Source organism: Homo sapiens, chromosome 1 (assembly GCF_000001405.40).
Source record: "Homo sapiens chromosome 1, GRCh38.p14 Primary Assembly".
NCBI lineage: Eukaryota > Metazoa > Chordata > Mammalia > Primates > Hominidae > Homo > Homo sapiens.
The window spans coordinates 119,311,856-119,553,835 of NC_000001.11; the positions used below are offsets into that span (position 1 = coordinate 119,311,856).

A 241,980-nucleotide genomic window follows, 5' to 3' on the forward strand; every position below is an offset into this window, starting at 1 on the left:
GTTTTTCTGTTCTGAATGATACACTTGCCATTCCCAAAGGCAGAAAGAAGAGGTAGAACCAGGATTCAAACTCAGTTCCGTCTGACTCAGAGGTCAAATCTTGGCCATTACCTCCCTGCCAGTTGCAAGGGTGTTACTAAAGCCAATCCTTGAACTAGGGCTGATGAGTAAAATTTAGCACTGCATAACTTTGAAAAAATTAAAACATAAAGACGTTTTAACGGTCTTGGGGAGGGTAGAGAGGGAGCCTAATGTGACTGATCGGAGGACTGAGGGATGACATTGCAAAACCTCAGTTAGCTGTTTTTTTGTCTAAGAGAGATGAAAGTTAGAGGTACTTACAGATTCACTCAATGAATTGCATAATAATCAGCTATAGAAGTAAATATTAATTATATCCTATACAAAAGTTTCTACAGCAAAATCTGAGTGACAAGTGACTATTTCTGTGTAGAAAGGGGTAGGATGGGGGAGCAGGGAAAAGTGGGAAGGAAGGAATTGATAAAAGTATATTTAGATGAATCAACCAAATTTAACATTTCTAATTTTAGATAAAAATTGTTGAAAGGACTATAACAGATGAAATTTGAACTAGGAATTTTAATTATTATATGATAGTTGAGAAATATATTTAGATATTTATAGAATTTGGCTGCTTTTATATTTTCCTTTGAAAGTGTTATATGTTTTGATTCTTACTATACTTCTTTAATGTTATATTCTTTAATAAGATTTGTTTTTCATCACCATAACAATAGAACTTCATGATTATAAATCTCTGTAGGAGACTGAGCCTAAAGCTATAGTCTGGAACTCAAGACGTTGGTGAGCGTGATGAGACACATTACTTTACTGACATCTAATGACTGTGTAGCTTAATGGCAGAATTTTTCTTAAAGTGGCAAATAAAATGCATTGAAGTTATACGCTAAAATCATTTAGTAATAGCTGCAAATTTTTTTTAAAATTCCTTATTCTCTATCACTTTCTTTGCCTTCCTTTATATTATATTCCTCTACCGAATCTTTCTTTCTCTTTCTTCCTTTATCTCAGGTGCAACATATGGTTATACAAACATATATAACCTATACACCCAAGATACTCAGCACATTTCTGAAAAAAAGTCAAAAGAAGTTACTGAGCCTACCAGAGACCTAAAGCCAGAATTTCAGAGCCTCAGAAACTTGTGTAATAAGAGATCTACCAGAACTTTTATTCATTTACTTATCTAACATTTACAAATCTCACTGTGTACCAGGAAGGAAGTTGGGTGCTAAGAATTATGGGATGAAAACTGTAGAACTTGCCCTCAAGAGCTCCACTATCTTATAGGGAATAAAGGAAGTAATTTTCGTATAGTAAAGTAGAGGTAATTATAGGTCACTCTGGAGCATCCCAGATAGTCAAACCCTACCTTTGCAGACATTTTTTTTCTTTCTTTAATTTAATTTTATGTTACATTCCAGGATACACGTGCAGGATGTGCAGGTTTGTTACTTAAGTAAACATATGTCATGTGGTTTGCTGCACCTATCAATCCATCACTTAGGTATTAAGCCCCACATGCATTGGCTATTTATCCTAATGCTCTCCTTCCCCTCGCCCCCCCCCCGACAGCACCAGTGTGTGCTGTTCCCCTCCCTGTGTGCATGTGTTCTCATTGCTCAGCTCCCACTTATGAGTGAGAACAAGCGGTGTTTGGTGTTCTGCTCCTGTGTTAGTTTGCTGAGGATATTGGCTTCCATCTCTGTCCATGTCCCTGAAAAGGACATGATCTCATTCCTTTTTATGTCTGCATAGTATTTCATGGTGTATATGTATCACATTTTCTTTATCCAGTCTATTATTGATGGGCATTTGGGTTGATTCCATATCTTTGCTATTGTGAACAGTGCCTTTGCATACATTTTAAATCATTTTCAGTTGAGTTGAGAGCATTTAGGAAAAATCAATGTATATATTACACAGAGACATCCTAGACTTGTCTCCTCCTTCTCATTTTTTGGTACTTGATAAAGGAGTTAAAGCAAATTATGTATGTAAAGTACTTACGTTAGTGTCTGAAATTAAGGAAGCACTCAACATGTTACCTATTACCATTCCTCCATTCTTGTACTCATTAGACAAGATGCCAGGCACTATGGTAAGAGTTGAGGATACTAAAGTAAAAAGACAGCCCCCGACTTTAAGGAGCTTATGAGACTAGTGGAGGAAATAGACATGCAAATAAGCGATTCAATGCAATATGGTCACTATTAGATTCAAGGATTAGGAGTGGGAGAGTGAGAGCTGTATTAGGCTAGTGGAACCATGTATAGCTAACCTCTGAACTGAACTGTCAAGTATTAACTAGGTTTGGCCAGGGTACCGAAAAGAAGAAGGGCATTCTAGGTTGAAGGCACAGCATAAGCAAAAACATGAAGGTTTCTGGCTGCAACAGATGTAAGCTAAAAAGAAAAACAAAATGAAAGAAAAACATGAGGGTACAAGAACACATGATCTATTCTGAGAACTTTAGGATTACTCATGTATAAAGTGCAAGAAGACAGGGATTGGTATGGGGCTACATAGGTAACGAGAACCACATCAGGAAAGGCCTTGCAGGTCATATCAAAGAAATCAGAATCTACATGTTAGGCCAGGGGGGTGATTCAGACTGTTAGCCCAAGGGCTTCATGGCTAAGAGATGTTTCGTTTGGTTTGCACAGTTTTTAAAAAGCAACATGCCTAGCTAGACAAGTCACAGTGTGACTGCATATTGTTTTAGCAACATTCCATGGCATGAGTTTGTGTTGCCTGCCTGTCCCTGCCAGTGTCTGTGTTTGCAAAGACAGTTCAACCTGACAGATGATTGAAAACTACTGAGGAGTTCTGAGCAGGGGAACAACATAATTATATTTATATCTCCTTGGTAGTGACATGGTACATAAGGCAGAGAAATTAAGAATAAGAGATAGAGACAAGTAAGAGACAGCTAAAATAATCCAGACGGGAGCACCTGAATGAGGGCAGAGGAAGAGAGGACAGATGTAAAATTGATTTAAAAATTAGAAGAATTGGTTGTCCATTTTTTGTTTGTTTGTCTCATTCCTTGGTAGTAGTGGCGAGCCGAGAACAAGAGGGGAGACTCTAGAATGCTCTCCGGTTTTTAGTTAGGGCAGCTGAGTCAATGGTACACAGAGATGCCATTCCTAGAGAAGGGTTTAGAAGGATGTGAGGGTAGGTTAAGGAGTAAGATCCTGTGTTAGGTTAGGAGGAGTAGGGTCTAAGGATTTTGGTAGATATTTGGGCAAGGATGGTGGTTGGGGTAAATCACAGACCAGTAATAAACCATGGAACTGAAACTGGAATTGAGAAAGTTCTCAGATAGCCAGTTTATTTCTCCACAACTCACAGAGGAAGGCCCCATAAGCTTGGAATCAGGATAAGAATGCACTAGCTCTTCCAATGGCTGGTCCAAAGAGTCACAAGAAGAACAATAGTGATAACAGTAATACAATTTTGTAATAAAACTGTGTTTTACAGAATTCTAACTATGTGTGAGGGGCTGGATTATTTCTTTTATTCCTCATACTAACCTTATAAATAATAGGTGTACTTATTGTCCCCGTGTCACAGATGTGATCACTAAGGCTTAGAGAAGTTAAATAGGTAGCCCAAGTCACACAGTAGTAAGGGGTGGAGCCAGAACTTAACTCTTGTCTCCAGATCTCCATGCCAGTTACCAGTGCAGTATTCTGGCAACTTAGGCTGGCAGGGTAACATACGGAGTTCCAGGAAGGTTGATCTCTTTCAATAAAATATCAACCCCGTCCCTCAATATGCGCATATGCCTAAAATTTTTAACTTTAAAAAATGTATTTCTGGCCAGGCGCGGTGGCTCATGCCTGTAATCCCAGCACTTTGGGAGGCCGAGGCGGGCGGATCATGAGGTCAGGAGATAGAGACCATCCTGGCTAACACGGTGAAACCCCGTCTCTACTAAAAAAAAAAAAAATACAAAAAACTAGCCGGGCGTGGTGGCGGGCGCCTGTAGTCCCAGCAACTCCGGAGGCTGAGGCAGGAGAATGGCGTGAACCCGGGAGGCGGAGCTTGCAGTGAGCCGAGATCGCGCCTCTGCACTCCAGCCTGGGAGACAGAGCGAGACTCCGTCTCAAAAAAAAAAAAAAAAATTATTTCTTAGGGGCCTGAAGGGTTAGGAGGGAAAGTTTCTCAAATCCACTATTCAGGTCTAAATACCTCTGGGAGGTGAAGAGCTGGTTTGAATATACAAAGGTTCTCAGCCTCAGGGCACTTTAGAAGCACCTGGGTTGTTTTTTTGTTTGTTTTTTGTTTTTGTTTTTGTTTTTCTTTTTTGAGATGGAGTCTCCCTCTGTCGCCCAGGCTGGAGTGCAGTGGCCTGATCTTGTAATCTCCGCTCACCGCAAGCGTCGCCTCCCGGGTTCGCGCCATTCTCCTGCCTCCGCCTCCCGAGTAGCTGGGACTACATGAGCGCCCGCCACTATGCCCGGCTAATTTTTGTATTTTTAGTAGAGACAGAGTTTCACTGTGTTAGCCAGGATGGTCTCGATCTCCTGACCTCGTGATCCGCCAGCCTTGGCCTCCCAAAGTGCTGGGATTACAGGCGTGAGCCACCGTGCCCGGCTTACCTGGGGGTGTTTTTAAAGCTATCAATGTGCTAATTGGTCTGGGCCACATATACTATGTATTTTTTAAAACAGTGATTCAAATTTGCATCTAGGGTTGCAAACCAATGGTAGTGGCCTGAAATGCAAATTCTCAGTGAAAGGCAAATCATAAACTGTGGGTTGGACCTCAGCACTTGGTGTTTTCTTAAGCCTCCCAGGTGATCTGGGTCAGTCCTCTAGTGGGGTTAATGAGCCTCCATGGGAGAGAACAACAGGTACAGGGAGAGGACCTAGCCTTGGGCACTGGAGGGGTAAGAGAAGATTCTGGAAGGGGAGCCTGATCAGAAGATAAACTTCCTTTCTGTAGGATCTGAAAAATCTGATCTGTCCTTCCCCACGTGTGGGCTTGCCGCCCGTGTCTTGGCTTGTTCAAGGGAGCCTAGGACAGAGCGGGTTCTGCTTCTCTCAGAGGTCTTGTGGATGAGTAGCTGAAGCCCTCTGGAGAGAAAGGCCAGAGTCTCTCTGCGGCTGAAGCAGAGCCGCTGAGAAAGGTGAAGCTCCACCGCACGACCACAAGGTCGCGCCACACTCGCCCTCCCATCAGTATTTACGGGAGTCAGGAGTCCAAGAAAGGAGGAGAATGAGGAGGACGCCAAGGGAGTGGGGAAGTTCCGAGCAGAAACTGTGGGCAGAGTGGAACTCATGAGCTGGGAGGACAACTAGCATTTATTTTTGTATAGTTTTTTGAGGGAGAGTAAACAGAAATACCACTTGCTGGGAAAGTTACGTAACGGGAGGATGCTTCCTCTTCATCCCCAGAGAACTAAATGGAACCATATTGGGCCCTCCTCAGCCACTCGGGGAGACGCTTTTCAAGGGAGTGAAATGTTTTATTAAAGAAACTCCAAGAAGGGAAGAAAGAAGCCCAAAAGAGAGGCAGCCTGACAGGTCGACAGATGGAATCAGCCCCTCTCATGCATGTGGCTGAAAGCTGAAAGTCAGTTCCTCCGAAGGTAGAGCTACGGTAGTTCACAGATCCACAACGCCTTTCATCTGCATGCTCACAGCTCCAGACTGATGGCAAATGGAGAGATTTACAGTGTCCCGGGAGAAGCAGAAATAGGGGTCCACGCTCCAAGTCTGCTTAGCTGATAGCAAATGGAGCGGAGCCCCTGGAGTTTGTAAACTAGGGCCTTCTATTCAGTTTTGTCATGTCCATAAAATAAGGATAAAAGAGATCTCTTTCTCTGGGCGGTTGTGAAGATTAAGTAAAATATGTATGGGAATTGCCTGGCATGTAATAGGTACTCAACAAATGTCTCTTCCATGTTCCTCTTCCTCAGAAGTGCTCAACAGCTGTATGGTCAAAATATCATCGACTAGTCACACTCTTCTCAGTTTTTTTTCAAGTGAAAATACAAAAAGGAAATAACACTTTCTTCTCCTGGATGAAGAAACCACAAATGCAATTCTTAATTCAATCTAAGGAATTTTATTAGTTAAAAGTAACTGACCTTTAATTGCTTCTCGGCCTTTTGGCTAAAATCAAGTGTAATAATAACTGCACTTTAGGTAAACTTCCCAAGTTATGATATTGCCACTCTATAAGAATACTAATGAATAATAGGTAAACATCACTTTTCATTTCAGTTTACACAGCTTACGGTTTCTTTCAATTCTCAGGGTCTGTACTTTTACAGGTCTTATCTCACCCCGTTAGCTAGTCATCAATTGCAAATTTATTAAACATTTCAAATGATACTGTCAGCTAAAGACAGACTACCTACCTGAATTGCCACCATCACTTTCAGAAGACTTCTGGGGGCTATGGCCTCAGGAACACAGCCCTGTCCCATACAGCTCTAGAAATGACCATTTTTTTCTAGAACAAAAACCTGGGTAAATATTCACTGCAAGGAGACACTTCTATTAAGACATTCTCCAGCCCCCTCTTGATGGTCAAATGCAGTGGAGACTTCAGTCTTTATCCTACTGCTCCTCCAGGCTGTATTTGCTGCTCTGCACCTCTGTATAGACATACTTCCTTGGCTCGAGTAACACTATTGGCTCATAATTCTTAACTCTTTTCATGTCACTTTTCGGTGTCATCCTTGGGCTCCTCTCTTCCTTGTTTCACTTATAGAAGGTGATTCCCTGGGTTTTGTCCTTGACTATTCTCTTTTCGTTCTGTGGGCTTTACCTTGATCGATCTTGTCCTTTCTCTTTCAGATTTAATCACCTCCCATATGCTGATGACATGCAGCAGAGACAGTAACGCTCACCACAAGTTACATTCGCACCTCTACATTTCTCAGCCCCTGCAGTTAGGTGGGGCCATAAAACTAATTCTGTCCATGAAATGTGAGCAGACATGATCTGTGTCACTTCCAGGCTGAGGAGTAAAAGGCATAGGTGTGATTATTTAGTCTTTCTTTTCTCTTTCCCAAGTGACTGAGACGCACTCATGTTCTAGATACTGAAGTTACAAGATGATGCAACCTTGCCAACTTGAGTCCCTAAGTAATGATGGGAAACAGATTCCCTCAATAACACACACTTGACAGTATGAGTTAAAAAATAAACACTTTTTTTGCATTAAGTCACTGAGATGTGGGGATAGTCTGTTACTGCAACATGACCTGTCTTGTCCTGACTTCCAAGTCTAGTACCCAGCCTTATATCAACATCTAGTAGTTAATAAACAATTTTTATTAACAAAACAAATAGCCTTCTTTATCCCTCACTGCTTCCCAGAGTTTCATATTTATTGTTCCCATCTGCTTCTGGAGAAGTCCATTTCCCAGAACTGCTCCTCTTCTAGTATTCCATACCTCTGTTAGTAGCACAGCAGACTCTCAAGTTATTGAACCAAGAAAGAGGAGTCAGCCCAGAAACCTTCCATTGCCACCCCACTCCAGTGAATCACGAAATGCTTATAAAAATACCTCCTAAATATCTCTTCACCTTCCTCATCGGCTCTGTAAAGACTTGCCTGGACTGGTGGAATCGAATCTTGACCATTCTTCTCTCTCTTGCCCTGACCTCCACCTGTCAAATCTACCCTCCCCACTCTAGTCAGAGGAGATCGTCTAAATTACAAGTCTGACCATGTTTAAAACCACTTGTGAGTCTCTGACACCTACAAAATAAAGCCTGAACTTTTTGGCTTGTCACAGAGGCATCCTAGCACACATGGCCTGGACCCTACCTGAACCTCTGGCCTGCTGTCTGACCTCTGCCACATTGCCTTTTGCAATTGTAATATTAATACTTCCTAATTCCTTATAGCTCCACCTGCATTGTGCAGTCTCATGCCTCCTTTCCTGACTCTGTGCCTGGCTAGACTGTATCAACTATCTAAGATTTACCTGGACATCATCTCTGCCAGAGGGCCTTCCCTAGTCCTCACCTTCACCCTTCCTCTGTATTTTCATAGCACCCAATTTCAATTTTTATTACAGTGTTGTGGCTCCACTGTTGTTCATACACATGAGAGTGAACATGCACTTCTTGACAGGCAAAAATAGGCCAAGGATCTTTTTTGACTCCCTCAAGACACGTTTTATTTGGAGATTATTTGGTTCCAGATCTTTGTCATTTCCTTCCTTAGGTCTCATTATAATCTACCTGAGGAGTACTCAGTATGTAGTCTTCTTGCCTCCCCTCCCCTCCCTTCCCCTTCTCCCTCTCTCCCTCCCTCCCTCCCTTCCTTCCTTCCCTCCTTTCTTCTTTCCTTCCTTTTTCCTTCCTTCCTTTCTTCCTTCCATCCTTCCTTCCTTTTTCCTTCTTTCCTTCCTCCCTCCCTTCCTTTTCCTTCCTTCCTTCTTTCATTTTTCTTTCCCTACTCTTTCCTTTTCCCTTTCCTTTCCCTTCTTTTCTTTTTTCCTCCCCCCTTTCATCCTTTCTTTGTTCCTTCTGGCTCTAGGGTCAGAATGACCAGGTTCAAATCCAAGCTTTACCACTACTTATTAACTGTGTGACTCTAGAAAACTTTCCTAAATTCTCTGAGCCTTATTTTCTTCATTTGGAAAATGGGAATAGTCATATTCTCTATAGACATATTCATCTCACTGGATTGTTGTAAGGTTTAAATAACATGTAAATATAAATTACTTAGAACAATGCGTGATACAGGGTAAGCACTCAAATACACATTTTCTATTATTACTTTCTTTTATCTGTTCAGTGAATAACTAACTAGCAATCAACATTTAATAGCACTTTCTAACCCTGGAATCTAAGTTAAGCCGACCAGTATCTTGGATCTGGGCCCAATCCCTATTCATGTGCCCAAATCTTTCTGTCTAGGGTGCTGCAACCAACATTCCATACCAGAGTTTTTAGCCATTTGGTTTAAGACTTGTTCCCCCCTTAAAGCACAGATACCACATAAAGTTTTATCAATCATTTATAATGCCCTCATTGAAGTAGGCCCAGACAACTCCAGCTGGAAACAATAATAATTCATATTTGTATGGCACTTTACAATTTACAAAGCACTCTCACATGCCCTTGATCTCCTGATCTTTAGAATAGTGTTGTGGGTTACGAGAAGCAGACATGATCACGATTATTACCATTTAAGAGAAGAAAATACTGAGATTCAGAGTTTATGAGCGCAAGTTCCCACAGATGGCTTGCCATGTAGCGGAGGCTCATTTTCAAGCTTTGTGGCTCCTGGGCCCAGTCTCTTTCTGCTCCCCTATGCTTACGTAACCTCTGATACTTTCTAGCAGCAGTACAGGCCCTAGAAACCTGGGGCCTAATACAGAGTTGTAGAGGCAGGCAACTCATGTCGTGGTATGAATGGTTTTAGAGACTTGGGGAATATCAGGGTGAAATGAGACTTTAAAGATTATCTGTTCAAGAGCCCAAGATTGGAATCAAGTTTACTGAATTCACACCCAGCTCTGTCACTTGCTATTGAATCTTGAGATAAGCATTTAACTTCTCTGTGCTTGAATTTTATCACCTATAACATGCCTGACAATAGTTACTACACAGAGTTGTTGTGAGAGCAGATGAGATTACTCATTTACAGCACTTAATGAATGTTAGCCATTAGCACTAACATTATAGTGTAATTATTATAATCTATGATGATATATTAGTTATAATAGTGTGGAAATCTGAGGTAGCTCCCTTTTCTGCAAGAAGTTTCTAAATCAGAATGGAAGGACATTGAACAGTTAGCAGGGGAAAATATCTACAGAGAGTAGATGGCAGGGAGAGGGGGTTTCAAACTGAAGTCAAAGGCTGGCCCTGCTGAGGTCATCCAAGGAGATGGATGGGGCAGAGGAGGGTAGAAACAGGGCAGGCTTTGAATTCCTCTCCCAAGCTATTAAACTTGGCAAGAGCCCTTGACATCTGGCTGGCTGATCATTGCCTGACAGGTTGTATTAATCAGGGTTCTCCATAGAAACAGAACCAAAAAGGGGTGTGTGTGTGTGTATACAGTATACACAGACACACAGAGAGCGAGATAGAGAGAGGGAGAGATTTATTATAAGTAATTGGCTCACGCAACTATGGAGGCTGAGGAGTCCCAGGATCTGCAGTCAGCAAGCTGGAGACCCAGGAGAGCCAACGGCATAGTTCAGTCTGAAGGCTTAAGACCCAAGAAAACCCCAATTTAGTCCAAAGTTAGGAAAAGGCCAGTGTCCCAGCTCAACAGCTCAGGCAGGAGGAGTTCCCCCTTACTCACATGAGGGTAAGCCTTTTTGTTCTTTTCAACCTTCAGCTTATTAGATGAGGCCCACCCACATTAGGAAATGCAATCCACTTAACACATTCGGGTGAATTCATGAGGTTTTTAGCACAGTATTTAATATTCAACACGTGGGAGTAGATGAGGGTACAGAGGAATATGCTCTGATTTGCAGATGTCACCTGTGCCACATAATGCTCTCCTCTTGTCTTGAATGGGGAAACATGGAAAGTTCCTAGGACAGGGACTGACTAGCACATACCAGGTATGCAACAAACATTAGTTCCTTTTATCCCCCATGAACACAGAAGGAGCAGCTTATTAGCAAGTCACAACTGATAAGATTATTTATAAATTCATTGCCCTTTAAAAATTTAGAGGACCGAACAAATGACCTGGACCCACCCTCACACTTTATAGGCAAGGAAACCAAGACCCAGAGTGCCATAGTAATGTACTCAGCTTGGAAAAGCAGAGACTGGAACCCAAGTCCCTGAATCTTTATCTGGGACCTTTTTACCATTTGCATCATCCACTAGGTCTGCAGGAAGATAATTCAGTCATTCAACACTTACTTATGGCTAGCCCTGAAAGATACACTGTGGGGGATCACAGATATTTATAATCTAATGGGATTGACAAGTGTTAAGTAACAGCAGCATTTAAACCAGCATTTCATTGGTAGGACAATTAGTGTGAGGCCATCAGTGAAATGCATAAAACACACAGGAAAAGAAATGGCCCCATTATTTAAGTAATTTAATGATTAACAAACATTTTATTGAGCTCCTAATTGCATGAGGTATTTTGCTAGGCTTGAGAGATACATGGTCTCTACCCTTAAGGATCTTAAGTTTAGATGGGATGATATATATGGAAATAAATAATTGCAACACGTTATTTTTTTTTAAATATCTGCAAGAAAGGTATTTGCAAGGACTGTGTAAGCTCAGATGACTTTAGGAGCACTAAAGAGATAGCTAAGACTGTTTCAGGAAGCCAAGTTCAGGGAAATGACACTGGAACTGGGTTCTCAAGTATAATTAAGAGTCCACTGGTGGGTAATGGAAGAAGCCGCTTCTCGGGAGGAGAAGAAAAAGGCTTTGCAAAGGCCTACCAGACAAAAAGCATGGCTTGTTACTTAGGGAACTGGAACATGGTTGTGTAGAGTGAGTTTGGGCTGTAAGCTATATTATGTCAGGCAGAGCCAGGATAGTCAGGAAAGGCCAGATCTCAGGGGCCATGACCACTCGGTCTCGAAGCTTAGATTTTTTTGGTGTAGGAAATGAGAACTTTGCAATTTTTTTTCTGTATTCCTATGGGAATGTTCTATAATATTCCTGTGGGAATATTTCTGTAATGAATGTAGATGACTACACTCATCAGAGGAAGCATGTTATTTTAAAAGAAAGCAAAATCTGCCTGGTGTCCGTATGGAGGGTAGAGGACATTCAATATCAGGAATAGAAACAGGAAGCCAAATTAGGAGAATTGCAAATTGTTGAGAAAGTGGACCAAAATTGGAGATGCAGAGAAGAGAAAACATCTGAGAGGATGTGAAAAGGAGAGGGGAGTAAGGGACTGAGTGGATGTGGGTAGCAGGAGAGGAAGTGGTCCAGTGAGACTCCCAGAGGGTGCTGACATGAGATGCAAGTCAAATGTCAAGCAGCTGCCTCTTGTGACTTCTGTATTCTCAGCTAGACTGAAAATGCCCTTAGGACAGAGACTTCTGTGTTCTGGAGGTCTTTGATCATGTCTCATACAGAGCCCTGCTCCTCTCTTGCTCTCTGTCTGAGGGGCAGAGCGAGGCTGAGGAGCACTGGAATATGAGTTATGGTTAGAGTTGTCAGATAAAAGACAGGACACCCAATTAAATTTGAATTTCTGATAAAAATGAATAATTTTTAACGTAAGTATGTTCCATGCAATATTTGAGATATACTAAAAATTTTATTGTTTATATGAACTTCAATTTTAACTGGGAATCTTTTATTTTTATTTGGTAAATCTGGCAACCCTGGTTCTAGGTTGTGTGTGTGTGTGTGTGTGTGTGTGTGTGTTTAGAGTAGACAGCAGGAACAAAGAGTTGTGTGCAAGTAATGGGATATACAAAAGATTTAAGTGACCTTAAGAAGGCTTCATTTTCACAGAGGAAGTGGAGAAGGCACAAGAAACCAAAAAGTGAGAGTCACACTAAGGGAGGCAATTGAGCAGAGTGGCTTAGAGCCTTTCTCTGCTGGGTGTCTAGCTACGTGGGAGGCTGAGGTGTGAGGATCACTTAAGGCCAGGAGTTTAAGACCAGCCTAGACAACATAGTGACACTCCCTCTCTAAAAAAATAAAAAATAAATTAGCCAGGCATATGGTGGTGCATATCTGTAGTCCCAGCTACTTAGGAGGCTGAGGCAGGACAGTCACTTGAGGCCAGGAGTTGGAGGCTGCAGTAAACTGTGATCATACCACTGCACTCTAGCCTAGGCAACAGAGTGAGACTCACCTCCCTTCAAAAATGAGAGCCCTTCTTCCGATCACTAGCTCCCCTGGATGAAACGTCCCGATAAGCAACAATCTAATAGTTAGCTTCCTACATAACTCACTTACGGACAGAAAATGCGCTGATCTGGGGCCAAGCCCTTTCTGACCCACATGAACAAGAAATAGAGGACACTATTTAGCGCACAGGTTTTGTAGTCAGACAGTCTGAATTCAAATTCTAGCTTCATAGCCTTGGGTAAATCATTTACCCTTTTAATCTGTTTTCTTTTTTCTAAATAAAGAAAATCGATTTAAAGGGTATTGTAATTATTTGTTAAAATTTAAGGATAATTATTTATTTTCATACAATAAAAATTATTTTGCAAAAAAATTTTGCATAATAATGATGGTATCTTATCTTCAGAGACTACTTTAATGTTTTCACATCGACTTTTTTTTCTTGTCATCATATCTTCACAATAGCTCTGTAACATAGACAGTATGGGACAAGTTTGATTATTCCCATGATACAGATATTTAAAAGAAGGAGAAGGTTAAAGAGCTTAGCCAAAGTCACAGCAGGGGTAATTGGTTAGTACCTGAACCAGGACTCCTCAATTGATACAATATTAAAACTAGAAAGTAAACAGGATCATCCAGCGGTTCTCAACTCAAGGGTTTTGGAAACATGAGGACCATTTTGATTATCGCAATGCCTGGGGGATCTGCTGGCATTTAATGTCTGAAGCTCCAAATGCTAAAGATCCTCCAATGTGCATGACAGTCCTGACCCCAGATTCTAATAGCTCCCAGTTGAAAAACACAGGTATTCCTGCCCCCTCATTTTACAACTGAAGAAACTGAAGACAGAGAGGTGAGTGACAGGTGGCTTTCACACAGTAGATTATAAAAAAACTTTCTTGAGTGAGAGATATTAAAAAAGAGAAATGCAGTCCATTAAGGGAACTTTCTGCTTTTGCTCCTCTACATGGTGAATGTAGTACCTATGTCAGAGGCATTGGAACCAGACCTTGAATAGGAGCAGCATAAAATGAGGCTGAGACCTGCTGGGCTACATCCCCAGGTGGTTGGGCATTCTTAGTCACAGGGTAAGGTAGGAGGTTGGCACAAGATACAGGTCACAAAGACCCCAGTAATAAAACAGAATGCAGTAAAGAAGCCAGCCCAAACCCACCAAATCCAAGATGGCAAAAGTGACCTCTGATCCTTCTCACTGCACATTATATGCCAATAATAATGCATTAGCATGCAAAAAAGACATTCCTTAGAGTGCCAAGACAGTTTATAAAGGCCATGGCAATATCCAGAAGCTGCACTATATGGTCTAAAAGGAAGAGAAAACTTTAGTTCCAGGAATTCCCCACCCCTTTCCCGGAAAATTCATGAATAATCCATCCCTAATTTAGCATATAGCCGTTCTTGGGGCTGCTCTGCCTATGGAGTAGCCATTCTTTTGTTTCTTCTCTAATAAACTTGCTTTCACTTTACTCTGTAGACTCTCCCAGAATTCTTTCTTGTGTGAGATCCAAGAACCCTCTCTTGGGGTCTGGATGGGGACCCCTTTCCAGTAACACCTGTACATGTTGGTGTGGCTGCGGAATGGGAAAAGGCCACTGAGTTCCAGTCCCAGGTGCACGGCTGACCATGTGATCAAGAGCCCTTCCCTTGTTATCTTTGAAGACTCAGGTTCTCAGTGTGAGACATGGGGTCTCCTATTCAATGACCTGTAGTGTTTCTCATGCAGATGTGACCAGGACATAGAAAGAGGCCCCCTGAATGGCTCCAAAGAAAGGCACTCATCAAAAGCAGAGCCAGACCTCGCCGACCTATGATGCTCAGGAGCCTCATGGTAAATGGCAGCATGAGGTCAGGCCTTCCTGGCAGAGTGGGAGCCGTGCAGCCGTAGCGCCCAGTGCCCAAGCTGCACTATTGGCTCAGGGCAAGCAGCTGAAAGCTAGAATGGCCTTAGTCCCAAATCAACATTTCATAGATCAGGAAAATAATTAAAATGCAACTATCTCCTTTCCATGATTTTACTATATGAAATGCAGTGCTGAGCACTTGCTACATATGCCGCATTTAATTCCCACACCAATTCTGCGAACTAGAGACTTGTATTCCAATTTAGACATGGGGAAATTGAAAGTGAAGCTATAAGTAAATGTACTAAATCCAAAAGGTGAACGTGGCAGAGGTGGGATTTAAACCAAGGTCCATCGGATTCCACAGATACTATACTGCTATCTGGAAGACACTAAGGACTGAAAAGGGACTTACCCAAGAGGGCCCTTCTGCCTAGAAGGACTGGCACCTAAGTCCCCCGTCGTGTTTCAACTACTTGGTCATCCATGGCGATTCAAGATGGGGCAGTGTGGGTTGAAACCCCCCACCCCACCTTGTGTTGTGGGGAGGTCACCCAAACGTCCTTTGTAGCTTTCAATCCTCCCAAAGTAGCTGCAAAGAGGACGTGATGTGAATATTAAAAGCCCGAGGCTGGAGGACTTGCCTCCCCAACTCCAGTGCGGAGCCACAGAACTTCAAAGCGAAAGGAAGCACAAGCAGTAGGGGGAGGAGGTGTAAATTTCCCCCGCGGTCCCTTGGAACTGTGAACATTTGCAGATTCCCCAAGCCCTCCCGCTAGCTCCCTGCCAGGTGTCCGAGGCCCGACCGCGCCCCGCCCCCACCGCGCCCCCCTCCCCGCACCCCGCCCCTCCTGCTCCCGGCTTTCATGTGGATCAAGGCTGGAGGATGACAAGCTCCTGACTGATAGATACATGGAGACTTCGCTGGTGATTTATTGGCTTTCTGCACCTGACGAGAACCACTAGGCCTATCTGAGGAGGGAAATATATGGGCTTTCCTGACTCCAAGTGGCAGCCCCGGGGCGAGCATGTGATGTCAAGCTGGGCAGAGGAAAGCGGAGCTGTGCACCGGCCTGTGTACTGTAAGCCGGCCCGGGTCGTAAAAGTGTCAGCACGCGATATATTTCTTGCAGGGGATCCTCTCTGGCTCTTGCCAGCGCCTCTCCCCCGTGGCTGGCAGCCGCCCTAGCCGGGCCTGCAAACAGCGGATGCCCCAGGTCGCTATCCCTCCGCCCTGCCCCGGAGCGCCGGGCCCTCACGTTCTCGCTCCAGCCTGGGGTCTCTCACGTGGCATCTGGCCCTGGGGACGGTGCAGCGGAGGAGTTAATTGCTGTCACTCCTGACTTCAGCGAAAGAGGTCGATCGTGGGGTGAGATATTGAAGCTGGGGATTGACCTGTGGACCAAGAGTTTGATGGGGCAACTCAATAGCAAACTCAATGTTCCCAGAGATGAACCAAGTAATCAGTTATTTATTCAGAAAATTAAGTGCCATTCGTGTGCCAGGCACTGCGCCCCCTACCCGCAGGCCTCACCTTGGCCACCGGCCTGAGTTGTTCTCATTTCTCCTCCCTCTACCTCCAGGCTTCTTCCTCGGGGTTAGCAGGGGCCTGGAGTGGATGTTTAGTCTACCGGTCAGACTCCAGGTCTTATATCTTGAAACTGTAAGTCCCTGAATTCACAGACAATTCAGAGTAAGGATGGAGGCAAAGAAGAGGACCTTGGGTTTACTGTTCACGAGGTAGGTGGGGAAGGGCTTGAAAAACAGAGATATAAACTGCATTTGTACCCCATGTCAATGGGAGTTTTAAGATTTTGACCAATTTGATGAATTGGAGCTCATCTGTCACTAATTGTTCTGTCTTCAATTAAAGTGCAAGCTTATTCTTGGGCCCGCAATATTTGAAATATGTGCTTGTTACTCTGTCCTAAAACTCCATTCTGTCATCATCTTTGGAAATGGGCTAACTCTACATTTTGTATGCAAAAATTTTGTAAATATTCCAAATTGGGATATTGATAGGCTTTTTAAATTAGAAGATACATTTAATTAAATTAGGATTAATTAAATTATGAGCCAAATTAGGAGATAAATTTAATTTAAAGCATCGATATGCTCTTGTCTCTCATCTTCCCTCTTTTTTCATCTCCTGACCTGGTCTTGGAAAAAACATTTGCTGATTAAATGTCCTGCTAGATGACCTCATAAAGGTGTTCAGTGATGAAGAGGAGTGGCTGAAGAGGTAAGGAGAACACTCAAAGCAACAACAGCAAAACGTACAGTATGAAGGGGGTAGTCATAAGGTCAGTCCATAACCCTGCCAGCATCATCCAGATAGAAGTGGATCTGCTATCCCTCCCCACACCTGACTTCACTACCTGCACACCCACAAGCAGGGCAGCACTAGCCCCCAGTGCTCTTCTGTGCATATTAGAGTCTTCCCTGGAGGGCTCAGTACCTTGCTGGGACTCATGGCATGGGGAGCAGAACCCAGGCTGAATTTCAGTCCCTACAAGGTTTTAAGTACAGGGATCAGCCTGCACAACCGAATGGGAGGCCCGGCCCTCATCTGCCCTTCTGTAACTTGTCTTTCCCTGCCAGGCCTCCCTCGGAGCTCATTGTTGAAATCTGGCATCCAGAGCTATGGATTCCCCGCTCTGCCATTTACAAACTGTATGATTAGGGCTCATCAGTTCATCTCTCTGAGTTACTTTCTTTTCTGAAATGGAGGTAGGGCTACTTCTCTCACATGGCTTTATGAGGGTGAAGTGGTTTCCAATGAGCACTCATCTGGATATTCTAGGCCCATCCACTCACATAGCTAATGACACTCCTTCTTTACAAGATGAAGGATTAGGAGATGATTTTAAATCTTTTAGCTGGAAGGGCCTTTAAGAGATACCTGTGTCTGTCTTGGGCCTTAGAGTGAGTAAAGGGACAGCAGGTGGTCAGGCCCTGCCAACAGCAGGATATTTTCTGCAGGTGCCCAACAGCAGCCCTGGAGTTGCCTCAGATCCTCCCACTGGAGGCTTCATTGCTGTATCTGCCATTCCATCCCTGGCAGGGATAGGCCAAGGTCTTAGATACCCTGGCACCCAACACTCCATACAGGCTTGTCTCTGAGCAGACTCTCGGTGAAGGCTATTGTGCTAGTCTGAGCAGAACGGGAGGTGCAGGGATTGCAGCTGTTCCTTCACTGCAGTGTCAGTTTGGAAATTTTCCCAGAAGACTTAGCTGGTGCCTCTTCTTTGATATTCATGAGTGTGTGAACACAACGACCCTCCTCATCTTTGTCGAACCCATTCCTCTTGGACCACACCAAGTATAGTCCAAAAAGAAGGTGATTTAGGAGAAGTGTGAAGGCACCCTCAGTTCTGGCAAATTCTTGGGTATCCTGCAATTCTCACTCAGCAGCATCCCAACAAAACCAGAGAAAAGACCCGGGGCCGGGAGATGAGCCAGGAAAATAGCTTCATGTTTGACTTGAGGGTACAGGCATCTGCAGAAGCCAGCCTGGAAGACTCTTCATGAGCCCAGCTGCAAGGGGCATCCTAGAGCCAGTTCATGAGCCCAACTTTACAGAGGCATCAAGCTTCCCCTCCCCTAGAAAGGAAGGCTATAGAGCAAGCAGAATGTTTAAGACACAGGCTTTCAAGTGAGGCTGACTTGGATTAGCGGAACTAAGGATGACGTGGCCCTGTGCAAGGAACTTAATATCTCTGGGCTTCATTCTTTATCTGTTTACCTACCCCCAGGTCCTGAAAGTACCACAGAAATATCTGTTTTTATTCAGAGGATAATAAAACAGAATATTTACATATTGCTTCATATTCCCCCAGGATATTTTTAGATTACCACAATATCCTAAGAGTTTGTTTATGCATGCTTTATAGACCTGTATCTGTGGTTAAAAAAGATACATAAATACTTTAAAATTTTATAATACAAGAGTATAAGTTACCTGATTTTTTATGTGTTCCGCAGATGGCTGTCTAGAGTCAACACAAACCTACCCCAAAGTTTGACCTTTGCCTTAAGTCAGTAACTGAGGAGGGCCACGGTCCTGAGTTCAGTCCAGACCCCAGGAAGATTCAGAGCCTGCAGTTGTCCTCTGGTTTCTAAAGTATGTTATTGGGCTAAAGATTTCAAGACATTTATCCTTCTTTGCTTTCTATCGCAGCCATTAAATGTTTTAGATATTTTCTGCCAGAAGGCAGGAATCATGAAGATAACAAATATTAAAGACAAAACCAAATAACTTTTAATGAGAAGGTCAGTCCGTGGTTTGAGTCTTTGGAAAGAAATCAAGAACTCTGACTATACTTGCTATTTGACCATTGATTCTCTAGTGGAAATGGGCAAATCTTTTATACCAGGGCAAATTTTTCAGTAACGGGCCAGACAGCAAATATTTTAGGAATTGTGGGCCATACAGTCTCTCTCCCAACTACTTAACTCTTCAGCATAGCATAAAAGCAGCCATAAACAATACTACAACAAGTATGGCTGCATTCCAATAAAACTTTATTTACAAAAATAGGCAGCACGCCAGATTTGGCCCACAAGCTATAGCTTTCTGACCCCTGCTTTGCCAAACTCAATAACAAACAGAGAGGGAGACTCTTTTAAAAAAATTATATTCATTTGGGAGTAGCATTGCAATGGGAATACGTGTGCCATAGCAAATTATGAGCGTATTCAAAGAGATTGGGGCAAGGGGAAGTTTATAAAGGCAAAACGAAGAGGATTACAATTGTTCAAATCAATTATCCTTGGCTACAAGGGTGGCACAAGTCCAAGCTTGAACAGGCAGTTGCTAGACAGACATCCTTACAGAAGTATTTTCTGTGTAAGGTTGCAGTGGTCTTTTTGCAAAGCTATAGTAAATCACAGGGGTCAGTACAACCGTAGTGCAATGGATAAGCCTTGCCCTCGGAAAATCTTCGTGATCATGGTATCTCCCCTGCCAAATAAATATTGTGACAGTTCTTATCAGGCATTCATGTGTAAGAACTCTCCCTTGATGGCCTTCCCTGGCTCCATTTGCCAGGGTTTTAACATAAATTACTCCATTTTGATTCGGACAACTTTCATAACTGCTTACCATCTGTGCCTCTGTGTATAAAAGTGGACATACTAAAATTTTTCCTTAGGGCTACAACTAAACATCCAGCCTAGCCCTTAGCCAGCACCAAGGAAGAGGCCTGGGGGATAGAGGAACAAATAATGAGACCAAGTCAGGCCATCCCCCATGGGGTGAGGCCTGCAGGTAGGTGGGCCCAGTGTGGTGTACCTCTAGCACAGTGCCTGGCACAAAATTGCAGTTTATTTTCTGAATAAATAACTCTTGGATCAATTGGTTGCTCTCTGGGAATGTGACTTTGCTGTTGAGTTGTGCAGAGTACTCTCTGTCTCCAAGCCAATCCCAGCTTCAGTATCTCACCCCACAATCCACATTTCCCAGTGTCTGGAGTAACAACAATGACCTGGGGCTGGGCTCTCAGCAAGTCAAACCCTGCCTCAACAAACCCAAACTGCTTTGGGGACCAATGTGATGCAAATGTGTACTGAATCCCCTGAATTCCCCCTGGTGATCCTGTCCTGTAACAGGCCCTCCCCATCCCCTCAGGCCAGTGCATTCAGGAAATCAGTGACCACAGGATGGTTTCTCAGCTGGAGGGAAGGTCAGCCTGCATCTGAGCATCTTAGAACATGTTATTTTGTTCCCACTGGTCAATCCCGTCCAAGCTGTACACATAGTGCCTAAGCCACGTTTGTTACTGCAGGCCTGTCTTCGGAAAGGTCACTGAACAGAAGGAGGAGGCACCTTACTCTCTTTTGTTACGTCTTCACCACTTTTGTCTAAAGGGAAGTTTAGCTGGAGGGCTGAGCACGCAGACAGGTTTCTGACTGTGCCACATAGATCCCACATTGCTTCTCTGCCATGATTTATCATCTGTGACTTGACATGTTCTGCACACACGGGCATGTTGTACACATTGAGACATGCTTCCTGCATTCAAAGATTTTCCCATATTGAGGGCATTTTCCTGGTGCAGAATTGAAGACTGAATTGAGGCATTCAGATTGACCTCAACATCTACGGGTCTGGAGGAGGTTTGGGACGTTTCCTTTTCTTCTCTTCAGGGGCCCACTCCTGTTGTAAAGAGCAGCAGCATTTATAATGAGGGCCCAGGAAATGCGGGGGAGAGGGGAGAGCCTGCTATCTCTGCAGTGGGTGACTGTTGTTTCCCTGATCAACAATGTATCATATCCCAGCCTAAGCCTGCCTTTCTCCTTCCCCCTCCACATGGGGAGGGGCCGTGGGCTCAGAGCTCACCTGGAATGCCTCTGGTTGCTGAAGGGCTGGATGGAGACTCTGAGACAACCTGATGGATCATCTCATAAACAGAGCCTGCAGGAAGGAAAAGAAAATTATGCCAGCATAATGCACTTACGAGAAATAGATACGTGCGGTGCAGGGAGAAATGCTTTGATATTAAAATTTTTGTAACTTAAAAAGGCATGAAAAATGATACCGACCACTAACTAATCAACATTCCTTTGCGAATACAGCTTCAGTTCCTAACCAAAAACACATCCCTGCTATTGTCTTGTCTGGATCCAGATGCAAACATGATTAATTAAGTTTCTGGTGAGGAGTGGGACGAGGGCAGTGGGAACTGATGGCTTGCTGAGGATCCTTTTCATATACAGGCCTGGGGAGAATCCCTTAGTCTGGGTGCCTATTTCCCTCCACATGTCAGGGCTTACCCCGTGCACTGACAGCCACGGGGGCAGTGAGTAGGCTGCAGCCAGACCCATGGAGTGAGGCAGTGAGAGGCTGAAAGGAGAGGCTCTACAGACAGTACAGGGAGGCTCTTGGTATCTCCCATTGCCACTGCACAGCACAGCACGGCAGAGTAGCAAACGCATATGCCATGTCTTGTTGGGAGACCTGGGCCCTGCTCCAGACTGCTACCAAGTAGTTTGGGACCTTGGATGAGCTGCCTCAATTTCTCCATTTGTGAAATTGGGAGGTGACAGCGTGCTGGCAGCCCTCGCAGCCCTCGCTCTCGGCCTTGGTGCCTGCCTACTCTGGCCGCCCTTGAGGAGCCCTTCGGCCCACGGCTGCACTGTGGGAGCCCCTTTCTGGGCTGGCCAAGGCTGGAGCCAGCTCCCTCAGCTTGCCGGGAGGTGTGGAGGGAGAAGCGCGGGCAGGAACCAGGGCTGCTCATGGGGCTTGCCGGCCAGCGCGAGTTCTGGGTGGGCATGGGCTCAGTGCCTGCGCACTCTGAGCGGCCGGCAGGCCTGCGAACCCCGGGCAGTGAGGGGCTTAGCTCCTGGGCCAGCAGCTGCTGTGCTCAATTTCTCGCCGGGCCTTAGCTGCCTCCCCGCGGGGCAGGGCTCGGGACCTGCAGCCCACCATGCCTGAGCCTCCTCCCGCCGTGGGCTCCTGTGTGGCTGGAGCCTCCCCGAGGAGCACCGCCCCCTGCTCCACCGCTCCCAGTCCCTCAACCACCCAAGGGCTGAGGAGTGCGGGCGCATGGCACGGGACTGGCAGGCAGCTCCACCTGCGGCACCGGTACCGGATCCACTGGGTGAAGCCAGCTGGGCTCCTGAGTCTGGTGGGGACTTGGAGAACCTTGGTGTAGACACTCTGTATCTAGCTAATCTAGTGGGGATGTGGAGAACTTTTGTGTCTAGCTAAGGGATTGTAAATACACCAGTCGGCACTCTGTATCTAGCTCAAGGTTTGTAAACACACCAATCAGCACCCTGTGTCTAGCTCAGGGTTTGTGAATGCACCAATGGACACTCTGTATCTGGCTACTCTGATGGGGACTAGGAGAACCTTTGTGTCTAGCTCAGGGATTGTAAACGCACCAATCAGCACCCTGTCAAAACGGACCATTCAGCTCTCTGTAAAACAGACCAATCGGCTCTCTGTAAAATGGACCAATCAGCAGGATGTGGGTGGGGCCAGATAAGAGAATAAAAGCAGGCTGCCCCAGCCAGCAGGCACAACCCTCTCGCCTCACCTGCCGCAGTGTGGAAGTTTTGTTCTTTGGCTCTTTGCAAAAAATGTTGCTGCTGTTCACTCATTGGGTCTACACTACCTTTATGAGCTGTAACACTCACTGGGAAGGTCTGCAGCTTCACTCCTGAAGCCAGCGAGACCACGAACCCACCGGGAGGAACAAACAATTCCAGACGCGCCGCCTTAAGAGCTGTAGCAGTCACGGCCGGGCACGGTGGCTCACGCCTGTAATCCCAGCACTTTGGGAGGCCGAGACGGGCGGATCACGAGGTCAGGAGATCGAGACCATCCTGGCTAACACGGTGAAACCCCGTCTCTACTAAAAATACAAAAAAAATTAGCTGGGCATGGTGGCGCACGCCTGTAGTCCCAGCTACACGGGAGGCTGAGGCAGGAGAATGGCGTGAACCCGGGAGGCGGAGCTTGCAGTGAGTCGAGATCGCGCCACTGCACTTCAGCCTGGGCGACAGAGCGAAACTCCGTCTCAAAAAAAAAAAAAAAAAAGAGCTGTAGCAGTCACAGCAAAGGTATGCAGCTTCACTCCTGAGTCAGCGAGACCAGGAACCCACCACAAGGAAGAAACTCCGAACACATCCGAACATCAGAAGGAACAAATTCTGGACACGCTGCCTTTAAGAACTGTAACACTCAGCGCGAGGGTCCCCTGCTTCATTCTTGAAGTCAGTGAGACCAAGAACCCACCAATTCCAGACACAAAAGGAGAGGTTGGATTAAATGTTCCTCAAAGTCTTCCATTTCTGGCTTTTTATTCCAGTGCCCAAAGTCCTTCACACAAAGCAGGTGTCTTATCAGTTGATTGGTCAGGCATGGCCACTATTTTTGGCCGTGGGCAAAGGAGTCTGGTGGGGACGGGGCTGAGAAGTATGCTAGGTGAGTGTCTCTGGCACAAATGGCTGAGCTGCAGAGCCCCAAGCGGCATGGCAGGGACCAGGAGACCCGATTCCTGATCTGCCGCAGTTAACCTGGTGACTATGAGTGAGACACACAACTGCTCTCCATCTCAGTGTCCCCATTAGGAAACAGAAACACCAGGCCCAACCTACCCAAGTGTGTCAGGAAACTGAGAACTGCTCTGGTCTCATGCTGGGACGGTGGCACAGTACACCAAGTGGTATCTTCTCCCAAAGTCTGCTCCTGTGGTAGGAGTCATAGGTCATTGAAGTACACTATAATTGAGTGGTTAAGGTGGTGAGATCCAAAGTCAGGCTGCCTGCATTCAGATCATCCAGCATCCTAACCATTAGGCAAGTTACAGAACTCCTTTGGGCCTTGACTTTATCTGTAAAATGGGAATAATAATCACAGAGCATACCTCATGGGATTATTATGAAGATTAAACACGTTAAAAACTTAAAAATGCTTCTAATTATGCCTGGCACGTTCAGCAGGTATTACATAGGTGTTAGTTTTGTTACTGCCAACCTCTCTCAAGCTTTGGGTGCCCACCAAATGTCCCTTTAGTGTGCACAGACTTGTGTCTTCTTCCAGGAGAGGGTAAGGAAAGCTGCCCAAACTTTCAGCTGCATGGAACAAGTACCTTCATTCATTCATTTCCAGGACAGAGATCTCCGAGTGCCCACAAGGTACCAAGCCCTATGCTTTGGAGGGTCAACGTGACTTTCCACCTTGGCTACCACCTGCATCCACCAGGAGAGCACACAGTGGGTGCCTTCCCTGCATGGTGAACAGGAGCAGCCTTGTGTATGAGTGAAAGAGTTTTATAAGGCCAGCTGGACCCCAGGGTGGTGCCGTGCCAGGTATAACGCCAGAAGCTTCCCATCATACTTTAAGACTCTAGTGAGGGGATTTGAGCCAGAGCCAAGACTAGGATTTAGTGAGCTATTTGATTGGAGGTTTCGCTGCCTCCATCTAAAGCCAATTGATTCCACTAGTGGTTTACCCTTTCTCAACATCAGCTGTGACTGGCTGATTTTTTAAGATTACTATCCACACCCTCTCAAACATTAGAACAATGAATTTCCCAGTTCAAGTTCTATATTTTCTCAATTCCAGAGGAAAGAAAATGACTACTACATGTGTGTGATTTTGTCCCTGGGAGCATCTATGAAATATGCAGCATTCTCTTTCTAGCTGGGAAATCACTTTAAAAATACTATCTCTAATTCATCTTCATGTTTTCGACAGGGAGTTTGTTATTCCCGTTTCCCAGATGGAGTAACTGAGAGCAGAGTCAGGAGACAGCTTGCTCAAGGACCTAGAACAACAGAATGATTTGGTGGTGGGGCCAAGATTGAGTTCTTATTTCCTGCCTCTCAATCCATTGCAACCCAGGAATGACCTTTCTGGGCAATGTTAGAAACATGACCATATGAAATGGAGAATTTAGATTACAATTCCCTGGACCATATCCAGGACACTAAAATGAGTGTGTTGCACTTGTGAAATGCATTCTAAGAATTGTTTACTGTTCTGAATGTAAGTTAGGATGAAGCAGATCTTCTACGGAGGCTCCAGGCTAATCCCAGCTTCCCTCCCCACCCAAGCCCCGTGGACAATGACTTGCAATCCATGTCAACAAAGATTTAACCCTTACAGTGTGCAGGGGACTGCTGGGCTGGATGTTTATAAACAAACCAAGATAAGACGGAACCTCCCTTGAAAGAACGGCATGAGGATGAATACAAAAATGAAATGTCAGGCCCCAGCCTGTACATAAACAGCCTTGTATATGTGAGTGGCATGTCCCATGCTCCAGCTGACCTATCAGGAAGCCTAGGGACAGTAGCAATACTTTTAGCAGCTGTGGCAGGCCTCCTCTCTGCATTCTAGAGTGGCTCCCACTCCCCTCCAATTTCAAATGACTCCTTATTTCAGGCTGCTTCTCTTGCCCTGGGACTTGGCCTTGTTGTTTGCGCTTTGGTTTTCCCTGCATTTTGTTCTCAAGGCCTCGGGTTTGGACTCACCCCCCTCCCAACTCCACCATTCTTCTAAGCCAAAACTGATCTGAGGTCCCCTTTTAAAAAATTTGACACAATTTAACAGACATGTGTTGAGTGTCCAAGAGATACAAATACACTATAATTTGCATATCACTCAATAACAAGAATGATACTGTTTTCAAGGAATTTATAATTTAATAGGATGAGAAAAGAACTCATTAGGTTTCTTTCAAAAAAAAATGGAGGAAAAATACCTCTTGGCCACATGCATATTTGAACAAAGGCAGAAGCTTGCCCAAATTCTTTCTAGAAATAACTGTGTTGGTTGAAGGTGGGTGGAAAAGAGGATAAAGGCATGGTAAACATGGGATGTATTTCAGTTCCATGGTGGACTGAATGAAAACGTTTACAGATGTTGATACATGTTTGCTTGCTTTTTCAATTACAGTGAAGCAAAGTTCTATCAACAGATGTTGCCCAGGGCCAATGCAGACAGAACCAACCATAGAGAAAGAGAGCATTAAGATTATTGTATTAGTCAGTTTGGGCTGCCACAAAAAATACTAGCCTAGGTGGCTTAAACAATATAAATTTATTTTCTCACAGTGTTGGAAGCTGGAAGTCCAAGATCAAAGTGTCAGCATGGTTGGTTTCTGGTGAGGGTGTCTTCCTGGCTTGTAGACAGCACCAACATGCTGCAACCTCACATCGCAGGGAGAGAGACAGCACAAGAGAGAGCAAACACTGGTGTCTCTTCTCATAAGGGCACCAGTCCCATCATGAAGGCCCCACTCTCAGGACTTCATGTAACACTAATTACCTCCCAGAGGCTCCACTTCCAAAAACCATCATATCGTGGGCTAGGACTTTAGCATGTGAATTTTGGGTGGACAAAATTCAGTCCATGGCAGACATATAAATGATTTTGTCAAATTTCAAGTCAAAGCTAAATTTTCTCTAAGATTATACTGCTTAGCATGGAATTAAATGAAATAATATATCTGAAATGCTCAGAAAAGTGTCAAGTCCATAATACAGACTACATCAAGATTTGCTAATGTTTTTGAAATCCTATTTGAGGTAACTTTAAACACCAGAAATCTATAGAACTATTCTTGTTAATTACTTATTTATGTTGGTATCATTATCACCTTAGTATTCTTACCAAAATATCTGGGAGGACAGTTAACTTTTCACTTCCCATTTTATATGTGCAGCCTTCAGTAGTAAGATAATTAAGTTGTATGGGAGATTTAGAAAAACTGTACTTGCAATTTTAATGGGCTTTACTTAATTTTTTAACAGCATTGAAAGAAAGGTATTATTGTGACCCTTGCCCTAATTTAAAATGAGAAAACCTGGGCTCAAAGGGATTAAATGTTCAAGGTCACCTAGCAATGTAGCAATGAAGAGGCAGTGTCTGTACTCCACCCAGGTCATCTCCCACCACGGTCAATGCTCTTCTTCATCCGTAGATGCCTTTTTAGAAAATAAAACCCCTCCTCTTGAGGATCACTGGACAGTGCGCTACCTACTGGAACAAAGACCAACCAGTTGCTTCAGCAGTGATAGCAAACTAGGTATGGACTAATATGTAGTATTAATGAACACATTCCCCACACATATTTTCACACACATTATTCATCTGTGCCCTGAATAGCTGCCCATAATCCAGATACTGCAGAAACAGGGAGCAGGAACACCAAATTCCTTGACTTCAGAAGGCATTATCCAGAAATAAGACAGAAAACATCTGAATAGAGCTATGAGCCAGCAGCATTCATTTTTTCCTGCCCTCCCTTCATCTGCATCCTCCTCCGCTACCAAGCCCAATAGATAACACTCTCTAAGCTGGGTAGAGAGAAGAGAGTTGAAGAGGAAATATGAGGATCTGATGCAGTGTAGAAGTTGTGTATTTTTCCAATCTTTCCTCTCATGGTCAGATGACAGATGCAGATGTGTCTGGTGGGAATACACAAAGAAACCCCTTTTAAATTTTGGGATTTGAGAATGGAGAGGACTGTGTCTTGCTCCCTGCATGAAATCCAGAAAGATGCAAGCCTGACCTGTTGTTATAGATCAACAGTGGGGAGGAAATGGTGTCCTGACATAATGAAGCCAGAGGCCACCCTGTGTTTCCTATACCCTTGAAGGGGTGTGAATGGCCATATGAAAACACCCAAGACCTTGAGTGAGACACAAAAGCTATCTGGTTTGGGGCAAGCCTATGGGGTCTTGGGGCCAGCACAAGGGAACATCGTATCAGAAAAATGCAGCCCAGCGAGGACAGGACTGCTTAGATTCTAGGAGAACACAGCTGCATATTGGAGGGTTGCTGGTAAATGGGAGGGTAACTTGGGTGGATACAGGACAGGGTACATCTGAAGCACTAGGTTAACAAAGCACCAAGACAAACTGAGGCTGAGAAGAAGGTGTCAAGCCTACCTCCTCCCCTGTCACCCAACGCTATGTTGGTCAAGTGTGAGAAGAGCCAGACATTAGTGGCTGAAGGTCCTCTTCCTATTAAAACGAAGACCAACCAAGGATAAGGAGAAAGTGGGAGAAGAAACTCTTGACTGTAACTTGGTTATATTAAATAATAATTGCCCATAATGACTGGGAAAATGGTGAATTTACTGGGTTTACCCTGAACCCTAAAGTACAATGTTAATAATTATTTTTGGTCTGGGCATGGTGGCTTATGCCTGTAATCTCAGCACTTTGGGAGGCCAAGGTGGGAGGATCACTTGAGGTCAGGAGTTAGAGACCAGCCTGGCCAATATGGTGAAACCTTGTCTCTACCAAAAAAATATAGAAAAATTAGCCAGGTTTGGTGGCATGCCCCTGTAATCTCAGCTGCTTGGAAGGCAGAGGGAAAAGAATGCCTTGAGCCTGGGGAGTGGAGGTTGCAATGAGCCAAGGTTGCACCACTGCACTCCAAACTGGGCAACAGGGCAAGACTCTGTCTCAAATAATAATAATAACAAACAATTACATTAACTTTTCTCTTTCAATGTAATGAGTATTCAAGATAGAGGGTAAGGCCAAAAACAAGAAGAGTAAAGAAAGGTACTTTTTTTGCCTACCTTTATCTGTGTTTTGTGAATGACTAGTTGCTATATTAGCTATTGTTTTATGCCAAGTACTTTATACATATCATGTCATCTAATCATAATAAATTTATGAGGTATTCATTACTGTCCCCACTATGTGAAATGGAAGAGACTCAGTTATCTACCCCTGGTCAGTTTTAATCATCAACAAAGCCAAGATTTGTATCTGCATCTATATGAATCCAAAACATACATTCCTGGGATTGGAGGGGAGAGATTTTCCAATACACCATTTGTACCTTTGTCTTTTAAGCCACTTCCTACTTGGCCCTTTAGAAATGCAAATATAGTCTTTTTCCTCCCCTTCACCAGACACTCCCTATAAGGCAAGTTTATCTATGTGCTTAGATACTCCAGAAAGGAACTGTTACCCACCAGGAGAAAGCCTCAAGAGAAAACAGTTGATTTACAACCCAAAGTCCCACTACAAAAACTCTCTCCCACCTGGGGAGTTTTTGGCCTAGTCCTGCCCACAAAGGCACCAGCAGTCACCAGTTCTACAGCTCAGTAGATAAAGCACCAGAGCTAGCACTTGGATGCCCTCCTACCTGCTGACTTCCTCCCCTGTGTGCCTTCCCCTTTAAAAGTACCTGGTTTCTGCCCCACAAGAAAAGTGGTACCCTTAGGCAGGAAGCCTGTACTTTTTCCCCTAAACTGGCTTTGGATTAAATCACTTTCTTTATACCAGACCTCAGTCTTGTTAATTGGACTCTGCAAGCCACATCTACATATCCTCTCTACACAAAAGCATATTGATATTCCCAAAGCACTGAATTCCTTTCCCCTCCTTCTTTACAGGTGTGCATAAAAGCACTAACTCCTGATAAATAGACTTCAGCTTTCAAAGCTGTCCTTTCCTTTAGTAGAGATGAGCAGGTAGGGTAGGCTAAGAGGGCTTCACAGGCCCTGGAGAGCAAACAAGACTATTGAACTTGTTGGGGCAAGCCCTTTAAAAGGTCTGTAAGACCAGCAGTTCTTTCTTTACTCATTAAACATGTTTGCCCATTACCTATGTGACTTCAGACTTTGGACAGTGTGAGAATGTGGAAGAGATATGCTGGCTGACCTCACATGTTTGGGGAAGGGGGAGCACTGTACCCAGCAGAATATCTCTTGTTCTCAAATCATCCTCCTCTAAACACATAGCCAACTGTAACTGCACAATGCGTTCACCTTGCCTGCTACCTAGACAGAACCGATTTATCAAGACAGGGGAATTGCAATGGAGAAAGAGTAATTCATGCAGAGCCGGCTATGTGGGAGACCAGAGTTTTATTATTACTCAAATCAGTCTCGCCGAGCATTTGGGGATCAGAGTTTTTAAAGAATTTTGTAGGTAGGGGCTTGGAAAGTGGGGACTGCTGGTTGGTCAGGATGGAGATGGAATCATAGTGGGTTGAAGTTAGGTTTTCTTAATGTCTTCTATTCCTGGGTGTAATGGCAGAACTAGTTGGGCCAGATAACAGGCCTGGGAGGTGTCAGCTGATTCATCGAGTGCAGGGTCTGCAAAATATCTCAAGTGTTGAATTTAGGTTTTACAATAGTGATGTTACCCCCAGGAGCAATTTGGGGAGGTTCAGACTCTTGGAGCCAGAGGCTGCATGAGCCCTAAATTGTAATTTCCAATCTTGTAGCTAATTTGTTAGTCCTGCAACGGCAGACTGGGCCTCAGACAAGAAGGGGGTCTTTTCGGGAAAGGGCTGTTATCAATTTTGTTTCAGAGTCAAACCGTGAATTGAAATCCTTCCCAAAGTTAGTTCCACCTATGCCCAGGAATGAATGACAGCTTAAGGGTTGGAAGCAAGATAGAGTCAGTCAGGTCTGATTTCTTTCACTGTTATAATTTCCTCAGTTATAATTTTGCAAAGGCAGTTTCAAAACCAGCACCACTGTTTTCCTATCATCAGATTGCCCATAGTGCTATAAGAAAAAGGGATTCCTCACCTGAACAAGAGACAAAAATCAAAAAATCATTGCCCTGATTGGATGCAGCCTTGGGGGTTACATTTTCATTTCATACCTAATCTTTGGAAATGAGAGAGAAAGGGTAATTCCAAAACTGATTTTGGGGAGGGAGAGAAACAATGATACTTCAAATCCCCCTCATTCACAATATCGACAATTTTCCAAGTAGGAATAGTGAACCCAGAAAATCTGAGAGAGGTCTCAGTTAATTTAGAAAGTTTATTTGCCAAAGTTGAGGATGCACCTGTGACATAGCCTTAGGAAGTCCTGACAACACATGCCCAGGGTGGCCGGGGCACAGATTGGTTTTATACATTTTAGGGAAACATGAGACATCAATCAATAAATGTAAGAAGTACATTCATTCCATTCAGAAAAGTAGAGACAACTCAAAGCAAGCCCCCTTTACCCTATGGGCTTCCAGGTCACAGGTAGGTGAGAGACAGATGGTTGCATTCTTTTGAGTTTCTGGTAAGTCTTTCCAAAGAAGGCAATCAGAATATGCATCTATCTCTGAGCAGAGAAATGACTTTGAATAGAATGAGAGACAGATTTGTACTGAGAGTTCCCAGCTTGAAGGGGCTGAAGACATTTTCCTTTCACATTTCCCCTCTTTTCTATTTAAAAATCTTTTGGAGAAAGCATTTTAGAAGAAAATGAGTCTCTGGCCTCAGATTTCATCTGATCTCTCAAGGCTAGGACTGTTTATTCCTAAATGGGTAGGTCCCAAAAGCTTATTTTTAGCAGGCTGTGAAGTCTCATGTCCTATGAAGAGAAAATTGGGGGAAGAAGGGAGAAAAACAACAATAAACAAAAGAACAATCCTGGAAAAATGTATATCAGCCACATTACTCTGAAGTCCATACATTAGTAGGCAGGTATGCAAGTGGCTTATGTATGCAAATAGGTTGCTGTTATTTTCTTCTGAAGTTTAAGTTGTCTGGCTTCAGTTCACAGGGTTTTAAGAAAGCAAAACTTAGTTTTCAGTGATTCCAAATTAGGAAAACTTGAAAAAAAAGAAGGAAAAATAATTGAAAACATTATTTTGAAGACTTGTAGCCAAGAAAAATTAGAATTCAGTTCAAACTGTAGAAAATAATAAAACTTGAAAAAAAACATTAGGCAAGACCACAATCTAACAACAGGGGTACTATAGTTTTGAAACATAATTTTTCTCTCTCCAACTTCCCATTTGTACTGAAGACAAATTATGGCAGAACAGGTTTGCTTTATTATACTTGGCCTAATTATTTGCATATAATGTGGCAATTATATATATATGTGTGTGTGTATGTATATGTATGTGTATATATATATATATATATATATATATATATATATATATAAAACATAGGCTTTTAAATTGGCTTTGATGAAACTTGTTCATAAGAAGAATCTCAGATGAGACTTTTTAAAGCCAAACCAGGCATGGATTTTGTCATCAAATATCTATGAATTGGGTGAATTTCCTCTCCTCTTGAGGTTTCAAGATAAACCTGGGGCTTCTGGGCCTGTCGGAAGGTGACATTCATTACTTACCACAAGTCAGAAACCCTGTACGGGGACTGTTTACACAAAATATGAGGCCAGTTTTTCCAAGGGCTTTATTGGATCCATAAGTCAAGTTTGATTCCTTAAAAAAAAGCACAACATTCCAGTCAAAGCCTTGGTGAAATAACGTTTCTCCAGTTGTTTCCTGTTACAAATGAAAACAGATTCTTATTGCACTTATGCAAATAACTGTATTGCCATAAGTTAAAAATACTCACAAATAGTTTCCACAGTCTGAAGAAATCAGGTAGAGAGAAACAAATATGCTCCAAATTTTGTTCATAGGAGTATACTGAGTTGTTAGAAGCTGTCAATAGCATAAAATAAAGGTATTAAGACTCTGAAAAACAAAACAAAGGATCAGCAAACGTTTTAAGCAAAAAAGTCAAAAAGATTAGTTCAGTCCATGTAGTATATTCCTGTTCTTCTTGATATTCATGAACATTTTAGCTGTCCATGAGTCCTGAAAGTTTTTCCTCTATTTTGATACACAGTCTCCAAAGTTATCAGAAACCCGCATTCAAGAGCACCTGTTAGAGTTTTATAGCTGATTATAGAACCACCTTATTTATTTATTTTTTTTTTGAGACAGAGTCTCTCTCTGTCACCCAGGCTGGAGTGCAGTGGCATGATCTCTGCTCACTGCAAGCTCCGCCTCCCAGGTTCACACCATTCTCCTGCCTCAGCCTCCCAAGTAGCTGGGACTACAGGTGCTATAAAACCACCTTCTAAATAGGACCAAAACAACAATTGTCCATGGATGACAAAAACTTTTAGGGCAGCCACAGTCAAAGACACAATTGACAAGGAAATTTGTTACCTCTGTAGCACACAATAATTTTAACATAACAATTATGATTATTACTGATAATGTACACTAAGTTATATCAGAATTATAGGAGTTTCCTATAATTTTGGAACTATTAACAGTAACTATTTGTACAAATATAGCCCAAAGGGAACCAAATACCATTTCATATTTGACAATGCTTCCTGTGTAATTTTTGTACCAAATAAGCCAAATTATGTGGTATTTTTTGGACTTTAGGGAACCTAATATCTTAAAGAATTAATTAGGTCATAAAAAGACATAATTTATAATTTGATTTTGGACAGTTTGTCAAACATCAAAGGTTTTAAACATTTGATATCATAAAATAGGGTCACAGGTCATAGTAAAATAAGTCATTCATTTAACCAAAGTGCTAACTCAAAGATTTAAAAAAAAACACAGACAAAAGTCTTTATTCTTTGAGAGAGAAGGCTTAATTTTCCAAACAATAAGCCCTAATAAAAACAGTATGAAGCCAATTAATTTTTTCAAAATTTTATAAATAATCTGTAAAATTTTAATCTTGACTGTAAGATATAGCTTCCATAAGCCTTTTATAACCTTTATAACCTTTATATAGTTGTTGGTTAATGCTTCAAGAAACCCTTGTTAATCTGACACAGGGGTCCATGTGTTGGTCTTGCAGAAGTATGCCTTTAACATTAATGATTAACTTATAGAGAAACAGAACTTATTTAATCTTTCAAAATCAACCCTTACAATCTTATGTGTCCACCTCTCCCTCAATAGTGCCTGGGCCTTGAGGAGTTGAATAGCTTTAATTTATTGCCCCATGTGTCAGGAATGCATTTTATTTTGATTGGCATCTTCTATTGGGCCTGAAGATGAGGCTTTAATTGCTGTCAGTGTTTAAGATTTAGCAGGACTTGGTGTCCTTTTTAGACCCAGGAGTCAAAACCCTGTAACTCAATATCACAGGGGCTTTAAAAGTACGTACAGGAAGATACATGGATGTAATAACCTTAATTTAAAAAAAAGTTGTCTCATTTTCTTTTCCTAAGCAAACCAAAACTTAATGACAATATGACAGCTGGATCATATTAAAGTTTTTTTTTAAATATAAAGACTCTTATTATGACTTATGCAGACCTTTCATGAAATGCTTGGACTTTCCGGTTTGTCCTGGACATCTCTCTTTCTTAAACAACCAGTTATTTAATTATTTTATTTTAAAACTGCATTTACCATACAAGATTCTTTCTCATATAAAATTATTTCTCTTTAAGTTTTCTTATCACAAAACGAACCTCTTTCTTGTTATGACTTTCTTTACATCTCTTTTTATTTTCTGGTTCTTTTTATTTTGTTTTATATACAACCTTTAAGCTTTGAATTAGACAAAACTTATTCAACATTCTCTTAAAAAAGGACACCCCCTTTTTTTTTTTTAGCAAGAATGTTTTCCTACAATATATGTTTATTGGAAAATACCCCAAAAAAAAGTATCTATTATTTAATTTAATATAACTTTATATTCTAAATTATGACCAGTTTGTCTACAGGTGTTTATCCCATTACATTTACCTAATTATTTTGTTTTAATTTTTTACCTAGATTATTTATGAAAATTGTGATAGTCATGATTTAAAGTGATAAAACCACCATTTCAAAATTATAACAAAGACAGTGAAAAAAAGATTTGACCTAATTGACTACATCTTGCTGTTAACCTCCAAGCTATCCTTGTTCATTTGTAGGCACAGGCCAAATTAAATTTAGGAGGAAGTTAGTTTATACTTTAGCTTTGAAACAAACAGTCCTTACCCAAAACAAACATCCTTATTGCCTGTGGACTAGACTGCCTAAAGCCACAAGATTAGAATTCATAGTAATCTTACTAAATTTAAGATGCAGCTATTTTCATTAAACCAATATCAATGTCTTATTTATTAAAAATTACAAAAGCAAAGATCATTCTGTTTGGGGCTGGGTTTATAGTTTTGTAACCCCTGTGCCAAATTTTGACACCTTGTAGTATTTGGCAGGGATGAGAATGAAATTGCTTGACTAATAAATGCAAATAAAAAATGTATGCTGGCAATTCTTAAGACATTTTTCATATTACTTTACCAGTAATTTTAAAGCCAGCTTATTTATTAAAGATTTTACTTAAGTCACATAAACTTGAAAAAGTATTTGACTAGTCTTTGCTTTTTTAGTATCTGATTTAGGCACTTTTATTTTTTTTAAGCCAATTAATTAGAGCTCTTTTTTTTTTTAGTAGTGAAACATTGTGTACACACACATAAATACAGAGACATATTAGGCATGCCGATAAAAGTACATTTTATAGATTCATAAAAACTTTTTTTTTTCCTATCTTAGAATTTCAGATTCTTGATAACCTGTTTTACCACCCTGGGCGGTTGTCAGCTAAATAGCCTAAATTTGCATATTAAAGGAAGCTGTTCATGTGAAAGTCAAATAGCAAAATTTACATGGTAAGATGCAGAGAGAAAAAGTTTGGATTATATAATTTATAAAGGCCTTTTAAATATATACATACACACGTACACACACACACACGAAGTTCCTACAGCTTTTACTTCAGAACTTTTAGCCATGAGATAAATACAAATTTACCAGCTTGCAAAAAGAACTTCTTGGGTCTAAACAGTGGTTTTTATCTTAATGGAAATATAACAGCAGATTTAGAGCAGGCAGAAAAGAAAAAACAGAGAAAAATAGGACTTAGGAACTCCATAGTTTGCAGGTCGACCTTAGGGCTCTTTTTTCTTAATGTAAATGTGCACAAAGACCATATTATTTCCATTTTACATAAACTTTGGCTAGTAGAGGTGCCATAAAACCTATGGAGTGCTCAAAAGGGGGTCATTCTCCTTGTTTTCTCCTCATTCTTAGATTGTTTCCTGCCTTTTTTTTTTAAAAAAAAAGGAGGAACTGAGCTATGGTCTAGGGTTTTTGTGTGGTGGATCAATATGTGCTGCTTGTGGGCAGGACCCCACAGTGTGTCACCACTGAGTTATTTCCACCCTTTTACATGTCTCAGTTTCTCTCTCCAAAGGTCTATGACCTCATAGAGGGCTCAAAACGCTGGGTGATCAGCCCTTATATGCATTTCCTGGATGAGCCATTTTTAAAATTAATTTTTGTGGGGATTTCCCTGCAGGGCTACTTCACATCATGGAGGAGTCAACTCCCATGAGGCCTTGGTCACCCAGGGACACCCTTTGACTGGGAGGAGCAAAATGCCCTTTCCTTCAGAGCTGAGAAAGCTCAGTCTCTCATTAACATATGAAAACAACAGTTCAGTTCCTCATGCAAATGCACACAGACAAACCAAATTAAGATTAAATTAGGGAGAAAAAGCAATAGTGAAGACCCTTTAGAATGCCTCTCCACACTACAATTAGGATCCTTAAACAACAACTTTAGACAGGAACAAACAACAACAAAAACCCCAACAATATGATCACTGAGCCCTCTAATGGTAAGGAGAAATTAAGACCAGCTTGTTGTTAACCTTAATTTTAACCAAGACAAGCTCCAATTCAGTTACTTACCTAGAGATGGGTCTCAGGCTGAAGACTGCTCTCTAGCATCCTAGAAGAAGGGAAAAAAACAAAACAAAAACACTCATCTTCCTTGTTGGAAGCCAGCTCAAACTCCATAAAGGAGTTACCTGCCTTCCATCATCATGGAAGCAGGAAAAACTTGCCTTCCTTGTGTTGGAAGCAAGTAAAACTCCAAAAAACAAAGAGGAGTTGTACAGCAAAATAAACTTTAGATCTCAACCAAATTTTGGGAGATCAGGGATTCTCTGGAGGGGGTGCACTCAGACCTCAGCAGATTGTCCTATTGGTTTGAGCCATAAAGTTAGTTTGTGCTGGTACCAAGCACTGACAGGAGATTTGTGAAAGGTCAGGGGCATCTCCACTCAGAATCCCCCATGGTTACCAAAATGTGAACCCAGAAAATCTGAGACAGGTCTCAGTTAATTTAGAAAGTTTATTTTGCCAAGACTGAGGATGTGCCAGTTCCTCATACAGCTTCAGGAAGTCCTGATGACATGTGCCCAAGGTGATCGGGGCACAGCTTGGTTTTATACATTTTAGGGCAACATGACACATCAACCAACATATGTAAGAAGTACATTAGTTCCATCCAGCAAGGCCCTCCCCCGTCCAACCTTGGGGGCTTACGGGTCACAGGTAGGTAAGAGACAAATGATTGCATCTTTTGATTTCCTAATAAGTCTTTCCAAAGGAGGCAATCAGAATATGCATCTATCTCTGTGAGCAGAGGGGCGACTTTGAATAGAGTGGGAGACAGTAGTGCCCTGAGTAGTGCCCAGCTTGAAGGGGCCCAAGATATTTTCCTTTCACCAAATCTTGACACTGTCTTCAATATCTATAACTATAAACTTTGGAAAATCAGAAAGAAAAAGGAGAATGAAAGGAAAAAGAGGAGAGTGGCAGCGATAGATGAGGGGGATTCATTTGTGAGTGGTTTTCATTTGTACATGAAATTGTCTGTATCACTAACTCAGGGTGCATATTTAACTATCTCTCTATTAAATTTTCCATTTAACCCTGATAAAAGAAAAACCTCAGCTGAATTAAATTTAAAGGAGTTTAATTGAGAAATGAATGATTCCCAAATCAGTCAGCCTCCTGAGTCAGAATAGGCTTTAAGACTCCAGCACAGCACATGGTGGAAGAAGATTTATGGACAGAAAAAAAGGAAGGTGACATATGGAAAATAGAAATGAGGCACAAAAAGCTGGATTGGTTATAGCTCAGCGTTTGCCTTATTTGAACACAGTTCAAATAGTTGGCCACATTTCATTGGCCAAAACTCAGTGACTGGCACAAGTGTAGGCTACGGTCTGTTTACACCTTCACTTATGAGAGTTCATAATGTATAGAGAAACCTTTAGGTTGAACTTAAAATATGTAAGGAGGCAGCTTTAGGCTAAACTTATTTGAACAACTCATAGCTTATGCATGTATTATCAGGAAATCGAGAATCTTATTTTTGAATTCTTCTCTCCCGCCTCTCAATCATACCCTCAGATTGTCCAAGAGTTCCAAGAACTTACTACACATTATCTTCTAGTGAAAGAATTGAACATTTTCCAGATCCACTAATCACTGTAGGCCCACAGAAGTTGACAGCTACCCTTGGCTTCTGATGTTAAGATGGCCTTGCTTAGGTCACTGTAGTTCTCCATGCAATGATTACAACCCTTTTAAGCTCACATTTCCTTACTCGGCCATCATTCTCCAGAGCACTGTTAAAGCAAAGTAAATATGGCCTGAGAAGGACTCTGTACTTCTATATTTCAGTCCTTGTGGATGAACTGTAACCTAGCTTAATAGGCAGACAAGATTGAAAACTTAGGAGTGTGCACCTGTAATAATAGCTGAGTCTTGACCACTCCCAGTGGCCATACTTCAACCACTCCTACACTGCTAAGTGTTCAAACTGTGCTCAAGTAAGGCAAATGCCAACCTGTAATGAATCCAGCTGTGCCTGTACCTCACTTCTGATTTCTATACATCACTTTCCTTTTTTGTCTATAAATTTGTTCTGACCGTGGGGCATCCCTGTAGTCTCTCTGAATCTGCTGTGATTCTGGGGGCTGCCAAATTCACGAATTGTTCATTGCTCAATTAAACTCCATTAAATGTAATTCAGCTGAAGTTTTTCCTTTAACAGCACAAACATTGGTGCCTAGGTGCTTGTGTCTGGAGGACCTCTCACTATGAACCTTATTATGTGTGCCCAAAACTACCCTCCTCTACTCTGACAGATTGCATCTTTAGTCAGTTCTCCATCCCTCCTTATATCCATGTCCTTTGCCACATAACTTTGAAGTTTCTCTACTAAAGGGGCAGAGTGGCTAGTTGTGGTGGCTCATGCCTATAATCCCAACACTTCGAGAGGCTAAGGCGAAAGGATTGCTTGAGCCCAAGAGTTTAAGACCAGACTGGGCAACATAGTGAGACCTCATCTCTACAGAAAATACAAAAATTAGCCAGACATGGTGGCATGCACCTGTAATCCCAGCTACTCAGGAGGCTGAGGTGGGAAGATCAATTGAGCCTAGGAGGTCAAGGCTGCAGTTAGCTGTAACCATCCACTGCACTCCAGCCTGGGCAATAGAGTGAGACCCTGTCTCAAAACAAGGATAGCAGGGAGGGGCAGAATATATTTTCCCACTCTTAAATTTGGATTTGGCCATGTGACTTGCCTTGGCCAATAGAAAAAGTTGAAAATAGTGTGTTAGTTCTATGGCTGAGCCTTAAGAAGCCTCATGTATATTTGACTGCAGAACTCAGCTGAGCCACTGCAGTGAAGGACAGCCTAGATCGACTGAGCTCCAGCAAACCCGCACACATTTGAATGAGCCTATTGGAAATCATCAGAGCCTTGCTGCTGAGCCTAGCAAATATCAGCCAACCCTTAGTCACCTACAAGACTCCTTAGCAAAATAGTGTTTATTGGTTTTGCCACTGATATTTTGTGGTTGTTTGTTTTACAGCATTAGTGTGGTCACTGTTAATTGGTCCATGGACTATCACTCTGTGTTGAGCCCAGGCCATCATGATTCCCCCTTTCCTCAATATAATTTAGTTTTCAGGGAGTTTATTGGTCTTCCCTATCCCTGGCCTTGGTTAGGGGCTCCCCTAGCCTACCTCCTATGGATCATTATAACTTTGGTCCTTGGAACACAGGACTGAGATCTCAGCTCCTGTTTTCCCAGAAGCCCTCTTGATCGTTTTGCAAAAACGTCGTAGCCCCTTGCCAGAGCTTCCCTTCCCAAGGAGATAGGCAAGTTTGTGAAGGCTCAAATATCAGAAAGTCTATTTATATCCTTCTTCCAGAAATGATAATCTGATCAGCCAATTCTTATGTAACTCACAGGTATTTTTCAGGCTATGCCTTTATAGAGCCTTGAAAGCTTCTCTGTCTAGAAAAAAGTCTCCAACAATACACTGTATTATATACATGTGTCATGGTGTGGCACTCTACTACACATACAATAGTCCCCCCTTATTCGCAGTCCACTGTTTCAGCTACCTGTGGTCAACTACAGTCTGAAAATAGTAAATGGAAAATTTCAGAAATGAACAATTCCTAAGTTTTAGATTGCATGTCATTCTAACTAATGTGATTAAATCTCATGCCACCCAGTCCATCCTGCCCATGATGTGAATCATGCCTTTGTTCAGCATATCCATTCTGTACATGCTACCCACCTGTTAGTCACTTAGCAGCTGTCTCAGTTACCAGATGGAAAAACATAGTATATATAGGGTTTGGTACTATCTGCAGTTTTAGGCATCCACTGGGAGGTCTTAATATGTATGCTCCACAGATAAAGGGAAACTGCTGTATAATTGTAGGGTAGTGATTTTATGAACTTGTTTTACATTTAAGAAAAATGAAGCAGAGAAATGTTATATGTCTCCCCAAAATTCAAACACCTAAGGAAAGACAGAACTAGGATCAGAACTAAAATTTTCAAGTTCTCCATTCAGTTTGCTTGATTCTTAAACCATGTTAGGGTCTAAGGAATCCCAATAAATAGCTCTCCTCTTTGCCTGTGTTCTGTACAAATTGAAAAAGGACTGGCAAACGGAAAACCAAAATATCCTTTGTTTCTGGTAGAGGCCAGGTTGGAGGATGTGGCAATCTGTTAGCCAAGTTGGCCTGCCTGTACTGAACCCCAATAAAGAAAAACCCTCCCCTAGAAGAGCAAACTAAAACGCTTTCTCTCTGTGAGCAACTCACTCCCAATAGGAAGGAACATGGAGCCGAGCATGCCCAGATGTAACAGTCAGGTAAGATAATCCATTCACCCTGGAAGGGTGAGCAATGGAGAGGAGGAGGACAGGAGTAACGCTCAATGAGCTCCCTTTAACAAAAGGAAACATCATAAGTTGAGTAAAAATATTCTTACAATATGCCAAATTTATTTAATGTCAATCTAAGTGAGGCCTCGTTTGAAAAGTCCACATCTCACCCATCCAACTTCCATTAAGCCAGATAGATATGCCTTCTGGCCCTCTGTTAGCAAAGACAATAGCAATTTTTCAAGCCTTAAACTCTGAAGTACTGTGAAGTAGAGTGGAATGGAGTGTATACTAAACCATCCTGAAATCACACCACCATATTCAACTATTAGTTCTGCCTCTGTATAAAATTGACCTGACTGACCCTGACAAAAGAAAAACCTCTCTGTGTTTTGTCAATTTGTCAACTAATAAGAAACTACCTCAATTATAATATAGTTGTCATTTCTCATTCCATTCCCACCTTCAGATGTAGTATTCTTTTTTTTTTTTTTTTTTTTTTTTTAAGACGGAGTCTCTCTCTGTTGCCCAGGCTGGAGTGCAGTGGTGCGAACTTAGCTCACTGCAACCTCCGCCACCTGGGTTCAAGCAATTTTCCTGCCTCAGCCTCCAGAGTAGCTAGGATTACAGATGCGTGCCACCATGCCCAGCTACTTTTTGTATTTTCAGTAGAGACAGGGTTTCTCCATGTTGGCCAGGTTGGTCTCAAACTCCTGACCTCAGGTGATCTGCCCACCTCTGCCTCCCAAAGTGCTGGGATTACAGGCTCAAGCTACCACACCTGGCTGATAGTAGTATTCTTTTAAGCCCAAACAAATTTATCCTCTAGAAAAATTATCTGTTAGAAGAATCTGGATTTTAAATAGGTTGTCATCTTAGCATATTCCCAATTCATTACCAAATCCAGTTGCTTATTAGCTTCTTGTAGCCAATGCACGGTGCACAGTGAACATTTATACTATAAGAATTCATAGATGGATTCCCCAAACCAAGGCAGCAAAGATTACTGATTGTCAAAGCCTTTTATAAAATAGGTGGAGAGCAGGAATGGTTCTCATCATGTCCTGTCTCCACCATCTTGATTCATCTACAGTAAAAAGGGGGGAGGGTGTGGGTGTGGAAATAAGTTAGATGTGTGTGTTGATGTGTGTGTGTGTTTGTGTGCGTGTGTCTGTGTGTGTGTGTGTCTGTGTGCGTGTGTTTCAAATTGCATTTTTTGGCTACATCTCCAGTGAGATGATTAAAGAACTTTAGCTCCTCGCAACCAGCCCAGCCAAAAGTTTGACTAGGCTTCACTTTCCCAATATGGTTCTCATTTACTTTCAGCCTTATTCATTTATTATTTGTCTTTCAGAGAAAAAGGCAGCAAGAAAAATCAACCTTGAGGTTTGTTAATTAGGCCTGCATTCTTGTTGATATATTTCAGGAAAACAATTGGTAACTTTTGCCTACTCTCTGGAGAACCTTATAATGTGGTTCTATTCATTCATCAGGGCTCAGTGAAGCTTTGGGGCCCACTCCTGTTTGGTGATCCTTAAATCCTTTTACATATGGAATTGTGGACCCTGTATCAGTTTTTAAAACTAATCTTTCTCCTTGCAGAGCTTCAGCAAGCAACCACTAGGATAATGTTAAAGATCTTCAGTGGTAAGAAGACAAGGAGCAAAGATTTTTATCTTACTTTGTGATTTTCATAATTAAAAAAGAAAGAAAGGAAAGGTAAGCACTAGCTCTCTCACTGCCCTCACTCACAAACACCAAGCATTCTAATTCTGATTTCCTGTTTACTTGGTATGTGAGATCCTGACCCATCTTAAACTTAGTTTCATTTTTCATGATAAACAAAAATAAAGGCAGGAAATTGTGGGGAGATTTTCCCAAATGTGGAAACAGATAGAGTCAGGAAAAGAAGTCATATATGTGCCTTCTCATCTCTTTCCTCTTCACATTTATGCCTCTGCACAAAAGACTGACATGGTTCAGTCATTTTATCCAAGCCCCTTTTGTCATTTTCACCAAAATAAAATATTCAGGCTGGGATTCCCTAAGTAAGAACGGATGTTTAAATAAAAAGTTCTCTATCTAATTATTTAATTATTCTGCTCAAGGAAATAGTCTGGGTGTTGTAGGAACTCAGAGATGAACTTGTAATCTTTATAAAAGGAGCCCACATACAGGTCACAACAGAACAGACATGGAACAGAAAAGGAGAGGTTGAAAGGGATGGGGAGGAGGGGAGATTAAATATGCTCCTTATGATACTGATATCACTTGGTTTAAGTGACTCCTTCTTCACACATCATCACAATTCTAAACCACTTCTTCTCTAGCAATGCAGCCAGGTGAAACAGGGTTAGGGTGAACAGCCACAGAAAGACCCCATCTCCCTGAGGGCATGTGTGGGACAGATCAAAGGTCAGTTCATCTTGCTTTGGCAGGGTGTTGGGATAGGCCTGACTAAAGTGTCCTGTGCAACTAGAAGCATAGACTTCCCATCTGCTAAGATGAAGAAACTTGCAGGGTTGAATCCTGGGCCACTCCAAAGTTGAGAAGTCAGGAAAATGAGGAGGGATCAGCAGAGGAGACTGAGAAAGAGCAGCCAGTGAGGTGAGAGGAGAACCAAGAGATAATTATGTCCTAAAGGCCAACTGAAGAAGCGTTTCCAGAAGGTAATGACAACCTATCTCAGATGCTATTGACAGCCCAAGATGAGAAGTAAGAATTAAACCCTGGATTTAGGGATGACTTTGAACTGCAAGCATGCTCACCACATGGTATCCTGTCCATGAGTCTCAGTTCTTTGGTGGCACCAGTTTTTGAAACTATGGGGTTCTTTCCTCCAGTGACTGCCTTGCTGGACACTGCTCAATTCCAACTGCCCTACCACCAGCCACTTGCCAGTTTAACAGCTTCAAGACCCAGGTCATCATGTCATTGTTTAGCATGTCAGAAAAACATACTAAGCAGCTTCACTTTTTTGTTTTTGTTTTCTTTTATTTTGTTTGGAGACAGGGTCTTGCTCTGTCACCCAGACTGAAGTGCTATGGCATGGACATGGCTCACTGCAGGCTTGACCTCCCTGGCTCAATGTATCCGCCTACCTCAGCCTCCCAAGCAGCTGGAACTACAGGAGTGCACCACGACATTGGTCTAATTTTTATTTTTGTTTTTTGTAGAGACGAGGTCTTGCCACATTGCTCAGGCTGGTCTTGAACTCCTGGACTCAAGCAATTCTTCCACTGTAGCCTCCTGAGGTGGCAGGATTACAGCATAAGCCACCATGCCTGGCCTCAGTCACACTTTGGAAAAGAAGACTATGGATCTACATGTTCATTTTGTGGTCGAATTATAACCAACACGCCACTCTATCTGCCTCCACTCTGCTTTTTCCATGCCTGTACTTAAATGCTTCTCAGAATTTTTAATGTACTTCCCTGCCTTTTGCCATAGATTTTATACTCACTGAGAACCAATGTTCTGCCATATTCATCTCTTTATCTTTCACACTCACACCTAGTGCCTTACAAGTTGCTTTTAGCCAAAGTCACAGGAAACCTGACTCACATGGATGTCAAGGGTACTTATTACCTTGTATAAGAAGAAGTCCTAGGTTATGGTGCCTCCAGGATTGGTTAGCGTAGCTCCTCAGTGGCATCTCCAAGGGCTCAGTATGGCTCTGTCTTTTTCCTCTGCCATCCTCAGCATGCAGGCTCCTGTTAGAAATGCTTCTTCCCCAGTGCTGTAAAGAAATAGCACTTGAACATAAATTTTAACTACCTCAGCAAGGCCATTTTTACTTTCTGCAGAAAGGGTACACTCGCCAGCAGTTTTGCCACAAGAGTACACTGAACAAAGGAGACAGGGTCATTTATAACTTTACGCGTCCACGCTACTGCTGTGTCCGGTGTCTGTTGTCTGGAAGGGGACCTCACATTCTGTATTTGTCCTGATCGGCTAGCAACTTAGAACTTTTCAAAAGAGGCAAAGGCAGAGGATAACAAAGGAAGGAGGAAGTAACTTGTGGAATGCTGAGAAAGGTAAAAACACCTTCAAATAAGGAATAGGAACAGGTATGACCTAATGCTTGCTTGGACCAGTATAAGCATGCCAGGGTAAATATTTAGGCTAAATTGTGGGAGCTAAGAACATAAAGTACATTGATTTCTTTGTTACAGCTAGCAGATATTTAAGAATGTTAGCACAGGTCTTTGAATAAATTTTGCTCCTAAGAGAAGTTACTATTTATTCCTAATTAGATGGGGAGGAAAGTCTTTGAAGACTTTCTTTTGAACCTCTACTTTACTTTTTAAACTCCCAACCCCAGTGAACCCTCCTCACAGTCATGAGCCTGCTGTTACCTGCAGACATGGCAGTCTCTAGGGATGGCCCTTTGTAGGTAGGAACAAGGAAATCTTTCTCAGAAGCTCCCAGGCAGACATCCCCTTGTATTCATTGGTGGAACAGAGTACCATGCCCATCCCTTAACCAGGCACTGGCATAGAAATAGGCTTCCCATGATGAAGACTAATCAGTTTTTACCCTTGAGTAATGGGATCAACTTTTCTAAGCAGGCACTTGAGTAATGGGATCAACTTTTCCAAACACATGGTTCAGTGGAAGAAGGTGAATACCTGAAAAAAAATCAGGTTCTGGCCGGGTGTGGTGGCTCATGCCTGTAATCCCAGCACTTTGGGAGGCCGAGGTGGGCGGATCACGAGGTCAGGAGATCGAGACCATCCTGGCTAACACAGTGAAACCCTACTAAAAATACAAAAAATTATCTGGGAGTGGTGGCACATGCCTCTAGTCCCAGTTACTGGGGAGGCTGAAGCAGTAGAATCGCTCAAACCTGGGAGGCAGAGGTTGCAGTGAGCTCAGATCGCACTACTGCACTCCAGCCTGGGCGACAGAGCAAGACTCCATCTTAAAAAAAAAAAAAAAATTCAGGGTTCTACTACCAAGGAAGAAGTTGGAGAAGGATGGGGATTGGGGGATAAATTTGGTGTATGCAACCTATAGTGTCTAACAAAATAACACATGATAGCAATGTCTATTGAATTTCACCTCACCTTAGATTGAATTATTTCATCAGTTCTAGGAACAGAGCTGTGAGAAGGTGGGATCTGGGTCAGAAAGGCTTTGCTGGGGAGAAGGAATAAAACACACAGGGAAGACTGAGAGCCTGAGGCCTCACGCAGCTGAAGAGCCAATGGGGTGTGAAGTCTCAGTAGGGAGGAGCTGAAAGCCAACCCGGAAATGCATCTATATACCAAGCACTGCCTTAGGATATCCACACACATTATCCTATTGAATCTTCATAAGAGCCCTTCAAATATACACAGTATTATTCTCCTATTACAAATGAAGAAATCAAGGCTCAGAGGAGCTGGTGGCTTACAAGGGTCACCTAGCTAGTGAGTAGCAGAGAGAATTATATTGGCTGCTGACAGTGGCTGCAACCTTTTCTATATGGTCCAAGTTTCTAAGGAATCATAGGAATGCAGACCTCAGCCAAACAAATACTCTGTTATTATATGAGGCTTTGGGTCCCCAACATCCAAGAAGTCTCCTGGCAAGATGGGTCACTAATGAGCAGTGACATTTTAGGGGGGGTAGGAAGATTGAAGTGTTAGGAATGGGGAAGCTAAAAGCAAATTTACAAAACCCAATTGGCTAAAAATAAGGTAGCTAAAAATCAGTTTTGTAAAATCATTCATTTGCTGAATTATTAATTTTCCAAACTAGTACTTACTAAATTCTTGTTGATGTTAGCTGCTCCTAGAGTTTGTAGCAACTCATGTTGTTTGTGACAGTTTCAACAGACTTTGCACAACTTTTCTACATTTGGTTTCCCAGAGGCTTTGCCAAAGCCAGAAGAACTAAGTACCATAGAAGAATTCTGCATATGAGAGAGCTTTGTACATGTAATCCTTGACGGAAGAATGGCCCCCGCTTTCAGAGATGTTTGAGTGCATGGCTTAGGGAGGGATTCCAGGAAGCAGTGAGGAGTGTCCATGCAGGCAGCCAATGATGCTGAATCATCCAGAACTGTGCATGCAGGGACATGTGTGGCAGCCCCTACAGGCAAGCCGGGGCTAGATGTTGAAGAATCCTAAATGTCAAGTTAGTGAGTTTGACATTCCCAGGAGGTGCTGAGGAATCACTGAGTGCTATAGTGCCAAGAGTGTAGACGATACCTGCAAGAGTGCCTGGCACACAAGAGGCACCCAGTATGAGCTCACTGAATGAATAGCTCACCTTAGGATGCTCCAGGTTCTTCTGCTTCCACATAAACAACAAGGCTGTAAGCATCCTCCTCTTTGAAGCAGAAGGCTATTACACTGATAGTAGTTCTGCTCTCAGTAGGTAGAGGCCACAGCTGAATCTTTTGTATTAGGGTATAAGACTGCTAAAAGTTGGTATATTATTATTTAATTATCATCATCACTATTATTTGATAAGTAGCCATGCTGCAGAATGGTGCCTGGGAAGTGCTGGGGCCCTAACTCAGAGACTGATGGCTCAAAACCATCCTCTGCTCCTAACGTTTAAAACCTCGTGGTGGGAGAACTAGTTATTGTATTAAAATTAAGGTATTCAAGGAGTTATATAAAACAATGCATATTATAATCTCAGTTTTATTATCTTCTTTCCCAATCATTTGTCTATTGAGGTACTAGAAACAAGTGTATGAGAATGTTTAGAATGTGTTTAATTTCGTTGAATTTGAACACTAGGCCAAAAGTGCTAGAATCTCAGTGAAAACTGAGGCTGGCACCTTCCTGGCTGCATGATCTTGAGTGAGCTTCTTATCCTTTCTGGCCTCCTGCTTCCTCAGCTGTAAAACCCATAGCACCTACCACAAGATGTTGTTCTGAAGGTTAAATGACACTATGCATGTGATATTTGAATGAGGTGCTCCCACTCTAACTATGCTGACAGGTTCTCTCCCTAAGCACCTTGCATATTTTTTGGAATAAGTGTGGTCCAGCCGCATTGCTTATTCTCTAATAGTAGCTATTTTATAATAAAGGGTTGAATGTCTCATGTAATTTATTGAATACTGTACTGAAAGTGAAAAACAGAATGATCGTATGGGTATGCAAAGCATGGTTTCTGCTGAGTGCACATGGCACAAAGAGAAGCCATAGGAATGTAAAGCTGTTTCTCCAGTTCACCCGTACAACACCCTTCACAGAGGTTCCCGACATCATCAGACCAACAGTTCTTTTTATAATACAGGTGTAATTGTTGCCCCTTTACCATCCTAAGATTAAATTCATAGTTTAACCTACCTCTGCACATTATTATAAAAATCAATAGGCCAGGCGTGGTGGCTCACGCCTATAATTCCAGCACTTTGGGAGGCCAAGGTGGGCAGATCACGAGGTCAGAGATTGAGACCATCCTGGCCAACATGGTGAAACCCTGTCTCTATTAAAAATACAAAAATTAGCTGGGTGTGGTGGCGTGCACCTGTAATCTCAGCTACTCGGGAGGCTGAGGCAGGAGAATCCCTTGAACCTGGGAGGCAGAGATTGCAGTGAGCTGAGATCATGCCATGGCACTCCACCCTGGTGACAGAGTATGACTGTGTCTCAAAAAAACAAACAATATACTATCCTAACTGTAATAGACAGGTGAAAACATAGTACTCTGTGATAAAAATATGCAACTCAATATGTATATATTCACACATAAACAGACCAGAGGACATAATTGGGTCACATGCTTGCACCTACTTAAAATAATAGTTTGAATTAAAAAAATAATAATAACACCATACCTGTAATCCCAGAACTTTAGGAGGCTGAGACAGGAGGACCATTTGAACCTAGGAGTTTTGAACCAAGGCTGGACAGCAAAGTGGGGCCCCATCTCTACCAAAAAAAAAAAAAAAAATTACCCGGATGTGGTGGCGCGCGCCTGTAGCCCCAGCTAGTCAGGAGGCTGAAGTGGGAGGATCTGTTGAGCCTGAGAGGTCAAGGCTGCAGTAAGCTGAGATGGTGCCTCTGTACTCCAGCCTGGGTGATAGAGTAAAACCCTGTCTGAAAATAATAATAATAATATCAGAAGACACTCTGTACAAGAAGTGCAGGAAAATGAAACAGCAGAAATACTGGACACTAGAATAAAACCTTGATTCAGATAAATAACAATAGACCAGGCTGATTATTTGTATGTGATAAGAGATAAAAGGAAATAACCTTAATCAATGAGGAAAGGAAATATGTTTTACATTTGGGTCCATGGAGAATGAATAAAAGAATGCAGCTACAGGAGGCAAGACATAAACAGAGATCAATAATTCAGCAGAAGCTGGAACTTATGAAGTATCTAAAAGAAGTGTCCATCCTCTGAGAATCCATGGAAATATGGAAAGGGAGGAATAGGAATTTCAAATTCTATGTGATATGGGAGCTAGAGCCAGTTTGCTTTTTAATACTGAAGAGAAGGTGGCCCCATATGACAAGAGGATCAGGAACATTTGGGAGGCTGAAACTTGGGTTACAAATCACAGTCCAGGTAGTGTTGCTGTCACTGTGTGAGATTTATCAACAGAATAAACAATGTACCTCTTTCAGAGTAGGCACTTACGAAAGACTGGTTGTCAGCTGAGTGAATATGTGTTTGGTAAATGGCACCCTTGTATAACTCAGACAACAAGCCTACTTAATATTTAGGCTTTTGTTTATTGTGCACCCACTGTGATGGTGCTTTATCTACACTACCTAATTCCTATAACAACTCTGTAAGGCACATACTGTTATCTTTATTTCATGAGGATGAAAACCCAGATTTGGAAAGTTAAACCCAGATTTGAAAGTTAAACCCAGATTTGAAAGTTAAACCCAGATTTGGTCAAGCTCTTGGTAGGATGTGAATGCAACTGTTTCATATTTGACTCTCACCCCCATCCTAGGCAGTAGGTGGCTAGAAACAGGAATTACTGTTCTCACTTTGGCTTTGAGTCCCCTGACGCCAGCGGCAGGGATGCAACTTGCTGGATGCTGTACAGCTGATGTGCATCATCCCTCTTCTGCCTGGAAAGTCCCTGTCTTCTCAGCATTTACATAATATCTTGTGATATGTGCATCAAATTTGTTTTTGGGATCTCAGAAATCAGCTGCAATCTTAGGCAAATTAAATTAAACCCTACTACCCAAATATGAGCATGGTAACTTTCATATCAGAGAGCAGAAATTTAAATGTCACTTAGTTAAGGTCATTTAGTTAAGATCTGTGCTCAGTATGGGAACAATTAGCTAACAGATTGTAAATAAATTCTCTGATTACTTTCAGGGGTGGAATAGTGAGTTGTTACAAAGCCATTCCTGGATACGATGGTGATGTGGCTCTATCATCTGCATCAAATTTCTTGTTGGTTTTGACCCTGCATAGTGGGCTGAGCTGTTCTGCCTTCCTCGCTCATTGCTCTTTGAACAATCTTCCCAAATGTGCATGCTGGACTGAAGGTCCCAGTGAGTGGAAAACCCTTCTTCTATCAGGATCATTCAAGGGTGAAGCATCTCCTGAGAAGCAGAAGACCCTGTGAAACAGGTTTGTAGAAACCAGTATTATGGTTATATGTTCTCTCTAATTAGTGACTATGCGCTATTAGAATGAAGCCTAAGTGAAGTAAAATAACTAGAACTTGTATACTTTAAAGGTAGAAATGTAAAATGGGACTACTTTTTCTTATAGTTAAAAATACACCTGCCTTGTTACTCATCAACTTTACTATGAAGCATTTATCTCGGAGAAATAAAATATAGTCACAAAAAATTGTGTAAGAATATTCACAGTGGTTTTATTCATAATAGCCCCCCAAACTGGAAACCATTAGAATGCCCACCAACAGGTGAATGGATAAAACAAATGTGGATTAAATTCATACAATAGAACAATGCTGAGCAATGGAAAAAAACAGTGAAATACTCATGCAAGCAAAACACAGTTGACTCAAAAGAGCATGTTGAACAAAAAGAGTCATAAATAAACATTTAATTGATTCCAATAATTTGAAATTCCAGAGCAACAATTTGAAATTCTATGTGATGATGCAAAAAGTCAGAACAGTGACTACCTCTGTGGGTGAAACAGCATTGACTGGGAAAAGACAAGGAAACGTTCTGTAATGATGAAAATGTTCAATTATCTTGAATGTGGTGGTAACTTGATGCCTGTCTTGCAGAAACTTGAAGAGCTGTACACTTAAAATGGATGTGTTTTACAGTGTGTGAATTATATTCTAATTTAAAAAAATGAAACCTAAGATGATTTCAGCTACTGGAAGATCATAACTATGTTCTGTTTCCACTCCTGCCTTCTCTTCTATTTCTTTCTTTTATGCTTCAAGCCTTAAATGCTACCCCTGCAGCAAACATTTGCCTGGGCATCCAGGCATTTCTATACATCTGATATCTACGTGGAGGTTTCCAGACCTCAATTCTTGACTTCCGTGCACCCGCAGGCTGCCAAGGCTTGGGGCTTTCTTCCATCTTCTGAAGCCACAGCCTGAGCTGTACTTTGGCCTCTTTCAGCCACAGCTGGAGCAGCTGTGACACAGGTCACCAAGTCCGCAGGCTGCACACAGCATGGGGACCCTGGACCCCACTCATGCAACCACTTTTTCCTCCTGGGCTTTCGGGCCTCTGATGGGAGAGGCTGCCGTGAAGGTCTCTGACGGCCTGGAGACATTTTCCTGTGGTCTTGGGGATTAACATTAGGCTCCTTGATACTTATGCAAATTTCTGCAGCGGGCTTGAATTTCTCCTCAAAAAAAAAATTCTTTTTTCTCCTGCATTATCAGGCTGCAAGTTTTCTGAACGTTTATGCTCTGTTTCCATTTAAAAATGAAATGTTTTTAACAATACCCAAGTCACCTTTTGAACGCTTTGCTGCTTAGAAATTTCTTCCACAAGATACCCTAAATCATCTCTCTCAATTTCAAAGTTCCACAAATCTCTAGGGCAGGGGCAAAATGCCACTCGTCTCTCTGTTAAAACATAACAACAGTCACCTTTACTTGAGTTCCCAACAAGTTCCTCATCTCCACCTGAGACCACCTCAGCCTGGACCTTATTGTCCATATTGCTATCAGCATTTTGGGTAAAGCTATTCAACAAGTCTCTAGGAAGTTCCCACATTTTCCTGTCTTCTTCTGAGCCCTCCAAACTGTTCCAATCTCTGCCTGTTACCCAGTTCCAAAGTCGCTTCCAGATGTTTGGGTATCTTTTCAATAATGCTCCACTCTACTGGCACCTATTTATTGTATTAGTCTATTTTCATGCTGTTGATAAAGTCATATCCGAGACTGGGAAGAAAAGAGGTTTAATTGGACTTACAGTTCCACATGGCTGGGGAGTCCTCAGGATCATGGCGGGAGGCAAAAGGCACTTCTTCTTACATGCGGGCAGCAAGAGAAAATGAGGAAGAAGCAAAAGCAGAAACTCTGATAAATCCATCAGATCTCATGAGACTTATTGACTATCATGAGAATAGCACAGGAAAGACTGGCCCCATGATTCAATTACCTCCCCATGGGTCCCTCCCACAATAGGTTAATATTAGGTTGGTGCAAAAGTAACAGTGGTTTTGCCATTAAAAGTAATTAATGCAACCTTGGGTTGTTGGGAATTCTGGGAGATACAATTCAAGTTGAGATTTGGGTGAGGACACAGCTAAACCATATTAGGCTCTAAATGGGAGTCAGTGGTGCCCATATGAGGAAGGGACTGAGGGTCTCACTAGACTTTTATAATATAATAAAGCTACCCCCAGTGAAGCTGATTGTACCAACATAAGCTGGTGTGCTCACTTGGAGTTCAGCTGCTGGATATGTCAACGTCCTTGAGAGTTCAAAAATGTAAACATCAGTCCAAGAACCAAAGATGCCCTGACCTTTGCATTAAGTTGGCCATACCCTTCCAGAGGAGACCATGGTAGAAAGCAGAGAGAGCAGGGTGAGACTGGGCAGAGATGGGAATGAGTAATGCTGACTGCATCCTGCCCCTCCTTCTTTGAGAATTCAAGTTTTAAAATCTGTTCTCTAATTCCACAATAAACAATCATCATGCACCTACTATGTACCAGGCTCTGGGCCGGGCAGTGGGATTCAAGAATGAATACAACATGGCTCCTGGCCTCAAGGAACTCAAAGTCCTGAAAAAGCCACACTGTAATGACAAGCCGCAATACCGTGTGACAAGTTTCTCCCTCTCTCTCTCTCTCTCTCTCTCTCTCTCTCACACACACACACACACACACACACACACACACAGCCAGCTCTGCCCAGTGGCACTGAGGAAGGTTTCATGGATGGAGAAACACATCAACTGAGTCCTAAGGATGAGGAATGATTAGTATGTTCCAGAATGAAGGAACAGCAAGTACAAAGCAGAAGCTTTTTAAAAAATGTGTTTTGATGTAGGCAGAGGCAAAAGTCCCCCAGTGGGCTGTTAGAACTTTCTTGAAGACTCAGAGAGTCTTGAAGAGTTCCTTACCAGCTTAACTACTGGCTTCCCACTCCCTGCTGAATAAACTCTTGGTTCAGCAGGCCTGAGGCCTTGGCTATATACCCATACCCCAGTTCATGTAACAGCAGGACCTGTGGGCTCAGTTTCAGACCCAAGGACTAGGGCTAGTAGAAGAAAATATAGTTCAATTTATGTGAAAGGGCCAGCTGAAATATCTGTCATTCTGGCAGTGTTCCCTGGTCACCCTAGCCAGAAGCCATCTTGCCCTCCTCTGGTCTCCTATTGGCAACTCTTTGCAGTATTAATTAAAAGCACAATAGTTAAATGTGGACTCTGGGGCCAGAATGCCTGGCTTTGAATTCCGGAATGCCTGGCCTCCACCTCCATATCTGTAAAACAGAGATAAAAATGATCCCCACCTAATGAGTGAAGAACTGCTAAACCCTTAATACACTGCTTGGCACATAGTAAATGCTCTGTAAGTGTTATTAATTACTATTATTGAAAATAATGCAACCATTTCTTGAGCATTTATTGGTACTAAGGGCAATGCTAGGCCGTTTACATGCCTTATCATTGCTCGGCACAGGGTGCTGAGTGTCTGAGCACAGAGGATGTTACAATATTAGGTGACTTTAGGGAGCACATTGTTGCTTTCTGAGTAGAAGAAACTTTCTCTCCTGCTGAAGCCACCTAACTCACAGTAAGTTGTGTTTGATCCTGGATCAACATAAATGCCTTGAAGAATACACACTGTCTCCAAGATGCCAGGGACTCTCACATCAACAGGCTGTTGACAGTGGATCCCACAGCATTTCACACATAGGCACCCATGTCCTCAACCCCGGATACCCAGCAGATTCTGAAATCCTGATTGTTTTTCCTGTGCCCAGCAACTGACTTTCTCCATGATCTTGGGAAGGTGTACAATCCCAGCTCTAGCTACCTAACTCATCTTCACATCCAGAAACCCCGCTTCCTCCAGTCAGATCTGATCTATGTAGCAAGCTCAGCAGCTAGAGGGACACACTTCCTTCCTACTTTAGACCCTATAAAGCGAACACAAACAATGCAGCCCTATGACAGAAGTCATTGGCCTTGGACTAAGGTCTTCAGCAGGCTCTCTTTCAGGTTTTCTTCCCATCTCTTCCAGTAACTGACTCTGCAGAGCTGCCCCCATCCACCGGGTAGCCATTACAAAGAGGTTCACAGCCTATAAGGGGCTTGGTGGCTGCAGAAATACGCAAACTGTCTTTAGTTTGACTTAGCCATCTATGACTGGTTTGGCTTCAGTTTGCAATGACCCAAGTTTGCATTAATTACTTTCAATAGCAAAACCACGGTTACTTTTGCACCAACCTAATATTAACCTGACCACAGCACCAAAGTGTTCATCTTTAACCCTGATGGGCTTGAGCACAGACTGCAAAGTCCTGGGCTCATCCTGACTTCCAGAATTACCTCAGGAAAAATAGATGGCTGGATTAGGACAGGACCACAGTGATCAGGAGGACTTAGCATGTTTTTAATCCCCTCCATTAAGAAGAATTTTGGCATTCTATTCTACTGTGAAACTACATTTGCTTTCTAAGAGACTAGGTCATGACAGCTCAAGAATGACCCGACATTTCTCTTCATCCAAAATAAGCAGGCATATTGCTCAATGGGTACCCTATGACCACCTGAATAAAACCAATATCTTTTCATAACCTCATCCTGAAACATTCTCCAAGCCTGCTGGTGGGTCCAAAGCTGGTCTGTCTTATCCATGGACCCATTCTCTGGAATTCAAGAGGTGCTGCAAAAATGCTGCCTCAAATAGCTCTGCCTGTGGCCCTATATCCCCTATTTGAGATTAGTTCACTTAGGTGCAAACATTAGAGGCTGATATTAGAGTGTGTTACCTTGTAGAGATGATGTTCTTTAACTCAGTGCAATCATCAGATTTAAAAGGTCTCCAAGAAGGTCATTATTTCAAACTTGAGAATCTCTCATGAGAAGCTCTACTGTTCTTTCTATCTACTGCCAGCATCTTTTAAGTATTAACTCACTTACTTCTCATTACAGTGTGGGAGGTATTATGAGGAAACTGAGGCACAGAGAATTTAAGTAACATGTGGATGTTAGTGAGTGAGTGGCTGCAGTTTGGAGCTTGAGCACCATGTTCCAGTGTGTGCTCATCACCAGGCTTCCTTCTGGAAGGGAGAGACAGAGTCGGAGTCTGGAAAACAGCAAGGGAGGGTCTGGATCAGGGGACTGTGAGCAGGCCAGGTGTTGTGAGAGCTGACCGAGGACATGGCCTAGAGGCTGATTATGGAGATTGTGAAAATTGCTATGGAAAAGAAATTTCCAGAACCCAGATTTTGGCTACTTTTGAAAGCATTTTTGAGGTAATACTGTCCTCTAGTGGCTAGATAGCAGGTAGGGATTACCCTCCAAATAAATAGCCAATGAGCCTTGAGTGGAGATGGTATGACAAGTCAGTGGTAAATTCATCATTTTGCTCTCTAACTACAGGTTCTAAAGGAAAGGCAAACCCCACTGCTATGGTCATCGGTACAGCTCAGGATTTCGGCCTCCTCTGCTCCGTGTGTTGGCTACAGGCTAGGTTCAAATCCCAATTCTGCTCTTTACTGCTGAAAGGCTTTGGGCATGTTCGTTAATCTCATTTTCTCTTCTGAAAAAGAGACAATCTTGAAAAGATTGACCTTCCGTGAAGATCAAATGAAGTAATGCGTGTAGTGTGTCTGGCACGTCGTAAGCGCATCACACACGTGAGCTGTGGCAATACTAAGGAGCAGTGGCAAGAGCTGGGGGAGGAGTGGAGACGAACAGACCTGGACAAATTAGTGACCTTTCTGGGACCCCTACAGAACTCTTCTGGAGAAATTAATTCTATTTTTCCATGTACTTTTAAGTTTGCTTTTCCTAGCATTTCTTCTACATTCCTGAATAATTTTCCACTCAAAAATTTCACTGGTTCTCCCTGACTCCCATATTAATCTAGACATAATTACTTCCCCAGAACAGTTCTGTGGGCAGGGAGGGCTCTACACTATGCACCCTCCAAAATCCCCAAAGCTCGGACCGTCCTGGCCTGGGTCCCCACTGCTGTCCTGCCCATGGGCTCCCAGGCTGTGCTTGCTCTTCTCCCACCCCAACCCCATCACCACAAAAAGCCCCTCCTCCAACCCGGGGACTTTTGTAATTTCCTACCTGAAATCATCCACTCCCTACCTCTAACAATCTGTGATGAGCAGAGGACAACATCAAGTTTGAATTTAGAGGTAGGGAATGGGTGATTTCAGGTAGGAAATTACAACTTCACTTTGAAGTTTAATTTTGTAATAAACTTCACTTAATTTTGAAGTAAATTTGCAAAGTCAGCAAAATTCTTTCAAAGTCAACCTTGCTCTGGCCTAGTTGCTTATTTACTGCTAAGCTGGATGTTTTCATTAAAAGATTAACTTTGAGACTTCAGCCTCTTCTTTAGCCTGAACTGTGGGTAGTGATGTGGTGTGTTTCCTAACACCTCCGGCAGTGAGCCAGGCTTTGAGTGGCTGCGTCTAAACACTTCTTTCCCTGAGGACTGGAAGACATTAGAATAAGGTTTGTCATTGAGTGTGTTCTGTGTGCTTGGAACTGAGAAGGGTGATGAAGTGCCAGATAGGATGGGAATGGAAGATATCGTGGAAGCCAACTATGAGTTTGCAAGGCAAGGACCTTGGCAAAGATGGTCCTAGGGAGACAGGTGTTAGGGAACTCAGAGGGCATGGGCAAAGGAAGATTTGGTTTCAAAAAGGATACAGACAGAGAAGGTTAAGTCTAGGAAGTTGAGTCTTAGAATTGTATGGTGGAATATTCGTGGGTGTCCATAGGAGGAAAAATGGGTTAAAATGTTTTCACTTGACAGCGTTCTGAAAACCTAAAAGGTATTGCTATTGCCTTCAGGGATATATTTAGTATTCTGACCACTGCTTCCCGGCCACAAGCAAAAGAAAACAGTGACATGGCTATGCTCCTAAAAAAGTAAAGAAGTTAATGTGTCTCAAACAATGTAGTTCCTTTGAGCAATAAGCTTATTTGGAACAAATGGGTTACAAAGTCCCACTAATGAAGAGCCTCTGATTGTGTTAAGTTGAATCTACAGATCAACCTGCGGAGAACTGCCAAGAACGCTAATGAAGACAGGGAGGTACTGGTATAAAGATAGATAACAGATCAATGGAACAGAATAAAGCGTCCATTAGCAGGAAGCAAAATCCGCAAACTTTTATTCTTAACTACTACTATATTCTGCATTTTACAAGATCCTTCAATTCTCACAAGATCCCTATGAGATAGACAGTAATAACCTAATTTAAAGATAGATGAGAATTGGAGCTTGTCTAGAATAGATTGAGTGGAACATCACTTGTGGTATATCATTTGAGAGGTAATGGGAATATTGCCAAATTCCCAGGTAACTCTCCCCTCAAAGGGACTCCTGTTGTACTCTAAATCGTATCAGCTATCAAATGATGAGCTATGAAAGTCTGTCTTCTTCGACTGTAAGCTTCTTGAGAGCAGAAACTGATGTGATAAAGGTCCCCCCCCATATCTCTAGTGTTTAGCATAATACTTTGATATATTATGTTAAATCAGGCTATGTTATAGTAAAGAATAAACCTTAACAACTTAGTGAGATAACACATAAATATTTATTTCTTCCTTACACAATATCAGCTGATCTCCAGGGCTACCCTTTTCCAAATGGCGTTTTGGGAATCCAAGTGGCCTTTCTCTTACAGCTTTGCCTTCTTGAGGATGGAGGATCGCTGTAGAGGAGGAAACAAAGCTGGAGGGTCACATACCAGCTCTTCAATCCTTGGCCTAGAATTCACACCTGCTATTCCCACTCCCAGGCCATTGGCCAGAAGAACTAGTCACAGAGCCATGCCTGTATTTAAGCAACAGCGAAATGTTAAGCATGTGGGGAGCAGTATATGCCTCCGCCACCCTGGCTGAGAGTGTGTGTCAATAAACCTTCTTGGATAAACTAATGAGTAAATCTGACAGAGGGTTTAAATTATACTATGACAGAAATACTCAAATCCTGAAGCAGCTTTCCACTTCCAGAGCCTCAGATGAAATCACACATGTCATCAACAGGAGGAATAATGAACATGGAGCTGCCTTTATTAACAATCTAGTCTATACAAGGCACTGTTCTAGAAATTTCAAAGGGGCCATACTGCTTAGTCCTCATGGCAGCCCTATGGGATGGATGTTAATATTCTCCTTTAACAAATAAATTTTGCACAGAACCGTGGTGAGCCAGTAGTAGAGCTGAGATTTCAGCCTATGTTTGCCAAGTGCCAAAGCTTATAATATAGTCTGTCTTCTCTACTCCACTGACTCCCTCAGTCATTAGTTCCTTGGGCACAGTTGATCGGTGGAAAGCAATGGCCTTCAGAAACACAGTCTGGGTAGTTGCCGTAGACAGAGAAGCCAGGAGGAAGGCAAAGAGAGAAAAAACTGCACTCCATAGCTGGGCTCTTCCATCCCCAACTGCTCTGCCTTTTCTCCTCTCTCTCCTGCTACAACCCAGTGATTGCCACTGTGAGATATAGGTACACCTGCAAGACCTGAAGTCACTAGTGGACAGAGTAGACGTCAGAGCCTGTTTTGGAGCTTTGTGTGAATTCTGATGTCTGTTTTGCACATTCTATCCTTGTTGAGCAGATGAAGAGGCAGGTGCAGTGATCTCACAGTGTCACATAGAACTCCTTTCCCAATGGCCTGGATTTTGTGGGAATTGACCAAGCTCATTTTATGCAACTCTCTGACCATTCAGAACAGAGACTTAAATGTCTCCCCCATACCAGTAACACTCCATACTGGCTCAAAGACATTGGAAACAAGTCAGAAGGATTCCAGGTCAGGCTTTGCCATTTCTGTTGCATTAGCTTGGATACTCACGTGAATTATCCGAGCTTTAATGTTTTTATCTATAACATGGGGCTCATACATACACTCTCTGATTGCCCACTGGATTGTTGTAAGCACCAAATGGAATAACGTATAGAAGAGTGCTCTGTAGACTGTTAAGACAGATTTAAACATAAGAAGTTATTTTTTAGTGATTGGCTGAATAATTAAGATTTTTTTTAACTTTCTGATTGAGTTATGATTTTTTGAGGGAAGAAAGCAAAGTTGCATATGTCCATGACATTTTAATCCTCTAAGGTCCGTGCCAACTCTGTCATTCCATAAACCACACTTGGCTGTGCCCATTTTCTTCTTTCTATAGTGCTTAAGAGCCAGGCCACTGGAATCGTGACACATTACTAGATATGTAATATTGAACAAAGTATTTTAACCTCTTGAACTTCAGGTTTCTCACCCGTGAAATGGGGATGATAATATTTGTGTTGAACATTTCCACAAGGATTAAAACAGTCATGCATGTAAAGCAATTTACACAGTGCATGGTACATCATGGAGTACTTGAAAAATGGTTGCAATATTATTGTCGTTATTATTATTCATATTAAGGAACCATCATGCTGCCTCCAGGGCTCTTTGCATAATCAAATTATTCCACTGTTTGAAAGAATAAGAAAGTCCTTATCTTTCAAAACACTATATAAACATTTGGATCAATGTCTCCCAGTATGCCCTAAACTATGTTCAACGCTCTATGGACAGCACACAGTTTACAATATGGCTGGGTTCCAAAACTCTACTTGGAGGGCATTTGTTTGAAACTCAGAACAGATTTTCCCACAAAAGAATGCTATTAAAATAGCGGTTGGATTCCCAGGTGACTGAAAATACCCACTTGATACACAAAATAGCAGAAGATCTGGCATATTTGCAATGCAAATTACTGTAAAGCAATGTTATTGTATTGCTGGTCATTAACCAAAACTGAAAACTAAGAAAACTGTGTAATAAATCATTTTTAAAAATTTCTTGTATATGCAACTGATGAAGAAAAGTAGGCTTAATTAGAGGAAGAGATAATTCAGTGGAAATGTAAGTAAGAAATGTTAAGATGCCTTTGAGGGTATTTTCAAAGGTTTTTGAAGTTCTTTGCTAGGTCTAATGCGACTTCAAAATTGTTTCACTTTGTTCTTCTTGACATAAGGGACTACATAGCACAATTATTTTTGGTTTGCAAATGAAAAAGGAAATGAGATGGGAGAGATTAGGAAAAGAGAAGAAGGCGTGAGAAAGATTTCCCTGAGAAAGGCACTCAATAGTTTGGAGAAATCGAGAAAGGAGGAAGAGGCACATCTGTGTAGTAAAACGGATTTCAATTACCTGGTCTGAGAACAGGAAAAACAGCTGGTGTGACAGGCCGTACCTCTTGTAAAAGGGAATAGTGACAAGACTGGTCAAGTAGTTATCCACTGAAACCATAAGGTGGTGCCACGGGACCAGAAAAGTTCTTGAAAAGAAAGACCTCCAGGCTGGGGAGGAGGAGCAAAGGCAGGCTTGAGCACCCAGCTGTTTGTTGTTGGCAAATATGTCTAAATATTGTGCTGGTTCCCTGTTCTATACTTTATTGCCATGAAGTAAATGCTGAACTAGAATGTTCATATGACCTCATCTAAACAGCTCCCTGTGTTTATGGGCAAAGAAAGCACAGAATATGAGTACTTGAAGGACCTCAGCTCAGCTTTTAATTTCAGGTGGCTTCAAATCTATCATGGATTAAGCTGAAATACACAAAAATGTATATTTTCTCAAATGAGGAAACTGAGACTTGGAGCGAAGACATGTAGCCTGCCACTGTTCAAATAAGTGTTAGTAGCTATCTCTCTTGAAGCAGCCTGCCTCTCAGGCTGCCACACACACCACTCCACTGACTGGATGAAGCAAAAGTTTATTCCGTATTCCAACTTCAAGTGGAGCTCCTTTTACTGGCATGGCTAAGCAGGGTCAGAAGGAGTAGAGGTGAAGGTGGAATGATAAAATCTAGTGTAGATGAGTTGAGTCTCTAGAAATCTTGGGTCTGTGCTGAGAAGCTAATTCTCATGTAAGGAGAAGCTAATTCTAAGTTATATTGCCAGGCTATCCAGAAGCAATTTCAAGAGTCATATCGTATTTCAGAAAGAACCCTAAATGCAGAGACAGAAGACCTGAGTTCATTTATTAGCTGTGCTGCCAAACTTGTGCACATCTCTCTGTCTCTCTAGGGTCCTTCTTGGCTCCATCAAGCAAGTTATTCTCATAGTCTTCCAATCCTCAATAGGCAGGATGTGTGGGAGGCAGGACAATGGTAGGTAATTGCCTAATTAGGTCACAATAACTTCAGAGTGAGCATGTCCTTAACATAAACATGCCCCACCACGGCAAATCTCAAAAACTCTTTCAATCCGTGACACACAAAGCTCCTAGAGTAAAGCAAAGATATGAGTCACTCCCTATCATGACTAAAGAAGCCACTCTGAAGAACTCAAGCATCATACTCCTCATGGTAGAACATGCTTACAGGTTGAGAAGGGAATTTTCATTAGTAGAAACAAAAAAAGGCTAATGAGAGTGGTTGAGGAGTGGCAGCCTAAAAAGGAGAGATTATTATATAAATCAGAATAAAACAAACAAAAAAAGGGCCATTATGGTTCAGAAGGCTCCTGCATCCTTGATTCACAATGTGTGAGAGCTCAGGGAAGAAGCCAGAGCTGATTCTGGGCTGACAGGCACCAGGAATTAATCCTTGCCAGATCTGAACTGGACTGGCTTCTTTTCCCCTCACTCCCATACAAATGCCATCCTTGATTCCTCAGATCACTGCAATGTTAGAAACACTCAGTTCCCTTTTTACTCTGAGGGCTGACCTGCTGTTCCTGGGCATCCAAATTCTTCCCCCTGCCCTCTCTTCCCCATGCTGGGGGCTCATCTGCCTCAGTCACAGGAGCATTTTCCAGTGCCATTGATTCATGTCTTCCCTGAACCCAACACTGCCATCTGCACATGGCTCTCCTAGTCTCCATCAGCTCTGGGACCCTTCTCCTCTCCCATCACCTCTTTCATTCTCAGGGTCTCCTCTAGCTTCAGCCTCTCCCCTGACAGTGCTGTTGTTGACAATGCCATGGTGATGGCTATACCCTTTGTATCCACTATCCTTGAGGGGAAGACTGATTACAGCATTTTCAGCCAACTTTGAACAGTCTAATCTCTCAAACTAGGCCCGTAAAATGTAGCCTTGATATTATCTGACATTCCATTGGGAAACTTGGCATAAGTTCCTAAAGAACTAGGCCAGAGGTTCTGGAAGGACACCATCCTATAGCACCAAGCAAGTGTACCTTAAAGTGAGTCATCAGAGGCTGACTTTTCTCCCCCGTTGTATCTCCACAGCCTACCCTGCAATTTTCACGCTGAGATTTCCCACAGACTGTGTAGGGGGTTTCCATACAAATATAAGCTGTGATAACCCTGAGTTCCTAAAGCAACACCAACATGAATCATATGAATCATACAAAATCTTCAAAGGAAGACAACTTTTTATCTGTCTGGTGTTAAATCAGATTGCAATATTAAAGAAAACCACGTCTTCCTTGAAAAGCCTGCCAGCTTCTCTACTTCCTTCCTCCTTCCCTCAGTCAGGAGAGTTTGAACTTCAGATTGTTAGCAACAGGTACTCCTGAATGTCCTTGCCCTCAGATTTCCTCCTCTTTGTCACTGGTCTGCTAATTTTACCTCACTGTTTTATCAGACAAAAAGCCTAAAGAGGTTCAAGGAGCTAAAATGAGCTAAAATTTCTAGAACAATAGCTGGCAATTGGTCAATTTGCTATTTTATTCTTTTCTCCTCTGTCTCTTCTTCTTGGGCAGTAGGAATAAAAAAGGAAAAAAGAAAAAACATTGAAATGGAGACAAAATAAAATGGGAATACAAGAAGACAAAATAAAGTGGGAATACAAGAAAACCATTAGATTACTTGAATCTTCCCTTTAATTTCTGGTGGCTTCAAGGCTGGTAGGGATCAAATTGAAAGAAAGTATATACAAATATATTGTGCTAAGTTCTTCACTTCCAAATTTAGGAAAAGCTTTGAACAAGGAAGGTATCCTTTTCTTTAATTATAAACCTTATATTAAACCTCTAACCAAAATAATAGACTACTAAGATTTACATATATTATATTAAAAATATATAATTGTATTTTTCAACCTACAAAATTATCTCGAGTTCAATATGGCAAGTCATTTATGAGAACCAACTATTGTGTTCTTTACCTGAAATTGAAAATGAGAATGTCTATCTTTAGAAGCTACCAGGACACATGAGTTCAGAACCATCTCTCATAATAACTTACTACCTGATTGTATTAGTCCATTTTCATAGTGCTATGAAGAAATACCTGAGACTGGGTAACTTATAAAGAAAAAAAGGTTTAATGGACTCCCAGTTCCACATAGCTGAAGGGGCCTCACAATTATGGCAGAAGGCAAAGGAGGAGCAAAGGCAAGTCTTACATGGTGGCAGGCAAGAGAGTGTGTGCAGGGGAACTGCCCTTTATAAGACCATCGGATCTCATGAGACTTTTTCACTATCATGAGAACAGCATGGTGAAACCCGCTCCCCCATGATTCAATTACCTCCCACCAGGACCCTCCTATGACATGTGGGGATTATGGGAGCTAAAATTCAAGATGAGGTTTGGTTGGGGACACAGCCAAACCATATCACTCCACTCCTGGCCCCTCACAAATCTCATGTCCTCACATTTCAAAACCAATCATGCCTTCCCAACAGTTCCTCAAAGTCATAACTAATTTCAGCATTAACTCAAAAATTCACAGTCCAAAGTCTCATCTGAGACAAGGCAAGTCCCTTCTACCTATGAGCCTGTAAAATCAAAAGCAAGTTAGTTACTTCCTAGATACAATGGGGATACAGGCATTGGGTAAATACCGCCATTCCAAATGGGAGAAATTAGACAAATCAAAGGTGCTACGGCCCCATGCAAGTCTAAAATCCAGCAGAGCAGTCAAATCTTAAAGCTCCAAAATGATCTTTTTGACTCCATATCTCACATCCAGGTCACACTGATGCAAGAGGTGGGTTCCCATGGTCTTGGGCAGCTCTGCCTCTGTGGCTTTTCAGGGTACAGCCTCTCTTCTGGCTGCTTCCACAGGCTAATGTTGAGTGTCTGTGGCTTTTCCACGTGCACAGTGCAAGCTGTCAGTGGATCTACCATTCTGGAGTCTGGAGGATGATGGCCCTCTTCTCACAGCTCCACTAGGCAGTGCCCCAGTGGGGACTCTGTGTGAAGGCTCCAACCCTACATTTTCCTGCTGCACTGTCCTAGCAGAGGTTCTCCATTAGGGCTCTGCCCCTTTAAGCAGATTTCTGCCTGGACATCCAAGTGTTTCTATACATCCTCTGAAATCTAGGCAGAACTTCCCAAATCTCAGTTCTTATCTTCTGCACATCCACATGCCCAACACCATGTGGAAGCTGCCAAGCTTTGAGGCTTGCACCCTCTGAAGCTACAATCTGAGCTGTACTTTGGCCCCTTTTAGCCATGGCTGGAACACAGGGCAACCAGTCCTGAGACTGCACAAAGCAGCAAGGCCCTGGTGCCCTGCATCTTAGGCCTACAGTCCTATGATGGGAGGGTCTGCAGAGAAGATGTCTGATATGCCCTGGAATCATTTTCCCCATTGTCTTGGCAATTAACATTTGGCTCCTCGTTACATATGCAAATTTCTGCAGCCAGCTTGAATTTCTCCTCAGAAAATTGGTTTTTCTTTTCTATCATCACATCATCAGGCTGCAAATTTTCCAGACTTTTATTATGCTCTGCTCCCCTTTTAAAAATAAGTTTCAATTTTAAACCATATATTTTTGAATACATAAAACTGAATGCTGTTAACAGCCCCCAAGTCACCTCTTGAATGCTTTGCTGCTTAGAAATTTCTTCTGCCAGATACTCTAAATCATCTTTCTCAAGTTCAAAGTTCCACAGATCTCTAAGGGAGGGGCAAAATACTGCCAGTCTCCTTACTAAAACATAGCAAGAGTCACCTTCATTCTAGTTGCCAACAAGTTCCTCATCTCCATCTGAGACCACCTCAGCCTGGACTTCATTGTCCATATTACTATCAAAATTTTAGTCAAAGCCATTCAAGATGTCTCTAGGAAGTTCCAAACTTTCCCACATCTTCCTGTCTTCTTCTAAGCCCTCCAAACTGTTCCAACCTCTGCCTATTATTCAGTTCCAAAGTCACTTCCACATTTTCGGGTATCTTTATAGCAGCGTCCCACTACCAGGTACCAATTTACTGTATTAGTCCATTTTCATACTGTAAAAGAAATACTTCAGACTAGATAATTTATAAAGAAAAACAGGCTTAATGGACTTCCAGTTCCACATGGTTGGGGAGGCCTCACAATCATGGTGAAAGGTGAAGGAGGAGCAAAGGCATGTTTTAAATGGCAGCAGGTAAGAGAGCACATGCAGGGAACTGCCCTTTATAAAACCATCAGCTCGGCCAGGCATGGTGGCTCATGGCTGTAATCCCAGCACTTTGGGAGGCCAAGGTGGGTGGATCACCTGAGGTCAGGAGTTTGAGACCAGCCTGGCCAACATGGTGAAACCCCGTTTCTACTAAAAATACAAAAATGAGCTGGGTGTGGTGGCACATGCCTGTAATTCCAGCTACTCAGGAGGCTGAGGCAGAAGAATTGCTTGAACTGGGGAGACAGAAGTTACAGTGAGCTGAGATCATGCTAAGCTTTACATACATTATAAAAAGAAAAAAATGCATAATTGTATTTTTAAACCTAGAAAATTCTCTTAAATATAGCAAGCAATTTATGAGAACCAACTATTTTGTTCTTTACGTTAAATTGAAAATAGAGAATGTCTATCTTTAGAAGCTACCAGAACACATGAGTCCAGAACCAACTGCACTCCAGCCTGGGCGACAGAGTGAGACTCCATCTCAAAATAAATAAATAAATAAACCCATCAGATCTCATGAGACTCATTCACTCTCACAAGAACAGCACTGGAAAATCCAGCCCCATGATTCAATTACCTCCCACCAGGCCCCTCCCATGACATGTGGGGATTATAGGAGCTATAATTCAAGAAGATATTTGGGTGGGGAAACAGCCAAACCATATCACTGATCTTTCACAAGTTATTTTATTTCTGAGGCCTCAGTCTCTTTAAATGCAAAGTAGGAAGACTAATACCTTCTCTGTCTTCTTCACAGGGACACTGAGAAAAAGCTGTAGATAGAAAAGAGTCTAAGGAAAAATTAGAAGAGGTATCGAAATGAGATAAAATAGTGTTTGTTATATATAAGATGCTAGGGTTGATTCTTTATGTCCAAGCAGCTTTCAAATCACATAACTGACACTATTCTAGACACATGACTCTGAGTGAGCATGAGCCATTTCTTCTGGATTAGACATAATGTTTGTGGCATTTATATGCTAGAATTGTGTAGAACAGCCTTTCTATGAGTGTGTAATGTATAGGATATGTGTATTTATTGAGATATCAGGAGTTGAAACCTGGTGGAGAATTCTCATCCAATAATGAAGATAAATGACAGGCAGGGGAATGTTAAATTCAAGTAATGAACATTTGTAAGCAGCAACTCAGTGCCATGTACTATCCTAATGCCTGGGAATACAAAGTGTGTTGGGGGTCCCAGGTTTGGTTCTTCATTAGGAGGAACAAATAGTCGAGGCTATGCTTTATTACTGAAAGGATGCAAAGCAAACTTAGCAAAGGGAAAAATGGCTCTGGCAGCAAAATCTGGAGGAAACCAGGGGTAAGCTTCCATGAGTCCTCTGCCAGTGGACTCATGCGGGATGCAGTTAATTCCCCCAGCAACAAGATGTGATGACACATGTAAAATGTTACCTACCTGAGCAGGTCAGTAGAGATTCAATGCCCAGAGTTTCATGTTGGAGGCTGGTCATATGGTCACCCTCTGCCTAGCCCATACCAAAATTCTAGAGTCCCAGAGGAGAAGCAAATGTTCATCATAAACCACATTGTTTATACAAACAGTTTATACACAGGGAGGCACTCTTATCAGGGAACACTGGGAACCCTGTTGAAATCCAAGTTCCCAGACACCAACCAAGGTCCAATATTGCAAGCAGATCTCTGGAAGAATAAAATTCCCAGGCATCATATATTAGTTCTTTTATGCTTTTATGCACACAGAGTTGTAAATAAGCAACTGTGATATAATTGGTACTTGCAATGATTAATTCATTTGACTAAGGTTTATTAACCCTTTGAAGGGTGGAGTAAGAATGAGCTAAATTAGATATGGTTGTAGTAATTTGTCAGACTCAACTCCATACCTCAATGTTCTCTCCTCACTCACTGGCAGACTACTTTTTCTATAAAAGGTGCTATGGCTGGGCTCCAAATTACTCCTCGTAGCCTCCATCTAGAGCCCAATGCACTTCCTGGGGGCTCTGTTTCCTGTCTGTCATATAATTTCTTCCTGCTTGGCCCTTAAGTACGTGCTAAGGCTACTTCTCTGTTTGACTTCAACAGAATCTGGCTTGACAGATCCTGGCTTGACTTGAGGTATCCTCAAGCAAGTTCTGCCCCATCCCTGCTCCAGCCAAGATTCCCAGCACCTCACATCTCATCTGGCCTCTGTGTCCCCTTTGTCCATTAGAGGAACTAACCCATTCCTGGTTGAAGCCCTAGTTACTGCGGCCTATCTTCTTCCTTTAGATAATGACTTAAAAGCCATTCAGTTTCCACCCAAAACCTTTGGTTAATTTTCACATGGCTGCCAACTGCCTGGGAGTTGGCTGGAGCTTAGAAACTTCAGGTTTCTCTGTTTTTCCTTCTGGAATCCTCTCATGCAGGAGCTCTACATGCTGTAACTGAAAGCAACTAGTGTCTTCAGCGTCTCTGCTGCTGTTTCTACTGCCCTGTTTCTACTGGAGAGATTTATTCATTACCCCCAAGCCCTGTCCTCTTTCCTCTTTCAGGGTGTTGTATCAAAAGTACCAAGCTCTGCGTTTATAGGGCTCAAATTGAAGATGGGAATAAATGGAGCCAACATACATTGTTTCTCAGGTACCCAAATTAGCAAAAATAGGAAAAAGGTAGATGGTGACCCTTGAGCCTCCTAATAATATTAAGCAACATGTTCAGCGACCCAGCCAAGAATTACAAAGTAAACTTTGTCTTGTCCTTTCCCCACTCTGTAATCCACAGCTCCAGACAATTCAAACATTGAGATTCCTGGGAACTACCAGATAGTAGCATCAGTTCACCAAGAAATGAAGCTGGTGAGGCAGTGAAAATCCAGGGCCTAGAAAGCTGGGAATGCCATGACGTGGGCACATTGAAAGACAAGAGGCAGGCATGATCAGCCTTGAACTTTAGGAAGATCCCAGGAAGCTGATGGAAGACAAGATGTGGAGTGAATGTGAAGGCAAGATACAAAAATAAGAATTTTTTGTAATAAGCTTTTAAGAAGTGGTGGGGCCTCAACTAGGTCTAAGGTGGTGTGTGTACAGTGGAGGAGAAGATATAAGAAATACTCAGAAGGCCAAATAATCAGGATTTGGGAATGGGAATGGGAATGGGAGAATGGAAGGGTGGACGATTACTCTCTGACTTCTGGCTTAGGGATCACTGGCTTTAGCAATAACTCTGTTAAGATAAGAATACAGGGAGACCAATGTTGAATCCAAACAATTTCATACTGCAGCTTCCCCTTCATTTCCTTTTCTGCATCTGAAGTGTTCTCACTGGGTTTGGTTTGGTTTTGTTTTCTCCTTGGAAGGTCCAGAAATGTCCTTGGTGTGTTTGACAGACTTTCAGGCCCATGCGCGAGAGCAGCTGTCTAAGTCAACTCGGGATTTTATTGAAGGTGGAGCAGATGACAGCATCACGCGGGATGACAACATTGCAGCATTTAAAAGGTGTGGTCTTCTGTAGCCTGTCTATTGTTAGGTTAAGGTGCACTGGTGGAGAGCAACTTGGACAGTAGTAGTCCTGGTTTCTGCCTCCAAAAAACACAGATCACTCAAGACCTAATAATGTGGATGATTTTGTTGTTGTTTTGGTTTGTTAGGGCAGGGGAGGGAGGGCTGATGGGAAGATGGAAAAAGAGGGAATTTCTGTTATAGCCAGCATAAGTGAGTCATTCTCCTTCATCTCAGCAACTTTGCAACCTGACAAGATAGAACAAGAGTCCCAGAATGACCAGTTCCCTAGGCAGGGAGGATGGGCCTGCTGGGAGGCCTAGATCTCCTGAGTTCCTAAACTCTGGCTTGGAGAAGAAAATGGAAGACAGGAGAGAACACTCAGGTTTGGAGAAAATATGGAGATCCAAGGAGTCTCAAAGATAATAAGAGATTGAGTCAGGGGAGAAGAGTTGGTCTGAAAAAGTAGGAGATGGAGCATCGGTCAACCAACAGCAGTCCACAGGCAGAGGCTGACCCGCCACTTATTTTTGTATGGTCCATGAGCTAACGATGGTTTTTCATTTTTGAATGGCTGAGGGTGGGGAGTCAAAAGAAGAATAATTTGTAATACATAAAAATTATATGAAGTTCAAATTTTGGTGTCCATAAATAAAGTTTTATTTTAACACAACCATGCTCAGCCATTTACTATTGTTTATGGCTGCTTTTGCACTTCAAGAGCAGTGTTGAATAACTGTGACAAAGATTACATGGCCCACAAAGCCTCAAATATTTACTCTCTGGCCCTTTATAGAAAAAGCTTGCTGATTCCTGTGATACAGAGGTCAGGAGAAAACTGAAAAATGGTATAAAAGGGAGCCCTATATTCTGTATTTTCATACTTAGTTAGCACTATACGAGGCACCTTACATCATTTATTTCAGTCTGTCTTCACAAAACTATTAGGAAATTTGGATTATTATTCCTATTTCAGATGAAGTGACTGAGGCTACCTTACTCAAATTTGCACAATTAAGAATTTTCAGAAAATTTTTCTAAGTTTATGTGCAAAAATAATAATATTGTATAAACAATGAAAATCTTAGACACCTGAGGCTAAGTATGCATTTATTTAAAAAGTGTGTTTTGCATATTTATTATTTGTAAATTCTCCTACCTTCTTCTAAAGCAGTGTTTAAGTCAAATCTTCAAACTAACTAGCCTCTATCACAAAAGCCTCAATCACTCCCTGGGATTTGTTCTCATTCAGTGACCTTTTCTTACTTTCTGGAGACTTGGGCCTAACCTGAGAGGAAAAGAGACTGGAACCTCTTCCTACCTATTCTTTTCTTTTTAGTCCTTGTTATGATGAACCAAACCATCCAAGTGCTGCAGTGTAGTCTGGGAGGCATGACTCAAAGACACAGACTTCTGACAGAGCAAAGCAGGAATAGTGTGGACTTGGTATGCACAAAGTGGTTCAGAGAAGGTTGGGAAATGGGGAATGAGGTGTTGGAAGCGGCTTTCTGGAGATAAGTCTCCTCCTGGATCAACATAGGTTACTCAGCTCTCAGCCAACTGAACCCACCAAGGTTCCACAGGACCCTGTCTGGTTTAGACTTGTATCAGGAATCAGGGGGGTCCACCCCAGACAACGCCTCCCTGCTGCAGAATCATCTCACCAACAGAAGATCTCTTTGTTGTCCGGCACAGAATTCGCCTCCGTCCGCGGTACCTGAGAGATGTGTCTGAGGTGGACACCAGAACCACAATCCAAGGGGAGGAGATCAGTGCCCCTATTTGTATCGCACCCACAGGGTTCCACTGCCTTGTCTGGCCTGATGGGGAAATGAGCACAGCAAGAGGTATGAACCATCCCCACCTCGAGGCTCCTTTCCGGGAGGAGGTGTCCCTCAGAGCAGTGGCAGAGGCTCCAAGATTCTCTCTAGAAGGGCCTTAGGAACATAATCTGGTTAACACTAAGGAAGGCAGGAAAGGGAATGCTTAAAGCTACGTTTGTGTAACCTAAGATTGAGAAAACATTCATTTTCCATAATAAAGAATAGTTAGAGTGCAAGGGGGTTTACAGATGAATAAGAAGGTGCTAAAATTTAACCAAGTCATCCCTCAGAACAGGGGTGCTGGCCCTTCTGGCTCACACCATCTGTAGGGAAAGGGATGCTTAACGCAGCCCCAAGGCTAGGGCCCTCTTTGGCCCCTGATGGGCCAGGGCTAGGGCTGAATGGCAGACTCTGAATTTAGGATGAGGAGAGAATCACGACATTAGGTCCTAACACAAGGCCCTGGAAGCTGCTGTTGCCCAACTATTCCATTTTCCTTCTCTTCAATTGACCTTGTCATCTTGTTTGACAAAGATTTTATTGTTGGGTTACATCTCCTTCCCAGTCAACCTAATTCTCATCCCACATTCTCCACCACCACCACCACCACCACCACCGCCAATAATAATAATAATAATAATAAATAGAAAAGGAGAGATGGGGCTGAAAATGCTCTTGGGACTCTTTCGTAATCTTCACTCTAAGTCACATCTGTTTTTGTGAATTTCTCAGCGCTTCCCTGAGGTCTTTTCCTTTGACTCCATGATGAAGGAAGCTATGGATTCAAGGATTCTAGAGCTGAATGTGACATCCATCTTGATGGGGTCTAGGGACCAGGTCTAGCTAGGTTGAGATATTAATATCCTATATGAATGTGACTAGTTTACTAAGTCATCATGGTTGAATGTGTTGTTTGGGGGTAGGATGAAAGAATGGGGTATCTCCTGTTGACATGAAAAATTGAAAATGTTAATTTTTGATTAGCCCAAATTCTCTGCCCATGAGTTATAGTGGGACAGTGACATTAACCTGTTGGAGATTTCATTGAAATGAATAAAGTAGGAAATGGGAAATCTGCCAGTCAGCAGCAGCCATATGAACGTCATCACCATCAACTTCATTAGCACTGGTATCTATGCAGTACACCACTTTGCAATGTAAAGAATGCTGCCATAGCTAGTATCTTATTCAGTCTCCCAACAATCCTAAAGACATGTATTATTATTTTCCCTATTTTACAGATAAAGAAAATGAGAGACTCAATGCCACACAGCAAAGAAGGGGTAGAACTAGCATTCTTCTAATTTCATATGCTATGCTTTTTCCACCATGAAGTTCAGGATTCTCCACTGGAACTACATTCCCTCATCCTCTGCCCTCTCTAATTCTCTTCTGCTTCATTAAGGAGTTCATAAGAGGCCCAGTTGCCTGTCTGAAGGCTATAACACAACCAACATGATTCTGGAGATTGCATGGCATCTTTAGCTGGAAATATTTTGTTATCGAGTAGAGGGTTTGTAAGACAGGTTATACAGAGGAGAACCCAAAAAGGTTTAGGTCTCTCAGCCTGATCAAATTGCCTTCCATCCCTTTCTTACAAGGAAGCAGAATGAAATTAAGCTTTATCTGCATTCATGGGGCAAGATGGCCAGAGGCTACACAGACTCCCAAGGTTTTCAGCCCAGTCCAGAGGCCTCTGCCCTCCAGCCTGAGTCATGTCCTTTGCTTTACAGCTGCCCAAGCGGCTGGTATCTGCTACATCACCAGCACATTTGCCAGCTGTAGCCTTGAAGACATTGTCATTGCAGCTCCCGAAGGCCTCCGATGGTTCCAACTCTATGTGCATCCAGACCTGCAGCTGAACAAACAGTTGATCCAGAGGGTAGAATCCCTAGGTTTCAAAGCTTTGGTAATAACTTTGGATACACCTGTATGTGGCAACAGGCGACATGACATTCGAAACCAGTTGAGGAGGAACTTAACACTAACAGATCTTCAATCACCTAAAAAGGTAAGAAAGATACCAAATTCGATGGACAGGCATTACAAGAGGCAAATTTCCTTCCCTCTTTTCTCCTTTCCTCCATTCTTTCTTTCCACAGGCATTTATCGAACACCTGCTCTGTGCCAGACACTGCGGATAAAGCAGTTTCAAAAAGCAGATATGGTTCCTGCTCCCTAGAGTTTCCAGACAAGCACAATCAACATAAGACCAAATGTTCTCACCCTTGGAGCTGCCCAACTTGTCACCAGAAGTGTTCTGGCCAGAGCTGGATGCTGAGAAATAGGAAAGCCACGGAAAATATTTTTGCACGAACTGGAGAGTAAACTAAAAAAGTTCATGTAACATTTTCTACTTTATGACACACTCAGAAAATGCTAATTTTGGATGGCATACATAGACAAACTGACTCTCCAAAGGGGATGTTCATGACCAAAGTGACTGGCCAGACAGTCTAGACAGGCCAGGTTCTACCTTACTGCCTTGAAACTGAGGAATCAATATCTCTGCACACATAGAGCTCATTTGTGGAGCACCAGGATGCTATAGCACATTTGTTTGTAATCTCTGAACTAGGTGACTACAAAGGGGACCTTCCCCATTAAAATCCTACAATTAAATGGCAAGAAGTGCCTCAGAGAGAGACAGCCATGATAAAGTGGGAATCCCTGGCTATAGTAGAGATACTAAAGCCAGCCTTTTCAACCAGTGGGCAACTGTGACACCAAGCCAAGTAACTCAACAGTTCTCATTAATCACAGATTGGCCTTGAGGTGCTCCAAAATCCTTATTCAAATTCCAGAAGCACATTGAGATTTATAAATGTTTGATGTACATGGTGAGCCAAGAGTAAATATTGGGTAATAACTGATTTAGTATTGCTTAGTTCTTATCCTGGGTATGCCTCAACCGTAACATATCACATTGACCAATAAATGCTTTTGCTTATCCATCTTATATACTAAACTCTGAATTTTTTAAAGTAGAAACTTTGTCTTATTTGTCTTTGTGTCCCCAGATCCTAGCACAATTACTGACAACAACATGATTCATGGTCAATGATAAGCAATTGAAGTAGAAATTCTTTTATACAAAGTTTGTTAGACAAAGGAGCTAGAAACGTTGTTGGGTTTTGTTGCTCCTGTTTCTTTTTGTTTTCTTTGTTGTTTGTTTGTTTGTTTGTTTTTGAGACAAGGTCTCACTCTGTCAGCCAGGCTAGTATGTGGTGGCGCCATCACTACTCACTGCAGTCTAGACCTCCTGAGCCCAAGCGATCCTCCCACTTCAGCCTCCCGAGTAGCTGGGACTACAGGCATGCACCACGATTTATTTTTTTAGAGGAGCAGCAGCAGGGTCTCTGTGTGTTGCCCATGCTTGTCTCAAACTACTAGGCTCAAAAGATCCTTCCGCCTCAGCCCCACAAAGTGCTGGGATTACAGGCATGAGCCACCATGCCCAGCCCTGTTCTTCCTCCTTCCAGTTTATAAATGGCAGCTCTCTAAATGTGTCTCATCTTTGGAATGCATCAAGTAGCCTTGTGAGAGCTCAGGACTAAGTTCCCTTTTTATTTCCTATAGGGAAATGCAATACCTTATTTCCAGATGACTCCTATCAGCACTTCTCTCTGCTGGAATGATCTCTCCTGGTTTCAGAGCATAACTCGATTGCCCATCATCCTGAAAGGGATTTTGACAAAAGAGGATGCAGAGTTAGCTGTGAAGCACAATGTCCAGGGTATCATTGTTTCCAACCATGGTGGGAGGCAGCTTGATGAGGTTCTTGCTTCAGTAAGTAGGATTACTTCAGAGAAGGGTGTGTTTGTGAGTGCTGTGTGTGTATGTGTGAGTGTGTCCACATCAAGGGACTCTGTGAAATCTGAGCATATTTCACTCCTCTGTACCACATGTGTTGGTATGTATCTGTGAATTTTAAGGACTGTTAATTATTATTAGTAGCCTACTGTGTGCTAAGCTGTTTTTTCAACCTTTACATATAGCATCTCTAAGTCTCATGCCAATGCTGCAAGATGGGTGTTATTATCCCTGATTTGCAAATGGGGATACTGTAGTTTAGTGATGTTAAATAACTTATCTTTAGTTCACTTAAGATAATAAATAATTAATGTTGAATTTGATTAGACAGATGTTCTAAAGTAAACACGTTTCATGGCAAAACTCTAAAAACACCCTGATGTGTCTTTTGCTAAAATCTATAAAAGTCCATAATTTTTTCCCTTAACTCATAAATTTATGTTCATTATAAATGAAGTTTGAGGGCAAGAAAGTGAGAGAAAGTAAGGCAGGGAAAGAATCTTTACATGGGAATTTGTTGTTGATTTGTTTTCATTGAGTTATATTTTTTCAAATGTTCTATTGCTGCTTGACTTGTTTTAAGAAAGAGAAATGAGGTTTTTTCCTCTTCAGTTTCATTGACACTTATATAAATAAAACATGTTCACTGCAGATAAATTAGAAAACATACATAAGCAAAAGATAAAAATTAACACTAATTTTATCACTATCACTAACGTCAACATTTTGGTCACTGTTAACATCTTCTTAATGCAAATACAATTTTTGGTGTTTAAGAAAAGTATAAATAATATTGTGTTTTTTTCTTTTACTTAGCATTATATTAAGAGCAACTTTTTGTTTCAGTATATATGCTCCTCTTATTTTTAATGGTATGTAGTATGAACAGACAACTATATAACCAACCTCCATTGTAGAACATCTGTATTGCCTCTAATCTTTCCCTATTTTAAACAACACATCAGTGACTGAATCCATAGCACAATCTCAAGTACTTCTTTAAGATAAATTCCAGGAATTAGAAATTTGCACTAGCTGGTTGGTACATTCCAAGACACGTGATGCTTGGAAGCCTAAGAGCCAGCCACTCACCTCCTCCTCTGCACCAGCTCTAACTGCTAAAGGCAGTGGAATGCAAGCCCACGTGGAGAGCAGGGGTCACCCTTCACTGTGTCTCTCTGGTAAGAGCTGAACCGAAGTGGTTGGGTCTCCTGCTTTTCATCTCACCTATTGACCTGCAAACTTAGGAGAAAGTGGTTGGGCTGAGCACACACTGAGCTCTCTCACCCAACCCCTGCCAGGATGCCTACAAGCCATCCAGTATTTAGCAAAACAGAGAAAGCAAAAGAGCATAGCATGCCCTGGGTCATCCCAACTATGCCTAAATAGGAGCAGAAGGCAATGAAGAGCCCATTACCAACAAGCAGCAAACAGTAGAATATAGGCTTTTGAAAGAAAGCTAATAAAATACATCATACAATAGGTGTCAGGCTCTCATTAATCAACTTAGCTGGTCTTGTTCTTTTGGAATAACTGAGTAATGAGTAGACAAAGAGGAAGACTAATTCTCCCATTGTGCTTCCCCACTAGAGAATGAGTATTGGCTAAGGTAGGGGCCAGGGAGAGGAGAATTTCTCCTATCTTATTGTGCTAATCAACTTGATATTCTCCCAAGCCATTTGGCTTCACATCCAAACTCAAGTTCACTTGGAGACAGCACAAATATCAGTGTGAGTCTCGTGAGGGTTTTGCTTCAGGTGAAACCTGACCCTGTGCTTGTATAACCCTGCCTCACTTGCCTCACCTTAATCCTAGCCCCAGGTCTATTTATTTATAAAAACAAACTTCCAGCTCACAGGTCAGAGTTTGCCATTTGTTTTTTTAAAACATTGTGTTCAAACATCATTTATCTGAGTTTTTTTAAAAAAATTATTTCCACAGGTTATTAAGGAACAGGTGGTGTCTGCTACATGAGTAAGTTCTTTAGTGGTGATTTGTGAGATTTTGGTGCAACCATCACCTGAGCAGTATACACTGCACCCTATTTGTAGTCTTTTATTCCCACCCCCTTCACACCCTTTCTCCCTTAGTCCCCAAAGTACATGGTGTCACTCTTATGCCTTTGCATCCTCATAGCTTAGCTCCCACTTATGAGTGAGAATATATGATGTTTGGTTTTCCATTCCTGAATTACTTCACTTAGAATAACACTCTCCAATCTCATCCAGGTTGCTGCGAATGCCATTAATTCATTCCTTCTTATGGCTGAGTAGTATTTCATCATATATATATATATATATATATATATATATACACCACAGTTTCTTTATCCACTCATTGATTGATGGGCATTTGGGTGGGTTCCACATTTTTGCAATTGTTAATTCTGCTGCTATAAACATGCGTGCAAGTATCATTTTCATATAATGACTTCTTTTCCCCTGGGTAGATACCTGGTAGTGGGATTGCTGGATCAAATGGTAGTTCTACTTTTAGTTCTATAAGGAATCTCCACACTGTTTTCCATAATAGTTGTACTAGCTCACATTCCCACCAGCAGTGTAGAAGTGTTCCCTGTTCACTGCATCCACATGAACATCTATTATTTTTTGATTATGGCCATTCTTGTAGCAGTAAGGAAGTATTGCATTGTAATTTTGATTTGCATTTCCCTAATCATTAGTGATGTTGAGCACTTTTTCATATGTTTGTTGGCTATTTGTATATTTTATTTTGAGAATTATCTATTCGTGTCCTTAGCTCACTTTTTGATGAGATTTTTTTTTTTTTTTCTTGTTAATTTGTTTGAGTTCCTCGTAGATTCTGGTTGTTAGTCTTTTGTCAGATGTATAGATTTTGAAGGTTTTCTTCTACTCTGTGGGTTGTCTGTTTACTCTGCAGACTGTTCCTCTGCCATACAAAAGCTCCTTAGTTTAATTAAGTGCCAGCTATTTATCTTTGTTTTTACTGTATTTGCTTTTGGGTTCGTGGTCATAAAATCCTTGCCTAAGCCAATATCTGGAAGGGTTTTTCCTATGTTATATTCTAGAATTTTTATAGTTTCAGGTCTTAGAATTAAGTCCTTGATCCATCTTGAGTTGATTTTTATATAAAGTGAGAGATGATGATCCAGTTTCATTGTCCTACATGTGGCTAGCCAATTATCCCAGCAGCATTGTTAAATATAGTATCCTTTCCCTACTTTATGTTTTTGTTTGCTTCACCAAAGATCAGTTGGCTGTAAGTATTTGGATTTATTTCTGGGTTCTCTATTCTGTTCCATTGGTCCATGTGCCTATTTTTATACCAGTTCCATGCTGTTTTGGTGACTATTAGTAACGAGAGAGAATTCATGTCCAAATAAAAGACATTTTTATAGTCCCAGCATGGTATTATTTGGATTTATTTTTTTTTATTTGTAGTTTCACTCTTGTCACCCACGCTGGAGGGCAATGGCGCAGTCTCAGCTCACTACAACCTCCACCTCCCAGGTTCAAGCAATTCTCCTGCCTTAGCCTCCCAAGTAGCTGGGATTACAGGCACTGGCCACCACGCCTGGTTATTTGCATTTTTAGTAGAGATGGGATTTCACCATGTTGGCCAGGCTGGTCTCGAACTCCTCACCTCAGGTGGTTCACCCGCCTCAGCCTCCCAAAGTGCTGGAATTATAGGCATGAGCCACTGTGCCCAGCTGGAATATTTTTATGATGTTGTGAAAGAGAAATACATTTGTACAAACTCTTCTAGTGAGCCATACTATGCAGTGGAGTTGATAATAATTGTGAAATAAAATAGGGAGTGAATTTTACCTTAGGGTGAGGCTTTAGAGTTAATTTTTAATAGGACAGAACAGGACATTCATTAGAGTCTTCTGGGGACAACAGCTGACTTATCCTTTCCCCTGGTCCTAGGAGGAAGTACAAGAACAATGTTAGATATGAAACCTCATAGAGGTGGGAACTTTTCTCAAAATCCTTACCTTTTATAGCACTGGCAACAACCTGCAGGGAGTGGGACACTGACCTCAGGCACAGACTCTAGGGGAGTGCCAAAAACTCAGATACTATAGTTTGAAATCAGGTGATTTCAAAGTTCCTCATAGAAGTTCCCACCTCTTTCACAACATTATAAAAATACTCCAAATAATACCATGCTGGGACTATAAAAAATGCCTCTTATTAGAATGTGAATTCTCTCTAGTTATTACATGTAAGTTCAAAACATATTCAATTCCCCGCCCCCACCTATAAGTTAAAGTAGAAAATTATTTCCTCACTATTTTCTTATACTGTTCAGTCTCAGCCAAAGTATCCCATTCAGGTAGAATGCTAATGGATTCCTTTGGCAGCAGAAGGCCTCATAGGGCCCAGTTTTGACTCTTCTTCTCAGGCCATCCCTCAGAGAAGCACAGACAAAAACCCTGAGGGTGTTCCAGAACTCCCTCCCCAAGGATCTTCCGCCTTGATCCATAAGGGGCCTGTTTGTCACTCCTCTTTACAGACTTGTAGGTGCCTAGAAGCATAGATCGGCCTGGGGCACCTTGTGTGCTCAAGGCCTATTTGCCTGTTCCCTGGAATTGAAGAGGCAACATAAGAGACAAAGTTCCTTAGGAAAATCAGGCCAAGATGATAAGATGTTTTTATTTTGTCTGTCAAAGGCTCAAACTTTAGTTTTACCGTGTTGTACTTTAGTCCTATCTCATTTTCTCAGATACGCCATGAGGAAGTCAGGGACAAGTTGGTCAAGTGGTGCATGAGAAATAATGTTCAACCCAGTTTCCCAAGTCAGGATGCAATCCAGACATGCAGGCCATGGTCAAGTGTACTTGTCTTGCCAAAAAGACTTAGTGCCTTTGCAGTGGAGAGCCTTTCTAGTTGTGCCACCCTAGAAACAGAGAGAGTAGAAGAAAATCAAAAGTCAAAATGTTTGAAAAGAAGAAAGTTGAAGTAAACATTATAAGTGGAAAATGTCCCTTTTAGGATGGAAAGAATAACCAAGCAGTTCTTCCAACTTGTAAGACAGTTAAGTGAGTCAGAGAGAAGCTAGACTGGAGTCAAAGCAGAAAGTCAAGGCAGGAGGGCCTCAGGAATGTGACTGCCGCTGCAGTTGATCAGCGCTAGCAGCCTCAAGCATGGGAGGGGAAGAAATTGTCAAGGGCGTCTCCTCAGCTTGGTTTTCCTGGTCATATGCCAGGAAGACCAAGTCTGAGAGTCAAAATAGAAAGCCCTCCAGCCCATGTGTATCTCCTTTTCAGATTGATGCTTTGACAGAAGTGGTGGCTGCTGTAAAGGGGAAAATTGAAGTCTACCTGGATGGCGGGGTCCGAACTGGCAATGATGTGCTGAAGGCTCTGGCCCTTGGAGCTAAGTGCATTTTTCTTGGGAGACCAATCCTATGGGGCCTTGCCTGCAAGGTGAGAGTGGCAAAGCAAACCAGCAAGAAGATACAGAGCTTCTCATTCATTTCTGTGCTTTCCTGTGGTTCATTTTCCAAGCTTAGACATTTTCAAAATGATTCCTAAAGGATAGTTACACCTAAGCTGCATCTCCATGCTTCTTCTGAAGCCCATTGCAAATGTTCAATAGCTTTCATCCCCTATCTTTGTCTCTGTGCTTTCCTTTATTCCCAAGGTAATTCTCACTTCACAGATAATCCCCATCTTTCCCATTATAGCTCTGACTACATCTAGAATTTATACTAGTGGATGGTCAGAATGTTCCTTTATGTCTCTTTGTGTCTCTGTCTGTCTGCCTCGGGAGCAGGGTGAACATGGTGTTAAGGAAGTTTTGAACATTTTAACAAATGAGTTCCACACTTCCATGGCCCTTACAGGTAAGTTAACATGTTTTCCCTGATTTGGAACTTAAAGCAGGATGGCTAAAGAATAGGAGCAGCAGTCCTTCCCTCTAGCAGACCCTTTCCTGATGTGGTAGCTGTCCAAAAGATAGGACAGGCAGGCAACTTTCAAGACAAAGATTAAGCACTATTCTCTGCACAGTGGAAACCAGAGCTGTCCTCAAGATCATTGACAGCTCTGGGGAGTGTCACCTCTGGCTCTGAATTCTTGCTTCTGTTGAATTCGTTCAATTTACGGACTATTGACATATCCCATGCCTGCTGTTTCTGTCCACTCCAGTCAACCCAGGCATGAAACTCAACTCTTTTCTATGCTTCCACTTTTAGGAAAAGACCCTCTCATTAGTATATTTTTGTGAATAATACATTTTGCCAAAGTTATGGTGCACACATCATAAATATGGAAAGAACTCCCAGTTAAACGTTACGCAGCCTGTTATTGCATTCTTTCAGCCTTCTCATCACCAGGGACTTCTCATTGCCTACTCAAGCCCACAACTCCCCAGCCCCATAACATCATGCCAGCTTCTCTTTCTCCCTTCTTTTACTTATCTGGAGTTACTCTCTTCAATCCTTATGTCCAATCTGAGCTACAGTCATAATTTTACATATTAATTAATATCTTCTTCTAAAGAAGAGTCTTTTCCTTTGACAGAACTTTCCTTTAGAAGGCAATTGTCATGTGGAATACTCACCCCATCTCTTTTGCTATCTGTGTGTCATATTCCTCCCGAAAAGATACTTCCTATATCCCTGAGCCTTATCAGAACCAAGATAAAGATCAAAGACATCTATTGCACACAAGAGTTGATTTAGAAAATGCTAAAATAGGGTTTTTACATGTTTACCCTGACATTTTGACATGGCCATGTTCAGAGATGACCTGGGCTCAGGTTCACAGAATAATACCCAATGCAAACAGAATTACGTTATTCATTCTGTATGTAAACCATTTTATAAGAGTGAGCACAAAGATCAAGTCAGACTTGCTCCCCTTCATCACCCCTTACCCATGATGAGGTGAGTTGCTTGTGTTTGACAAAAATGAGCTTGTAACCACATTGTTCTTTTAGGCTGCCGGTCGGTCGCTGAGATCAATCGAAACTTGGTCCAGTTTTCCAGGCTGTAAGAAAAAAGGGCCAATAACCAGACTGCTGAGGTTGCCCACAGGAGGATCACAAACTCACAGCACAGTGTGTGATGCTGTCCTTCCTGGACCCCATTCTGTCCGGAGGCTCATGGCCCATATTTCCCACATTTCTAATACCACCACCCCTGTGCTTCAGGCCCTCCAAACCCCTGTGTTCCCCAAATGTTCCATGCCCTTCTTTGTATCACTGACTATTATATGTTGCTCTCTTGCCTAAATCTTCCTCTGAAGTAAAAGATCTCAAAAGGACAGATCATTAATGACTGGAACCACTAGTGGGTGATATTTTTTGCATACTCTATACAACTCTATGAAATGACTATCTAACTTTGCACTCTGGACTGAGGAGCTGTATATACAAGGCATTTTTCCAATAAAAACATAATCCTATCTGTAGAAAATAGGGAAATAGTTAAGGACATGGACTTTGGAGCCACACAGACATGGGTTTGACAGTCAGGACTACTGCTGGCAAGCTACGTGACTTGGGCAAGTTTTCTGATCTCTCTGTGTTTCTGAGTCCTGGTGTATAAAATGGGGATTATACTCCCTCAGCCAGTAGGTTGGGAAAAAGTTAGAGTAAGATGATGTATTTGAAGTTCAGAACACAATGCTTAGCACCTAGTAGGAGTTTAAGAAATAGTAGTGTTTCATACTTAATGAGTATATATACATATGTACTCATATATATATATATATATATATACTCATATATATACACACTCATATATATATACTCATATGTATATACTCATATATATATACTCATATATATATACTTATATATATATATACTCATATGTGTATATATATATACTCATATATATACTCATATATATACTATACTTATTGTTTGGAAAATTCCTATTAACTTTTCAAGGCATTGTTCAACTTTCAACTATCATCGAATATTAACCCAGGCTATTTTCTCTGTCCTTCCTATTGTACTTTGCACATTCCAATATTACAACCCTTATTACACCTGGTCATATTTCTTTATTTGCATGTCTTTCTCCACAAATAGACTATGAATGGCTCCAGACAAGAAACTGTATGCTTGATTCTGGACTTGGCATATAGGAACATCTCAATGAACATTTCTGGGATAGATGGATGGATAGAGGGATAGATAAAGGATAGTTGGAAAATATATAAATGACCTATCAGAATAAAACCTCCTGAGACCAGTAGTCAGCTAGAATAGATTTCTAGAGCAGGGATACTCAGCTGAATAAGATCTGGCACTTGAAGACATCAAGAAGGTTAGAGATGGCTGGGCATGAAGGCGCACGCCTATAATCCCAGTACTCTGGGAAGCTGAGGCAGGAGGATCAATTGAGCGTAGAATTTTGAGGCTTTCGTGGGCAACAAAGGGATACCTCTGCAAAATTTAAAAATTCGTTAAAAACCTAGCCGGGTGTGCTGGTGTGCAGCTATGGTTCTAGCCACTCAGGAGGCTGAGGTAGGAGAATCACTTGGTCTGGGAAGTTGAGGATCATGCCACTGCATTCCAGTGTTCTGGGTGACAGTGCAAGACCCCATCTCAAACAACAACAACAAAACAAAAAAAAAAATAGAAGAAGAAGGTTAGAGAAAAAAAATCTAAGTCTAAACTAATAGCTTCAGCAACGGCTTCCCCATCATCTCTCCTGCTGCTTGCCACACTGTTCTCCATACAACAGCCTGAAAGAGTTTTTAAAAGTAAAATCAAATCCTATGTCTCACCTATTTAAAACCTTTCTATACCTTCCCATTCCACTCTAAACTGATCTCTAGCTCTCTCGGGCACTGCATGATCTGCTCATCCTTCCAACGCATTTCCTCATCACTCTCCCTTTTACTCATAATGCCACAGCCAGATTGGCCTCCCTTCTATTCCATAAACAATCAAAACTTTCTTGCCTCTGGATCTTCACATTTATCATTCCCTTTTCATAAAATGGTGTTCCTCACCTTCTCATGATTGGCTGTCTGTTGGCATGAAGATCTCAGCTGAACTGTCACCGCCCTGATGAGATGAGACATCCCTGACCATCCTCTCCCAAAAACAATCTGCTTCACTCATCACATCACACTGTTTCTCCCCTCCTAGCTGTTACCACAACCTGCAACTAACTTATCAGTTGTCTACTTTATTGTTTATCTGTACCTGCATAGGGACCTTAGACTGTCTTGCTTCCTGCTACGTTCCAAAAAGCCTATAATCATGTCCAATGTCATAGAGGGCCCCATACATATTTATTAAATAAATTAATCCAGGAAGGCAAAGCTGGATCAAACTACATCAGCACATCTGGAGAATTATAGCAGTCAGAGGAGGAAAACTGTGAGTTAGGATGGAATCCAGCAGAATGGTTCACTACCTAAGCCAATAGACCTGAAAAGTCTTCTATCATTCCTTGACTGGACACTTCCCTGCATGAAACCACGCCATAGTACAGGTCCACTTTTGCCCAGATCAACCCACAGAGCCAAGGGCTGGGTCAAAGGAACTTTAGCATGGAAAACACCAAAAGAGAATGCAGTCCCCCAGCAGTCTCCCTGGTAATAACTTTTAAGGATTATTTGCTTAAGCCAAATATATGCATAGGATGTCCACCACCCACATATTTAGAAAAGGGAAAATGAAGTAAGGTCATACAACCTGCTTGCCTATAACTGCAATTCAGAACCCAGAATTCAGGAGAAGTGAACACCCAAACTTTCAAATCAGCAGTCCCTTTTAAAAAAAAAAGTTCATAAAGTGTGTGACTCAAAGAAGACCCTTTGATTCTTCTCAGAGCAAAAGATCTTAAAGGGCAAATCAGAAAAGACTGAAACAGCCAGTGGATTATAAAATTTTGCACATCCTATATATATCCATGAAATAACTGTGGAAGTTGGCACTGTGGACAGAAGAGCTATACTTATAAAATATGCCCCAACACAAATCATACTATCTATTAAATAGTGCAGCATAGAGAAATCAGAAGAAAAGAAAAAAAGCAGATGTTGCTAGAATACTTGGAAGAGCATCGGATACTTTGGAGAATCATGGTCATTGAAAAGGGGCTCAGAAGGCTAAATTAGATGTAATTGTTAATGGGTTGATAAAAAGAAAAGGGAAATTGACCATGATCCCAGTGTTAGGCCTTAACTTTTTACTCAGATGTCAAATTGGCTGCTGCATTGGTGGGCTGATAATTTGAGGTCAAGGAGAGGTCTTTAATCTGGCAGCCAGGATGGAGTGCTTGTGCTGAAAGTTTAGGGACATACTAAGAAAGCACATATCTAGGGATGACTGTCTGGATGACACAGCAAGTCACAGTTGCATTATGGGACAGGAGACCTAGATGACCATGGGCCTTGTAGATGACCTTCAACACCCTGATTTGCATAGCAACATGTGACTTGTAAAAAATGGAAGCTTCATGATTTAGTCTGTTTGTGCTAGTATAACAAAATATATGAGATCAGATCATTTATAAACAACAGAAACTTATATCTCACATTCTGGAGGCTGGTAAGTCTGGTAAAAGCCCAGAGTCTCCTTCCAAGATGGCTTCTTGTTGCTGCATCCTCTGCAGGAGATGGATACTGTGTCCTCACATGGCAGAGGAATGGAAGGGGCCACCTAGTTCCCTCAAGCCCTTTTATAAGGTCACTAATCCCATTCATGAGGGCCTTGTCCTCGTATGTTAATCACTTCCTAATGACCCCAGCTGTAAATACTATCACATTGGCAATTAAGTTTCAACATATGAATTTGGAGGTAACACCTTCAGACCATACAATTTCATGAGATCAAGAAAGAATATGGGACAAGGGTGATTTTGGTGTAGGCTAACTCCTGCACTGCTGCAATGGACTTTGGGAATATCTCTTACTTTGAGTCACACTGCCAAGGCCAGAGACAATACAGAACAGAGGAGCAAAAGAAAGCCTAAAATATTCATTCTCATGACCTAGGATGTTACAGGATTTTATGACCCATTGGCTAATGTTATTCTGTGCAATGCACTGACCTCCAAGAAAAGTAGCAGAAAGAGAGTTTTCAGATAAGAGACTTAGGGACCCTGGAAACAAAGTAATATTGACTACTCCAGTTCTTCCACAGTAAATGAGAAAGGAGAAACCTTTATTTTGGTCACATTGGATAGTTTTAGTGGATAGATGGAGGCTTTCTCAATAAAGTACTAAAGAGCTAAACTAATGGCAGAGATTAAAGTCTAAGAAATCTTCTCTTACCCAGGGGTCCCCAAGTTTGCCTCAGACCGTGGGCAAACTCATGAAAGAGCTGACTCACTAGCATATGACCAAACCTAAACAGACTTTGCTCTCCTCTGGCTTGTTCCCCTGCACTCATACCCTTGTCCTCCATCAGAAATCAGCCACAGAGACAGTGGGACTTGGCGCCCTTTCTAAAACTTTACTCTCTGGAATTTCACTTCTATATCATAGAACTCTTTGTCAGATACCACTTTCTCAGCCTCGTTCCATTTGTGTTAAGTTTATAACTACAGTCTCATGATTCTCCTCACATCAGAAAAAGATAAGAACATCTCAGTACTAAATTTTTTTTGTGGTTAAGTAAACAAATAAAGCCTTGAAGATAAAACTTGAAATTATAGAAAACATAAGTAGGATAACATCCACCCCTCCAAACACCCAATCACAGTCTCGTAAATCATTTTTTTTTCATGCTTTCATGTTGGCTAGTGATCATGTTGCAAAATTTCCCAAAGTTTCTTTTATTACAGGTACTTCAAGCAGGCATAATTGTCTGCTTAAGGTCATCTCTTCAACCCTGAAATCATCAGCTGAGGACTTGTGGGAGACATTACAGATAGGTTTGGGGTAAGAGTGAAACAAATCACATGAGCATATGGTATTAAAGCAATGTGGTATATAGATAATTATGTTAGCTTACTTTATAAGAGAATATAGTAGAAGTTCTCTGTATACATCTACCTGGTGATAGCTGTGCTCCTGGATACAAGTGTGTAATTTTTTAAGTTTGTCTGGGCTCAGAGGGCTAGATCCAAAATTATAAGGGAAATGAGCCAGAATGTTATCAAGATAATGCCAAAAGGCTGTTCTCTACTGCTCAGAAACATGGAAAAATGAATACCCACAGTAAACTGAAGAGATGCATATGAAATCTCAGAAGCAATCTCTTAACTCCTAAAAATGTCTTACATTTGGAATGCAATCTGATTTAAGATGGCAAAACACCTGAACAGACACCTAACAAAAGAATATATATTGATTACAAAAAAGCATATGAAAAGATATTCAACACCATATGTTATTAGAGAATTGCAAACTAAAACAAAAATGAGATAACACTGCACACCCATTAGAATGGCAAAATCCGCAACACTGTCAACACCAAATGCTAGCAAGAATGTGGAGCATCAAGAATGCTCATCCATTGCTAGTGGGATGCAAAATGGTACAGAAACTTTGTAAGGCAGTTTGGCAGTTTCTTTTTATTATTATTATTATTATTATTATATTTTAAGTTTTAGGGTACATGTGCACAATGTGCAGGTTTGTTACATATGTACACATGTGCCATGTTGGTGTGCTGCACCCACTAACTCAGCATTTAGCATTAGGTATATCTCCTAATGCTATCCCTCCCGCCTCCCCCCACCTCACTACAGGCCCTGGTGTGTGATGTTCCCTTTCCTGTGTCCATGTGTTCTCATTGTTCAATTCTCACCTATGAGTGAGAACATGAGGTGTTTGGTTTTTTGTCCTTGTGATAGTTTGCTGAGAATGATGGTTTCCAGTTTCATCCATGTCCCTACAAAGGACATGAACTCATCGTTTTTTATGGCTGCATAGTATTTCATGTTATATATGTACCACATTTTCTTAATCCAGTCTATCATTGTTGGACATTTGTGTTGGTTCCAAGTCTTTGCTATTGTGAATAGTGCCACAATAAACATACGTGTGCATGTGTCTTTATAGCAGCATGATTTATAATCCTTTGGGTATATACCCAGTAATGGGACAGCTGGGTCAAATGGTATTGCTAGTTCTAGATCCCTGAGGAATTGCCACACCGACTTCCACAATGGTTGAACTAGTTTACAGTCCCACCAATAGTGTAAATGTGTTCCTATTTCTCCACATCCTCTCCAGCACCTGTTGTTTCCTGACTTTTTAATGATCGCCATTCTAACTGGTGTGAGATGGTATCTCATTGTGGTTTTGATTTGCATTTCTCTGGTGGCCAGTGATGATGAGCATTTTTTCATGTGTTTTTTGGCTGCATAAATGTCTTCTTTTGAGAAGTGTCTGTTCATATCCTTTGCCCACTTTTTGATGGGATTTTTTTTTTCTTGTAAATTTGTTTGAGTTCATTGTAGATTCTGGATATTAGCCCTCTGTCAGATGAGTAGGTTGCAAAAATTTTCTCCCATTTTGTAGGTTGCCTGTTCACGCTGATGGTGGTTTCTTTTGCTGTGCAGAAGCTCTTTAGTTTAATTAGATCACATTTGTCAATTTTGGCTTTTGTTGCCATTGCTTTTGGTGTTTTAGACATGAAGTCCTTGCCCATGCCTATGTCCTGAATGGTATTGCCTAGATTTTCTTCTAGGGTTTTTATGGTTTTAGGTCTAACATGTAAGTCTTTAATCCATCTTGAATTAATTTTTGTATAAGGTGTAAGGAAGGGATCCAGTTTCAGCTTTCTACACATGGCTAGCCGGTTTTCCCAGCACCATTTATTAAATAGGGAATTTCTTCTTTTTGTCAGTTTGTCAAAGATCAGATAGTTGTAGATATGCAGCATTATTTCTGAGGGCTCTGTTCTGTTCCATTGATCTATATCTCTGTTTTGGTAACAGTACCATGCTGTTTTGATTACTGTAGCCTTGTAGTATAGTTTGAAGTCAGGTAGCATGATGCATCCAGCTTTATTCTTCTGGCTTAGGATTGACTTGGCAATGCGGGCTCTTTTTTGGTTCCATATAAACTTTAAAGTAGTTTTTTCCAATTCTGTGAAGAAAGTCATTGGTAGCTTAATGGGGATGGCATTGAATCTATAAATTACCTTGCGCAGCATGGCCATTTTCACGATATTGATTCTTCCTACCCATGAGCATGGAATGTTATTCCATTTGTTTTTATCCTCTTTTATTTCATTGAGCAGTGGTTTGTAGTTCTCCTTGAGGAGGTCCTTCATATCCCTTGTAAGTTGGATTCCTAGGTATTTTATTCTCTTTGAAGCAATTGTGAATGGGAGTTCACTCATGATTTGGCTCTCTGCTTGTCTGTCATTGGTGTATAAGAATGCTTGTGATTTTTGCACATTGATTTTGTATCCTGAGACTTTGCTGAAGTTGCTTATCAGCTTAAGGAGATTTTGGGCTGAGACGATGGGGTTTTCTAGATATACAATCATGTCATCTGCAAACAGGGACAATTTGACTTCCTTTTTTCCTAATTGAATACCCTTTATTCCCTTCTCCTGCCTGATCGCCCTGGCCAGAAATTCCAACACTATGTTGAATAGGAGTGGTGAGAGAGGGCATCCTTGTCTTGTGCCAGTTTTCAAAGGGAATGCTTCCAGTTTTTGTCCATTTAGTATGATATTGGCTGTGGGTTTATCATAGATAGCTCTTATTATTTTGAGATATGTCCCATCAATACCTAATTTGTTGAAAGTTTTTAGCATGAACTGCTGTTGAATTTTGTCAAAGGCCTTTTCTGCATCTATTGAGATAATCATGTGGTTTTTGTCTTTGGTTCTGTTTATATGCTGGATTATGTTCATTGATTTGCATATGTTGAACAAGCCTTGCATCCCAGGGATGAAGCCCACTTGATCATGGTGGATAAGCTTTTTGAAGTGTTGCTGGATTCGGTTTGCCTGTATTTTATTGAGGATTTTTGCATCAATGTTCATCAAGGATATTGGTCTAAAATTCTCTTTTTTTTGTTGTGTCTCTGCCCAGCTTTGGTATCAGGATGATGCTGGCCTCAAAAAATGAGTTAGGGAGGATTCCCTCTTTTTCTATTGATTGGAATAATTTCAGAAGGAATGGTACCAGCTCCTCCTTGTACCTCTGGTAGAATTCGGCTGTGAATCCATCTGGTCCTGGACTTTTTTTGGTTGGTAAGCTATTGATTATTGCTTCAATTTCAGAGCCTGTTATTGTTCTATTCAGAGATTCAACTTCTTCCTGGTTTAGTCTTGGGAGAGTGTATGTCTCAAGGAATTTATCCATTTCTTCTAGATTTTCTAGTTTATTTGCATAGAGGTGTTTATAGTATTCTCTGATGGTAGTTTGTATTTCTGTGGGATTGGTGGTGATATCCCTTTTGTCATTTTTTGTTGCCTCTATTTGATTCTTCTCTCTTTTCTTCTTTATTAGTTTTGCTAGTGGTCTATCAATTTTGTTGATCTTTTCAAAAAACCAGCTCCTGGATTCATTGATTTTTTGAAGGGTTTTTTGTGTCTCTATCTCCTTCAGTTCTGCTCTGATCTTAGTTATTTCTTGCCTTCTGCTAGCTTTTGAATGTGTTTGCTCTTGCTTCTCTAGTTCTTTTAATTGTGATGTTAGGGTGTCAATTTTAGATCTTTCTTGCTTTCTCTTGTGGGCATTTAGTGCCATAAATTTCCCTCTACACACTGATTTGAATGTGTCCCAGAGATTCTGGTATGTCATGTCTTTGTTCTCATTGGTTTCAAAGAACATCTTTATTTCTGCCTTCATTTCGTTATATACCCAGTAGTCATTCAGGAGCAGGTTGTTCAGTTTCCATGTAGTTGAGCGGTTTTGAGTGAGTTTTTTAATCCTGAGTTGTAGTTTGATTGCACTGTGGTCTGAGAGAGAGTTTGTTATAATTTCTGTTCTTTCACATTTGCTGAGGAGTGCTTTACTTCCAAGTATGTGGTCAATTTTGGAATAGGTGTGGTGTGGTGCTGAAAAGAATGTATATTCTGTTGATTTGGGGTGGAGAGTTCTGTAGATGTCTATTGGGTCTGCTATGTGCAGAGCTGAGTTCAACTCCTGGATATCCTTGTTAACTTTCTGTCTCATTGATCTGTCTAATGTTGACAGTGGGGTGTTAAAGTCTCCCATTATTATTGTGTGGGAGTCTAAGTCTCTTTGTAGGTAACTAAGGACTTGCTTTATGAATCTGGGTGCTCCTGTATTGGGTGCATGTATATTTAGGATAGTTAGCTCTTCTTGCTGAATTGATCACTTTACCATTATGTAATGGCCTTCTTTGTCTCTTCTGATCTTTGTTGCTTTAAAGGCTGTTTTATCAGAGACTAGAATTGCAACCCCTGGCTTTTTTTGTTTTCCATTTGCTTAGTAGATCTTCTTCCATCCCTTTATCTTGAGCCTATGTGTGTCTCTGCACATGAGATGGGTTTCCTGAATACAGTACACTGATGGATCTTGACTCTTTATCCAATTTGCCAGACTGTGCCTTTTAATTGGAGCATTTAGCCCATTTACATTTAAGGTTAGTATTGTTATACGTGAATTTGATCCTGTCATTATGATGTTAGCTCGTTACTTTGCTCATTAGTTGATGCAGTTCCTTCCTAACCTTGATGGTCTTTACAGTTTGGCATATTTTTGCAGTGGCTGGTACCAGTTGTTCCTTATAAAACTAAATATGTTCTTACCATATGATCCAGCAATCATGCTCCATGGCATTTACAGAAATAATTTGGAAATCTATTTCCACACCAAAGCCTACTTTTAGATTAGATTTTCATAGAAGTTTTATTCATGATTATCAAAACTTGGAAGCAGCCAAATTGTCCTTCAGTAGGTGAATGGATAAATAAACTATGGTACATCCAGAAAATGGAATATTATTCAGTGCTTAAAAAAAAGAAAAACGCTATCAAGCCATAAAAAGACACGGAGGAAACTTAAATGTATTATACTAAATGCAAGAAGCCAATATGAATGGGCTACATGCAGTGTTATTCCAAATATATACATTCTGGAAAAGAAAAAACCTTGGTGACAGTACAAAGGTCAATGGCTGTTGGAGTTAGAGTGAACAGAAGGATGAATAGGCAGAGCACAGAGGATTTTTAGGGCAGATGATACTATAATGGTGGTTACATGTCTTTATACATCTGTCAAAATTCACAAAATGTGCAAGACCAAGAGTAAACTGTGGACTTTGAGTGACAAAGATGTGTCAATGCAGGTCAATAGATTGTATCAAAGGTACCATTCTGGTGCAGGCTGTTGATGGTGGGGGAGGCTACGTATGTGTGGGGGTAGGGAGTACATGAAAACTCTCTGCAGTTTCCCTCAGTTTTGTTGTGAAGGTAAAACTATTATAGAAAATGAAGTCCATTTAAAAAATTAAATGAGGTAATATAGTAAAGCTCCTGATACATAGTAAAGGGCTCAATTAATATATTATAGCTCTTGTGTAGAGCTTTTTGTGTGCAAGGAGATATCCCATATGACCTCTTGGTCTGATATTAACTAATTATTCCTTAAAATAAATGTCTGGAGTGGAGGGAAAATGGACAATGGGAGGTAGGACTGAATTGCTCCTCCCACTTGGATGGACAGAGCAGCATGTGGAAACTTGCATCGTGAACTTCAGCTCCAGAACTACTGCAGGAATATACCAGGAAAGCTGAGAGAACCCGCAGACTCTCTGAAGAAAGCAGATTGCTCCTGCAGAACTCGGAAGAGAGCCCAAATACTCTGAGTGCCCAAGGTGTGAAAGTGAGAAAAGGGTAATCATATGCTCCCAAACACAGACCCTCAATAGAGAACCTGAAGGTCTAGATCATGGGAGAAGGATTTGATCTTAACCTGGAGCTGAGTCAATTTAGAGAGCTGAGCAAAATACAGGGGTAGAGGAAGCAGTGGAAAAAGCCCTGTGGACTCTCTGGGTCCCCAGGGAAGCCATTTCTGACTTTTCTCAAAAGGGTCCTTGGGAAGGGCTGCCAGAGGAACTGGGAAAAGATCACAGGGAGAAGGAAATCTTCAGCTGACTTTTGTAACAATTCCAAACAAACAAACTCAACGGAGGGTGTGAATCTGATGTGCAGACTCAACAAGCAGGAAGGTGTGAAAACCTGGCTTACTTTCTCAGCTGGGAGGCTGGTAGCCTGGTGCAGGGACTCAGCTCTGCTGACACACTGCCTGGAAACAAACTCGGTGATGTTGGGTTGGGGGCATGTTGGGAGTGAGAGCAGCTTTTTGGGTTGTGTGGGAGCTGGGTGAGACCTGTGATTGCTAGATTTCCCCCACTTCTCTCACAACCTGCATGACACAGCAGAGGCAGCCATAATCCTCCTGGAACATAACTCCATTGACCTGGGAACCACAGCCCTACAGCCCAGCAGCTGCAACAAGCCTGCCCAGGAGAGTCTGAGCTCAAACATGCCTAACCCTGTCCCCACCTGATGGTCCTTCCCTACCTACCCTGGTAGTTGAAGACAAAGGGCATATTTTCTTGGGAGTTCTAGGGCCCTGCCCACTGCCTGATCCTCCCTATACTACCACAGCTGGTGCTCTCTTGAAAGTGCTACCTCTTGGCAAGAGGTCAACCAGCACAAAAACAGTGCATTAAACAACCAAAACTAAGAACCCTCTCAGAGTCCATTTCACTCTCCTGCTACCTCCACCAGAGCAGGTGCTGGTATCCACAGCTGAGAGATCTGAAGACGGTTCACATCCCAGGATTCTGTGCAAACAACCCCAAGTACCAGCCCAGAGCCTAGTGGCCTTGCTGGGTAGCTAGATCCAGAAGAGAAATAACATTCATGATTCTTCAGCTTTCAGGAAGTCACATCCCTAGGAAAAGGGGGAGAATATACATCAAGGGAACACTCTGTGGGACAGAGAATCTGAACAGCAGCCTTGAGCCCCAGATCTTCCCTCTGACATAGCCTACCCAAATGAGAAGGAACCAGAATAACAATCCTGGTAATATGACAAAACAAGGTTTTTAAACAACCCACCCACCCCCCCAAAAAATCATACCAGCTCATGAGCAATGGATCCGAACCAAGAAGAAATCCCTGATTTACCTGAAAAAGAATTCAGAAGGTTGATTATTAAGCTAATCAAGGAGGCATCAGAGAAAGGTGAAGTCCAATTTAAGGAAATAAAAAAAGATAGAAGATATGAGGGGAAAAGTCTTCAGTAAAATATATAGCATAAATAAAAAACAATCACAACTTCAGGAAATAAAAGACACTTAGAGAAATGCAAAATATACTGGAAAGTCTCAGCAATAGAATTGAACAAGCAGAAGAAAGAACTTCAGAGCTCAAAGACAAGGTTTTAGAATTAACCCTATTCAATAAAGACAAAGAAAAAAGAATTTAGAAAATGAACAAAGGCTCCAAGAAGTTGGTGGTTACATTAAATGACCAAACCTAAGAATAACTGTCATTCCTGAAAAAGAAGAGAAATCTAAAAGCTTGGAAAACTTATTTGGGGGAATAATCGAGGAAAACTTTCCTGGTCTTGCTAGACACCTAGACATTCAAATACAAGAAACTCAAAGAACACCTGGGAAATTCATTGCAAAAAGATCACTGCCTAGGCACACTGTCATTAGGTTATCTAAAGTCAAGATGAAGGAAAGAATCTTAAGAGCTGTGAGGCAAAAGCACCAGGTGCTTTTTCCTTATAGGCAAAACCCATAAAGGAAAACCTATCAGATTAACAGCAGATTTCTCAGCAGAAGGGATTGGGGCCCTATCATCAGCCTCCTTAAACGACACAATTATCAGCCAAGAATTTTGTATCCAGCAAAACTAAGCTTCATAAATAAAGGAAAGATACAATCTTTTTCTGACAAATAAATGCTGAGAGAATTCACCACTACCAAGCCACCACTACAAAAACTGGTAAAAGAAGCTCTAAATCTTAAGACAAATCCTGAAAATACATCTAAACAGAACCTCTCTAAAGCATAAATCTCACAAGACCTATAAAACAAAAATACAATAAAAAGAACCTCAAGGTGTACAGGCAACAAATAGCATAATGAATGGAACAGTATCTCAAATATCAATACTAATGTTGAATATAAATGGCCTAAATGTTTCACTTAAAAGATACAGTATTGCAGAATGGATAAGAATTCACCAGCCAAGTATCTGCTGCCTTCAAGATACTGACCTAACACGTAAGGACTCATATAAACTTAGGGTAAAGGGGTGGAAAAAGACATTTCATGCAAATGGACACCAAAAGTGAGCAAAAGTAGCTATTCTTATGTCAGACAAAACAAACTTTAAAGCAACAGCAATTAAAAAAAGGAAAAGAGGGACATTGTATAATGACAAAAGGCCTTGTCCAACAGATAAATGCCACAATCCAAAATGTAAATGCAGCTAACACTGGAGGTCCCAAATTTATAAAACAATTACTACTAGACCTAAGAAGTGAGATAGACAGTAACACAATAATAGTAGGGGACTTCAATACCCCACTGACAGAACTAGACAGGTCATCAAAACAAAAGTCAACAAAGAAACTATAGATTTAACTATACCCTGGAACAAATGGACTTAACATATATTTACAGAGCATTCTACCGAACAACTTCAGAATATACATTCTATTCATCAGTGCATGGAACTTTCTCCAAGACAGACCATATGATAGGCCGCAAAACAAATCTCAATAAATTTAAGAAAATTCAGATTATATCAAGTACACTCTCAGACCACAGTGGACTAAAATTGGAAATAAACTTCAAAAGGAACCTTCAAAACCAAGCAACTACATGGAAATTAAATAACCTGCTCCTGAGTGATCATTGGGTCAACAATGAAATCAAGAAAAAAATTAAAGAATTCTTCAAACTAAATGATAATAATGGCATAACATATCAAAATTTCTGGGATACAGCAAAGGCAGTGCTAAAAAGAAAGTTCATAGCCTTAAATGCCTACATCAAAAATCTGAAAGAGCACAAATAGATAATCTAAGGTCATACCTACAGAACTAGAGAAACAAGAACAAACCAAATCCAAACCCAGCAGAAGAAAGAAAAAAACAAGAACAGAGCAGAACTAAATAAAATTGAAACAAAAAATAGAAATGATAAATAAAATAAAAAGGTGGATCTTTAAAAAGATAAATAAAATTGATAGACCATTAGCAAGATTAACCAGGAAGAGAGCCAAATAAGTTCAACTAGAAACAAAACAGGAGACATTCCAACCAACACCACAGAAATACAAAAGATTATTCAAGGCTACTATGAACACTTTAATGTGCATAAACTGAAAAAGCTAGAGGAGATGGATAAATTCCTGGAAAGATACAATCATCCTAGCTTAAATCGGGAAGAATTCGAAACCCTGAACAGACCAATAACAAGCAATGAGGATGAAAAGGTAATGAAAATATTATCAACAAAAAAAATGTCCAGGACCAGATGGATTCACAATGCATTTCTACAAGACACTCAAAGAAGAATTGGTACCAATCCTATTGACACTATTCCACAAGACTGAGAAAGAGGGAATCCTCCCTAAACCATTCTATGAAGCTAGTGTCACCCTAATACCAAAACCAGGAAAGAACATGACAAAAAAAAGAAAACTACAGAGCAATATCCCTGATTAACATAGATGCAAAAATCTTTCACAACATATTAGCTAACTGAATCTAACAGCATATCAAAAAGATAATCCGCCATGGTCAAGTGCATTTCATACCAGGGATGCAGGGATGGTTTAACATACACAAGTCAATAAATGTGATACACCACATAAACAGAATTAAAAACAAAAAAATCACATGATCATTTCAACAAACACAAAAAAAGCATTTGACAAAATTCAACATCCCCTTATGACTAAAACCCTCAGCAAAATTGGCATACAGGAAACATACCTCAATGTAATAAAAGCCATCTATGACAAATCCACAGCCAACAAAATACTGAATGGGGAAAAGTTGAAAGCATTCCCTCTGAGAACTGGAACAAGACAAGGATGCCTACTCTCACCACTTCTATTCAACACAGTACTGGAAGTCCTAGCAAGGGCAGTCAGACAACAGAAAGAAAGAAAGGGCATCCAAATCGGTAAAGAGGAAGTCAAACTCTTGCTGTCTGCTGACAATATGATTGTATATCTACAAAACCCTAAAGACTCCTCCAGAAAGCTCCTAGAACTGACAAATCTCAAATAAATTTAAGAAAATTATAAAAGGCCTTGTCCTTTTATCATTTGCTGAATTTGGCACAAAATTTCAGGATACAAAATTAATGTATGCAAATCAGTAGCTCTGCTATATATTAACAGCTACCAAACTGAGAACCAAATCAAGAACTCAACCCCTTTTACAATAGCTGCAAAATAATAATAATAATAATAAAATACTTAGGAATATACCTAACCAAGTAGGCGAAAGACCTCTACAAGGAAAACAACAAAACACTGCTGAAAGAAATCATAGATGACTCAAACAAATGGAAACACATCCCATGCTCATGAATGGGTAGAATCAGCATCGTGAAAAAATTGTAGACTGCAAAAAGCGATCTACAAATTAAATGCAATTCTCATCAAAATACCACCATTATTGTTCACAGAACTAGAGAAAACAATCCTAAAATTCATATGAAATCAAACAAGAGCCTGCATAGCCAAAGTAATACTAAGCAAAAAGAACAAATCAAAGGTATGAATACCAGGAGGCAGAGATCAATGGTGCCACCTTAGAGGCTGCCTATCATACCATTATTGTCAGCCTCTGGAGCACCTGGTTGAATGGCATCTATGTAACCTCTCCCACCAAGATAATTGGCAGACAGCATAGTAAGTAGAAAATGGAAATGAGATTTTACTAAACCCTTCTCCTTCCTCACTTCGAAGGCCTTCTGGGAAAGACAGCAAAGTTGAGCTCATATAAACCAAAAGCTCTGGCCCCAGCTCTACCTGCATGGTGGGGGGAATGGCCCATTCTTCCTTACTTCTGACAACTGGCTCTTCAAATACACTTCAAATACCTGGGAACCTATTCATATCCATCCTCTGAATGGGAAGAAAATTGCTTCTCCTTGGCAAACAGCTTTGGCCTGGGCAATGGTCCCAATCTGTCATTAGTATGAGAAACTTTCCAGTATTTTCATTTTTGTGGTCACTGTTCTCTTCTATTTCCTTTTATGTATTAGTTCATAAGCACTATGTTTCAAAAGGACTAAGATATTCTAGAGTCCTTGATTGTTCACTCATCTTTCCATTCATTTTTTAAATAAACATTTATTAAGTTCCTTTATATGTCAGATGTTATGAAAATTCTCATGGTAATAAAAAGATGTATGAGACATAGACATTTTATTTAGTCAAACACTCAACAATGTTTCAACATCTACTCTGTACACGGTGCTAAGGATCAATAAAGGAGTAGTCCAGTTTTAAGACAACACAACAAAAACAAACTCTCAACTCCACTGGCTGTAACACCTTTCTACTGAGATCTTCATGGCACAAATTATTGATGAACAGGTATTTTTTTTTAGTGGTCACTCTCTTCACTTTTTCCTTCTACTCCTCAACGCACAGATGAATTGTGGGTTGTACTTTCCAGTTGAACTTTCAACCCAAATATTCGAGGAAATTGCTCTTACCAAATTACTTAGGATGTTGCCAAAACCAATGGTCAATTCTCTTCCTATTGTATTTGATGCACCAGCAGCATCCATCATAGTGGACCACGCTCCTCTTGAAACACTTTCTCCAGTTGACTTTTACAATGCCATCCCCTCCTAATTTTCCTCCTGCCACCAACTTCTACTCAGTATCTTTAGCTGGCCCCTCCTCCTCTTTTCAACCTCTAAATGTTGATATATCTATTCCAGGATTCAGTCTGGAAACTTTTCCTTTTATCCATGAATATTATTACCCTAGCTTATTTCATCTAGTCCTGTGCCTTTAAAAATTATTATATGCTTCTCACATACAAATTGACCTCTCTAGGACTAGCACAGGGGGTGTAATTATCCTAAAGTAACCCAGAATTTTAATAAGCTGGCCAAGAAGAGGGATTTTCCTTTTTCCAGCATGAGGGACTGTGCCTAATATAGCTCCCTGTAGAATGGGTGTCTTCTCCCCTAAGAAAAGGGAAACTCTTTGCATGAGTCCCAAGGACTCTAGGTGCTGGGTAGTTGATTTTCGCAGACAATCTTGTGAATAGCTGGCACCTAAATCCAGACTGTTTCACGCCAACAGCCTGTATTCCTCCCTTGAGGATCCTGTGTCCTTGTGCTTACATCATAAAAAGTTATAATAAGGGATGTAAGCCTGTGTCCTTGTGCTTACATCATAAAAAGTTATAATAAGGGAGATTAGTGTTCCTACACTGGAATGAATACTCACATTGTTAGCCCAGCAATTTCCTAACAATTTATGCATCAGCATAAGATAGGAGGATGGGGAAATCATGCTGCCTATTCTTTTGCTGATCAGTAATCTTTGTGAGTTTTCCTAATACAGCATATTATTTAACCCGTGATCATCATATTGAGAAATTCTTTACAAACTCTGATGCCAATAGGTGGTAACTCAGATGAGTATCACTTTACACAGCATGCTGACCTTCTCTGAGCATGTGGAGGACAATTTCATTGTCTCAGGATTGCATGTATGAAAGACTATCATTTTTTCCATTGAATTTGCTTTTGTCAAAATCAATTGGTCGTACGAATTTAGGCCATTAACTCACACATAAGCAAAAATTCTCTCAACATGGATTATAGGCCTAAATGTAAGGGCTAAACTATACACTTCTTGAAGAAATCAGAGATTAATACATACATGACACTGGATTAGGCAAAAGCCCAAATTTTCCTGGTAGAAGGAAAAAAGTCGAAAAATGAGACATGATCAAAACTAAAAATGTTTACATGTTAAAAGACATCAATAAGAAAATGAAAAGATAAGCCACAGACTGGAGGAAAAAAATTTAAATCATATATTTGATAAAGGACTCATATCCAGAATGTAAAATGCACTCACAACTAAACAACAAAAAGAAAAATAACCCAATTTTAAAATGAGCAAGATATTTGAATAATCATTTCACCAAAAAGGTGTAGGAATGGCCAATAAAGTACAGAAAAGATGGTGAGCATCATCAGTCAGCAGGGAAATACAAATCAAAACTACAATGTGACACCACTTCTTACCCACTAGAATGCTATACTAAAAATAAAACAATAACAATTGGAGGAAGTGAAAGCACAATGATGTGGGAAAATTGAAATACTCATGCATTGTTGATGGGACAGGCAGCCATGTTCAAAAACATTTTGGCTGTTCCTTAAAACATTAAAGATGCACTTACCATATGACCTAGCAGTTTTACTCCTGTCAACCCTAAAGAAATAAAAATGTATGTCTACACAATACATGAATGTGAATATTCATAGCAGCTTTATCCATAATGCACTTTGGGAGGCCAAGGTGGGCAGATCATGAGGTCAAGAGATCGAGACCATCCTGGCCAACATGGTGAGACCTTGTCTCTCCTAAAAATACAAAAATTAGCTGGGCATGGTGGCGTGCACCTGTAGTCCCAGCTACTCGGGAGGCTGAGGCAGGAGAATCGCTTGAACCCAGGAGGCGGAGGTTGCAGTGAGCCGGGATTATGCTACTGCACTCCAGCCTGGTGACAGAGTGACACTCCATCTCAAAAAAAAAAAAAAAAAAGGGGGGGAAACACATAAATATCTATCAACTGATAAATGAATAAACTAATGGCAGCCATCCATACAATTTAATAGAATTTGCCACCTAAAAGGAATGAAATATTGATACATGCTACAACATAGATGAAACACATAAGTATATTAAGCTATGTGAAAGAAGGCAGATGCAAAAGACCACATATTACATGATTCTAGTTATATGGTGTCCAGAAAATCAAATCTGTGGAGTCAGGAAGTCATGAGGGCTGCCTAGAGCTGGGGGCTGGGAATAAGAGGTGGCAAATGATAAGCATGAGGGATTTCTTAGGAAAGATAGAAATGTTCCAAAACAGGATTGTGATGATGGTTACACAAGTCTAAAATTTTACTAAAAATAATTGAACTGTACACTTAAAATGGGAATGTTATAATATGTCAATTATACTTCAGTAAAGCTGTTTAAAAACAGAAAGTTGGTAGTGTGGCCCCCAGCAGCCTTGCTCTTTGTCCTACTGCTCACTTTCCTAAAGAAAGCAAAATATTTATTGGTTTAAAGAAAGCTTACAGTTATTGCTTCCACTCAGACTCCAAGAGACACTGCCTGAACTCTAAGAGCCTCCAGAACTCTCAACAGCTGAAGGAACATTTGGTCCCACCCTGAAGGTCATGGGGGTCTGTAAGGTGCACTCCAGCATCTGATATGGCAGGCAAAGGTGTGTGATGCACCTGGGTGGTTTCAGATAGTGCTCCACAAGTCCCAGGGCCCGTGTCTAGTTCTGAGAGCTTCAGAAGACAAGCTGCTACACCTTGCATCACAGGACCAACCTTTCCTAGGCAAGTGGGTTTGAAGCATTGGCAGCCAGGTTCCAAGTAGAAGGTGAATGTCTACACACAGGAGAAAGGCAAGACCCAGAATGGGGAGTCAAGCTAAATCATTTGTAGAGTATGACTTCCAACAACTTCAGAAAGCATTCTTTTGAAGTGCTTATGGCATTTCCACCAACATAGACCATAGGCTGGACCATAAAACAAATCTCAATATATATCAAAGAATCAAAATCATACAGAGTATATGCTCTGGCCACAATAATATTTAATTAGAAATACATAACAATAAGAAAATCCCCAGTTTTAGAAAACATGCAACATGCTTCTCAATAACACTTGGGTCAAAGAAGACATCACAAGAAAAAATTCAAAACGTCAGTAACTGAATAATGATAACCCAATGCATCAAAATGTTGGATACAGCTAACATAGTGTTTAGAGAGAAATTTACAACTTTAAATGCCTATGGTGGAAATGAGCAAAGAAGTAAAGTCAATTATCTATGCTTTTATCATAAGAACCCTGAAAAAGAAGAGTAAAATAAACCCAAAGTTAATAAACATTTAAGCCAATAATAAAAATAATGAAAATCATGAAATAGAAAAATGAACAAACAATAGAGACAATCAGTGGTCAATTTTTCTGTACTCCATGAACAAAACTTCAGTTCAGAATGATTTTATATTTAAATATATATCCAGAATCACAAAGATCTTAGAAGAAAAAATTAGGAAAATATAGGAATAAAGTGGGAACTCTGTGGGAATAAAAATCAGAAAGTAATTGCCTACCAGGTAAACTCGGGGGAGGGCAGGCAATTGACTAAGAACAGGCAGATAAAACTTTCTGGAGTGAAGGAAATGGTGGTCTTCTTTTCGTTGGTACTTACATGGACATATATAACTGTCAAGGTTCATTGACAATGAACACTTAAGTGTACACTGAACGCTTAAGATCTGGGCCTTGTAATGCCCAGATTACATCTACTTAAAAAAACTACATCTCTATTTTTTTAAGTAGAGAAAAGTGTCTTGGGGAGTTTATGGCAGTGATGTTTGGGCAGACTGGGGCATAGGTTTCAGAAGCATTCATAGCATCTTCAGTTCAACAATTTGCTAAGAATGGTTTTGCAGCCAAAAATGTAAGATGAGTGCAAATATCTATGATTAGAGTCATTGGGCATACAACTACAAATCCCCACACTTGTATTACAGGCCATATGATTAATTCGTTATCACTAGATACCTTTCCTTCAATGAGGTTCTTCCATTAGGAACCCAGAGCTCTCCAGGGAAAAATTGCAATTGAGGTTTTGGATATATTGGGTGGAAAAGAAAGTCACCTCACATAAAACTTAGTGATTGGAGCTGTCACCATTGAAAATTTCTAAACTTTGCAAGACAGCAGTGACGTTTCAAATGACACTCTCAGAGAGTTGATAATGGGCTAAAATAGATCTCCCTCCAGGTGGATTTACTGTACAAGGACAACATTTACATTGCACTTGGAGACTTCTCCCAGTTTGGTTTAAGTTCACAGATTGCAGATCCCAGACAGCTGGTATCAACTGACCAGTGTTCTGTTAAGGCTAAAGCCAAGACTCTTTATCACACTGTGGCCTTAAGATTGGATTTCTCTTCCTGTTCCTGGGAAGAATTAGAGATATAACCTAAAGGTCACTATTATTCTGAGAAAAGGGATTCTGGAGGAGGAGGGAGCAATGAGTATGTGGCAGGAGTTCAAGGTAATAAGGGCTGAGACACAAGCCACAGAGCATAAAGCTCCAGTCCTTCCTCCAGGGATGAGGCAGTAAGGACTTGGACTCCTCTGTCCAGCTTTTAACAATCTAAGTTACGGTTAGAGCTTTCTCCTTTTCTTTCAACTACTCCTGGCAGTTGTGGGGTCATGGAATTTTTGTAAAAAATGGGGTGGAGGAAAATAAGGCATCTGCTGAGTGTATAACCATTTTACCTCTTGTTTTTAGCCCTCTTCTGGGTCACGCTAGAATCAGATCTGCTCTCCAGCATCTTCTGTTTCCTGGCAAGTGTTTCCTGCTACTTTGGATTGGCCACGATGGGCTGGAGCTGCCTTGTGACAGGAGCAGGAGGGCTTCTGGGTCAGAGGATCGTCCGCCTGTTGGTGGAAGAGAAGGAACTGAAGGAGATCAGGGCCTTGGACAAGGCCTTCAGACCAGAATTGAGAGAGGAATTTTCTAGTAAGTAAACTTGAGTCATGGGTCTGTGGCTCCATCTTAAACTCTGCATGGGTGTGGGGAGGTTGACCTTGTCTAGCAAGTTAAGGAAAGTTGTAGCCAAATGAAAGCCAGTCACACATCTAAAGTCATCAGAAAGGAAATAGAATAAAATGGTATAGTGTGAAAGATACTGGATGGGGTGTCCAGAGACTGGATTCTGGCCCTGACGCAGAACTTGAGAGGCAGCCATGTCAGCCTCAAGGCCCCTTTTCTTCTCTTCTAGAGAGTCACACATGAGTTCTCCTTCTTGTCTACAACTCTTATGTTCTGAAGCTTTTTGTCTTGGCGATTGCTGTGCGACATTCACAAAGGACATCATTTACCTGGAGACCTCACCAGTGGGTCCTGCCTGTCTAGACTGCCCCAGGCTTCATTTCATTTTATAGCTTCCTTAGTATCTTTAGTGAGGGCAAAATAAAAGGAAGTGAAGGTACGGATGTGTGTGTAATTGTGTGTGTGTGTCAGACAGAGAAAGAAAATGAGGGGGAAAGAAGGTCAGAGACAGAGAATGAGAAAGACAGAGAATGAATGAGAAAGATAGTGTGAGGGAGAGCATCAGCAAGAGAGAGAGAGTGAAAGTGAGAGAGATCATCAGTGAGAGAGAGAGAAAGAGAGAAAGAGAGCATGCACAAGTGCACGGCACAGAGCAGAGACAGAGTAAAAGGCAGTATGAGGCCAACATGCCTCATTTATATTTCTCATATATAGCCTTTTTAAAAAAAAACCATTTGTATCTGTTGTTCAATACTCCAAATAAATTGACTGCAGAATTTGCTGTAGTAACTCTTTGTGCAAATAACCCTGTGAGGAAGGTAGAAAAGGGGTCACCTCCAACTGGACAATGAACCCATCAAGTTCCAGAAACATAAAGTTACTTGCCAAGAACAGCTGATTAATGTGTAGCAGAGCTCAGACCAGAGCTTCATTCCAGAAGCTTCATCACTTGACCCCCGGGCTAATCCTTGGTGGGTCTTCAGTCTCTCCCTTTGCCTCTCTGTGTGCCCCAAACCAATTCCATGTTTTCCTCCCAACCCAGGGGACTGGGGGAACTATGTATCTTCTTCATGCAGGTTCTGGCTGCCTAGAAGGTCCTGCCCTGTTCACACAGAAGCTCCCCTTGACACTCTCCTCTTCTTTCACTCTTCTCTGACCTCTTTAAATGTCCAATTTCCTCCACTCTCTGTTCTAATAGTGAACAGATATTAACACATGACTGATATTAAATGTTTGTAATCCTTATGTCTCAGCAATATTTACAATCTAACATCTGATACCAGGAAAAAGCAATGCTCAGTCTAGAGGAAGAGTTCTGCTATGGTGAAAATGCAGGGAGCATAATGGATGGGCAGGGCCTGTATGAAGATAAAAACAGAGAATCCTTTCAGTGTTCTTTCTGTGCCAGGCACTGTGCTAAAGGTTTTGCATGTGCTGACTCATTTACTTCCCATAACAACCCTATGAGATGGGTAATACTATTATCCTCCTTTTTTATAGATGAGGAGACAGACACAGAGAGGTTAATCAACTTGTCGAAGGTCCCAAGTTAGATTACGGCAAAGCTGGATTTGAATCCAGGCAGTCTAGTGCAGCTTCTGTGCTCTTAAGTAGTAGTTTGTCTAGCAGCTTCTCTGAGCCTCCCTCCAGCCCAACACACAACACAAAAGCAACTGAATTTAGTCTACATGAAACACTTGCCAAGTCCACAGTGCCTTGGAGAAGGAGGGAGCTAAGACTCCATCAAAAATTGCGCTTTTCTGGTCTCTCTAGATCCATGGAAACTCACCGGGGAAGAGTCATTTTCTATCGGCTTTGGACTTCTGCTATGAAATGGCAATTCCTTTGAGCCAGTCTGTCTAAAGTCGGCAGCAAAGGAGAAGCAGATGAAGGGAGTAGAAAAGGTAGAGGTGGAAATACAACCAGAGAAAATTCCACTCTCGGGCTGACACCCACCTCCTCCCCAGCAGCCTCTTCCCTGCCTCCACCATTCCAGGGCCTTCTTGGAGTTGCCTGACAGTGGGAAGGGGCTGGGAGTAGACAAAACAAGGCAGAGGCATCAGAAGAGCAAATGGTCCCACCTGTATCCCAGGAAGGAATTTCTCCAGCCTTGAATTTTTCATTCTGAATTTCGCTCTCACTGTTCTTTGGCCTTTGTGGGCATTTTCAGTTAAACTGGCTTATTCTTACTCTTTCTCAGAAAAGTTGATTCTAAACAGCTATTCCTGCACCTGGGGTACAGGGTACAAAAATGGCAGGTGGAATGGGCAGGTTTGAGCCTTCACTAGAAAATTGACTTTAGATCTGTCCCTTAACCTCTCTGAGCCTCAGTTTCCTCACCAATAAAGTGGGACTCAGAATACCTACCTCACGAGATAGCTGTAAAAGGAAATAAGCAAGCTGTGAGCCGTATGCAGATTATAAAGCACAAATGAGTGTAGAGTATTTATCTGAGCTCCATGTAGCATGGTGTTCATTTTGTGGGCTAATTCCAGGTGACAACTTTACCGGCAGCGTCACTACCTGTGGATTTCAGAGGAGCCTGAAGATATGGATGTTACATCCGCTGCCCTTGGCTAGACATTAGACAGCTGAGATGTTAGTTCATTGGTGGCTAACTCATTTTCAGCATTGCTATCTGCTTTTTATGATATCTGATAAAAGTTTCTCAATGAAATTAATCATTTAAGCCCATCTGCAATTCCTGAGTAATGGCTCCACTCTCCTCCCAGTTGCCCAAGCAGGAAACTGTAAGGGTGATTTTGTCTCCTTTTCCTCTCATCCCAGCTCCAGTAGGTACCAGGACCTTCAAGGTGAGGTCTGAAATTCAAACCTGGAGTGCATCTCTCCCCTCCTCTGCTTCCACTGCTGGACCCTGGTTCCAGTCCTCATCTAAACTTTGGCACAGACATTCTGATTAATCTCTTGATCACCTGGCTTTCTCATTTCCCCTATACCAGTCTGTTTTATATCCTCAAGCCAAGGTAAACTTCCTACGCCACAACTCTGCGTCTGTTTATCTTTTATTATTATTACTATTATTATTATTATTATTATTATTATTATTATTATTTTGAGACAGGGTCTTTCTCTGCCACTGAGGCTAGCATGCAGTGGCATGATCTCAATTCACTGCAACCTCCACCTCCCAGACTCCATCCTTCCTCCTGCTTCAGGTTTGTGATTAGCTGGGACTATAGGCACATACCATCACGCCCAGCTAATTTTTGTAATTTTAGTAAAGACAGGGTTTTGCCATGTTTTCCAGCCAGACCTCCACCTCCAGAAATCAAGTGATTCACCACCTCAGAGTCCCAAAGAGCTGGAATTACAGGAATGAGCCACTGCACCCGGCCTGTTTCTCTACTTATTCCAACATAAATAAGGGTTTTTCTTTGACATGGTGCTGGAGACCCAAAATCATAATTCTATACATGATTCCTCATCGCCTACAGAATTAAATTCAAACTTTCCCTCTTATACCCAACTCTCCACAATCACTCTATTCTCCATAAAAAATTTGGTGAGTCTCCCATGACTCTAGCAATGCTTATATTTCACGGATGTGTGACAATTCACTGCTCACATTACTTTTCTGGAATAAGATGGGGTAGAAACAGATGTTTGCTCTTTCCCAATAAACTGCTACACATGCTGATTTCTGTGCTTTTGTTTACTTGTTCCTTTTATGGAATGTAGTACACCCTCCACTCTAATACCCACACTCTAATCTCTTTGAGCACCTATGTAACATCGCCTTTATCAGAAAACTTCCCAGCCAGATCCAGAAATCTTTCCAATGACCTGACCTGTGTTCACACAGAGCTCCAGAACAGGACCAAGCTGACTGTACTTGAAGGAGACATTCTGGATGAGCCATTCCTGAAAAGAGCCTGCCAGGACGTCTCGGTCGTCATCCACACCGCCTGTATCATTGATGTCTTTGGTGTCACTCACAGAGAGTCCATCATGAATGTCAATGTGAAAGGTACAGTAGCCTGGGGAGGAGATAAAACAAGTTGGTTAAATGAGGATCAGAAAGAAGGACAAGAAAGGGAAGAGAAGTCACTCCATTGAACACCTGCTGAGCTCTTGGCCAAGTGCCTTTGCTGATCACTACTGACTGGGGAGTTCAAGGCTGGTAACCTCAGTTTTTTAGATGAGAAAACTAGGGCTGAGAGACAGCAAGTAACTTGTCCAAGGCCCCAAAAGTAAGTAAGTAAGTAGGAGAGTTAGACTTTAAACTCACTCCTGTGTGACTCCAAAGGCTGTGGAAGCTCTTTCTACTGTGGCCCCAATCAAAAGTCAACTAAACTCCAACTTCAAATTCACGATATCCAGCTACTCCTTGGCTCCCCGGGCCAGAATCAGACCTTCCAGGTGCCACCATAGTCATCATTTTGAACCTTGTGTGTAGGCTGATGAGAACATTCAGAGTCTTCCTGCCCACCTCAAAGAAGTCCTCTCAAGAGAACTAGCAAAGCTGGTTCACAGAGGTCTGTCAGGACAGAATTATCCAGCACATGCCTTCCCATAATATTTTCTTAACAAAAAGAGTTTCCCAGTGTCCAGAATACAATCTCTTCAGCTCACCACAGGGTCTACTATTACAGAGCCATTTCCTGCCAGGTGCCCAAAGTGCACCCTCATTTGATCCACATTTTTTAAAGGAATCTTGCCATGCAGTCTCACCCTCTGATTCCCAGAGCCCAGTCTCTTCAAAACACAGCTCCCCACTGCTGGCCTGACCCTCCACATTCAGACTACCCAAACTCCTTTTATAAAGCAACTAATTGCTTTTGAGTCTCCAGCACTGTCTAAAAAAACAAACAAAAAAAAAACCTTTCCAGTTTCTACATAGCCATACCCCTAAGTACCGCTATAGTTCAAGGAGTGTGCTAAGAGTGAATAGTTTTTTGTTTTAATTTTGACTTTCCACAGCTCCCAAAAACAAGGGATAAGAAATGACAAGGGGAGTGTTAGAGGCGTCTGTTTCTTAAAACCATTATCACTCCCGGGCTTAGAAAATACTTCACAATGATGGCCATTTCATGAGGCTGTCTCTCCAGAAACTCAAATTGCACAGAGACTTTAAAAGTGGCTAAGAATACAAAATAAGTAAATAAAAATGATCCTTTGCCTAGGAAATTCCTTCCTTCTTCAAGGGAAGACACTCCAGATACCTCCATGAGCTTTGCTTCCACACAGCTCAGGTGATGCTGACAGGTCTTCCCAGTGCAGGTGTTATCAGCAGAGGGCACACTCCCTCCCCAGTCCTCCACCAGGCTCCACAGGAAATGCCAGGGCAGGATTTAAAGGAAGGTTTATCACCCCCACTTTATATAACTGGGTAACAGAGTCATAGCCAGAATTGGAAGCAGCTTTTCCAGGGAACACACAATCAGGAAAGGAGTGTGGGTTTCCAGCATCTCCCCACAACCCACTGTTTGCTCGATGACTCCAGGGATGGTCTTTGTGACAAAGTTTTATTAATCCATTGCAAAATGAGAAAAATACCAGCAATTCTATGTATATCTAAGAGTGTATATTGCCTATATTCAACTGTGAATTTGTGTGTGTAACACAAATTCTTCCACTGCCCTTTCTTGCCTAAGGACTGATTGGGACTGTTCATATTCTCAGAGTATAGCCTCCTGATTTTTTAGATTTTAAATGATCTGTCTTTAATTGTATTGATGACAAATCATACTTTTTCAATATCCTTACTTGGCAAAAAATAAAGTGATTACCCTAGGTCCTTTTCCAAAATTAAAGTGTGTGTGTATATATATATATGTATATATATATGTATATATATATATGTATATATATGTATATATATATATGTATATATATATGTATATATATATGTATATATATATGTATATATATATTTTATAATATATATATATATATACACACACGTATACATACACACACACACACACACACCACACACAAACATAGGTCCATGAAACCCAAAAGTCTAGAAATTCTTGCTTTCTAGAACCCAAATGTCAGTTTCTTTTTATTTTTGTGTTTTTCCTACGGCTGTATCATGACCCAATCTCAGTCAGAGCCACAGAAGAATGCACCCTGAGTCTGTTATAACCACTGCACTTGGGAGTGGGGAGTGGGGCACATGGATCTGTGCATGTGGTTGCAGCTCCTTTGGGATATTTCCTGACACTGTCATCATGCTCTTCGTGGGCAGGTACCCAGCTACTGTTGGAGGCCTGTGTCCAAGCCAGTGTGCCAGTCTTCATCTACACCAGTAGCATAGAGGTAGCCGGGCCCAACTCCTACAAGGAAATCATCCAGAACGGCCACGAAGAAGAGCCTCTGGAAAACACATGGCCCACTCCATACCCGTACAGCAAAAAGCTTGCTGAGAAGGCTGTGCTGGCGGCTAATGGGTGGAATCTAAAAAATGGTGATACCTTGTACACTTGTGCGTTAAGACCCACATATATCTATGGGGAAGGAGGCCCATTCCTTTCTGCCAGTATAAATGAGGCCCTGAACAACAATGGGATCCTGTCAAGTGTTGGAAAGTTCTCTACAGTCAACCCAGTCTATGTTGGCAACGTGGCCTGGGCCCACATTCTGGCCTTGAGGGCTCTGCGGGACCCCAAGAAGGCCCCAAGTGTCCGAGGTCAATTCTATTACATCTCAGATGACACGCCTCACCAAAGCTATGATAACCTTAATTACATCCTGAGCAAAGAGTTTGGCCTCCGCCTTGATTCCAGATGGAGCCTTCCTTTAACCCTGATGTACTGGATTGGCTTCCTGCTGGAAGTAGTGAGCTTCCTACTCAGCCCAATTTACTCCTATCAACCCCCCTTCAACCGCCACACAGTCACATTATCAAATAGTGTGTTCACCTTCTCTTACAAGAAGGCTCAGCGAGATCTGGCGTATAAGCCACTCTACAGCTGGGAGGAAGCCAAGCAGAAAACCGTGGAGTGGGTTGGTTCCCTTGTGGACCGGCACAAGGAGACCCTGAAGTCCAAGACTCAGTGATTTAAGGATGACAGAGATGTGCATGTGGGTATTGTTAGGAAATGTCATCAAACTCCACCCACCTGGCTTCATACAGAAGGCAACAGGGGCACAAGCCCAGGTCCTGCTGCCTCTCTTTCACACAATGCCCAACTTACTGTCTTCTTCATGTCATCAAAATCTGCACAGTCACTGGCCCAACCAGAACTTTCTGTCCTAATCATACACCAGAAGACAAACAATATGATTTGCTGTTACCAAATCTCAGTGGCTGATTCTGAACAATTGTGGTCTCTCTTAACTTGAGGTTCTCTTTTGACTAATAGAGCTCCATTTCCCCTCTTAAATGAGAAAGCATTTCTTTTCTCTTTAATCTCCTATTCCTTCACACAGTTCAACATAAAGAGCAATAAATGTTTTAATGCTTAACATGGAGAGAAGCATGGTTTCTGTTAATACATACTTTCATCCTTTTCCTTTCATTTCCAACTATCACCATCTCCAACTTAGAAGAGTAGCATGAAACCAGGGTTGGGGGGTGGGCAGAGTAGTAGGAGGTACAGAAAGGGCAGATGAATACTGAATAAGCTCTACTATGTTTTAGGCATGTATGAAATGAACTACATATGACATATATTATCTCATTTAATACTCATCAGAAACCTGTCAATTGAGGAAAATGACAAGACACGTCTCAATCATTTTAGGAGATTCACTTGAAGATGTGCCCAGGAGACAGGCCTATGCCTTTCTCCAAAGATGATTTTGAGGGCTCCAATTCAAAGGAGGGAAAGAGAGGGATATTGAGAAGCACACAGTTTTTATGTAACGGGATGGTAGGAAAAAAATAGTCATTCATGCCTTTGTCTGGCTCAGTGAATCTGCATTTTTTACATAAGATGACATAAACAGTAGGGGCAGAGGGAAATGCAGATTCCCTGCATTTTACATAAAATAACAGACAAAATGGGGTAGGGGAAAAATCAGATAGGCATTTGTGTCTGGGGTAACTGCACCGGTAGTGATAAGCTATCAATTTGCATTGCCGTGGTGAAGTTTTAACAGCTCACTAGGAAATTCCTTGTGGGCAAAATATGGGGGAGGCATGTAGCTTTTCATCTTGTAGCCATCTTGTTTAGGCACCAAAAGGGGGGAGGCAGGTTTGCCTGACCCAGTTCCCAGCTTGATTTTTCCCTTTGGCTAAATGAGATTGGGGCCCCATAATTTAATTTTTTTCACGTTTTCCCCCTTTTTTTCTCTAAACTCTTTTGAAGTACTGCATTTTGAAAGAAATATGCATTCCTGGCCTCTGGTTGCTTTTTCTTTTTTTTTTTTTTTGCTGGTTTCTCATGGCTAGGATGGTTTATTCCTAGAAGTTCAGGTCCCACATCACTAGGAAGGCTCATTCCTGGGAGGTTATGTCTCACCTTGCTAGGAAGGCTTATTCCTAGGAAATCTTGTCCCATGAAGAAAAAAAAAAAATGGAGGGGTGGGGTGGAAGAAGGGAAAATGAGAGGAAACCAGAAAGAGAGAGAGAGAGAGAGAAAAGAAAATATATAGGGACCTAGGCCAGATTTATAGCAACAAAAGGAAAGCAAACCTGGAAGCTGGGTGAGGGTATATTACTGCCTCCTCAATTAGAGCAATTCTTTGGGCCTTTTAGTTGCACGTTGACTTACATGCAAGCACATACCATAACAACATTGTAAGCAAAAACAGGATGGAACACAAATTATTACTATTATTCCTATTATAAACAATAGTTTCTACCACCATGTTCCCCAGGATCCAAGCCAACCACTCAACCAATCGATTAGTGAGGGTTTTGGATCTGACAGGTTGGTTATCTGGGTTTTCATAGCAGTCATATGTTGCATTATGTTCTTTGATTCATCTGGAACATACACACAACATTTAGTTTTATGATGGCACAGGTCCCCTCTTGTGCTGTCATGAGTATCTAAAGCCATATGATTTTGCAGCACAGCTTTCCTCATAAGCATAACCTCATTGTTTAGCAAGGGGATACTCATGCGGCTATCATTCAGGGCCTTTTGGGTGTAATTCGTTAAGGCCTCTATATGCCATATAACATCTTCAATACCTATCTGTGGTACAAAGATTGAAGCTAAATGATCATGCCATTGGAATACTGAACACATCCAATAAGAGTGTAAATGAAAAAGGTTTGCTGGTTTTGGCAGGGTCTGAATTACTTGTCCTTGTGCCCAAGCATAACCTAGGGAACATCATCCTAACCACCTTGGAGGTAACCATGGCCATAAGGTAGTGCCACATAGCCAATATGTCCCATTTGGAGCTAGCCAATAAATATCTGGTTGCTGCACCCAATTGTTGGCATGCCAGTCAGTGTCTTATAATATGATAATGTGGTCTCAATGTTCTCCAGGTATCCACCCCACATCTCTCATACTGTTTTGCTAAGTTGGCCAAAGAATGGGTGAGCCAGATAAATCCATCCCAAATTTGTATTATTCCATTCTGAAAATGGGTCATTGTTTGAGGCATGGTTACCACCTTCTCTTTTACTTGGGGAGATGCTAAAGTGAGAGCAAATGAGCTGGTCTTTTCCATTGAAAAACTTTTGCTATGTCCCTTGTTCTTAAGAGTGTTTTTAATGGGCCAACTATATATATTGTCTTTTGTTATGCCAGCACTAAGAATACCAGACCGTTTCTGTGATGTAATACATTTTTGGTATTCTATCCAGTCCTGACCTTGGAAGAAGGATACTCACCATGGCAGGCCACAGCCACTGGAGATAGGCATGAGCCCACATATCCAGCAGGTGTCCTTTTGTAATCTGTCTGCATAATCCTGAGCCTATTGCAGAAACAGATTTGTTTCATGGGCATCAGTGGCAAGAAGATGTAGGGATATATAATTAATAATAGCAAGGTTGTGAAATTCATTTTAGTTACTAACAGATGTTAAATTAGACAAAGCAAGTGCCCTGTTCTGTATAAGACAGCAGTTGCCAGTATATCTAGGACAATCATTGTAATGGTTATTGTACAATGAACATAGACATTTCTTTGTATACAGGCCTGGTCCTGTATCTTGGGTTTAAGCAGTCCACAATAGCATAGCTGTCATCTGCTTCTAATCCTGGGTTAAAAGTCGATGTTTAGTGAACTTGAGGTGAAGGTCTTTGGTGGAAGTTACAGCCAGCTCAGGAGATTGTGACTTTTTAAGATGAGTGATGTGAATCCAAGAGTCTATACCCTCTAATTCTGTGGCACATGGATTAGTCAATAGTGCCCGGTATGGGCCCTTCCATCGGGGTTGAAGGGAATTCTTTATTAGATGTCTTTTCCAATAGACAAAATTTCTGGGCTGCAGATTGTGACCAGGTGCCTTATCTTCAGGGAGCACACTATGAAAGGAATTTCTTACCAAATCTTGACTTTTTTAAGGTGATAAAAAAAGTCGCTCACAATATTGCAGTATATCTCCCTTGAGAAAAGTTGGATTTGTTATGTTTGTTCCCATATACATGGGCCTTCCCACTATAATTTCATAAGGGGACAATTGATGTTTTCCAAAAGGGGTTGATCAGAGTGTAAGCAGCACTAGGGTGAGTGCTTCGAATGAGGGGAGGGAAAATGCCTCTGTGAACTTAGCCAATTGTGTTTTAATTATTCCATTGGTTCTCTCCACCAGGCCTGAGGATTGGGGATGGTAGGCACAATGGAAATGCTGAGATATGGGCCAAATTTTTCAAATATTTTGAATAACCTGGCCAGTAAAGTGAGTTCCCCTGTCATTGTGAAGTTCACAGGGGACTCCCCACAGTGGGATACTTTTTTCTAGTAGGATTTTTCCAACCGCCATAGCTGTTGCTTGCCTACAGGGAAAAGGTTCAACCCAATGGGAAAACATGTAGACTATTACTAAAACATACCTGTAAACTTGAGATGATGGCAGCTGGATAAAATCAAGGTGCCATACTTCAAGAGGTCCAATCAGAAAGGAAAAATGACCCTGGGCCCCATGGAGGGGCTTTCGTGGGTTATATTTGGGACAAATAACATAACAAGAGTAAACTTTTTGTGCCACTGTGAAGGATGGTTTCCAGTAATACTGTTAACACCAGGATATTACTTTATCTGGATTCCAATGGCTTAGATTATGAACATATTCCACAAGGGGCACCTGACATCCAATTAGAATAACAGGTTTATTATTAGGTCCACTTCATATTTCAGTTTTGGGAGCCAAGTATTTCCCTGCCTGTTTCCAAGTAGATTTCCCTTTTGTAGGAGCTCTGGGTTTCTTTCAACATGTTTCTAAGTGTTTTTGGGTTTTATGGCCATTTCTTGTACTGGGGCTGGTGGCTTGGATGCTGCTCTTTTAGCTGTAGTGTCAGCCAGCTGGTTACCTGACTTTCTATGGTGTCTAATTTTGAGTGACCTGGGATTTTTATAATTGCCAAACGTTTTGGTTTCAAAATAGCTTCTAACAGCTCTCATAATTGGTGTCCATTTTTTATGGATTTTCCTGAGGAGGTTAAATATCCTGTCTCTTTCCATAGCATCCCAAAGTCATGAGCAACCCAAAAGCATAGTGGCTCTCAGTGTAAATGGCAAAAGCCTTGTCTTTTGACAATTGACAAGCTTGGATCAGGAAAATCAATTCGGCCACTTGAGCTGATCTGGCTTGGGGAAGAAGACTGGCTTTAGTTACCTCTGGTACAGAAACCACAGCATATCCTGCTCTAAAATTTCCTTCCTCTCCTCTTAAATAACACCCATCTGTGTATGATTCTATCTCAGTATTATCCAGTGGCGTCTCTTATAGGTCTGTCCTGGGGGTGAGAAGTTGGTCAGTCATCAGAACATAGTCATGAGGGGTTTCCTTGGTAGGGCCTGTCAAGGGAGTGGCTGCATTAAGATTATTACAGCGGGAAATAGTAATATTGGGAAATGATAAAAGCAAAATTTCATAAGAGGCTAACAAGTTGACAGATGCTGAGTATGATGAGAGTTTAGAAGGGTCTTAAGAGAATGTGGCACAAAAATGGTAAGGGGGGAACCCATAATTATTTCTTCAACAGACTTGTACAGAAGGGCCATGGCTACTATTGCTCTCACACAGGAGGCAGCCCTTAACCCACAGGGTCCAGGTGTTGGCTATAGTAGGCTATAGGTCTCCGATGATCACCATGTTTCTGGATCAGTATCCTGCATGCAGTACCTCCAGTTTCATGCACAAAAAGGGAGAAAGCCAATAGTTTGAGTGTCCTAATGCTGAGGCATTAGTTAGAATTTCCTTTATTTGTTGTACAGCTGCTTGTCCCTCTGAAGTCCACATGATGGGATCAGGTTGTTCATTTTTTAGGTATGAATACAGAGGTTGAGCCATAAGGGAGAAAATTGGTATCCAGTTTCTACAACAGCCTGGCAGGCCCAAAAATCCTCTATGTTGTTTCATAGTGATGGGCACTGGGAAAGCTGAAATTCCTCTCACTCTGTCAGGGTGAATACTCAGTCCTCTGACTGAGATAATATGCCCCAAACACTTAACTTGTGGTAAGCATACCTGAAATTTGTCTTTGGACACGATGTGTCCTTTGGTGGCTGTTTGAGTAAATACAGACTATCTTCCTGGGAGGAAGATAGTGTGCCTGAACAAAGGAGAAAGTCTTCCATGTACTGGATGAATGTTGAGCCCTGGGGAAAAATTAAATCCTCTAAATCAGCTTTTAATATTTGGGAAAAGTAAGTGAGACTTTCTGTATACGCTTCGGGCATTACAGTCCACATATATTGCCATTCTTTCCAAGTAAAGGCAAACAAATACTGGCTGTCTGGATCTACGGGAATACTAAAAAAGGGCACCGCAGAAATCCACAACTGAGAAATACTGGCTGGTAGTGGCTATGGCTGATAGAAGGGTAAGTGGTGTGGGGACTACTTAGTGCCTGGGTATTACAATATTGTTAATTGCTCTCAAGTCATGCACAAATCTTCATCCTCTCCCGCTTGGATTTTTTACAGGAAATATAGGGCTGTTGCAGGGGCTTATGCAGGGAATAATGAGCCTTTTTTTTTTTCAGATAATCTTGTATAATAGGGGCAATTCTGTCTATGGCTTCCTGTCATAGAGGTTATTGTTTAAAGTTGGGTAAGGGTTTCTTTGGGTTTCTAAATAAGGTGAGATTTACCAGAGAAATAGTCGTGCCTGTGTCAAGGCAGTTTTAACCTCATAGTTTATTATTATATTAATCTCTCCCAATTTGTTTGTCAGGGTAGAATACTTAAAGAGGTGAAACCCCTATATTTCCTCAGAGAATCCCTAGTCTTCCCGAGTTGCATTCTCTGGCCTTTTCTTTTGCTTCGGCCTAAGGCAATCCCTCTTGAGGTGTCCCAGTCTTTTACAGTAGTAACAGACTGGGAGGAAAGAGTTCTCAGACTGAGGGAGCTTAAAATCTTTCTGGGACTGACAGGTTTGAGAAGTTAATTGCTTTAGCTGTAAATGCATAACTCAGGCCATCTTCTTTTTTTCTTCTTTATCATAATGCGAGATAACTGGTCAGATAAGTTAACTAGTTCATTAGTTCTGGCTGTGGCCCAATTTGTCATGTGGTGTTTTACAAGGGTGGCTGAATCATCATCTAGTCTGTTTAAGAAATTTGCATTTAGTAATATATCATTTTTGGTGTTTTCAAAGCAATCAGCTGACATCCCGCAATATTGTCTTAAAGTTTATCAGAACATGTGAAATAATCTAAAACTGATTCACTTGGGTTCTGGCAGCATTGTTGGATTTTATTCCAATCCACAACCCTTTGGAACACTGAAGGAATAATATTTAACAGAGTGGTTGTTTGTTCCCATGCGTCTTTACACCCGTCTTCTGGATTTGTGGGGGCTGATTATTGTGGCTCTATTGTGCCTTCAGGAGTCAAATCTGCTATAGGGTCTGACCATTGTGCTTTTTCCAGCCATTCCTTAGCTTTAGCTTCTGAAACCAACAATGTGGACTAGCTGATAATGATCTGAGTGACCTTCGTCATAGGTTCTGATAATAAGCTCAACTTCTCGGGCAAACCCAATTGGATCTTTATGGGGTCAGCAAATTCTTTATGCCTCATAATTCAGCCTTTGACTAGGGTTGGTAGACAACTGCTGGGGTTCCCCTACCTGTTACTGGTTGTTCCCAAAATGAGGAAATCATGAGAGAAGTCCCTGCGGGGTCCCCCTTTCCCACAACTTCCAGATGAGACTGCCATTGGCGTTGTCAGGGAATCCTCAGTGGGTGGGGTCTTTGAAGTCAGATTCCCGACTGCCTTCTGTTGAGCAAGTGTTAAACATACAGGGGAAGGTGGGGACAGATCTGGTCTGGGAAGCTCAGAGAGGTCAGGGTAGAGTGGGAGTGTAGGTGGAGGTGGGGAAGGTGCCAAACGGGAATTAGGGGATCCCAAGGATTTCTTTAAGAGAGATAAAATATTAGAGAGTTCTTTATTAGCATTCCTAAGTTGTTTGTTCCCCTCCTGTAGGGAGATGAGGTGGTCTTCCCCATTTTTGTTACTTTCTAGATACCACTGAAAATAGTTCTCCCATTCCGGTTGCTTGGTTTTTGTGCCTGCGTTTCCATCCTGGTTCACAGGTACACTAATTTGGGCATCTCAAAAGATTCCCATTTAGGCCATTGTAACTTAGAATCTGCTTTAGTTACAGTGGTCCACTCGGTTAAATATTTGCACGATCATTTGCCATAAGTATTTTGCATATACCTAGCTAGAGTTCCTAAAGGGGGAACTTTATGTTTTGCAGCTGCTGGGATCTTAGAGGCCTTGTTCGCCATAATTTAGAGCTCCTCTTCAAATTTGACCAAGCTGGGACATGTGTCGGGCGCAAAATGTGCTGCTTGCAGGTCTAGCTTTTCAGATCCATTACCCCTTGACCCAGTTTGGTCCACCTGTGTCATGGTTACCTGGCACAATGTGTCAGGGGCTCAAGGTGCAGGAGGGATCACTTCCTTATATGCACCTGCTGGTTGAGATTAGACCCTAAGTATGTTCTTCTGAGGGAGAAACCTATTTAGGGCACATTTCAGGGAGTGTTTCTCTCAGACACCCTCACATGATTCTGTCACCTGTGAATGCCTCGAAAGGCTGAGGGGAGCAAGGTGCTCTATTTCTTCATAGTGGAAGATTCCACACTCATGAGCTAGAGGGTTCAGAGTTGGTCAAATCCGACAGGAGAAGGGACTGAAATATACACATACACACACACACAGAAACAAACAACAAAACAGTTAAGCAAAACTAACAATGATCACACTGAGCGCTCTAAGTGTAAGCAGGAAAGTAACACCAGCTTGTTGTTAATGTTAATTTTAGTCATTTAAAAGAATTGATAAGACGCAATCCCAAACCAGTTTCTTACCTAGTGATGGGGCCCAAGCCAGAGACCACTCTCCACCGATGCAGAAGCAGATGAGCTCACTTTCCTTGATGGAAGCAAGTAAAAGAACTACCACAAAAAAGGCGAGTTGTTTTAACAGCAAATAAACCTCAGACCCCTAACTGAAAAATATTAGAAGGGATCCCTGGAGGAAAGAGGTGCCTGACTTCGGCAAATCTTCCTGTCATTTTGGGATATAAAGTGCCCAAGCAGGTACCAAGCACTGAGAGGCAAATTTCCACAGGCCAGGTCACTTTCACTCAGGATCCCTCCATGGTTACCAGATGTCAGTCGAGGAAAATGATGAGACAAATCTCAATCATTTTAGCAGCTTCATTTGTTAAAGTTAAGGGCACATCCAAGAGACAGGTCTATGCCTTTCTCTGTAGATGATTTTGAGTGTTCCAAATTCAAAGGGGGAAAGAGTGGGATATTGAGAAGCACACAGTTTTTATGTAAGGGGAGGGGAGGGAAAAATAGCCATTCATGCCCTTGTCTGGCTCAATGAATCTGCACTTTTTACATAAGATGACATAAAAGAGGCAGAGGGAAAATGCAGGGAATCTGCATTATACATAAGGTAACACAGAAAACACTGGGTAGGGGAACAATCAGATATGCATTTGTGTCTGGCATCCTGGGTGACTGCACCTGTAAAGATAAGTTATCAATTTGCATTGCCATGATGAAGTTTTAACAGCTCACTGGAAATTTCCTTGTGGGCAAAATACGGGGGAGGCATGTAGCTTTTCATCTTGTAGCCATCTTATTTAGGCACCAAAAGGGGGAGGCAGGTTTGCATGACCCAGTTCCCAGCTTGAGTTTTCCCTTTGGCTAAATGAGTTTGGGGTCCCAAAACATAATTTTCTTTCACAAACCTATGAGGTGAGAGCGACTATTCTCATTTTATCAGTGAGGAAACTTGTTCACAGTCACACTGATTAGTGACTAAGGCTTCTACCAGGGAGTCGGCCTTGAAAGTCCTTATCTTTCCACTGAATCACACAGCCTGAACTGGTCTTGTCAGTGGTACAGCAGAGTACTGGAGCATGGGGTGCCAATTCTTGGGAGAGCCCCAGCTCATTTGGTTTACCTCTTTTCGCCCAATCCCATGCAAGGGACTCTCTAGAACCCAGAAGATTCCCTGAGGGCCATCTGGAAGGGTTTGCATGCCTGACCAAATGGGCCTGAGCAGGGTAAAGAGATGCAAAAATGCATCCAGACTCCACCAGCTTCAGTGCCAATTTCCTTGAAGGTCTCTAGAACACACCTGGCTATATGTGTGCTGGCCATTTTGGTCATACATAACCTTGCATTTCACCCTTTCAAATCACACAATGAGCCACACCATGGGTTCCTGGGCAAGTAAAGGGAACAAGCATGAGCTTCCCTGAAAATGTACCTTCTATTCAGCCCAAGAAGTGGAAGCCTACTATCCCACATCCCCAGATTTAACTGCCTCTCTCTCATTTCTTTCTCTTCTTTCATTCACATCTTTTCGTCCTTTATTCTTCCATTTCTTTAGCCTATTTTCTTACCTCAATCTCCCCTTTAATCACTAGCCCTCTCATTCTTCTCAATTTCCATGAGAAAAGGAGGCCAATCAAGACAAATGTGGGGACTTCAATGATGATGTAGTCATTAACCAACCAAAGAAGCAATAGGTTTAAAAAAAAAAAAACAAAAACTGTCAGGGGCGTCAGGGACAGAGTTGAACTGAAGCAGGTGAGGAGGTTGCTGTGGGTCCAGAGCGTGGGGAAGGGAAGCTGTCTCCCTCTGGACCTGGGTGTGACAGCAATGAAGAGAGTCACATCCAACATCAAAATGGCTTCTTTCTTACACAGGAAATGTACAGATCATTAATCAGCTGAATTTGATTCTTGCAAAGGAGATAGTTTCAGTGTTTGTTCTGAAGGGAAAAAGGAAGTAATTCTGGCTCAGACGAACAAGTTTCCACCACCTTCAAAACCCCAAGGAACAGATGATCAGCATGAACATCAGGGTGCAGTGGCCCCAGGCAGTGGGGTAAGGTGAAAAATGGAACACCCATTCTTCCCTGGCCGCTGCACAAAATACAAGAGTCAGCATCCGTCCAGCTCTTGTAAGGCATGCACACAGTCCATATATTGATGACAAACAGCATAGGAAGGATAGGAGGGTGGTGGAATCTGGGGCAAGAGCCCTTCCCCCTTGTGTGTCAGCCTAGTGAAACTTCACACCTATAAAACCACCAGGGCAATTTTCACAAGGAAGGTAGGAAAAGGACATATCTCCAACAGGCAGCAAGGGGTGTTTGAAGAAAGAGACGAGGGAATCGGATGGGCCAGCAGTCTCAACTGAAGAAGCAAAAAGGCCTTGGAGTGTTGTAGCCAACAAAATGTGCCATCCCTTCATATACCTGAGGGTGCCAGGTAGGCAGAGCTCCTGCACCAAGCTCTGCTGCACCTCATGCGATGCACCACATGGAGACATCAAAGGCTCAGAGGGAAGAACAAGGAAACCTGACCTGGTGGGGACTTTTGGGTCCCTTTTCTCCACCTAGGTGGCTCTGCGGTTTACCTGGCAAGGAATGAATGAACACACAGGAAAGTGCTCAGCCACTGGCCTAAAGACTAGATGTATATAAGTACAGAGAATGGAGCTAAGCTGAAGTCACTGGGAAAAGCCACAGGAGCCCATGGGGCTTGAATGAGGACTTAGATTCCTGGGTCCAGGTAGGGAACGCAGCCTGGGCAATGGTGCAGAGGAGGATGAGGGGTATGAGGAGCTCCTTGCCCCCACCTTCTGGGAAGCGTGTACAGAGGGCAGATGAGGGAGCTCAGGTGCAAGAGTCAGCCACAGACCTGACAGGCAGGGTCCAGTGGTTGGGGTGGGGTGCGGAGCCCATGATGTCCTGGTGAGAACTGACAGGAAAGTGGCCAGAGGCCAACTCTTGTGTGAAATCTCTTGATTTCTAAATATTAATGACTAACTCTAAATTTGAAAAAGCAGCGTGAAGACCTGCTGCAGGAGGGGGATGCATGGGGTAGTGTTCAAATTGTATGTGTAATATTTTATACCTTAAAAAGTGGGTGGACAGGTGTCAGCAGCAAATCTGTTCATTCTTGGTGATATGCCACAAATATATGTTATTATACCATTTTCTCAAATTTTCTGTATGTTTATCATAGGTTATAATTTTTTAAATAAATTAAACTTTGTGGGGGGAAAAGCATGCAAACTAACAAAACAAGTCTGCAGGCTGGACCCAGGACTAATACTTCCAATTTTCCATTTCTGCTCCCAGTTTAGTGGTCCAGTGGGGGAGATGAAATATGAGACATGTTAGGTGCTGTGCACAGTAAATGTGCAGAGTGCCATAAGAAAGGAAAGTGCTTCCAGAGGATTTATTCCATTGGGGATTTATAGGGTCCTTGCATTTGGGCAAGGATGACCTCACCCACAGCCTTGGCAGCACCAGTAGATGCGGGGATGATATTCTGGAGAGACCTGTGATCGTCATGCCACAGCTTCCCAGAGGGGCTATCCAAAGTCTTCTGGCTGGCAGTGATGGTGTGCACCATGATCACGAGTCCTTCCACGATACCAAAATTGTCATGGATGACCTTGGACAGGGGTGCTAAACAGTTGGTGGTACAGGAGTCATTGCTGATGATCTTGAACCTGTTGTCATACTTCTCATGGCTCACATCCATCAGAAACCTGGGGACGTTAGCAGCTGGGGCAGAGATGATGGCCCTTTTGGCTCCCCTCTGAAAGCAAGCCCCAACCTTCTCCATGGTAGTGAAGACACTGATGGACTCCACAATGTACTCAGTGCCAGTATCGCCCTATTTGATTTTGGTAGGATCTAGCTTTCCATTAATGACAAGCTTCCCATTCTCAGCCTTGACAGTGCCATGGAATTCGCCATGGGTGGAATCATACTGGAACATGTAGGCCTTGTAGTTGAGCTAAATGAAGGGGTCATCGATGGCGATAATATCCACTTTACCAGAGTTAAAAGTAGCCCTGGTGACCAGACACCCAATACAGCCAAATCCGTTGACTCAGGCCCTCAACTTCACCCTGGTGTCTCAGGGATATGGCTGGAGCAAAACAGGACATTGTGGCCGCCTGTGGAAAAGGAAGAGAGGAGAACTAGCTACAGCATATTATTTAACACATGGTTATCATATCGAGAAAGTCTTCACAAACTCTGATGCCAATAGTGTATGACTCAGATTGGCATCACTTTACACAGCATGCTGAAATTCCCTGAGCATGTAGATGATTCAGTTGTCTCAGTATCACTTCTTTAAAAGACTATCCTTTTCCTTCATTGAATTTACTTTTGTCAAAATCAAGTGGCCATAAGAATTTAGGCCATTAACTCACACATAAGCAAAAATTCCCTCAAAATTGATTATAGGCCTAAATGTAAGGGTTAAATTATGCACATCTTAGAAGAAAGCATAGATTAATATATTCATGACCTTGAATTAGGCAAAACCCCACCTTTTCCTGGTCAAAGGGAAAAAGTTTAAAAATGAGACATGATCAAAACTAAAAATGTTTGCATTTTGAAAGACATCAATAAAAAAATGAAAAGATAAGCCACAGACTAAGAAAAAAATTTCAAATCATGTATTTGATAAAGAATTGTATCTATAATATAAAATATACTTACAATTAAACAACAAAAAGATAAATAACCCAATTTTAAAATGGGGAAGATATTTGAATAGCCATTTCACCAAAAAGTGTAGGAATGGCCAATAAAGCACATGAAAAGATGGTCAGCATCATCAGTCAGCAGGGAAGTGCAAATCAAAACTACAATGTGATACCACTTCTTACCCACTAGAATGCTATAATAAAAAGGAAAGACAGTAACAATTGGAGGAACTGAAAACACAATGATGTGAAAAATTGAAATACTCATGCATTATTGATGGGACAGGCAGCCACATTGGAAAACAATTTGGTAGTTTCTTAAAACATTAAAGATACATTTACCATATGACCTAGCAGTTTCACTCCTACCTGTCTACTGCAAAGAAGTAAAAATGTATGTCAGCACGACAAGTGAATGTGAATATTTACATCAGATTTATCCATAATAGTCCAAAAAGTGGAAACACATTGAATGTCTATCAACTGATAAGTGAATAAACTAATGGGAGCCATCCATACAATTTAATAGGATTTGACACCTAAAAGGAACGAAATATTGATACATGCTACAACATAGATGAACCACAAACGTATATTAAGCTAAGTGAAAGAAGACGGATACAAAGGACCACATATTGTATGATTCTATTTATATGGTGTCCAGAAAATCAAATCTGTGGAGTCAGAAAATCAATTAGGGGCTTCCTAGAGCTGGGGGGTTTGGAATAAGGGGTGGCAACTGATGAGCATGAGGAATTCCTTAGGAATGATAGAAATGTTCCAAAACAGGATTGTGATGATGGTCACACAACTCTAAAATGTTACTAAAAGTAATTGAACTGTGCCTTAAAACAGGTGAATGTTATGATATGTCAATTATGCCTCAGTAAAGCTGTTTAAAAATAAAAGAAAGTTGGTAGTTTGGCTCGCATCAGTCTTGCCCTTTGTTTTATTTCTCATTTTCCTAAAGAAAGTGAGATATTTATTGGTTTAAAGAAAGCTTATATTTATTGGTTCCACTCAGAGACTCCAAGAGAGACACTGGTTGGTCTATTAGCCTCCAGAACTCTCAACAGCTGAGGGAATGAGCAATACTGTCCTGAAGGAGATGAGGGCTATCTAAGGTGCACTCCAGCACCTGCTACAGCAGGCAAAGGCCTGCGATGCACCTGGGTGGCCTCAGACAGTGCTCCACAAGTCTCAGCAAGACCCAGGGCCTGTAGCTAGTTCTGATAGCTTCAGAGAACAAGCTGCTACATCTTGCAGCACAAGGCCAACCTTTCCTAGGCAAGTGGGTTTGAAGCACTGGTAGTCAGGTTCCAAGTATTAGGTGAATGTCTGCAATGTGGGAAGAGGGCAAGACCCAGATTGGGGTTTCAAACCAAATCATTGGTAGAGTATGACTTCCAACAACTTCAGAAAGCATTCTTTTCAAGTGCTTATTGCATTTTCACCAACATAGACCATATGCTGCATCATAAAACAAGTCTCAATATATATCCAAGGATCAAAATCATACAGAGTATATGCTCTGGCCACAATAGTATTTAATTAGAAATCCATAACAATAAGATATCTAGAAAACTCCCAAACCTGGAAAACAAGCAACATACGTTGAATAACACTTTGGTCATAGACGAACTCACAAGAAAAAATTCAAAACATCATTAACTGAGTGATGATAACCCAGTGCCTCAAAATGTTGGATACAGCTGACACAGTGCTTAGAGAGAAATTTACAACTTTAAATGCCTATAGTGGAAGTGAGCAAAGGACTAAAGTCAATTATCAATGCTTTCATCATAAGAATACTGAAAAATAAGAGTATAATAAACCCAAAGTTAATAAATGTAATCCAATTATGAAAATCATGAAATATAAAAAAGAACAAACAATAGAGAAAATGAATAGTTAATTTTTCTGTACACCATGCACAAAACTAAATTTTAAAATGATTTTATATTTAAACATATATCCAGAACCACAGAGATCTTAGAAGAATAAATTATGACAATATAGGAAATTGAAAGAGAAAATGGGAATTCTGTGGGAATAAAAATCAGAAAGTAGTTGCCTATGAGACTGATTGGGTGAAGGGCAGGGAAATAACAGGGAACAGTTGGAAAACAACTTTATGGAGTGAAGGAAATGGTCTATATCTTCTTTGAGTGGTACTTACATGGGCATATATAACTCTCAAAGTTCATTGGCACTGAACACTTAAGATCTGGGCATTTTAATGCATACACATTACATCTTGATTTTTTTAAAATAGAGGAAAGTGTTTTGGGGAGCTTATGGTAGTGATATTGGGCAGTTGTCAGGCATAGGCTACAGAAGCATTCACAGCATATTCAGTTCAGGAATTTGCTGAGAATGGTTTTGCAGCCAAAAATATGGGAAAAGTTCAAACATCTATGATAAGAGTCACTGGGTCATACAACCAGAAATCCCCACTCTTGTGGTACAGGCCATATTATTAAGCAGTTATCACTAGATAGCTTCCCTTCAGTGATGTTCTTTGTCTAGGAATCCAGAGCTCTCCAGGGGAAAATTGCAATTGAGGTTTTGGATATATTGGGTAGGAGAGAAAGTCACCTCACATAAAACTTAGTGATTAGAGCTGTCAACATCGCAAATTTCTAGACCTTGCAAGACAGGAGCAACATCTCAAATGATAGTCTGAGAGAGGAGATAATGGGCTAATGTGGATTTCCTTCCGAATGTATTCACTGCACAAGGTCAGAATTCACATTGCACTTGAAGATTTCTCCCAGTCTACTTTAAGTTCACAGATTGCAGATCCCAGAGAGCTGGTATCAACTGACCAGTGTCCTGTTAAGTCTAAACCCAAGACTCTTTGTCACATTGCAGCCTTGAATTTCTCTTTCTGTTCCTGGGAGATAAAACTTAAAGGTCACTATTCTTCTGAGAAAAGGGATCCTGGAGGAGCAGAGAGCAATGAGTTTGTGGCAGGAGTTCATGGTGATAATGGCTGAGCCAGAAGCCACAGTGCACAAAGCTCCAGGCTTGCCTCAAAGGATGAGGTGACCAGCACCCTGACTACTCTGTCCAGCTATTAATAATCTAACTAATGGTTAGAGCTATTTCGTTTTCTTTCAGCTACTTCTGGCAATGGTGAGGATATGGAATTTTTGCAAAAAAAAAATGGGTGGAAGTAAAAAAGCATCTGTGTGAGTGTATAAATATCTGATCTCCCTTTTTAGCCCTCTCCAGGGACACCCTAGAATAAGATCTTCTCCCCAGCATCTTCTGTTTCCTGGAGAGTGTTTCCTGCTACCTCGGATTGGCCATGACAGGCTGGAGCTGCCTTGTGACAGGAGCAGGAGGGTTTCTGGGTCAGAGGATCATCTGCCTGTTAGTGGAGGAGACAGAGCTGAAGGAGATCAGGGCCTTGGACAGGCCTTCAGACCAGGATTGAGGGAGGAATTTTCTAGTAAGTAAACTTGAGTCATAGTTGTGTGGCTCCAGCTTAAACCCTGCATTGGTGTGGGGAGGTGGACCTTGTCTAGCAAGTTATGGAAAGTCGTAGCAAAATCTAGGCCAATCCCACATCCAAAGTCATCAAAAAGGAAATATTAAATAGCATAAAATTTCATAGTGTGAAATATACTTAAAGGAGTGTCCAGAGACTGGATTCTGGCCCTGACTCAGAACTTGAGAGGCAGCCACCTCAGCCTCCGGGCCTCTCTTCTTCTATTAAGAAAATCCTACATCTGTTATCTTTCTTGCCTACAACTCTTTTATGTCTGAAGCTTTTTGTCTTGGCGATTGCTTTGCAACATTCACAAAGGACACCATTACCCTAAAGACCTCACCAGTGGATCCTGCCTTTCTAGACTGTGCTGGACTTTGTTTTGTTTGGAAGCTTCCTTAGGATTTTTAGTGAAGGCAAAATAAAAGGGAGCAAAGGTAAAGATGAGTGTATAAGTGTTTGTGTGGTTTGTGTGTGTGTGTCAGAGAGAGAGAGAAAATGAGGAGGAGAGAGAATGAGAAAGTCTGAATGAATGAGAAAGAGAGAGGATAAGAGAGAGAGAGGGCATCAGTGAGAGGGAGAGAGTGTGCACAAGTGCACAGCACAGAGCAGAAACAGAGTAGGAGGCAGTATGAGGCCAGATATGCCTCATTTAGATTTCTTATAAATGGCTTTTTTTTAAACCATTTCTCTCTGTCGCTCAATACCCCAAAGGAATTGATTGCAGAGTTTGCTGTAGCAACTCCTTGTGCAAATAACCCCGTGAGGAAGGTACAAAATGGGTCACATCCAACTGGACAATGAACCCACCAAGGTCTAGAAACATAAAGTTACTTGCCAATGCCATCTGATCAATGTATAGCAACGCTCAGGCCAGAGCTTCCTTCCAGAGGCTCCATCACTTGGCCATTGGGTTGATGCTTGGCAAAGTGGGTCTTCAGACTCTCTCTTTGCCTCTCTGTGTGCCCCAAACCAATTCCCTGTCCACCTCCCCAACCCAGGGGTTTGGGGGGACTGTGTATCTACATGTGGGCTCTGGCTGCCCAGTGGGTACTCCCCTGCCCACAGAAAAGCCCCCACTTGACAGCACTCAGGACCACACCCAACAATCTGTTCTTCTTTCACTCTTCTCTGACCTCTTCAAATGTCCAATTTCCTCCACCTTCTGTTTTAATGGTGTCTTTGATTAACATAAGACCAATATTAAATGTTTGTAATCTTTATATCTCACCAATATTTGCTGTAACACCTGATACCAGAAAAAACAAACAAACAAACAAACAAACAAAAAACAATGCTCAGCCTAAGGGAACCATTCTCCTATGGTGAAAATTCAGAAGGTATAATAAATGGGCAGGGGCCTGCATGAAGATAAAAACAGAGAATCTTTTCAGTGTTCTTTCTGTGTCAGGCACTGTGCTAAACCTTTTGCATGTGTCGACTCATTTGCTCTTCATAACAACCCTATGAGATCGGTTTTTTATTATCCTCCTTTCTTACAGATGAGGAGACAACCAGAGAGAGGTTAATTAACTTGTTCAAGGTTCCGCAGTTAGAATATGGTAAAGCTGGATTTGAACTCACGCAGTCTAGTGCAGCATCTGTGCGCTTAAGCAGTAGTTAGTCTAGCAGCTTCTAGAAGGAGTAAGCTATAGCTCCATCAACAAAGTCCCCTTTCCTGGTGCCTCTTGATCCCTGCAAACTCGTTCGCAAAGAGTCCTTTTATCTCTGCTTTGGACTTCTTCCGCTTTGAAACAGCAATTTCTTTGAGCCAGTCTGTCTGAAGTCGGCAGCAAAGGAGAAGCAGAGGAAGGCAGCAGAGAAGGGAGAAGAGGGGGAAATACAACCAGAGAAAATTCCACTCTCAGGCTGTTACCACCTCCTCCCCAGCAGCCTCTTCCCTGACTCCTCCCACTGAAGGCCCTTCTTGGAGTTGCCTGACTATGGGAAGGGGCTGGGAGTAGACAAAACATGGCACAGGCATTAGGAGAGTAAATGGTCCCGCCTGTACCCCAGGAAGGAATTTCTCTAGCCTTGATTTTTTTCACTCTGAATTTCACCCTTACAATTCTTTGGACTTTGTTGCCAATTTCAGTTAAACTGGCTTATTCTTACTCTTTCTCAGAAAAGTTGATTCTAAACAGCCAGTCCTGCACCTGGGGTGCAGAATACCTGAGCCTCAGTTTCCTCACCAATAAAGTGGGACTCAAAATACCTACCTCACAAGATAGCTGTAAAAGGAAATAAGCAAGCTGTGAGCCGTATGCAGATTATAAAGCACAAATGAGTGTAAAGTATTTATCTGAGCTCCATGTAGCATGGTGTTCATTTTGTGGGCTAATTCCGCTGACAACTTTACTGGCAGCAATACTTCCTGTGGATTTCAGAGGAGCCTGAAGATATGGATGTTGTATCTGCTGCCCTTGGCTAGACACTAGACAGCTGGGATGTTAATTCATCGGCGGCCAACTCATTTTCGGCATTGCTATCTGCTTTTGATGATATCTGATAATAGTTTTTCAATAACATTCATCATTTATGCCTATCCTCAATTCCCTAGTAATGGCTCCACTCTCCTCCTACTTGCCCAAGCAGGAAACCATAGGGGTGATTTTATCTTCTCCTTTTCCTCTCAGCCCAGCTCAAATAGGTACCAGGACCTTCAAGGTAAGGTCTGAAATTCTAACCTGGTGTATCTCTCCCCTCCTCTGCTTCCACTGCTGGACCCTGGTTCCAGTCCTCATTTAAACTTTGGCACAGACATTCTGATTAATCACTTGATCACCTGGCTCTCTCATTTCCCCTGTACCAGTCCGTTTTATATCCTCAAGCCAAGGTTAACTACCTACACCACAACACAACTCTGCCTCTGTTTCTCTCTCTCTTTTTCTTTTTTTTTTTTTTTTTTTGAGAAAGGGTCTTGCTCTACCCCCCAGGCTGGAGTGCAGAGGTGCAATCTCAGCTCACTGCCACCTTCACCTCTTGGGCTCCATCCATCTCCATCCATCTTTCTGCCTCAGCCTCCTGAGTAGTGAAGACTATAGACAGATGCCACCACACAGGGCTAATTTTTGTATTTTTAGAAGACACGGGGTTTCATCAGGTTGTCCAGGCTGGTCTCAATCCTCTAGGCTCAAACTAGCCAGCCGCCTTGGCCTCCCAAAATTCCAAAAATTGCTTATTTATATTTGCAATGCAAAAAGAAATAGGCGTGAGCCGCCACACCCGACCTGTTTCTCTTTTATTCCAAATATCAATAAGCATTTTTCTTTGACATGATGCTGGAGACCCAAAATCATGATTCCATACCTGATTCCTCATCACCTACAAAATTAAATTCACTTTTTCCCTCTTATACCCAACTCTCCACAATCACCCTAGGCTCCTTAAGAAATTTGGTGAGTGTCCCATGACTCCAGCAATGCTTACATTCTAGGCACACCTGACAGCTCACTGCTCAGATTACTTTTCTGAAATGAGATAAGGTAGAAACAGATGTTTGCTCTTTCCTAGTAAACTGCTGCACATGCTGATTTCTGTGCCTTTGTTTGCTTGTTCTTTCCATTGAATTTTGCCCTCCATTCTAACACCCCACTCTAACCGTCCTTGAGCACCTATGTAACATCACCTTTATCAGAAAACTTCTCAGCTAGATACAGAAATCATTCCAATGACCTAACCTCTGCTCACACAGAACTCCAGAACAAGATCAAGCTGACAGTGCTGGAAGGAGACATTCTGGATGAGCCATTCCTGAAGAGAGCCTGCCAGGACGTGTCGGTCGTCATCCACACCGCCTGTATCATTGATGTCTTCGGAGTCACTCACAGACAGTCTATCATGAATGTCAATGTGAAAGGTAGGGTAGCCTGGGGAGGAGATAAAGCAAGGTGGGGAAATGAGGATCAGAAAGAAGGACAGGAAGGAAAGAGAAGTCTATCCATTGAACACCTGCTGTGCTCTGGGCCAAGTGACTTTGCTGATCACTACCAACTGGGGGAACTCAAGGCTGCTATTTTCAGTTTTATAGATGAGAAAACTAGGACTGAGCAATGACAAGCAACTTGTCCAAAGTCCCACAGTTGAGTGAGTAAGTAAGTAGGAGAGTGCGACTTTAAACTCACTCCTGTGTGACTCCAAAGGCTGTGGAAGCTCTTTCTAATGTGGCCCCAGTCAAAAGTCAACTAATCTCCGACTTCAGACTCTTGAAATCCAGCTACCCGTTGGCTCCCCGGACCAGAATCTGACCTTCCGGGTGCCACCATAGTCATCATTTTGAACCTTATGTGTAGGCTGATGAGAACATTCAGAGTCTTCCTGCCCACCTCAAAGAAGAAATCCTCTCAAGAGAACTAGCAAATCTGGTTCACAGAGGTCTGTCAGGACAGAATTATCCAGCACATGCCTTCCCACTATATGTTCTTAACAATAAGAGTTTCCCAGTGTCCAGAATACAGTCTCTTCAGCTCACCACAGGGTCTGCTAATTACATAGCTGTTTCCAGCCAGGTGCCCAAAGTGCACCCTCATTCAGTCCTCATCCCTTAAATGCTTGGTGGTCTTTCTGAATCCTGGCTTTCCAACCTACTTTAAATTCAGACACATTTTCTTAAGGAATCTTCTAATGCACTCTCACTCTCTGATCTCCAGAACCCAGTCTTCAGCACCACAGCATTCCAACCCCTGGCCTGGCCCTCCACATTCAGTCTACTCAAACTCCTTTTCTTTTTTTTCTTTCTTTTTTTTTTTTTTTTTTTTGACAGAGTTTCACTCTTGTCACCCAGGCTGGAGTGCAATGGCACGATCTCAGCTCACTGCAACCTCCACCTCCTGGGTTCAGGCGATTCTCCTGCCTCAGCCTCCCAGTGTATCTGAGATTACAGGTGCCTAACACCATGCCAAGCTAATTTTTTTTTTTTTTTTTTTGTATTTTTAGTAGAGAGGGGTTTCACCATGTTGGCCAGGCAGGTCTTAAATTCCTGACCTCAGGTGATCCACCCACCTCTGCCTCCCAAAGTGCTGGGATTATAGGCTTGAGCCATTGTACCCGGCCTCAAACTCCTTTTCTAAAGCAACTAATTGCTTTTGAGTCTTCAGCACCATCTAAAAAAAAAAAACCTTTTCCAGTTGCTACTTACCCATACCTCTAAGTACCCCTACAATGCAAGGAGGATGCTAAGAGTAACCAGTTTTTTATTTTAATTCCTGTTCTCCACAGCTCCATACAACAGGGGATATGAAATGACAAGGAAAGTGTTAGAGACATCTGTTTCCTAAAACCATTATCACTCCCAGGCTTAGAAAATACTTCACAATGTTGATCAATTCCCCCTTGAAGGTAAACTAACTCCAGATTTGCTCCCTCGTTAGATTAATTTTTGAAAGCCTAAGACTGTCTCTCCAGAAATTCAAATTGCACAGAGACTTTAAATAGGGAGCCTCTTTCCCAGGGAACACGCCATCAGGAAAAGAGTGGGTCTCCAGCATGTTCCCACAACCCATTGTTTACTCAGTGACTCCAGAGATGGTCCTTGTGACAAAGTTTTATTAGTCCTCAACAAAATGAGGAAAATGTCAACAATTTCATGTATATTGAAGAGTGTATATTGCCTGCATACTGTGTATTTGTGTGTGTGTCATGTGAATTCTTCCACTGCCCTTTTCTGCCTAAGGATTGGGACTATCCATATACTCAGAGTATTTTTAAATTTTAAACGATCTGTCTTTAATGGTATTGATGAAAAATCATAATTTTTCAATGTCTTTAGTTGGCAAAACAAAGAGTGATAACCCTAGGTCATTTTCCAAAATTAAGGTACACACACACACACACACACACACACGCACGTCCTTGAAACCCAAAAGTCTAAAAATTCTTGCTCTCCAGAACCCACTTGTCAGTTTCTTTTCATTTTTGTGATTTTCCTATGGCTGTAGTGTGGCCCAGTGTCAGTCAGAGCCACAGAAGAATGTATCCTGAGTCTGTTACAACCACTGCACTTGGGAGTGGGGAGTGGGGCACATGGATCTGTTCATGTGTTTGGCCCTCCCTTAGGGATACTTCCTGACACTGAAAGCATGCTCTTTCTGGGCGGGTACCCAGCTCCTGTTGGAGGCCTGTGTCCAAGCTACTGTGCCAGTCTTCATCTACACCAGTACCCTCCAGTTAGCCGGGCCCAACTCCTACAAGGAAATCATTGAGAATGCCCATGAAGAAGACTTTCTGGAAAACACATGGTCTGCTCCATATCCATACAGCAAAAAGCTTGCTGAGAAGGCTGTGCTGGCAGCTAATGGGTGGACTCTGAAAAATGGTGATACCTTGTACACTTGTGCCTTAAGACCCATGTATATCTATGGGGAAGGAAGCCCATTTCTTACTGCCAATATAAATGAGGCCCTGAACAACAATGGGATCCTGTCGAGTGTCAGCAAGTTCTCCACAGCCAACCCAGTCTATGTTGGCAACGTGGCCTGGGCCCACATTCTGGCCTTGAGGGCCTTGCGGGACCCCAAGAAGGCCCCAAGTGTCCTAGGACAGTTCTACTATATCTCAGATGACACGCCTCACCAAAGTTATGATAACCTTAATTACATCCTGAGCAAAGAGTTCGGCCCCTGCCTTGATTCCAGATGAAGCCTTCTTTTATTCCTGATGTACTGGATTGGCTTCCTGCTGGGAATAGTGAGCCTCCTGCTCAGGCCAGTTTGCACCTATCAACCGCCCTTCGACTGCCACACAGTGACATTGTCAAATAGCATGTTCACCTTCTCTTACAAGAAGGCTCAGCGAGATCTGGCATATAAGCCACTTTACAGCTGGGAGGAAGCCAAGCAGAAAACCATGGAGTGAGTTGGTTCCCTTGTGGACCGGCACAAGGAGAACCTGAAGTCCAAGACTCAGTGCTTTAAGGATGACAGAGATGTGCATGTGGGTATTGTTAGGAGATGTCATCAAGCTCCATCCTCCTGGCTTCATACAGAATGTGACAAGGGCATAAGCCCAGGTCCTGCTGCCTCCCTTTCACACAATGCCCAACTTATTGTCTTCCTCGTGTCATCAAAACCTGCCCATTCCCTGACCCAACCAGAAGCTTTCTGTCCTAATCATATACCAGAGGACAGACAATGTGATTTGCTTTTTCCAAATCTCAGTGGCTGATTCTGAACAACTGTGGTCTCTTTTATCTTAAGGGTCTCTTTTAACTGCTAGAGCTCTCCATTTCTCCTCCTAAAAGAGAAGGATTTCTTTTCTTTTAAGTCTCCTATTTCTTCACACAGTTCAAGGAAATGAGCAATAAATGTTTTAATGCTTAACCTGGAGGGAGGTATGGTTTCTGTTAATACATACTTTCCTCCTTTCCCTTTCATTTCCAGGTATCACCATCTCCAACTTAGAAGAGTTGCATGAAACTGGGGTTGGGGGGTGGGCAGAGTAGTGGGAGGGTCAGGAAGGGTGGTTGAAGGCTGAATAAGCTCTGCCCTTATTGCAGGCATGTACAACATGAGCTACATATGACATATATTACCTCATTTAATACTCATCAGAAACCTATGAGGTGGGGTGACTATTTCCATTTTATTGGTGAGGAAATTTGTTCACAGTCAACTGATTAGTGGCTAGGCCTGCTATCAGAAAATTGACCCTGAAAGTCCTTATCTTTCCACCAAATCAAACAGCCTGAACTGGTCTTGTCAGTGGTATGGCAGAGCACTGGAGCATGGGGTGCCAATCCTTGGGAGAACCCTAGCTTAGCTGGATTACCTCCTTCTTGCACAATCCCATGCAGGGGATTCTCTAGAACTCAGGAAATTCCCCGAGGGGCATCTGGAAGGGCTTGCATGCCTTACCAAATGGTCTTGAGCAGGGGAGAGCAAGCAAAAATGCATCCAGCCTCCACCAGCTTTAGTGCCAATTTCCTTGAAGGTCTCTAAGACAAACCTGGCTATATGTGTGTTGGCCATTCTGGTCATTAACAACCTTGCATTTCAGCCTTTCAAATCACATGATGAAGCCACATCATGGGTTCTTGGGCAAGTAAAGGGAACAAGTGTGAACTTCGTCAAAATACAGCTCTTATTCAGCTCAAAAAGTAGAAGTGTACTATCCCACATCCCCAGATTTAACTGCCTCTTCCTTTTTCTTTATCCTTCTCTCCTTTGAATCACATCCTTTCTTCCTTTATTCTTCCATCTCCTTAGCCACTTTCCTTCCCTCCATCTCCCTTTTAATCACTGGCCCTCTTATTCTTCTCAATGTGCCTGAGAAGTGGAGGCAAATCAGGACAAGTTTGGGGACTTCAATGATGACATAGTCAATAACCAACCAAAGAAGCAACAGTAAAAACAAACAAACAAAAAAGTCCAGTCTCAGGGGCACCAGGGACAAAGTTGAACTGAAGCAGGTGAGGAGGTTGTTGTGGGGTCAGAGTGTGTGGAGGGGAAGCTGTCTCTCTCTGCACCTGGGTGTGACGGCAATGATGAGAGTCACACCCAAGATCAAGATGGCTTCTTTCCTACACAGGAAATTTACACATCATTAATTAGTTGAATTGGATTATCAAAAAGGATATAGTATCAGTGTTCATTCTGATGAGAAAAGAGAAGAACATTCTACCCCAGATGAACAGATTTCCACCACTTTCAAAACCCCAAGGAACAGATGATCAGCACTAGCATCAGGGTGGAGTGGCCCTAGGCAGTGGGGTAAGGTAAAAAATGGAACACCCCTCCTGCCCCGTCCTCTGCATGAAATGCAAGAGTCAGCATCTGTCCAGCTCTTGAAAGGCATGCGCACCATCCATATGTTAATGCAAAATTGCATGGGAGGGAAAGGAGGGTGGTGGAATCTGGGATAAGAGCCCTTCCTCCTTGTTTTTCAACCTAGTGAAACCCCACACCTATGAACCACCAGGGCAATTTTCACTGGGAAGGAAAGGGAAAGGACATATCTCCATCAGTCAGCAAGGAGTGATTGAAGAGAGATGAGGGAATCAGATGGCCAGCATTCTCAACTGAACAAGCATAGAGGCCTTGTTGTGTTGTGGCCAACAATATGTGCCATCCCTTCTTACACCTACTGGTGCCAGGTGGGCAGAGATCCTGCACCAAGCCCCGCTGCACCTCACGCAATGCATCACATGGGGGCAGCAAAATCTCAGAGGGAAGAACAAGGAAAGCAGACTCAGTGGGAACTTTTGGGTCCATTTTCTTCACCAGGGTGGCTCTGCAAGGTACCTGGCAAAGGAATAAATGAAAGCACAGGCAAGTGCTCAGCCACCAGCTTAAGAGCTAGGTGTATATTAATACAGAGAATGGATCTGAGCTGAAATCACTGGGAAAAGCCACAGGAGCCCATGGGGCTTGAATGAGGCCTTGGATTCTTGGATCCAGGAGGGGGCACAGCCAGGACAGTGGTTTGGAGGAGGATAAAGGGCATGAAGAGCCCCCCCAACTGCTGGGAAGTATGTACAGAGGGCAGATGAGGGAGCTCAGGTGCAAGACTCAGCCACAGACCAGACAGGCAGGCTCTGAGGGCCTGGGTGGGGTGTGGAACTCGCAGTGGTCTGCTGAGAACAGGCAGGAAAGTGGTGGGAGGCCAATTCTTATGTGAAGTATTTTGATTTCTAAATATTAGTTAATAACTCTAAACTTGAAAAAGCAGTGTGAAGACCAGCTTTAAGAGGGATGTGTGGGCTAGTGTTCAAACTGCATGTGTAATATTTTGTATCTTAAAAAGTGGGAGGCGAGGTGTCAGCAGCAAATCCGTTCATTCTTGGTGATGTCCCAAATATACATTATTATATCATATTTTAAAATTTTCTGTATGTTTAACACAGGTTTTTGTTTAATAAATTAAATTTGGCTGGGGAATAATATGCAAACTAACAAAACACATTCAAAGGCTGGACCCAGGCTTAAGGCCTCCGATTTTCCACTTCTGCCCCCAGTCTAGTGGTCCAGTGAGGGAGATAAAATATGAGACATGTTAGGTGCTGTGCACAGTAAATGTGCAGAGTGTCATATGAAAAGAAAGCGCTTCTGGAGGATCCATTCCCACAGGGGATTCATGGAGTCCTTGCATTTGGGCTGGATATCAAAAGATGGGTAGGATTTCAACAGACAGGAATGTGAGTGAAAGTATTCCAGGCAGAGGCAATGCAGTCTGCAAAGACCCAGCTGGTAAAAGGGGTCACCTTTAGGCAACAATGAGACCAGACCAGAGAACACTAGGCCAGGGGAAAGGTGGAAGATACACCTAGAAAGACATGATGGGCACAGACAGGATCACCCGGCGTCACTTCTAGAGACACCCTGCCTTCTTCCTTCTTTGCCCTCAGAGTACGAGTCTGTGCCCCTCTTAAAGACCACTTGACAATCAATTATTTCACATATAACATGCCTCATCTTTTCTCAAAAATTGGACTGTATGGGAAAAGAATGTCTCCTCCAGCGATGAATATTGATGTTGATGCTAAAAGCTGGGACATCATTCATTATGCAATGGGAATTGTTCAGCTGTCCCTGGAAGATTATGATGGCAGTATTTTGTAGGATGGACTGAAAGAGACGATGAGGATACTTCAAGAATCTAGGTAAGAAATGAAGGCCTGATTTATGCATTGGTAACAAAACCAAATACAGGGGCAACTGAGGCAGGCCCGACGCAGAATGGCCACTAGTTTAGACAGGACTGGGTGTAGGCACAGAACTCTCATGCACCCACTTTCTCAAGCCAGAAACCTGAATGGTAGCCCCCCACTCCACCCACCTATCATTCATTGCTACCAAATTTACCTCCAGGACACCTCTTGAATGTGTCCTCTTCCTCCCTGGTAACATCATTCCTACTTTTATCCCCCTGCGCCCCCCACAGGCCTCCCCACCTTGGAGAGTCACCCGTGAAAGCTATCCGCAGCAGTGTTGCCAGAGTTGTCTCTCCAAACTAGTCTCACCATGTCACGCCCTTCCTTAAATCGAACCACTGGGTGGAGCCCCAGGACTGTTAGGGTGAGCCTGAGCGCCTTAGCATAACAGGGCCCTCTGAAGCCCTGGGCCCTGCCTAACACTCCAGACTAATTCTTACCACCAATCCCTGTCCTATCCCCAGATTCTCCTACTTTGTGCCTCAACAATTTTCCAAAACCCGGGGCTTCCTGCATGCAGCATGCTTTTACGTCAACCCAGGCCAGTACACGGCATTCTCTCTGCTTAGAGGGTGCCCAGCTCTCCTGCCAGTGCATCCTTCCCAGCTTCTTATTTTACAGCCTTCATGCTTTGTGCATATCTAGTTGCAGTGACATTAAATTTTCACTTATATATCCTGTTCCCCACCCCTACACTGCCATGTCTCGAGGACAGTAACTCACCATATAATCTCTCTCTCCCCAGTGTCTGACACAAAATAGACACGTGGGCTGATGGAAGAATGGATGGATGCATGGATGGATGAATGGGTGGGCGGATGGATGGATGGATAAAACACAAGCAAATGGAACTGTTAGAATGGAGAGAGGAAGAGATGGGGAGTCAGGGAGCAGAATGCTTTGAATGACAAAGCAAGAAAGAATTCAAAGATGACTTTTCAAGGTGTTGATGAACCTGAAGAACCTGGATTATCATGATGAGAATGGGAAAAAAGGGAAGCCACACAGCAGGTATGGGGTTGAGAATGAACTTGTTTGTGTGATGTGAAGAGTGAATGTGGGAGTGAGAGGCCCATGAGCAGGGAAAAGGAAATGCTGATGAAGGTGAAGTCCAGCTGCCATGGTTATAAAGGGACTGGGAATTAGATCCAAAACCTGAAATCATGCAATGCCTGGAGTATTTTTATACTACAAAAAAAAAGAAAGAAAAAGAAAAGATGAAAGAAGAAAGAAAGAAAGAAAAAGAGAAAGAAAGAAAGAAAAGAAAGAAAGAAAGAAAATTTGCTTTTAAAAACTGAATTCAAAAGAGAGTTTCCCACTCTTAGGAGACTCAGGTGAGGGCCACTCAACCTCTCTGGGTACATGTGCTTCTTAAGACATCAGAGGACTCTGGTGGGAATTTGGGTGGGAGTTCTTTTCCTTTATCACAGCCCAAGGTCTCACCCAAGACTAATGAGCAGGGAATGGAGTCGGTGATCTGAGGCGTGAAAGAGGTTCATTATGAGGAAGTGGAGAGGGGAGTCTCGATGAACAGAAAGTGCCTCGGCCATTCTCTCCCTGAAGGCAGGGGGCACTGGGGTCAGTTACAGACTCCAAAACAGTCAGTAGTCTGTTCTGGAAATCTGAAGCTCCCTTTTGAATAGTGTAATCTTTCCTCAAGAAACGGAAGAACCAGCACTAGTGAAGTCAGCCCTTCTTCCTAATCAGGTACTGGCGACAGAGGGGTGGGTGTGAGATGGGCTGCAGGCCTATGGTCATCCTAACATGAACTCTGGCCACTGAGGTAGGAATACTCTTCTCATGAGCCCGGCCCTAAATCCTTCTCGCACCATCTGGAGCCTGTCAAATCCCTGGTGTAGCTCTGAGCAGGGCGGCTGTGAGGGCACATGGCTGGTGAGGTCACACAGGGCCTGTGCTTGGCTTAAGGGACTGACATGAGACCTCACATTTTATTTTGCATTGACCCTATCCCTGTAAAATATGTAGCCAGTCCTGATTATGAGAACTTCTTTTAGCAGCAGGTAAAACAACTATCGTTCATCGATCAATCATGGGTAAATGGAAAAGGCTCTCTGGCTCCCCTAGGGCAGTTCAATATCTTTGTGGAGTTCAGATTATAGAGCTAAAGATGGCTTCATCAGGCATGGTGGTGCAGGCTTCAGCAGCACTGAACATTGGCTGTGTCAGTCCAGTGAATCTCAGGCTGTGAAGTCCTGTCTGTGATTTCTACCAAATCTATTAACTTCGACGCAGAAATCAGCAGAGCTACTTCAGCAGAAACCTTGAGGTGACTCTCGTTTCAGACATTCCCTAATGCTACACTTGACAAGATAACTGTCTAGTCAGATCCTTTTCCAGCCCCTTGACAAAGTGAACTAGCTTTTCCAAGGTCACACACTGTCCTTTCCCTCACCCAGCAAAGCCAGGTACAGTGGACATTGCCTGATTTGCAGCAATGGCAGGGACCCTGACTTACAGTTCCAAAGTCCTTGGCAGAGAATCTGCTTAACTCTGAGCTTTTGCTGAATGTACAATCTTGCCCTAGCATAACATGTGAAGCCTTGACAGGAAGAAGTTCCCCCTAACCACCTCCCATCCCTTGCAGTCCCTTGTGCCCCTGAAAATCATACTTATAGTTGGCAAAATAATTCACCACAAGCCGGTTGGGCAGGAAGGAAACAAAATCAGCTTTCACCTTTGCCCTTAAGTGGTGTTGGAATATGTAAGCATCTGCACCTCTCTCATATCTGTCTCCCTAGCATTGAGCACTAGGCCCGGCACTTGCCCACTCAGCTGAGGGGTGAACTTCTCAGGGGCTCTGCTCTTAATGAGTCACAGTCTTGGGGCCCGGGGAAGGCCAGCTATACACAGGCGGTATCAGAACCCCCAGGCAGAATCACTCCCTACTTCAGCCCTGGTAGGTCCAGAAAAGCATCTCAGTGGAGTGTCTTTAGTGAATAAAAAGAATGCGTGGAACTGCTTTCAATGAATCCCTGGTCTCCAGGAAATGGAGTCTGCCAATACTTTTACTTAGGCTAAACATCTTTCAAATACATGAGTGGGAAAGTCAGCTTGAATACCGCATGTACACTGATAACTTTTTCAACCTTCTTGAACACAGGGCAAAGTGGTATATGGAACAAATTGCCGCCTACCACATTGGCTTCCAAAGTTGACATTCCCAGATGCTGGAATGAGGCAGAGCACCAGCTCGATGCAGAGAGCACTGTGAACAGTGGTTTGGATCCCAGGGGAGCAGCTGGAAATTGAAACCTATTGGAATGTGCTTTGGGTTAGCAGAGATGAACTTAAAACCACAGTCTGGCAGCAGAAAACTGCAATCTGCAGGGCACTTGTGGCTGTGACAATGAGAGAGAGGAGCAAGCACTAGACTATTCATGCTGGAGATTGGCCAGGTGTGCTCCTCCCCTCCCACGGGGCAGAGAGGACGGAAATTATGTGAATGCCAAGGGCAACTGAGAAAAGGAGTCATGCTTGTGGTTTTGATTTGTTAAGTGAGCTGAGTTGGGAAAATAAAGATATGAGAGAAGGGGAGGAAGACAGACTATGAATGGTGAGGAAGGTGAAGGCCAGCAGCAGCCTTCCACTGCTGGACTGATGGAAGCAGTGGAAGTTATCTAATGGACAGCCAAGACAGGCACTTTTCCTGGCTCTTATTTTACTGTCTTCACTATTTGGAGCAGTTGTGTGAAAGGTGGTCTACCAGAAGCAGACAAAGCCTGTTGCACCTTGCACTGCCCTTTGCCTCCATAATATTGGTGGAGGAGAGGATTTGAGCCTTATGTTTTATACTTACTGTAATCCCCAAGAAAGAATGGGGGGTCCCTAATTGGTCCCACAGTATTCTCAACCCTGTTTCCTCATTAAAATCACCTGGGGAGTTTCTACAAAATTACAGATACTTAGGCCTCACTCTAACGAATCACTCTCTACATTTAAAAGAAAAACAAAACAGCTCTCCAAGGTTAAGAAAATCTGTAGCTTAAACCAATCAAACCTCAAGAATTCCAAGGTGACCAGGTACAGTTTCTCTAATTGGAAGGTGGGCAGAGGCCCACTCACAGCAAAGTTAGAGATAGCTGGTCATGGATACTCATGTCTGTAATCCCAGCACTCTGGGAGGCCGAGGTGGGAGGATCACTTGAACCTAGGATTTTGAGACCACCCTGGGCAACATAGGGAGACCCCCATCTCTACAAAATTAAAAATTTGTTAAAAGTCTAACCAGGCATAGTGGTGCACACCTGTGGTCCCAGCCACTCCTTAGACTGAGGTAGGAGAATCTCTTGGCCTGGGAAGTTGAGGATCGTGCCACTGCACATCAGTATTCTGAGTGACAGAGCAAGACCCTGTCTCAAAAAAAAAAAACAAGAAAGAAAGAAGGTTAGAGAAAAAAATATATCTGTCTAAATGAATAGTGGCAGCAGCGGCTTTTCCCATGATCTCTCTTGCTGCTTGCCAAACTCTGTTCTCCATACAACAGCCTGAGATTTTTTTAAAGTAAAATCAAATCCTATGTCTCACCTATTTAAAACCTTCCCATGGCTTCCCATTCCATTTACCACACTATAAACTGATCTCCAGCTCTCCCGGGCACTGAATGATCTGCTCAACTTTCCAACTCCTCATCACTTCCCTTTTACTCATGATGCCCAGAGAGATCGACCTTCCTTCTATTCCATAAACAAGCAAAACTTTCTTGCCTCTGAATCTTCACATTTGTCATTCCCTTTACATAAAATGACGTTCCTCATCTTCTCATGGTTGGCTCTCTGTTGACATGTAGATCTCAGCTGAACTGTCACCTCCCTAAAGAGGTGAGACATCCCTCACTATCCTCTCCGAAATACGCTCTGCTTCACTCATCACATCACGTTGTCTCTCTCCTCCTAGCTCTTACCAAAACCTGCAACTAACCTCAGTTGTAGATTTTATTGTTTATCTGTACCCGCATAGGGACCTTAGGCAGTCTTGCTCCCTGCTACGTTCCCAAGAGCTTAGAATCATGCCCAGTGTCATAGAGGGCCTCATAAATATTTATTAAATAAATTAATCCAGGAAGGCAAAGCTGGATCAAAATACATTAGCAGATCTGGAAAATTATAACCGTCCAAGGAGGAAAACTGTGAGTTAGGACGGAACCCAGCAGAATGGGTCACTACCTAAGCCAACAGACCTGAAAAGTCTTCTATCATTCCTTGACTGGACACTTTCCTGCATGAACCCACACCATAGTACAGGTTCACTTTTGCCCATATTAACCCACAGAGCCAAGAGCTGGGTCAAAAGAACATTAGCATGGAAAACACCAAAAGAGAAAGCAGTCCCATAGCAGACTACCTGGTAATAACTTTTAAGGTCTATTTGCTTAACCCAAACATATATATATATAGGGTGTCTACCACCACATATTTAGAAAGGAAAAATGAAGTATGGCGGTACAGCTCTACTTGCCTATAACTGCAATTCAGAACCCAGAAGTAAAAAGAAGTGAACCCCCAAACTTTCAAAACAGCAGTCCCTTAAAAAATTAGTTCATAAAATGTGTGACTCAAAGCAGTCCCTTTGGTTCTTCTCAGAATAAAAGATCTTAAAAGGGCAGATCAGTAATGACTGAAACTGTCAGTGGATTATAATTTTTTGCATATCCCGTATATCTCTAAGAAATAAGTATGGAACTTTGAACTCTGGACAAAAGAGCTACATCTACAAAATGTTTTCCAACAGAACTCATGCTCTCTATCTGTTAAACAGAGCAGCACAGTCAAGCCAGATGAAAGGAAAATATGAAGCAGGTGTCGTTAGAATATTTGGAAGAGTAGTGCATACTTTGGAGAATCATGATCATTGAAAAGAAGCTCAGAAGTCTAAATTAGATGTCACTGTTAATGGGTTGATAAAAAGAAAAATGAAATCACCATGCTCCCAGTGTTAGGCCTTAACTTTTTATGTAGCTGTGAAATTGTCTGCTGCATTGGTGGCTGATAATTTGAGGTCAGGGAGGGGTCTTTAATCTGGCAGCAAGCAGGGAGTGCTTGTGCTGAAAGTTTAGGGACATACTAAGAAATCACATATCTAGGGGTGATTGGCTGGCTGACACAGCAGTCACAGCTGCATTATGGGACAGGATGCCTAGATGACCATGGGCCTTGAAGATGACCTTCAACACCCTTATTTGCATGGCAACATGTGACTTGAAACAAAATGGAAGCTTCATGGTTTAAGCCGTTTTTTACTAGTATAACAAAATATACCAGATTGGATAATTTACAAATAAATACCAGATTGGATAATTTACAAATAACAGAAACTTATTTCTAATGTTCCAGAGTCTGGGAAGTCCATGATCAAGGTGTCGGTAGGTTCCATGTATGGTGAGAGCCCTGTGTCTCCTTCCAAGACAGCATCTTCTTGCCACATCCTCTGCAAAAGGTGGACACTGTGTCCTTATGTGGCAGAAGAATGGAAGGGGTCAGCTAGTTTTCTGAAGCCCTTTTATAAGGTCACTTACTCCATTCATGAAAGCCCTGTCCTCATATGTTAATCACTTCCTAAAGGCCCCAGCTCTAAACAGTATCACATTGGCAATTGAGTTTCAACATGTGAATCTGAAGGGGATATATTCAGACCATACAAGTTCAAGAGATTAAAAAGAATATGAGACAAGAGTGATCTTGGTTTAGCTTAACTCATGCACTGCTGCAAGGAACTTTGGGGATATTTTTTACTTTGAGTCACAAAGCCAAGGCCAGAAAGAGCAGAACAAGAAAGAACAGAGGAGCAAAGAAAAGCCTAAAATATTCTTTGTCATGACCTACAATGTTACAGGATTTTATGGCACATTGGCTAATGTCTATTCTGTGCAATGCACTGACTTCCAAGAAAAGTAGCAGAGTTTTCAAATAAGAGATTCAGGGACCCTGGAAGCAAATTAATATTGACAAGTCCAGTTCTTCACCAGTAAATGAGAAAGGAGATATGTTTATTTTGGTCATATTGGATAGTTTTAGTAGATAGATGGAGGCTTTCTCAATAAATTACTACAGAGCTAAATGAATGGCAGAGATTAAAGTCTAAGAAATCTTCTCTTACCCAGCAGTCCCCAAGAACACAGCCTCAGACTGTGGGCAGACTCATGAAGAGCTGTCCCACCAGCCACGCCCCACAGTAAATGACCAAACCTAGGCTGACTTTGCTCTCCTTTGGCCTGTTCCCCAACCCTAATACCCCTGTCATCCATCAGGAATCACCCTCATGGACAGTGGGACTTGGTGCCATTTCTAGAACTTTACTCTTTGGAATTTCCCTTCTAAATCATAGAACTCTTTGTCAGATACCATCTTTCTTAGTTAGCCTCCTTCCATTTGTGTTAAGTTCATAACTGTGGTCTCATGATTCTCCTCACATTAGAAAAAGATAAGAACATTTCAGTATTAAATTGTTCTTTGTGGTTAAGTAAACAAATAAAAAAGCCTTGAAGATAAGACTTGAAATCAGAGAAAACATAAGTACGATAATGTCCACCCCTCCAAACACCCAGTCAGAATCTTGCAAATCAGTTTTTTTTCATGCTTTCCTGCTTGTTAGTGATCACGTTGCAAAATTTCCCCAAGTTTCTTTTATTACAAGGACTTCAATGCAGGTGTAGTGGCCCACTTAAGGTCATCTCTTCAACCATGAAATCACAAGCTGAGGACTTAGGGGAGTCATTAGAGATTGGTTTGTGGTAAGAGTGAAACAAATCACATGAGCATATGGTATTAAAACAATGTGGCATACAGACAATGACATTAGCTTACTTTACAAGAAAATGTAGTAGAAGCTCTCTTTGTATACATCTACCTGGTGATAACTGTGCTCCTGGACACACATGGGTATAATTTTTTAGGTTGCAACTGGGCTCAGAGGGCTAGATCAAAAATTCCAAGGGAAATGAGCAAGAATATTATCAAGATAATACCAAAAAGCTGTTCTCCATTGCTCAGAAACATGGGAAAAGGAATGCCCACAGTAAACTGAAGAGATGCATATAAAAATCTCAGAAGGAATCTCTTCAATTCTGAAAATGTCTTACATTTGGAATGCAATCTGATAGAAAGGCAAAAGACAAAGACCTGAACAGGCAAAAGACCTGAACAGACACCTTCCAAAGAAGATACATAGATTACAAAAAAAGCATATGAAAAGATACTAAATATCATATGTCATTAGAGAATTGCAAACTAAAACAAAAATACCCCTGCACATCTATTAGAATGGTGAAAATCCATAACACTGACAACACCAAATGCTAGCAAGAATGTGGAGCATCAGGAATGCTCATCCATTGCTGGTGGGGATGCAAAATGGTAGAGTTTGTAAGGCAGTTTGGCAGTTTCTTATAAAGCTATACATATTCTTAATGCATTATCCAGCAATTATGCTCTATTGCATTTACACAAATAAATAAGAAACTATGTCCACACAAAAACATACTTTTAGGTTAGATCTTTACAGCAGCTTTATTCATGATTATTGAAACTTGGAGGCAGTCAAATCACCCTTCAGTAGTTCAATGGATAGTGGAATATTATTAAGTGGTAAAAAAAAATAAGAACTATCAAGCCTTAAAAAGACACGGAGGAAGCATAAACATATATTACTAGATGCAAGAAACCAAAATGAACAGGCTACATGCAGTGCGATTCCAAATATATGACATTCTGGAAAAGGCAAAACCTTGGAGACAGTAAAAAGTCAACGGCTGTACTAGTCAAGATGCATAGAGGGATGAATAGGCAGAGCACAGAGGACTTTTAGGGCAGATGATACTAAAATGGTGTTTACATGTCAGTATACATTTGTAAAAACTCAGAGAATGTGCAAGGCTAAGAGTAAACTGTGGACTTTGAGTGATAAAGTTGTGTCAATGCAAATCAATTGATTGTACAAAATGTACCATTCTGGTGCAGGATGTTGATAGTGGCGGAGTCTGTGTATGTGTGGGAATGAGAGTATATGAGAACTCTCTGCACTTTCTCTCAATTTTGTTGTGAGGCTAAAACTGTTATAGAAAATAAAGTCTATTTTAAAAATTAAATGAGAAAATATATGTAAAGTGCCATATATAGTAAATGACTCAATTAATATATTAGAGCTCATATGTAGAACTTTCTATGTGCAAGGAGATGTCCCATATGACCTCTTGGTCTGATCTCAACTGATTTTTCCTTAAAATAAATATCTGGAGTGGACTTGCTGGGTCAAGTGTGTGAAAGTTTAAAATATTTTGTCAAATACTCACCAGAAATTTGCATAAACGTACACTTCCACAAATAACATGCCTGTCTCCCCACATCTTCACCAACACATAGAAACTTCACTGTATCTAATATTTGCTAAACCACTTGTAGTTTTCAAACTGAGTTTAACTAAGGGTGAATGTTCTTTGTAATGCAAGAGAAGTCCCCAAGGAAAGAAGGTAGCTTGTTGAAAGTACGACAGTCTACCTTTTTTTTTCTTTTTTCTTTCTTTCTTTCTTTTTGTTTTTCTTTTGAGATGGAGTCTCCCTCTGTCACCTAGGCTGGAGTGCAGTGGCATGATCTCAGCTCACCGCAACCTTTGGCTCACCGCAACCTCCACCACCTGGGTTCTAGCAATTATCCTGCCTCAGTCTCCCATTAAGCTGGGATTACAGGCACATGCCACCATGCCCAGCTAATTTTTTTGTATTTTTAGTAGAGATGGGGTTTCATCATGTTGGCCACGTGGGTCTCACCCTCCTGGCCTCAGGTGATCCACTCTCCATGGCCTCCCAAAATGCTGGAATTAACAGTTGTGAGCCACTGCACCTGGCATTTTTTTTTTTTCTTAAACATTGGAGTTCCAAGAACTCTGGGATTGGCACAAAGTTCCAATTTCATCAGAAGACTCAACTGGGAAAATAGCTACTTTCAAGCTCACTTACATAATTGTTGGAAGATTCACTTCCTCGAAGCTCATTGGACCGAGAGCCTCAGCTCCCCTTTGACTGTTCGCTGCCCTCAGTTCATTGCTATATTGTCCTCTCCAGCATGGCAGCTTGCTTCATCCAGCCCAGTGAGAAAGAGGAAACGTAAAATCAAGATGGAAGTAACGATCTTTTCTAACCTAATCATGGAAGTAACATCCCATCATTTTTGTCTTATCATATTGATGAAAAGCAAGTTACTAGGTTCAGCCCACACACAAAGGAATGAATATGAAGAAGTAGAACCACTGGAGTCACCTTAGAGGCTGGCTACCATACCATCATTTTCAGCCTCTGGAGCACCTGGTTGAATGGCAGCTATGTGACCTTCCCAAAATAACTGACAAACAGAGAATTAAGTAGGAGATGGAAAAGAGATTTTGCCAAAGACTTCTTCTTCCTCACTCCAAAGGCCTTGCTGGGAAAGATAGCCAAGTTGAGCTCATATAAACCAAAAGCTCTGCCCCCAGTTCTCCTGTATGGTGGAGGAGATGGCCCATTTTTCCCTACTTCTGAAAACTGGCTCTTCAAGTACCCTTCAAATACCTGGGACCCTACTCATAGCCATGTTTTAGCTGGGAGGAAAATTGCTTCTCCTTGGCAAACAGCTTTGGCCTGTTCATTGGTCCCAGCCTCACATTAGTATGGAAAACTTTCTACTTTTTTCATTTTTGTGGTCACTGTTCTCTTCTATTTCTTTTTATGTATTAGTTCATAAGCACTAAGTTTCAAAAGCACTAAGACATTCTAGAGTCTTTGATTGTTCACTCATCCTTCCTTTCATTTATTCAGTAAACATTTATTAAGTTTCTATTACGTGTCAGATGTTGTGAAAATTCTTATGGTAATAAAAAGGTGTATGAGACACAGATGCTTTATTGAGTCAAACACTCGAAAATGTTTGAACATTTGCTCTGTACAAGGTGCTGAGGATTCATAAAGGCAGCAGTCCAGTTTTAAGACAACAAAAACAAACTCTTGACTCCACTGGCTGTAACACCTTTTTACTGAGATCTTCATGACACTACTTCTTGAACAGGTGTTTATTAAGTCACTGTCTTCACATTTTTCTTCTATTCCTCAACACACAGATGAATTGTGTGTTGGACTTTCCAATTGAACTTTCAACCCAACAGTTCCTGGAAATTTCTCTTACCAAATTACTTATGATGTTGTCAAAATCAATAATCAATTATTTTCCTATTGCATTTGATGCGTCAGCAGCATCCAATAGTGGTCCACACTCTTCTTGAAACACTTTCTTTGCTTGACTTTTACAAGGCCATCTCCTAATTTTCCTCTTGCCTGCTACCAACTCCTACTCAGTACATTTAGCTGGTCCCTCCTTCTCTGTTCAACCTCTAAATATTGATACATCTATTCCAGGATTCAGTCCAGGAACTTTCCCTTTTATCCATGAATATTCTTACCCTAGTTTATTTCATCTAATCCTGTGCCTTTAAAAATTATTCTGTGCTACTCATGTCCAAATTGACCTCTCTAGGACTATAGCACAAGGGGTGTCATTATCCTAAAGTAACACAGAAATTTAATAAGCTGGCCTAAAAGAGGGATTTCCTTTTCCCAACATGAGGGGCTGTGCCTACTATAGCTCCCTGTACAATGGGTGGCTTTATCCCCTAAGAAAAGGAAAACTCTTTGCATGAGGCCCAAGGACTCTAGGTGCTGGGCAGTTGAGTTTCACCATCTTGTGAACAGTTGGCACCTAAATCCAGACTGTTTCACACCAACAGCCTGTGTGTTCCTCCATTGTTAAAGCTGTGTCCTTCTGCTTACATGACAAAAAAAAAATTATAATAAGGGAGACTAGTGTTCCTACATTGGAATGCAGATTGCCGTTGTGAGCCCATCATTTCTTGACAATTTATGCATTAGCATAAAAAAGAGAATAGAGAAATCATGCTATCTATTCTTTTTCTGATCAGTAATCTTTGTGAGTTTTCCTAATATAGCATTTTTTTTTTGGCCTAGCACAGACAGGGGACTTTATTGATGGTACAGGACAAGGTGGGGTTCCCTAGGCCCCTCCCTCTTCAGGGGTTCTGCATGGAAACTGTGAGGAGGGGAGATTCTCAGTGTCGTGGGGGACTGAGTGTGGCAGAGTCTCCCCAGCACCTGAGGGCCTCTCTTTTCCTCTCTTGCTCTCGCTGGGGCTGGTGGTCCAGGGATCTTACTCCTTGGAGGCCGTGTGGGCCATGAGGTTCACCACTTTGTTGCTATAACCAAATTCATTGTCATACCAGAAAATGAGCTTGAGAAAGTGGTCACTGAGGGCAATGACAGCCCCAGGATCAAAGGTGGAAGAGTGGGTGTCAATGGTTAAGCTGAAGTAGACAACCTAGTGCTCAGTGTAGCACAGGATGCCCTTGAGGGGATCCTCTGATGTCTGCTTCACCACCTTCTTGATGTTATATTTGGCAGGTTTTTCCAGATGGCAGGTTAGGTCCATGACCAACATATTGGTGGTGGGTACATGGAAGGCCATGCCAGTGAGCTTCCCGTTCAGCCCATGGATCTCATTGCCCACAGCCTTGACGGCGCCAGTAGATGCAAAGATGAGATCTCTGCGGCCATGATGCCAGTTTCACGAAGGGGCATTCACAGTCTTCTGGGTAGCAGCGATAGCGCTGACTGTGGTCATGGGTCATTCCACTATTCCAAAGTTGTCATGAATCATCTTGGCTAGAGGTGCTATACAGTTGGTGGTACAGGAGGCATTGCTGATGTTCTTGAGGCTGTTTTCATACTTCTCATGGTTCATACCCATTATAAACATGGGGGTATCAGCAGAGGGGGCAGAAATGATGACTCTTTTAGCTCAACCTTGCAAGTGATCTCCAGCCTTTTCCATGGTAGTGAAGACACCAGTGGACTCTATGATGTACTCAGTTCCAGAATCACCCTATTTGATTTTGGTGGGATCTAGCTTTTGGATGATGGTGGTGGGATTTCCACTGATGACAAGCTTCTTGTTCTCAGCCTTGATGGTGCCATGGAATTTGTCATAGGTGGACTCATACTGGAACATGTAGACCATGTAGTTGAGCTCTATGAAGGGGTGATTGATGGTGAGAATATTCACTTTATCAGAGTTATAAGTAGCCCTGGTGACCCAGCACCCAATAAAGCCAAATCCATTGACTTAGGCCTTCATTTTCACCATGGTGCCTCAGGGATGTGGCTGGCTCTGCACGAGAAGATGATGCTGTCTGTCAAATGGGAGAAGCAGAAAGCTACAGCATATTATTTAACCCATAATTATCACACTGAGAAATTCTTCACATGCTCAGATGCCAATAGGTGGTGACTCAGATGAGCATCACTTGATACAGCAGGCTGACATTCCCTGAGCATGTGGACAATTCCGTTGTCTAATTATCACTTGGTTAAAAGACTATGCTTTCCCCCATTGGATTTCCTATTGTCAAAATCAATTGGCCATATGAATCCAGGCCATTAACACAGACATAGGCAAAAATTCCCTCATAATAAATTATAGGCTTAAATGTAAAGGCTAAATTATACACCTCTTAGAAGAAAACATAGGTTAGCGTATTCATGATCCTGAATTAGACAAAAACTCAACTTTTCCTGGTTAAAAAAAGAGTTGAAAAATGAAACATGATCAAAACTAAAAATGTTTGCACTTAAAGACAACAATAAGAAAATGAAAAGATAAGCCACAGACTGAGAAAAAATATCAAATTCTATGTTTGATAAAGGACTTATATCCAGGATATAAAACACACTTACAACTGAACAACGAAAAGATAAATAACCTAATTTTATAAATGGGCAAAATATTTAAATAGCCATTTCACCAAAAAGGTGTAGGAATAGCCAATAAAGTACATGAAAAGATAGTCAGCATCATTAGTGATCAGGGAAATGCAAACTGAAACTACAGTGAGACATTACTTCTTACCCACTAGAATGCTATAATAAAAAAGGACAGAAGCAACTGGAGGAAGTGAAAAAACAATGATGTGGAAAAATCAAACTACTCATGCATTGTCGATGGGACATGCAGCCATGTTGAAAACCAGTTTGGCAGTTTCTTAAAAACTTTGAAGATACATTTACCATATGACCTAGCACTTTCACTCCTAGCTGTTTACCCAAAAGAAATAAAAACCTATGTCCACACAACACATGAATGTGAATGAATATTCATAGCAGCTTTATCCATAACAGTCCATAAAGTGGAAACACATCAAATATCTATCAACAGATGAATGAACAAACAAATGGGAACTATCAATACAATTTAATAGGATTTGACACCTAAAAGGAATGAAATATTGATATGTGCTACAACATAGATAAAACACAAAAGTATATTAAGTTAGGTGAAAGAAGACAGATACAAAAGACCACATATTGCATGATTCTATTTATATGGTGTCCAGAAAAGGCAAATCTGTAGAGTCAGAAAGTCAATTAAGGGTTGCCTTGAGTTGGGGAGTGGGAAGAAAAGGTGGCAACTGATAAGCATGAGGGATTTTTTAGGAATGATAGAAATGTTGCAAAACAGGGTCGTGGTAATGGTCACACATGTCTAAAATTTTACTAAAAATAATTGAACTGTACACTTAAAAAAGGTGAATGTTATGATATGTCAATTATACCTTAGTAAAGCTGTTTAAAAACAAAAAAGTTTAGTAGTGTGGGCCCCATCTGTCTTGCCCTTTGTTTAATTTCTCACTTTCTTCAGGGCTTATATTTATTGCTTCCACTCAGAGATTCCAAGAGACACTGGCTGAAATCTATCAGCCTCCAGAACTCTCAACAGCTGAGGGAATGTCCGGCCCCACCCTGAAGGTGATGGGGTATCTATAAGGTACACTCCAGCATCTGATACAGCAGACAAAGGCATGCGATGCACCTGAGTGGTTTCAGATAGTGCTCCACAAGTCTCAGCAAGACCCAGGGCCTGTAGCTAGTTCCGATAGTTTCAGAGAACCAGCTGCTACATCTTCCAGCACAGGGCCAACCTTTCCTAGGCAAGTGGGTTTGAAGCATTGGTAGTCAGACCCCAAGTAGCAGATGAATGTCTACAACATGGGAGGAGGGCAAGACCCAGAGTGGGGTTTCAAACCAAATCATTTGTAGAGTATTATTTCCAGCAACTGCAAAAAGCATTCTTTTCACATGCTTATGGCATTTTCACCAACATAGACTATTTGCTGCACCATAAAATAAGTCTCAATGTATATCCAAGGATCAGAATCATGTGGAGAATATGCTATGGCCACAATAGTATTTAATTAGAAATCTGCAACAATAAGATATATAGATGGCTCACACCTGTAATCCCAGCACTTTGGGAGGCCGAGGTGGGCGGATCACAAGGTCAGGAGATCAAGACCATCCTGGCTAACACGGTGAAACCTCATCTCTACTAAAAATAGAAAAAATAGCCGGGCGTGATGGCGGGCGCCTGTAGTCCCAGCTACTCTGGAGGCTGAAGCAGGAGAATGGCATGAACCCGGGAGGCGGAGCTTGCAGTGAGCTGAGGTCTTGCCACGGCACTCCAGCCTGGGCGACAGAGCGAAACTCCGTCTCAAAAAAAAAAAAAAAAAAAAAAAAAAAAGATATCTAGAAAGCCCCCAGTCTTAGAAAACAAGCAACATAATCTGAATTACACTTTGGTCGTAGATGAACTCACAAGAAAAAATTTAAAACATCAGTAACTGAGTGATGATAATGCATCAAAATGTTGGCTACAGCTGACATAGTGCTTAGAGAGAAATTTACAACTTTAAATGCCTATAGTGGAAATGAACAAAGGAGTAAAGTCAATTATCTATATTTTCATCATAAGAATACTGAAAAATAACTGTAAAATAAACACAAAATTAATAAATGTAAGCCAATAATAAAGAAAATCATGAAATAAAAAATGAACAAACAATAGAGACAATCAATGGTCAATTTTTCTATACTCCATGAACAAAACTTCATTTCAGAATGATTTTATATTTAAATATGTATCCAGAACCACAGAAATCTTAAAATAAAAAGTTAGGAAAATATGGGAATAAAATAAGAATTCTATGAGAATAAAAATCAGAAAGTAGTTGTCTACCAAGTAGGTTGGGTACAGTGCAAGGAATTAACTAAGAACTTCTTTTCAAGAAGAAAATGGCCTCTGTTTTTTTGGATGGTACTTACACGGGCATACATAACTGTCAAGTTTCACTGGACTGAACACTTGAGATCTGGGCAGTTTAATGAATACAAATTACATTTTTTTAAGTAAAGAAAGTGTCTCAGGAGCTTACGGTGGGTAAATTTGGGCAGTTCTAATGCATAGGCTTCAGAAGCACTCACAGCATGTTCAGTTCAGGAATTTGCTGAAAATGGTTTTGCAGCCAAAAATATGGCATAAGTTCAAACATCTATGACAAGAGTCATTGGGGCAAACAACTACAATCTCCACTCTTGTGGTACGGGCCATATTATTAAGCAGTTATCAATAGATACCTTTCCTTCAATGATGTTCTTCATCTAGTAACCCAGAGCTCTTCAGGGGAAAGTTGCAATTGAGGTCTTGGATATATTCAGTAGGAAAGAAAGTCACCTCACATAAAACTAAGTGATTGGAGCTGTCACCATTGCAAATTTCTAAACTTTACAAGATAATAGCAACATTTCAAATGACACTCAGACAGGAAATAATGTGCTAATGTGGATTCCCCTCCAAACATATTTACTGCACAAAGGCAAAGTTCACATTGCACTTGGAGATATCTCCCAGTCTAGTTTAACTTCACAGATTGCAGATCCCAGACAGCTGGTATGAACTGACCAGCGTCCTGTTAAGGCTAAACCTAAGACTCTTTACCACACTCTTCTCCACAGACTCTTTACCACACATTTTACCACTTAATCTTTTTCGAAGAGTGGCCTTAGGATTGGATTTCTCTTCCTGTTCCTGGGAAGAATTAGAGATATAACCTAAAGGTCACTATTCTTCTGAGAAAAGGGATGCCGGAGGAGATGGGAGCAATGAGTATGTGGCATGAGTTCAGAGTGATAAGGGACAAGCTAGGAGCCACAGAGCATAAAGCTCCAGGGCTGCCTTAGGGAATGAAGTGGCCAGCACCTTGACTCTTCTGTCCAGCCTTTTAACCATTTAATTAATGGTGAAAGCTTTTTCATTTTCTTTCAGCTACTCTTGGCAGTGGTGGGGACATGGAATTTTTGCAAACAATGTGGTGGAGGAAAATAAGGCATCTGTGCAAGTCTATAACCACTTTACCTCTGTTTTTAGTCCTCTCCATGGTCACCCTAGAATAAGATCTGCTCCCCAGGATCTTCTATTTCCTGGCGAGTGTTTCCTGCAATCTTGGATTGGCCATGATGGGCTGGAGCTGCCTTGTGACAGGAGCAGGAGGGTTTCCGGGTCAGAGGATTGTCAACCTCTTGGTGAAGGAGAAGGAGCTAAAGGAGATCAGGGCCTTGGACAAGGCCTTCAGATCAGGATTGAGGGAGAAATTTTCTAGTAAGTAAACTTGAGTCATGGGTGTGTGGCTACATTTTAAACCTTGCATGGGTGTGGGAAGGTGGAGCTTTTCTGGCAAGTTATGGCAAGTTGTAGCCAAACCTAAGCCAATCCCACATCCAAAGTCATCAAAAAAAGAAAATTAAATAGTATAAAATGGCATAGTGTGAAAGATACTGGACAGGCTGTCCAGAGACTGGATTCTGGCCCTGACCCAGAACTTGAGAGGCAGCCACCTCAGCCTCCAGGCCTCTTTTCATCTAGAAAATCCCACATCAGTTCTCATTCTTGTCTACAAGTCTTTTATGCTCTGAAGCTTTTTGTCTTGGCAATTGCTTTACATCATTCACAAAGGACAGCATTTACCTGGAGACCTCACCAGTGGGTCCCTGCCTGTCTAGACTGCCCCAAGCTTTGTTTTGTTTCATAGCATCCTCAGCATCTTTAGTGGAGGTAAAATAAAAGGAAGCGGAGGTAAAGATGAGTGTTTAAGTGTGTGTATGTGTGTGCATATGTGCCTGTGTGTGCATGTCAGAGAGTGAGAAAGAGAGAGAAAATGAAGGGGAGAGAAAAATCAGAGAGAGAAAATGAGAAAGATGGAGAACGAATGAGAAAGAGTGAGAGAGAGAGCAGCAGTGAGAGGGAGACAGTGTGCACAAGCACACAGCACAGAGCAGAGACAGAGTAAGAGGCAGTATAAGGCCAGGCATGCCTCATTTTCATTTCTCACATATGGCTTTTTTTTAAAAACCATTTGTCTCTGTTGCTCAATACCCGCCCCCCCCCCACCCCCACCCTGCAATTGCAGAATTTGTTGTAGCAACTCCTTGTGCAAATAACACTATGAGGAAGGTGGTAGAAAAGGGGTGATATCCAAGTGGACAATGAACGCATCAAGGTCCAGAAACAAAGCGATTTGCCAAGGCCATCTGATTAATGTGTAGCAGAGCTCAGACCAAAGCTTCATCCAGAGGCTTCACTTGGCCCTGGGGCTGACACTTGGCAAAATGGGTCTTCAGTCTCTCCTTTTGCCTCCCTGTGTGTCCAATTCCCTGTCCTCCTCCCCATCCCATGGGATTGGGAGGACTGTGTATCTACATGTGGGCTCTGATTGTGCAGAGGGTCATGTGCTGCCCACAGAAGAGTCCCCACTTGACAGCACTCAGGGACCACACCCAGCACTCTACTCTTCTTTCACTCTTCTCTGACCTCTTCTGATTTCCTCCACCCTCTGTTCTAATGGTGTCTTTGATAAACAAATATTAACACTTCATGAATTTTAAATGATTGTAATCATTATGTCTCACCAATATTTGCACTCTAACACGTAATACAAAGAAAAAGCAATGCTTAGCCTAGAGGAACAATTCCCCTGTGGTGAAAATGCAGGGGTATAATGGATGGGCAAAAGACTGTATGAAGATAAAAACAGAGAATCCTTTCAGTGTTTTTTCTGTGCCAGGCACTGTGCTACATGGTTTGCATGTGCCCACTCATTTGCTGCTCATAACAGCCCTATGAGATTGTTAATGTTATTAGCCTCCTTTCTTACAGATGAGGAAACAGTCAGAGAGAGATTAATGAACTTGTCCAATGTTCCACAGTTAGAATATGGCAAAGTTGGATTTGAACCCATGTGGTCTAGTGCAGCATCTGTGCTCTTAAGCAGTAGTTCGTCTAGCAGCTTGAGGAGGGAGGGAGCAATGGCTCCATCCACAAAGTCCCCTTTCCTGGTCTCTCTAGTTCCCTGTGAACTCACTGCGGAAGAGTCATTTTCTCTTGGCTTTAGACTTCTTCAGCTTTGAAATGACAATTCCTTTGAGCCAGTCTGAAGTTGGCAGCAAATGGGAAGCAGATGAAGGGAGCAGGAAGTACAGAGGTGGAAATACTACCAGAGAAAATTCCACTCTCAGGCTGTCACCCACCTCCTCCCCAGCAGCCTCTTCCCTGCCTCCCCCATTCCAGGGCCTCCTTGGAGTTGCCTGACAGTGGGAAGGGGCTGGGAGTAGACAAAACAAGGCAGAGGCATCAGGAGAGCAAATGGTCCCACCTGTATCCCAGGAAGGAATTTCTCCTGCTTTGAATTTTTCACTCTGAATTTTACTCTCACTGTTCTTTGGCCTTTGTTGCCAATTTCAGTTAAACTGACTTATTCTTACTCTTTCTCAGAAAAGTTGATTGTAAACAGCTATTCCTGCACCTGGTGTACAGGGTACAAGACTTGGAGGTGGGGTGGGCAACTTTGAGCCTTCACTAGAAACGTGACCTTTAATCTGTCCCTTAACCTCTCTGAGCCCCAGTTTCTTCACCAATAAAATGGGATTCAGAACACCTACCTCATGAGACAGCTGTAAAAGGAAATAAGCAAGCTGTGAGCTGTATGCAGATTATAAAGCACAAATGAGTGTAAAGTATTTATCTGAGCTCCATGTAGCATGGTGTTCATTTTGTGGGCTAATTCCAGGTGACAACTTTACTGGCAGCATCACTACCTGTGGATTTCAGAGGAGCCTGAAGACATTGATGTTGTAACTGCTGCCCTGGGCTACACAGCTGGATGTTAGTTCATTGGTGACTGACTCATTTTCAGCATTTGTACCTCCTTTGATAATATCCAATAAGAATTTTCAAAAAAATTCATTATTTAAACTCTTCTGCAATTCGCTAGTAATGGCTCCACTCTCCTCCCAGTTGCTCAAGCAGGAAACCATAGGGGTGATTTTATCTTCTCCTTTTCCTCTCAGCCAAGATCCAACAGGTACCAGGACCTTCAAGGTGAGGTCTGAAATTCCAACCTGGTGTATCTCTCTCCTCCTCTGCTTCCACTGCTGGACCCCGCTTCCAGTCCTCATCTAAACTTTGGCACAGACATTCTGATTAATCTCTTGATCCCCTGGCTTTCTCATATCCCCTATACCAGTCCATTTTATATCCTTGAGGCAAGGTTAACTTCCTACACTACAATTCTGCTTCTGTTTTTCTTTTTCTTTTTGAAACAGGATTTTGCTGTGCCACCCAGGCTGGAGTCCAGAGGCATGATCTCTGCTCACTGCCACCTTCACCTCCTGGGACCCATCCATCCTCCTACCTCAGGCTTCTTATTAGCTGGGAGTGTAGGCATTCACCACTATGTCTGGCTAATTTGTGTATTTTTGGTAGAGACGGGGTTTCACCAAGTTGTCCAGGCTGGTCTCAACCTCCTGGATGCAAGCGATCCACCTGCCTCAGTCTCCCAAATTGCTAGAATCACAGGTGTGAGCCACCACCCCTGGCCTGTTTCTCTACTTGTTCCAAATATAAATAAGGGGTTTTCTGTGACATGGTGCTGGAGACCGAAAATCACAATTCTGCATTACCTACAGAATTAAATTCAAACTTTTCCCTCTTATACCCAACTCTCCACAATCACCCTACTCTCCTTAAAAATTTTGGTGAGTCTCCCATGACCCTAGCCGTGCTTATATTCCAGGCACACCTGACAGCTCATTGCTCAGATTACTTTTCTGAAATGAGATGGGGTAGAAACAGATGTTTGCTCTTTCCCAAAAAATTGCTAAACGTGCTGACTTCTGTGCCTTTGTTTAATTGTTCCTTCCATGGAGTGTACATCCTCCACTCTAACAACCCAACTCTAACCATCCTCGAACACCTATGTAACATCATCTTTATCAGGAAACTTCCAAGCCAGATTCGGAAACCCTTCCAATGACCTGACCTATGTTCTTGCAGAGCTCCAGAACAAGACCAAGATGACAGTGCTAGAAGGAGACATTCTGGATCAGTCATGCCTGAAGAGAGCCTGCCAGGACATCTCGGTAGTCATCCACACCGCCTCTATCATTGACATCTTCGGTGTCACTCACAGAGAGTCTATCATGAACTTCAACGTGAAAGGTACAGTAGCCTGAGGAGGAGATGGAGCAAGGTGGAGCAAACAAGGATCAGAAAGATAAACAATGAAGGAAGAGAAGTCCCTCCGCTGAACACCTGCTATGCTCTGGGCCAAGTGTCTTTGCTAATCACTACCAACTGGGGGAGTTCAAAGCTGCTACCTTCAGTTTTTTACATGAGAAGACTAGGGCTGAGAGATGGCAAGTAACTTGTCCAAGGCCCCCCAGGTAAGTAAGTAAGTAGGAGAATGAGACTTTAAACTCACCCCTGTGTGACTCCAAAGGCTGTGGATGCTCTTTCTACTGTGGCTCCAATCAAATTCAGCTAAACTCCGACTTCAGACTCTTGATATCCAGCCACCCCTTGCCTCTGTGGGCCAGAATCAAATCTTCCAAGTGCCACTATAGTCATCATTTTAAATCTTGTTGTACACTGATGAGAATGAAATGGGAAAAATCCCTTGTCCCCTTCACAGTGCGTGTGATGGGGGTGTGGCTCCCTCCTTCAGTGCCCCTGCTCAGACCACTAGGGGAGCATACGGATGAGCAGGCTGGAGGGCTCCAACTCCAAAGCAGCATCTAGGGGCAAATGTTCACAGCTCCTGAAGCCCCAGTGGGCATGTGTTACATGGTGCTCTTTTAGTTTTGCTCTTTTAGTTTTGCCGTCTATAGGCAGCTTGTGTTAACCAGCTCAATTAGACCTTAGACCGTCCAGCTTGCCACAAGGACGGAGGGCTTTCTATATCCTGGGTTCTTCTCTTAGTGTACCAGAAAAATTGAATCACACCTGAGCTTGGAGAATGAGTGCAAGCTTTTATTGAGTGGAGGTAGCTCTCAGCAGATGGAGGAAGCCAGAATAGAATGGTTTTCCCCCGGAGTGTGCTGCTCAGTGGCCTGACACTTCCCTAACTGCTTGGCCAAACTCTGCATCCTTCTGCTGGTCAGTGCATCCCTCTCAACATCCAGCTGCCCTGTGTTTCTTCACTGATGTGCTTCCCTCAACATCTAGCTGCTTCTGTCTTCTTCCCCTGATCTGCTCCTCTTGACATCCAGCAGCTTGTGTGTGTCTGCTAGAATCTTGGGCCTTTTTAACAGGCACAGAATTAAACATGTGTATTAAACAAGGAAAGAATTTAGTGCCAAAGATTACAGAGACAAGAAGTAAAATATACTAACAACATTGTACGAGCTGTTTCACCCTGGACTGGTTAAACTTTAGAAGAGACATAACTGTTCTTGGCATATCTTTAGCAGTTAACAGATGCACCCCAGGAATTCTGGGGTTTGTGGGCTTGCACCAAGGCCAGTAAAGCTTTTGGTTTTTTTCTGTATCTCCTCTCTCTTTCCTGGGCTTTTCTGTCTCTATGAGGAAAGACCGAGATGGCCACTTTCAGGAGCTCCTCTAATGTACTATCTGATCCCAGAGCCTGTTTCTGCAACTTCCTCCTGATGACAGGAGCTGCCTGAGTAATAAATTTATCGTTTAGATGTCTCTCGACTGAGGCAGGAGATAGAGAGGTGTGCTTTACTAAGACCTCACTTAGCCTTTCCAGTAGGATTTTCATTTTTGTGTTTTTCCTATGGCTGTAGCATGACCCAATCTCAGTCAGATCCACTGAAGAATGTACCTCGAGTCTATTACAACCACTGAACTTGGGAGTGGGGAGTGAGACACATGGATCTGTTCACGTGGTTGGTCCCCCTTAGGGATATTTCCTGACATTGACAGCATGCTCTTCATGGGCAGGTACCCAACAGCTGTTGGAGGCCTGTGTCCAAGCTAGTGTGCTAGTCTTCATCCATACCAGCAGCATACAGGTAGCCTGGCCCAACTCCTACAAAGAGATTTTCCAGAATCGACACAAACAAGAGCATCTGGAAAACACATGGTCTGCTCCATATCCATACAGCAAAAACTTGCTGAGAAGGCTGTGCTGGTGGCTAATGTGTGGACTCTGAAAAATGCTGGCATGTTGTACACTTGTGCCTTAAGCTCAATGCATATCTATGGGGAAGGAAGCCCATTTCTTACTGACAATATAAATAAGGCCTTGAAAAACAATGCGATCCTGTCAACTGTTGGAAAGTTCTCCACAACCAACCCAGTCTATGTGGGCTGGGCCCACATTCTGGCCTTGAGGCCCTGTGGGGCCCCAAGAAGGTCCCAAGTGTCTGAGGACAGTTCTACTACATCTCAGATGACACGCCTCACCAAAGCTATGATAACCTTAATTACGCCCTGAGCAAAGAGTTCGGCCTCTGCCTTGATTCCAGATGGAGGCTTCCTTTAGCCCTGAGGTACTGAATTGGCTTCCTGCTGGAAATAGTGAGCTTCCTGCTCAGGTCAATTTATACCTATTGACCTCCCTTCAACTGCCACACAGTGACATTGTCCAACAGCATGGTCACCTTCTCTTACAAGAAGGCTCAGCGAGATCTGGCGTATAAGCCAATTTACAGCTGGGAGGAAGCCCAGCAGAAAACCATGGAGTGGGTTGGTTCCCTTGTGGACTGGAACAAGGAGACCCTAAAGTCCAAGACTCAGTGATTTAAGGATGACAGAGATGTGCATGTGGGTATTGTTAGGCGATGTCATCAAGCTCCATCCTCCTGGCTTCATACAGAAGGTGACAAGGGCACAAGCCCAGATCCTGTTGCCTCCCTTTCACACAATAGCCAACTTATTATCTTCCTGTGCCATCAAAACCTGTGCAGTCAGTGGCCTAACCAAAAGCTTTCTGTCCTAATCACATGCCAGAGGACACACAAGGTGATTTGCTGTTACCAAATCTCGTGGCCTGATTCTGAACAATTTGGGATCTCTTTTAACTTGAGGGTCTCTTTCGACTACTATAGCTCCATTTCCCCTCTTAAATGAGAAGGGATTTCTTTTCTTTTAAATCTCCTATTTCTTCACAGAGTTCAATGAAAAGAGTAATAAATGATTTAATGCTTAAAGTGGAGAAAAGTGTGGTTACTGTTAATACATACTTTTCTCCTTTCTTTTACATTTCCAGGTATCACCATCTCTCATTTAGAAGAGTAGGCTGAAACAGGGGTTAGGAGGTGGGCAGAGTAGTGGGAGGGTCAGGGAGGGCGGATGAAGACTGAATGAATAAGCTCTACTATGTTTCACACATGTACAACATAACCTACATATGACATATATTATCTCATTTAATACTCATCAGAAATCTATGAGGTAGAGTGACAATTTCCATTTTATTAGCAAGGAAACTTGTGCACAGTCACACTGATTAGTGACTAGGCCTGCTATGAGGGAGTTGGCCTTGAAAGTCCTTATCTTTCCACCCAATTACACAGCCTGAACTGGTCTTGTCCGTGGTACAGCAGAGCACTGAAGCATGGGGTGCCGATTTATGGGAGAGCCCCGGCTACCTTGGATTACCTCCTTCTTGCCCAGTCCCTTGCAGGGGACTCTCTAGAATCCAGGAGAATCCTCGAGGAGTATCTGGAAGGGTTTGCATGCCTTAGCAAATGGCCCTGAGCAGGGCAGAGAGAAGCAAAAATGCATCCAGCCTCCACCTTCAGTGCCAATTTCCTTGAAGGTCTGTAGAACACACCTGGCTATATGTGTGTTGATCATTCTGGTTATTCATAACCCTGCATTTCACCCTTCCAATCACCCAATGAAGCCACATCATGGGTTCCTGGGCAAGTAAAGAAAACAAGTGTGAACTTTCCCCAAAATATACCTTCTATTCAGCCTCAAAGTAGAAGTCTACTATCCCATATCCCCAGATTTAATGGTCTCTCTCTCCTTTCTCTTTTTCATTTTAAATTACATCTGTTCTTCCTTCATTCTTCCATCTCCTTAGCCACTTTCTTCTCTCTATCTCCCCTTTAATCACTGGTCCTCTCATTTGTCTCAATTTCCATGAAGAGATGAGGCCAATCAATATAAGTTTGGGGACTTCAATGATGACATAGTTATTAAGCAACCAACAAAAACACAGTCAAAAGAAACACTGTCAGGGGCATCAGGGACAGAATTGAGCGGAAGCAGGTGAGGAGGTTGCTGTGGGTCAACAGTGTGGGGAGGGGAAGCTATCTCCTCTGGACCTGGATGTATCACAGCATGATTAGAGTAATACACAACATCAAGATGACTTCTTTCTTACAGAGGAAATTTACAGATCATTAATCAGTTGAATTTGATTACCACAAAGGAATTAGTTTCAGTGTTCATCCTGTAGAGTAAAGGAAACCATATTCTGGCCCAGATGAACAGGTTTCCACCATCGTCAAAACCACAAGGGACAGATGATCAGCACTAGCATCAGGGGGTGTGGCCCCAGGCAGTGGGGTAACGTGGAAAATGGAACACCCATCCTTCCCCGGCCACTGCACAAAATGCAAGAGCCAGCATCTGTCCAGCTCTTGAAAGGCATGCACACCATCCGTATGTTAATGTCAAATAGAATGGGAAGAAAAGGAGAGTGGTGGAATCTGAGGAAAGAGCCCTTCCCCCTGGTTTTTCAGCCTTGCGAAACCCCACGCCTATAAAACCACCAGGGCACTTTTCACAGGGAAGGTAAAGAAAAGGACATATTTTCAACGGGCAGCAAGGGTTGCTTAAAGAAAGAGACGAGGGAATCGGATGGGCCAGGATTCTCAACTGAACAAGCAATAAGGCCTTGTTGTGTTGTGGCCAACAAAATGTGCCATCACTTCTTATACCTGAGGGTGTGAGGCTGGCGGAGCTCCTGCACCAAACTCTGCTGCACCTCACGAGACTCACCACACAGCGGCAGCAAAGTCTCAGAGGGAAGAACAAGGAAGGAAACCTGACCCAGCACGGACTTTTAGGTGTCTTTTCTCCACCGGGGTGGCTCTGCAGGGTACCTGGCAAAGGAATGAATGAAAACACAGGCAAGTGCTCAGCCACCAGCTTAAGGGTTTAGGTATATGTGAGTACAGAGAATGGAGCTGAGCTGAAGTCACTGGGAAAAGCCACAGGAGCCAGTGGGGCTTGAAGGAGGCCTTGGATTCCTGGTTCCAAGGCAGGGGGCACAGTTTGGGCAGTGGTGAAGAGGAGGATGAGGGACATGAGGATGCCCACCCGCCTTCTGGGAAACGTGTACAGAGGGCAGATGAGGAGCTCAGGTGCAAGACTCAGCCATGGACCCGACAGGCAGGCTCCCAGGCCAGGGATGGAGTGGGGAGCCCACAGTGGCCTAGAGAGATCTTGCAGAAAAGTGGCCAAAGTCCAACTCTTATGTGAAATCTTTTCATTTCTAAATATTAGTGACTAACCCTAAATTTGAAAAAGCAGTGTGAAGACCAGCTCCAGGGGAGGGATATGTGGGCTAGTGTTCAAACTGTATGTGTAACATTTTGTATCTTAAAAAGTGGGTGGCGAGGTGTCAGCAGCAAATCTGTTCATTCTTGGTGATAAGTCCCAAATATACATTATTATATAATATTCTCAGTTTTTCTGTATGTTTAACACAGGTCATGATTTTTTAAAAAAATTAAATTCTGTGAGGGAAAAATATGCAAATTAACAAAACACATTCAAAGGTTGACCCCAGGCTTAAGGCCTCCGATTTTCCACTTCTGCTCCTGGTCTAGCGGTCCAGTGGGGGAGATAAAATACGAGACATGTTAGATGCTGTGCACAGTAAATGTGCGGTGTCATAAGAGAGGATAGTGCTTCTGGAGGATCCATTCCCCTGGGCATTCATGGGGTTCTTGCATTTGGACTGGATATCAAAAGATGGGTAGGATTTCAACAGACAGGAATGTGAGTGAAAGTATTCCAGGCAGAGGCAATGCAGTCTGCAAAGACCCAGGTGGGAAAAGGGGTCACTTTTAGGCAACAATGAAACCAGACCAGAGAGCACAAGGCCAGGGGAGAAGTGGAAGATGCACCTGGAAAAAAATGATGGGCACAGACCATGATCACTCATGATCACCCCTGGAGACACCCTGCCTCCTTCCTTCAGTTGCCTTCAGAGTAGGAATTCTGTGACCCCTCTTAAAGACCACTTGACATTCAATTACTTCACATATAATATGCCTCATCTTCTCTCAAAAATTGGACTCCAAGGAAAAAGAATGTCTCCTCTAGCTGTAAATATTGATGGTGATACTAAAAGATGGGACATCATTCACTATGCAATGGGAATTGTTCAGCTGTCCCTGGAAGATTATGATGGCAGTATTTCGTAGGATGGACTGAAAGAGATGCTGAGGATACTTCAAGAATCTAGGTAAGAAATGAAGGCCTGATTTATATGTTGGTAACAAAATGGAAGACAGGGGCAACCGAGGTAGGCCTGAGGCAGAATGGCCACTAGTTTAGACAGCACTGGGTGTGGGCACAAAACTCTCATGCACCCACTTTCTCAAGCCAGAAACCTAGATGGCAGTCCCCACTCCTACCACCTATCATTCAGCGCTACCAACTTTACCTCCACAACACCTCTTGAATGTGTCGTCTTCCTCCCTGGTAATGTCATTCCTACTTTTACACCCCATAGGCCTCCCTGTCTTGGAGAGTCACCCGTGAAACGTATCCTCAGCAGTGTTGCCAGAGTTGTCTCTCCAAACTAGTCTCACCATGTCATGACCTTCCCTAAAACCAACCACTGGGTGGAGGCCCAGGACTGTCAGGATGAGCCTGAGAGCCTTAGCATAACATAGAGGGCCTCTGAAGCCCTGGGCCCTGCCCAATAGTCCAGACTAATTCTCACAAATCCCTGCCCTATCCCCAGATTCTCCTACTTTGTGCCTCAACAATTTTCCAAACAGCGCTTCCTACATGCAGCATGCTTTTACATCCACCCAGGCCGGTGCACAGCATTCCTTCTGCTTAAAGGGTCCCCAGATCTCTTGCCAGCACCTTATTGCCTTCCCAGCTCCTTATTCACCATCCAAACATCTCTTTTTACAGCCTCTGTGCCTTGTGCATATTTAATTGCACTGCTACTAATTTTTCTTGTATATATCCTGTTCCCCACCCCTAAGCTGCCATGTCACGAGGACAGTAATTCATCATGTCATCTCTCTGTCCCCAGTGCCTGATTCAAAATAGGCACATGGGTAGGTGGGTGGATGGATGGATGGATGGATGGATGGATGGATGGATGGATGGATGGATAAAACACAAGCAAACTCAACTGTTAGAATGGAGCGAAGAAGGGCTGGGGAGTCAGGGAACAGAATGCTTTGAATGGCAAAGTAAGAACGAATTCAAAGATGACTTTTTAATGTGTCAATGAAGCTGAAGAAGCTGGATTATCGTGTTGAAAACTGGAAAAAAAGAGAAGACACATGGGGTGTATGGGGCTGAGAATGAACTGATTTGTGTGATATGAAGAGGGAGTGGGGTTGTGAGAGGCCAATGAGCAGGGAAAGGGAAAGGCTAATGAAGGTGAAGCCCAGCTGCCAAGGTTATAAAGGGACTGGGAATTAGATCCAAAACCTGAAATCATGCAATGCTCAGAGCATTTTTATACAACAAAAAAAAATGAAAATCTGCTTTTGAAAATTGAATTCAGAAGAGAATCTCCCACTCTTAGGTGATACAGGTGAGAATCACTCAACATCTCTGGTTGCATGTAATTCTTAAGATATCAGGGGACTCTGGTGCATATTTTGAGAAAGTTCTTTTTCTTTATCATGGCCCAAGATGCCACCCAAGGGTAATGAGCAGAGAATGGAGTCTGTGTTTTGAAGCATGAAAGAAGATTGTTATGAGGAATTGGAGGGGGAAGGCCAGATGAACAGAACAAAATGGCTTGGCCACTCTCTCCCCAAAGGTAGGGGGCACTGGGGTCAGTTGCAGACTCCAAAACAGTCAGTAATCTGTTCTGGAAACCTGAAGCTCCCTATTGAACAGCGCAATCTTTCCTCGAGAAATGGAAGAACCAGCACTAGTGAAGTCAGCCCTTCTTCTAAAACAGGTACTGGTGATAGAGAGGTGGGCATGAGATGGGCTGTGGGCCTATTGTCATCCTAGCATGAACTCTGGCCACTGAGGTAGGAATACTCTTCTCATGAGCACGGCCCTAACTCTCTCTCACACCTTCTGGAGTCTGTGAAATCCCTGGTGTAGCTCTGAGCAGGGCAGTTCTGTAGGCACACAGCTGGTGCAGTCACCCAGGGCCTGTGCTTGGCCTAAAGGGCTGCCATGGGACCCCACATTTTATTTTGCACCGATTCTATTTCTGTAAAATATGCAGTCAGCCCTCATTATGAGAACTTCTTTCAGCAGCAGGCTAAACAGCTATGGCCTCAGATCAATCGTGGGTACATGAAAAAGGCTCCCTGGCTCCTCAAGAGCAGATCAATGTTTTTGTGAAATTCAGATCTTTTAACTAAAAAGGCTTCATTAGGGATGGTGGGGCATGCCTGTAGTCCCAGCTACTCAGGAAGCTGAGGAGTGAGGATCACTCGAGCCCAGGATTTCAAGGCCAGCCATGACCTCGTCTCTAAATTTTTTTAAAAAATTAAAACTTAAAGAAGACTCTAGAGACATTTACTTCAGCTTTTAGCTGTGAACTCCTTTCCTTCTTCCATTTACCAGTGAGAAAACTGAGACCTGTGAAGTGAAGTGACTTTCCAATAGTCACTGAAACCGTCAGTACCGGAGCTGAACTAGAACCCCGGTCTCTCCGCTCTGCTACTTTAAAACATGCTGGAATCCACATGGTAAAGAAAGGAGAAGAGTTTGTGGCAAGCGTCCCGGGTCCAGAAGACACACAGATTTCAGAGCAGAAGCACAGCACAGCCCAGGGGAATTATAGATTCTGCCACAGCTCCCAACACCATCTGCACACAACCAGCCACACCAAGATTCCGCCATGGCTGCTTCTGTCTGCAGCATGTCCCATCCCCTTGGCACCATTTCCTCAGCTGACTCCTCCTCATGGTCAGGCTGCACCTTTCCCAGGAGGTCTCCAGCCTTCCAAGGACCAGTAAAGGGTCTGTCTGCTAGAGACCACTTCCAGTACAGTGTGGGTGTCCACTAACTTGACTTGAGGGAGGGAGGAACGGAGGGAAGGAAAAAAGGAAGGAAGGAAGAAAGAAGGAAAGAAGGAGGAAGAAAGGAAGGGAGGGAAGGAGGGAAGAAGGAAAGAAGGAAAGAAGAAAGGACGGGAGGGAGGGAAGGAAGAAAGCAGAAAGGAAAGAAGGAAGGAAGGAAAGAAGGAAGGAAGGAAAGATGGAAGGAAGGAAGGAAGGAAGGAAGGAAGGAAGGAAGGAAAGAAGGAAGGAAGGAAGGAAGGAAGGAGGGAAGTTAGTTCTCAAAAGAAAGGGACCCTGGACCAGAATAAATGAGATCTTAGGAAATGATCTAAAGGCTGTTGAAGTATGAGTGTTCCCTAAGGAAGACAAAGTTGGACTCTATTCTCACCTGCAGTGGTGACCCAGTATTTGCTAACCCTAAGCTGAGAAGGCAGGTGAAGCCACAGAGCCAGGAGGTTGTCCTACCAACATATGTATTAAGAAAAAAAAAAAACTGGAATGAGACATTTCAAAAGAGGGCAGAAGGCAGGCCTAACAACCAGCCAGCTGCCTAAGTCATCTGCCTGGCTCAAACAGCTCATCTCCCACCTCAACATCAGCCTGTAGGATGAGAGTTCTGCATGAATGGAGATAGGCAGGTACTTAATGGTATAGAAATAAAAGTAGCTGGGGTGACTGAGACTAAGGAAAGGGGGAGAGGATGGCAAAAAGAAGCCAGTATTTTTTCATTTTAGAAACAGAATATTTCTGCAAATGAGAGTGAAGGGTGCAAATCCTGGGTTCTCATTTCAATTTTGCTATCAAAGTCAAGCAAATCTCTTCACTTTCCTGCGTCTGTTTCCTTTCCTGAAAAATGAAGGCTATGGCTCATTTCTAAGGTCTGTTGCCAGTGACATTGGGCTTTAAAAGTGTAAGATGATTTGCATCCTCTGGCACCTGCACACTTCTGCAGTTAAACGTCATAATAACACATGCCTCTACATGCTTGTTTGTTTGTGTGAAGCCAAAGCTATTCGAGAAAGTGGTTTTCCAGACCTTCCTTGGGTCTAGTGGCACCTGGCACCTCACTGGGCATGGGGCATCATACTTCTCATAGGGCTGTAAAAGATCAAGAAGTGGAGCCAAGTAGGAACCGATTCCCTCCCTCCCTGATATCTGATGACCACTGAACTGCAGAACTTAATGCTGACTTAAATATGGTCTCTTGTTTTTGCATTTAGCTATGGACGTTTCCCAAGTAGGTTTTAAAATTCTTAGACAATCACTTGACATAAAAGTGGGCAGAGCCAATAGAGACAGTGCCTACTGAAAAGGAATCAGAAACCCAGAAAAGTCATGCCTTGCTCAAGTCCACTGCCAGTTAATGCCAAAGCTCTGCCCTGCACACTCCACGCACAGCACACCCTCAAAGAGAAGCAGAACTAGTTCCTTCTTTCTTCCTGTTCTCAGGAAAGGGAGGCCATGCCTTCTCACTCCCTCATTACCCTGCCCCAGGAGCTGGAAATCCCAGAGGACACAGGCCACATGCACAGCAACTGCCTCTCTCCTCCTTCTAGGCTCCCAGGAGCTATGACACAAGACTTTAGGATGCCCCTCAGCAGCCCCTTCTCTGCAGCACTTGGGCACAACCACCCGGTAACCACCTTGCTTCCTAACATTCACACAAGCCCCTGAATCTTACAAGAGCCTTCATGTTTTTCATTTTGTTTGATTTCCCCACACCTTATACCTTTATCTTTCCACTGCACAGATGAGGCCAAGATCAAGAATACATACAGGGCTTGGTCTGGGCTGCAGCAGCATTGAACAGTGGCTGTGTCAGTCCAGTGAATCTCAGGCTGTGAAGTCATGTCTGTGATTTCTACCAACTCTATTAACTTCAACACAGAAAGCAATATAGCTACTTCAGCTGAATTCTTGAGATGATACTCATTTCAGACATTTGCTAATGCTACTCTTGACAAGAGAAATGTCTTGCCAGACCCTTTTTCAGCCTCTTGCCAAAGTGAACTAGCTTTTACAAGGTCACACACTGTCCCTTCCCTTGCCCAACAAAGCCAGCTAAAGTGAACATTACCTGATTTGCAGCAGTGGTGGGGACACTGACTTATAGTTGTAAAGTCCTTGGCAGAGAATCTACTTAATGCTCTGCCTTTGCTGAATGTACCATCTTGCCCTAACATAACATGTGAAGCTTTGACATGAAGTTCCCCCTGACCACCTCCCACCCCCTGAAGCTCCTAGTGCCAATCCCTAAAGTAATACTTAAAGTTGGCAGAATAATTCACTACAAGCATATTGGGCAGGTAGGGAACAATATCAGCCTTCACCTTCACCCTTAAATGATGTTGAAATGTGTAAGCATCTCTACCTCTCTCATGTCTGTCTCCCTAGCATTGAGCACTACGTCCAGCACATGCCCACTCAACTGACAGGTGAACTTATTAGGGGCTCTGCTCTTAATGAGACACAGCCTTGGGGCCTGGAGTAGGCCAGTCATACACAGATGGTATCAGAACACCCAGGCAGAACCACTCCCTACTTCAGCCCTAGTAGGTCCAGAAAGGCATCTCAGTGGAGTGTCTTCAGTGAGTAAAAAGAATGCATGGAACTGCTTCCAAAGAATCCCTGGTTTCCAGGAACTGGAGTCTGTCATTCCTTTTACTTAGATCAAACATTCTTCAAATATATGTGTGAGAATGCCAACATGAACACCACACGTACACTGACACCTTTTTCAATCTTCTTAAACACAGGGCAACTTGGCATATAAAACACCTTACCGCCCACCTCACTGGCTTCCAAAGCTGAGCATTCCCGACTGCTGGAATGAGGCAGGGCACTGGCTGGATTCAGAGAGCATTGTGAACAGTGGCCTGAATCTCAGGGGAGCAGCTGGAAATTGAAACCCATTGGAATGTGCTTTGGGTTAGTGGAGATGACCTTGAAAACCAGAAAACTGCAATCTGCATGGCACTTGTGGCTGTGATAGGGAGACAGAGGGGCAAGCACTAAGCAATTCGTGCCGGAGGCTGGCCAGGTGTGCTCCTCCCCTCCCACCAGGGGCAGAGAGGATGGAAATTATGTGAATGCCAAGGGCAGCTGAGAAAAGGAGTCATGCCTGGGGTTTGCTTTGTTAAGTGTTAAGTGAGCTGAGTTGGGGGAATGAAGATCTGAGAGAACGGGAAGAAGGCAGACTATGAGTAGTGAAGACGATGGTGAGGGCCAGCAGCAGCCTTCCACACCTATTCCATTGTTATCTGATGGACAGCCAAGACAGGACTTTTCCTGGCTCTTACTTATTATATTGTCTTCACTATTTGGAGCAGTTGTGTGAAAGGCAGGCCTACCAGGAGCAGACAAAGCCTGTTGCATCTTGCACTGCCCTTTGTCTCCATACGCCGTGGCAGAGGGAAGCATTTGATCCTTCTGTGTTATACTTACTGTAATCCCCCAAAAAGAAACGGGATCCCTGTAAGAGTTAAAGAAAGAGGGTAGTAACATGAAATGTGGCTCAACAGTCAAAGACAGATGTATTTTAGAGAAATAAACCAGAGAGGGTCTTCTGGCCAATTTCAGTCAGAAGCATTCTCTCTTACAGACTAAGCATATATATATATTAGTTTTAGGGTGAAGGAGCTTATCACAAGGTTGGAATGTTTCTGTGTGGGGGAGAAGTTTATGGCAGGGTTGGAATGTCTTTGGGTGGAGGGGAGGTTATCTTGGGGCTGATGTCTTTCTGGCTGGAGAGGAGGTTATCTCGGGGCTGGCATGTCTCTCATTGGGGAGGGGTTTGGAATGTTTCTGGTAAGAGATGTTGACGGGATGTTGCTGACTTTAGCCATTAGGCTGATGCCCTTTGGATTTAGGCAGTTTCTGATCAAGGTGAATTTTAAAATGACAGTGCTTGTCCAAGATGGCAATGCTCCTGCTCTGTCAATCCTGACCCTACAGTTATAAAAAGGATGAGGGGCGACGTGTTCTTTCTGGCTACCTCCTGCTGATGAGGACACAGAGAGTTTTCTGGTCTCAGATTGACTGTAGGAGCAATGCCTTGTGTGGATGTTTTTCGGTAGTTGTTTGTGAAATGGCCCTGATCCTTTCAGTTAAAAATCTTTGAAAAAGGTTAATTAGGCAGGGTAAAAACATTAGTCTTAGGCATATTATTAGGAGAGGGCCCAGGCATGGGATGGTCCATGCTATGATTTTGTTCCCAAACCAAAGACCTATTTGGTTGTTTTGGTATTCCAGCTTTTTCTTTTCTTTTCTGTTTTACCTGTTTACCAGGCCCAACTGGTTGAGATAGAAACATTCCTCACCTAATGAGAGGCAGAGGCACATGTTTGGGAAGGCCCATGTGTTATTTCCTGTTGGTAACCATTATTCCTGCTATGAAGATAATAATTAAGCAAAATGTTATGGTAATTGAGTTTCTCTGATATTTACCTGAAGGGTGCTACAGTATATAGTCCTATTGCAAATAGTAGAGTGAGTAAAGCAATTCCCACAAGGGTGGCATAGTAATAATTACCATTTAAAAGTTTTAATATTTGGCTTAAAAGGAGAGGTAAGAATGACAAAAAGTATTTGGTGAGGTAGGGGTGAGACTGAGTAAGATGAGTAATTGTTACTTGGTTACTTATTTTTTTATGATTTTTGGCTTAAGATTTCCTATTTCTTTATTTCCTCATGTGAGGGTCGGGGTCCTAGAGGCAGTGCCTGCTGAAACATCTGGTTTTCAGTTTATAGGGTTTAAGAAAGCACAGATTATTTTGGAAATTTGTAGTCAGAAAAGTTAGAATTTAATTTAAACAGTAGAAAATAATAAGAATTGAAAAATGTTAGGCAACACTAGAATTTAACAACAGGTATGCTACAGTTTTTGAAACATAATTTTCTCTCTTCAGTTTCCCATTTTTATTAAAAGACAAATCATGGTAGGACTGGTTTGCTTTATTGTACTTGGCTTAATTATTTGCATACAGCGCAGCAAGAATAATGATTTGTTACATAGGCCTCTTAAACTGGCTTTGACAGAACTTTGTTCCATAGAAGGAATATGAGATAAGACCTTTTTAAAGCCAAGCGCAGCCATGGATTTGTACCATCAAATAACTATGAGTTTGGTGAATTCCTCTCCTCTTGAGGTTCCAAATAAGTTGGGCCTCCCGGCCTGTCAGAAAGTGACCTTCATTACTTACCACAGATCAGAAACCCTGTACAGGGACTGTGTACACAAAATACGAGGCCAGTTTCCCAAGGGCTTTATTGGCTTCATAAGTCCAGTTTGATTCCTTGAAGGAAGGCACACCATTCCAGTCAAAGCCTTGGTGAAATAACCAGTTTCTCCAATTGTGTCCTGTTACAAAAGAAAACAGATTCTTACTGCACTTATGCAAACAACTATATTGCCATAACTTAAGAATACTCACAGTTTCCAAATTCTGGAGAAAATCAGGTAGAGAGAAACAAGTATACTCCAAATTTTGTTAGTGCTTTATAACTGACTATAAAACCACCTTCTAAAGAGGACCTAAAGAAGACAACAATTGTTTATGGATGACACAAAGTTTTAGGGTAGCCATAGTTAAAGGCATAATTGATAAGGATATCTGTTACCTCTGTGGCACACAATAATTTTAACATAACAATTATAATTATTACTGATAACATACACTGAGATATATCAGAATTATAGGAGTCTCCCGTAACTTTGGAGCACATACCAATAACGTATTTATACAAATATAGCCCAAAGAAAGCCAAACACCATTTTATATTTTACAATGCTTCCTGTATGATTTTATACCAAATAAGCTAAATTTTACCTTTATATTAGTGTGCTATTAATGTTAAACTCAATTGTTAATAAAACCTTGTAGACGCATTTACCCAATTTTAATATAAGATTTTTATAGACTCTTTTTAACACTTTATAATTTTTGTTAAAGAGCAGGTTAGTGTTTTAAGAGAAATCCATTGTGCTTTTATTTTAATGCTCAATTTGCAGGAAAACTAGATGATACCTCTTCAACTTTAGCCAATATGTTTACACACAGAATTTCCTGTACAATTAACCTTCCAAAATTTTCTTAAACCTCCAAAAAATTTTTTAACCTTTTAATCTAGGTAAAAATCCACACTCTCATGCCTCCTTATAATCTTTTTGTCAAAAGTATTTGCAAACTGTTTTTTCAATAGTATTACACGCATGTTACACTGTTAACTTTTAGCAACCTTTACTTTTGTTGGTAAGTTTGGGATTTTAATTATGTACTAGATGTAGAGTCTAGGACCGAGACAGAAATGCAGTTAAGGTCTAGCTTATTCCAGCATTTAACTCCATGTGTCCTAGGTTTTACCTAGCTACAAATCAGGCAATTTGTATGGCTAAGAGTTATAGTGACATTTCATGAAGTATTCAGGAGGTCTACTCACTTTTAAATTGTTCAACATTTCTTACACAAATTCCCTTTATAAAACTTTTCACGACCTTCACAGACAATCTCAGACATGCCTCGACTTTCTGAATTGTTGTAAACATTTCTTTCTTTAAACAACCAGTTAATTTACTTTAGGACAAGAATTTACCATATAAGATTCATTTTTATATAAATTCTCTTTTCTTTAATATTAAAGATGATAACAGTCCTTTCCCCAAACAAACTTCCTTCATGGCTGTGGACAAGACTGCCTAAGGCCATAAAATTAGAAGTTAGGGCATTTTACTAAATAGTTCAAGATGTGGCTGTCTTCATTAAACCAATATTAATGTTTCACTTATTAAAAAATTACACAAGCAAAGATTATTCTGTTTGGGCTGAGTTATAGTTTTGTAACATCTATGTCAAATTTTGACACCTTGTAATACTTGGCAGAAATAAGTATGAAATTGCTTGATCAATTAATGCAAACAAAAATGTATGCTGGCAACTCTTAAGACATTTCTAATCTTACTGTACCAGCAAGTTTTAAAGATTAAAGTCACATGAACTGAAAGGTCCCACAGCTTTTACTTTTCCCTTAAAAATATTTAAGTGCTTATTTTTCTTAGGTCAATTAATTAGAGCTCTTTTAATAGACACTGCACGCATAACACATATATAGCCACACAGACAACCAGAAGTAGATTCAGTAGTTATAAGATTTTTTTTTGCTAATTTCCCAATTGGATTATTGGCCTTTGGGTGAGGCTCTTTAAGAACAGGGCTAGGAAAACAGTTTCCAGGGCCTAATAAACAAGCATAGCTGCAAAGACAGATTTTGAGAGGTACTTATTCACCTTTAATTCCAGGGGTTCCATAAGGAAAACAGAAATTTTTCCCAAAATGGGATTTGTGGAACCTTTTGTGTTTTCCCAAGGAGTCCCAGGCCATCAGAAGTCATTTTAGGGTTTTTCATACATGCACCAGGAGTGGCAAGAGGGAGTGGAGAAAAGTAATTCAGTTAACTGAGAAAAAACCTTTTCCAGGAAAATAAGATATAAGAAGAAAAAAACATAAAGGCCTTTTGAATATACTCATAGCTTGAATATCCATTTTAATTAAGCTCAGCACTCTTTTTTACTGGGTTATGTGCAGGAACTCCCTGCGCTAATGAGAGGGATTTTTAGAGAAAGATCGCAGACACTGCTTGATGTGTGACAAATCACACATGGAAAAAGGGAGATGAACGCGAGCAATGCCTTCAGCCCCAGCCACTTCCCAGAGAGGGAGAATAGCAGAGGTGGTTTTTGAACATGTAACAGGTGGAGAAGGAGGAAGAGCAGGGTTTGGGGCTGAAGGCTTGGGGACAGGAGGGGCCACCAAGGCAGAGGGTTTGAACAGGCAAGTAGCAGATGTAGGTGGATGAGAATACAGACAGGTTCATCTGCAGGGTAAAAAGGGGTTTCAGAGGAAGAAGAGACCGGGGAGGGTTTTTATTAAGAAGAAAGATTTCATGAGGGGTGCAAGCTTGACACAGGGAGGGTTGGGATCTAAGTAGAAGCAGAAGAAAGCCTGAATATAGAGAACCTCTTGCCGTTTGACATTCCTGGTTATAAAGTTGTCAAGGTTCCTGAGAATTTGGAAGTTAAAGGTGCCATTTTCAGGCCATCTGCTGTCATTATGTAATTTCTATTGGGGCCAGGCCATGTTGCAATAAAAAACTCAATACGTAAGCCAAGTTTGTCGAGATTATGAAGGAGACAGCACAGTGGAGAGGGCATATGAATGTGGGATTGTTTGGCACCCATGTGGACTGGTGAGAAAAAGCCGAGGGTGTCTGTTTTTTTCTAGGTGTCCCCAGACAAAAGACAGAGACCTGAAATACTCTTTCTAAAGAGGACAGTCAAGCTGAGAAAAAACTTGGTGTTCCCAAGATTTCCTCTAGCTTAGTCCCACTGGTCCTCCAAGGACCGGGATGGCCGACCTGACTTTCCTGGGTACCATGAGAAAACCAGGGGAGGGCAAATTTTACCAGTCAGCTGGATTAGTGTCTGATGCTGGATGTTCCAGTTGGAATTGGCAAAGGGCCTCTTAGGCTGGAGCTGCACAAGGAAGGAAGAAAGAGAGAGAGAGGAGAGAGAGAGAGGTTGAGGGAGGAAGAGGGAAGAGAGTGAAATACACATTGCCAGTGGTTGGAGGTGGATTCCCAAGACTGAGGGTTTTGATTACTCTAGGGAGTAGCCCTTGCCAGAGCCTCACAGTTCCCTTCAGGTTACTTGTCCTCCTCATGCAAATTGCTCAAAAAAGTGAAATAGGAGAGAAGATGGGGCAGGTGGCCAGAGACCCTCAGAATCCAGGAGTTAGCTCAGGATGAGCTGCCATTGCCCACTGTTTCCTGGGTTGCAAGAGAGCTCTACCCTCAGCACTCATCCCAGGTTTTGGCACCAAATATAAGAGTTAAAGAGGAAAGAAACACAAAATGTGGCTCAACAGTCAAAGACAGATTTATTTTAGAAAAATAAACCTGAGAGGGGCTTTTGGCCAATTTCAGTCAGGAGCATTCTCTCTTACAGACTAAGAGTATATATTGGTATTAGGGTGAGGGGGCTTATCACAAGCTAGGAATATTTCTGTGTAGGGGAGAAGTTTATGGCAGGGTTGGAATGTCTTTGGGCTGGAGGGAAGGTTATCTTGGGGCTGACGTCTTTCTGACCAGACAGGAGATTATTTCAGGGCTGGCATGTCTCTTGTTGGGAAGGGGTTTGGAATGTTTCTGGTAAGAGATGTTGACAGGATGTTGCTGACCTTAGCCATTAGGCTGATCTGCTTTGGATTTAGTCAGTTTCTGATCAAGGTGAATTTTAAAATGACAGTGCTTGGCCAAGATGGCAAGTTCCTGCTCTGTCAGTCCCTAATTGGTCCTACGGAGTTCTCAACCCTGTTTGCCTATTAAAATCACCTGGGGAGTTTCTACAAAATACAGGTACTTAGACCTCACTCCAATTAATCGCTCTTTACATTGAAAAGACAAACAAACAATAAAGCTCTTCAAGGTTAAGAAAATCTATAGCTTAAAATAATCAAACCTCAAAAATTCCAAGTTGACCCAGTACAGTTTCTCTTACTGGAATGTGGGCAGAGGCCAACTCAAAAGCAAAGTTAGAGATAGCTGGGCATGAAGACTCATGTTCATAGTCCCAGCACTCTGGGAGGCTGAGGCAGGAGGATCACTTGAGTCTAGGAATTTGAGATCACTCTAGGCAACATAGGGAGACCCTGTCTCTACAAAATTAAAAATGTGTTAAAAGCCTACCTGGGCATGGTGGTGCACGCCTGTGGTTCCAGCCACTCCCAAGGCTGAAGTAGTAGAATCACTTGGCCTGGGGAGTTGAGGATCATGCCACTGCACTCCAGTACTCTGGGTAACATAGCAAGTCCCTGTCTCAAAATAACAAAAAACAAGTAAAAAAGTAAGTTAAAAAAAAAAGAAAGAATATCTAAATGAATAGCCTCAGCACTGGCTTTTCCCATTCTGTGGCTGTTTACCACATTCTGTTCTCCATACAACAGCCTGAGACATGTTTTTAAGTAAATTCAAATCCTATGTCCCACCTATTTAAAACCTTTCTGTGGCTTCCCATTCCATTAACTATACACTCTAAACTGATCTCCAGCTCTCCTGGGCACTGCATGATCTGCTCATCCTTCCAACTCACTTCCTCATCACTCTCCCTTTTACTCACGATGCCTCAGCCAGACTGGCCTCTCTTCCCTTCCATAAATATGCAATACTTTCTTGCCTCTAGATCTTCACATTTATCATTCCCTTTATATGAAATGGTGTTCCTCATCTTCTCATGGTTGGCTGTCTGTTGACATGTAGATCTCAGCTGAACTGTCACTGCCCTGATGAAGTGAGATGTCCCTGATCATCCTCTCCTGAATACGCTCTGCTTCACTCATCACATCACACTGTTTCTCCCCTCTTAACTGTTAAAACAATATGCAACTAACTTCTCAGTTGTAGATTTTATTGTTTATCTGTATCTGCATAGGGACCTTAGACAGTCTTGCTCCCTGCTACATTCCCAAGAGCCTAGAATCATGTCCAATGTCATAGAGGGCCTTCTAAATATTTATTAAGTAAATTAATCCAGGAAGGCAAAGCCAGATCAAAATACATCATCACATCTGGAGAATTATAGCAGTTAGAGGAGGAAAACTGTAAGTTAGGATGGAACTCAGCAGAATGGGTCACTACCTAAGCCAACAGACCTGAAAAGTCTTCTATCATTCCTCAACTGGACACTTTCCTGCATGAACCCATGCCACAGTAAAGGTCCACTTTTGCCCAGATTAACCCACAGAGTCAAGGGCTGGGTCAAGGGAACATTAGCATGGAAAATGTCAAAAGAGAAAGCAGTCCCACAGCAGTCTCCCTGGTAATAACTTGGAAGGCCTATTTGCTTAACCCAAATACATGTATAGGGTGTCCACCACCCACATATTTAGAAAGGGAAAATGAAGTAAAGTCATACAGCCTGCTTGCCTATAACTGAAATTCAGAAACCATAATTAAAAAGAAGTGAACACCCAAACCTTCAAATGAGTAGTCTGTTTAAAAAACAAATTCATAAAGTGTATGACTCAAAGCAGTTTCTTTGATTCTTCTCAGAACAAAAGATCTTAACAGAGCAGATCAGAAATGACTGAAACAGCCAGTGGATTCTAATTTTTTGCACATCCTTTATACCTCTAGGAGATTATTATGGAACATTGCACTCTGGACAGAAGAGCTATACCTATAAAATATTCCCCAACAGAAATCATACTCTATCTATCTATTAAACAGTACAGCACAGAAAACCCAGATTAAAGGGGAAAAAAAGCAGGTGTCATTAGAATACTTGGAAGAATAGTGGATACTTGGGGAATTGTGGTCATTGAAAAGGGTTCTCAGAAGGCCACATTAGATGTCATTGTTAATGAGTTGGTAAAAACAAAAGGAAAATTGACCATGATCCCAGTGTTAGGCCTTAACTTTATATTCAGGTCTCAAATTGGCTGCTGCATTGGTGGGCTGATAATTTGAGGCCAAGGAGAGGTCTTTGATATGGCAGCAAGGATGGAGTGCCCATGCTGAAAGTTTAGGGACATATTAAGAAAGCACATGTCTAGAGGCAACTGTCTGGCTGACACAGCAGTCACAGTTGCGTTGTGGGACAGGATACCTAGATGACCATGGGCCTTGAAGATGACCTTCAAGACCCTGATTTCTGTTACTTGTGACTTGTAAAAAATGGAAGCATCATGGTTTAGTCTGTTTGTGCTAGTATAATAAAATATATTTGATCAGATAATTTACACATAAGAGAATGTTATTTCTCATGTTCCAGAGGCTGGAAAGTCCATGATCAAGGTATCAGTATGTTCCATGTCTGGTGAGAGCCCAGTGTCTCTTTCCAAGATGGGTTCTTGTTGCTGCATCCTCAGCAGGAGATGGACAATGTGTTTTCATGAGGCAGAAGAATGGAAGGGGCCACCTACTTCCCTCAAGTTCTTTTATAAGGTCACTAATCCCATTCATGAGGGCCCTGTCCTCATACATTAACCTCTTTCTAAAGTCCTCAGCTCTAAATACTAATGCATTGGCAGTTAAGTTTCAACACATGAATTTGGAGGGAACATATTCAGACCATATAATTTCACAAGATCAAGAAGAAATATGGGACAAGGGTGATCTTGGTATAGCCTAACTCACGCACTGCTGCAATGAACTTTGGCCATTATTTTTACTTTATGTCACAGAGCCAAGGCCAGAGACAAGAAGGAACGGGGAGAAAAAAAATACCCTAAAATATTCATTCTCATGACCTAGGATGTTACAGGATTTTATGGCCCATTGGCTAATGGCTATTCTGTGCAATGCACTGACCTCCAAGAAAAGTAGTAGAAAGAGAGTTTTCAGATAAGAGATTCAGGAACTGTCAAAACAAATTAAAATTGACTAGTCCTGTTCTTCCACAGTAAATGAGAAAGGAGATATGTTTATTCTGGTCATATTGGATAGCTTTAGTAGACAGATGAAGGCTTTCTCAATAAAGTACAAAAGAGCTAAACTAATGGCACAGATTTAAGTCTAAGAAATCTTCTCTTACCCTGGGGTCCCCACGAACATGACCTCAGACAGTGGGCAGACTCATGAGAGAGCTGTCTCACCAGCCACGTCTCATGGCATATGACAAAACCTAGCAGATTTTGCTCTCCTCTGGCCTGTTCCCCAGCCTTCACACCCCAGCCATCTATCAGGAATCAGCCTCATGAACAGTTGGACTTTGTGCCCTTTCTAGATCTTTACTCTTTGGAAGTTCACTTCTAGATCATTGAACTCTTTGTCAGATACCACTTTTCTCAGCCTCCTTTCATTTGTATTAAGTTCATAACTGTGGTTTCATGATTCTCCTCACATCAGAAAAAGATAAGAACATCTCAACTAAATTGTTCTTTGTGGTTAAGAATATAAATAAATAAAGCCTTGAAGATAAGACTTGAAATCAGAGAAAAGGTAAGTAGCATAACGTCCACCCCTCCAAATAGCCAATCACAGTCCTGTAAATCAATTTTATTTCATGCTTTCCTGCTGGCTGCTAATCACTTTGCAAAAATTCCCAAAGTGCTTTTTTTTTTTTTTTTTTTTTACAGGCACTTCAGTGCAGGCATAATGGCCTGCATAAGGTCATCTCTTTGATCCTGAAATCACCAGCTGAGTACTTGTGGGAGACATTACAGATTGGTTTGGGCTAAGAGTGAAACAAATCACATGAGCATATGGTATTAAAGCAATGTGGTATACACACAATGATGTTAACTTACTTTATAAAAGAATATAGTAGAAGCTGTCTTTGAATACAGCTATCTGGTGATAACATTGCTCCCAGATACACATGTATGTAATTTTTTAAGTTGTCTCTGGGCTTAGAGGTCTAGATCCAAAATTACAAGGGAAATAAGCAAGAATATTATCAAGATAATATCAAAAGGCTGTTCTCCATTGCTCAGAAACATGAAAAAAGGAATGCCCACAGTAAACTGAAGGGTACATATGAAATCTCAGAACGAATCTCTTAACTTCTAAAAATGTGTTACATTTGGAATGCAATCTGATATAGGTATTCACAAGACCTGAGCAGACACCTCGCCAAAGAAGATATACAGCTTAAAAAAAAGCATATGAAAAGATACTAAACATCATATGTCATTAGAGAATTGCAAACTAAAATGAAAATGTGATACCACTGCACACCTATTAGAATGGTGAAAATCCACAACACTGACAACACCAAGTGCTAGCAAGAATGTGGAGCATCAGGAATGCTCACCCATTGCTGGTGGGGATGCAAAATGGTACAGATACTTTGTAAGGCAGTTTGGCAGTTTCTCATAAAACTGAACGTATCCTTACCATATGATCCAGCAATCACGCTCCATTGCATTTACACAAATAAATAGTAAACTTATGTCTACACAAATACCTACTTTTAGGTTTGATCTTTAAAGTAGTTTTATCCATGATTATCAAAACTTGGAAGCAGCCAAATTGTCCTTCAGTAGGAGAATATACAAATAAACGGTGGTACATCCAGACAATGGTATGTTATTCAGTGCCAAAAAATAGCTATCAAGCCATAAATAACATGGAGGAAACTTAAATGTATATTATTAAATGCAAGAAGCTAATATGAACAGGCTACATGCAGTGTGTTTCCAACTATATGACATTCTGGAAAAGGCAAAACCGTGGAGACAGTAAAAAGACCAATGGCTGTCAGAGTGAGGGTGCACAGAGGAATGAATAGGCAAAGCACAGACGATTTTTAGGGCAGAGGACACTAAAATGGTGGTGACATGTCATTACACATTTGTCAAAACTCAGAGAATGTGCAAGAAAAGAGTAAACTTTGGACTTTGAGTGATAAAGATGTATCAATGCAGGTCAACTCATTGTAACAAATGTACCATTCTGGTAGAGCGTGTTGATAGTGGGGGAGGCTATGTATGTGTTGGGGTGGGAGTATACGAGAACTCTCTGCATTTTCCCTCAGTTTTGTTGTGAAGCTAAAACTATTACAGAAAATAAAGTCCATTTTAAAAGTTAAATGAGATAATATATGTAAAGAACCTGATACATTGTAAAGGACTCAATTAATATATTAAAGCTCATATGTAGAGCTTTCTATGTGCAAGGAGATATCCCATATGACCTCTTGGTCTGATCTTAACTGATTATCCTTTAAAATAAATTTCTGGAGTGGACTTGCTGGGTCAAGTGTGTGAAAGTTTACAATATTTTGTCAGATACTCATTAGAAATTTGTGTCAACTTACACTTCCATAAATAACATGCTTGTCTCCCCACGTCTTCACCAACACTTAGTAACTTCAGGTATTCTAATATTTGCTAAACTACTTGTGGCTTTCAAACTGGGTTCAATGAAGGGATAATGTTCTTTGTAATGCAAAAGAAATCCCCAAGGAAAGAAGGCAGCTTGTTGGAAATATGACAGTCTATCTCTTCTTTTTCCTTAAACATTGGGGTTCCAAGAGCTCTTGAATTGGCATAAAGCTCTGTTTTCATCTGAAGATTCCACTGGAGAAAGGTCTACTTTCAAGTTCACTTATATAGTTGTTGGAAGATTCAGTTCTTCTAAGGTTATTAAACTGAGAGCCTCAGTTTCCCCTTGACTGTTGGCTGCTCTCAGTTCCTTACTATATTGTCCTCTCCACCAGGGCAACTTGCTTCATCAAAGCCAAAGAGAAAGAGCAACCGTAAAAGCAAGTTGAAAGTCACAATCCCTACTAACCTAATCATGATAGTGGCATTCCATCATTTTTGTTATATTATACTAGTTAAAAGCAAGTTACTAGGTTCAACCCACACACAAGGGTACAAATATCAGGAGGTTGAGATCACTGGAGTCACCTTAGAGGCTGGCTACCATAACATTACTGTTAGCCTCTGGAACTCTTGGTTGAATGGCATCTATTTGACCTCTCCTCCAAGATAATTGGTAGACAGAGTAATAAGTAGGCGATGGAAAAGAGATTTTGCTAAAGCCTCTCTTTTCCTCTCATACTATCGCTGGGGCTGGTGGTCCAGAGGTCTTATTCTTTGAAGGCCATGTGGGCAATGAGGTTCACCACCCTGTTGTTGTAGTCAAATTCATTGTCATACCAGGAAATGAGCTTGATAAAGTGGTCATTGAGGGCAATGCCAGTCCCAGCATCGAAGGTGGAAAAGTGCATGATGCTGATAAAGTTGGAGGAGACAACCTGGTGCTCATTGTAGCCCAGGATGCCCTTGAGGGAGCCTTCCAATTCTGCTTCACCACCTTCTTGATGTCATCATATTTGGCAGGTATTTTCTGATGGCAGGTCAGATTCATGACCAACACATTAGTGGTGGGGACACGGAAGGCCATGCCATTGAGCTTCCTGTTCAGCTGAGGGATGACTTTGCCCTTAGGCTTGGCAGTGACAGCAGATGTAGTGATGATGTTCTGGAGAACCCCATGTCCATTATGCCAGTTTCCTGAAGGAGCTATCCACAGTTTTCTGGGTGGCAGTGATGGCATGGACTATGGTCATGAGTCTTCCCATAACAACAAAGTTGTCATGGATGACCTTGGCCAGGAGTGCTAAGCAGTTGGTGATACAGGATGTATTGCTGATGATCTTGAGGCTGTTGTCATAGTTCTGATGCTTCACACCCATCACAAACGTGGGGATGTCAGCAGCGGGGGCAGAGATGATGACCCTTGTGGCTCACCCCTGAAAGTGAGCCCCAGCCTTCTCCATGGTGGTGAAGACACCAGTGGACTCCATGGTGTACTCAGTGCCAGCATTACCATATTTGATTTTGGTGAGATCTAGCTCCTAGAAGATGGTGATGGAATTTCCATTGATGACAAGCTTCCCGTTCTCAGCCTTGGGAGTGCCATGGAATTTGCCATGGGTGGAATTATACTGGAACATGTAGGGCATGAAGTTAAGGTCAATGAAGGGGTCATTGATGGCCACAATATCCACTTTACCAGAGTTCAGAGCAGCCCTTGTGACCAGGAGCCTAAATATGGCCAAATCCATTGACTCCAGGCTTCACCTTCACCATGGTGTCTCAGGGATGCAGCTGGCGCTGCATGAGATGTGACTATCTGTTGAACGGGAAAAGCAGAAAGCTACAGCGTATTATTTAACCCATAATTATCATATTGAGTTATTCTTTGTTAACTCTGATGCCAATAGGTGGTGACTCAGATGGGCATCACTTGACATAGCAGGCTAACATCCCCTGAGCATGTGGACAATTCAGTTGTCTCAGTATCACTTGTTTAAAAGACTATCCTTTTCCCTCATTGAATTTACTTTTGTCAAAATCAATTGGCCATATGATTTTGGCCATTAACTCACACATAAGCAAATATTCTCTCAAAATGGGTTATAGGCCTAAATTTCAGGCGTAAACCATACACTTCTTCGAAGAAAACATAAATTAACATGTTCATGACCTTAAATAAAGAAAAAAATCTTTTTCTGCTAAACAAAAAAAGTTAAAAAAATGAGACATGATCAAAACTAAAAACATTTGCTCTTTAAAAGACATCAATAAGAAAATGAAAAGACAAGCCACAGAATGAGAAAAAATATCAAAACGTATATTTGGTAAAGGACTTCTATCCAGAATATAAAATACAATTACAACTAAAGAACACAAGGATAAATGACTCAATTTTAAAATCAGCACAATATTTGAATAGTCACTTAACCAAAAATGTGTAACAATGGCCAATAAAGTACACGAAAAGACAGTCAGCATCACCAGTCAGCAGGGAAATGAAAATCAAAACTACAATGTGACACCACTTCTTACCCACTAGAATGCTATAACAAAACAGAAGGACAAAAACAATTGGAAGAGGGGTGGAGCCAAGATGACTGAATAGGAACAGCTCCAGTCTACAGCTCCCAGCGTGGGTGATGCAGAAGATGGGTGATTTCTGCATTTCCATCTGAGGTACAGGGTTCATCTCACTAGGGAGTGCCAGACAGTGGCAGCAGGACAGTGGGTGCAGCACACCGTGCGTGAGCCGAAGCAGGGAGAGGCATTGCCTCACTCAGGAAGCGCACAAGGGGTCAGGGAGTTCCCTTTCCTAGTCAAAGAAAGGGGTGACAGACAGCACCTGGAAAATCGGGTCACTCCCACCCTAACTAATACTGTGCTTTTCCAATGGGCTTAAAAAATGGCACACCAGGAGATTATATCCTGCACATGGCTTAGAGGGTCCTAAACCCACAGAGTCTCGCTGATTGCTAGCACAGCAGTCTGAGATCAAACTGCAAGGTGGCAGCGAGGCTGGGGGAGGGGCGCCTGCCATTGCCCAGGCTTGATTAGGTAAACAAACAAGCTGGGAAGCTCGAACTGGGTGGAGCACACCACAACTCAAGGAGGCCTTCCTGCCTCTGTAGGCTTCACCTCTGGGGGCAGGGCACAGACAAACAAAAAGATAGCAGTAACCTCTGCAGACTTAAATGTCCCTGTCTGACAGCTTTGAAGAGAGTAGTGGTTCTCCCAGCACACAGCTAGAGATCTGAGAATGGGCAGACTGCCTCCTCTAGTGGGTCTCTGACCCCCGAGCAGCCTAACTGGGAGGCACCCCCCATTAGGGGCAGACTGACACCTCTCACGGCCGGGTACTCCTCTGAGACAAAACTTCCAGAACGATCAGGCAGCAGCATTTTCCGTTCACCAGTATCCACTGTTCTACAGCCACCGCTGTTCTGCAGCCACCGCTGCTGATACCCAGGCAAACAGGGTCTGGAGTGGACCTCTAGCAAATTTCAACAGACCTGCAGCTGACAGTCCTGTCTGTTAGAAAGAAAACTAACAAACAGAAAGGACATCCACACCAAAAACCCATCTGTACATCACCATCATCAAAGACCAAAAATAGATAAAACCACAAAGATGGGGAAAAAACAGAGCAGAAAAACTAGAAACTCTAAAAAGAAGAGCACCTCTCCTCCTCCAAAGGAACGCAGCTCCTCACCAGCAATGGAACAAAGCTGGACAGAGAATGACTTTGACGAGTTGAGAGAAGAAGGCTTCAGATGATCAAATTACTCCGAGCTACAGGAGGAAATTCAAACCAATGGCAAAGAAGTTAAAAACTTTGAAAAAAAATTAGACGAATGGATACCTAGAATAACCAATGCAGAGAAGTCCTTAAAGGGGCTGACAGAGCTGAAAGCCAAGGTTCAGGAACTACATGAAGAATGCAGAAGCCTCAGGAGCCGATGTGATCAACTGGAAGAAAGGGTATCAGTGATGGAAGATGAAATGAATGAAATGAAGTGAGAAGGGAAGTTTAGAGAAAAAAGAATAAAAAGAAACAAACAAAGTCTCCAAGATATATGGGACTATGTGAAAAGACCAAATCTACGTCTGATTGGTGTACCTGAAAGTGATGGGGAGAATGGAACCAAGTTGGAAAACACTCTGCAGTATATTATCCAGGAGAACTTCCCCAATTTAGCAAGGCAGGCCAACATTCAGATTCAGGAAATACAGAGAATGCCACAAAGATACTCCTTGAGAAGAGCAACTCCAAGACACATAATTGTCAGATTCACCAAAGTTGAAATCAAGGAAAAAATGTTAAGGGCAGCCAGAGGGAAAGGTCGGGTTACCCACAAAGAGAATCCCATCAGACTTACAGCACATCTCTCGGCAGAAACTCTACAAGCCAGAAGAGAGTGGGGGCCAATACTCAACATTCTTAAAGAAAATAATTTTCAACCCAGAATTTCATATCTGCCAAACTAAGCTTCTTAAGTGAAGGAGAAATAAAATATTTTACAGACAAGCAAATGCTGAGAGATTTTGTCACCACCAGGTCTGCCCTAAAAGAGCTCCTGAAGGAAGCACTAAACATGGAAAGGAACAACTGGTACCAGCCACTGCAAAAACATACCAAAATGTAAAGACTATCAAGGCTAGGAAGAAACTGCATCAACTAATGAGCAAAATAACCAGCTAACATCATAATCTCAGGACCATATTCACACATAACAATATTAACTTTAAATGTAAATGGGCTAAATGCTCCAATTAAAAGACACAGACTGGCAAATAGGATAAAGAGTCAAGACCCATCAGTGTGCTGTATTCAGGAAACCCATCTCATGTGCAGAGACACACATAGACTCAAAATAAAGGGATGGAGGAAGATCTACCAAGCAAATGGAAAACAAAAAAAGGCAGGGGTAGCAATCCTAGTCTCTGATAAAACCGACTTTAAACCAACAAAGATCAAAAGAGACAAAGAAGGACATTACATAATGGTAAAGGGATCAATTAGACAAGAAGAACTATCCTAAATAAATATGGACCCAATACAGGAACACCCAGATTCATAAAGCAAGTCCTTAGTGACCTACAAAGAGACTTAGACTCCCACACAATAATAATGGGAGACTTTAACACCACACTGTCAACATTAGACAGATCAACGAGACAGAAACTTAACAAGGATACCCAGGAATTGAACTCAGCTCTGCATCAAGTGGACCTAATAGACATCTACAGAACTCTCCACCCCAAATCAACAGAATATACATTTTTTTCAGCACCGCACCACACCTATTCCAAAATTGACCACATACTTGGAAGTAAAGCACTCCTCAGCAAATGTGAAACAACAGAAATTATAACAAATAGTCTCTCAGACCACAGTGCAATCAAACTAGAACTCAGGATTAAGAAACTCACTCAAAACCGCTCAACTACATGGAAACTGAACAATCTGCTCCTGAAGGACTACTAGGTACATAACAAAATGAAGGCAGAAATAAAGATGTTTTTTGAAACCAACGAGAACAAAGACACAACATATCAGAATCTCTGGGACACATTCAAAGCAGCGTGTAGAGGGAAATTTATAGCACTAAATGCCCACAAGAGAAAGCAGGAAAGATCCGAAATTGACACCCTAACATCACAATTAAAAGAACCAGAAAAGCAAGAGCAAACACATTCAAAAGCTAGCAGAAGGCAAGAAATAACTAAAATCAGAGCAGAACTGAAGGACATAGAGACATCAAAAAACCCTTCAAAAAATTAATGAATCCAGGAGCTGGTTTTTTGAAAAGATCAACAAAATTGATAGACCACTAGCAAGACTAATAAAGAAGAAAAGAGAGAAGAATCAAATAGACGCAATAAAAAATGATAAAGGGGATACCACCACCAATCCCACAGAAATACAAACTACCATCAGAGAATACTATAAACACCTCTACACAAATAAACTAGAAAATCTAGAAGAAATGGATAAATTCCTCAACACATACACCCTCCCAAGACTAAACCAGGAAGAAGTTGAATCTCTGAATAGACCAATAACAGGCTCTGAAATTGTGGCAATAATCAATAGTTTACCAACCAAAAGGAGTCCAGGACCAGATGGATTCACAGCCAAATTCTACCAGAGGTAGAAGGAGGAGCTGGTACCATTCCTTCTGAAACTATTCCAATCAATAGAAAAAGAGGGAATCCTCCCTAACTCATTTTATGAGGTCAGCATCATCCTGATACCAAAGCTGGGAAGAGACACAACCAAAAAAGAGAATTTTAGACCAATATCCTTGATGAACATTAATGCAAAAATCCTCAATAAAATACTGGCAAACCGAATCCAGCAGCACATAAAAAAGCTTACCCACCATGATCAAGTGGGCTTCATCCCTGAGATGCAAGGCTGGTTCAACATACGCTAAATCAATAAATGTAATCCAACGTATAAAAAGAACCAAAGACAAAAACCACATGATTATCTCAATAGATGCAGAAAAGGCCTTTGACAAAATTCAACAACTCTTCATGCTAAAAACTCTCAATAAATTAGGTATTGATGGGACGTATCTCAAAATAATAAGAGTTATCTATGACAAACCCACAGCCAATATCATACTGAATGGGCAAAAACTGGAAGCATTCCCTTTGAAAACTGGCACAGGACAGGGATGCCCTCTCTCACCACTCCTATTCAACATAGTGTTGGAAGTGCTGGCCAGGGCAATTAAGCAGGAGAAGGAAATAAAGGGTATTCAAATAGAAAAAGAGGAGGTCTAATTGTCCCTTTTTGCAGGTGACATGATTGTATATCTAGAAAACCCCATCGTCTCAGCCCAAAATCTCCTTAAGCTGATAAGCAACTTCAGCAAAGTCTCAGGATACAAAATCAATGTGCAAAAATCACAAGCATTCCTAAACACCAATAACAGACAAACAGAGAGCCAAATCATGAGTGAACTCCCATTCACAATTTCTTCAAAGAGAATAAAATACCTAGGAATCCAACTTACAAGGGATGTGAAGGACCTCCTCAAGGAGAACTACAAACCACTGCTCAATGAAATAAAAGAGGATACAAACAAATGGAATAACATTCCATGCTCATGGGTAGGAAGAATCAATGTCTTGAAAATGGCCATACTGCCCAAGGTAATTTATAGATTCAATGCCATCCCCATCAAGCTACCAATGACTTTTTTCACAGAATTGGAAAAAACTACTTTAAAGTTCATATGGAAACAAAAAAGAGCCTGCATCGCCAAGTCAATCCTAAGCCAAAAGAACACAGCCAGAGGCAACACGCTACCTGACTTCAAACTATACTAAAAGGCTACAGTAACCAAAACAGCATGGTACTGGTACCAAAACAGAGATATAGATCAATGGAACAGAACAGAGACCTCAGAAATAATGCCACATATCTACAACTATCTGATCTTTGACAAACCTGACAAAAACAAGAAATGGGGAAAGGATTCCCTATTTAATAAATGGTGCTGGGAAAACTGGCTAGCCATGTGTAGAAAGCTGAAACTGGATTCCTTCCTTACACCTTATATGAAAATTAATTCAAGATGGGTTAAAGACTTACATGTTAGACCTAAAACCATAAAAACCCTAGAAGAAAACTTAGGCAATACCATTCAGGACATAGGCATGGGCAAGGACTTCATGTCTAAAACACCAAAAGCAATGGCAACAAAAGCCAGAATTGACAAATGGGATCTACTGAAACTAAAGAGCTTCTGCACAGCAGGAGAAACTACCATCAGAGTGAACAGGCAACCTACAAAATGGGAGAAAATTTTCACAACCTCCTCATCTGACAAAGGGCTAATATCCAGAATCTACAATGAACCCAGACAAATTTACAAGAAAAAAACAAACAACCCCATAAAAAAGTGGGCAAAGGATATGAACAGACACTTCTCAAAAGAAGACATTTATGCAGCCAAAAAACACATGAAAAAATGCTCATCATCACTGGCCATCAGAGAAATGCAAATCAAAAGCACAATGAGACACCATCTCACACCAGTTAGAATGGCAATCATTAAAAAGTCAGGAAACAACAAGTGCTGGAGAGGATGTGGAGAAATAGGAACACTTTTACAATGTTGGTGGGACTGTAAACTAGTTCAACCATTGTGGAAGTCAGTGTGGTGATTTCTCAGGGATCTAGAACTGGAAATACCATTTGACCCAGCCATCCCATTACTGGGTATATACCCAAAGGATTATAAATCATGCTGCTATAAAGACACATGCACACGTATGTTTATTGTGGCACTATTCACAATAGCAAAGACTTGGAACCAACCCAAATGTCCAACAATGATAGACTGGATTAAGAAAATGTGGCACATATACGCCATGGAATACTATGCAGCCATAAAAAATGATGAGTTCATGTCCTTTGTAGGGACGTGGATGAAGCTGGAAACCATCATTCTCAGCAAACTATTGCAAGGACAAAAAACCAAACACCGCATGTTCTCACTCATAGGTGGGAATTGAACAATGAGAACACATGGACACAGGAAGGGGAACATCACACTCCGGGGACAGTTGTGGGGTGGGGGGAGGGGGGAGGGATAGCATTTGGAGATATACCTAATGCTAAATGCCGAATTAATGGGTGTAGCACATCAACATGTCACATGTACCTGCACATTGTGTACATGTACCCTAAAACTTAAAGTATAATAATAATAAAATAAATAAATAAATAAACAATTGAAAGAAGTGAAAAACAATGATGTGAAAAATTGAACTACTCTTGCAGTGTTGATGGGACATGCAGCCACATTGGAAAACAGATTGCCAGTTCCTTAAAATGTTAAATATACATTTACCTTATGATCTAGCACTTTCACTCCTAGCTGTCTACCCCAAAGAAACAGAAACCTATGTCCACACAACACATGAATGTGAATATTCATAGCAGCTTTATCCATAATAGTCCATAAAGTGGAAACACATCAAATATCGATCAATTGATGAATGAATAAACAAATGGGAGCCATCCATACAATTTAATAGGGTTTGGCACCTAAAAGGAGTAAAATATTGATACGTGCTACAACATAGATGAACCACAAAAGAACATTAAGCTGGCCAGGTGTGGTGACTCACACCTGTAATCCCAGCACTTTGGGAGGCCAAGGTGGGTGGATCATTTGGGGTCAAAAGTTTAGATCAGCCTGGCCAACATGATGAAATCCCGCCTCTACTAAAAATACAAAAATTACCCAGGCATGGTGGCAGGTGCCTGGAGGCTGAGGCAGGAGAATCACTTGAACCCGGAAGTGGAGGTTGAAGTGAGCCAACATCGCACCACTGCACTCCAGCCTGGGCAACAGAGCAAGACTCTGTCTCAAAAAAAAAAAAAAGTATATTAAGCTAAGTGAAAGAATAGAAATACAAAGACCAAATATTCTATGATTCCATTTATATAATGTCTAGAAAAGGCAAATCTGTAAAGTCAGTGAGTCAATTAAAGGTTGCCTTGAGCTGTGAGTAAGAGTAAGGAATGGTGACTGATGAGCACGAGGGATTTCTTAGGAATGATAGAAATGTTGGAAAACAGGATTACAGTGATGGTCCACACAAGTATAAAATTTTACTAAAAATAATTGAACTGTACACTTAAAACAAGCAAATGTGATGTCAATTATACCTCAGTAAACCTATTTAAAAATAAAAGAAAGTTGGTAGTATGGTTCCCAATCACTCTGGACCTTTGTTTTATTTCTCCCTTTCTTTAGGGCTTATATTTATTGCTTCCACTCAGAGACTCCAAGACACATGAGCTGAAATCTACGAGCCTCCAGAACGTTCAACAGCTGAAAGAAAGTCCAGCCCCACACTGAAGGCGATGGGGGATCTTTAAGGTGCTCTCCAGCACTGCTACAGCAGGCAAAGGCATGCGATGCACCTGGGTAGTTTCAGATAGTACTCCACAAGTCTCAGCAAGACCCAGGGCCTGTAAATAGTTCTGATAGTTTCAGAGAACAAGCTGCTACATCTTGTAGCACAAGGCCAACCTTTCCTAGGCAAGTGGTTTTGAAGCATTGGTAGTGAGGTCCAAAGTAGAAGATGAATGTCTACAACATGGAGGAGGGCAAGACCCAGAGTGGGGTGTCAAACTAAATCATTTGTAGAGTATTACTTTCAACAACTGCAGAAAGCATTCTTTTCAAGTGCTTATGGCATGTTCACCAATGTAGACCATATGCTGGACCATAAAACAAATCTCACTAAATATTCAAGAATCAAAATCATACAGTGCATATGCTCTGGCCACAGTAGTATTTAATTAGAAATCCATAACAATGAGATATCTAGAAAATCCTCACTTTTAGAAAACAAGCAACACACTTCTGAATAACACTTGGGTCAGAGAAGAAACCACAAGACAAAACTTTAAATATTATTAACTGAATGATGATAACCCAATACATCAAAATGTTGGGTACAGCTCACACAGTGCTTAAAGAGAAATTTACAACTTTTAATGCCTATAGTGGAAATAGGAAAGGAGTAAAGAAAAACAATTTTCTATGCTTTTATTATCAGGATCCTGAAAAACGGGGCTGGGTGCAGTGGCTCACGCCTGTAATCCCAGCACTTTGGGAGGCTGAGGCGTGCAGATCACAAAGTCAGGAGTTTGATACCAGCTGGTCAACATGATGAAACCCCACCTCTACTGAAAATACAAAAATTAGCCCGGTGCAGTGGCGGGCACCTGTAATCCCAGCTACTTCGGAGGCTGAGGTGGGAGAATTGCTTGAACCCGGGAGGCAGAGGTTGCAGTGAGCTGAGATGGTGCCCCTGCACTTCAGCCTGGGTGACAGAGCAAGACTCCATCTCAAAAAAAAAAAAAAAAAATGTGAAAAACGAGTGAAAAAAAAAAACAAAATTAATAAATGTAAGCCAATAATAAAAATAATGAAAATCATGAAATAGAAAAATAAACAACAGAGACAATCAACGGTCAATTTTTCTGTACTCCCTGCACAAAACTTCATTTCAAAATAATTTTATATTTAAATATATATCCAGAACCACAGAGATCTTAGAAGAAAAAATTAGAGAAATATAGAAATAAAATGAGAACTGTGGGAATAAAAATCAGGAAGTAGTTGCCTATGAGGTAGATTGGGGGAAGGTCAGGGAATTAACAGGGAACAGGCAGAAAACAACTTTCTGGAGTGACGGAAATGGTCTATATCTTTTTTGGGGTGCTACTTACATGGGCATATATAACTGTCAAGTTCCACTGAACTGAACACTGAAGACCTGGGCATTTTAATGCATGTAAATTATATTTCAATTTTTTTGAGTAAAGTGTCTTGGGAAGCTTATGGCGGTGATATTTGGGCAGTTCTGGGGCATAGGCTTCAGAAGCATTCACAGTATGTCCAGTTCAAGAATTTGCTGAGAATCGTTTTGCAGCCAAAAATATGGATAAGTTCGAACACCTATGATAAGAGTCATTGGGGCATACAACCACAAATCCCCACTCTTGTGATACAGGCCATATCATTAAGTGGTTATCACCAGATAGCTTTCCTTCAATGATGTTGTTCATCTAGGAACCCAGGGCTCTCCAGGGGCAAATGACCATTGAGGTTTCAGATATATTGGGTAGGAAAGAAAGTCACCTCACATAAAACTAAGTGATTGGAGCTGTCACCATTGCAAATTTCTAAATTTTGTAAGACAGCAGCAACATTTCAAATGATAGTCTGAGAGAGGAGATAATGGGCTTACATGGATTTCCCTCCAGATGGATTTACTGAACAAGGGCACAATTCAAATTGCACTTGCAGATTTCTCCTGGTCTAGTTTAAGTTCACAGATTGTGGATCCCAGACAGCTGGTATCAACTGACTAGTGTCCTGTTAAGGCTAAACCCAAGACTCTTTGCCACACTGCAGCATTAGGATGGGACTTCTCTTCCTGTTCCTGGGAAGAATTAGAGATGTAACCCAAAGGTCACTATTTTTCTGAGATAAGGATCCCATAGGAGGAGAGAGCAATGAGTACATGGCCAGAGATCAAAGTGATAAGGGTTGGGCCAGAAGCCACAGTGCATAAAGCTTCAGACTTGCCACAGGAAATGAGGTGAGAAGTACGTCCACTCTTCTGTCCAGCTTTTAACAATCTAACTAATGGTTAGAGATTTTTCATTTTCTTTCAGCTACTCCTGCAGTGGTGGGGACACAGAATGTTTGCAAAAAAAATGGGGTGGAGGAAAATGAGGCATCTGTGTGAGTATATAACCATTTGACATCTCTTTTTAGCCCTCTCCAGGGTCACCCTAGAATCAGATCTGCTCCCCAGCATCTTCTGTTTCCTGGTGAGTGATTCCTGCTACTTTGGATGGCCATGACGGGCTGGAGCTGCCTTGTGACAGGAGCAGGAGGGTTTCTGGGACAGAGGATCATCCGCCTCTTGGTGAAGGAGAAGGAGCTGAAGGAGATCAGGGTCTTGGACAAGGCCTTCGGACCAGAATTGAGAGAGGAATTTTCTAGTAAGTAAACTTGGGTCATGGGTGTGTGGTTCCATCTTAAACACTGCATGTATGTGGGGGGAGATGGACCTTGTCTAGCAAGTTATTGAAATTTGTAGCCAAATCTAAGCCAATCTCACATCCAAAGTCATCAAGAAATAAATATTAAATAGTATAAAATGGCATAGTATGAAAGATACTGGGTGGGATTTCCAGAGACTAGATTCTGGCCCTGACCCAGAACTTGAGAAGCAGCCACCTCAGCCTCCAGGCCTCTTTTCTTCTCATCTAGAAAATCCCACATCAGTTCTTTGTCTTGTCTGCAACTCTTTTATGTTCTGAAGCTTTTGTCTTGGCAATTGCTGTACAACATTCATAAAGGACACTATTACCCTGGAGACCTCACCAATGGGTCATTGTCTCTCTAGAACGTGCCAGGCTGTGTTTTGTTTTGCAGCTTCCTTAGTATCCTTTGTGAGGGCAAAATAAAAGGAAGTTAAGGTAAAGATGAGTGTATAAGTGGGTGTGTGTGACAGAGAGAGAGGAAAACAATAAGGGGGAGAGAGAGTCGGGGAGAGAGAGTCGGGGAGAGAGACTCAGAGAGAGAGACAATGAGAAAGACAGAGAAATAATGAAAAATATATAGTGAGAGAGAGAGCATCAGTGAGAGAATGTGTGTGCACAGTGCACAGCACAGAGCAGAGACAGAGTAAGAGGCAGTATAAGGCCAGACATGCCTCATTTAGATTTTGCATATATGGCTTTTTTTTAAAAAAAAAAAAACAAAACATTTACCTCTGTTGCTCATCATCAAAAAGAAATTGACTGCAGAATTTTCTGTGGCAACTCCTTGTACAAATGGCCCCAAGAGGCAGGTAGAAAAGGCATCACATCCAACAGGACAATGAACGCATCAAGGTCCGGAATCACAAAGCAACATGCTAAGGCCATCTGATTGATGCGTAGCAGAGCTCAGACCAGAGCTTTATCCATAGGCTATTTCACCTGGCCCCAGAGCTGATGCTTGGCAAAGTGGATCTTCAGTCTCTCCCTTTGCTCCTTGGTGTGCCCCAAAACAATTCCCTGTCCTCCTCCCCAACCCAGGGGATTTGGGGGACTGTGTGTCTACATGTGGGCTCTGGCTGCCCAGAGGGTCCTGCCCTGCCCACAGAGAATCCCCCACTTGACAGCACTCAGGGACCACACCCAACACTCTACTTTTGCTCTTCTCTGACCTCTTGAAATGTTCGATTTCTTCCACCCTCTGTTTTAATGTTGTCTTTGATAAACAAATATGAAATGCTTATAATCCTTGCCTGTGTCTCAGCAATATTTGCAATTTAACATCTGAAGCCAGAAAAAAGCAATGCTCAGCCTAGAGGTATTGTTCCCCTATGGTAAAAATGCAGATCATATAATAGACAGGCAGGGATCTGTATGAAGATAAAAACAGAGAAAGCATTCAGTGTTCTTTTTGTGCCAGGCACTTGGCCAAAGGTTTGCCAACTCATTTGCTCCTCATAACAACCCTATGAGATCGGTAATATTATCCTCCTTTTTTAAAGATGAGGAGATAGAAACAGAGAGGTTAGTTAACTTTTTGAAGGTCCCACAGTTAGCATATGGCAAAGCTAGATTTGAACCCAGACAGACTAGTGCAGCATCTGTGCTCTTAAGCAGTAGTTTGTCTTACAGCTCCTTTAGGCCTTCCTCTAGCCCAACTTACACCATAAAAGCAACTCCATTTAGTCTACATAAAACACTTGCCAAGTCTACAGTGCCTTGGAGAAGAAGGGAGCCATGACTTCATCAACAAAGTACCTTTTCCTAGTCCCTCTAGATCCCTGGGAACTCACTGGGGAAGAGTCCTTTTCTCTCAGCTTTGGACTTCTTCCACTTTGACACTCCTTTGAGCCAGTCTGTCTGAAGTGGCAGCAAAGAAGAAGCAGAGGAAGGCAGCAGGAAGGGCAGAGGTGGAACTAGAACCAGAGAACATCCCACTCTCAGGCTGTTACCCACATCACCACCAGCAGCCTCTTCCCTGACTCCCCCACTCCAGGACCTTCTTGGAGTTGCCTGACAACGGGAAGAGGTTGGGAGTAGACAAAACATGGCAGAGGCATCAGGAGAGCAAGTGGTCCTGCTTGTACCCCAGGAAGGAATTTCTCCAGCTTCGAATTTTTCACTCTGAATTTTGCTCTCACTGGTCTTTGGTCTTTGTTGCCAATTTCAGTTAAACTGGCTTATTCTTTGGAAAAGAATGATATTAAACAACAGAAAAGTTGATATTAAACAGCCAGTCCTGCACCTGGTGTACAGGGTACAAGCTTGGAGGCAGGGTGGGCGTGTTTAAGCCTTCACTAGAAACGTGACCTTAGATCTGTCCCTTAACCTCTCTGAGACTCAGTTTCCTCACTGATAAAGTGGGACTCAGAATACCTACCTCATGAGATAGCTGTAAAAAGAAATAAATATCCTGTAAGTTGCATACAGATGATAAAGCACAAACAAGTGTAGAGTATTTATCCAAGCTCCATGTAGCATGGTGTTCATTTTGTGGGCTAATTCCAGGTGACAACCTTACTGGCAGCGTCACTTCCTGTGGATTTCAGAGGAACCTGAAGACATTGATGTTGTAACCACTGCCTCCAGCTAGACAGCTGCGATGTTAGTTCATTGGTGGTTAACTCATTTTCAGCATTGCTACCTGCTTTTGATGATATCTGATAATAGTTTTCCAGGGAAATTCATCATTGAAGCCCACCCACAATTCCTGAGTAATGACTCCACTCTCCTCCCAGTTGCCCAAGCAGGAAACTGTAGGGGTGATTTTATCTTCTCCTTTTCCTATCAGCTCAGATCCAATAGGTACCAGGACCTTCAAGGTAAGGTCTGAAATTCAAACCTGGTATATCTCTCCCCTCCTCTGCTTCCACTGCTGGACCCTGCTTCCAGTCCTCATCGAAACTTTGGCACAGACATTCTGATTAATCACTTGATCATCAGTCTTTCTCAAATCCCCTATACCAGTCCATTTTATATCCTCAAGCCAAGATTAACTTCCTACACCACAACCCTGCTTTTGTTCCTTTTTTTGTTGTTGCTTGTGTGGTTTTCTTTTTTTTTTTTTTTTTTTTTTTTTTTTTTTTTTTTTGAGACAAGGTGGTCTTGCTCTACCACCCAGGCTAGAGTGCAGAGGTGTGATCTTGGCTCACTGCCAGGAACCAGAGACCCCAGCCTCCATTTATCCTCCCACCTCAGTCTGCAGAGTAGCTGGGACTGCAGGCAGGCACATGCCACCATGCCCAGCTATTTCATGTATTTTAATAGAAATGGGATTTCCCCATGTTGTCCAAGCTGGTCTCAACCTCCTGCGCTCCAGTGATCCATCCATCACAGCCTCCCAAAGTGCTGGAATAACAGGCATGAGCCACGGGGCTTGGCCTTTTTGTCATTTTATTCCAAATATAAATAAGGGGTTTTCTTTAACATGATGCTGGAGTCCCAAAATTATGATTCTATACATGATTTCTCATTACTTACAGAATTAACTTCAAACTTTTCCCTCATACTCTCTACAATCACACTACTCTCCTTAGAAAATTTGATGGGCTTCCCATGACTCTAGCAATGCTTATATTCCAGGCATACCTGACAGCTCACTGCTCAGATTACTTTTCTAAAATGAGATGGGAGAGAAACAGATGTTTGCTCTTTCCAAGAAATTGATACACATGCTGATTTCTGTGCCTTTTTTACTTGTTCTTTCCGTAGAATGTACACCCTCCACTCTAACACCCTACTCTAACCATCCTTGAACACCTATGTAACATCACCTTTATCAGAAAACTTCTCAGCCAGATACAGAAATCATTCCAATGACCTGACCTGTGTTCACACAGAACTCCAGAACAAGACCAAGCTGACAGTGCTGGAAGGAGACATTCTGGATGAGCCATTCCTGAAGAGAGCCTGCCAGGACGTCTCGGTCATCATCCACACCGCCTGTATCATTGATGTCTTCGGTGTCACTCACAGAGAGTCTATCATGAATGTCAATGTGAAAGGTATGGTAGGCTGGGGAGGAGATGCAGCAAGGTGGGGAATTAAGGATCACAAAGAAGGGCAGGAAGGGAAGAGAAGTCCCTCCACTGAACACCTGCTGTGCTCTGGGCCAAGTGCCTTTGCTGATCACTACGAATAGGAGAGTTCAAGACTGCTAACTTTAGTTTTTTAGATGATAAAACTAGGACTGAGAGAGGGCAAGTAACTTGTCCAAGGTCCCCCAGGTAAGTAAGCAGGTAGGAGAGTTAGACTTTAAACTCATCCCTGTGTGACTCCAAAGGCTCTTTCTACTGTGACTCCAAAAGCTCTTTCTACTGTGGTTCCAATCAAAAGTCAACTAATTTCTGACTTCAGACTCTTGATACCCAGACACCCCTTGCCTCCCAGGCCAGAAGCAGACCTTGCAGGTGCCACTGTAGTCACCATTTTGAACCTTGTGTGTAGGCTGATGAAAACATTCAGAGCCCTCCTGCCCACCTCAAACAAAAAGTCCTCTCGAGAGAACTAGCAAAGCTGGTTCACAAGGTCTGTCAGGACAGAATTATCCAGCACATGCCTTCCCACAATATTTTTTTAACAGTGAGATTTTTCCAGTATCAAGAATACAGTCTCTTCAGCTCACCACAGGGCCTACTATTCCAGAGCCGTTTTCAGCCAGGTGCCCAAAGTGCACCCTCATTTAATCTTCATCCCTTAAATGCTTGGCGTTTCCTTTCAAAGTATGGCTTTCCAACTACCTTAAATTCAGACACATTTCCTTAAGGAATCTTCTCAGAAATCTCACCCTCTGATCTCCAGAGTCCAGTCTCTTCAGCACCATAGCACCCCAAACCCCGGCCTGGCCCTCCGCATTTAGTCTACTCTGACTCTTTTTCCAAAGCAACCAATTGCTTTTGAGTCTCCAGCACCATAAAAGAAAAAAAAAAACAACTTCCAGTTTCTACTTACCCATACTTCTAAGTACCCCTGCTGTGCAAGGAGGGTGCTAAGAGTAACCAGTTTTAATTACTACTTCAACAGCTCCCAAAAGGAGGGGATATGAAATGACAGGGGAAGTGTTAGAGGCATCTGTTTGCTAAAACCATTATAACTCCCAAGCTTAGAAAATACTTCACAATGTTGGTCATTTCCCCCTTGAAGGTAAACTAACTCCAAATTTTCTCTGCCACAAGATTAATTTTTGAACACATGAGGCTGTCTTTCCAGAAACTCAAATTGCACAGAGACATTAAAAGGGCTAAGAATACAAAAATTTGTAAATAAAAATGATCCTTTCCCTAGGAAATTCCTTCCTTCTTCAAGGGAAGGCACTATGGGTACCTCCATGAGCTTTGCTTCTACACAGCTCAGGGGAGGCTGCAAGGTCCTCCCACTGCAGGTGTTACCAGCAGAGGACACACTTCTCTCCCCAGCCCTCCACCAGGCTCCACAGGAAATGCCAGGGCAGGGTTTAAAAGAAGGTTTATCACCTCCACTTTACATAACCAGGTAAACAGAGTCACAGCCAGAATTGGAAGCAGCTTTCCCAGGGAATGCACAATCAGGAAGAGTGTGGGTTTCCAGCATCTCCCCACAACCCACTGCTTGCTCAGTGACTCCAGGATGGTCCTTGTGACAAAGTTTTATTAGAGCCCAGCAAAATGAGAAAAGTACCAACAATTTCATATATATTGAAGAGTTTATATTGCCTATATACAATGGTGTATGTGTGTGTGTGATGTGAATTCTTCAACTGCCCATTTTGCCTAAGGACTGGAACTGTCCATATTCACAGAGTATAGCCTCCTGATTTTTTAGATTTTAAATGATCTGACTTTAATGGTACTGATTACAAATCATAATTTGTCAATACCCTTACTTGGCAAAATAAAAAGTGATAACCCTAGGTCCCTTTCCAAAATTAAAGTACACACACACACACATCCATGAAACCCAAAAGTCTAGAAATTCTTACTCTCCAGAACCCACATGTCAGTTTCTCTTCATTTTGGTATTTTTCTTATGGCTGTAGTACGACCAAATCTCAGACAGAACCACAGAAGAATGTACCCTGAGTCTGTTACAACCACCATATTTGGGAGTGGGGGGTGGGGCACATAGATCTGTGTTCGTGGTTGGCACCTCTTAGGGATATATCCTGACAGTGACAATATGCTCTTCATGGACAGGTACCCAGCTCCTGTTAGAGGCCTGTGTCCAAGCTAGTGTGCCAGTCTTCATCTACACCAGTAGCATAGAGGTAGCCGGGCCCAACTCCTACAAGGAAATCATCCAGAATGGCCATGAAGAAGAGCCTCTGGAAAACACATGGCCCGCTCCATACCCACACAGCAAAAAGCTTGCTGAGAAGGCTGTACTGGCGGCTAACGGGTGGAATCTGAAAAACGGCGGCACCCTGTACACTTGTGCCTTACGACCCATGTATATCTATGGGGAAGGAAGCCGATTCCTTTCTGCTAGTATAAACGAGGCCCTGAACAACAATGGGATCCTGTCAAGTGTTGGAAAGTTCTCCACTGTTAACCCAGTCTATGTTGGCAATGTGGCCTGGGCCCACATTCTGGCCTTGAGGGCCCTGCAGGACCCCAAGAAGGCCCCAAGCATCCGAGGACAGTTCTACTATATCTCAGATGACACGCCTCACCAAAGCTATGATAACCTTAATTACACCCTGAGCAAAGAGTTCGGCCTCCGCCTTGATTCCAGATGGAGCTTTCCTTTATCCCTGATGTATTGGATTGGCTTCCTGCTGGAAATAGTGAGCTTCCTACTCAGGCCAATTTACACCTATCGACCGCCCTTCAACCGCCACATAGTCACATTGTCAAATAGCGTATTCACCTTCTCTTATAAGAAGGCTCAGCGAGATCTGGCGTATAAGCCACTCTACAGCTGGGAGGAAGCCAAGCAGAAAACGGTGGAGTGGGTTGGTTCCCTTGTGGACCGGCACAAGGAGACCCTGAAGTCCAAGACTCAGTGATTTAAGGATGACAGAGATGTGCATGTGGGTATTGTTAGGAGATGTCATCAAGCTCCACCCTCCTGGCCTCATACAGAAAGTGACAAGGGCACAAGCTCAGGTCCTGCTGCCTCCCTTTCATACAATGGCCAACTTATTGTATTCCTCATGTCATCAAAACCTGCGCAGTCATTGGCCCAACAAGAAGGTTTCTGTCCTAATCATATACCAGAGGAAAGACCATGTGGTTTGCTGTTACCAAATCTCAGTAGCTGATTCTGAACAATTTAGGGACTCTTTTAACTTGAGGGTCGTTTTGACTACTAGAGCTCCATTTCTACTCTTAAATGAGAAAGGATTTCCTTTCTTTTTAATCTTCCATTCCTTCACATAGTTTGATAAAAAGATCAATAAATGTTTGAATGTTTAATGTGGAGGGAGGTGTGAGTTATGTTAATACATACTTTCCTCCTTTCTCCTTCTTTTCCAGGTATTGCCATCTCCAATTTAGAAGAGTAGCATAAAACCTGGGTTGGGGAGAGGGCAGAGTAGTGGGAGGGCCAGGAAGGGCGGATGAAGACTGAATAAGCTCTACTACCTTTCAGGCATGTACAACATGACCTACATATGACATATATTATCTTATTTAATACTCATCAGAAACCTATCTGGTGGGGGTGACTAATCCCATTTTACCACTGAGGAAACTTGTTCACAGTCACACTAACTGATTAGTGGCTATGCCTGCTACCAGGGAGTTGGCCTTGAAAGTCCTTATCTTTCCACGGAATCACGCAGCCTGAACTGGTCTTGTCAGTGGTACAGCAGAGCACTGGAGCATGCAGTGCCGATACGTGGAAGAGACCCATCTCCGTTGGGTTACCTCCTTCTTGCCCAGTCCCATGCAGGGGACTCTCTAGAACCCAGGAGAATCCCTGGGGAGCATCTGGAAGGGTTTGAATGCCTTAACAAATGGCCCTGAGCAGGGGTGAGTGAAGCAAAAATGCCTCCAGCCTCCACCTTCAATGCCAATTTCCTTGAAGGTCTCTAGAACACACCTGGCTATATGTGTGTTAGTCATTCTGATCATACATAACCCTGCATTTCACCCTTTCAAATCACACAGTGAAGCCACACCATGGGTTCCTGGGCAAGTAAAGGGAACAAGTTTAAACTTCCCCCAAAATGTGCCTTCTATTCAGCCCAAGAAGTAAGTCTACTGTCCCACATCCCCAGATTTAACTGCCTCTCTCTTCATTCTCCTTCTCTTCTTGAGATCATATCTTTTCCTCCTTTATTCTTTCATCTCCTTAGCCTCTTTCCTTCCCTCCAAATCCCCTTAAATCACTGGCTCTCTCATTCTTCTCAATTTCCCTGAGGAAAGGAGGCTAATCAAGACAAGCTTGGGGACTTCGATGATGACATAGTCATTAACCAACCAAAGGAGCAACAGTCAAATAAAAAATACTCTCAGGGGCATCAGTGACAGAGTTGAACTGAAGTGGGTGAGGAAGTTGCTGTGGGTCCAGAGTGTGGGGAGGGGAAAATTATCTCCCTCTGGACCTGGGTGTATCACAGCCATGATAGGAGTCACACCCAACTTCAAGATGGCTTGCTTCTTACATGGGGAATTTACAGATTATTAATCAGTTGAATTTGATTACTGCAAAGAGGTAGTTTCAGTATTCATTCTGAAGGGAAAAGGTAAGCACATTCTGGTCCAGAAGAACAGGTTTCCACCACCATCAACACCCCAAGAGACAGATGATCAGCACCAGCATCAGCATGGAGTGGCCCCAGGCAGTAGGGTAACATGGAAAATGGAACACCCATCCTTCCCTGGCACTGCACAAAATGCAAGAACCAGCATCTGTTCAGCTCTTGAAAGGCATGCACACCATGTATATGTTAATGCAAAATAGCAGTGAAAGGAAAGGAGGGTGGTGGAATCTTGGAAAAGGGCCCTTCCTCCTTGTTTTTCTGCCTAGTGAAACCCCACACCTATGAATCCACCAGGGCAATTTTCACAGGCAAGGGAAGAAAAAGGATTTATCTCCAACAGGCAGTGAGGGGTGTTTGAAGTAAGAGAATAGAAGACTGGATTGGCCAATGGTCTCAACTGAACAAGCACGAAGGCCTCAGAGTCTTGTGGCTAACAAAATGTGCCATCCCTTATTACACCTGCAGGTGCCAGGCGGGCAGAGCTCCTGCACCAAGCCCTGCTGCACCTCACCTGATGCACCACATGGGGGGCTGAAAAGGCTCCGAGGGAAGAACAAGGAAGCCTGACCTGGTAGGGAATTTTGGGTTCCTTTTCTCCAGCTGGGTGGCTCTGCAAGGTACCTGGCACAAGAATGAATGAAAGCGCTAGCCAGTACAGCCTGAGCTTTTGCTGAATGTGCCATCTTGCCCTAGCATAACATGCGAAGCCTTCATATGAAGACATTCCCTCTGTCTACCTCCCACCCCCTGCAGCCCCTGGCCCAAAATTCCTAAAGTCATACTTATAGTTGGCAAAATAATTCACCACAAGCAGATTGGGCAGACAGGGAACAAAACCAACCTTCACCTTCACCCTTAAATGGTGTTGGAATGTGTAAGCATCTGTACCTCTCTCATATATGTCTCCCTAGCGTTGAGCACTATACCCGGCACTTGCCCACTCAGCTGAGGGGTGAACTTCCCAGGGGCTCTGCTCTCAATGAGACACAGCCTTGGGGCCCGGGGAAGGCCAGCCATACACAGATGGTATCAGAACACCCAGGCAGAACCACTCCCTACTTCAGCTATAGTAGGTCCAGAAAAGCATCTCAGTGGAGTGTCTTCAGTGAATAAAAAGAATGCATTGAACTACTTTCAATGAATCCCTGGTCTCCAGGAACTGAACTCTGTCAGTCCTTTTACTAGTGTTGAACATTCTTCAAATATATGTATGGGAATGCCAGCTTGAACACAGCATGTACACTTATACCTTTTTCAAATTTCTTAAACAGAGGGAAACATGGGATACAGAACAACTTGCTGCCCACCTCATTGGCTTCCAAAGCTGAGCATTCCTGGCTGCTGGAATGAGGCAGGGCACCAGCTGGATATAGAGAGCACTGAGAACAGTGGCCTGGATCTCAGGGGAACAGCTGGCAATTGAAATCCATTGGAATGTGCTTTGGGTTAGCAGAGATGGCCTGGATCTCAGGGGAACAGCTGGCAATTGAAATCTATTGGAATGTGCTTTGGGTTAGCAGAGATGGCCTGGATCTCAGGGGAACAGCTGGCAATTGAAATCCATTGGAATGTGCTTTGGGTTAGCAGAGATGACCTTGACACTGCAGTCTGGCAGCAGAAAACTGCAATCTGCATGGCACTTGAGGTTGTGACAGGGAGACAGGGGAATAAGCATTAACAGCAAAGCTAGAGATAGCTGGGCACTAAGGCTCATGTCTATAATCCCAGAATTCTGGGAGGCCAAGGCAGAAGGATCACTTGAGCCTAGAATTTCAAGATCACCCTGGGCAACATAGGGAGACTCCATCTTTACAAAATTAAAAATGTATCAAAAGCCAATCAGGGCTTGGTGGTGTGCACCTGTGGTCCCAGCCACTCCCAAGGCTAAGGTAGTAGAATCACTTGGCCTGGGAAGTTGAGGATCATGCCACTGCACTCCAGTACTCTGAGTGACAGAGCAAGACGCTGTCAGAAAATAAGAAAACAATAAAAAAGGAAAAAAGGTTAGAGAAAAAAAAGAATGTCTAAATGAATAATGTCAGCACTGGAATCCCCATGATCTTTTGCTACTTGCCACACTCTGTTCTCCATACAACAGCCTGAGACATGTTTTTAAGTAAATTCAAATCCTATGCCCCACCTATTTAAAACCTTTCTGTGGCTTCCCGATCCATTTACTATACGCTCTAAACTGATCTCCAGCTCTCCTGGGCACTGCATGATCTGCTCATCCTTCCAACGCATTTCCTCATCACTCTCCCTTTCACTCATGATGCCTGAGCCAGATTGACCTCCCTTATATTCCATAAACAAGCAAATCTTTCTTGCCTTTGGATCTTCACATTTATCATTCCCTTAACATAAAATGGTATTCCTCATATCTCATGATTGGCTCTCTGTTGACATGTAGATCTCAGCTGAACTGTTAAGGATGAGGTGAGACATCCCTGACCATCCTCTCCTGAATACGCTCTGCTTCACTCATCACATCACCCTGTTTCTCCCCTCCTAGCTGTTACCACAACCTGCAACTAACTTATCAGTTGTCTATTTTGTTGTTTATCTGTACCTGCATAGGGACCTTAAACCGTCTTGCTCCCTGCTACATTCCCAAGAATCTAGAATCATGCCCAATGTCATAGAGAGTCCCATAAATATTTATTAAATAAATTAATCCATGGAGGCAAAGCTGGACCAGACTACATCAGCACATCTGGAGAATTATAGCAGTCAGAGGAGGAAAACAGTGAGTTAGGATGGAACCCAGCAGAATGGGTCACTACCTAAGCCAACAGACCTGAAAAGTCTTCTATCATTCCTTGACTGGACACTTTCCTGCATGAACCCATGCCATTGTGCAGGTCCACTTTTGCCCAGATTAACCCCCAGAGCCAAGAGCTGGGTCAAGGAAACATTTGCATAGAAAACACCAAAAGAGAAAGCCGTCCCACAGGCAGTCACTCTGGTAATAACTTTTAAGGCTATTTGTTTAAACCAAATATATGTATAGGACGTATACCATCCACATATTATAAAGGAAAAATAAACTACCATTGTACAGCTCTGCTTTCATATAACTGCAATTCAGAACACAGAATTCAGGAAAGTGAACAACAAACTTTCAAATCAGCAGTGACTTAAAAAAATTGTTTTCCATAGTGTCTGACTCAAAGCAGCTCCTTTGATTCTTCTCAGAACAAAAGATCTTAAAAGAGCAGCTCAGTAATGACTGAAACAGCCAGTGGATTATAGTTTTTTTCACATCCTTTATATCGCTAGGAGATAACTATGGAATGTTGCACTCTGGACAGAAGAGCAATACTTATAAAATATTCCCCAACAAAAATCACACTCTCTATTTTTTATGTTATTTTTTTTTTATTATACTTTAAGTTATGGGATACATGTACAGAATGTGCAGGTTTGTTACATAGGTATACACGTGCCATGGTGGTTTACTGCACCCATCAACCCGTCATCTACATTAGGTATTTCTCCTAATGCTATCCCTCCCCTTGCCCCCCACCCCCCGATAGGCCCTGGTGTGTGATGCTCTCCTCCCTGTGTCCATGTGTTCTCATTGTGCACTTCCCACTTATGAGTGACAACATGCTGTGTTTGGTTTTCTGTTCCTGTGTTAGTTTGCTGAGAATGATGGTTTTCAGCTTCATCCGTGTCCCTTCAAAGGACATGAACTCATTGTTTTTTATGGCTGCATAGTATTCCATGGTATATATATGCCACATTTTCTTTATCCAGTCTATCATTGATGGGCATTTGGGTTGGTTCCAAGTCTTTGCTATTATAAATAGTGCCGCAATAAACATACATATGCATGGGTCTTTATAATCTTTCAGGTATATACCCAGTAATGGGATTGCTGCATCAAATGGTATTTCTGGTTCTAGATCCTTGGGAAATCACCACATTGTCTTCCACAATGATTGAACTCATGTACACTCATACCAACAATGTAAAAGTGTTCCTGTTTCTCCACAACCTCTCCAGCATCTGTTGTTTCCTGACTTGTTAATGATCACCATTCTAACTGGAGTGAGATGGTCTCTCATTGTGGTTTTGATTTGCATTTCTCTAATGGTCAGTGATGATGAGCTTTTTTTCATATGTTTATTGGCCACACAAATGTCTTCTTTTGAGAGTGCGATGCCTCCAGCTTTGTTCTTTTTGCTTAGGATTGTCTTGGCTATACAGGCTCTCTTTTGGTTCCATATAAAATTTAAAGCAGTTTTTTATAATTCTGTGAAGAAAATCAATGGTAGCCTGATGGGAATAGCATTGAATCTATAAATTACTTTGGGTAGTATCACTATTTTCACGATATTGATTCTTTCTATCCATGAGCATGGACTGTTTTTCCTTTTGTTTGTGCCCTCTCTTATTTCTGTGAGCAGTGGTTTGTAGCTCTCATTGAACAGGTCCTTCACATCTGTTGTAAGTTGGATCCCTAGGTATTTTATTCTCTTTGTAGCAATTGTGAATGGGAGTTCACTCATGATTTGGCTCTCTGTTTGTCTGTTATTGGTGTATAGGAATGCTTGTGATTTTTGCACATTGATTTTGTATCCTGACACTTTGCTGAAGTTGCTTATCAGCTTAAGGAGTTTTTGTACTGAGATGATGGGGTTTTCTAAATATATAATTATGTCATCTACAAACAGAGACAATTTGACTTCCTCTCTTCCTATTTGAATGCCCTTTATTCCTTTCTCTTGCCTGCTTACCCTGGCCAGAACTTCCAATACTGTGTTGAATAAGAGTGTTAACAGAGGGCATCCTAGTTTTGTGCCAGTTTTCAAAGGGAATACTTCCAGCTTTTGTCCATTCAGTATGATATTGGCTGTGGGTTTGTCATAAATATCTCCTATTATTTTCAGATATGTTCCATCAATACCTAGTTTATTAAGTGTTTTTAGCGTGAAGGGGTGTTGAATTTTGTCTAAGGCCTTTTCTGCGTCTATTGAGCTAATCATGTGTTTTTTGTCATTGGTTCTGTTTATGTGATGGATTACATTTACTGATTCGTGTATGATGAATCACCCTTGCATCCCAGGGATAAAGCCAACTTGATCATGGTGCATAACCTTTTGAATTTGCCGCTGGATTCGGTTTGCCAGTATTTTATTGATGATTTTCGCATCAATGTTCATCAGGGATTTTGGCCTGAAATTTTCTTTTTTGTTGTTGTATCTCTGCCAGGTTTTCATATCAGGATGATGCTGGCCTCAGAAAACTAGTTACGGAGAAGTTCCTCTTTTTCTGTTGTTTGGAATAGTTTTAGAAGGAATGGTACCAGCTCCTCTTTGTACCTCCAGTAGAATTCAGCTGTGAATCCATCTGGTCCTGGGCTTTTTTGTTGGTAGGCTATTAATTACCGCCTCAGTTTCGGAACTTGTTATAGGCCTATTCAGGAATTGGACTTTTTCCTGGTTTAGTCTTGGGAGGGTGTATGTGTCGAGGAATTTATCCATTTCTTCTAGATTTTCTAGTTTATTGGATAAAGAGTCATGACCCATCCATGTGCTGTATTCAAGAAACCCATCTCATGTGCAGAGACACACATAGACTCAAAATAAAGGGATGGAGGAAGATCTACCAAACAAATGGAAAACAAAAAAAACCAGGGGTTGCAATCCTAGTCTCTGATAAAACAGACTTTAAACCAACAAAGATCAGAAGAGACGAAGAAGGCCATTACATAATGGTAAAGGGATCAATTAGACAAGAAGAGCTAACTATCCTAAATAAATATGCATGCAACACAGGAGCACCCAGATTCATAAAACAAGTCCTTAGAGACCTACAAAGAAACTTAGACTCCCATACGATAATAATGGGAGACTTTAACACCACACTGTCAACATTAGACATGTCCATGAGACAGAAAGTTAACAAGGATACTCAGGAATTGAACTCAGCTCTGCATCAAGTGGACCTAATAGACATCTACAGAACTCTCCACCCCAAATCAACAGACTACACATTTTTTTCAGCACCGCACCACACCTATTCCAAAATTGACCACATACTTGGAAGTAAAGCACTCCTCAGCAAATGTGAAACAACAGAAATTATAACAAACTGTCTCTCAGACCACAGTGCAATCAAACTAGAACTCAGGATTAAGAAACTCACTCAAAACCGCTCAACTACATGGAAACTGAACAACTTGCTCCTGAAGGACTACTAGGTACATAACAAAATGAAGGCAGAAATAAAGATGTTTTTTGAAGCCAACGAGAACAAAGACACAACATACCAGAATCTCTGGGACACATTCAAAGCAGCGTGTAGAGGGAAATTTATAGCACTAAATGCCCACAAGAGAAAGCAGGAAAGATCCGAAATTGACACCCTAACATCACAATTAAAAGAACTAGAGAAGCAAGAGCAAACACATTCAAAAGCTAGCAGAAGACAAGAAATAACTAAGATCAGAGCAGAACTGAAAGAGATAGAGACACAAAAATCCCTTCAAAAAATCAATGAATCCAGGAGCTGGTTTTTTGAAAAGATCAACAAAATTGATAGACTGCTAGCAAGACTAATAAAGAAGAAAAGAGAGAAGAATCAAATAGACGCAATAAAAAATGATAAAGGGGATACCACCACCAATCCCACAGAAATACAAACTACCATCAGAGAATACTATAAACACCTCTACACAAATAAACTAGAAAATCTAGAAGAAATGGATAAATTCCTCGACACATACACCCTCCCAAAACTAAACCAGGAAGAAGTTGAATCTCTGAATAGACCAATAAGAGGCTCTGAAATTGAGGCAATAATTAAGAGCCTACCAACCAAAAAAAGTCCAGGACCAGATGCATTCACAGCTGAATTCTACCAGAGGTGCAAAGAGGAGCTGGTACCATTCCTTCTGAAACTATTCCAATCAATAGAAAAAGAGGGAATCCTCCCTAACTCGTTTCATAAGGCCAGCATCATCCTGACACCAAAGCCTGGCAGAGACACAACCAAAAAAGAGAATTTCACACCAATAACCTTGATAAACATCAACGCAAAAATCCTCAATAAAATACTGGCAAACCGAATCCAGCAGCACATCAAGAACTTATCCACCATGATCAAGTGGGCTTCATCCATGGGATGCAAGGCAGGTTCAAAATACGCAAATCAATGAACATAATCCAGCATATAAACAGAACCAAAGACAAAAACCACATGAATATCTCATTATATGCATAAAAGGCCTTTGACAAAATTCAACAGCCCTTCATGCTAAAAACTCTCAATAAACTAGGTATTGATGGGATGTATCTCAAAATAATAGGAGATATCTATGACAAACCCACAGCCAATATCATACTGAATGGGCAAAAACTGGAAGCATTCCCTTTGAAAACTGGCACAAGACAGGGATGCCCTCTCTCACCACTCCTATTCAACATAGTGTTGGAAGTGCTGGCCAGGGCAATTAAACAGGAGAAGGAAATAAAGGGTATTCAAATAGAAAAAAAGGAAGTCAAATTGTCCCTGTTTGCAGACGACATGATTGTATATTTAGAAAACCTCATCGTCTCAGCCCAAAATCTCCTTAAGCTGATAAGCAACTTCAGCAAAGTCTCAGGATACCAAATCAATGTGCAAAAATCACAAGCATTCCTATACACCAATAACAGACAAACAGAGAGCCAAATCATGAGTGAACTCCCATTCACAATTGCTTCAAAGAGAATAAAATACCTAGGAATCCAACTTACAAGGGATGTGAAGGACCTCCTCAAGGAGAACTACAAACCACTGCTCAATGAAATAAAAGAGGATACAAACAAATGGAATAACATTCCATGCTCATGTGTAGGAAGAATCAATGTCGTGAAAATGGCCATACTGCCCAAGGTAATTTATAGATTCAATGCCATCCCCATCAAGCTACAAATGACTCTCTTCACAGAATTGGAAAAAATTACTTTAAAGTTCATATGGAACCAAAAAAGAGCCTGCATGCCAAGTCAATCCTAAGCCAAAATAACAAAGCTGGAGGCATCACCCTACCTGACTTCAAACTACACTACAAGGCTACAGTAACCAAGACAGCATGATACTGGTACCAAAACAGAGATATAGACCAATGGAACAGAACAGAGCCCTCAGAAATAATACCACACATCTACAACCATCTGATCTTTGACAAACCTGACAAAAACAAGAAATGGGGAAAGGATTCCCTATTTAATAAATGATGCTGGGAAAACTGGCTACCTATATGTAGAAAGCTGAAACTGGATCCCTTCCTTACACCTTATACAAAAATTAATTCATGATGGATTAAAGACTTAAATGTCAGACCTAAAACCATAAAAACCCTAGGAGAAAACCTAGGCAGTACCATTCAGGACATAGGCATGGGCAAGGACTTCATGTCTAAAACACCAAAAGCAATGGCTACAAAAGCCAAAATTGACAAATGGGATCTAATTAAACTAAAGAGCTTGTGCACAGTAAAAGAAACTACCATCAGAGTGAACAGGCAACCTACAGAATGGGAGAAAATTTTCGCAACCTACTCATCTGACAAAGGGCTAATATCCAGAATCCACAAAGAACCTAAATAAATTTAGAAGAAAGAATCAAACAATTCCATCAAAAAGTGGGCAAAGGATGTGAACAGACACTTCTCAAAAGAAGACATTTATGCAGCCAACAGACACATGAAAAAATGTTCATCATCACTGGCCATCAGAGAAATGCAAATCAAAACCACAATGAGATACCATCTCTCACCAGTCAGAATGGCCATCATTAAAAAGTCAGGAAAAAACAGGTGCTGGAGAGGATGTGGAGAAATAGGAACACTTTTACAATGTTGGTGGGACTGTAAACTAGTTCAACCATTGTGGAAGACAGTGTGGCTATTCCTCAAGGATCTAGAACTAGAAATACCACTTGACCCAGCCATCCCATTACTGGGTATATACCCAAAGGATTGTAAATCATGCTGCTATAAAGACACATGCACACGTATGTTTATTGAGACACTATTCACAATAGCAAAGACTTGGAACCAACCCAAATGTCCATCAATGATAGACTGGATTAAGAAAATGTGGCACATATACACCATGGAATACTATATAGCCATAAAAATGGATGAGTTCTTGTCCTTTGTAGGGACATGGATGAAGCTGGAAACCATCATTCTGAGCAAACTATCACAAGGACAGAAAGCCAAACACCACATGTTCTCACTCATAGGTGGGAATTGAACAATGAGAATACTTGGACACAGGGTGGGGAACACCACATACTGGGGCCTGTCGTTTGGTGGGGGAGGGGGGAGGCATAGCATTAGGAGATATACCTAATGTAAATGACAAGTTAATGGGTGCAGCACACGATCATGGCACATGTGTACATATGTAACAAACCTGCAGGTTGTGCACATGTACCCTAGAACTTAAAGTATAATAATAATAAAAAAAAGAACATGCTCCTTTAGTTCAGAGGAGTTTGTTATTACCCACCTTCTGAATCCTACTTCTGTCAACTCGTCAAACTCATTTTTCTGTTGAGTTTTGTTCCCTTGCTGGTGAGGAGTTGTGATCCTTTGGAGGAGAAGAGGCATTCTGGTTTTGGGAACTTTCAGCATTTTTGCACTGGTTTTTCCTCATCTTCGTGGATTTATCTACCTTTGATCTTTGATGCTGATGACCTTCAGATGGGGTTTTTGTGTGGGTGTCCTTTTTGATGATGTTGATGTTATTGCTTTCTGTTTGTTAGTTTTTCTTCTAACAGTCAGGCCTCTCTTCTGCAGGTCTGCTGGAGTTTGCTGGAGGTCTACTGCAAACCCTGTTTGCCTGGGTATCAGCAGTGGAGGCTGCAGAACAGCAAAGATTGCTGCCTTCTCCTTCCTCTGGAAGCTTCATCCCAGAGGGGCACCTGCCAGATGCCAGTCAGAGCTCTCCTGTATGAGCTGCCTGTTGACCCATGCTGGGACATGTCTCCCAGTCAGGAGGCATGGGGGTCAGGGACCCACTTGAGGAGGCAGTCTGTCCCTTAGCAAAGCTCGAGCACTGTTCTGGGAGATCCACTGCTCTCTTCAGAGCTGGCAGGCAGAAACGTTTAATTCTGCTGAAGCTGTGCCCACAACCACCCCATCCCCCAGTGCTCTGTCTCCGGGAGATGGGACTTTTATTTATGACCTTCTGACTGGGGTTGCTGCCTTTCTTTCAGAGATGCCTTGCCAAGAGTGGAGGAATCTAGAGAAGCAGTCTGGCTATAGTAGCTTTGCTGTGCTGTGGTGAGTTCCACCCAGTCCAAACTTCCCAGTGGCTTTGTTTACACTGTCAGAGGAAAACTGCCTACACAAGGTTCAGTAATGGCAGATGCCCCTCTCCCCACCAAGCTCAAGCTCCCCTGGTTGACTTCAGAATGCTGTGCTGGCAGTGGAAATTTCAAGCTAGTAGATCTTAGCTTGCTGGGCTCCATGCTGGTGGGGCACACTGAGCAAGACCACTTGGCTCCCTGGCTTCAGCCCCTTTCAAAGGAGTGAAATGGTTCTGTCTTGCTGGTGTTCCAGGCACCACTGGGGTACAAAAAATAACTCCTGCAGCTAGCTCAATGTCTGCCCAAATGGCCACCCAGTTTTGTGCATGAAACCCAGGGCCCTGGTGGTGTAGGCACCAAAGGGAATATCCTGGTCTGCAGGTTGCAAAATCTGGGGGAAAAGCATGGTATCTTGGCCAGATATCACAGTCCCTCATGGCTTCCCTTGGCTAGGGAAGGTAGTTTCCAGACCCCTTGTGCTTCCTGGGTGAGGCGACACCCCACCCTGCTTCTGCTCACTCATGGGCTGCGTCCACTGTCTAACCAGTCCCAATGAGATGAACCGGGTACCTCAGTTGGAAATGCAGAAATCACCCGCCTTCTGCGTTGGTCTCACTGGGAGCTGCAGATTGGAGCTGTTCTTATTCAGCCATGTTGCCAGATTCCCATACTCTCTATCTATTAAACAGTGCAGCAGAGGAAAATCAGAGGAAAGGGAAAAAAAAGCAGGTGTCATTAGAATACTTGGAAAAATAGTAGGTACTTTGGAGAATTGTGGTCATTTAAAAGAAGCTCAGAAGTCTAAATTAGATGTCATTGTAAATGGGTTGATAAAAAGAAAAGGGAAATTGACCATGATTCCACTGTTAGTCCTTCACTTTTTATTCAGGTCTCAAATTGGCTGCTGCTTTGGTGGACTGATAATTTCAGGACACAGAGTGGAGGGTCTTTAATCTGGCAGCAAAGATGGAGTGCTTGTGCTGAAAGTTCAGGGACATACTAAGAAAGAACATGTCTATGGGTGACTGTCTGGCTGTTGCAGCAGTAACAGTGCCATTGTGGGACAGGATGCCTAGATGACCATGATCCTTGAAGATGACCTCCATTACCCTGATTTGTGTGGCAACATGTGACTTGGAAAAAAATGGAAGCTTCATGATTTAGTCTGTTTGTGCTAGTATAACAAAATGTATGAGGTCGGATAACTTACAAACAATTGGAACTTATTTCTCATGTTCTAGAGGCTGGGAAGTCAGTAATGAAGGTCCTGTTATGTTCCATGTGTGGTGAGAGCCCAGCATCTCCTTCCAAGACAGCATCTTGTTGCTGCATTCTCTGCAAGAGATGGACACTGTGTCTTCACATGGTGGGAGAATGGAAGGAGCCACCTAGTTCTTTCAAGCCCTCTTATAAGGTCACAGTCCCATTCATGAGGACCCTGTCATCATATATTAATCATTTCCTAAAGGAACCAGTTTAAATCCTATCACATTGGCAATTAAAATTCAACCTATGGATCTGGAAGAGATATATTAAGACCATACAATTTCACAAGATCAAGAAGGAATACGGGACAAGGGTAATCTTGGTATAGCCTAACTCATGCACTGCTGCAAGGGACTTTGGGAATATTTTTTACTTCAAGTCACAGAGCCAAGGCCAGAGACAAGAAAAAACACAGGAGTGAAGGAAAGAGTAAAATATTCATTGTCAAGACCTAGAATGTTACGGGATTTTATGGCCCATTGACTAATATTTATTCTGTGCAATGCAATGACCTTCAAGAAAAGTAGCAGAGAGTTTTCAGATCAGGGATTCAGGAACCATAGAAACAAATTAAAATTGACTACTTCAGTTCTTCAAGAGTAAATAAGAAAGGATATATCTTTATTTTGGTCATATTGGATAGCTTTAGTAGATAGATGGAGGCTTTCTCAATAAAGTACTACAGAGCTAAATAAATGGCAGAGACTTAAGTCTAGGAAATCTCCTCTTACTCAGGAGTCTCCAAGAACATGACCTCAGACATTGGGCAGACTCATTAGAGAGCTCTCCCACCAGCCATGTCCTACAGCATATGATCAAACCTAGGCAGACTTTGCTGTCCTCTGGCCTGTTCCCCAACCCTCATACCCTTGTCCCCATCAGGAATCTGCCTCGCAGACAGTGGGACTTGGTGCCCTTTCTAGATATTTACTCTTTGGAAGTTCACATCTAGATCATAGAACTCTTTCTCACATACAACTTTTCTCACTCTCTTTTTATTTGTGTTCAATTCATAGCCATGGTCTCATGATTCTCCTCACATCAGAAAAAGATAAGAACATCTCAGTACTAAATTGTTCTTTGTGGTTAAATAAATAAATAAGTAAAGCCTTGAAGATAAGACTTGAAATCAGAGAAAACATAAGCAGGATGACATCCACCTCTCCAAACACCCAATCACAGTCTCATAAATCATTTTTTTTTCATGCTTTCATGCTGGCTAGTAATCATGTTGCAAAATTTACCAAAGTTTCTTTTTATTACAGGGACTTCAAAGCAGGCATAACGGACTGCTTAAGGTCATCTCTTCAACCCTGAAATCACCAGCTGAGGACTTGTGGGATTCAACAGAGATTGGTTTGTGGTAAGAGTGAAACAAATCACATGAGCATATAGTATTAAAGCAATCTGGTATACAGACAATGCAGACAATGATGTTAGCTTACTTTATAAGAGAATGTAGTAGAAGCTCTCTTTGAATACATCCACCTGGTGATAACTGTGCTCCTGGACACACATGTGTGTAATTTTTTAAGATGTGTCTGTACTCAGAGGACAAGATCCAAAATTCCAAGGGAAATGGCAAGAATATTAAGATAATGCCAAAATACTTTTCTCCACTGCTCAGAAACAGGGAAAAATGAATGTCCACAGTAAACTGAAGAGGTGCATATAAAATCTCAGAAGGAATCTCTTAACTCCTAGAAATTCTTACATTTGTAATGCAATCTGATACAAACATAGGCAAAAGACCTGAACAGACACCTTGCCAAAGAAGATGTATAGAATGCAAAAAACCATGTAAAAAGATATTCAACATCATATGTCATTAGAGAATTGCAAACTAAAATGAAAATAAGATACCACTGCACATCCATTAGAATGGTGAAAATCCACAACACTGACAACATCAAATGCTAGCAAGAATGTGGAGCATCAAGAATGCTCATCCATTGCTGGTGGGGATGCAAAATGGTACAGACACTTTGTAAGGCAGTTTGGCAGTTTTTTTTAAAACTAAACATATTCTTACCATATGATCCAGCAATCATGCTTTATTTAATTTACACAAATAAATTGGAAACTTATTTCTTAAAACTTACTTTGAAGTTAGATCTTCTTTTTTTTTTTTCTTTCTTTTTTTTTTTTTTTTTTTTTTGGACAGAGTTTCGCTCTTGTTGCACAGGCTGGAATGCAATGGCATGATCTTGGCTCACTGAAACCTTTGCCTCCAGGGTTCAAGTGATTCTCCTGCCTCAGCCTCCCGAGTAGCTGGGATTACAGGCATTCACCACCATGCCTGGCTAATGTTGTGTTTTTATTAGAGACGGGGTTTCTTCATGTTGGTCAGGCTGGTTTTGAACTCCCAACCTCAGGTGATATGCCCACCTCGGCCTCCCAAAGTGCTGGGATTACAGGCATGAGTCATTGTGCCTGGCTGGTTAGATCTTTATAGGGGTTTTATTCATGATTATCAAAACTTGGAAGAAGTCAAATTGTCTTTCGAAAATTGAATGCATAAACAAACTGTGGTACATCCAGACAATGATATATTATTCAGTGATAAAGAAGAAAAAAGCAATCAAGCCATAAAAAGACATGGAGGAAACTTAAATGTATATAAATGGAAGAAGCCAAAATGAACGGGGTACATGCACTGTGATTCCAACTATATGACATTCTAGAAAAGGCAAAACCTTGGAGACAGTAAAAACATCAATGGCTGTCAGGGTCAGGGTGCACAAAGGAATGAATAGGTAGAGGACAAAGATTTTAGGGCAGATGATACTAAAATGGTGGTGATATGTCATTATACATTTGTCAAAACTCAGAGAATGTAGAATACCAAGAGTAAACTTTGGACTTTGAGTGATAAAGATGTGTCAATGCAGGTCAATTCATTTTAATAAATGTACCATCCTGGTGGAGGGTGTTGATAGTGGGGGAGGTTATGTATGTTTGGATGTGGGAGTATACGAGAACTATCTGCTGTTTCCCTTAATCTTGTTGTGAAGTTAAAACTATTATAGAAAATAAAGCCCACTTTAAAACTTAAATGAGATAATACATGCAAAGCACCTGATATATAGTAAAGGGCTCAATTAATATATTATTAGAGCTCATATGTAGAGCTTTCTATGTGCAAGGAGATGTCCCGTATGACCTATTGGTCTGATCTTAACTGATTCATCTTTAAAATAAAGTTCTAGAGTGGACTTGCTGGGTCAAGTGTGTGAAAGTTTAAAATATTTTGTCAGATACTCACTAGAAATTTTCATCAACTTACACTTCCAAAAATAACACGCCTGTTTCCCCACATCTTCACCAACACTTAGTAACTTGAGATATTTTAATATTTGCTAAACTACTTGTGGCTTTCATACTGGGTTCAATGAAGGGTTCATGTTCTTTGTAATGCAAAAGAAATCCCCACAGAAAAAGGCACCTCACTGGAAGTATGACAATCTACCTTTTTTTTCCTTAAACATTGGAATTTCAAGAGCTCTTGCATCAGCATAAAGTTTGATTTCCTCTGAAAACTCAACTGGGGAAAGATCTAATTTCAAGCTCCCTTGCAGAGTTCTTGGGAGATTCAGTTCCTTGCAGGTTACTAAACTGAAAACCTCAGTTCCCCCTTGACTGTTGGATGCCTTCAGTCCCTTGCTATATTGTCCTCTCCAGCATGGCAGCTTGCTTCATCAAAGCCAATGAGAAAGCAGAAGTGTAAAAGCAAGATGGAAGTCACAATACTTTCTAATCTAATCATGGATGTAATATTTCATCACTTTTGTCCTATTATACCGGTTAAAACAATTCACTAGTTTTAGCCCACGTACAAGGGAATGAATACCAGGAGGTAGAGATCACTGGATTCACCTTAGAGGCTGGCTACTATACCATCACTGTCAGCATCTAGAGCACCTGGTTGAATGCCATCTATGTGACCTCACCCCACCCAAGATAACTGGCAGACAGAGTAATAAGTAGAAGAAGGAAATCAGATTTTTCTAAAGCCTACTCCTTCCTCACTTTGAAGGCCTTCTGGGAAAGACAGCAAAGTTGAGCTCATATAAACCAAAAGCTCTGGTCCCAGTTCTCCCTGTATGGTGGGGAGAATTGCCCATTCTTTCTTACTTCTGACAACTGGCTCTTCAAGTACACTTCAAATACCTGAGAACCTATTCATATCCATTCTCTGAATGGGAAGAAAATTGCTCCTCCTTGGCAAACATCTTTGGCCTGGGCAAAAGTCCCAGGCTCTCATTAGTATGGGAAACTTTCCACTTTTTTCATTTTTGTGGTCACTGTTCTCTTCTATATCCTTTTATGTATTAGTCCATAAGCACTAAGTTTTGAAAGCACTAAGACATTCTAGAGTCCTTGATTGTTCACCCATACTTCCATTTCTTTATTCAATAAACATGTATTAAGTTCCTATTATGTCAGATGTGCAAATTCTTATGGTAATAAAAAGATGTATGAGACATAGACACTTTATTTAGTCAAACACTCAACAATATTTGAACATCTACTGTGTACAAGGTGCTAAGGATCAATAAAGGAGTAGTGCAGTTTAAGACAACACAACAAAAACAAACTCTTCACTCCACTGGCTGTAACACATTTCTACTCTGAGATCTTCATGGCACAACTTCTTGAACAAGTGTTGTTTTCAATAGTCACTCTCTTCACATTTTTCTTCTATTCCTCAACATACAGAAGAAACGTGTGTTGGACTTTCCAGTTGAACTTTCAACCCAACTATTTGTGGAAATTGCTATTACCAAATTACTTATGATGTTGCCAAAACAAATGATCAATTCTCTTCCTGTTACATTTCATGCATCAGAAGCATCCAACATAGTGGACCACATTCTTTTTGAAATACTTTCTTCACTTGACTTTTACAACGCCATCCGCTCCTAATTTTCCTCCTGCCGGCCACCGACTCCTACTCAGTATCTTTAGCTGGCCCCTCCTCCTCTGTTCAACCTCTAAATGTCGATATGTCTATTCCAGGATTCAGTCTAGAAACTTTTCCTTTTATCCTTGAATATTCTTACCCTAGCTTATTTCATCTAGTCCTGGGCTTTTAAAAATCACTTTACGCTACTCATGTCCAAGTTGATCTCTCTAGGACTATAGCACAAGGGGTATAATTATTCTAAAGTAACCCAGAAGTTTAATAAGCTGGCCAAGAAGAGGGATTTTCTTTTTCCCAGCATGAGGGACTCTACCTAGTATATGTCTCTATAGAATGGGTGGCTTTCTCTCCTAAGAAAAGGAAAACCCTTTGCACGAGCCCCAAAAACTCTAGGTTCTGGGCAGTTGATTTTCCCAGATAATGTTGTGAACAGCTGGCACCTAAATCTAGACTGTTTCACACCAAAAGCCTGTGTGTTCCTCCATTGATAAAGCTGTGTCCTCATGCTAACATGATAAAAAATTATAGTAAGGGAAACTAGTCTTCCTACACTGAAACACAGACTCATATTGTGAGCCCAGTAATTTCCTGACCATTTATGCATCAGTGTAAGACAGGAGGATGGGGAAATCATGCAATCTATTCTTTTGCTGATTAGTAATCTTTGTGAGTTTTCCTAATACAGCATTTTTTTTTTTTTGGCTGAACGCAGAAGAATTTATTGATGGTACACAACAAGGTGGGGCTCCCTAGGCCTCTCCCTCTTCAGAGGGTCTGCATGGAAACTGTGAGGAGGGGAGATTCTCATTGTGGTGGGGCACTGAGTGTGGCAGGGACTCCCCAGAAGCTGAGGGCCTCTGTTTTCCTCTCATGCTCTCGCTGGGGCTGGTGGTCCAGGGATCTTACTCTTTGAAGGCCCTGTGGGCAATGAGGTCGATCACCCTTTTGCTATAGCCAAATTCATTGTCATACCAGAAAATGAGCTTGAGAAAGTGGTCATTGAGGGCAATGCCAGTCCCAGGATCAAAGGTGGAAGAGTGGGTGTCGCAGTTAAAGTCAGAGGAGACAAGCTGGTTCTCAGTGCAGCCCAAGATGCCCTCGAAGGGGAACTCCGATGCTGCTTCAACACTTTCTTGATGTCATCATTTTTGGCAGGATTTACATAGGCAAGTCAGGTCCACAAATAACATGTTGGCAGTGAGGACATGAAACGTCATGCCAGTAAGCCTCCTGTTCAACTCAGGGATGACATTTCCCATAGCCTTGACAGTGCCAGGAGATGCAGGAATGGCATTATGGAGAGCCCCGCGACTCTCATGGCATAGTTTCCTGGAGGGGCTATCCACAGTCTTCTGGGTGGCAGCGATGTGTGGACTGTCGCCATAAGTCCTTCCATGACACCAAAGTTGTCATGGATGAACTTGGCCAGGGGTGCTAAGCAGTTAGTGGTGCAGGTGACATTGCTGATGATCTTGAGGTTGTTGTCATACTTCTCATGGTTCATGCGCGTCTCAGATATGGGGGCGTCAGCAGAGGGGCAGAGATAATGACCCTTTTGGATCCCTCCTGCAAGCGAGCCCCAGCCTTCTCTATGGTGGTGAAGATGTCGGTGGACTCTATGATGTACTCAAGGCCAGCATCACCCTATTTGATTTTGGTGGGATCTAGCTTTTGGAAAATGGTGGTTAAATTTGTATTCATGACAAGCTTCCCGTTTTCAGCTTTGACGGTGTCATGGAATTTGCCATGGATGGAATCATACTGGAACATGTAGACCACGTAGTCGAGGTCAATGATGGGGTCATTGATGGCAACAGTATCCACTTTAACAGAGTTAAAAGCAGCCCTGGAGGCCAGGCACCCAATATAGCCAAACCAATTGACTCCAGGCTTCACCTTCACTGTGGTGCCTTGGGAATGCCACTGGCGCTGCACAAGAAAATGTGGCTGTCTGTCGAACGGGAGAAGCAGAAATCTACAGCATATTATTTAACCCATAATTATCATATTGAGAAATTCTTTGCGAAATCTGGTACCAATAGGTGGTGACTCAGATGGGCATCACTTGACATAGCATGCTGACCTTCCCCGAGCATCATGTGGACAATTCAGTTGTCTCAGTATTACTTGTTTAAAAGACTATCCTTTTGCTCCAATGAATTACTTTTGTGAAAATCAATTGACCCTATGATTTTGGCCGTTAACTAACACATAAGCAATAATTTCCTCAAAATGGATTATAGGCCTAAATTTAAAGGCCAAATTATACACCTCTTAGGAGAAAACATAGATTAACATACTCATGAACTTGAGTTCGACAAAATCCCGATGTTTCCTGGTAGAAGAAAAAAGTTGAAATATTGAGTCATGATCAAAACTAAAACTGTTTGCATTTTAAAAGACATCAATAAGATAATGGAAATATAATCCAGAGACTGAGAAAAAAATTTCAAGTCATACATTTGATAAAAGATTTGTATCCAAAATATAAAATACACTGACAACTAAATAGCAAAAAGATAAATAAGCCAATTTTAAGTTGGGCAAAATATTTGAATAGCCATTGCACCAAAAGGTGTAGGAATAGCTAATAAAGCACATGAAAAGATGGTCAGTATCATCAGTCAGCAGGGAAATGCAAATCAAAACTACAATGACACACCACTTCTTACCCACTAGAATGCTATGATAAAAATGAAGGACAATAACAATTGAGGAAGTGAAATAACAATGATGTGGAAAAATTGAAATACTCATGCATTGTTGATGGGACATGCAGCCATGTTGGAAAGCAGTTTGGCAGTTTCTTAAAACGTTGAAGATACATTTACCATATTACCTAGCACTTTCATTCCTTGTTGTCTACTCCAAAGGAAAAAAACCTATGTCCACACAACACATGAATGTGAATATTAGTAGCAGCTTTATCCATAATAGTCCATAAAGTAGAAACACATCAAATATCTATCAGCTGATGAAACAATAAACAAATGGGAGTGATCCATACAATTTAATAGAATTTAGCACCTAAAAAAATAAAATATTGATACGTGCTACAACACAGGTGAACCACAAAAGCACATTAATCTAAGTGAAAGAAGACAGATACAAAAAACCACATGTTGTATGACTCTATTTTTATGATATCCAGAAAAGACAAATCTGTAGTGTCAGTAAGTCAATTAGGGGTTGTCTGGAGCTGGGGAGTGGGAATAAGGGGTGGTATTGATGAGCATGAGGGATTTCTTAGGAATTATAGAAATGTTCCAAAACAAGATTGTGATGATGGTCAAACAAGTCTAAAATTTTACTAAAAATAATTAAACTGTACACTTAAAATAGGTGAATGTTATGATATGTCAATTATACCTCAGTAAAGCTGTTTAAAAACAAAAGAATGTTAGCAGTGTGGCCTTATTGACCCCTAATCAGTCTTGCTCTTTGTTTTATTTCTTGCTTTCTTTAGTGCTTACATTTATTAGTTTCACTCAGAGACTCCAAGAGACACTGGCTGAAATCTACCAGCCTCCAGAACTCTCAACTGCTAAGGGAATGAGTGACCCTCTCCTGAAGGCGATGGGGATTGTTAAGGTGCACTCCAGCATCTGTTATAGCACGTAAAGGCACATGATGCACCTGAGTGGTTTCAGGTAGTGCTCCACACGTCTCAGCAAGATCCAGGGCCTGCAGCTAGTTCTCTTAGCTTCAGAGAACAAGCTGCTGCATCCTGGGTCACAGGGCTAATCTTTCCTAGGCAAGTGCGTTTGAAGCGTTGATAGTCAGATCCCAAGTAGAAGGTGAATGTCTACAACATGGGAGGAGGGCAAGACCTAGAGTGGGGTTTCAAACCAAATCATTTCTGGAGTATTACTTCCAACAATTGCAGAAAGCATTCTTGTTAAGTGCTTATGGCATGTTCACCAACATAGACCATATGCTGCACCATAAAACAAGTCTCAATATATATCCAAAGATCAAAATCATACAGAGTATATGCTCTGGCCACAATAGTATTTGATTATAAAGGCATAACAATAAGATATCTAGAAAATCCCCAACTTTTAGAAAACAAGCAGCATGCTTCTGATTAACACTTGGGTCAAAGAAGAAATCACAAGAAAATATTTTAAACATCATTAACTGAATGATGATAAACCAGCATTAAAATGTTAGATACAGCTAACATAGTGTTTAAAGAGAAATTTACAACTTTAATTGTCTATACTGGAAATGAGCAAAGGAGTAAAGTTAATTATCTATGATTTTATCATAAGAATCCTGAAAAAGAAGAGTGAAATAAACCCAAAGTCAATAAATGTAAGTCAATTAAAAAATAATGAAAATCATGAAATAGAAAAATGAACAAACAATAGAGACAACCAATGGTCAATTTTTCTATACTCCATGCACAATACCTATGAGGTGGATTGGGGGAAGGGCAGAGAGATAACAGAGAACAGGCAGAAAAATCTTTCTGGAGTGAAGGAAATGATCTATATCTTCTTTTGGGTGGTACTTAAATGGGCATATATGACTGTCAAGGTTCACTGACACTGAACACTGGAGATCTGGGCATTGTAATATTTATAAATTACATCTCGATTTTTTAAAATAGAGGAAAGTGTCTTGGGGAGCTTACGATGGAGATATGTGGGCAGTTCTGGGGCATAGGCTTCAAAAGCACTTACAGCATCTCCAGGAATTTGCTGAGAATTGTTTTGCAGGCAAAAATATAAGATAAGTTCAAACATCTATGATAAAAGTAATTGTGGCATACAACTAAAAATCCCTATTCTTGTGGTACAGGTCATATCATTAAGTGGTTATCACTAGATAGCTTTCCTTCAATGATGTTCTTCATCTAGGAACACAGAAGTCTCCAGGGGAAAATGGCGATTGAAGTTTTGGATATATTGAGTTCGAAAGAAAGTCACCCCCATAAAACTTAGTGATTGGAGCTGTCACCCTTGCAAATTTCTAAACTCTGCAAGATAGCAGCAACATTTCAAATGATACTCTGACAGAGGAGATAATGGGCTAACGTAGATTTCCCTCCAGATGTATTTATTGCACAAGGACAAAATTCACATTTCACTGGGAGATTTCTCCCACTCTAGTTTAAGATCACAGGTTGCAGATCCCAGACAGCTGGTATCAACTGGCCAGTATCATGTTAAGACTAAACCCAAGACTCTATCACACTGCAGCCTTAAGATTGGATTTCTCCTACTGTTCCTGGGAAGAACTAGATATAACCTAAAGGTCACTATTCTCCTGAGATAAGGGATCCTGCAGGAGGAGACAGCAATGAGTATGTGGCCAGAGTACAAATTGATACGAGCTGGGCCAGAAGCCACAGTGCATAAAGCTTCAGACCTGCCACAGGGGATGAGGTGACCAGCACCCTGATTACTCGGTCCACCTTTTAACGATCTAACAAATGGCTAGAGCTTTTTCATTTTTTTTTTTCAACTACCACTGGCAGTGGTGGGGACACAGAATTTTTGCAAAAAAAGAGGGTGGAGGAAAATAAGGGATCTGTGTGAGTATATAACCATTTGACCACTCTTCTTAGCCCTCTCCTGGGTCACCTTAGAATCAGATCTGTTCCCCAGCATCTTCTGCTCCCTGGCGAGGGTTTCCTGCTACTTTGGATTAGCCATGATGGGCTGGAACTTCCTTGTGACAGGAGCAGGAATGTTTCTGGATCAGAGAATCATCCATCTCTTGGTGAAGGAGAAGGAGCTGAAGGAGATCAGGGCTTTGGAAAAGGCCTTCAGACCAGAATTGAGGAAGGAATTTTCCATAAGTAAACTTGAGTTATAGGTGTTTGGCTCCATCTTAAACCCTCCATGCATGTTGGGAGGTGGAACTTGTCTAGCAAGTTATGGAAAGTTGTAGTCAAATCAAAGCCAATACCACATCCACAGTAATCAAAAAAGAAATATTAAATAGTATAAAATGGCATAGTGGGAAAGATACTGGATGGGATGTCCGGAGACTGGATTCTGGCCCTGACACAGAACTTGAGAGGTAGCCACCTCAGCCTCCATGCATTTTTTCTTCTCATCTAAAAAATCCCACATCAATTCTCTTTCTTGTCTACAACTCATTTATGTTCTGAAGCTTTTTGTCTTGCCAATTGCTGTGCAACATTCACAGAAAACACTATTTATCTGGAGACCTCACCAGTGAGTCCCTGTCTCTCTAGACTGCCCCGGGCTTTGTTTCGTTTTGTAGCATCCTTAGCATCTTTAGTGAAGGTAAAATAAAAGGAAATGGAAAAAAAAAGATGAGTGTGTCAGTGTGTGTGTGCATTTGTGTGTGACAGAGAGAAATGAGGGGAGAGAGAATCACAAAGAGAGAATGAGAAAGACAGAGTGAGAGAGAGAGAGAGAGCATCAGTGAGAGGGAGAGAGTGCGCACTAGTGCACAGCACAGAGCAGAGCCAGAGTAAGAGGCAGTATGAGGCCAGACATGCCTCATTTAGATTTCACATATATGACTTTTTTTTAACCATTTGTCTGTTATCACCACAATAAGTTGACTGCAGAATTTGAAGTAGCAACTCCTTGTATGAATAGACCCATGAGGGAGTTAGAAGAGGGGTCACAGGCCAGGTGCGGTGGCTCATGCCTCTAATCCCAGCATTTTGGGAAGCCAAGGCGGGCAGATCACGAGGTCAGACGTTTGAGACCAGCCTGGCCAACATAGTGAAACCCCATCTCTACTAAAAATACAAAAATTAGCCAGCATGGTGGCGTGCCCCTATAATCCCAGCTACTCGGGAGGCTGAGGCAGGAGAATCACTTGAACCCAGGAAGTGGAGGTTGCAGTGGGCTGAGATCATGCCACTGCACTCCAGCCTGTATGACAGAGCAAGACTCCATCTCAAAAAAAAAAAAAAAAGAAGAGGGGTAACATCCAACTGAACTATGAACCCATCAAGGTGCAGAAACAGAGTGACTTGCCAAGAACATCTGATTAATGTGTAGCAGAGCTCAGACCAGAGCTTCATCCAGAGGCTTCATCACTTGGCCCTTGAGCTGATGCTTGGCAAGGTGGGTCTTCAGTCTCTTCCTTTGCCTCCATGTGTGTCCCAAACCAATTCCCTGTCATCTTCCCCAACCCAAATGATTGGGGGGACTGTGTGTCTACATGTGGGCTCTGGCTGCCCAGAGGGTCCTGCCCTGTGCACAGAGAAGCCCCCCATTGACAGCACTCCGGGACCACACCCAACAATCTAGTCTTCCTTTCACTCTTCTCTGACCTCTTCAAATGTCAGATTTCCTCCACTCTCTGTTTTAATGGTGTCTTTGATAAACAAATATTAATGCACGACCAATATTAAATGTTTGTAATCCTTGTGTCTCAGCAATATTTGCAATCTAACATCTGATATCAGGAAAAAAGCAATGCTCAGCCTAGAGGAACAGTTCCGCTATGGTGAAAATGCAGGGGGCATAATGGATGGGCAGGGCCTGTATGAAGATAAAAACAGAGAATCCTTTCAGTGTTCTTTCTGTGCCAGGCACTGTGCTAAAGGTTTTGCATGTGCTGACTCATTTACTTCCCATAACAACCCTATGAGATTGGTAATATTATTAGTCTTATTTCTTATAGATGACGAGACAGAGAGGTTAATCAACTTGTCCAAGGTACCACAGTTAGATTATGGCAAAGCTGGATTTGAACCCAGACAGTGTAGTGCAGCTTCTGTGCTCTTAAGCTGTAGTTGTCTAGCAGCTTCTCTAGACCTCCCTCTAGCTCAAGTCATGCCATAAAAGCAACTGCATTTAGTCTACATAAAACACTTGCCAAGTCCACAGTGCCTTGGAGAAGGAGGGAGCTATGGCTTCATCAACAAAAGTCCCCTTTCTTGGTCCCTCTAGATCCCTGAAAACTCATTGGGGGAAGAGTCCTTTTCTCTCTGCTTTGGAGTTCTTCTGCTTTGACATAGCAATTCCTTTGAGCCAGTCTGTCTGAAGTTGGCAGCAAAGAAGAAGCAGAGGAAGGGAGTAGGAAGGGCAGAGGTGGAAAAACAACCAGAGAAAATTCCACTCTCAGGCTGTTAGCCACCTCCTCCCCAACAGCCTCTTTCCTACCTCCCCCCACTGCAGGACCTTCTTAGAGTTGCCTGACAAAGGGAAGGGTCTGGCAGTAGACAAAACATGGCAGAGGCATCAGGAGAGCAAACGGTCCTGCTTGTACCCCAAGAAGGAATTTCTCCAGCCTTGAATTTTTCACTCTGAATTTTACTCTCACTGTTCTTTAGCCTTTGTTGCCAGTTTCAGTTAAACTGGCTTATTCTTACCCTTTCTCAGAAAAGCTGATTCTAAACAGCCAGTCCTGCACCTGGGGTACAGGGTACAAAAATGGCACGTGGGATGGGCAGGTTTGAGCCTTCACTAGAAGCCTGGCCTTAGATCTCTCCTTAACCTCTTAGCCTCAGTTTCCTCACCAATAAAGTGGGACTCAGAATACCTACCTCTTGAGATAGAGATACAAGGAAATAAGCAAGCTGTGAGCCGTATGCAAATTATAAAGCACAAATGAGAGTAGAGTATTTATCCGAGCTCCATGTAGCATGGTGCTCATTTTGTGGGTTAATTCCAGGTGATAACTTTACTGGCAGCATAACTACCTGTGGATTTCAGAGAAGCCTGAAGACATTGATGTTGTAACCACTGCCCCTGGCTAGACAGTTGGAATGTCAGTTCATCAGTGGCTAACTCATTGTCAGCATCGCTGTCTGCTTTTGATGCTATTTTGATAAGAGTTTTCAACGAAATTCATCATTTCAATGAAATTCATTCATTCATAATTCATCATTTCATCATTTTATGTACAATTCCTGAGTCATGGCTCCACTCTCCTCCCAGTTGCCCAAGCAGGAAACTGTAGGGGTGATTTTATCTTCTCCTTTTCCTCTCAGCCCAGCTCCAATAGGTACCAGGACCTTAAAGGTAAGGTCTGAAATTCAAACCTGGTGTATCTCTCCCCTCCTCTGCTTCCACTGTTTGACCCTGGTTCCAGTCCTCATCTAAATGTTGGCACAGACATTCCGATTAATCTCTTGATCACCTGGCTTTCTCATATCCCCTATACCAGTCCGTTTTATATCCTCAAGCCAAGGTTAACTTCCTGCATCACAACTCTGCTTCTGTTTCCCTTTTACGGTTTTTTTTTTCTTTCTTTCTTTCTTTTTTTTCTTGAAACAGCGTTTTGCTCTGCTACCCAGGCTGGAGTGCAGAGACATAATCTTGGCTCACTGCTACCTTCACCTCCTGGGCTCCATCCATCCTCCTGCCTCAGCCTCGCAAGTAGCTGAGACTATAGGCACTATAGCCTGGGTACTTTTTATATTTTTAGTAGAGACAGGGTTTCACCACGGTGTCCAGACTGGTTTCAACTTCCTGGGCTCAAGTGATCCACCCACCTCAACCTCCCGAAGTGCTGGCTGGAATTACAGGGGTGAGCCACCATGGCCAGTCTGTTTTTGTACTTCTTTTAAACAAAAATAATAGGTTTTATTTGACATGATGTTAGAGACCCAAAATCATTATTCCTGGTTACATATAGAATTAAATTAAAATATTTTCCTCTTATACCCAACTCTCCACAATCACCCTACTCCCCTTAAGAAATTTGGTGAGATTCCCATGGCTCTAGCAATGCTTACATTCTAAGACACCTGACAACTCACTGTTCAGATTACTTTCCTGGAATGAGGTGAGGTACAAACAAATATTTGTTCTTTCCCAATCAACCACAACACATGCTGATTTCTCTGTCTTTGTTTACTTGTTCCTTTTATGGAATGTACACCCTCCACTCTAACACCCCCACTCTAACATCCTTGAGCACTTATGAAACATCACCTTTATCAGAAAACTTCCTAGCCAGATCCAGAAATCATTGCAATGACCTGACCCATGTTCATGCAAAGCTCCAAAACAAGACCAAGCTAACAGTGTTGGAAGGAGACATTCTGAATGAGTCATGCCTTAAAAGAGCCTGCCAGGACATCTTGGTCATCATCCACACTGCCTCTATCATTGACGTCTTCGGTGTCACTCACAGACAGTCTATCATGAAAGCCAATGTGAAAGGTACAGTATCCTGGGGAGGAGATGGAGCAATGTGGGAAAATGAGAATCAGAAAGAAGGACAGGATGGAAAGAGAAGTTTCTCCACTGAACACCTGCTGTACTCTGGGCCAAGTGTCTTTGCTGATCACTACCAACTAGGGAGTTCAAGACTGCTAACTTTAGTTTTTTAGATGATAAAACTAGGGCTAAGAGATGACAAGTAACTTGTCCTAGGTTCTCCAGGTAAGTAAGTAAGTAGGTGAGTTAGGCTTTAAATTCACTCTTGTGTGACTCCAAAGGCTGTGGATGCTCTTTCTACTGTGGCTCCAATAAAAGATAAACTAAACTCCAACTTCAGACTCTTGATGTCAAGCCACCGCTTGCCTCCCAGCGCAAAAATCATACCTTCCAGATGTCACCATAGTCATCATTTTGAACCTTGTGTGCAGGCTGATGAGAACATTCAGAGCCCTCCTGTCCACCTCAAAGAAGAAGTCCTCTTGAGAGAACTAGCAAAGCTGGTTCACAGAGGTCTGTCAGGACAGAATTATCCAGCACATGCCTTCCCACAATATTTTCTTAACCATAAGATTTTCCCTGTATCCAGAATACAATCTCTTCAGCTCACCACCGGGTCTACTATTACAGAGCCATTTCTTGCCAGGTGCCCAAAGTGCAGCCTCATTCGATCCTCATCCCTTAAATATTGGGTGGTTTTTGCAAATTGTGGCTTTCCAACCTACTTTAAATTCAGACACATTGGCTTAAAGAATCTTGTCATGTAGTCTCACCCTCTGATTCCCAGATCCCAGTCTCTTCAGGACCATAGCACCCCACTGCTGGCCTGGCCCTCCACATTCAGTCTACTCTGATGCCTTTTCTAATGCAACTAATTGCTTTTGGGTCTCCAGCACCATCTAAAAGAAAAAAAAAAAAAAAAAAAAAAAACCTTGTCAGTTTCTACTTGCCCATAACCTGTAAGTACCCCTACAGTGCAAGGAGTATGCTAAGAAAACTAGTTTTTCATTTTAATTCTTATTCTCTACAGCTCCCAGCAACAGGGGATGTGAAATGACAGGGGAAGTGTTAGAGGCATCTGTTTCCTAAAACCATTATCACTGGCAGGCTTAGAGAATACTTCACAACGTTGGTCATTTACCCCTTGAAGGTAAACTAACTCCATATTTTCTCTGCCACTAGACTAATTTTTGAAGATGATACTGTCTCTCCAGAAACTCAAATTGCACAGAGACTTTAAAAGGAGCCAACAGTACAAAAATAAGCAAATAAAAATGATCTTTTGCCCATGATTTTTCTTCCTGCTTCAAGGGAAGACGCTCTGGATACCTCCATGAGCTTTGCTTTCACACAGCTCAGGGGAGGCTGCAAGGTCCTCCCCATGCAGGTGTTACCAGCAGAGGGCACACTCCCTCCCCAGTCCTCCACCAGGTTCCACAGGAAACACCAGTGCAGGGTTTGGAATACTAAGTAGAAGGAAGGTTTATTTATTACCACCACCCCCGCTTTACATAACTGGATAAACAGAGTCACAACCAGAATTGGAAGCAGCTTGCCTGGAGAACACACAATCAGGAAAAGTGTGTGGGTATCCAGAATCTCCCCAAACATACTATTTGCTCAGTGACTTCAGGGATTTGGTTTTGCTAGTCAAAGTTTTATTAGTCTTCAATAAAATGAGAAAAAGTTTTATTAGTCCTCAACAAAATGAGAAAAATACCAGCAATTGCATGTATATATTTAAGAGCATATATTGCCTTAATATACAACTGTGAATGTGTGTGCGTGATGTGAATTCTTCCACTGCCCTTTTGTGCCTAAGGACTGGGACTGTCCATATTCTCAGAGTGTAGCTTCCTGATTTTTTAGATTTTAAATAATCTGTCTTTAATGGTATCAATGGAAAATCATAATTTTCCAATATTCTTACTTGCCAAAATATAAAGTGATAACCCTAGGTTCTTTTCCAAAATTAAAGTATACACGTACACACACACACACACACACACACACGTCCACAAAACCCAAAAGTCTAGAAATTCTTCCTCTCTAGAGCCCAAATGTTCATTTATTTTTATTTTTATGTTTTTCCTATGGCTGCAGCATGGCCCAATCTCTGTCAGAGCCACAGAAGAATACAACACTCAGTTGTAACCCAAGTGTGTTACAACCACTGCACTTGGGAGTGGGGAGTGGGGCACATGGATCTGTGCACGTGGTTGCGGCCCCATAGGGATATTTCCTGACACTGACAGCATACTCTTCGTGGGCAGGTACCCAACTTCTGTTGGGAACCTGTGTCCAAGCTAGTATGCCAGGCTTCATCCACACCAGCATCATAGAAGTATCCAGGCCCAACTCCTGCAATGAGATCATCCAGAATGGCCACGAATAAGAGCCTTTGGAAAACATATGGCCTGCTCCATACCCATAGAGCAAAAAGCTTGCTGAGGAGGCCGTGCTGGCAGCTAATGGGTGAACACTGAAAAATAGCGTATCTTGTACATTTGTGCCTTAAGACTCATGTATATCTATGAGGAAGGAAGCCCTATACTTTCTGCCACTACAAATGAGGCCCCATTACAATGGGATCCTGTCAAGTGTCAGCAAGTTATCCACATCAACACAGTCTATGTTGGCAATGTGGCCTGGGCCCACATTCTGGTCTTGTGGTCCCTGCAGGACCCCAAGAAGGCCCTAAGCATCCGAGGACAGTTCTACTATATCTCAGATGACATGTCTTACCAAAGCTATGACTACCTTAGTTACACCCTGAACAAAGAATTTGGCCTCTGCCTTGATTCCAGATGGAGCCTTCCTCTAGCCCTGATATGCTGGATTGGCTTCCTGCTGGAAATAGTGAGATTCCTGCTCAGGCCAATTTATACCTGTCAACTCCCCTTCAATCGCTACAGGAGATATCATCAAGCTTCATCCTCCTGGCTTCATACAGAAGGTGACAAGGGCACAAGCCCAGATCCTGCTGCCTCCCTTTCACACAATGGCCAACTTATTGTCTTCCTCGTGTCATCAAAACCTGTGCAGTCACTGGCCCAACCAGAAGCTTTCTGTGCTAACCATATACCAAAGGACAGACAATGTGATTTGCCGTTACCAAATATCAGTGGCTAATTCTGAACAATTTGGGATCTCTTTTAACTTGAGGGTCTCTTTTGACTACTAGAGCTCCATTTCCCCTCTTAAATGAGAAAGTATTTCTTTTTTTTTTTAATCTCCTATTTCTTCACACAGTTCAATGAAAAGAGCAATAAATGCTTTAATGCTTAACTGGAGGGAGGTGTGGTTTCTATTAATACATACTTTCCTCCTTTCCCTTCATTTCAAGGTATCACCGTCTCCAATTTAGAAGAGTACCATGAAACCAGGGTTTGAGGGGTGGGCAGAGTAGTGGGAGGGTCAGGAAGGGCGGATGAAGACTGAATAAGCTCTAGTATGTTTCGGGCAACTACAACATGACCTACATATGACATATATTACCTTATTTAATACTCATCAGAAACCTCTGATGTGAGATGACTATTTCCATTTTATCAGGGGGGAAACTTGTTCACGGTCATACCAACTGATTAGTGACTAGACCTGCTACCAGGGAGTCAGCCTTGAAAGTCCTTATCTTTCCACTGAAACACTCAGCCTGAATTTGTCTTGTCAGTGGTACAGCAGAGCACTGGAGCATGGGGTGCCATTCCTTGAGAGAGCCCCAACTCCCATGGGTTACCTCCTTCTTGCCCAATTCCATGCAGGAAACTCTCTAGAACCCAAGAGAATCCCTGAGGGCACCTGAAAAGGTTTGCATGCCTTACCAAACCGCCCTGAGCAGGGGAGAGAGAAGGAAAAATGCATTTAGCCTCCACCAGCTTCAGTGTCAATTTCCTTGAAGGTCTGTAGAACACACCTCCCATGGCTATATGTGTGCTGGTCATTCTGGTTATTCATAACCCTGCATTTCAACCTTTCAAATCACACAATGAAGCCATACCATAGGTTCCTGGGCAAGTAAAGAGAACAAGGGTGAGCTTCCCAGAAAATTTATCTCCTACTCAGCTCAAAAAGTAGAAGTCTACTATCCCACATCCCCAGATATAACTGCCTCTCCCTCCTTTTTTATCCATCTTTCCATTAAATCATATCCTTTCTTCCTTTATTCTTCCAACTCCTTAGCTTCTCCTTCCCTACATCTCCCCTTTTATCACTGGCCCTCGCATTCTTCTCAATTTCCCTGAGGAGAGGAGGCCAATAAAGACAAGTTTGGGGACTTCAGTGATGACATAGTCATTAATCAACCAAAGAAGCAACGGTCAAAAGAAACACTTTCAGGGGCATTAGGGACAGAGTTGAACTGAAGCGGGTGAGGAGGTTGCTGTGGGTCCAGAGTGTGGGAAGGGAAGCTGTCTCCCTCTGGACCTGGGTATATCACAGCCATGATGAGGGTCACACTCAACATCAAGATGGCTTCTTTCTTACACAGAAAATTTACAGATGATTAACCTCAAAGCACCAAGGGACAGGTGATCAGCACCAGCATCAGGGTGGAATGGCCCTAGGCAGTGGGGTAAAGTGAAAAATGGAACACCCCTCTTGCCCCATCCACTGAACAAAATGCAAGAGCCAGCACCTCTCCAGCTCTTGTAAGGCATGCCCACCATCCATATGTTTATGACAAATAGCATGGGAAGGATAGGAGGGTGGTGGAATCTGGGACAAGAGCCTTTCCCCCTGGTTTTTCAGCCTAGTGAAACCCCACTCCTATTGACCAATGAGGGCAATGTTCACAGAGAAGTGATGGGAAAGATTATACCTCCAATGGGCAGTGAGGGGTGATCACAGAAAGAGAGGAAGAAATTGGATGGGCCAGCAGTCTCAACTGGACAAGCACAAAGGCCTCGGAGTGTTGTGGCCAACAAAATGTGCCATCCCTTCTTACAACTGTGGGTGCCAGGCAGGCAGAGCTCCTGCACCAAGCAAGCCTCGCTGAACCTCACGCCATGCACCACACGGAGGCAGCAAGTCTCGGAGGGAAGAGCAAGGAAGCCTGACCCAGTGGGGATTTTTGGGTCCCTTTCCTCCATCTAGGTGGCTCTGCAGGGTACCTGGCAAGGGAATGAATGAAAACACAGGTAAGTTCTCAGCCACCGGCTTAAGGGCTAGGTGTATATGAATACAGACAATGGAGCTGAGCTGGTCACTGGGAAAAGCCACAGGAACCAGCGGGACTTAAATGAGGCCTTGAATTCCTGGGTCCAGACAGGGGGCACAGCATGGGCAGTGGTGCAGAGGAAGACGAGGGGCATAAGGAGGCCTCCCGTCTGCTGGGAAGCATGTATGGAGGGCAGATGAGGAGCTCAGGTACTTGACAAAAGTTTCCACCACCTGAGAGCCAGGCTCTGAGGGCCAGGATGGGGCTGGGAACCCGTGATGGCCTGCTGAGAACTGGCAGGAAAGTAGCCAGAGGCCAACTTTTATGTGAAATCTCTTGATTTCTAAATATTAGCAACTAACTCTAAATTTTAAAAAACAGCTCAAAGACCTGCTCCAAGAGAGGAATGCGTGGGCTAGTATTCAAAATGTATGTGTAATATTTTATTTCTTAAAAAGTAGGTGGTGAGATGTCAGCAGCAAATCTGTTCATTCTTGGTGAAAAGTCCCAAATATACATTATTATATCGTATTGTCACCTTTTCTGTATATTTAACATAGGTTATAATTTTTTAATAAATTAAATTTGGTGGGGAAAAAACATGCAAACTAACAAAACACATTCACAGGCTGGACCCAGGATTAAGAGCTCTGATTTTCCATTTCTGCTCCCAATCTAGTGGTCCAGTGGGGGAGATAAAATACAAGACATGTTAGGTGCTGTGCATAGTAAATATGCAGAGTGCCATAGAAAGGAAAATGCTTCTGAAGGATCCATTCCCACAGGGGACTCATGGGGTCCTTGCATTTTGGCTGGATATCAAAAGATGGGTAGGATTTCAACAGACAGGAATGTGAGTGAAATTATTCCAGGCAGAGGCAATGCAGTCTGCAAAGACCCAGGTGAGAAAGGGGTCCATTTTAAGCAGCAATGAGACCAGACCAGAAAGCCCAAGGCCAGGGGAGACATGGAAGATACACCTGAAAAAAATGATGGGCACAGGCAGGATCACCTGGGGTCATCCCTGGAGACACCGTGCCTGCTTCCTTCATTGCCCTCAGAGTAGGAATTCTGTGCCCCACACCCCCTTAAAGAAGACTTGACATTCAATTACTTCACATATAACATGGCTCATCTTCTCTCAAAAATTGGACTCTACAGGAAACGAATGTCTCCTTTAGCAATGAATATTGATGGTGATGCTAAAAGCTGGGACATCATTCACTCTGCAATGGGCATTGTTCAGCTGTCCCTGGAAGATTACCTTGGCAGCATGTTGTAGGATGGACTGAAAGAGATGAAGAGGATACTTGAAGAATTTAGGTAAGAAATGAAGGCCTGATTTATGTGTTGGTAACAAAACAGACTACAGGGGCAACTGCGGCAGGCCTGAGACAGAATGGCCGCTAGTTTAGACAGGACTGGGTGTGGGCACAGAATTCCCAAGCACACACTTTCTCAAGCCAGAAACCTGGATGGCAGCCCCCCACTCCGCCCACCTATCATTCAGTGCTACGAACTTTACCTCCACAACACCTCTTGAATATGTCGTCTTCCTCCCTGGTAACATCATTCCTACTCGTACCCCCAACAGGCCTCCTTGTCTTGGAGAATCACCCATGAAACCTATCCTCAGCAGTGTTGCCAGAGTTCTCTCCAAACTAGTCTCACCATGTCACTCCCTTCCTTAAAACCAACCAATAGGGGGAGCCCCAGGACTGTCAGGACGAGCCTGAGAGCCTTAGCAGAACATAGAGGGCCTCTGAAGCCCTGGGCCCTGCCTGACACTCCAGACTAATTCTCACCAATCCCTGCCCTGTCCCCAGATTCTCCTACTTTGTGCCTCAACAATTTTCCAAACTCAGCGCTTCCTGCATGCAGCATGCTTTTATATCCACCCAGGCCGGTGCATGGTGTTCCTTCCGCTTAAAGGGTGCCCAGCTCTCCTGCCAGCACATCCTTCCCAGCTCCTTATTTACTATCCAATATGTCTCATTTTACAGCCTCTGTGTCTTGTGCATATCGAGTTGCACTCTCACTGATTTTTCATTTATATATCCTGTTCCGCACCCCTACACTGCCGTGTCTTGAGGACAGTAACTCACCATGTCATCTCTCTGTCCCCAGTGACTGACACAAAATAGACACATGGGCTGATGGAGGGATGGATGGATGGAAGGATGAAACACAAGTAAACTCATCTGTTAGAATGGAGAGAGGAAGGGATAGACAGTCAGGGAGCAGAATGCTTTGAATGACAAAGTAAGAAAGAATTCACAGATGACTTTTCAAGGTGTCCATGAACCTGAAGAAGCTAGATCATCATAAAGAGATCCAGGAGAAAGAGAAGGCGCACGGAGTGTATGGAGCTGAGAATGAACTCATTTGTGTGATATGAAGAGTGAGTGGGGTTGTGAGAGGCCTACAAGCAGGGAAATGGAAAGGCTGATGAAAGTGAAGCCCAGCTGCCAAGGTTATAAAGGGACTGGGAATTAAATCCAAAACCTGAAATGGCACAAGGCCCAGAGCATTTTTATACTATAAGAAAAAGAAAATTTGTTTTAAAAATTAAATTCAGAAGAGAATCTCACACTCTTAGGCAACTCAAGTGAGGATCACTCAACATCTCTGGCTACATGTTCTTCTTGAGACATCAAGAGACTCTGGTGGCAATTTGGAGGGATTTTTTTTCCTTTTTTTTTTTTTTTTTTTAATCATGGACCAAGATGCCACCCAAGTCTAATGAGCAGGGAATGGAGTCGGTGATCTGAGGCATGAAATAGGTTCATTATGAGGAAGTGAAGGGGGAAGGCTAGATGAACAGAAGAAAGTGGCTTGGCCACTCTGTCCCCAAAAGCAGGGGGCACTGGGGTCAGTTGCAGACTCCAAAACAGTCAGTAATCTGTTCTGGAAACCTGAAGCTCCCTATTGAACAGCGGACTCTTTCCTCAAGAAATGGAAGAACCAGCACTAGCAAAGTCAGCCATTCTTCCTAAACAGATACTGGTGACAGAGGTGTGGGCATGAGGTGGGCTGTGGGACTATTGTCATCCTAGCATGAACCCTGGCCACTGAGGTAGGAATACCCTTCTCATGAGCCCAGACCTAACTCCTTCCTGCATCAGCTGGAGTCTGTCAAATCCCTGGTGTAGCCCTGAGCAGAGCAGTTCCATGGGCACATGGCCTGTGCCATCACCCAGGCCCTGTGCTTGGCTTAAGGGGCTGCCATGGGACCCCACATTTCATTTTGCACTGATCCCTGTAAAATATGCAGGCAGTCTTGATTATGAGAACTTCTTTCAGCAGCAGGCAAAACACCTGTTGCCTGACCTATGGTGGGTAAATGGAAAAGGCTCCCTGGTTCTTCCAGGGCAGATCAATGTCCTTGTGGAGTTCAGATTTTAGAGCTAAAGAAAGCTTCCTCAGGCATGGAGGGGCACACCTATAGCCCCAGCTACTAGGAGACTGAGGCAGGAGGATCACTTGAATCCAGGAGTTCAAGGCCAGACAAGACCTCATCTCTAAAATTTTTATTAAATTGAAGTTAAAGAAGGATCTAGAGACCTTTACTCCAGCTTTTAACTGTGGGCTCCTTTCCTTATTTCATTTTACCAATGAGGAAACCGAGGCCTGGGAAGCAAGATGACTTTCCCAATGTTCACCTAGACCACCATCTGTAATAGTGACCTAGGATTTGCTACCTTTAAGATGAAAAGGGGGGTGAAGGCATAGAACTAGAAGGTTGCCCTACCAACATATTTATGAAGGGATTTAAAAAAACTGGGATGGGAGACATTTGAAAGAGGGCAGAGGGCAGGTTTAACCAGAAGTCAGCTAGCTAAGCCATTTGTCTGGCCCATACAGCCCAACCTCCCATGGGAACAACAGCTTGAGGAACGTGGGTGCTCCACGAACGGAGACAGGCAGATGTTTCATGATACAGAAATAAAAGTAGCTGGCTGTGAGAGGGACTAAGGAAAGGGGGAGAGGAGGGCAAAAAGAAACAAGTATTCTTTCATTTTAGAAACAGAATATTTCTACAAATGAGAGTGAGGGGTGCAAATCTTGAGTTCTCATTTCAATTTTGCCATCGAAGTTAAGCAAATCTCTTCACCTTCCTGGGTCTGTTTACCTTCCTGAGAAATGAAGGTTATGGCTCATTTCTAAGGTCTGTTGCCAGTGACATTGGGCTGTAAAAAAGTAAGTTGATTTGCATCCTCTGACACCTGCACACTTCTGCAGCTAAACTTCATAATAACACAAGCCTCCATGTGCTTATTTGTTTGCGTGAAGCTGAAGGCGCTTGAGAAAGTGGTTTCCCAGCACTTCCCTGGCTCTAGTGGCACCTGGCACCTCACTGGGAAAGGGGCATCATACCTCTCATAGGGTTGTCAAGGATCAAGAAGTGGGGCCAAAAAGTGTGGCCGATGCCCTCCCTCCCTGATATCTGCTGACCACTGAACTGCAAAACTTAGTGATGACTTAAATAAGGACTTTTGTCTTTACATTAAAATGTGGATGTTTCCCAAGTAGGTTTTAAAATTCTTAGAAAATCACTAGACACAAAAGTGGGCAGAGCCAATAGAGATAGTGCCTACTGAAGAGGAATCAGAAACCCAGAAAAGTCATGCCTTGCTCAAGTCCACTGCCAGTTAATGCCAAAGCTCTGCCCTGCACACTCCACGCACAGCACACCCTCAAAGGAGAGGCAGAACTAGTTCCTTCTTTCTTCCTGTTCTCAGGAAAGGGAGGCCATGCCTTCTCACTTCCTCATCACCCTGCCCCAGGAGCTGGAAATCCCAGAGGACACAGGCCACATGCACAGCAACTGCCTCTCTCCTCCTTCTAGGCTCCCAGGAGCTATGACACAAGACTTTAGGACACCCCTCAGCAGCCCCTTCTCTGCAGCACTGAGCACAACCACCTGGTAACCACCTTGCTTCCTAACATTCACACAAGCCCCTGAATCTTACAAGAGCCTTCGTGTTTGTCATTTGGTTTGATTTCCCCACACCTCATACCTGCATCTTTCCACTGCACAGATGAGAGCAAGATCAAGAATACCTATAGGGCTTGGTCTAGGCTGCAGCAACACTCAGCAGTGGCTGTGTCAGTCCAGTGAATCTCAGGCTATGAAGTCATGTCTGTGATTTCTACCAACTCTATTAACTTCAACACAGAAATCGGCAGAGCTACTTCAGGTGAAACCTTGAGGTGACCCTCATTTCAGACATTAGCTAATGCTGCCCTTGACAAGAGGCCTGTCTAGCCAGATCCTTTTCCAGCCCCTTGACAAAGTGAATTAGCTTTTCCAAGGTTACACACTGTTCCTTCCCTCACCCAACAAAGCCAGGTACAGTGGACATTGCCTAATTTGCAGCAGTGGTGGGAACCCTGACTTATAGTTGCAAAGTCCTTGGCAGAGAATCTGCTTAACACTGAGCCTTTGTTGAATGTACCGTCTTGCCCTAGCATAACATGTGAAGCCTTGACATGAAGTTCACCCTGTCCACCTCTCACCACCTGCAGCCCCAGGGGCCAAATCCTTAAAGTCATACATACAGTTGGCAAAATAATTCACCCCAAGCAGGTTGGGCAGGCAGGAAACAAAATCAGCCTTCACCTTCACCCTTAAATGGTGTTGGAATGTGTAAGCATCTCTACCTCTCTCATATCTGTCTCCCCAGCATTGAGCACTATGCCTGGAACATGTCTACTCAG

General features: G+C 42.2%; 3 protein-coding genes, 4 long non-coding RNA genes and 8 pseudogenes across 19 annotated transcripts, besides 34 other annotated features; 8 read left to right on the forward strand and 7 right to left on the reverse strand.

The window, feature by feature from the left end:
- Positions 14,118 to 14,980: an enhancer, noted in NCBI's record as "OCT4-NANOG-H3K27ac hESC enhancer chr1:119868596-119869458 (GRCh37/hg19 assembly coordinates)". NCBI's record gives its function as "activates a minimal SCP1, AML or CMV promoter by ChIP-STARR-seq in naive H9 embryonic stem cells {active_cell/tissue: H9 hESC(naive)}" and the evidence as "EXISTENCE:reporter gene assay evidence [ECO:0000049][PMID:30033119]".
- Positions 14,981 to 15,841: an enhancer, noted in NCBI's record as "NANOG-H3K27ac-H3K4me1 hESC enhancer chr1:119869459-119870319 (GRCh37/hg19 assembly coordinates)". NCBI's record gives its function as "activates a minimal SCP1, AML or CMV promoter by ChIP-STARR-seq in naive and primed H9 embryonic stem cells {active_cell/tissue: H9 hESC(naive and primed)}" and the evidence as "EXISTENCE:reporter gene assay evidence [ECO:0000049][PMID:30033119]".
- Positions 15,842 to 16,703: an enhancer, noted in NCBI's record as "H3K27ac-H3K4me1 hESC enhancer chr1:119870320-119871181 (GRCh37/hg19 assembly coordinates)". NCBI's record gives its function as "activates a minimal SCP1, AML or CMV promoter by ChIP-STARR-seq in primed H9 embryonic stem cells {active_cell/tissue: H9 hESC(primed)}" and the evidence as "EXISTENCE:reporter gene assay evidence [ECO:0000049][PMID:30033119]".
- Positions 15,979 to 16,058: an enhancer, noted in NCBI's record as "active region_1592". NCBI's record gives its function as "activates an Ori minimal core promoter by ATAC-STARR-seq in GM12878 lymphoblastoid cells {active_cell/tissue: GM12878}" and the evidence as "EXISTENCE:reporter gene assay evidence [ECO:0000049][PMID:35858748]".
- On the forward strand, positions 16,397 to 44,327 carry LINC01780 (long intergenic non-protein coding RNA 1780). The gene is made up of 4 exons (NR_146623.1): positions 16,397 to 16,432; positions 16,889 to 16,934; positions 42,562 to 42,678; positions 44,136 to 44,327. It is a non-coding gene; the product is annotated as a long intergenic non-protein coding RNA 1780 (long non-coding RNA).
- RNU1-75P (RNA, U1 small nuclear 75, pseudogene) lies at positions 19,542 to 19,670 on the reverse strand (annotated as a pseudogene).
- Positions 29,013 to 29,815: an enhancer, noted in NCBI's record as "NANOG-H3K27ac hESC enhancer chr1:119883491-119884293 (GRCh37/hg19 assembly coordinates)". NCBI's record gives its function as "activates a minimal SCP1, AML or CMV promoter by ChIP-STARR-seq in primed H9 embryonic stem cells {active_cell/tissue: H9 hESC(primed)}" and the evidence as "EXISTENCE:reporter gene assay evidence [ECO:0000049][PMID:30033119]".
- Positions 29,816 to 30,617: an enhancer, noted in NCBI's record as "H3K27ac hESC enhancer chr1:119884294-119885095 (GRCh37/hg19 assembly coordinates)". NCBI's record gives its function as "activates a minimal SCP1, AML or CMV promoter by ChIP-STARR-seq in primed H9 embryonic stem cells {active_cell/tissue: H9 hESC(primed)}" and the evidence as "EXISTENCE:reporter gene assay evidence [ECO:0000049][PMID:30033119]".
- Positions 36,120 to 36,359: an enhancer, noted in NCBI's record as "active region_1593". NCBI's record gives its function as "activates an Ori minimal core promoter by ATAC-STARR-seq in GM12878 lymphoblastoid cells {active_cell/tissue: GM12878}" and the evidence as "EXISTENCE:reporter gene assay evidence [ECO:0000049][PMID:35858748]".
- Positions 46,332 to 47,531: an enhancer, noted in NCBI's record as "MED14-independent group 3 enhancer chr1:119900810-119902009 (GRCh37/hg19 assembly coordinates)". NCBI's record gives its function as "activates an origin of replication core promoter dependent on BRD2, BRD4, P300/CBP and CDK7 cofactors, and independent of MED14, by STARR-seq in HCT116 cells {active_cell/tissue: HCT116}" and the evidence as "EXISTENCE:reporter gene assay evidence [ECO:0000049][PMID:35650434]".
- Positions 56,930 to 82,275, forward strand: HAO2 (hydroxyacid oxidase 2). Of its 10 annotated transcripts, none has more exons than NM_001005783.3 (9): positions 56,930 to 57,047; positions 68,649 to 68,868; positions 69,223 to 69,361; positions 71,060 to 71,211; positions 72,921 to 73,198; positions 74,767 to 74,976; positions 80,255 to 80,413; positions 80,763 to 80,832; positions 81,930 to 82,275. In NM_001005783.3, the coding sequence occupies exons 2-9, from the start codon at positions 68,838 to 68,840 to the stop codon at positions 81,983 to 81,985; spliced, it is 1,095 nt and encodes a 364-aa protein (NP_001005783.2). In that variant the 5' UTR covers positions 56,930 to 57,047; positions 68,649 to 68,837; the 3' UTR covers positions 81,986 to 82,275. The 10 variants fall into 10 exon arrangements, with proteins under 10 accessions (NP_001005783.2, XP_047278110.1, XP_024303252.1 ...); XM_047422154.1 differs by having other exon boundaries at positions 72,996 to 73,198; XM_024447484.2 differs by lacking the exon at positions 80,763 to 80,832.
- Positions 57,091 to 58,476, forward strand: HAO2-IT1 (HAO2 intronic transcript 1). The gene is made up of 2 exons (NR_046780.1): positions 57,091 to 57,153; positions 58,229 to 58,476. It is a non-coding gene; the product is annotated as an HAO2 intronic transcript 1 (long non-coding RNA).
- Positions 102,222 to 103,348: a promoter, noted in NCBI's record as "-1073 to +53 promoter fragment". NCBI's record gives the evidence for it as "EXISTENCE:reporter gene assay evidence [ECO:0000049][PMID:15928316]".
- Positions 102,222 to 104,261: a biological region, named in NCBI's record as "HSD3B2 5' regulatory region". NCBI's record gives its function as "regulatory_interactions: HSD3B2".
- Positions 102,392 to 102,411: a protein binding site, noted in NCBI's record as "FP1 site". NCBI's record gives its function as "positive regulation of promoter activity" and the evidence as "EXISTENCE:protein binding evidence [ECO:0000024][PMID:14671206]".
- Positions 102,772 to 103,489: a promoter, noted in NCBI's record as "-583 to +193 promoter fragment". NCBI's record gives the evidence for it as "EXISTENCE:reporter gene assay evidence [ECO:0000049][PMID:15291746]".
- Positions 102,966 to 102,985: a protein binding site, noted in NCBI's record as "FP2 site". NCBI's record gives its function as "important for promoter activity" and the evidence as "EXISTENCE:protein binding evidence [ECO:0000024][PMID:14671206]".
- Positions 103,062 to 104,261: an enhancer, noted in NCBI's record as "CDK7 strongly-dependent group 2 enhancer chr1:119957540-119958739 (GRCh37/hg19 assembly coordinates)". NCBI's record gives its function as "activates an origin of replication core promoter dependent on BRD2, BRD4, P300/CBP, MED14 and CDK7 cofactors, with strong dependence on CDK7, by STARR-seq in HCT116 cells {active_cell/tissue: HCT116}" and the evidence as "EXISTENCE:reporter gene assay evidence [ECO:0000049][PMID:35650434]".
- On the forward strand, positions 103,076 to 111,179 carry HSD3B2 (hydroxy-delta-5-steroid dehydrogenase, 3 beta- and steroid delta-isomerase 2). Of its 2 annotated transcripts, none has more exons than NM_001166120.2 (4): positions 103,076 to 103,235; positions 103,476 to 103,706; positions 107,563 to 107,727; positions 109,954 to 111,179. In NM_001166120.2, the coding sequence occupies exons 2-4, from the start codon at positions 103,565 to 103,567 to the stop codon at positions 110,763 to 110,765; spliced, it is 1,119 nt and encodes a 372-aa protein (NP_001159592.1). In that variant the 5' UTR covers positions 103,076 to 103,235; positions 103,476 to 103,564; the 3' UTR covers positions 110,766 to 111,179. The 2 variants fall into 2 exon arrangements, with proteins under 2 accessions (NP_001159592.1, NP_000189.1); NM_000198.4 differs by lacking the exon at positions 103,076 to 103,235 and adding an exon at positions 103,295 to 103,347.
- Positions 103,090 to 103,107: a protein binding site, noted in NCBI's record as "-196 GATA site". NCBI's record gives its function as "positive regulation of promoter activity" and the evidence as "EXISTENCE:protein binding evidence [ECO:0000024][PMID:15928316]".
- Positions 103,157 to 103,170: a protein binding site, noted in NCBI's record as "FXRE". NCBI's record gives its function as "positive regulation of promoter activity" and the evidence as "EXISTENCE:protein binding evidence [ECO:0000024][PMID:19059462]".
- Positions 103,157 to 103,176: a protein binding site, noted in NCBI's record as "NBRE". NCBI's record gives its function as "mediates induction of transcription by cyclic AMP" and the evidence as "EXISTENCE:protein binding evidence [ECO:0000024][PMID:15498889]".
- Positions 103,167 to 103,196: a protein binding site, noted in NCBI's record as "Stat5 probe". NCBI's record gives its function as "positive regulation of promoter activity" and the evidence as "EXISTENCE:protein binding evidence [ECO:0000024][PMID:10406460]".
- Positions 103,226 to 103,244: a protein binding site, noted in NCBI's record as "SF-1/Ad4BP site; -60 element". NCBI's record gives the evidence for it as "EXISTENCE:protein binding evidence [ECO:0000024][PMID:9065466, PMID:15498889]".
- Positions 103,403 to 103,438: a protein binding site, noted in NCBI's record as "3beta2S probe". NCBI's record gives the evidence for it as "EXISTENCE:protein binding evidence [ECO:0000024][PMID:15291746]".
- Positions 103,442 to 103,470: a protein binding site, noted in NCBI's record as "+147 to +175 site". NCBI's record gives the evidence for it as "EXISTENCE:protein binding evidence [ECO:0000024][PMID:15291746]".
- Positions 122,605 to 123,234, reverse strand: GAPDHP74 (glyceraldehyde-3-phosphate dehydrogenase pseudogene 74; annotated as a pseudogene).
- HSD3BP2 (hydroxy-delta-5-steroid dehydrogenase, 3 beta, pseudogene 2) lies at positions 126,673 to 134,651 on the forward strand (annotated as a pseudogene).
- Positions 149,980 to 151,237, reverse strand: GAPDHP23 (glyceraldehyde 3 phosphate dehydrogenase pseudogene 23; annotated as a pseudogene).
- Positions 155,278 to 162,244, forward strand: HSD3BP1 (hydroxy-delta-5-steroid dehydrogenase, 3 beta, pseudogene 1; annotated as a pseudogene).
- A 361-nt stretch (positions 162,245 to 162,605) lies between these two features.
- Positions 162,606 to 164,670, reverse strand: LOC124904388 (uncharacterized). Its single transcript, XR_007066503.1, has 2 exons — positions 164,102 to 164,670; positions 162,606 to 163,071 (listed from the first exon to the last, which is right to left on the reverse strand). It is a non-coding gene; the product is annotated as an uncharacterized LOC124904388 (long non-coding RNA).
- Positions 164,671 to 171,191: 6,521 nt separating this feature from the next.
- LOC105378935 (uncharacterized) lies at positions 171,192 to 178,253 on the reverse strand. 2 transcript variants are annotated; one of them, XR_947755.2, is made up of 3 exons: positions 178,133 to 178,253; positions 173,596 to 173,753; positions 171,192 to 171,866 (listed from the first exon to the last, which is right to left on the reverse strand). It is a non-coding gene; the product is annotated as an uncharacterized LOC105378935 (long non-coding RNA). The 2 variants fall into 2 exon arrangements; XR_007066504.1 differs by lacking the exon at positions 171,192 to 171,866 and having other exon boundaries at positions 173,174 to 173,753.
- GAPDHP58 (glyceraldehyde 3 phosphate dehydrogenase pseudogene 58) lies at positions 183,934 to 185,054 on the reverse strand (annotated as a pseudogene).
- Positions 192,474 to 195,536: a promoter, noted in NCBI's record as "-2880 to +182 promoter". NCBI's record gives the evidence for it as "EXISTENCE:reporter gene assay evidence [ECO:0000049][PMID:15131259]".
- Positions 192,766 to 192,837: an enhancer, noted in NCBI's record as "HSD-En; -2670 to -2518 placental enhancer". NCBI's record gives its function as "enhancer in JEG-3 placental cells" and the evidence as "EXISTENCE:reporter gene assay evidence [ECO:0000049][PMID:15131259]".
- Positions 192,788 to 192,807: a protein binding site, noted in NCBI's record as "HSD-En". NCBI's record gives the evidence for it as "EXISTENCE:protein binding evidence [ECO:0000024][PMID:15131259]".
- Positions 192,788 to 192,807: a protein binding site, noted in NCBI's record as "HSD-En". NCBI's record gives the evidence for it as "EXISTENCE:protein binding evidence [ECO:0000024][PMID:15131259]".
- Positions 194,497 to 194,522: a protein binding site, noted in NCBI's record as "Stat6 #1 site". NCBI's record gives the evidence for it as "EXISTENCE:protein binding evidence [ECO:0000024][PMID:9892013]".
- Positions 194,863 to 195,536: a promoter, noted in NCBI's record as "-492 to +182 promoter". NCBI's record gives the evidence for it as "EXISTENCE:reporter gene assay evidence [ECO:0000049][PMID:8584035]".
- Positions 195,188 to 195,213: a protein binding site, noted in NCBI's record as "Stat6 #2 site". NCBI's record gives the evidence for it as "EXISTENCE:protein binding evidence [ECO:0000024][PMID:9892013]".
- Positions 195,218 to 195,238: a protein binding site, noted in NCBI's record as "NBRE". NCBI's record gives the evidence for it as "EXISTENCE:protein binding evidence [ECO:0000024][PMID:25092869]".
- Positions 195,348 to 203,203, forward strand: HSD3B1 (hydroxy-delta-5-steroid dehydrogenase, 3 beta- and steroid delta-isomerase 1). Of its 2 annotated transcripts, none has more exons than NM_001328615.1 (4): positions 195,348 to 195,357; positions 195,537 to 195,766; positions 199,648 to 199,812; positions 201,979 to 203,203. In NM_001328615.1, exons 2-4 carry the CDS (start codon positions 195,622 to 195,624, stop codon positions 202,788 to 202,790), a joined length of 1,122 nt encoding a protein of 373 aa, NP_001315544.1. In that variant the 5' UTR covers positions 195,348 to 195,357; positions 195,537 to 195,621; the 3' UTR covers positions 202,791 to 203,203. The 2 variants fall into 2 exon arrangements, with proteins under 2 accessions (NP_001315544.1, NP_000853.1); NM_000862.3 differs by having other exon boundaries at positions 195,355 to 195,407; positions 201,979 to 203,199.
- Positions 195,459 to 195,482: an enhancer, noted in NCBI's record as "3betaI-A element". NCBI's record gives the evidence for it as "EXISTENCE:reporter gene assay evidence [ECO:0000049][PMID:8584035]".
- Positions 195,459 to 195,482: a protein binding site, noted in NCBI's record as "3betaI-A element". NCBI's record gives the evidence for it as "EXISTENCE:protein binding evidence [ECO:0000024][PMID:8584035]".
- Positions 195,459 to 195,482: a protein binding site, noted in NCBI's record as "3betaI-A element". NCBI's record gives the evidence for it as "EXISTENCE:protein binding evidence [ECO:0000024][PMID:15291746]".
- Positions 195,480 to 195,502: a protein binding site, noted in NCBI's record as "+126 to +151 site". NCBI's record gives the evidence for it as "EXISTENCE:protein binding evidence [ECO:0000024][PMID:15291746]".
- On the reverse strand, positions 221,693 to 222,966 carry GAPDHP32 (glyceraldehyde 3 phosphate dehydrogenase pseudogene 32; annotated as a pseudogene).
- Positions 226,566 to 234,389, forward strand: HSD3BP3 (hydroxy-delta-5-steroid dehydrogenase, 3 beta, pseudogene 3; annotated as a pseudogene).
- Positions 237,831 to 238,125: an enhancer, noted in NCBI's record as "tiled region #13290; K562 Activating DNase matched - State 12:CtcfO". NCBI's record gives its function as "activates a minimal TATA promoter and a strong SV40 promoter by Sharpr-MPRA in K562 cells {active_cell/tissue: K562}" and the evidence as "EXISTENCE:reporter gene assay evidence [ECO:0000049][PMID:27701403]".

What these genes read in the sequence shown, in the direction of transcription:
- HAO2 (XM_024447484.2), top strand. Translation starts at nt 68,838, where the DNA reads ATGGAAGACAAGATGTGGAGTGAATGTGAAG. An exon ending in GGAAATGAGCACAGCAAGAG is followed by an intron (nt 71,212 to 72,920) that starts GTATGAACCATC and finishes TTTGCTTTACAG; the next exon opens with CTGCCCAAGCGGCTGGTATC. An exon ending in ATCTTCAATCACCTAAAAAG is followed by an intron (nt 73,199 to 74,766) that starts GTAAGAAAGATA and finishes TATTTCCTATAG; the next exon opens with GGAAATGCAATACCTTATTT.
- HSD3B2 (NM_001166120.2), top strand. Translation starts at nt 103,565, where the DNA reads ATGGGCTGGAGCTGCCTTGTGACAGGAGCAGGAGGGCTTCTGGGTCAG. An exon ending in ATTGAGAGAGGAATTTTCTA is followed by an intron (nt 103,707 to 107,562) that starts GTAAGTAAACTT and finishes GTGTTCACACAG; the next exon opens with AGCTCCAGAACAGGACCAAG. An exon ending in CATGAATGTCAATGTGAAAG is followed by an intron (nt 107,728 to 109,953) that starts GTACAGTAGCCT and finishes CTTCGTGGGCAG; the next exon opens with GTACCCAGCTACTGTTGGAG.
- HSD3B1 (NM_001328615.1), top strand. Translation starts at nt 195,622, where the DNA reads ATGACGGGCTGGAGCTGCCTTGTGACAGGAGCAGGAGGGTTTCTGGGA. An exon ending in ATTGAGAGAGGAATTTTCTA is followed by an intron (nt 195,767 to 199,647) that starts GTAAGTAAACTT and finishes GTGTTCACACAG; the next exon opens with AACTCCAGAACAAGACCAAG. An exon ending in CATGAATGTCAATGTGAAAG is followed by an intron (nt 199,813 to 201,978) that starts GTATGGTAGGCT and finishes CTTCATGGACAG; the next exon opens with GTACCCAGCTCCTGTTAGAG.